We start from the raw sequence: 246,338 nt of genomic DNA on the forward strand, positions 1-246,338 counted from the left end.
TTTACCTTGAAGCTCCAGATACTCACCAGTACTCCTTTGGTGTAATACTCCAGTAGCTGTCACCATGTTTGCCTTTGTGTCACATTGCTTTGTGATACTTGGATATTAAAGGTCTTATAAGTCAGCTGACACACGGCCCGCACTAATACAGGGCCATGAGATGAGGTAAGAACAGCCCGGTGTCCTGTGTCAATGCAGGAAGTAGTGTGTCCTAACAAACTAAAGTAAAGATTTTATTTGCATATTCATAGAATCTCATGGAGGGAGAAGGAGTGTTTTTCTTTTTTGATAGAAAAACCATGTTGGACACAAAAGTATTATTTCAATTATTTTAATATGTCTAAAAAATAAAGAATAAAACATGTCTGGAGGGATTCTGAAATTATCAAAATCCTACGAGCACTCGGTGATTATGGAGCTTTTGGGGCGCCTGGAGGTTTGAGGCCCCAAGGCTGGTTTTTGCTGCTCTTCCACTGGTTAGAGCCTAATACGCTAACTTTACCAGTGAGTTTGAAGGTTAATATGAAAGTTTTATTCTATTGCTTTCAAAAAACAACTTTGAGTGTGTAGATTTGAATTCTTTAGCTAAGAAATGAGTGAATTATCTCTTAAAAGTTTAGTTTTTTATTACAGAAACTGTACATTATCTTCACACAAGAAACACACTGTTCTTTTTTTCTTTCAATTAGGTTCAAACAATCAGACTCAGACAGTATCGATTCACTAATCTGGCCTCCACGTTGGTAGTGAGTAATACATTATCTCTAATTGGACAGTGACGATGTTCTCAGACTTTCCACAGCTGCTCCAATCTCCTATATCAGCTCTAAGCACACATGTCGTAGGAGCAGGCTGACAAGCAGTTTATCACCTGTCCTTTGATTACTGTATCAGTCAGCAGGTCGGACGTGTCAGATCCCAGCAGACAGAAAGCATGTTGCAGAGGCAGAGAGGGACAGGAAGGAAGAACTCCAGGAGAGGAAAACATCTATTTTCTTTGGCCTCAGAAAAGATACTTCTGAGTGTGCTTGACACATAGTCCCTGTACCACCAGTTAAACAGATCTTTAAGAGGTAATATCTATTGGCAGTGTAATTTTCAGACTGAAAGCACACAGAACAAGTGCCAGGGAAAACATGTGTAGGTAGTCACACCATATGAGAGTGAACTGCAATGATTTCCTCTACTGTATAAACGTTCACACATATGCAGAGCAGTTCCCAGGACTCATTTCCTTGAGTGCTCTCAACAATTCTGTGAGATGTGTTTGGCTTGCAGAGTGCTTGTTTTGAATCGTTTCAGAGTCCTCTTTGGACTCCTTTACACTCCTCAAGAACTTGGCACGGATTCTTTTGAAAAGCTGTCGACTGTTGCCCCGATCGTTATCTTTTAGGCTTATAGGAAGCTGAACATGCACAATGGGACTGATTTTAGAATTGTGAATTACAGACATGATAAAGAAAATACATACTGTATATGTTTTTGTGTTTCGTCTGCTTTTTCGTAGTAGCACTAGTTTTTATACTATTAAAGGGATATTTCAACATTTTGGGAAATAAGCCTGTTCTCTTTCTCTCCAAGAGATGAGAAGATTAATAACACCTTAATGTCTACAGCTCCTTTTCAATTAGCTTAGCATAAAGACTGTAAGCAGGCAGAAACAGCACCTTTAAATGTTAAAAACAATTTGATTGTAACTTCTTAAGGATGCTTTGTCTACTTGTAGTCTTGTCGCCACAGTTGGTTGCTCTTCAACCAGCGAAGACGATGCAGAGAAGTGGAGGACTGATGTATAAACTGACTGTGTCCTGTGTCTTTATGCTAAGCTAAGCTAATTGCCAACAAGCTCCAACTCCATTTTCACAGACGTTAAAGTCTCAATCATCCGATCCATCAGTCTGCAAGAAAGTGAAAAAGTGTATTCCCCAAAACGTTGAACTATTCCTTTTAAAGCTGCACTCATCCATATTTGTATATTTGCTATGTAATGCCATATAAGCTATGTGTAATGTGAAAGGGGTTGTTTGTAGTGACTCTGCCATCCTTCAGTTCTACAGAGCAGCTCGCTCTTTTGTTTTGCCTCTCGCAGCTAAAGAGCCAAATCTTTTCTTCAAGAGTTGATTGAAACCAAATCAGAGCGAAAATCATTTTCCCGGTTGCCAGAAACACGTCTCTGAATGAGAGATAATGTTGCTTAATGTCTGCAGACACGTGGCAACCCAGCCTCTTACTGTACTGCCAACTACATGATGTCACCTTAATTGTAATATTACTATCTGAGCAATGCAGTAACCAAAACCCCTAAAAATAAATACAAATCTAATTATATTGTTTTTTTCCTTCGTGCCACAGTTTGTTTGCCGGAGCTCATTGTTTAGGATTCTCCAAACGGATCATCGTGATCCCTCAGACACGATGCAGATGGTGGTTCATAATCAGGAGGGTGAAATATGTCACTTTTAGCAGAGTCGTATTTGGCTCCGCTGCGGAGAGCAGACTGCACCCTCGTACTCCTCACACTTAATTGACACATCAGTGAGGACTAGTGTGGTTAAGATGTTGATGAGAGATACAGTGTGGTTACCATGAGAGTGCCCATTACCTCCACATGAGACTTCTCATTTTGGCTCAGCGCCTCAGCTTAAAGCCTAATCAGCTGTTTGTATTGGCTTTGATTGGTGCAACATATCTGGTTTCATAAGACATTATCCTTTAGCCAGAATTCTTGTTGTTTTTGGTTCAGCATTTCCTCCCATGTGGGAAGAAATAGAAACATTGATGTTTTTGTTTTCTTCTATGATGGTAAGAGCACAGTGTGACGCCTTCAGGCGACAATTGAAGGAAGTGGGACTTTGTGCCCTCATCAAGACTTAAAAGCCTAAGTTATTCAGGTGTATGCAGCTTGATGGGACCCTGTATCAGACCTTCTACATCAGAGGGAATTTGAAACTTAATAGCATTTGTCACAGGTTGTTGAACATACATTTAGTTTTGCATTTGGAGACTTTGTTTAGACCCGGAGGTGAGTTTAAAATTCACCTCGAGGCAAAAAGCAATAATGTCATATTTTTCTTGCTGCACTGGGGAAAGAACTACAGTATAAATTCTGATTCCCAACACTTATGTCAACTTTAGGTTTGACACTTGCATTGAAATAGTATCAATGTAGAAACGCTGTTCAGTCTGTTGTGTATCAGACTCATTAGAGATGGAGCAGTACGTCATGAAACCACAGGTGGAGTATCAGGGTGTTGATTGTACTGGGAATGTTTCTCACAGCAATCACAAAGCCAGAGGTAGAACTTAATAGTTAAAAAGTGAGTCATCAAAGCTTCAGCTGGAAGTCATGGGAGTTTCTGAACACACAGAGATTAGATTTGTTCTTTACTTCCTGCCATTTCTTCTGACTTCAGATTGTTCATGAGCTTTACTGTAAGTCGTAATTTGAAAACAATATGGACACTGCAAAGATTTGTTGTAGACCAATTTTATTTCCCCATAGTTCCTCAAGTTTCCCAGTCGGGAACTTTTTTTTCGTTGATTATTACGACACCAAATGAATTCAGCACAAATGTCGTATCTCGAAATGTTAACGAAAGCGAAACATAACTGGTGTATCCGCCCTGTGGTTCGGATGAGCTCCAAAATGGTATGGGTTCTTCTTCTTGGCCCCTGCTACACTCTTCTAGCAATTTTCATGACAACCAGGTTAGTTTTTCCATAATCCTGCTGACAGACAAACATTTTATTAGACATTTTTGAAAATGTTGGGGGTGTGTTGTGCATATTTGTACAATCGTGCTGCAAACAACCCAAAACAAAAAAGGAACGGCAGAGAGTAAACCAATCAACATCAACACATGTTTGATTTTTTCATTAGTTTTCTTGTTACCACAGTTATGCACACAGACATAAACACAAGGGAAACGTTACATTTAGGTTAAAGGTGCAGGATAATCATCCCACTCTGTGAGATGACCCGCAAGCAAAGATATATGTATCAACACTTTTCGGCTGGAAGAGTGATTATGCAAAGGCTTTTTAAGTGGAGCTTTATTTATGGGTGCAAGAGTTTCCTCATCCAGAAAATATGTGGATTTAATATTAATCTCAATAGAAAGTTTAACAGCCCAATCAATCCACTAAAAAATATAGTTTCTGTGGTGTAAAATTCTGTTAGAAATAAACTCTCCCTTGTAGCTCATATTCTTTATAGTTTGTTGCCAACCTGCCTCAATGGAAACGCATATTCCCTGGTGGTCATTATGTCTTTCAGATGTGAAGAACAAAGTCTTGTGAACAAAAATCAAGTGTTGCTCAGTGTCGACCACATCTGCTGAAACAGGAGCGGTCGTATCAGGTAGGCCGTGCTCACTGTCTGCCTGGAAAGTGGAACTACATTAAAAACGAGGAGCAATTTCCTCTTGTGCTCAGCGTGTAAATATTACTGTGTGAGCTTCCGTCCTCTCTGTGACCAGAGCCCCTTCTCTGCCTATAAAAGTAGAATGCTTTTTTAGCGTATGCATCACATTTACCTACAGTGTTGTTCACCTCTATCTAGACTTGACCTACTTCTTAGCAAAGTCCACACAAACTACGTTATCGTAGATTCCCTTGATGGAAAAGAGAAATGTGGATCTTCCCTGAATACTTATTGTCCACTTTGTCTTTTCATTTTTAACGCATGCGTCAATGACCACTCCGATGCAGCTCCAATTTACAATTTTAACTCTCATCCTCCTCCACTGTTGAGCTGTGCAGCACCACACACGTTCATCCGCTCGCTGTTCTTTTTTTCTTTTCATAACAATAACATTTGTGATGAAATAAAATATGTAATGTTAGTTTAAGGCAATTCGAAGGTCTGAACTGCTGATCAAAAAGTAAAGAGCTCCGTAAAACACCAGGAAGTGGACGTCGCCTTGAGGGCTGCAATTTGCGATTATTTTCGTTGTCTCTTGTTTATTTTTTCCGATGAATTGCTCGCTCTGTAAAGTGTTAGAAAATGCTTAAAGACATGTCCATCATCACCAAGTGGGCTTCTTCAAATATCCAATTATTTTCATCATAGATTTAATAGTTGAACAATTCTTCACAGAAGAAGAAAATAAATGTATTTGGCCGTTTTACTTGATAACTTCAACAATTACTGGTTTATTAGGCATTGTTGCTTATTAGTTTTGGGTTGATTGACTTTAATTTAATTGCAAATCCTCTCAGCTTCATTGGATTATTTTGTCAAACTATGTAGATGTGGATTGTAGTTGCTATCCGTAAGACATTTCTCTTGGATCGATTTACTTTTAAACAGCGTGAGTACGATTTTTAATGCTCCATACCACAAACTAACTGGAAGTACTTTTGATCAATAGCACAAACAACTCCCTCCCGCCACCAGCTCCTGCTTTTCCTTCACAAGCTCAGCAAAGAAAGGAGGTGCAACAAAAGAATAAGAAGTGTCCTGAGAGATTTCAACGGCAAAAGCAAAAGAGCCAGTCAGTCTCCAGTCAACAGTATTATACTAAGAGTTGAGTGTCTGCACGGTGACACTGTGCTCTGCTTTTGTTCAACAGAATGCTTCAAATAAGGTTTTCTAATCACCACTATCGGGAAAATGTGACTATTTTTGTGTCTTACATTCTACTGTAATACAAAAGGACAGTTGTTGTAATATGTGGATGTCATTAAGAGTTATTTGTGACCCAAATTCCAGAAGTTCTTTGAGTGCCTGTCTTAGTGTTTCTTCTTCTCATAGCTGGTGATGTGTCAGAACATGTCGTTTGCTTCCTTTGTGAAATGCATTGTGGGAGAGTGTACAGTGCATCAACCATATGATGTCTACACTCTGTCGTCATATGCTTCAGGTTGTCACTTTTCTAATTGTGAACACACGGCATTAGAATCAGTATGTAGCATAGATTTAAGACACAGTGTAATTATTCTGCCCTTACAGTGCGTATCCCTATGCGTAGCTAGACAGTTAGCTAACATTCAAAAGTCCTCCAATAAAGATGCAAGGTTTGCTTTCTTGACTTTACTGTTCTTCTTTTAGTTTGTAAAACTGTAACAATACAGAAATAAAACACATAAGTATGTAGGCTTTACATAACATATAAGTAGCACTGTACAAACGACACACATACTACTATTAAAATAATTAGCTATCATTAGCATCACTATTAGCTAGAAATAGCACAGATCGCCATTAGCTAAATTAGCACACATTAAACTAGCTTCAGACCAAAAGTTACAAACTTCAAACATTCTGCACATAACACATCTAAATTGCACATGAATAAATCACAGACAAATAGTTTCCAAGGCTCAAGCATCACAGACACAAACACAGTTTACATGGAGTCTCTGCTCCACGTGTTGATCTCCGTGCTCCGTTTACAAAGATCCTGCAAAGTAGCGAGCGCTCACTCTGACACGCCCCCAGCAAACCAACAAACCAAGGAGAGCTCACTCTGAGCCAAAAAACATGTCCCAACTCCAAAAACATAGAAATAGGCAGCACAGTAATAGTCTACATCCATGCTAGCGGCTCTACTACCGTGCTAGCATGCTAACATTTGCTAATTTACGCTAAACACAAAGTACAACTGAGGACGGATTGGATCGTCATTAGTTTTGCAGGTACTTGGAACAAAGTTTGACCTGATAGTTTATAAAAAGTTGAGGAATCACAATTAATCCTGAAGGCAGCATGGATCCTTCATGCATGCCTCCGATAGCTGCTGGCATATTTTACTTAACTACAAATGCCAACCTCACGGTTGCTCCAGAGGATCACCAAAGTCGGTAGGATTTATCCTCTGGGCACCATGAATGTCTTTACAAAATGTCATCCAACCAATAGTTGCTGATATATCTCAGTCTGGACCGAAGTGACGGAGCGATCGACGTATCAGAACACAATGTCTCCAATCCCAATGAGTAAATATACGAGGTGTAGGTGCCAAAAAAGTGATGTGGCAGTTTAGAAATGCAATTTGAATTATGAATATATTAAAGCATGAAACATTAACACAATCTGAATGAAATATAGATTAAAGGAAAGGCATGTGAGAGCTGACGTGGTGCAGACAACAGCTCCTTGTTTATTATTTTTGAACAACCGAGATCCAGATACCAGAAGTGAGACGACCGCCTGACAGAATACCTCAGGAAATATATTTACCGCTCAACATCATAATGCATTTGAGGTCGGCCGGGCTTAAAGCAGTGAGTGAAATGGTGCATAGCAAATGAAAGCAATATTGGCAGTGAATATGAGAGACCCTGGCTACGGTACACCAGGCTCTGTATTCTACTGTCACACTGTTTCCCAGTCCTTGTTAGGATGGCCTAGTTTCATTGTAAAGGCTTTACCCACCTCCTTACACTTGTTTCTCTTTCTCTCCCTGAGGGAAACATGTTACCCCAGTGTCTGTCTTTAACCCGGGGATCTCTGTACACACAGCACTGGTCTGGTTCCTCTCCGTCCCTCGGGGTCAATTAGAAGTGTCGCTCAACAACAATCAAGATGATCACGGGCTGTGTGATACGGACAGACGAGTACGTTCTCTTTAAAAACCACCACCTTGGAGATAAGACAACTAATAATGACGTCTTCGTCTGTTGCGGGTGTCGCTTACATATCGTTCATAATGACAGAAGCAGACAACAGCTTCAGAAGAGTTGATTAAATAAATTAAATCTGGATCAACTCTATTGGTTACGTAAGAGGAGAAGTTAATTGTTATGTCACAGGAACACAGTATTTATTATTGTGTTATCCACATACATCAATTATAATGGAAATGCTTATATTTCTAGAAGACAACAGGGTTGAACTCCCAAAGGAAAATTTGAGCCCCAAAAACATGGTGTAAATAAATATAGCGGTATGAATATACACACATTATAACCAGAAAATGAAATTAGCTTCAAAACTTACTCTGGTACAATACATTAAATGGTAAATTCAGGTCTAATATTGTTCATAATCCCTTAAAAATATATAAAATAAATGATAAACAAGGAATTTAAGGTTACTATGAAATATACCTACATACTAGGGATGCATGATATTCCAGCGGCTGATGAACTATTCTCAGAAACATGCAATATTCTTAGCAGCAATCACTGTTAATTCAGCCGATAATTACGTTTGATAATGTGGAGCCTTTTCTAACAATAGCTGCAAATCGATGAGTGGAAATGAATTGCATTGCTGCTTCTTAACACTTATAAGGAAAGTCTGGTGATATTCTATATATTTTTCTTCTTGTCAACAAATCCAATTAAAAGACCAAAACCAACGTTGAATAGATCCAACGAAGAAGTCTGTGCAGCCGGATATAGCGAATTCCTTTGTGCCATAGACCTCCATTGTTGTCCAAAAACACATCAATGAGCCTCTGACTGCACCTCTGACTTGTCTCGTCGTCACTATGAACAGGGGCGCTGTAGTTGATCTTGACGCCCTGTGCGGCGTCCAAACCCACTAAAACCCGAAATGTATATTAGTCCGCAGCTGAAAATGAGCTTTTAATCCCTGTTTGAGAAACAAATGCTATAAACTAGTGTCCAGCTGTTTTAGAGATTACAGAGATTTTTAAAATTTAAATAAATGAAGAAATGTAAGATTTACGTTTATGTAAGGAAAGGGAAACTATTGAGAGATAGAATAACTAAGTTTTGGTTTAGTGTATTTTTGGACAGTATAAAAATGTCCGTTAGAAATGTCTTATGTTATGTTGTAGAGCTACTATTGACTACAAAGTTTGTGTAAAAATTGTATTTACCGTGAGGGGAAAAAACCATTAGAATCTAAAAAATGAAGCCTTATTGTCACATTTTTACAATTGCAAAAGCAATGCATATCTCTTATTATTATTATTATTATTATATCAGCCATGACAAACTGAAAATGAAATGAAATACCTTGACTTTTTTATGACTTGTTTTTATAGCATACTATGCTACGACTGTGCACTGTGAGATTCATGTTTTTCTGATGTCTCCAGCGCCTTAAATACCACACAGCCCACGCTTCTGTAGGACAGGTTGGATTGCTCAGGGATGGACGACCACCTCACAGCATAGATCCTTTACTTCCTCGACCACCGACCACAGTATGTGAGGAACCGGGACTGTGAGTCTGACACGGTTGTCTGCAGATCGGGGGCCCCGCAGGGAACCGTTCTGGATCCCTTCCCTTTCACCTTCTACTCAACTCAGCCAACTGACACGTGCAAAAGTTCTCTGACGACTCTGCAATGTTCGGCCTCATCACAGACGGGGACGACGGGGGAGTACAGAGAACTCACCAGGGCCACCTCCAGATCAATGCAGAGAAAACCAAAGAGCTGATGGTGGATTTCCGCAGGTGCAAACACTTTCCTCCTGTACCAGTGAATATCCAGGAACGGTGGGGAAATCTTATAAGTGTTACCCTGAATAACTAACTGCAACACAAATGCACTGCACATTAAGGAAGGTGCAGACTCCATGTGCTGAGGAGACTCGGGTCTTTTGGGGTGCAGGGAGCAATTCTGAGGACCTTTTTTGACTTTGTGGTGGCATCAGCCATATTCTATGGCGTGGTCTGCTGGGGCAGCATCTCGACTGCTGGCAGGAAAAGACTTAACAGACTGGTTAAGGAGGTCAGCTCCGTCCTGGAACGCTCCCACGATCCAGTGGAGGAGGTGGGAGAAAGTAGAATGATGGAGAACAGTGTGACACAGCTCCTTCAGTGACGGCTGTGTGAAGGAGAGGACTTCCTGATGCTGTCTGACTTTACAACCAACACTGCTCCCAGTAGACTGCTCCCAACCGACACTTCATTCATGTGCTATATCAATGTATGCCACTGTACAATACCAATAATTCATATTCAGTCTATCTGCTTTATATTCAGCTTTTATACTATTATACATACTTATTTATTATATCATGTGTTTTCTCCACTCCTCGTTGTGAAACTAATAAAGGATTATCTTTTCTTATCTCGTGTCATTTTTATTATTTTTTTGGCATATGTATGACTTTTGTTTATGGCATACTATACCATGACATTTTTACTATCATAGATATCATAAATCATACTATCATAAATATATATATAGCTCTGACTCACCTGATGTACACTGCAGGCGTTCTCCTCCCTGTGTTCTATCATCCTGTGCTTAGTGGTGCCCCTTTTTTATGGCATACTATAATATCACTTTTCTATTGTTTTTTATGGCATACTTTGCTGCAATCTTTCATAACATTTTAATGACATACTATACTATGATTTTTTTTTTTTTTTTTTTTTTTTTTTTTCTCATACTATATTATGACTTTTTTATGTCATACTATACTGTAATTTTATTTTTTACTATTCACTATTCTAAGATTTCTTTATTAATCTTTCTATGACTTTTTTTAAGGATTTGTTTATGACCACTATACTTTGACGTTTTATTGATTTATTTACGGCATATATATATATATATATATATATATATATATATATATATATATATACTATACTATACTATGACGTATTATGACATTTTTATTGCACTCTATACAATGACTTTTTATTGATTTTTCTTATGACATACTTTATTTTGAAATTATATTGATTTTACTTATGACATACTTTATTTTGAAATTATATTGATTTTACTTATGACATACTTTATTTTAAAATATTATTGATTTTTCTTATGACATACTTTATTTTGAAATGTTATTGATTTTTCTTATGACATACTTTATTTTGAAATGTTATTGATTTTTCTTATGACATACTTTATTTTGAAATTATATTGATTTTACTTATGACATACTTTATTTTGAAATGTTATTGATTTTTCTATGACATACTATACTATGGTTTTTTTATTGATTTTACTATGGCATACTATGACTTGTTTTTAATGATTTGTTTATTACATTCTATACTTTATGACATTTCTGACTTTTCATGACATTGTATGGCATGTTATGCTATGAATCTTTCATGAGATGTCTTTGACATTTTTATGACATACTATACTATGTTTTAATGGCATACTATGGCAATTTTTATGATGTCTTCATATCATACTATAGTATAGCATTTCTAATGACATTTTGCGTTCTTGCAGTCACGGAGCTATCGGAGCATTACTCCTTTGATTGTGCAATAACTGCAGGATATTCATGAGTTACTGTTTCCTAGCAACAAAGTGCATGCACTATGTATAAGCTACAGTAGTCTCTGATCACTCAGCGCTACCAAAGACAAAACGTGAATGAAATTCTTGTTGAATATCTGAGAAGATGTGAGGCTATGATTCTTTCAGCACAAACAGGTCATCATGACATCACTGCTGCACTGATTTCAGATTCAGAACTTTATTTTGAAAATACTTATATTTGTCCCTGTTTTCCACTTCATACCTTCAGAGTCACACATTTTCCTTAAGCTTGCTCTTCTATTGCCATCCACAGTGAATTACTGAGCCTTTTTTTTTTTTGCGACTGGCGCTGGAAGATCACTCCTCCAGATCAGACTTTCTTTTCAACAAAGCCGGCACTGTCAGTGTTTTTCTTGTTTATGATGGTATACAATAGCAATGCTGCAAAGCTGAGAGAGCTCAGTCGAAGGACCCTTGAGAGAAACATCACTGCATTGCTTTTCTTAATCCTGCTGCTGTATATTGGTTCTCAATTCTAGACAAATGTGCTCCTCTGCTTATTCTGTCACCTGAGGGCAGCTGTATTGTATTATCCTCAGGTGCACACAGGAAAGGACTGGAAACGCTTTTTATTTGCTCAGCTATTCATACTTACACGCGGAGGATTTGATGCAGTTTCCCCGTCCATTGCAATCAGACACAGTTTATATGATTAACACAATTGTTAATTGTAATTTGATGACTTGAACCACATTTAATTACTTTCCGAGAGCTTTTTTGCAAGAAAAAACGGTTTCTATTTACACTTTTGATGGACTTTGACATGGTCCAATTGCCTTAGGAAAGAGTGCCAGGACCATTTCAAGAACATATGAAAGGATTAATAACTGCACTGTGTCGATTTGGTTTTGTGGGTACGTATGCTCATGTTAATATTTCCCTCTGACGTGGGAGCAGTATTTGAGTTCACTTACTCCACTAATCTGAAGGAGCTGTCGTAGTCACGATGAGGAGGGGTCTACGAGTGTTTCCTTTCACATCATGACAACAGCTCATCAACAATGTGATGCAGTTGTAACATTTACAGTGTCACGAGTTCCTATACGTCATCAGCTCGTGTGCATGAACCTCTCGACGTCTATCTGAGCGTCTGTATCTTTCCATCTGCAGTTACACAGTCGACTAGATTGCATTGAACCCCATGGTCGTGTCATTATATCTGGCCACAGAAATTTGTCTCTGAATGTTATTTCCCATTACGCTGCCGCGAAAAAGAAAATCTCAAGTTGTCCTAAATATTCGTCAACTTTATTGAAAATTGCTGGCTTTCAGACTCCGATGCACTGAAGCGTGGAGAGGCCAGCTGTTGGAGAAATAATACATGCTCACTTGTCTTCTGCAGTCGGGAGGGAAGTCCTTACTTTTAGAAACTGAAGTCTCTGCTGACTGGAGCTGATGTGCTCAGCGACACTTTAAGAAAAGTGTTTTTTGTCTCGTAATTCTGTAATAACAAGCTGACATTTAGACATTACAGGATATCCTTGAGGTCTAATACATTAGTTGAATGCATCTCTTTCCAAATAAGATCTTTTAAATAATTTGAAACCAAGTCTGTATTTACTTGCTTTCTTATTTCTTGCATCTGTCGGCACCTTTACTACATTTAATGGCATTTTACTGCAAAAATATTGTCGATAAGTAGAATAGTGTGAAATACCGAGTAGGTCTGTGCATTGGGTTTCATGCATGTGCACGAGAAATAAACCAAGCATTGACCCATATAGTGGAAGGAAAAAAGCCAACATTATTTGACATGCATTAATGTACTCATGTCGTACTCACCACATTGTTTGAGTTTAGATTTTTAATATAATAATAATGAATCTGTTTTCATTTTTCGGTGTTTTCTACTTTTGAATGAAAACTCCACTGATGCAGCTTCTTCACACTAGAAATCATGTGTTTAATTAATTACAGAGAGTATATTTAACTACAGACAGTACATGCTTTATTGGGTTTATTAGATGTAATAGATACAACATAATGTTCTATTCTGCTCAACTCAGCTGACTCTGTTTGCAGACGTCTTCCAGAGAAGCAACCGCACATTCAGTAATTTCACTTCCCAATAATCACATGTGTAAGATTCATGTGGGACTGATTATTTCAGTTTGTGGGTCTGGAGAAACAACATAAAGGTTATCTGCAGCTTTCCCTGGCCTGAACCCACTGACTTATTTAGTAAGTATCCCACATCAGCGTCCTGCAGTGTCTCTCCTACTGTATATAGATTTTTATTTGGCAGCCACCCTAAAAACTGTTTCTATTTTGGTGTTCAATATGTCTTGGTTTCATGTGTGCGTGTATGTGTGTGTGTGTGGTGGTGCATTTGAAAGTGATGCATGGTGTATTAATGTGTGACTTCATACTGAATTTTCAATAGTTTGCAGCATGAAAATTGAAATATGATACGCGTTATCTTTGCTGATGTGGCAAAGCTCCATCATTTACATCATTATACTTGAATTACTACATTACTCTGTGGTATTTGTTAACGCACCAGAGTGGCTTCAGATCATTCTAAACAAAAAGGGGGGAAGGAAACTCATCTACAAGAGTGACCTGCAGACGAAACATCGACACCTCATTCTGTCTCTGCCGTGAGAAGATGATATATAATCTGCTGTGCATATTGCAGTAATCTAGTACTTGGGCATTTAACACGCTTGCCAAGAAACAAATGTTATTTCGGAGCCTTTTGTTCGGGGGGCTTACAGTATCAGGGAGGCGTGGAGAAGATGATAGATCCTGAGGGCTCGCTGCATGCACAAGCTCTGGTTTCAAGTAGCAGCAAACCATTCATTTGAAATAATTTCATGTTTTTTTCCACCAATTCTCCGTCCTGCCGGTGTTATTATCAGAGCAGATGTGGCAGCATATTATTCAGAGAATGGCAGCCTCTTCAGGCAGCCATTCTTTTTTTTCTTCAAGGCGGACAAACTATTATTTTATTTTTTTACAAGAGGAATAAAAAGCACACACTTATAAAGAAGAGCTGCCAATCATTTATCTGAAGATAATGCACGCTTGCTAATGTACCATTCTGTACGCATTGATAGCAAATCAAAGTATTCCTCCCTTTTATTTTTTAAAGCTAATTAATAAAAGAACTTATAAAGGAAATAATTTCCCCCCCCAAATCACACAAACCTGAAAACAGATGTTGAAGTTTGAAAACATTTTTAATAGAAATAAAATTTTGTATAAAAAAAACTAAACATGCTTCACACACTTCATTAGTTTTCATGAGGTTTTACAAATACATATTCAGATAGCCAGGCACTGTATCTTTTTGTACATTTTCCCCAATTTTAGGATATGTCAGGACATAAAGCAGACATCATCAATCTATTTAATAACATACATTAACTTGCCATTTAATTTGGTCAGCACTCACATTTTATTCTGCAACACAAATGGTGTTGAAAGTAATACAGAGGGAGGCATGAAGAGCGGCATTGAATTTACAACACAAATGACCCCACAATGTTTTCCCCTAAGACATTAGAGGGCTTTTATACTGCACGAAGCTAACTATTAATCTGTTCAGCGAGCTGAGGGTGATTAATAGAGATATTGTATACTTTTGCGATTAGATTTTCATTTGTTGAAAAGCCTTACAACTTCCCGACACCTCCTCCTTATCATGAGAGTGCCTGAAGAGGACATTGCTATACATGTATAGTAATGAATTTTCTCAGGAGCTGGTCCATTATGGATATCACCTTCAGGTCATATTGCACAATCCTCTCAAGGGCACACTTCATCTTAATTCCCCTCCTAATGGATCCGTACAGCTAAGCTTTACCCTTTCACTACGTGTGACCAAGAGAAGAGCTGGTGGCAGTGATGGGAGGGTCATCCTGGACGACAGCCGACAGTAACGTCTCCTGGATAAAATACGGTGGATTTTAACCACGGGCCACTGTTTCAAAGCACATACAGGTATGCGGAGGGCAGTGGCAGCCTTGGGCTAGCTGGTAATACAAATCATGGCCTCACTTAAGCACAGATAAATAATCACTCACTAGACCTTCACCATTTGAGAACAGTTTTCAACGTACAATAGGCTCACGCCCAAACAATTGTTAACGACGCTGCAACAGAGTTTAAACGCATTCCAAAGATATTATTTTTTCTTTTTCTTATTTTTTCTTATTTTTTTAACAACACAACACAGGATGTTGAAACTGGCATGCGCAAAATTGGCAGAGACCATCGTATACGTGTAGTCCTTCTTATTGACTCAGTGGAAACTGGGAGGGGGGGAAATAAAATACATTGCTACAGATTTGTTGCATTGTTGAGATGATCGCCATTTCCAATCGTTTGACTTATGAGACCGGAATACATTTAGAAATAAAAGCAAATGCTCCCACACCCCTTCTTTAGAAACCCATGTTTTCATGCCTTTTTGGTGTTGATTAATCCCTTGTGATGCCTGGAGGGGGGGGGGGGTTTAAGATTAATTAAGGTTTTCAAAACTGGCAGACAACATTGAGAACACCTGAACATATTCTTGATTTTAGTTCTGTTTCTGTCAGCACTGCTCAAGATGACAGAGAAGTCTTTGAAAGAGGACACAGCTGAAATGTAAACACTCAAAAGGAAAGCTCCATCCGTCAGTCTCCGGGCCTCTGCCATGCAACTATTTTTCTTTTTTCTTTTTTTTGTGAGGCAGACAGAAGATGGAACCTTGCATTTGTACTGTTATCTGTCCGGGTCCCCTGTGTTGTCCATCTCTGTGTGATCTCTGCTCAGGTCACGTCTTTGGGCAACGCTTATGTGATCTCCACCCCGTACAACGACGCATCCATTTTTTATGCCGGCCTCGTGAAACTCCGCTGCGTGTTTTTCTCCGCCAAGGTCAAGAAATCCTGAATTATGATAAGAACCGTTGTCCCCTTAGATTGCGTGGTTGCTGTAGCTGATGTAGGTTTGCTTTGTCGGGTAAGCTGAAAGAGAAGAATGAGAATAAAATGGAGTCAAGTTGAACTATTATAACCTCTGAGATGAGCAAGACTACTGGAGGGAAAGTGGGCAATTTGTTTGGGATGCAACAAGTGTAAAGTTGTGTTTTAGTCCTCATGCTGCAGTGTAGCATGACATATATTATATATGAATTACATATCTATATATATATATGTATTATATTGCCAATTACTCCCAAATATCCTCGACTCCCTGGCTATATTTGACCGTAAGTACATGGCTGTGTTACCTACAGCCGGCGGGGGGTTTGAGTAAAGCCCGCTGCCCCCACACCTCCTTTTCCTTTAGCCATCAGACTTCAACTTCCCAGTTGTCTCCCCAGATCGTGTTTAGCTGATTCGCTGAGGTGGAGCAGATAAATCCTGACATATCGCCGACCAGATCTCTGCAGTTGTGGGCGGTGGCCCAGACAGGAGTTTTTCAATTTCATCAAGCCATATATCCACAGTGGCGATGACAATGACAAATGGTGCTTATTCAAATAGCCATGCACTGTAAGGTCCTGTAAACGGTAACCCCATCAGAATAAATTGCTGCTGGCTATCAATTCTGCGCCTTTGCCTTCTCGCCACTTATTGTAACAAAAGGCCCTATTAACCAGAAACTTAAAGCCAGATACGAATTAATGTTGCACTGTGTGTTTACATGCAGCCATTCTGAAGTTCCTCGCCGCCATTGTCACAAGTGCTTTGTCACACAGTTTATATTGATTTCTGTTTTCTGTGTTAACGGTAAATACACTGTTAGCTCTTTTATTCTCCTATGAAGGGAAACATTCCTCACTACTGTTGAAAAGTAAGGCGTAAACATCAGCAACAAAAAGTGTAACAATAAGCTCCATGTTGTTGTTAATACAGGCCAGACAGGGAATTCATCTCTGACGGGACCGATTGAAACCTTTTCCAGCTCGAGGCGAGACGAGGGAGAGCGCTTTGGACGTCACATGAGTAATTTCTGCTGACTCGATTGTTGAAGTCATTATTTACTTTGCTGGTGTGTCACTGATACAGTAGCACCAAGCAAAGATATTGGGATTAAGATTAGGAGGTGTATTTTAAAATGACATGAACATAAAACAATAAAAGAAAAGGTCTTCCCCGGAGGATGTTTGGCCTCATCAATGACTTAAACTACTTTAAGGGTTTTATTTTAGAATAATAATTAGATTTTCTAGCATAGACACTCTAAACTCTACAACTGAAACAATTAGCCAATTAATTGATAAACACTCATTTAAAGGGTTACTAATTTGATCATTTATTAATTATTTTAGTAATTTTTCAAGAAAAGAAACGCCACCCACGGGCAAACTCAATATATTTTGGGGTCTGGGAAATTACAATGAGCATAAGTAATCATTAGATGTATTGGCTTTAGCGATTGCACTCGTGTGTGACAACAAAATGCTTCTTTTTCAACTCGACCGAGAGAGAACAACTTAGTTACAACCGAGCAATAGTCAAAGGAGGAAGGAAGCGTTTTAGCCTGTGTATTGTTGAACTACATCCCCTCACACACACACACACACACACTGTTTCCCTGCAACATGCAAACATCCTCCGACCCCCCACCAAACAACCAACGGTGGCACGTTTACTGGATTCCATGAAGTGTTAAATAACATGCCACACATCTGTTAATAAGTAATTATTGTTTTTACTGTGCTTCATATCTCTGCATCAATTAGATTTACAGACACTGATGACAAAACATGCCGGAGAAAGAGGAAAACAGCGGCTTCTCTTTGCTCGCTGGCGTTCGCGCACTCACCTTGTGTTTCGAGGCTTTCGCACAGCTCGGTCTTGGCTTCTCCGTTGGGTCTGAGTCCGGCCTTGGGGTTGAACTTGTTGGACATGGTGGCGGCGGTAACCACTGCCTTGAGGCTGCGTGTGCGCTTGGGCACATTCTGCTCGGGGTGGAAGAGAACCACGTAGACCTTCGGCATGTAGAGCAACCCGAGGGACACCGAGGCGCTCAGGCTCACGGAGATGGTCAGCGTGGTTGTTTGGATGTACATCTGCAAAACACCAAACAGTTTAAATCCTTTATTTGTTATTTTCTATAATGGTAGAGTGACATGTGCTTCGTGTCCAATAGAGGCTTCACAACTATTCACTGCAAGCGACGTTATAAAACTTAAATCAGCATCTCATCTGCTTTTATGGCGCGTGTGCCGAACCAGCCGAGGCCGCCTTGTTTGTTTAATTTTCTGCCATACTAGTTTTCATACGGCCACCACATCAACCTGAACACAGGTTTGATACCAGCAGTGTATTGGATCAGTTTCTGGCAGGCACATAAAAAAAAGAAACAAGCCTGTGAAAATGTTACACTTGGTCAAACCCTCTGAATCAAGGGGGAGGGAAACGCTGAGTATCATTCCCACTCATTCCATTTTAATTGTTTGCAAAGCTGCAGCAAATTAATGAGTCATCTTCAGGGAAGCATTAAAGACGAAGGGAAGCTTGTGTCATTTCTATACATAATACTATGTTGCGAGCGCTTGACTGGCCATCCGAGATGAATTACTTTGCAAGTTGGGTTTCAGAAGTTTCAATTGAATGATACTGCAGACTTCAATGCGTTCGAACATTATGGCACTTTCTGCAGCCACCTTGTTTTAACGGCAACACGCTGCGGTCACGTCACGTTGCTCACACCGTAATTATGAGCAAGATTGAGAAAACAACGTGCCGCGACCTGTAAAATAAGATATTGTGGAATTTATTACAGGCGTAATATCTTCTACTTGATAAAACGAGAGACGCGCTTGCAGTAACGTTTAATATGAACACTTATCTGGTCAAACTTGAGGCAAATAAACGGTAAACGGCTCAATATTCAACCAAGTATGGTAATACATAAAGTTTCAATGTAATTAGTCTCTCTTTCTTGCCGACTTTGTTATATGTCTAAAGAGAAATGTGAATCCAAATGTGATCAGTAAGAAACAGATTCAATCCTGAAGCTCCAGCATCTGGTCTGCATCTGTTGCTATGGGTAACACCATGAACTGTCACTACATTTGTTTTTACATACCTTTAGGTTCAAATCTTCCTCAAGCAGTAGCTGTTCTTCAAAACTTTTAAAAAGGCATACTTTCAGTTCCCGTCCAGCAGATAGCAGGTAAGAAGAAGAAGAAGGATGAGAAGAGAAGAGATGAGGAGGATGAGAAGGAGTAGGAGCAGAAGAAGAGGAGGAGGGAGGACGGGAGGAGAGGAGGAGAAGGAGAAGAAGAGAAGAAGAAGAAGAAGAAGAAAAGAAGAAGAAGAGAAAGGCTGTATGTCTCTTTATATTTTTCAATGAAGAAGAGGAGAAGAAGAAGAAAAGAGCGGAGAAGAAGAAGAGAGGAGGAGAAGAAGAGGAGGAGGAGAAGAAGAGAAGAAGAAAGAGGAGAAGAAGAAGAGGAGAAGAAGAGGAGAGAAGAAGAAGAAGAAGAAGAAGAAAGGTTGGATGTCTCTTATTAAGAAGAAGAAGAAGAAGAAGAAGAAGAAGAAGAAGAAGAAGAAAGGCTGGATGTCTCTTATTATTTTCAAGAAGAAGAAGAAAAGGTTGGATGTCTCTTATTAAGATGAAGAAGAAGAAGAAGAAGAATGAGGAGGAGCAGAAGAAGAGGAGGAGGAGGAGGAGGAGAAGAAGAAGAGAGAAGAAGAAGAGAAGAGGAGAAGGAGAAGAAGAAGAAGAAAGAAGAGGAGAAGAAAAGAGAAAGAAGAAGAAGAAGAAAGAAGAAGAAGAAGAAGAAGAAGAAGAAAGGCGGGATGTCTCTTATTATTTTCAAGAAGAAGAAGAAAGGTTGGATGTCTCTTATTAAGAAGAAGACGAAGAAGAAGAAGAAGAGGAGAAGAAGAAGGAGAAGAGAAGAAGAAGAAGAAGAAGAGGAGAAGAAGAAGAAGAAGAAGAAGAAGAAGAAGAAGAAGAAAGGCTGGATGTCTCTTATTATTTTCAAGAAGAAGAAGAAAGGCTGGATGTCTCTTATGAAGAAGAAGAAGAAGAAGAAGAAGAAGAAGAAAGAAGAAGAAGAAGAAGAAGAAGAAGAAGAAGAAGAAGAAGAAGAAGAAGAAGAAGAAGAAGAAGAGAAGAAGAAGAAGAAGAAGAAGAAGAAGAAGAGAAGAAGAGAAGAAGAAGAAGAAGAAGAAGAAGAAGAAGAAGAAGAAGAGAACTGGATGTCTCTTATTATTTCCAACATAGCGGACGAGGAGCTCGTCAGACGGATGTATCCCTCCGTGTGCTTGTCTCTGCAATTTTCCGATGTTCATTCATAACACAGGTGGGAAATTGGCAGTGCATATTACCCTGAATATCAATCCCTGCACCCATTCACACATGACCCTATGTTCCTGAATATTTCAGGGATAGACTGTCAGTATTCTCCCCCCGCCCCCCCCCCCCCCCCCCCCCCCCAAGTATGTCCCTGCTGCTTTTTCATCAAAGCAGAATAACATTTAGCTCCCCAGATGCGACCTCTGCTTGAATATCTTGTTTGTTTTTATTATTTGTGACTCTCCGCGGTGCTTTCCGTCCAGACTGGCTACATCTCATCTCAGCCAGTACATGTGGGACCGCTGGCAGGAGAGAAGAATGGGGGCTGTATGATGGAGGGACAGCTGCATTGGTCCCCTCCCAGCTGCAGGGAGTGTTAACCAGTGAACTGCTCCGGGCTCGGTTCACGGCTGCTTCAGGGACGGACTGTTGAACCCAAGCTGTTACTCCCATAAACCGGCTCTGTGCCTTTCAACCAAGAATGCAATCCATTACTGCGGTCACTCAGTTTATACTTAACAATATTGGAGATAATTAACAATAATTTGACATAGGGGCTAATAATAGAGCTGAAATTAGTATCAAGATATAAAATATATATATATAATAATAACAATATGATAAAAATGGATGTAAAATGTGTTCACGTTTAAGTATATTTATCTTTACAATTAAAAAAAAAAGTCCAGGCAAGTTCAATTTACAATTATATACATTCTGTACATCTGTCTGGTATTCCATCAAACAACATCAAGGTGCCACGAGATAAAACTAAAACCCAACTTGCACTGCATCACGGAGCCGTGTGTTTGCTTACTCCTTATTTCATTGTCAGAACAACTCCAGCGTTCAATCCATTCATCTGCTGCCTCCTGATTGCACTTCACCTGAGCACTCACAGCTCATAGAAGCGAGTCGCTGAATATCTCACACACTTATCGTCACGTTGCCATCAGCAGATCTTGGCGGAGGCTACACATACCATTGGAGAAGCAGCGTGTGGCGGCATTAGTGACTGCACCAGACGCAGAGGAAAACATTAAGGCTCTATCTGTACGGAGGAATTAAAAGAAATCCTACGTCGCTGCCGACGGAGAGCGAAACACAACTGCACCACAAAGTCTGTGATGACTGATAACGTCGGATTAGATTTGAGGGTTAATAAACGTAAACAAATTCTATTTTCAACCACGGACTCGAGAGAGCTTCTGCTTCAGAATGCCAACTATCAAATTAATTTAAACAATATAACTCCCTTTCTACATTAAGCCACTGTGTTAGTTCTCCGCATGCTATGAAAGTGTTCAGCAGAGAGGCATTAGAATTCACTATAACTGCACTCTAATTAAGCTAATAAACAAACAGAAGCCTAGGGGACACAATAATACAGCTTCATTTGAGAATGTCATTTGTATAGATCACAATTGTTCGGCCTTGATTAGCTTCTCGGACTGTTCACCCATTATTGGAGCAACCCAGAGGTCAACGGTCGGGACCCGGGCGGCTGCTCTGCTGGAGGACTCATGAACGCAACAACTGCTCTCTGAAGTCAAAGTTGTGGCTCAGCTCCCTCTGCTCTGCAGCATCAATTTTCATTATTTATCAGTGGGCCTGCGGGATATTACTGTGAATAATGCTGTTTATCTTTGTGCTGAAAAGAGACAAAGAGAGAAATGGAAAGGGACCCGGGGAGGTGGAAACAGGTAGCGGGGATGAATGCTCCTGTCTGACATCTGGTCTCGTTGAACTCACTGCAACTCCCACTCTTTGTCTGACTAGTGCACTAACAGCAGTTTTTTTTTTTGTTGGTGTCGTCGAGTTGACAGCGGCAATAGTGAGACTTCATAGAGAAATAAACAACACCGCTCAATTCATCAGTCCATTCATGCACTGTAATGTCAGGACCTTTGTGTGGGCTGATTGGATTTGAACTGAGCCCATTGTTCTGAAGCCTCATTCCCATGCATGCTATTGTCCGACGCCTCCTGCCTCCCCGTCTTTGAGGCAGCCGCTGATTTAGACTGTTTCTCCAGGTAAGCAGGTGTCACGTCTATTCCTGAAGCTAGCATTACGCTCGGTGATCACGCTCCATAGATCAGACCAGATGTCCCCGTTTGAATGATAGAGAGCCTCCCTTGGCATTTGTTACATTTATCCTGGCACCAGATGACAAACAAATGACTGCGCTTGTAACGCTGAGGCAGAGGCATGCTGTAAAGGGGTGATGAGCACATAGGCGGCTCGATAAGGTGAAGCAACACCCGGAGGAAGTGGAGCATTTAATTGCTCTGAAAGACGTGTCGATGTGGGTTGTGAGCGAGGCTTTGTGCGGCCTGCCATTTACAGTAAGATGATTATGAGGTGTGTTTTCTTTGACATGTTAATTCCTTAAATGCGAACATTGTTTATGTAACAGCTCAGAGAAGCAGTCACAGGGTTTGTTTGTTTTTTTACATGAAGCGTAGCACAGCAGAATTGGCTACTTTGTTACATACATTAAATTACATACAAGTGTTTTCTGATCTGATGCCTTGATTCCCAAGATGACATCATCATTTGTCAATGATTTCCAAAACTGGTCAAATAAAAAAAAATACGTTTTCAGTGGTGGAAGAAGTACTAAGTACACTAAGTAGCAATACTACAGTGTGGTAAAACTCTGTTACGAGTAAAAGTTGTGTGAAAAAGTGAAAATTATACACAAAGCATAAGGGAAGAGGAGAGAAGAGACAGAGAAGAGAGAGAAGAGAGGATAGATAGAAGAGAGAGAGAGAAGAGAGAAAGAGAGAGAGAGAAGAGAGAGAGAGAGAGAGAAGAGAGAGAGAAGAGAGAGAGAGAAGGAAAGTAGAGAAAAAAGGAGATAGAGAGAAGAGAGAGAAGAGAGAGAAGAGAAGAGAGAGAGAAGAGAAGATGGAGAAGAGAAGAGACAGAGAAGAGAAGAAAGAGAAGAGAGAGAGAGAGAGAGAAAGGATAGAGTGAAGAGACAGGAAAGAGAGAGAGAGACGAGAAGAGAAAGAGAGAGAGAGAAGATAGATAGAGAGAAGAGAGATAAGACAGTAGAGAGAGGATAAGATAGATAATAGATGGATAGAGAGATAAGTAAAAGGAGGAATAAGAGATAGAATAAGAGGAGAGAGATGATAATATGATGGTAGGAGAAGAGAGATATAGATAAAGAGATCAATGATAGAGATAGCGTATTAAAATAGTAAAACTATAGATATATATTGAATAAGTAATATATATATAATATGACTATACATATATAGATAGATATAATATATAATATATATAATATAATAGAGAGAGATAAATAATAAGTAATAATATAATAATAATAATAATAATAATAATAAATCAATAATGTATTACTTCGTTATGGTTAGGGAAAGATCATCGCTTGGGTTGAAATTCAAACTTCTTCGTCATGGTACAATAACCAGGTTTAAGGAGGTAAGGTTAGGTAACAATCATGCACAAAATAAATGTGACGTTAGAAATGGGAAACAAACAGCAGTCTCTATAAGAGTGTCACAATACTTCCATATGTGCTTGTTCTGTCACTTTAACATAAACATATGTGTTTTTGGGGGACTGAAAAGATGTTGAATCGACCAGTCTACACTAACAAAGGAACTTCATGCTGCGAGGTCTGACTAAACTAAACCGTATTAAAGTGTGAGTTGAATTAAGTTTTTCCGACTCGACACTCAAAAGCCCTTTTGGATATATATTAAATATGATTATTCTCTCTCAAATGAGGAAAGAAAAAAAATGTAGGACATTTCCCTGAAGCAAGATTTTGTCTTCCATTTCATGTCTTACCTTAACAACGCTGAGGGCAATGGTAGAAGTTTTCAAATGATAAAAGTGGAATTATCTCCCAGACATTGTGTGTACACGGTTTCTTTTAGAGGAAATAATAATTAATGGGTGAGTATTATAAAAGCTGGGTGAGAGAAGTTTTCAAGGTTTTCAGAAGAACTAGAAGGAGAAGGAGGAGAAGAAGGAGAAGAAGGAGGAGGAGGAGGAGGAGGAGAAGAATGAGAATAAAGAGAAGGAGGAGAAGAAGGAGAATAAGAAGAAGGAGGAGGAGAGAAGGAGGATGAGAAGGAGAATAAAGAGAATAAGAAGGAGAAGAATGAGGAGGAGAAGGAGCATAAAGAGGAGAAGAAGGAGAATAAAGAGAAGAAGGAGAAGAAGGAGGAGGAGAAGGAGGAGGAAAAGGAGCATAAAGAGAAGAAGGAGAAGAAGAAGGAGGAGGAGGAGAAGAAGGAGGAGGAGGAGGAGAAGAAGGAGAAGGAGGAGAAGAAGGAGAATAAAGAGAAGGAGAAGAAGAAGGAGGAGCAGAAGGAGGAGAAGGAGGAGAAGAAGGAGAATAAAGAGGAGAAGGAGGAGAAGAAGGAGAATAAAGAGGAGGAGAAGAAGAAGGAGGAGGAGAAGAAGGAGAATAAAGAGAAGGAGAAGGAGGAGGAGGAGGAGGAGGAGGAGGAGAAGGAGCATAAAGAGAAGAAGAAGGACAAGGAGGAGAAGAAGAAGGAGGAGGAGGAGAATAAAGAGAATAAAAAGAAGGAGAAGGAGGAGGAGAAGGAGAATAAAGAGAAGAAGAAGGAGGAGAAGAAGAAGTAGAAGGAGGATGCTCCTTCTCCTCCCCTCGCCGATCTTCGCTCATCCTTCTACTCCCTCCTCCTTCTTCCTCCGTCTCTCCGCCTCCGTCATCTTGCTGCTCGACGACGCCCGGCGGAGAAGAATGGATAAGGACAATCTTAAGGAGGAAAGGAGGACAAAGGCTAATAAGGAGGAGGAAGACTTCACCTCACCCCCTTAAATATATTTTCTTTCACTTCTATTTAACTATTCAAAGCCATGCTAGGTAATGGATTACCTCATCCTCCAAAAAACTCAGTGTGATTGTATAATTCTCTTTCATCTTCAGAGAGGAGACGGGATGATTAAGCAAAGAACTCGCTGATCTCCACGGCTGCTGTTGACATGCGACTTAAGATGTGCAACAGTCACATTGGCACTTGGACGGCTCTGTCTTTGCAGTGTGTGGTGATCAACACTGTATATAGATGATAGTTGACATTTCAGTACATTTTCCTGAATATATTACAGTAAATGTAACAAGTAGTGTCTGTTGCGCTCAGCAGGACTCATTGTTTTCTACATGTAGCTGCTGTTGCTCAGTTTTAGTGTTAACAGCGGGAGATTTATGGGGTAGGAGAAGGCCAATATGCAGATTCACAGTAGTTTGGACTTCGCAACACAACATGCAGCATATGAAAACAAGCCATTGTACTGCTGGTCACATACTGCATTATTAATGTAATTCAATTGGCTGCAGTCAAATGCAGATTTTCTGCAATGCTGTAGACTATAAAAATCATTTTTGGGAGGCTGCGTGGGACACAATGCACACACGCGATCTCTCAAGAGCGTTTTTTCACAAAGGTAAGTATCGCAGCCTGTTTTCCAGGCCAACGTTTTGATGCATTGTTTTGTTTAATCCCAGTGGGACGGAGGTACGGATTAATTTGCTGCATCTGTCAGACCCATGCTGGCACCGCTGATAGTGCCCATGCCAGTACGAGGCTGTCCCCTCACCACTGTCCTCTCTTGTAACCACTGTTGCACTGCCAAAAAGACCTCTTTCAACTGGATCTATACATGTATACTGTCTTTGTTGTGCCCTTTTGGCTTTGTACACACTCTCTTTTTACTGAACGTGAGTTCCAAGCCCACTCCCTATTGCCATGCCCCCTTTGGATCCCCCTTGACCTGTAGCCTGACACTGTAGCCGAGTGCTCCACTGGTGGAGCACTGGGAGCCGTAGATCACGTGGTCAGGCACATTGATTTGACACAGGAAGCGTGTGTTTGGTGTAAACAACTCAGTGGTCTCTAATGCACTGTGACATACAACCATACGTGAGTCACAGGCTCGCATGTAGTTATTAGAGAACGCACTTATACAACTCTGTGTCCACATTCGGTAGGTTGAAAGCACATTCGAAACATGAGGCTTCCACATGACATCCCCCTTTTTTGGTTGTTGTTTTAGCTGATGGCTTCAATTCTAAAATTGCCCTTGCCATAAAATAAAGGCGGAGTGGAATAGTTTAGACAGAAAATGAACACCGTTGGTCTGGTGGGACGAATGTAAACATTGCTGAATATATATAAATAGTTTTACCTCTGAAAATAAGTTGAGTAGAAAAAGTGCTTCTTTGGTTGAAATGGTCACAGGTGGAAGACGGCAACTGTGCAAGGAGACGCCAGGAATCTTTTACTTTGTTTTAAGGGGTCTGAAGCGGTTGGAAGTGCTGGTTTTAGCTGTTACAATGCATCATATTCTACTTCCTGGTCATATGATTTGAATGCAAAACGAATTCTGCAAAGTATAAAGTAACTGTAGACGTCAGATAAATGCAGTGGAGTTAAAAGTACATTTCTCTCTGAAATGTAGTGAAGTAAAAGTAAATAATGCAAGTACCTTAACATTGCATTTTATTATTTACCCCCCACTGGTCATTTTATATCTGCACCTGCGGACTCCTGCAATTATGTTGCAAAAAGATTCTTGTGAACAAACAGACATAATAAAGGCAACCGAACAGATTTGGTACAAAATAAGCTGTTGTGTAGCTATAAATATTTCTAGAACCTTAAAGTATTGCCATAAGTTTGAAATAGCAATAGCTTACCTTTTCTGTGGACTGTGAAGTGCCAAAGAAGATTGGGATGAATGCTAGCCAAATAATGCAGGTGGTGTACATCGTAAAACCAATGGGTTTGGCCTCATTGAAGGTCTCCGGCACTCCTCTGGTTTTAATGGCATAGACTGTACAGGTGACCATGAGCAGCATGCTGTAGCCCAGCAGGCAGATGAGAGACAGATCGGAGATGTCACACTTGAGCACACCGCGAGCCATCACCGGGTTGGACGTCCTCTGGTCCTCATAGTCAATAATGGCCTTGGAGGGATCCACGCCAAACCAGATGCACACCCCGAGCAGCTGCACCGAGGCCAGGGTGAACGTGATGACCAGCTGGGAGGCTGGAGAAATTAACCTGGGCGCACTGACAGACATGCTGCCCTGCTCAAAGATGCGGTAAATACGATTGGTTTTGGTGAGCAGGGCGGCATAACTAATGCTCATGCCCAGACCCAAGAAGATCCTCCGGAGCGAGCAAATTCCTACATCAGGGGTAGAAATCATCAGGAATGTTGTTGCATAACAGAGGAAGATGCCAGTTAGCAGCACATAGCTCAACTCTCGGCCTGATGCTTTCACAATGGGAGTGTCGTTGTAGCGGACGAAGGTGACCACCACAAACATGGTGGCCATGATGCCAACGACAGCAATGAGCACGGGGAAGACTGCCCACGGAGAGCTCCACTCCAATTTAACAATGGGGATTGGAACGCAGCCCGTGTGATTCAGATTGGGCCGCAAATCGAAGCGGCACATCTTACACGTGTAGGTGTCTGCCTGGTACTGATAGCCATCGCAACGCTCACAGTGCCAACAGCACGGGATGCCTTTAACGATCTTCTTGCGCTCGCCCGCATGACAGGGCTGACTGCAGATTGAGGAAGGGATCTGACGGACACCGCCGGGCCACTGCATTGTACGAACCTGCGAGGGAGGCAGAGAGACACAGAGAGACATGAATGGACGCAGAGAGCGAAGAGGATAGACGAGATTTAAACGGTGGCATGTAGAGGTAGTAATGCTTCATTGATCCCCAGCATTCCTGGTGGCCAACTTGACGGTGGCTACTTGCCGTGTGGGTGTTTGAACCTAGGCTTAAAGTACCATTCTGTATGCTCCCATGCTACTTGCTTTTATGTATTTATCTGGGTGGGAGGCGGGAAAGGGAAAACTAGGGGTCAAATATAGCGCTTCTCACATTCAGTGGGAGGTCAAATGATCTAAAGGGCGAGACCTGAGGGGAACGGGGAAACTCCTTGTTTGCTCTGCAGGGAACGTGTCACAGTGTCTCTCGCTTTGGTAAATAGTTGTTTGTGTTAAAAATAAATCAATACTCGGCTGTCTACGATTAGAGGAATGAAAAATTCATTCTGTTTCAGGATACTACTCTCATTGTGGATTTTCCCCTTTTACAAGCGTACTTGTGCTGATAAATTAAATACGTCATTTCAAACAGGGTCTGCTCTCTTTGATGTCACGTTATCAATTGTATTCAATTGTGGCTGTTCATTCAAAGCCGGTAAATGTGTCTCTAAATGTGCATTTAATTAAGAACTCAAAAAGAACTAATTAAATACGGCTTTGGTGTCAGAACTGGCACGTTCCACAGTAGGTGCCCACCACAAACGTTTCTCTTCTACAGCACATGTTGTTGAAAGGGGCAAAGCTCCCCTCAAGCTGCTTCATGTATTCAATTGTACTCTTTTTTTGCCTGCCCAAGGCTTCCTCTTCATTTTGTCAAAAACATCATTTCTGTAATTTACTGTTATAATACGTTACTTCATCACACCCCCCTGCCCACAGTATTGTTTTTTATTGGAAGTCATCGATGCCGTCTGGAGAGATGATATTAAATATGTCTGTCCTTAAGCTCTCATAGCTTCCTTTTCATCATAGTCCGCCCTGTTAATCATTTAAAGCGCCCTCTGGATATTTACACCTTTGAAGATGGCACTAAGCACTATCAAATGGTTTGGGAGGAGTTAGTGGGGAAAGAAGCAGCTGCAGAGCAGGAGAAAACAACTTTTCAGAGAACGATTTTCATTGCGAACACCGACAGAAACAGAAACTGGAAGGCTTAACGCCGTCAATCCCTTTGTATAGATGTGCGTGCGTATGGAATAGAAAAGGCAACGCTCACGTTGAGATGGAGTTGATCCGTCCAGTTGCCAATTATTTTGTATTCGGCCGTTTGGTTTCTGATCTGGTATTGGTATATCTCGTAGCGTCCAGGAGCATCGCCGTTCTCATTGAAGAGCACTGGGTTTCCAGCGATGCCTAAATGAGAGAACAATCATCATCATCATCATCATCAATTACTGCACATCATCGAGTTAGTCTCTGTGTAGAGAGCATGAATCTGTGAGAGCAAACTAATGTGCTGTCATTGATACTACAGTTATTATTCCACTACATTAGAAACCAAAATGATGCTTGTGAGTCAACGTCAGTTTTCTTTCTCATTTGGCGAGATGACTGGGAGCATATTCTGTTTCCTTTTGAGAACATTCATACAGCAGAAATCACGTTCGTAGCTCTCATGCATATGATTTACGCTCAGTGTGTGTGTGCTGTGGAAGTTGGGGCGGTGACTGGCTGTTGACTTCGTCTAAACTCATGCCGGAGAATTCAGTTCATGTCGCGTCACAGACCAAATATTTACGTTAGCTTTTACCTATTTTATTGTTTCTGTCGTTGACGACCGTTTCGCCTGATACGAGAAACAAACGTCCACTCACAGCTCTGTAGGTGACGTACAGAACGGGGACATAATCTTCCTACATAAGTAGATAGCTACATAGTTACATCCATGTAAAGTAGTGATAGAATATTTCCCAAAAAATGGCAGTTTTGCAGTTTTTTGAAACAGTGATTCCTAAAATTCGCATTTAGTTTTTTGATAGCAACGTTAACTGCTCCGAACAACCACGACCACATCTTTAGTGGACGGATAAATCCATTTATCTGCAAAACAAAAGATCCCCCCCCTCCCAAGTAGGTCTTTATTTGAAAAGCAAGCATGCCCAAAAGACCCATCAAGCTAGTTCATATAATAATACAGGAGCAGCCGTGTTATGCTGGTAGTGTTGCTGCATTATTCTCTCAAAACCACCAGCGTGGACTTCAGGCTCCACTTTCCTCTTTCAGTGACAGGGGTGTCCGTGTGAGCACTTACAGGCTCGAGCACATAACCCCAACTGTGACGGTGAAAGATGACTTCTTCAAAGAGCTTTTAAAACCGTAGGAAATTGGAGGACAATAAAAAAGGAGGGAAAAATTGGCACGATTAAAATCTTTGAAAGGAAATATGACGGTTTACCAATACTGTCGATGTGCGTATATTTTTATGTAAACATAATGCCTCCCTGCGTTATAAAGTCACTGTAATCCTCCCATGATCACTAACTGCTTTGTGGTGTGGGCGGCATTGTCACAGACGCAAGGCTGAGTGAAACGGTAATGCCGTAATCCAGCAGGGCTGACTCATCGAGATGTGGATTAGAGCGCTGCATCCTCCAGCGTCGAAACAAAGAGCAAGAACAAAAAAAATAAAATCATCAGCAGAAATCCATCAGCAGCAATTGGCCACGTTTAACTTTTTATTTTTAATCGGGATGCATTCTGTTTTTTGGGGGGGGGTGGCTTAATAATAAAGCAGTGAAGGTTTGTTAAGTTGATGTGAAAAGCAATTAGACATGAAGTTCCCTCCTTCTCCCTCTCAGGAGAACCGTTCCACGTTTTGCTGTGATTAAATGGGTCGCTGGACTGGAAGCATGGCTGGCGTCGTTCCATTGGGCAGCTAACAGAGAAATCTTTGGTGTGTTTTTCTTTGTGACACGTCATTACAGCTTTTCTAAAAATGGCACACAGGAATCCTTTAACCAACGCTTGTCGAGCACACACACACAAGTTTAGGGCCACATGCAAGGGATTCCAAGATTTTGGTAGTGACCTTAAAAACAACATTTTTGTAATACCACTTTAAATGTACATACAATACATGTATCTGTCTATATAGAGGTGTGTGTGTGTGTGTGTGTGTGTGTGTGTGTGTGTGTGTGTGTGTGTGTTACACGCAGCAACAACCACCATAAAGTGAATACAGGACTGATCACACTATAGGAATACGAGGTGATTTCTGGGACGTGTATAGCTAAAAAGAAGTACAACAATATGTGCTTATCACAAAATATTACCACTTAAAGAAGCCGTTATGTATGCGTTACTGCTCTACCTATCAGGCGTTTCTCAGCTGTAGTCTGTGTTTGACAGCGAAAAAAGCTTAATTTGTATTCATTAATCTTAACACGGCGGAATGAGACTGTTTTATGTGACAGCTGAGTAATTACAATATTTCTCTTTAATGCAACTTCAACATTTTGACAGTAATCAGATGGCATTGTGTGCCATCACACCTCTCCAGCGATATGTATGATGGTAAAACAAACGTAAAATATAAATCTGGCCTCTTTGTCTTCAGTAACAAATTGACACATTGAGGCATTTAGAGGAACAACTGTCTGTCCGTTGTTCTAGAAGCAGTGGCGTCGTCCGCTTCATTAAAAGTGAAAAAAGAGTGGTGCATATTGGGGCCGTATGGTCAATGTTGGAGTTGCAGATGAGGAATTAGGCCTGTCATGTGGCACAAATTGCTTGTCTAAACAGTCCTCTCACTAGTCAGGGGCATAATGAGTTCCACAGAGGCTTCTGCCAACGCTGCATTGTGCTGTGCACTAATGTGACGAGGTAGCCTGCGGGTCGCACATGTGTGTACCGCGGTACTCGTCTCCTCCCAAAGAATTGTCGGGGTTAATGAGGTGCTTGTGATTATATGTAATATTTAATGATTGTTGTATTGTCGCCCCCCCTCCCTCCCTCTCTTCCACCGCACACACACACACACTTTAAGAATGACCAGAGTATGATCATTAATCCGACATGGGCTTGTTCTGCATGGATGCACTAAAGAGACACCTTGGTGAATGGCAGCACAGCTTGCTGCCCTCTACACGGGTCATTAACTCTTAATGACCCGTACGCAGGCAAGTCATGCAGAATTTACAACAGATACACTTCACTCACACGAGTGTGTGTGTGTGTGTGTGTGTGTGTCTTTCCTGTCCCTCTGCCACTGCCATGACATTAACATGATTACTCAATTATAAGCTTCTACAAGTGCTTTCTAACTGGGCTTTAATGTTGTGAGCTATGTTACATCTACAATTGTGTTGCCCTTAGTTTCTCTTTTGTTTTCATTCTTTAAATTATTCCAACCGTATCTGATTTGGAAGCCATTATGAAACAATTCAGCTGTGGCACGATGTCCCAGCCAGCAGGTAGCGGATCCTCAAAGCGTCTTCAATTCCACTTGATTATTTTCTTTGTATCTATTTGACGTTTTGAGATATTACATCATAAAAACGGCGGAGGGAAGAGGAGATGCACCAAGTACCTCACAAATGACTGTTAAATCCTTTTATTCTGAGAAAACCTGATATTCTAACTAAATAAGGTGTAACAAAATACTTTTATCCAGAGATGTAATGCTTTAAAAATAACACATTGGGGAAAAGAAAGTCATTTGCATGATTTATTACTTGTTTAGAAGTAAAAACAAACACATACAATTAGTACAGGTTGAAACTGGCTGAGCGGCTACAGGATGGATTTTGCTCTTTAATTCACAGGATGGAACTTAATGTGAAACATCAGTGCAGGAAGTGTTGAGTTTCATTGACGGTAACTTAATAGGAAATAAATAAGTGAATGAAAACAGTATTTCCGTTACAGAAGACAAACTCACAGAGTGAGTATGACGTGGTGAGGAAATGCACATTATCCTGACGACTTGGTGAAGATGGAGGAATCTTCTTTTCATTTTTCAAGATTTGTTTGAATCAGTTTCCTATTTTTCTTTTAGTTAGAATTGCAATTTATGGATTTTGAATTTAAGGAGGATAGTGTTACCTTTATATTCCTGGTTTAATAGCATTTTAAAATGGAAGCAGGCTCACAAAAGAGAGTTTATAAAATAAAATAAAATGAAACACTCATGGATAAAAAGCCCCGTCTCTTATACAAGTGAGCCTTTTTCAAATAAAGGGATGGTTTTGTTAGTCACTATATTAGAATTTACATTACCCATCTATATTTTCATGTAGTTTCACATCTTACCGTGTGTGTACAACACTATGATGAATGGGCTTTATATTTAGAGCTGTCCATTCTCGTCGTGTTAAGATGCGGATCGTCATATTTATGGGAATAACACGGCTGTGTGTCAGGCAAAACTGACATTTTGCATTATGCAAAAAATGCTGTCTCCTGGAAGCATCGTTTGAGTTGCACAACAATGAAGACTGTGCACATGCCCGAGAAGAGAAGAGATAGGTGTGCAGCGATGGGAAACAGTCAGATCTCGTCTTTATTCCCAACTCCTGTCCCTGGTGAGAATGACTGCAGAGAGGACACTGCTTTTTAAAAGCACTTTTCCCTGACGTGACAGCGAGAGACACGCAACACTGATGAGAAGCTTCATTCAATTGTGGCTCATTGAAGTCTGAACAACTGTTAGCCACATTGAATGCAGAGGTGGAAACAAGAAAGAAGGGAAGTCAAACGGTGCATAAAGATTGACTGGAGGTGTTTGATTCTTCTGCTTTTAACGGCTGATGATATTATTGCTGCATTAATGTGTATGTTGCATTTAACTGCTGTGGATGTTCGGTGCTTTAATCTACAGCGATGCATCATATTCTAATAGATCATCATATGTTTGTAGCATCTGTGTCCTGTGAGAACAGAGCATCTCTAAAGAGAAAACCTTTCATGAGCTGTTTTTTTTTAGCTTTGTGACGTTGCACTTTTGCAGCTGAGCCAGAAAGGTTTTTAAACTGATTATTTAGCTTAAGAAGTAGGTGAATGTTCTCAACCCATAAAGGAACATGTAGTCCTTTTATATTATCCAAAACATTCAAATTCAGAATCAACAAATCTGGAGACACGTGGTGTTCACTCGATAGGAAGGGGATGAAAAAACTAAAGCTGTCGGATATATTTAGTGGAGTAAAAAGTATTTGTCTCTGAGATGAAGCGTATTAGAAGTATAAAGTTACATTTATACTGTGAAGTACTTCAGTAAACATACTTAGTTATATTACTTAGTCCAAGGAGAGATCATAGACAAATGGTTGTGTGAGCGCGCCAGGTGTATGGTCACTATGAACGCCTTAAGTTTTAAAGAAGCTCTGACCTTTATCAGCGTAGTTTCATTACCTATGCAACATAAGACGCAGTACATTTGCTATGGGTATTGTCTTACTGGACTCTTGAGAGCTGTGCAGCTCTGCAGAGCAAGATATATGAATTATTTTTTAGCAGATGTCCACTAAAACCGCTGATATACAGAAATGTGGAACAATAGATTCTCGCTGGCTCAGCTTCAAGAATGATTCATCACAACAACAAAACAATGACCTACTTTTACATCAATTTCTTGCAATTGCGGCGTGTTTCGTTGGGGGGGGGTAAAAAAGAGATGACTACGCTGTGTGTTTACTGGTGCGTAACATACTAATATCACAACACAAGAGATAAATAGTGTCTTTGAAAATGTAATACACAATTTAGCAAGTCCGGTAACCGCGGTGAGGTTGTTTTATGTATCTGGACAAGTTCAATATATCGCTGTGTGCTGATGCAATGAGAAGGGAGTGTAGTGTAACCTTCAGGCAACCCCTCTGGTCAGATGCTGTTGTAACATTAATACAGTTTGCCTGCGAAGAACAAGATTCAGCTCAAAAAGGATCGACTGCACTGGTGATTCATGTTCATGCTTACAGGCGAAAAACCCTGCGAAGCCACTTTAAATAAAAACACTACTCAGTCCTCATTATGCAAACATGTTTACCTGGTGCTCTTGTCACATCTGTAGTGTTTACTATTTGAAATATGTGATCCATAAGTCTTTTTTTAGTAAAAAAAAAAGAAAGAAAAATACAATATTTAGTTTCAGTTTGTCCAAAAAATACAAACATTCCCGACATCAGTGCCAGAAGGGAGGAATAAAACCTGTGTTTGCATTTAAAATTACAACTCTGAACTCAGTGCCAGGCTCCGTTATGTAAAAACAACATGACATATAGATGGAATATAACATCACGTTTGGTAAATGCAACTGGAAAACTAGCACATCCCTTTGCAGATAGTTACATAAACCTCAGTTATCGAGACAGAGACTTTAAGACAGAGAAGAGGCTTTGTGTGGAAACAAGAGGATCTGTTTTACAACATTGAGAATCATTGAACCCAACATACTGCCTGTTATGAACAGCAGTCCGTCAGTTGTTTCCTCCCGTATGCTATTATGCTCTGAGCAGCTCAGCTGGGGAAGCTGGAGGTTAAGACCATCATAATGGTTGTTGAAGGAGAGTGTATTTACTGTTTATATACACTCTTATTGTAGTACTAAAGCCAGCTTGGTTGTTAAAAAACAAACCCCTAAAAGGAAAGTGACCCTGAAAGTATCTAACTAACATAATGAGAATCTATAAGATTATAAGATTACATATAAAGCTATACAGCCACGGTTCTGTATATTTGTACGTTTGTCTGATAATCTAAACTGAACTGACATTTTGTTTTTCTTCCTTCGTTGAGTCTGACATGGTGTAGCCGATTTCCATTTAGGAGTGTTTGTTCATTTGTTTAGTCTTAGAATAATAAATCATTAGTGAGTGACGTGTCCCACTGCGATCAGTCAACACAGGAGCTGCAGGTCACCAGGAACAGCTTACATGTCAACTGGAGACTCCCCCCCCCCCCCTGTAAGTCAACCAGGATCCATTCATGTGGTCATTTCTAATGGATGTAGCTTTGTAGCGATGAAAGTATGAAGCCCCCCTTTAACGTTGCCTGCAAAACTCTTCTTGGTCGAGCCACGTCAATAAGCACGAGACCACATCTATTTGAATCACTGAACAGATCAGAGACGTGAAGTGATTCAGAGGTCTGCGCCGGGCTCGGTTATTACAACAATGATTAATCTTTCACATATTTCTATACATAGACATGAACGCAGGGATTCAAATGCAAGTTGATCGGCCAAGAAGAAACAGCAGCAGAGCAGATACAAGATCAGGAAGTGAGATGTGTCATGTGTGCAGCAGACACATAAGAGCTTCAGGGCTGTGATTGGTTCTGGCAGCAGTGCAGCAGTCCAGCAGACATTAGTAGTTATTTTACGCATCCTCTCTTTCATTATAAAAGACGACCGTGAACTTTTGTGACGCGAAAGCCTTCAAAAAGCACCCATTTCAGTTTTTTTATTTTTTTACCTCTCAGATATGAATTAAACATTGAATTGACATTTTGCCAATGCAACAAGTAGATATTAGAACGAGTTCAAATGAATAATTGATCTATGCAAACACTGCATGCTCAAGTCTCTGAGAAGACATTTTAATTGTCTTAAATTGCTTTGCTTTAAAAAGGCATAGTCTATATAATGAAACTCTGGATCGCTGCTCTCTGTGTGAAAGACGTTAATCATTAGTCATAAATGTGAATCTGAACGATAATTGGGTGTCATGGAGGGCTCCATTGAGCGAAATGGAAAATGAGTTATAGGACAAAACAAAGAAAGTAAGGATCAGGTTTGAGACCAATGAGATGTTGATGGAGAGTAATACATAAAGTAAGTATATTTATACCTTCCAGTGTTGCCAGGTGTGGAATACTTGTATTTGTACGATAGTTTTGCTCTTTCTATAATGTCATGTAACAGTAAATGTACAATCATTTCGACATTGCTGTAGAAATGTCTGTTTGATGGATCGTCATTACATTTTAGACAAACATTCATGGCTGCCAGAGGAGCATCATAATGACTTTGGTGATTACGGATGGTACATCCATTTGTGCCCAGAAGATCCTCTGATTTTCATCTCGCATCATCATCACGTCAAGATTTAAATTTGTCATATACGTCAGTTACACAACTTGTTTATTCATCAATCATTAATAACCTCTCCTCTTGTGAGACCAGAGCATCAACATGTCCAAGTCAAGCAGTAAAAAGCATCAAATGAAACCTCACATTTACAACATGTGTTGGCCTTGTTGCTGTAACGTGATATTTAGCCGCAGTGCGGCTCCATTCCTGTTCACAACCATTCCAAGCCCTTGCAGCCTCTCGCACCTGGCCAGTTAGCAGGTGACCTGAGTTAAGTGGCCTGAGGGTGGAGATTGGGATTTGGCCTCAGTCTTGGTTCTCCATAATATTAAATATTAAAGAGCTGATTTTGAAGCAGCCTGATTATCAATCGCACATTACCTGTGTCAGTAATGTATTACTAAACTGAACAGACTTGAGTGTTAAACAGCTCACGTTCCAATGACACATATGCATTGCAGTATGAATAAGTTAAGGCGCTGACCTGCAAAGTTCAGACGGCGGATGTGCTTGAGCAGATGAGTGCCGTTGATGGGATCCATTTTAGCACAGAGGCCAACTATTCCCGGGCAGAGCTCTTGGTGCATATTGTGCAGGGCATGAGCCATTGCATAGACTGCATCAATAACAAACTGCACCTTTCCTTCTTGCTCATAGTTGGAGTCCTTTCCTATTCGCTCCTGATCTGCAGGACACAAGACAGACATAAGTTAGTCACATGCATAATTACACTGTATCTGTGTGTGTGTGTGATTTTGCAAATTGCTTACATGCATTTAAAACCACAGGAAATGCATCCTGTGTTGTCACTCATTCGGCTCATTGTTAATCATGTCAAGTGCGAGGTTGAGTCGGACATTTGTATCCATGTAGTTCAACTATCCCGAGGGAGGCTGGAAAGTATTTCAACAAGTGTATTTGAAATACTCGATCGGTAATTATATCAGCTACATCACGCAATCAAGAAAAATGTGTTCACTTCAGGACTCAAGTGGTTTCAACGAACGGGTCGAGCTTTAAGAATTATCTACTTGTCAGTTTGTCCCTGATCGTGTGTTTGAAGTGGGTCGATGATGAAGCAGCACATTTAGTGCTTGTCCCAGACAACTAATATACATAATGGTATATAATTATAATGGTGTATAAATGAAGAGATCCATTTTGAAACTCAATTATAGAATAAGTTGAAGATACTACTTGTGTTTGCCAATAGTCACTAAAACCGTATTTTTTCAACACTCGTGTCGCACCGCGTTGGAGAGCAGCTCAGGCGCTTGCAATGAGCTGAACCTTTTGAATGGAGGGTGTGGCGTCAGTCCAACGGCCATAGAAGACATATGCATTGCTCTTCGGTAAGTCTTATTCTGTCTACACTGAATGGGTCTTGCCTCTTGCAATTAAGCTAGAAGGTAACTATCTGGATCGCTGCAGAGGAGCAAATCAATTCCAATATCTAGAGTGCAAGGTTTTCTCCTCCGGGAAATCTCATCAGTTAAAAACAAAAACTCTTTCTCGTCTCTCCAGCTGGAACACATGGATTTCCCTCTGAGTGATTGTGTACACATTAGATCTTGGACCTACGTGTCTATTCCATTAAATGTTACCTCGGTATAAGCCTAATGCCATTTTCCATTACCAACTTTAAAAAAAAGAGAAACGTATATATATGTTCCATTGTGATCGAATCCTGACCTGCCTGACTGAGTGTCCAACTGTGAATTAAGAGCGGCAGGAAATGGAGACATACATTCACAGGACAGGGATAATCCGCTGATAGGCTCACTGTAATAACTTGTGATAGGGGTTTATTAATCCCGGCTCAAGTTGTTCTATAGGTTTTTGTGATTGTTAATTGCTACGAGGAGGTGAGGTCTGAGACGGAGATTCGACATGCCAATCCCAACTTCTCCTTTCTCCTCGCGACCATCAAATCTGAAAGACGTCAATGTAACTTGCTGAATGTGCAAAAGAGATTATAAAAAAAGCAGGTGTGTTCAATTGAGATTAACAGTAGACTAATTACCAGGGATGAGCTAATGATAGAGCTGCATATATTTATCAACATGCCAAATGGAATTATTAATTAAGCTTTGCACGGTAATAAGGAAACAGTGGGGCACATGCTGCTGACACTTCCTGAATAATGGCTGTACTGTTGGGTGAAACATTACCTGGAGCTGTTTTCCTCCATATTTAGAAAGAAATGTAAAATACGCCCTATTTTAGTTAATAAAAATCTCAACTGCTATAAAAATGGATTACCATTAGATTTGGTCCTGATATCCATGGAGCCCAGAAGATAAATTAAATTGAAGTTAAAATTTGAGTTTGAAGATATAAATAAGCCTGCGTGTTTGGATAGTGTACTGGTACGCTAAAGAGCTTTTCTAAGTGTACACTGGACACAATATAAGGCACAGTTAGTTGGCATACAGAGCACAAAGTAACACATGTACTTGATAAATCTGAACCTGGTTTAAAGAAACCGACTAGTTTAAAAATGTTTCTTCTTCTTTTTCGGGGGAAATTGCGAAACAAGACAAAAAGGGAGGTGGTCTTCATCAGGAAACACAGACCCAATGTAAGAAATACACCAAGGTAGGTTAAATTTTATATTTTATATATATATTATATTGTTCTAAAATAGGTGGTTCATCTGAAAATAATAATAAATAATAAATAAAATAAAAAAACGTGATATTCACATATGAATATTATTATTATTATTATTATTATTATTATTATTATTATTATTATTATTATTATTATTATTAATGATAATAGTATAATTAATAATAATAATAAATAAAAAATAAAAATATGTGATATTCACATATGAATATTATTATTATTATTATTAATGATAATATTATCATTAAAGGTGAACCGTGCAACTATGTTATTTAGGAGGTTTGTATCAAACAAGTAGCCCTTCGTATTATTCAGCACCTTGAAGTAGCTCTCAGTATCAAAAAGGTTGGTGACCTCTGCTGTACGTTATTTAAAGTGCTGGTGACAGACAAGTAATCTTTCATGCAACATCTGTCCACCTTAAGGTTCAAGCAATTTTCAATATCCTCTTCAATCTGAAATAGTACTAAACCCCAAATCAGCAAAGGTCTCCTTCTGTTAGCCATCTTTCATTTACTCCATCTCCAGCTCCTCGCTGCAGACCAGAGGCGTTTTAATGCCCCCGATTATCTCGTGAGCTTTTGAGATGCATGAATTATTGTTGGAGGTTACGGCTCAGTAATTAAGGGCTACAGGGCCTTGATTGGACAGAGATTGTCACAGTTTGGCTGACATGCTTATGCCATGGGGAATCCTGTGAGCCAGAGTGGGTGTGAGAGTGATATTTCTCTTGCAGGCTTGGCAGGCCACCCACACTAACTTTGTATGGTCTCTTCTCCATAAGACCATTTCCCTTTGTCTCTTTCCCTAGCTCCTTCCTCATTGGCATTTTGGCTCCATCACACACATTTTCCAGGCCAACGTTTTGCTTTTAGAGAAATCCATTCAGATTAAGCAAAGCAGAAGCAAAGTGTGGGCGTCTTCTACTCTGAGATGTCACATGAGACATTTTGTGACAGTGTGTGTGGGCTTAGACCTTTGACCATTTTTTCATCTTGCGAATGGCCACAGGCCATCCCATTCTTTCCTGCCAAAACAATCGGGCTGCCTCTTAAATTAATCTGACACTGGCGCTGGGTGTGCTGCTCTTCTATTTCATTATTTGATTCGTCTTCAAATTTGACTTTATGTCCTCTGTTCGAATTTACAGCTAAAGCTGCTATTCATGTTGTTGTTTTAAAGGCTGGAGATAACAATTCTTCTCCTTAATGATTAATCTGTAAAACATGTTTTCGATTAAATGGGTAAATGGATTAAATGGTGTGAAGACGACCGGTGCCAGCAAATTTAGTCAGCTGCAATCAATCAACGTTGATGCTTTGAGTTGGCCAAACTACAAATATCTTGTTCAACCTCCATATAGTTACTTTTGCACATCTAAAAAGCAATTTCTTATTATTTTTGAACAAATTGCAAATGCTTTGGCACATTAATGTAAATTATTATGTAAAATTGGCGGTCGTTTCCCACAAACGCTGTCATGGTGAATGTATTATTTTATCCTCGTATTTAAAACATCAACCAATTGTTTAGTCTTTTGTGATATGCAGCAATGACAAGGTCCGTCAAGAGATTACAGAACTAACACGAAAGGCGTAAATGTGAATCATATCTAATCTCCCACATACAGCAATGTGTAACTTCCATTTTCAATCATTGTCATCAGAACACTGTTATATATCGACAACAAGGCAAAGCATGTTGACGATCTCATTTGTAAACAATGACTTATCACGTGGCACTGACATGATTATTGACATGATTATTTACTTTTGAGAGACAAAGAAGGATTTTGAGAATGCTACGAGCTTTTGCAGGTCATTGTGTGGTATTTAAATGTATAAAAGACTTTGTATTGTTTTAATGTCTGGAAAGTCATAGGTGGTTGCATCATGTTAAGCAGTAGCGCTGGCGAAAAATAAATAAAGTTACGTAATGCCAAAGACAATTTGATACTTTCCTGAAATCACTTGTGTTTATATATATTTTATATATAAGTAAATCTCCCCACGTCTAGCCCAATGCATGATGGGAAAGGCTCTAGCCTCCTGCAACCCTGAACAGGCTTAGCGGTTAAAAGAAAAAAGAAAAGATGCTTGGATGAAAGAGCAATACACATGCTTGGTTTATCTGCATTGCTGTGTTTCCTGCTGCTCCCACATTATTAATATGCAGGAGAAATAAGCAGCATGTGAGACGGGTCTCTTCTCTACTCTACCGCTCCTATCCACATTAATCAATATCACTTTTACATCTCCTTCATTCACACATATAAAAGACAAGTCTCCCCTTTTTTTTCTCCCCAGTCACTCATGCCCTCCTTATCCTTTGATCACGTTGAGTAGTCTAACCCTCTCAGGACACTGATAATTCTGCAGCATGTAGTTCTCTCACAGCTGCCTCAGAGACTCTGCAAAGCTCTCCACCAGTGGAAAGGCGCCACACGAGTGTCACACTTTAACCTCGAATAAATGCTGCGAGAGTCTCTCTCCCCCATGAAGCAGAGCCGATGGAGAAGTTTTAACACTGAAATGTCTGTAATGACAAAGGCGAGTCACAGAAGAGTTACTGGCGGCATTAAACATGTACCTACCGCGATCACTCCTGCAAGAGGGAGAGCGTTTACCATGAAACCATGCACCGAGGGCTTATAGAGAGTAAGTTAGGTAAAGGACACCGGCTTTTAGAGTACAAACAATTAGTCAAAGTATATTACCATTAAAGGATCATTTGCTTTTACATTAACTTTCACTGGGTTTTTGATGTCTTACAGCATTAGTGATCACTTCACTCAATTATTTGGTTGATAGCTCAAGATTTAGGTGCCGTGTCTCCCATTATGAGTCGTTCAACGTCCCGGCAGAAACCTTCTTCTTTTTCATATTTGCAGTTTAATTTTATTCTTTGTATTAGATTTTATGTAGTGTGATGTTTTATGTAATGTTCTAAGGCTTCTCGATCTTACTGCTTTAAAAACCTGAACATAAAATATAAATCCATTGAACAAAATAAAAAATGTTGTCTGTGTTACCAAATCCCATTAAAAGACCATTAACATGGAAAACTGAAATAAAAATGATGTTAAAAAAAAAAGACGAACACCAACATTGAATTGATCCGACTAACAATTACTGTCCGTGCAGCCGGATGCACCACAGAGCTTTTGTCCAAAAACTATTAAAAACACATTGTTACACTGGCTGCCATGTTCCTTCACTACGGCATTGTTGTTTATTCTGAGTTGAGTAACCCTTCCTGATATTTTTAAAGGTGCACTCCACAGAGGATCGACACAAAAGTCTGTTGAAAGTAAGAAAAGAATAGAGAATATTTCCAGACTTTTAAAACCTAAGCTGGGAGTCTTTAGCAAATTCCGCTGTAAAACTTGAACTTCCCGTAAACTAATAGAGAAACTTCCAATAACCTTCCGTATTATGACTCCAGGGACAGATGCGTGAAGATGCTTTCAAGATTCAAGACCAAAAGCTTATGTATGCACAGCAGAAATACGCTGTCATTGTGCCAAATTGAAACCTCTGCTGCATAAACACTGTTCCATATGTTACACCTCCGTTATTGTGAAAATCGAAACACCTTGTGAGTGTTATCCAGGGCGCTGATCAGACGCAATGCACCTGAACCGTCACTGGAGCTCATCTGTGTTCCCCCCTCGTGCACTCCTGCTGGCAGGTAACCAGGGGTCACTCCTTCCAATCTCGAGACTAATTCATCTATCAGTGTTATCTTATCCACCTGAGTGTTTCCCTACATATAGCCCTCTGTGTTCTCTCTTGTGCGGGCTGTGAAGGCGATGCCAGCTGTTTGTTTTGCGGCCCACCTCTTAAGTAAGACTTTTAGTTTTCTCTTGTGCATTTAGTGAGCCTGTACTGTTTTAGTTGTTTACCGTTTCAACAAGACGCTCCTTTGTTACATCCTCAGTCTATAAATAAATAAGCATCAACATTCTCCTGAGTTTTGAGTCTCTACACTAGAGGCCTTCTCTCGCATTATTGGACGTCATCACAGGCGTCATAACAAGCAAATGTATGAACGTGAAGATCACTCCTACACACATAAATAACAACACATTTAGAACAGGTCGTACATCAAAATCACAAGCTCTACATTCACATTACAGGGCTTAATGCTCAATTCCGGTTTGTTTACCGGATCTCTCTACCTAGACTGTTTACATTCCTGTTTGAAGTCACCGATATCTGCCCTAAAACGCCTCACATGCAACCAGTAACAACAACAAAAGACATCACATCTGCGAGACAGACATTTGGGGAAAAAAGGAAGGACATAGCGGTGCAAGCGTCAATCGTTCCGACTGATTTGTGAGATGACAATGTGTGTGTGTGTGTGTGTGTGTGTGTGTGTGTGTGTGTGTGTGTGTGTGTGTGTGCGTGCGCAGGAGAGGAGTCAGGAGTGGTGGGGCCGCGATGTGGAGAGGGTTTCGTGGAGGAACAATTCCTCCAAGACTTTAGGATGCCCATTGTCCAGGGCCACATACCAATATCTGTATGGTGAGGGATCTGCGCGTGCAGGAGGTGGAAAAACACATATGAATTCTGATATGACCGTTCTCGTAGTCGCAAAGTGCCGCAGATCTGATAGAAGAAAAAAAAATGTGTTCGCACTACTTAATCTATAAAAACACATCTGTGTCAAAAATCGGATTTGGGCAACATTTGTTTGTAATGTGAATGTAGTCTATGTTTTAACTGACAGCATGTCCAAGCAGCCTTTGCGTTGTTAGGCACAGCAGGAGTGGGAAATAGTTATAATCTTCTTGGTATACGCAATTGTATTACATATAGTGACGTAAATTTGTAGTTATATACTACAAATGACAGAAACTTGATTGAAATCTTTGTTGGGAGATAAAACAATCCGATGGAGATGAGGTGAATTAACTACCTGAGAGGTTCTTCACCACATTGATATAAATATGCTGTAAATTCAATATTACCATAAAGCAACCCTGCTCACTGATTTGTCTATTAATATCAAAGATATTTAATGGAAAGCTACCGATGGTATAAACGGTATGACAACACATTACTGTCAGCTTGTGGCATCTACACATACACACACTCATAACAAACAGCCATTACTGGTGCACACAGCGGTGTGAGACAGTGGACACTCAGCTGCTAGCTGCTTATTAGGTACACCTAGCTGACAGATGCACCTGGAGTGCAACACATTATAAGGTTGCAATGCTTTTGTTGAAACTGTTTTGAGAAGTGTTGATTTCAGTTTCGTTTTAACACCATTATTAATTATGTAAATGATTATGAAGTCAGGTAATAGATATTATTGATCTGATATATCTCTTATATATATATACATATTTATACACTACTGTATATTTTTTGATACAAATATTACAAGACTGTAGAAAGACGAATGTTACTACACACGTTCATAAATGCTAATAATGCATAATGTTCTAAAAGACTTGTTTTGCCCAGATTCCCCCCCCCCCCCGTGATGTTGCAAGAACCATCTTGTAATGCATGTGTGGACATACTGCCGACATCCTGTCAGGACACGTTGTTGTTTATAAATACTAGTATCTGTGTGGAAAGTAGCACATGCAGATTGTACATACACACATCTGGCTCCAGGGCAGTGTGGCGGCTCAATGGTTAACACTGTCACCCCACAGCAACAACAACGTTGCCTTGATTCCCTGGAGTGAGTGTGGTTTAGGGCTAGAGACGCATACACTCTGACAAGAGGCTCTAAAGTATGAATGTAAGGAGGCTGTTTTCTGACTTTGTGTCCTGTAACGATGTGCTGTTCTATCTGGGGTGTCGTCCTCGCCTTTTTCATCCTGTGTAGAGGCCATAATTACGTTATGTAATAATGTAATACTGTTTTTTTATTGTCTTTATTTGTTGCACATTACTCCGTTCTCTCTGCAAAGTAAACCATCCTTAATATAATTTGCTTTCATTTCAAATTTGTGTGTGCATAATGTAGGGCTCGATGGCCTATACTCCAAGGCAAAATCCTGTCATATTTGAAAAATAAATAGAATCTGAAATTGCATTTTGTGGGTAAATGTAAATTGTGCTATGAGCTCATTCCTCCGCAGGCCTCGTCACTTTGGGACAGCAAACATTAGAGACTGCAGATAAAAAGCCTGGTTTCTTAAAATAAGTCAAAGGTATAAGACGGAGTCTATTATTCCAACAATTACTGCTGTGAGTCCCATTACAACGTTCTGTAGTCCAGGGTGGAGGTAAAAGGCTCTGGACTGTCCGTCGTTGTACTTTTACATCATCAAGGAGACTGAGGGATATCCTCAGAAGTAAATTAGCATATTTATAGCATATTTAAATACTTCTTAAACCAGCTGCTACAAGTCGCTGTGCTAGCTAGAATGTATGTGTTTGAGAGATATTTCTTTTTAAATAATGGCAGCCGAGGGTCAAGCTTCACGTACTATTTTCTGTAATGTACATTATATATTTTACAAACACACAAAAAAGTAAAACTTTGTGGTTTCAATGCTTCCAGGTATGGTGGGTGTCTGCACAACCCAACATGAGGCAAAAACAATGTCAAGAATCTATATTTGGACCTTCTTGGTCACATGTTGAATATTACCTAATGTTTAAGGTCCTAACTATGTCCAATGCATCTTCTTTGTGGGAGAATCTATCAGTGTTAACTTTGTGGTTTTACTTTAGATTGAATTTAGGAGACTCTTGACAGACGGAGGAGGCTGAAGGAATTGGTAAGCTACTTTTTTGTTAGCGTTCTTGCTAACAACAAATACTCTAAACCTTGTACTGTTTTGAAAAACACAGTTAAGAATATCGTCATTAACCTACATAAGAGGCTCAGTATCTTCTGTTTCAATTGGGAAGTCCAAGAAATATCTGGTAATGAAAAGAGTACAGCTCTAGTACATTAGAATAAATAATATTAGTGCATGTCATGCTAGCTAATCTTTCTACGTATATAATGCTAGTTATTTGTTAGCTAGCTTGCTGATTTGTAAGTGATAACCAAACATTTATTTCTCTCAGAAAGCACCAGAGGCTTGTTTTACAGATGTAAAAGGTGAGAACAGTACTTTCTTAAGTTGCCATCTGTGTACTGTATGTGCAAACAAGACAGTGAATGCTGCTGTAACATTAGCCGGTATGTTAGCTTCAAGTTGATCGTTTTGTAAATACTGTACTATTTAACATTTTGTTCCAGGTTAAATTGTTTTGGTGTTGCTGATTGATGTGATCGACCAGGTGCTTTAACCTGCTTCGACTAGCTGGCTGTGCTAAATAATAAAAACCTGTGAATAAATATACATAATGTAATTATTATGCCACTCATGTAACAAGCATGTGTCTCGCATCATGACGAGACCAGGTGATTTTAGGATGAAGCATCTTTTATTTTGTTAGTGCAGTGAAGAGTAACTGATTTTATAAGTTTATTAAAAAATACGTTTGAACGGGTGAAGATTGTGGATTCTTCGAGGCAACCCCCAGGTAGTGATCCAGACAGATTGTGCTCTCCGCAGCTGTATAACGTATGGAAGTGAGCCTGAAGCTGTAACCGTGCAGCCCAGCTGAGCCATTCACTTGTTATAGCCATGTGAGTAAACACACTCAGCAGAAACGTGGTGCAGCACTGAAATGAGCAGTGAGATTAACTGTGAGTTTGAATATTAAATGTATAGCTGCTCCACTTTTTATAGGTGGGCAATGCTGTCAAACCCCCCCCCCGTGAGCCAAATGTGTCACTCGCCTCAAGACATCTGAAGAATGTTTTCATGTTGGTTAAAAGTTTGAGCAAAAACAACGTTTAAAAAGGAGATTATCTTACTTGTGCACTTTTTCAGCCCGGACCCTTTCTTCACGGCGTGACGGCTGAGTTTGCAGCTGAAGTTGTTCTCCCAGAACTCTGCAAACCAGATATTCCTTCTGTTGTTTTCCAGCGTTCGGCTGATGAAGTAACGATCAAACCCTAGACAGATCAATGGGTTCATTGTCAGTGACACAGTGCGTGTCTGTGTAAACAACAGCGTGGGTACAGTCTCTGAGCCGGAGCTCTACAGTATAATTGATTGAGTATTGCATATGTTTAATTCACCTTGTTTGACAGAATTATAGGTTTTGACCTTCGATGATCAAATGATTAATGACGGTTAAACATTACAACTTTTATTCTTCTGAAACAGATACAGCCCTGCGTCACATGAAAAAAGTATTTCACGGAAGTATTCACGTGGTTTTATTATACGGGGAGATCTGATGTATGCAAATTCTCTTTCTGTACCTTTGATGGACAGCCGCTTGGGCAGGATGGTGACTGCTCCTTCTGCCATCTCCTCCTGATGCACAACCGGTGAGATTTTTGAGCCCCAGCTGTCCGAACCCACCCAGATAAAATGACCTGTTTGGTTGGCCTTTTTAGCCGCCTGGAGGAGCCGCCTGCAAAGGTGAAGATACAGATGTTGCCATGGATAAGGTCACCATCACGACAGAAATAGGATGTTTTCCCCCACATGTTTCTGAGCCGTCTGCCTGCTGCCGTCGTGTTTTTCTAATCTTCGAAGGAGTGTTAGCTAGCTATTACCAGGCCTTACCTGATATCGTCTTCGTTTGCAAAAAGTATGACAACTCTTGCATTTGGGTTTTCTCTGAGTCGCCTGATGACCTTGTCAAACTCTCCCTGCTTGGGCTCCCGGGGAATCTTGACAGACTGGGAGATGCACACACCCCCTAAACACACACAGGTTTATAGATGTCAATGTGATTATTTAGAGGAACTGTAGAAAACAATACCTTCACAGTGTCAAACAAATCACAGAAAAGAACGCAATGAATGAATTAAACATCAAAAATGGCACTTTACATATTTGCTGTGTGAACTGAATATAAATGTAATTAGGTAGAAATAAACAATCATGGGCGAAATAATGTAATCAAGGGCTTTGTGTTTTACCGAAGAATGCTGAGAAAACTGAAACTGAGATGGTGAAATGCTGCATTGACCAGCTGAAGGATAATTGGCTTGTATAGGAAGGAAAACAGTCTGTCTGTCTTCGAGAGTTTCTTGATGTAAGACATGTTCTTTATCTACAGTATGCAGCTTTTGTGGGACAGGGAATGATGTGACATCGTGTATTAGTGTTTATGTTTTACAGGGCAATACACTATACATTCCTGTATGGGTTTAGCTGAGACTTTTATTTTGAAAAGTACTCATTTTATATCGTTAGTGTTACCTTTATTACTTTCCCATAGTTCCTAAAGTGATGTTATTGTATATTTATGGAGTTAAATATGTTTATTTCTTTCTATGTAGAGTTGTGCACGTTTTATTCGCTCCATTTACTTTTGGTGCTTTTGCTAAATACACACAAGTGCATGTTTACAAGTACAATACATAAGTTACTTTTTAAAAGCTGTGTTTTTTGGAGCTTGATTTTCATGCATAAACTTGTTAATGAGAGCAGAGGTGTGTGTGTGTGTGTGTGTGTGTGTGTGTGTGTGTGTGTGTGTGTGTGTGTGTGTGTGTGTGTGTGTGTGTGTGTGTGTGTGTGTGTGTGTGTGTGTGTGTGTGTCAGGGCTGCTGTATAGCTTACATTGCTATAGCTTACATTGCTAGAGCTTACCGTTGATGTTGGCTAGCATGGAGCATTTAATGACTCTGTTTACGGTACTGCACAGGCACAGACAACATTTATGCACGAGAGATCCTGTGAATGCTTTCAGTCTGAATCCCGGCTCAGACCCACTATACACTCACAATATGACCAACACTTCCTTGCAATTGAATCCTTGCAAAAGCAGACTGACATGTACAAAAAAAAAAAGAGAAAGGAAAAGGATGTCGGGGTGTGTTTGGTGTTTTGTGCAGTCCAAGCAATGTTTCCAGCGCTTACACAACAGGATTTCTTGGGGAGATTCGGAGTGTCTCAGAGAGTCTGAAGGATCGTTTCTTAGCATTGTGCAGCTCTCAGAACAGCCAAGACAAGTCTTTGTGCATAATGTGTACAGTAGACCCTATACATAGATACATACTGTACCTATCACCGCTGTAGGAGTCAGCGAGGCATTAATGACTCTTTGCCAAAGTGTGTCTGTGTTTATTTACACAGGAAAGATTAACTCCACAGCCTGACATATTGTTCTCCAAAAAGCAATTAGAGGAAACAGACGATAAAATTATTTAACAATTAACTGTAAATTAATTAAAGTTTACACCTCACTCTCCATCAGCGGAGTCACGTCAACATCCTGATGCATCGCAGCTCACACAGATTACAAATAGAACAGCAAAAAGGTTTCTGTTATTGTTGTTTTAGTACTTGTAAAGTAGATTACTGTCGTGTGTGTGTGTGTGTGTGTGTGTGTGTGTGTGTGTGTGTGTGTGTGTGTGTGTGTGTGTGTGTGTGACGGGCACAACTGCGACGGTCTAGACTCCTGTCATTCTGTTGTCTTCCACCCTGGTGCCCAGCTCAGTGAAGGGGCAGCACAATCCTGATTTAGCCGTCTGAAAAGGTTTTGACGTGTGAGACTGTCTTGTTCTTGAACAGCTGTCATCAAACCTCATTAAGTTTGAGAAGGTCGGACACAATTTCTGACCCACACATGCAAAGATTTTAAATTTTTGTCAGCAAAAAAAAAAAGAAGCTGCAACAATCCTGCAATGAGAGCTGCTAAAGAAAGGTTTTGAGAGTGATGGGCAGGAATAATTACAACTCATTTTCTCTACATTCATCATCTGACCCTGTAAACATTTTCTTTTTTTTATTTTACCATAGATTAATGCACATGTAACATATTTTATGAGTTTATCTTTCCTCTCGCGCTTTGATTTAATCAGGTAAAAATCAGCAAATCAATATATTTTAACGTGTGACCCCCCCATCCAGACCATATCGTTTCAGTATCTTCATCACTGCATCTAAAAGAGAAGAAACTAGAATAACAACAGCTACATTTCAGATGTTTGACTTGCTTTTCCCTCTTAAGGAGTTCCACAGTTCCAATAAAATATTATTTTACAACCCCACAGCCTGAGAATTAAACTATAAATGTGCAGACCTGTTGAATTATGTCTGAGGAGCATATTGCGCTGTTGCTTTTAACACAGTTACCACCACTGTTAAACTGTACCAAGATGCACTGAGTGAAATGCTGAACAACATATTAGGATTTAGAGGCTGTTTATTAGACAGAAGTGACATTTTGTTTACTTCATTCAGACTGACTCTTGTGGGTGTAGCTACAGTAGACAGTGATGTAGGAGGATCCCACCTGCAAAGCTCGGATTGATCAACTGTTCCTGTAACTGGGGATAACGGCCGTCAATGACACAACAACACGATTTGGGTTTGTGATGCAGATGTGAAACTGGGTTAGAGGATTTGTCGATTGTTTAAAAGGAAACATGGAAGACTAGGTCCATCATGCATTGTGTGTTTGGTATTCCTAAACATCACAGGCTTTAGGTTGTTTACTCAAAATCATATGTTTAGATAAGTGAGAAGCATGCAACTCACGCTGTCAATGTGCAGTTTCTCACGTGCCGGAGCAGAGGACAATCCTGGTGGTATCTTAAAAATGAGTTCACTAATATGAATGGAAACTAATCGTGATGAATAGCTACTGCAGCGTCAGGACAGCCTCAGTCATGTAATCTGTCTTTGCCTCGATGGCTGAGCGGCTTTCCTTTTCTGCTTTTCCATTTATATTTAGATGCCTTCCAGATAACAACAGACACACTGTGCGTTAGATCAAGTCAAGACGTCCACAGCCAGCGCATGTTCTATCTGAATTATGTGAATACCACAACTTCAAAATGGGATTATTTCTGTATGTATAGGACGATAGGACCGCGTGTTGATACATCAGGAAAAGATGAGAAACTGTTAAAAAAAGAATTCGATTTATATTTTTTAAATGACATGAGTTCCAAAATTCAGGATTCTTCCTCCCTCACATCGTTTGATATTACATCTGCAGCGTGGAGCATCTTCTCTATGTTTGCCCATAACACTGAATATATCGTTCTTCCTATCGTGTTCCCCGTGTTTAAAAGGGATCTTTTGTGCTCCCTGCATATTCTATGCAATTGCACCTGAGCAGGGTATAAAATAGAGTAACTACACTTTTTACTTATAATAAACTATAATTGTTCAGTGTCATGTCATTTTCTACAGCCGACACACACAGCAATTAATGCTAATATCATAATGATACTGTAAAGTGAAGTTAATATTCAAAGAGAGGCAATTAAAGCGACTTCAGTTGAGCTCAACGGCAGGTGTGACGTCTCCATGCCCCTTTTAGAGTTTTTGTCGGTGTGTGTCGATAAGAGGGATGAATACCTGGACAGAATAATACTTTAACACACAGTTGTTTGGTAGATTATGTGTTTTCTGAATTACAGGACATGCTTGGACAGATTCAGAAAAGATGGTGAATCTAATTTTAACGGTATATTTAGTGAGTACCTGGAGCCGTGTTGTTTAAGGTAGTTCGGCTGATACAGACGCCAGCTCTGAGCGGGACTGTGCAGCCAGCGAGCGGTTCATGACCTGCTTTAATTTTCATTTCGACTTTATTGATTGGTTCCATCCTTCTGCCAGATAAATCTCGGGATATTTTTTTGTTGTTGACCAAAACAAACAAACCAATCTGTAAACATAACCTCTGTGGTGAAGGTAAACATGCTGCAAGTACAGAAAACTCAACGAAATAAAGTACTGCTTCTAGCCATACGGAACAACTAAGTTACAACAATACAAGTTATAGATTTCGGCTAACCCTATGTGGAGGTAATATCTACGGCAAAATCTTCTTTTGCTTTGTGAATTTGGTTGTGTTTTCTTAACTCTTTGACACACACGCTATGCAAACCTCTTCTAATGCTCAACATGGGTCCAAACGGACCCGCATTGGTGTCCTATGTGACTTCATGCCTGGTGTTTCTTTGCTATATTTTTGGAAATCAATTTATTTAATCATTTAATATTCCAAGTATTCATTAAATATCTTGTTTTTGATGACCACAAATCATTATTTTAATTTTGTCACTACATCAGGTTTACACACCAGCGTGTGTGTGTAAAGTGTGATAACAATGAAACAAAGACATACTATAATAATAATGTTAAGAATAATATTTATAGCAGTGGTTTGGACCAAACAACACATTCAATGTTTAAAATCTTTATTTGTCACACTCACACATAACATACATCATACAGCCGATAACACTGTGAGATATTGAACTGTTAGTGTATCTGTGTCTATTTGGACCCATGTTGTGCATCAAAGGGTTAAAAACAATAGTTTTTACATCAACAATGGATCAAATGACTGTGTGTAATGTGAAACAAGTAGCTCACAGTCACAAAACCACAAGGATTTCATCAACAACTCTGCAGTTGCTCTCAGCTCTACCATCTTTACCATCTTTCAGCTCATTATTTTAGTTTTTCACGGCCCCTTCACTGTTTTGGTTCAGTATCACTGCTTTAGTCAGCTCTGACTGACCCACTGTACACGACATGTTCAGCACCAAAGACAGACAAAGTTAGTGACACAGTGGAGCAATCAGCAGCTAACAGCTAAATAAATCCTGCTGTTGCTCTGTCGCTGTCTGCTGCTGGCAACTCACAAGTTCATTGTATCAACTGTATATGTTGTATGTTGCAGACCTGTAATGTAATATTAATATTATTTATTTGCAGTATATCTTGTATGCAGTGTAAAGTGTACTGTATGACATCAACTCCTTGTAAGTCTGGGATTACATTTTGTGGTGGAATAAAACTCCACATGAGCTGACAAAGGCGTTCTATTTAAAACAAGAACTTTTGTGTCACTCCCTTCTCTCCGCCTGCACTTTTACATTACACAGCCCCCTTTTTTCCATTTCATGGTTTTCATGTAATAATTCAAGGTAAGACACACTATAATTTCCTGCTTGAATCAGAACTTATGAAAACAGCAGTGAGCTTGGTAACCTTGCAGCGGTCGTACAAAGAAAAAGGACTGCCTTTTAATTCCCTTCAAACTACAGTGGTCCTGCTCTGTGCTCTAATTTGAATGCATTATGCACATTGTAAAGAGCATTACGTAAAGACCTCTCAGTCAGGGAGTAAAGTTATTCACAAAAAAATAAAACAAGGATGCACAGATGTCCTCATGCTGAATACTGATAGCACTTAATCACCAATAATGATCAGTTAGTGCTGGATTAATGAGGACGATGTGTAGATCTTATATGACGATAATACGACACGTGAGATGTCTGCACTGCGGTTTCATAACGAAATGTGAACTGCAGAGAAGTCACAAAAGTTCACGGCAGAGTACTGAAGTGACAACAAGAGGGAAACTGGATTCTGAGAAACTTATTGATGGTAGGAAATAACTTTGAGTGTGAAGGTGCTGCATTTACAATACAAAGAAGTCTCTTCTAGGTTTTATGTTGGCTTGCTTTGCATCAGGAGGTTGTTTTTGTGAATATGTGAGGAGATTTGAAATAACCTCTTCCTGCAATTTATTCTCTTTTCTTGCCAAGCGTATACCGCGGTAACTCTTACTGCCTATGTGCGTCTGACGTGCCAGAGAAGAAACTCCCGTCATTTGTTTTTCAAAATACATTTCCAAGACACATTTCCTCTTGCACTTCCCGTCGGCGTGGCTGGTTGTAGACTTTAATCTGTTATGCTATGTCCACGCCCGGTTCATGTTCAATTAAACCAACGAAATACAATAGTATTAAGTCTGAAAACACAATCTGTTGTGTCTCTGCTCCACCGAGTTTCCTAATTGTACATCCTTCCCCAGTTATTTGTTCACCACACATGTCTTATTGTGTGTTTAGCCACACAAGTAGATAATAAACCAGTTGGAACGTACCATCTTTCGTCTTGAAGCTCTAGATCAGGGGTGTCAAACTCATTTTAGTTCAGGGGCCACATGCAGCACAATTTGATCTCAAGTGGGCCGGACCAGTAACATCACAGCATAATAACCTACACATGTGCGTTACAACTTACAGATCACAGTGTATCTACAAAAGCACAACACATTTTGTCTCAGGTATCTCGAACAGTATTTTACTTTATGATCACAACAACTCATTTGTACACTTTGCAAAGTCATCCCGCGGGCCGGGCCGGACCCTCTGGCAGGCCGGTTTTGGCCCCCGGGCCACACGTTTGACACCCCTGCTGTAGATGCTTCTGACTTTAGAGGGCGGTTTCATGTTAGAAATCTAATACCAGTCAATCACAAATTGAAATGATCAGTTATATTATAGTCCATGATGTATGGCGTATACCGTAAAATTATATTTTGATGAGGATGTACAAGAGGACACAAATACAATGATATTTAGAGACTACATGTTCACAAAAAGGAAGGCGAAGGTTAGAATAATGTGCTATAAAATAACGTTTGTGGACCTATTAGGTTTCTAATCCGTATGCTCAAACATTTGGTGATATTTAAATCGATATCACACACAGTGGAGCCTGTCTTTGGTCGGTGTCAGAGTGCAACAGCTACTTTGAAAAACAGCAGAAAGGAAAAATAAGTGAGAACTAAAAATCAATATTAGATTTAGTCATTTTAACCTCTGCCAGGGGTGTTGTGTTTTCAACCTCGCTCGTTTGTTTGCAGGTTTTCCCCAAAAAACGTACAAACACATTTAAATGAAACGTGGTGGCGATATTAGCCAAAGGCCAAAGTAATTACTTTCTGGTGCAAATCTGGATGCAGGCACAGAGAGGACTATTTAACGTTGGATGGGCTTCTTCTTTGTTTGTTTTTAACATCCTCACGACTCATTAACTATTTACTCAGATAAACAAAACATATGATAAAAGTTGTATTTTATGTAGCCTACCACAGATATTTAAAGATGTATATCATGATGTATAAAATGACTGTAACCGAATGTACGCTTCCTGCCCGGCAACACATGCAAAACAGCTGGAGAACATAATGAGAGCAAACGTTTCCAAATGAAAGTTATTATTTCTGTGTGTTTGCTGGATGTGTAAATGATGTCTGCCAACATGTTTGCTATAACAACATTTGGATGATGTGATGTTGTTTTTACAGCTTGTTCCAATGTGCTCATGTGGCCAAAAAGAAATCAATTAATGCTGCTTTAAAGAGAGTTATCAATCCCGAGAATATTCTCAGTAAGTCAACAACTATGAGGTATGACTTCACATGTAATGCACTCTATATATTCTCCACTTGGTTTTCTCTTGTCGCTTGTACTCTCCTCGCTCCACAGCTCTATATTGGACACCGTGGGGTCTTCGGACAGCAGCTACTGTAGATGTATTGTGTTTGTGTAGCAGACAAAAGAACAGGATTGCCTTACAAAAATGCAATTGGACACACAGGGCTGAAACAATTCAAAGAGTAACACGATAAGTAAAAATTATTAATGCAAATCATTTGCATTTGTTGATTGATCATTGTGTCATATTACATTGTACGGGAGATTTTTATATTATAATTACATTTTCACGGCTTTTTTTTACAGCCCAAAGTCAGAATTCACAATTTTAGTGAATTGCAGCTGCAGTGAGACTATAAAATATAAAATACTTAAAATAAAATATTCAAAAACGAAGAAAGAGCCAACAATTTAAAAAGCCTTTAGTCAGATGGTGAAATTCTAAAAAGATGGACAATGCCTGTAAATGTTAAGATGGAGCTGCGTTACAGCCCACACGTCACTCCACAAACAGACCACTTCCATTACACTTTCTTTTTTAATTATCAAACATTTCCTGGAATGGTTAATTTTCTGAAGCAACAGGTGGAGGATGTCTGACTTCAGGCCTTTCGACATGTCGCTGTGAAATCTGTTGAAGGCTTTTATAAAACTAAACACACAAACTCTTCCCTATAAGCCGGCACGCACAGAGTCAGAGCGAGTACACAATAAAACAACTATCTTTAGTACATGTACTTTAATCCCATCCACATGTAGTTACACTTTTAAGAGCTATCTGTCTAAAAAGCTGAACAGGGAACTGTTATAGTGCCGTTTGTTGCGATACAAAATAATTATTCATTTCTTTGGTACTCGATGGCAGATATTTGCTCGACACTCATCACATGCTGTCCGATCATAAACCTTTACGTTAATGGTACTTCGGCAAACAATAAAACGGCGCTCTGCCTCCACCCGTGGTGTTTGGATGAAGAGGACGTTTGAGGTATTCTTGCTTCCCAACATTGTTGTGACCCAAAATGACATCATTTGGTTTTTTTTACGCTTTGGATCGGGCCACGTTGGAGGAGTCAAAACCTGTCATCATTAGAAACGTGACCTTTAGTCAGTATCGGCTCCATCAAGCTAATCCCCTTAATGTTTTTAAACATCAGAATACACTGCCGGAAGGAATCATCCCTCAACATTTTAGCAACAGTGATTGGAGGTGGTGTCTGCCATATCTAATCTAGCAAAAAATGGAAGGAGTCTCTGTCCCTCCGTCTGTCTGTCCTTTGATTTTCTCCACAACAATTCATCCAATGGATTTCTCACTTGACGGGTGTATTGCTCAGGAATTGCAGTGTGAAGTTGGTTCTCGAAAAAAGCAATCGGCCTGTTCCAAACTGTTGAACGGGCGCTGCACTAGTCGCATTTAAGTAAAAGAAAATTTAATTATAGAACCCACCCCCCCCCTCAATGAATCTGCTCTTCTAAGATACCTCCACAGATATTCCATTAACAGATGGACTTCACCACAATCCGTCTCTAAAGTGCAACACAGAAAAGAAGAACTAGATGGCTGCATAATGTTCCATTTTATTGTTCACCTCTCCTCTGAAGCAAGGGCAGCGGTTTCAATCAAACCAATTGACTTGTGCCTGACCTCTTTTCTATGACTACAGTCCAGCAACGCCTTGGGCAGAGCTGAGCCCTGAGAATAGGAGAGCTTTAGACTGTAGCCTACCTAATTGTCTTTGTAATTGTGTCATAGTTCAGTGCCATCAAATTGACTGAGTTTTCAAGCCAGCTTTGGCAACACGGCTACCATTCAAAAGTACAAAAACGGGTCCAACTCCGGGTTTATCGCCTTCAATACAACCAGGATGAACAAAGCAGTGGCGATGTAGCACTCGATATTACCTTCTGCATTTAGAATGGACCATCCGAGCCGATCACATTTCAAAAGATTTGACATATAACTATCCATCATGATATTATTTCAAAGCGGCAGCGGTGAGTAATGGATACATGTACTGTATGTATAAGCGTCGCTCGTAGTGACAAAGCATTGTAGCATCTTTCAGCTCTTTGTTTTGGTTTAAAGGCCTGCACCTTCACCTTTTTTGGTTCAGTCTCTCATCCGTGTAATTTTATCAGCTGTATTTTCCATGCTCAGCACCTAATGAAGAACAGGCAAAGTTAGCAAATATATGGTAAACATATTGAAGTATTTAGCAGGTAAGAAGTGAGGTATTTCCCTCATGCATGGTGGAGAGCAAAATGGAGCTGAAAGAACATTTGTATTTGACGTACATGGCCCAAAACACGGCTCCAAATGAATGCTAAGGTGCTTCGCTTGGTGTATAAGCCACTGTATGCTAACTAGTTAGCATGATCAGCTTTGCCATAATTCAGTTTTTTGGTTCTCATTATGTGAGTTTTTATAATTTCTTTCCTCAAACTGAGAGCTTGAGAAGCTTGAGATGAAGACGTTCTTGTAACTTCTCAGTGGACAACCTGGGCCTCTTTGTGTTTATCACACCTCCGACCGACCTGTCCTGTGTAGAAAATGCACCGCGCCTTACATACAAGAGGTGTTCATTAAAAAAGAGGGGGAAATGCAGAGGCCATCCACCGAACAGCAGGCTCAAACTGTTTTAGAATTTCACTTCGCTGCTCTTCTCTGTGTTTCAGTGGAGATGAGGTCATCTGGTGTGACAGGCTGACAATGATTAGGTAATAGGTCTTCACAGGCTGCTGGTGCTCTGTAAATCTGCCCTGTTGCATCACACATGGCTCACTCACAAATGTGGCTACACCAGTTTACCCTTTCTTAATTGTGAAATAAAATGTGTCTTCACTGAAGAGAAACACAATTTGCTTTAAGTAGTTCTTGTGGAGTGAACTCAGAGAAAATATTAGCTGGTGTGTATTTTTGTTTTGCTTAATATTTTATTGGTGAGAGATGCTGTGAGTGGGAGGGGACCTGCAATAGGGCAGAAAACCTCTTATGAGAGAAATGCTAAGCCTCAAGAAATGATACACAGCTGCTCAGGAGTATTTTTGCCTCATAATTGATGTGCCACAAGCATCATTTCCCATCATTAGAGGGACCTGTTGCCTGGGAGCACAGGATCTTCCAAGGGGGGAAATTCCGAGCCCTTAAGCTGCCAGGCCTGGGAGATAACAAAGCTGCACAATCACAACTGCAGAGATATGGGGAAAATATGCGGACAACAAACAAGCCCATTTTGCCCATTCATTATGCCAGGCTGTAGAAATCATATCAAGCATTCTGTTATACATAATGAATGCAGACCTGGAGGAACATTTTCGTAAAAACTCTGCAAAGGAGTGCAGAATAAGTGTAACCTCAAGACTGATGTGTGGAGTTAAGTGTTTTCAAAATGACTGAATAATGTGCCTAGTTATCTTTCTAAAATAAAAAACAACAAGTCTTCTATCTCTAACTGTCACGTCCTTGAGACGAAGCCTGCGATTGCGTCGGTCATAAAGAAAATCTTGGTTGCGGGAGATGAATGACCTCTGTCCGTTTGTCTTCATCACCTCGTCGCCAATTAAACGGCAACAAGCACTGCAGAGGAAGCAGCTGCTCTCATCTTCTAATCAACTGATTGATTTGCCTGTTTTTCTATCACCCAATAAGATGTTTTTATGATGCAACCCTAAATGTGTTGCATTTGATTTATAGAAGGCAGCTGATGTGGGAAGGTGATATAAACACCATTTGTAAATTCATATGGAGAAAATAAATAAAAAGCTGCCTGATGAGGAAACAAAGCAAACTAAAATAAGTCAAGTGTTTTGTTCTGCTAATTTGTTGTTGCTGTCAAGTGCCTATAGACATAGACTAGACAGAAATACATCTTCAATATGTTTATAAATATCCTAAATCTGAGACAGACGTGTGTGGGAGTTGTTTAAAAGATGTTGTTGTTGTTATTGTTGTTGTCTGGTTCGTGTATTGAGAGATGTGTCCAGCCCGAAGGATGCGCTATTGTTTAGGTGTTTTCCATTCATCTGCGATCTATGTTCACCTCACCCTTCAGGACAATTATTGTTTATGAAATAGAACTTGCTAAGGCTTTTGCTTTTTCATTAGAGAGCTGTTTGCTATTCTTGGCTATGGAAAAGTTATGTGAAATATGATATTATGTGACGCATAAACCAGCTTTATTTTCCCCTCTGAGGCAGAAAGGAAAAACATAAATTCATCTCTAACAAGGTTTTTCTTTGGGATTAGTTCTTGACTAAGGTGGTTTTCTAGGACTGTTCATTTTAGACTAGAGGACCATATAATCATTATTTTTGCACTGATTTATAGTATATTTAAATGTGACTGTTTTTGCTAGAGTTCATGTCCACACAACAAAGTTAGTTCAAGGTTTGGGGTTCAATTTCTTCATCCATAAAATCATTGAAATTACACTGATCACAGAAAATAAGATAAATACCAATAAAATAACACAATGGATGAAGATAGGTTTCTAATAGTGTGCTTAAGTTACTCTAAGGGACACAAAAATATATACTGATATACGGATATACTGACAATCAAACATATAGGGATGGACAAAATAATTGAAACACCTCAAACTAAAAGATACAATCTACGGCTTGCAATGATGTGTGTGTGTGTGTGTGTGTGTGTGTGTGTGTGTGTGCGTGTGTGTGTGTGCGTGCGTGTGTGTGTGTGTGTGCGTGCGTGCGTGTGTGCGTAAAGTTTACAGTTGTTGGAGAGACTGTCAGAAAGTTGATTTAATTTGAAAATGTAGTTTGTGGTTTCAAATAGTTTTAGTCTTGTTTGCACCGCTGGAGGTCACTCCGCGTAAACACAAACGACTCACTCTAATTAACTCCCTTTAGATGCTGATCAGGACTCGCTGTGAAAACTTCATCCACCTTTCACCTCGTCTGTACGGCATGTTTGGATTTGAACAGTCACATTGCATTCATATTGGAAAAGCTGTTAAATGTGCCAGCAGGAAAACCAGCGGGACCCACAGTAGTCGCCCATTGCAGCACAGCATACCCACAAAGCATGTTGGCAGCTCCCTCTCTCCAGCATGCTTTGCAGTAATCGTGCCAGAAACAGACCAGACGCATAACGACAGTTCGACACGCAGTAGTGGGGCTTTCCATGAGTATTGTTGGGATGTCCTGCGTTAAACAGAGCTGACTGTTAACACTGAAGATGGTGAGCGTGGTATACCTTTAAGACATCACGTTAGCACACTGAGGTTAGCATCAAGTGCAAAGCACCACTGTGCCCAAGCAAGCACAGCCTCACCGGTCCGCTAACAAGTCATTTTTTATTCTATTTTTAGGATTGTTACGATTGATAAAAAGAAAACGGCTTTGTGTTAAGTCTGAATACGTCGTTAGGCTAACAAGGACCCGAGCTGGACACTTGTTCTTTCTGAGACGGACCCCCATGTAAGCCTACTGGTGAAGAAAATAAATATTTTGGTTGTTTTCAAGCGATACTGCTGTAATGTATTTATGTGCATCTGTCTGCTTGTGCTTAATTTAGACATAGATGATTTTGCAGAGAGACATTTCACTGATAATTAAGAGACTTGATTCGATTCAACGGCAGTCTCAGAACAGTATGGGAAATACTCATTGCAGACACTGATCTTAATACTGCACTTGTGAGATAACAAATAAGTAGCCTGAGTGCTAACGAAAACAAAAACAGGATTGTGTACGAAAAGGAAAATATTTCACACACCCTGTGATGTTGTTAAGTGCTCGGCTGCACTAAACCAATTTTGCATCAAAGAAGCCAAATGAAAAGAATTCAAAGCGACAGTGATATCATTTCCTCTGAAATCTCTTGCAGCAATATTTTCTCTACGAATGCAGCATTCTTGATTTGGTACATATGCAGTTTATAAACAATGTATTATTTATCACTTTCTAAACCTGACCTTCAGTTCATAATACATAACCCTTTGTAAAGTGCTTGTACTAGCTGATGTCCATTTTAATTTTAATTACCTGCAAAACATGTTTTGCATATTTTATGTTGCAGTGTTGTATGCTGAGAAAGTGCATGTTCAGAAAAACACTTTGCAGAGTGTTTGCAAACATGTTCAGGGCCCAAATGTGTGTGTGTGTGTGTGTGTGTGTGTGTGTGTGTGTGTGTGTGTGTGTGTGTGTGTGTGTGTGTGTGTGTGTGTGTGTGTGTTTTTGTATTGTGTCGAATGTAATGATGAAAGCTGGTTTCAAATGACTCTCGTCATGTTCTCATGTTTGTTGCATTATATATAAATATTTTCCTGAAAGATACATACAGATGTGTAAAAAGAAGAGATCTTGCAGCTGTCAGTTCAGGCATTAAGGCAGATATATTAGCTTGTGAAGACTGCTTCTTCACATTAACATCATTCTAGCAAAAACAACTTATGATGAAACTGGTAATTGTGCTTTCTATAATGAAGTTAGTATAATCAAAAACCTACATGCTATGTAAATTACCACACTATTAATGCACTTAACTTACTTAAAATCACATTTAGTTTCCTTTATAGATAATGTATTTGTGTCTTTACAACAAAGAACACTTTTCCTTAGTGCTACAACTTTGCTTTATGTGAAATTGTAATATTAATACAGTCGTATTTAAATGAATGTATCAATCATTTTTCATCATCTTTGGCAGCTGGACAGTAGGAGCACACTGTTAGTGAGTACATACAACTGAAACTGTATGCTTTTTGAATTTGAGGGGAACATGAAGTGCCTTCTGGTGATAACATGCAGGGTTAGTGCCAGGTGTACAGTCATTCACACATCCACACATGGGAGCTGTCCAACACAGCTAAAGTGCATCTCCACTGGGTCAACTACAGGAGCACTGAAATAGCCTACAGTGCCACGAGGGCATCCTTTTTTATACATGCATATATTTTCCCTGTGATAGTGTCACATGCCTAGACTTTAGGGCTAAAGAAACTGTCTTCAGTGCCTTGCTCGGGCGCATGCTGACAGTAGTTACAAAGTCAATTCAGACCCCTCCAGCAAGCTTCTTCCAGCTGAAGAGAGTCTTCAAACTGGGAAACTTTCTGTTATGAGCTGGATTATTTAACCCCCAGGATACCGCTGTAGTTCCTTTATTTATTTATTCTTTAATGCTTGCTGGCACATTAACGAGTGCCTTTAGCTTTAGAAACGTCTCATCCATTCCTTACAGACACTCATTTCATATGGTATAAACAATATGAGTAAAGTCAGATAATGATGAGACTTTAATTTGCTGGTGGCCTCAGGGCTCGTTACTGGAAGATGTTGATGTTCTCCTAAAGACATGGCATATCAACAACGCAGCCAGCCCCGTCTATTTTCATGTGTTGATTTGCGTTTAGTATGCATAATAAGAATAGGAAATATCCAAATATTAAGACTGAAGGCAAACTGTGGATGAGCATTGTACTTAAAGATAATTTGGATTAGCTAAATAAGCAAAATAGATTTGTTGCAGCTTTGTTTAAAATGGGGATTTAAATGTGTGCAGTGTCTACTTAAATATTAGTAAAACTGTCAGTCTACCTTATAAAGCTAGCCTTACTGTCTGAATGTAGTATTGATTTTATTACAATATGCAATATGCAGTATATGACTACTTTTGCAAATTGGTTTGTAGGAGTCATGTGGAGATGTATGGACATAACTCCAACTTTACAATAGGAGACAAATAAGTGGAAGTACCTTTAAGAAAAAAATAGAGAAAAAAGGCATCCTCATTTGCATGCAGACATTCTTCTTTCACTATCAAACACACAGAGATCTGACTATTTGATTCCTGCTTTATCTTTCCAGCTTGTCAAGAATTCTGTGGAGAATTCATAGCAGAGTGCACACATTGTTCATTTCCTACCTCTGCGATAAAAGAACACTTGGCGGAGGAATACAGGCCAGACATAAAATGAAGAATAGATATGACTCCATGACATGCTTGTCCTATGGCAAATTACTCTAAAGAAAGGAGGTCCTTATTCTAAGAAAGTTGAAGCAGAGAACCAACGTTTTACCATGTTATCGGTTGTTAAAAATGTATTTACTTCAAATGAACACAGTGACAGTGTTACTGCAGATACCATCATACAGTATATGAACATATGTATACACCTTTCACCACATCTTTCAGACTGCTTAACAGACTCCTACGTCATAATGCTGCAGCAGGTACTGCAGATTTACAAAGGTGATGCAGTTTTACTTCAGCCTTGTACTGCAACATAAAGATGATAGTGAAAGAAGAGCCAGGAGGATCTTTGCTGCGTCCTTCATATTAGTGTACTTCAGAGCTCTGAGCCCAAATGTGGTAATCCTGGACAAGCCACCCTTGCCTGTGGAGCAGACCTTGTCAAGCAGGACTACAATGTCTGACCCAGAGATTTGGTCAGCGCAGTGGGAGCTGTGTTAAAGTGGAATAATCCCACGGACATGGTACTATACCTCGACAAGGCCAGACTGAAGACAAGAGAACAATACAGAAGAAGAACCAGGATAACCTTGCACAGTCTGCCACATTCATCAGCTGGCACTGTTATGGATCATTAGAGGAAATTATCCTCCCATCTTTCTATTGTTTTGAAATTCTTAAAATATTCTGATAACGTTGTATGTCCTTGCTTTTGGTTGATAGCTTCGGGATCAAATTACACTGGGTCCAACATTTTTTAATCATGTCTCTTCCTCCATATTAATCATAAGATAAAATAGCATACCTTTATGTCTCTTTTTGTTCATCTATCACACAGAGTTCGACAGTTCTATTTCATCCTTACTGACCGCCGGAGGCAATGCCTAACACTCAACATCTTCCGTCTCGCACAGGTCGAGTATTAATATCAACAAAGTCACATGTGACCTGGTCAGGCCATTTCATCTTCTTGCTAGATGCAGGCTATTACTCGCAGCTTAGCAAGCTACAAAAAATATTATGATATAATTACTAATAACTTAAAGTTCATCGCTTGTAGCCTCGCGATCGCATCGGTTGGAGTGGCGGGTTACTCGGCCTCCAGAAGCTGCAACGAGCTGTTCCACTACAGGGAGGGAACTGTATGTTTGCCGTCCTGTTATGTTCATCAGTTGGTGAGATCACTAACATAAGCTGATAGTGAATACATTGTTTCCTATAGCTTTAATATAACCATGTACACTGTTAACATCGGGCTTCGCCCAAGCTAATTGATGGTGTGCTAGCTGAAGCGTGTCCGCTCGGTGTTGGCTGATATTGACAGTATTCTGCTGCACAGACTCTGCTGGCCTCTCCTCAGCAGGAAGGACCTCTTGTCACAGCTGGAGGGTCGCATTTGGCATCCCAATCCCTACCCATCCTTGAGGTTGAGGTCCCTGGTGATGGACACACTATGCTTGCCTCCTTTTGAACCCTTGGCACATGCAGAGCTGAGGTGGCTGTTGGCCAAAACTGTGTTCTCCTTGCCATCACTTTGGTAAAGCGTGTAGGCGAGCTACAGGCCTTGTCCGTGAACAATTCATGTTTGAGGTGGAACTCGGATGGCTCAGATGTCACTTTGTGGCAAAATACAGCGTTCCTTACTAAGGTGCTGGCACGCTCACATCTGAATTGGCCTATCCAGTTGGTACAGTTTGACCCCCCTTAGGAGACTAGGTAGAAAGGTCAAGAGTCTTGTGCCAAGTGTGAGCCCTTAGAGCTTATATCAAGGCTACAGCGTGCCTATGACGTTCTGAACAACTCTTCATCTGTTACGGTGGTCCTAGGAAGAGCAGTGCCGGTCCCACTTGATTGTAGATGTAATTTCCCATGCGTACAGGGCGAATGACTGTTCTCTGCCGCTCAGAGTAAAGTATCACTCAACCAGGAGTGTCTCCACATCATGGGCAACCCTGAGAGGTGTACCCTTGAAGGACATATGTGCCGCGACCACATGGGCATCACCAAGCACATTCTCCATGTTCTACAGAGTGAATGTCGCCACCCCTCATCCATTGGGTGTGGCTCTTCTGCAGAGTCCCTCTGCTCCACCTTTATGAGGTGGATACTTAGGATTCCTCACGACTCTGTTGTTATAAGTCATCCAGTGTGAAGTACTTCCTCTGGCGGTCAGTACTGATGAAATAGAACGAAAGTTACAGATGTAACTACAGTTCTATGAATCCTGGATGAGTTCTTCTTCACTTGGAATCATGTGATTCCTCAAGAAGATTCTGTAGGACTAATCTCGTCGATGACACCAGAACTTATACCTGACAGGGTCCTCTGAGGTCACACGTGACTTTGTTGATATAAATACTCGACCTGCACATGCGCGAGACAGAAGATATTAAGTGTTAAGCACTGCCTCTAGCTGTCATTCAGGATTTATAGAACCGTAGTTACATCCGTAACTTTCGTTTTATTTGACAGTAGGAAAAATGGATTGTTCATTTGCTTTTCACTGCCTGGATATCTGACTGAATAGAAACCCTATTTCTTCAACAGAGCTGCCACATCATGTGGAAACAATTCAACTGGCATAAAAAAGAGGTGTCTCATTTTCTTGACTGTCTGATCTAGTAGATGACATGTTCTGTAGTCTGTAAGTAGGCACGGTTTTTACATGCAGAAATGTTCCTGACTACCATGAGGAAAGGCAGCACCTGTTCGTTGCTTTATGGATGTATCCTGTGTGACTGATGCTGTTGTCAGTCACGAACAGGTAGATATACCTTTTAAAATTCATGAAAAGTCTATTGAGCTGCAGCAAGGAGCAGAGTGAAAGAAAGTGTATTAAACTCAGCCTTTTTTTCTAGCCTTTAGACTTTGACCCATTCTGAATCATTTGTATATCTTGGCAGCCTCACCCCGTAATTGATGCCATTCATTACATGATTGAGAGGGGGGGAGGTTTGTGAGGTGAGTGGAGGTAGCCAGACCATTGCTGAGAGCAACTTACACTGTGATGATTGATAGCTGCGTAAACGCTAGAGTGCTGGTTCCCTAAATGCAAGTGAGTGTTTTCTCTCTCGTTGCCGGCTTGGGGCGAAGCCATTAATAAAAGCGGCAAATGATGATAGCTGTTGTATTGATTCTACTTTGCACCCTCTATTCCAACAGCCCCTCTTGGTCCAATACTTCGCCTCAGTAAACACAGGCATCGAAACTGTTGACCCGGGCTGTCTCTGCCATTGATCACAACATTGAAGTTGGGACGCCACATTCTTTTTGTTTGCATGGTAGCTTAATCTATCCACAAAGCTTGCTGATGGTACTACATGAATCAATACAAGAAGAAAAATGGAAGTATGAGATTAAAAATCATAGATTTTTCCCTGAACAATATCCCACCCCGCTCCTTTGCAACTGATTGACCTGCATGCTACCAGGAAACGTATGTTATGATTCAAAACACAATCCTGCAGGGAAATGTTTCCCTCTGTTTGTGATCACAGTATGGTGCGTGTTTGTTTTCTAACAAACAGTAAAGAATGAACTGTTTCATTTTGATCATGTCTTCAGACTGACAAAAGAACAAATGAGTAATGAAATTCCAGAGTTGCAGCAGCTCGCACTCTACTGGCTGATCAAACAACTGTTTCTCTTCATTCTGCAAACATTTCTTTTTCTTCCTGCCTTTAAATCTGCCTTTGTCTCACCCACACGCCTCTCCCTCTTTCTTCCTCTCCGTCTCTGTGTTTCAACTGACTGTTAAGCGCCTTGTCATTTGTAATGGAAATGACACGCCCTGAGTCAGAGTGACATTATGTCAAAACTTTATACTGTGAATCCTGCCAGGCTAAATCACTCTCTGTCCATTCCTCATTCAGAATCAAATTAGGAACCCTCTCGCAGAGCCCCATAAAAAAAGACTCTAGTGTAGCGTCTTCAATAACACTTCAAATTATAAATGCTTGCCAATGTCTGTTGCTCAAGTTTCAAGAGAGAAAGTTTCAAACTTTCAGACCTCTTTAGTGAGTTTGAAATGTACCGGAGAAAATGTGTGGATTATGTTCAACCTTTAAGTGGCAACAAACAAATGAAAGGCTGTTTGTCTTCCTCCCCTTCACTGGAGTAGCTGCCTCCTCTTTTACTCGAACAAAGGACAGACTTGTATGGCACTGCCGCAGCCTCCTGCTGTTTGTTTTGGAGACTGATGGGCAGCGTCACATTTTTATGCAGCTGAGAAAGGTCTTTATTTTCTTTTTTTAATCTAGGTTACTCTGGGTCTCACATGCAAATAAGGAATAAAATAGGTAAATCCAAAGGGAAAATATAAATGTGTTTGAATGGTGTTTGTTGGTCAGAAATGCAAAACTTAGTTTTTAAAGACTTGGTTGAAAAAAAGCACATTAATCAGCATATTGTGGAACATAAATCCCAATGGTGTGTGCTTATCCTCAAAGAAGATATTTTTTAATGAAATGAAAATGCCCACTCATAATACATTAATGCAGAGGCAGAACACTTCTTTTCTGCAGCTGTGGTCAGAAAATAAAATGTTTAGGTCAGGAATAACTATAATTCTTCTGACGTTCCCTTCAATCAATTCCTGATGTTAGCCTAGCTTAGACATTTTCCTGATTTCATTTGGGCTAATGGGACGATTGCAGTCCTATTTGTGTCTCACCGTGCAGCCAATTACCATATGGAAATCTTGTTCATAATATAGACTTTTTTTTTTTTATTGCTAAACCAAATTCACTTTCCACCATCAAGGTTATTTCAGCATACTGTGTATGGAGATTGCTTGTTCACGTGGTTGGTTCCTGCCAATGTTTTCCCCTCACATAAGGTACCCCCCCCCCTCATGACAGTGGTCCTCCTGCCTTGCTAACACAAGGGTTCCTTTCCCATCGCTTCCAAATTGACCCTTCAAGGTTGTTGTGCAATAATGAAATTGCATTTATCTTCCATTAGAAGAAGCATACGGTTTTAAGGAAATTGTTGGGACTTTGTGACAGTGGTGAACACTGTAGAGTAATGACATTATTATGGAAACAAGACAATAGGTTGGTTTTCAGTGTTACAAGAGACCAAGGACTTACTTCAGGGTCTCTAAGAAGATGTGTGAATAATCTGCTCTGGAAAATATTACTCCTACCACGGACTTTATATTTTAAATACAGATACAGGGACAGAGTATTAACACTTCAATGGTAAATCACCAAGGTGTTTCACTACATTTAATCATACAGTACAATAACCTCTTATAAATACACATTTCTAAAAGGACTCCAGGTATATGACATATTTATATTATTATTCATTTTTGAATCCCAATCTGTTCCAAGCCAGTTTCAATGAATGGCTCTTCTTTTAAAGTTACCAACTTAAAAGAATAGAGGTCGTTCATCTACTATGTGGTAAAGGTGAAGTGTGAATGGAATTGAGTGTTCATCTTATTTTATAGTTTCTTGATTGGCATAATACAGAGAAAGAATTGTGATGGAAAACATAGAACGTCTATTCAAGTAAGCTAGCGAGATAACTAGCTAGCAAGCACTACAGTGAGCCATGTACCAAGCTAAACAGGTTCCCAGGTACGCACATCCAGAAAATGTTTACAGGTGCTCCATAAAAAACTTAACCAAGACAATAATTTGATTTAACTGCCTGACAAAGATCTCTGACAGATCTAAAAGGTAATGCTTGATTCTTGCAAATGTAACAAGCTAACCTGCTAATAAGAGCGCTAACAAGCTCACGAGAGAGAGTCAAGCACATTGCAGTGTAAAAAATATGAGCAAATTAAACACCTGGAAAACGGACTTATTCTTGGAAAACAATACATATTTGCTGGGTGACTCCATGTTGCACTTGTAGGTTTAACTAAAAACAGCAAACAAAAATGCACACAAATCTTTCAACAATCAAGATTTAACACTTCTTGTTAGATAAATTGGGGTTACAGTAGATTTGTGTGGGTTTTAGGTAAAGCTGCTGTCTTTGGAGGAGGGTGTTTATCAGGAAGAAGACTCGGATTAGATGAGAAGCTGACTAAACAATATTATCTTCCACCTGCTCATTAGCAGGAACCATCTTGAAAGGAACAATAGTTCTGAAGGAAAATGTACTGACAGTTGCACTCCTTTTGGACTTTGTCATACAAGGCTCCACGTTGTGCAGTGCCACTACTTTATATATTTCCCGTCCACCAATATGTGCTCGGGTGAACTCCTTTTCTTATATTTTACAGTTGTCTGAATACATTCTTCTTGTCTTTGCCAATGTTAAATCTTATCACTTTATTCTGAGCAATCATTGACTCTAACTCAACAGCCTAATACAAAGACAAATGCTGCTCTATGCTGCCACCGGCTACATGGCTCTGACAACCCAGATGCCAAATGTGCAAATGAGGAAAAACTACAGATGTTGCTTTGGACGCCCGCAGAATGTCACGACTAAAAATAAAATAAATGAGGTATTTCCTGTTGTAGTTTTTGACAGCGTACGCAGATAAAAATCACAAAGCCTATTATCTCTGGAAGGTGGTCCAGATGTAGTAATTAACAATGTCCAGACCACTCCCGGTGATAATGCTGCCGTGATAGGGAGAAGTCCAGGAAGTGAAAACAGAAAACAATATCAGCATGAGACAAATAATTAAGTGTGGAATTGCTCCCAGAAAACAGGTTTGTCTGTTACTGTTTTTGTCTTTAACAGCGGTGGGTTGGTCGTCTTATATACACATATAAAGTGACAACGTGCCTTACTTCCAAACGTTACAACAAAATCCTTTTTACATAATTGCAACTTTCTTTCTCAGAGATCCTCTGCTTGACAGATACATTATCTAAATACCAATATACATTTATATAAACATGTATATACAAATACACACAATAGATTTATATTTACTAAATGACACTTACATGTGTACACGAAACTTTAAATTGGCCAGATTAACCTTTACCTCGTTAATATTTAACCATCTTTCTTGATACACGTGTCTCCTTCGAACACAAGTACCCAGCCATTACTGACGTGCCAAACATCGTTAACTGCTGTATATATCTTATATATATCGCCGTGTAAAAGAGGTCGTCATCAGATCATTATAACACTGAATAATACAATATGTAAACCTCGTCCAATGATGAGAACATGAAGCCGTTTAGAAAGTGCTTAGTGGAAGCTGAGGAAATCTTATCCCTCTGACAAAAGTAATATTGATATGTTCTAATGAAGAGGAGCTGTATGGATTAGTTACAGCATTGTAATCCAGATTAGTTGCATGAGCTGTCCAATTTACATTATTGTTTTATGCAGTTTAATTGAAATCTTTTCCTTCTCAACAGTTGGGGAAGACAAAGGCTGATTTAAGTATCTTTCAAAATCCAATCCTTTATCCTTGCAAAGTTTTTAACACTTTTAAATTAGCGGTTTCCAAAAAATCTCCAAAGCATGGAGTTATTTCACACCTGATTTAGGTTTTTTATCTCAGTTCCACAAATATGTTTAATTTGTTGCTTTTAATCATTATTTTACCGTACATTGATTATCTCCTGTTGCCGAGTGACACGTGACACCCGACAAATTTCATTTAAGCTCCACTTTTAGGCATGTGACAAAACAGCAGCTACCTATGTGGCATTGATCTCTTTAAGACAGTACCCTCTTTTCATCTCTTTTTTTATTTTCCATGTCATCATTCATACACTGTATTAGCTTCGCGGCCACCAACCTTATCTGTACCAATTCGCATCGCTCTTTGCGGCCAATCTGTGCCGGATTCAGGATAAATTAAGCTGCAGCATCAGCTGTAACCTCCCCCACAGCCCAACCCATTACTCTCCTGCTCTCTTAATTGAATCGGCAACACACTCCAATTTTCTTCTTCATATGAATAGTTACTAACGTAAATTTACATTACAAGGCACATGCTATGGGAAAATGCTGTTCACCTTTAAGTTTACCTTCAACATGATACAGTTCTACAGGATACTGAATCTAACACGAAAGATCAAAGTTCGAGCCGCAGCACTTGCTTGAGAAAATTGTCTTTAATGATATCCGTGCATTAAGAGAGACACATAACCATTATATCCCTGACGGGCCCTAAGTGAAAGAGAGAGCGAAGATGAGTGATGGTCATTCTGCCATTTGCCCTGCACAATTAAGCACTGACAAGTAACTGTTTAAACAAATTGCAACAGGACATATCCGAGGCACTCAGGGGTCATTTGCATGATGTCATATAATAAATAAAGAGATAACGGTCTGACATGCCACACACGGGTGTGCACTAGAGATTAAAGGGCCATATGGACGGAAGCAGGAACATCGCTGAGTGTGCTGTCATCTCTTCCCCGAGTGACTGCGGCCATTTAGAATACAGATGTTCAAATGTCTCCCTGGTGCTCTTTGTAGAGAGCTGCTTATCTCTAATCCATCATGGACTAATCACTACATTTCCCTATTTATCTTCTCAAAAGATATGTCTGGTGATAATCTATATGTTTCTCAATGTCATCAAATGTCACGAAAAGAGCAAAACCATCAATGAATTGATGCTACTGACAAGTAGAAAAAGCTCCATGTAGCTTATGTCCTTTGTGTTATAGAGCTCCATCGGTGTCCACAAACTATTATAAACACATCAGTAAACCATGTATTCACACTGGTCGCCATGTTCTTTATGATGAACATGGGCTGTGTGCTCTTTTTTCAACTTGAGCCCAAATACACCGTCTTGCTGCTAAGAGCATCACTTATGTATTAATCCGCAGCTGAAAATAGTCCCTAACAAATACACTAACTATTCCTTTTTAAATAACATTTGCCACAAAAACTGCAGAACCCAAACCCTATGAAGTTTAGTAATCCTCAGTAGTAATAAAGAATACATTTGTGAGACATGTGTGTGAAAATGAGCGTCTTCAGTAGGAACGTATGGGCTTGTGTAATGATAGACGTTCTTTTCACAATATGTTTTGTAGGGATATCGGCAGTTTTATCCATAGCACATTATTTAATGAATTCTGATGAACTGTAAGAATCAGTTAACAATCAAGTTAATTAGGCTCTATCGTCTTCTTCGTGTTTGACTTCCTGTTACTAGGCAGCATAACTCCAACACAGTATAATATTGTCTGTTCTTAGTTTCTAGAAATAAATCACCCGGGAGCAGTGCAGAGTTATTTGTCTTGCCCTTTTCTTCTTCTTCACTTTACATTCCCTGCATGCACTGATTCATCCCAATTCTGTGGCTAATGCTTGTAATCCTGCTCATCACACAGGAACGGCAGTTACTCCATTAGCAGGGTTTCTCATGTTGATGTCAGGCAGGCCATTGGTTTGCAAGGGAATCTTGTTAGGCTTCTTATTGACATTGTGTTTCATTAACTTGATTAATGACATCTATTGGGGCACGCTCCACAGTAATCAACATCTCTGCAGAGAGGGGCTGTCTGCAGTCAATGATGGGACTTCTTCTGCCCACACTTGACTGTCCTCTCTGTGTCCTGTTTGTAGGCTGCACTCAAAAATAATCTTATATTCAGAAATACCAAAGCAGCAAGCAGTGAGAGACCATTAAGTAGACCCTAGATGACCATTATGAACTTTCCATCTCAGAATCTGTGTGTGTGTTTCATAAAATAGGCTGTTTGAAATTAAAGAAATAAAGCATCTTGTGTCCATATAAGCCAGGAATGCATCACTTAAGGTGCTCCTACTAAATTATTTGGAGATATAAGTGCTCACTGTCCTGCTGTTTCTCTTTGACTTCCTCATAATTTAAATACATTTACAAGATGGACATTGCCAGTAAAGCCTTGGCCTTAGTCTGGCACTAAAAAAAGGTCAAAGAAGGTTTCTAATATCATTTTTTAGAAATCCTATACACTATCTAACTATATATACACGATAGGATAGGCATTTCAAAGACAGTAACTTTCCGATGTTCACACATCTGACGTTGCCTGAAGTGTTTTTGTTTTACAAAGCAAGGGATGTCTGTCTCCACCTCTGTGTATCCTACATCTGCTCTTGTATCTCCCTTTATGAGGAGTGACACCCTGGGGTCAGTGCATGAGAGATGAGAAGCTGCTCGTCCTCGAATACTCCCAAGAAGGGAAACATTGGAGGCCAGAGGAAGAGAGAAACAAAAGCAGAGATCAAAAAACGCCACCTGGAATACATATCTACCTTTAATCATCTGCTTTTTTTTTTACCCACTTTGTATTCAGTTTTATTTGCAAGCAAGGAGAGAGGGGGAAGCTGTGCTGGTGCAACTCCAAGCAGGTGGCGTCCGGGCTGCCAGGGTTGTTGCTGTGTGGGACTCTGAAAATGTGCCTTTTCGGCATATTTCTTCGGTGCATTTGGCTCAAAAACAACGCTATCTGACAAAGTAAGTGCGCAAGTGCAGCAGTGAGTTAACGGTATATATGCAAGATTATATATCAGCGTAACATCTTTCCACAGTCAAGAGATTAGATGTTTTGATAAAGTAAAAGTACACTACTGGAGAACTTTAATTAAGTAATCAAAGTCAACGTCAATCACCTCGCAAGGAAAATATCTAATAACTAATATCTGTTGATTTAAATTAAATAAAAAATACTTTGATTTAAAATGTGATTGTATGCACTCAGTGCTGGAACAAACCTGGAATGAACTTTATGAAAAATAAATAAATTGGCAAGCATAATAATATTGAACAATGTTTTTGTATTATAAAAATCAATACAATATTTGCTGGTTATTTTTCTATTTTTCCACTAATTGATTAATCAAAGAATTATTTTTATTGCAGATGAAAAATTACTTTTTTTCATCTGACCTAATAAAAGAGGGACTAATTTATGTATTAAATATTGAGGGAGTTATGGTTGATAATATTCAAATCATGTTTCTTAATCCTGTGAATGAAAGTAAAGTTAAAGATATAAAATAATGTCATTGTAAAAGGTCCACAGATTGTGTTGGGCCCATCTTTGTGGCTAAATCCTTGACTGCAGTCTGTTCTGCATAGCAGGGATGTTTCTGGACATGATTAAAACTTCTAAATGGGATAAAAACATTCTTTATTTAAATAAATGTGTGGCTTGGATTGTGCTCTGGTAATACTTCGTTAAAAAGCCTTAGGGTTATTACATGATGTTCATATAAATCCTTTTCTTCAGACATAAAGAAATGAGTTCCATGATTTGGAAACTTAACAAAAAAGGCGTTTGAAACTACATAAATTCCTAATTGATTAACCCTTCAACGTTCTTTCTTTGTCATCAAATAAGCATGATCATTGAGAGGCGTTATAGATCGTCGTTGCCTCCACTGAACATGATCTTTGAGTAATGCATGACCCCACGTGTGACACAGCCTCAGCTTGGGTAACGTATTCGACTCATCGGCTAGATTTCAAATTTGCAGAGACATGCATTTCTTGATTCTTCAGCCCTGATATAAAATCCTTTACATGTTTTACCCAGCATCACTTATTCCCCATCCCTCAGCAGTACCTGACTTGTGCTCAGGCAATGAAGTGTTCAGAGAAAGACAGACATAATTGATGAGTAACCACAAGCCAAGCTTGTCCAGGCACAGTGCACGCCGAAGACGTGACCGGGGCACCTTAAAGTCTCATCCTTTTAATTACACTCGTACTTAGCCAAGCGAAACACTCAAACTCCTTGGGAACTCCTTCAGGAAAGTAATTTGTTGGATTGGGGCTAAAAGGCAAAAGGAAAAGGATCCAAAGCGTCGTACAGTAGGCCAAATGAAAAATCGTGTTGTCTGTAATATTAATGGGGGAAACTATTTTTTCTCAAATCCAGCCTCTATTTTCTCTCCACCATAAAATGCTGTTTGAACCTGTACATTTGCCCCAAAGTAGATTCTTTAAGCAGACTGGGTTCTGCTACATCTTGCGGTTACTTTTGGGTGACGGGGATCAATGTTTTTGAGATAAAATCAATAATTAATGGTTTGAAAATAAGCAGATGTGTTTTGTTGTTAAGGGTGATTGCCGCAAACAGCTGCTTTCTTACACATCCAGCAGACGCAGAGCAACATGAGCAACACTGGAGTCATTCTTCACCAAAACGTCCGCTCCACGCTCAACTTAGATACGTAACAACTGCTCTGTGCTGTTTTCTGAGCAGGTTTTCTGCTCGTCTGAACTTTGGAAATGACAATCCTACTGTACAGTCTAAGTTTGGGTCAGGGAACCAAAGCAATGAGTCTTAAGACACCAACACTCAGGAGGTACAGTGGTCGTCCACCGGTCGGAAGGTCGGTGGTTCGATCCCCGGCCCCTGCAGTCAGCATGTCGAAGTGTCCTCGGGCAAGACACTGAACCCCAAATTGCTCCCGACGACCAACGGTGTGTGTGAGTGTGTGTGTGAATGGTTATCACTACTGATGAGCTGATTTTTTCCATGTATGTACAGTTAGTACCTGATTGTGTTAAGGAACACATGCGCTCAATGGGTTGCAGTGAATGTGTGAAAGGGGGTTTAAAAAGAATATTGATTATCGCAATTCTGTTTAATTGTGATTTTGTGGTTATTCATCTTTTGTTGTCTCTCATTGTTATTTTGTTATTGGTGCATAATTTGACCAGGAAACTGTTGAAAATGTTTTTACTTTTCTGGTTAAATAAAGGATAAATAAATATTTTTTAAATTATAATAATAATAATAATAGCACTAGCAGAACAGATGGAACAGACTGCCACTGCTGCTGACGTGTTTCTTTCACTGCATAGCCAAAGAAGAAGCCAAAGAAGTGGGTGAAAGAAATGTTTATGGCTGCAGAGAATCTTTAGATCTAAAGGAGCTTTTAATAAAATGTGTGTTTTAAACAAACATTCTGCTGTTTTCAGGCCTCTGTATGTGCTGTGACTGGTACATATTAAAGTTTGTAATCAACCTCTGGCTGTTTGCATGTTCTGCAATCAAACCTAACATTTGACATCACTAATTGATTTGTGTTTGAATGTCCGGGAGCTTCACTGATTTTCTACAACACAGAAGGTTCGCATGGGTAATATGTTCCCACGCTCGGTGCTTCGCAGCGATGATATATGAGGCCGAGTGTACTCACCGTCCTCCCGAGACTTCTGAATGAAAGCATCGACGCCGCTCTCTCCGTAGTTCCCCTCTGAGGCCACCGTGGAGACGTAGTTCCAGCGCATGGCCTTGACAATGTCCACCATGGCCTGGGCCTGGTACGTGTCTGGAGGGACAACGCGTGAGAAGAAGTCGTAGCGGGTGTTGTCACTGAGCTCTGGAGCTGTGGAGGCGTAGCTCACCTGGGGTATCTGCGCAGGAGAGAATATTGATAATATTATAAGCTTGAAGTAGATTGTAGTGAAAAGAGTTATGGGAAGGGCGTGAAGAAGTGTGTATGTGCTGCACCTTAAACAAGACAACAGCTTTACATCAGACAGAAAAGGCATTAAGACAAGACAATAAAGCAGTAAATAAAAACAAAATAAGATCAATTACAATAAATCAGCATAAACAGGAATAAAGATGACACAATATGATATACATAAATAGTCCCACATGTAATTTAATAATATAATAAGTTACGAGACTCTTCTGTTTGCCTCTGCGGCAAAGAGAAAAGTCTCATAAATGTAAAGCAACTAAGAGTTATTGCACCTTAAGTTTTCTTGGACTTTGTTCCAGATATGTGGGGCATAAAAACCGAATGCTGCTTATCTGTGTTTAGTTTCGACTCCGGGGGCACAGTACGCTGACTTGTTCCAGATCATCTGTATGATTTATAACAGAGCAGCAGATGAGAACAACATTTTGTCCCTAAAACTTCCAGAGCTTCGTAGACCAACATTCATATTTTAAAGTAAATTGTTTGAAAAACATGAAAGCAGCCGGTGTACAGATCGGAGAAGTGGAGTGATCCACTTTGTATTCTGCATCAGCTGCAGCCGCTTGACTGACTTTGTAAAGAGACCTGCAAAGACAACAGGATAACAGAAGTGAAGATAAACACAGGGACATCCTGATTGTGTCATTTGGTTTGTCTTCTTTAACGTTATTATTATTATTTTTAACAAATTAAAACCAGAATTTAATGCTGAGGTCCGAAAATCTTTCTTCCTTTTGAGACTCAAAAGCCCACCCAGCCTTTAAACACCCAGCCTCAGTGCTCCCTAATGCTGCAGCAGGCTGGACAGTTCCCAATCTGAGTGAGTAGGACTCACCTGCTATACATAAACATGTCTCTTGGCAACCCTAACAAATCATGTTTTAAAAGCCACAAAATGCGCTGGCTTAGCTGCAGCAACGTACTTTGATAATAAAAAATAAAAAAAGATCCACTGCTACAGGGTACCCAGTAGCAGCTTTTATAATAGTAAAGCTTTGTAAATGGCATCATGGCAGGATTCTGTTGCTCCCACTGCTCCAAAGATGTTACTGAGCTGAAGAAAAGGAAAACATTACATAAGTAAATATACAAATAAATAGGTCAGCGAAAGCACGAATCCTGTCTTGAGTGACCATATTGTTTTAGATGTTCTGGTGCTGGTTGTTGTGTTTCACCACAGGGGGCTGTTTTTCGTTTGTCACAGTTTTTGTAATAGCTAAACTGTGTTCGTGTAGATGGAATCTTTCATCCCTGGTGCACACAGTGATTCACCAAACAGACAGCCAGGGTGTTTCCTGGTAATGATACACAATGTGCCTTTAGGATGAGGATCTGTCGTCATGTTGTCGTGTTTCTAAACAAAATGAGGAGAAGGTGCATTCGGTGAAACATGATCCTAATGAAAAACCGACCTGCGTTCCCTCTAGATGCCTCTTTGCAACATGCGGCAGTTCATTATCACAAACAGCAGACCTGTAAGCTGGGACATGAACACACACGCACACACACACACACACACACACACACACACACACACACACACACACACACAGATAACCCTGGATATTAAACATCTGACCCAACTCACTTATTTGGGTAAAAACACATAAATAAAACTGGACTGAACTGGAGTTTCATCTGGACACAGATTGCCTGTTCATGTACAAAAGAGAGAAAACAGACAAATGCGTAAAAAGGTGTTTTGTTAGAAGGGATCTAAAAATGCATATTCATTTGTGCAAGATGGAAATGGAGGATTCACATTAAATCTGCTTTTTATCATTACACATGAGCACAGCACCCATCCTAGTATTAGGAGCAGTGCACAGCTACTACACGGCGCCAAGGAACTGGTCCACACTCCCCATATGACCCGCTCGGGACTTGAACTATCGACCCTCAGGTTCCCAAGCCGAGCCATTAATATTATACATTATGAACAGTAAGGCACCATGGCCACTATTATATTTATGCTATATGTTCTTTATAGTTTGTATTATTTTGTATTGCATGTCCACATTTCATTTAGGATTGAATCTGCCACCATGTCCCAATTTAATATCACAAACTGATTCTAAGCAGGTTTTAAGTGTGTACTAGAAAAGTGTAAGTTGTTTAATGACAGAATTCAAACTAAACCAAATAATAGTTTTAATGTATAAACCTCATTTGATTTCTTGGATGATAATGGCTGATTTATTATACCCATTACATGAAACAAACAAAAAGAAGCCATGTTTTCCCTCTTGGTTTGGTACATGGGGTTTGTTTGTGGTATTTTCAGTCTCTTCCACCACCGCTTGTCCAAGCTACCTCAGCTCGGTTTGAAATGTATTCATAAAGACAGGTTAGAGGCCGGCGTCCCTGAGGTAATTCACTTCAGTACCGGGACCTGAAGATGATTCCCAGAGAGAGCCTCAGCAGGGGAAAAACATGAAATAATGATATGGAAAACATAATAAAGAAACTTCAAGGACGGGATTTTTTTAAGAGCTCGCCTAACTAAGTCCAACGAAAAGAAACTTCATGTAACTAAAAGCCTCCTTGAGAAATGTTTGAGAAGTATTTTCCCTATGACTAGTTCTCTATTAAAGTGGCATTTCTAATAAGGGATATAAGAATCCCCGTAGACAATTTAATACTTAAAAATGCTTTGTTTGGTCAAATTGACACACAAGGGGTTTGTGTCTCTGGAATGACACTTAATGTGTTGTTATGTTATTCTAATTAAAAATGGACTTGACCCTCCACTTCATTCAGCTGCCTTTTTAATATTCCCTCCCATATAAGGGATTACATGGACCTGCACTGCACCAAATGATCAAGAGGTTCATCAAATCATATAGACAGAAACCAGGTTTGAGTAAATATATATTTAAAAATATACATATTATATACAGTATATATACATACTATATATATATATATATATATATATATATATATATATACATAATATATATATATATATATATATATTAATAATATATTTAAATATATATATATAAATATGTATATAATATATATATATATATATAATATGTGTAAATATATATAATATATATATTTTTTTATATATATATTATATTGTATATATATTTATATATACATATTATATATATAAATATATAATAAGTATATGTAAAAAAAAAAATATATATATATATATATATATATATATATATATATGCAGATCCCACTGTTACTGGATTACAAAAAAAGGTCCACTCTTTTTTCAGATTTTGTTTATAAGGCTGTTAAATTTCATACAATTCAATATATTGCCTTTCTTACAGTATCGCAATATATTGAATCGTAACCTCTGTATCATGATATGTATTTAGTATTTAGTAGTAGCCCTAATTTGAAGGAAAATGAGTCATACAGGAGGTGAGAGTGAACACGTTTATTCCCCTGACTGGCATGTGACTTTTTCTGCGATGACACCCAACATGTTCTTCTGCTAATTACTCAGCCATGTATAAAACTGTTCAACTGTGAGCAGCTGAGTATTGGCAGGTTCACCTTTAGACCAGAAATAGCAGAAGTCTGTAACATTACGTCAGTGTGTGTGAAGCTGAGAGAGATCAGAATATTGCATGATCTCACTTATCATCTGAGTTTGTGTATGAAGTTATTAAACAACTTTTTGAAAAATTGTTATGCATGTGATGGAAATTAAAGTGGCAATAGACAACATTTCAACCCCCCCCCCCCCCAGCGCTTCAAAGTGGAATTATTGTTGGCGCCGCTGTCGCATAAAAATGGCAAAAGAAAAAGTGTGACTTCAGACCATCAGGGAAAAAGAAAGAAATATTCAAAAATATAATATTGTAATTCATGCCTAATGCTGCTCAGAGTCTACGACTCTTCTGCCATCAGCGCAGGCAGTCTCTCCCTCGCTGCAACCAACACATCCACTAAACGTTATGCAAATGAATCCGAGGTGACGCCACCAATATGCCACTGAGCGTATGACACCATCTGGCAACTTTTAGGGAAATGTGGAGCTGCTGCTAGCTACTTTCATTGGAAAAGAGTTGGAAACATTGCACAGGACACATTGCATTACTTTGGTTGGTCCACCATTTACACTACTGGGGATAGTTACCACAAAGAAGTTACATTGATACTCTTTGGTAACTGGGGATAGCTATCCTCTTCCTGTTTGGATGGATGACGCACTTCCTTTGGGCCGTAAACCGAGCCTTCATTGACCTGGGAGATCGTACCCGGTGGCAGAGTTACATAGTGAAAGCGAGGCTTACAGGGAACCAATCTAAGCGCTGATGGTGTCATTATTCTAAAGCCGTTACACAATCAACATTAAGTTCATAATGATAAGTTAAAGCTAAAAACCTTGACTCTTGCCACTTTCACATTAATGCATTTCAGTTGTAATCACGTCGCAGTAGCACATAGTGTCCCTTTGAGCCCCTCTTAGTGCAGCCCCTGTCTCACATTACATTAGAGTCTCAAGACACAACACAAATAACTCCTAATTCAATACAACACTCTATTTCCCGACTGTGTGGAGATGCAGAGATATTCAGTTTTGAGCATCAGTCCCATTCTGAACTATCTCCGTGAGTCGACATCTCACGGTGAACTGTCTGATTTCTAATTAAAAAATGTGTCCTATTGATATCAAGACATTTAAGATTGACATTTTCAAATGTCCAAAGATCACCTTAGGTGCTAACGCGTCTCTGAAAATGATAAGATGGCATAGAAACAGTGTGTAATATCCCTTTATATATTTTACAGCATCATTTAGGATTTTTTAGTGACTGTCTGGCGCCACATATATATCTCAAACGATGTTTCCTTTGTTGAGCGTCCCGTTGAGATGAGGGGCAACTTAATGATGATAACGTTGAGACCCGAGGTGTATGTGCAGTATTTTTTCTGTGCAAATTATGCTGCCATGCAAAATAGCTGACTACATTTGCATCTGTAATTCAGACACCTGACAGATCCTTGCAACCTGCAGTGCGGTCCAAATGCAGAGCATCTGCTTCAATCAAGTTGTATATGAAAAACATGGATGGGTAAACACAGTTTATCATCTCTACTTGGAAATCTCATTTCACCGTGGAAGAGTTGCAGTACTCAACAGAGCATTAGGCAAGTCAAGCTGTGCGGGGATATACTACTAACTATAAAACCGATAACTATATTCCAGCTCTGTTAAGTCTGAAAGAAGCATTTTTCACATAGCGTATTAAACAAAAATAATTGTTGGTTGCAACATTTATTCAAATTAAAAAGGTTAGCCTTTATAAATTTGAGCTTGTAATGAGTTTTCTCAGTTCACTATGTAATGGCGTATTATTAGGTTTTTTATTAAGCTTGAGTTTCCCCGGGAATCATCACATTACTCAACTTGTTTTTGGTTCATATCTATTTATAACCAAATGAAAATGATCATTGCTCTGAGGCTGGATTGCCCCTCAGCTTCCTCATCAGATTAACATATAATTTACACACAGTAACAGGGAAACATGGAGACATGTTTAAACCCAAAGTTAAACGCCCAAAGGCAATTTCACCACCACCATCAGCATTTAGCAGCTCTGCCTGCTGTCAGTGTAAATGTAGAAACAAACAGTCATGATAATCATACAGTAAAACATCTGCCAGGCTGCAAAGTCTGAACAGTTAAAGGCCTGCTTTTGCACTCCATGAACACTGCTTTTTGGTTTTGTTTCCTCTGTGTCAGAGAGCTACAGAACAGCAGAGCTCGCGTTGCACAAAGCTCCTCACTCTCATACAGCAGGATCTTTGTGTTTTGGCTGCAGTATAACAAAAGCTGCATTATATCTAAGTGTCAGTGGGCAAAACGGCTGTGTGCTCACTGTATTCAGGCGGAGATAGAGCCAGCTGCATCTTCCTGCAGATTAAATGTAATGAAATGACAGCGTCTAATTTATGTTGTTTAACTATATAATGGCCACTTACTACGGGAATTAAATCTACAATGAAAAAGACAATAAACATAATATTTTGCTCAACATTTGCATGGACAGAGACAATAGAGACACACTGAATTATTTCATTCACATTGCTTCTTAATTCAATTTAAGGTCCTAAAAAAAAAAAATTATGTAAATATAAAAGAAAAATTGTTTAAATTTTGCAGTGAGGGATGGCACGTGAACTCTTTGAGTCAAACGCACCACTTCAGTATCCAGGCTTTCTTCTTAATTGCTATCAGCTGCTGTTGACACTGAGGCGAGATTAAAGTTTCACTTTGTTACTGTCAGGGTAAGTGGAGCAGCAAATAGCTGTGCCTCCTGAATAGAAAACCAATTCCTGCATAATGATATAACAAAACAGATTCTCACTGCTCTAGGAATGAACAACGAAGCCCTGAACACAATGGGGACATTTGGCTACAATTCAGACCGATGCAATATTATACATAGTGCCTGTGTAGAAGTGGAAATAAATTATTATAACCAAAAATACATTAATTAACTCCATTATTTGTCTTGGACTTTCTGTGCCTTATTTCTTCTGTCCCCTGTGTTGGTGTGTTTATTTTTGATTCATTGCACATGTCATAATTGGTTTCGGTCATCAGTTAATTGAGCTTAAATTGTAAACTGTGACTCGACATAATGCTGCTTAATTCCAGCGCAGTCAGATGAAGCTGCGCAGCGTGTCCAATACTGTCCACTGTCCAATGTTTGGTCCCGAGAGGCAGCCGATAAAATCTCTGAGCATGCTTTAGACCTTTTTATAATATTTCCATTCCTCAGATCTGACCTTTAATATTTTGACATTCGATTGAATTGAGAGAAGAAGTAAAAGTCAATAACACTGAGCCCATCCTGCTTTGTCTTCCACTGAGACCGACATCATTCCAGCTTCAATAATGCAGATGACTCTGGGGAACCAAAGTCTCTCCACTACCTACTTGAGCTCTACTGAAGTGATGGCAACTCTTCAGTTCAAAAAGGATTTGTTGAACTGAGCTGAACCTGCTGCTGGCGTGACCAGTGAGGGTGAAGCACGATGAGGAAGTAGCCTCGAGATGTTTGTCCTCAAACCTGGAAAAACCCCATCTAACTTGGTGACGTCAGAAACACTGTAAAGCTCTGCTTCTATTTATCCTTCCTCACTTATTTTATTAGGTTATTTTTCTTTCTTCTGTATTTTTAAGGAATGTGCTGGTTGGTTTTCTATTATGTTGTTGTTGGGAATTTGAAAGTTAATTTGAAGCCATAAAAAAATTTATACTGAGCAGCTGCCTTCATTTCTCCAGTAAACTAAATTAGGATCTAGGATCAGTTCATTAAATATTATAAGTCAGAATGAACAAATTAATGTGATTTCAACCAAAGAAATGACTTTCTATCACAAGAGGTCTGGTTGCAGAAGATGATAACGGCTTTGTCAAACATATTTTAGGAGATCAAATGCAAAAGACAATGTAGATTTATTCAAATACTGTATTTAAGTACATTTTTGCGGTACCTGTACTTCAGTTGAGTATTTCAATCGTATGCTACTTCATATTTCTACTCCACTACATTAGTTACAAGTTACTTTGCAGGATCAGATTATTAATACCAAATATAAATGATGATGTATTATATAAATATGATATATCACGATTACTCTGCAGTATATAAAAGTAGGTGAAATTAGCTCCGAGTTTTCCTGCTGCAACATTAGTGATGCTTGCACATGAATGCATCACCAAGTATAATCCAGCTATATTACATATATATAATTCTGAAAGGAGCCGTTCTGCATAATAAGTAGGGTAAGTAAGGTGTGGTACTTTGAGTTTTATAGTTTGATTTGATTTTGAATGCTGGAGTTTTTACTTGTAATAGTATTTTCACACTGTGGTGTTGCTACTTCTTCTCTAGTACTCCTTCCACCACTAGCTTGACTATCACACATGAGTAGCCCAGATAGTAGACAGTACAACGTTACCTTGTTGTGTAGGTGTTTCTGTGTGCATGTCTGTTTCCGTCTGAAGGACTTTCCAGATATTGACTCTGTGTCGCACCTCTGCTTTGCCTGCTCAGATTAGCTCTACAAGTCGTCATCCCTTTGATTTAGTCTGGAAGTGATGAGACAAATGACCTTACTGCTACTGAGCAGAGCTTAGTGTTTGACCTGAGACTGATTCAAAAATAAATGTTACTCACATCAGCCTGCAAACTTAAAACATTGGCTTATTTGAAGCTATTCTTAGTAATGCACATTGCTTCACTATTTGAGCCTCTTGGACAAACTCCAGGACATTTCTTTAAAAGGTTTCTACAGGAAATGTTTGCTTTGTGCCGCAAGAAAAGCTGAACTTGGAGAACTTTTAAAGAGCCTGCGAAATGATATTTCGTCAGTGTTATTGGGCTTAGTATATGATAGAGGTTGCATAGATAGAGGTGAAATGTGCCATATATATATTTAATAATATATAATATATATATATATATATATATATATAATATAATAAATAATATTGATGTATTCGTAATAAATCACGATCATAACAGCATAAAAATGACTTCCGCTAACAACAATCGATCTCTGCGCCGAAAGCATCAACTTCGCCAATGTTCGGGCGATGACGTCACAAGTAGAACACAGCCGCCGCCAGTGTCCAGCAAAGACTGCTGTCAATTATTACGAGAAAGAACGGACAACAATCGATCGTCAAGGATAATTGTGAAGCGATGTGTTGTATGGGGATGTGGGCCGTCTCCAAATCTAGCTTTCTGTGGTCAAAAGAGGATAAAATGTTGCGTCGATGAAACCGATGATTTGTGGGCAGCACTTTGAGAGATCGTGTTTCGAACAAACTATGCTCGCCAAGGAAATGAGATTCAAAAAGAATTTAAAACTGAACGCAGATGCTGTGCCTACAATACTGCCGAGACACCAGCCAGCACAAGCCAGCACGCCGACTCAAACACTTCATTAGCTTAATTAAGTATAGTGAATCTATACTTAATTAAGCTAATGAAGTGTAATTAGCTAAAGTTATTAATGTTTATAACAGGCTTCCCCATTTTATTCTGTAGTTTGAGTAAAAGCGTGAGTCTATTTAACGTTTAACGATCACCCTATTATTACAGAGGTGTTGAAACATTGGTGAATGAAGCCACTGACAGAACTGAGGATACCTGTATGATCAGCGACCATCTATTGGACATCCACACTGGGGAGGAAGCTGTGTGTGCACCAGTAAGTATACAGACTGTACGTCATCTGTACCTTACAGTTGTAGTACCAGTAGACCTGCACATGACGTGTTAAACATACAAAGTATAGCATCACCACATGCATGTACATAATTCATATATTTGTTTGATTTGATATCATTGCTCTCTCAATCACTTCAACCACATCTTTTATTATGAATGTTAATAGATATTTTCTTTACGCAGACATGTATAAACATGCAATACAATTTCAAGCTGGTTTGAAAGATTTATTAGTAAAGTTGTGTTTTGTACATTTCAGACATGTCAGAAAGAAATTGGAAGAAATTTGGAAGTCCCAGCTCCACTCAGCAGTCGGTGGAAGAACCAAACAGGAGGGATGCTGTTGTGCTGTATAGAAGCAGATTCAATCACTGAACTGACGTTGTGTTTTGTTATTGACTCTAATAAAGTGCTGACACTTGAACGACGTGTAGTTGTCAGATGGAAACGTAGCACAGATCTTTTGAATGGCACATGATGGCATTCTGTGGTTCTTACCAAGTATTCCCCGGCAGAATCTCACCGGCGGTATGCCATATAGTGATACATTCTGTAACATACAAGATAATACATGTCAATGGTAATAGCTTCAACCTTATTTGCTTATTTATCTAACCCTAACCCTAACTTTGCCAGAGTGGCCATTCGACTTCCCAAAAATACATCAAAGTTTCTGAGCTCTACACATTACACAAGTAACTTCCTCATTATGTGGCTGATCACCTATATATATATATATATATATATATAGACCGTCTCACCTAGTATACAGACTATACTATATAAAGCAGTACTGTCCTACGGTCTGTTTGTTAGCTCATAGCTAGTGCTTTATATACAGCCTCGTAATAAATGATGTTTGACATCAGACACAACGATAGAACCTCAACCGCAGAAACTTTGAGAAAGAATCAAGTTATCAAGCTTTACAGACGTCGATGTGTCCAAGTAGAGAAAGAATTGAATATTCAGGGATCAAGCAATTTGCGGACAACTAGTCGGGTTCATAACACTTCAAGGAAACCAAGCTATCGACTCGCTAGCAAGCTATCGATAGCTTGCGATCTATTTACGATCGAGGATAATGTTACGTTTTGTTTTGATGTATTTACTATATATTGAGAAGTTCTATGAACTATAGTCAAATGTATATACCTGTCTGTGTTCTGTTGTCGCACAGGATCTCCTCCAAATCCAGAATCACCGTCACCATCATCAGCATGTCCGCTCCCGTCTGTGTCTCCATCTTGAATACTGTGTCTCGAGCTGCTCTGTTTCCACCACGTTAAACTCGCCCGCATGATCTAAATCCACGACACCGGCATCCTCTTCAATAAACTCCTCTTCTTGAAGGTGCAACGAGTGACGACTCACTGTCACTCGATTCTGTCGAAATATCCGAGCCAGAGTCCGACATCGCCACGTCTGCCGTGCTGTCTGTGTATTCAACTGGTGGACTGTTTTCTACTTGTGACGTCAGAACACGGCGTCGGGTGTTTCCGGTAGCGGCAATGTAAACATCGGTGGTCGACATACTAAATCATGATTCATTAAATACTGCGATCATTGTGTCATAAATAACACATGATTTTACAACACAAATAGCATCTACTATCATCAGTAGAAATTCATGTTTATCATTTCGTAGGCCCTTTACATGTTATTTAACATATGGCAGAACCTCCCTTAAGACCCCTTAATGAGCTGTTCAATTCTTTCGCCATAGGAAGGAGGAAGTCAATTAACAGCAACAATAAAGACGGATAAATCAACTTGTCACGGTGCGGTACCATTTAATGCAGTTTATTGTTTCAGCCTGTAAGTGAATGTTGTTTCTGTTTATGGCCGTCAGTGATAAAGTATCAGAACTACAGCTTTAAAGTGGGGCCTGTACAGGGGTTGAAAGCAGATATATGCATGTTCTTTCTTTTCTCTTTTAAATGTATTTGTACATCTTTTAGTACAATATATATTTTAAACAGATTTGTTTAAAACAAAGACTTCTGGAAAAGGAAAAATCAATTTAAAGCACTATCAGCATGATATTTCTTTGACGTTTGTTTTAAGCCTGTTTTCCTTTTATGTCAATCTGGAAGATGTCATATTTGGCCATTTTGTCTTCAGAAACCGGTTATGTTGAAACACAGCCAAGTAAACGTTTACGAGAAGCTGCGCCAATTGTATACACTGAATTATAATTATCTACACGGTTTTGATGAATTGATTAGTTTAAAAAGGCCATTTTTGTGGGTACTGTGCTGCTAACATTTGTTCATTGGACCAATTACAAAGCGGCAGAAACTACAAAACAACTTTGTTTTACTGTAGCTTTCTCTGCAACACAGCAGATAGACGTCTTTGACTAAACATCAACGCTGTTATTTCTTCACATTCTGTTGATAATGTTATTTATTTATTTTATGATTTTAACAAAAATTCTGGCATATCTTACACGTTGCACCTTTAAACCAAGACTATCTTACACGTTGCACCTTTAAACTAAGACTATCTTACACATTGCACCTTTAAACTAAGACTATCTTACACATTGCACCTTTAAACCAAGACTATCTTACACATTGCACCTTTAAACTAAGACTATCTTACAAATTGCACCTTTAAACCAAGACTATCTTACACATTGCATCTTTAAACTAAGACTATCTTACACATTGCACCTTTAAACTAAGACTATCTTACACATTGCACCTTTAAACTAAGACTATCTTACACATTGCACCTTTAAACTAAGACTATCTTACACATTGCACCTTTAAACCAAGACTATCTTACACATTGCACCTTTAAACCAAGACTATCTTACACGTTGCACCTTTAAACCAAGACTATCTTACACATTGCACCTTTAAACTAAGACTATCTCACACATTGCACCTTTAAACCAAGACTATCTTACACATTAAAAGAGCCCAAGTTTTATCTTAAAGTTTGCTATTCAAATGTAATCAGCAGCAACCAAAAAGCAATCTTTCCACAGCCCAAATAATTACATCCACGATTTACGTTCAGTGTCAACGTTCGGCAATTAATGTTCACTTTTTTATCAACTGTATCTAAAATCTTTCCTTGTGTTTCTCTAGTGTTTTAGTTGCCTAACACAAGCCACACCTTTATCATATTTAATCTTAACCATATTGAAGTTGCCTGCAGAAAGTGCAAATTGAGAGAAAATGTTGGCATTGGACATAAAAGACGTTATTCAATATAATCCAGGGTTTTGCAGAATCGTACTATATCTACATGTACGATGGATTGGTTTTATAATAATGTAATGTAATAATGTTACCAACAAAAAAAGGAAAACTAATCTTAAAGCTGTAACAAGAAAACACTTGGTAATAATTAATATTCTGATGAATTAATCCAGTAATTAAATCAGTAGTACCTCCACTAGTACAACACTAACTTTTCACCTTCAACTTTAACTTTATTGTCCCCAAGGGGAAATTTATCTTGCAGCCAAGGTAAACAGAAGAACATATAAAGACATAGGCACATGGACTAAAGTACATAAAAAAATAAATAAAATAAATACATGTGAATAGATGAAGTGACAACAACAAACCAGTGTGTGTTTAGGCGTCACCAAAAACATCCTGAGCCCGCAGTCTTTATAATGGGAAAGCCGAGTATTTAACAGTTTGGTGGCCTGAGAGATGAAAGAATTATTCGCCCTGTTAGACCAGGAAGTCTAAATCTCTGCCCAGAGGGAAGAAGCTCAAACAAACAAAGGATGAAGAAGACAAAATATTTTGAGCCTTTCAGACTATAAATCCGTCCAACCCAGCTTGCACGTTGAAAAGCTCCAAGCATTAAAAAGTTAGTTTTGTTATTATCGAGATATATTCAACGCAAAAACACCTTTAAAAGGCTCAATTCTGTACCTTGTATGTGGATGTCCAATCAGTGTTGATGGGAAATGTAGTCAATTGAAGCAGAATATTCCTCAGTGTGTGAGTTTCTGATGGAAACTTAGCTAGTTTACAATACAAGCAACAAAACAAGGAAGTTTTGTTTAACTTTTTTTTAAACAATAGAACTTACAACAGGTTTAGGAAGTTTTGTTTTTGAGTGACATCTAGAGCACGTCCCCTGACTAAACAGATAAATAAAAGCTGAATTGGTTCGCAGTTCTTCCTTACCACCAACTGTCACGTCAGATGACACTGCTGGATGCAGGAAGTGAAACAGATTGTGCCGCAGGAGAACTCAGCTTTCTCAACGGCACACACTGAGGAATTTATTGCTTCAATTGGCTATATTTACCATCAACACTGATTGAACATCAAACATGAAAAGCAGCAAACGTCTCTTTTAAACCACATTACTAGCCCCTTAATACTTCTTAAAAGATTAACACATATCAATACAGACGACCCACAATGCAAAGTGAGGTGATACATGCTTTAAGTCTAAACTCCGTCACATGGGTTCTCACAGATCCCTTTGGATATCCAAGATGCTCCAAGGTTCTTTGAAGCACTTCACATCTGTGCTAAACATAGAAACTCCCCATCTGTTAAAAGACCTTATGACAGAGTGTGTGAGGAATCGGCTCCCTGTTATCTGGGTCTCCATTTCTCTGCTCTCCTTTCTGTGTGCACCAAAGATGGCACCTTTTAGTGACCTTTTATTCAAGCTGCAGAAGTTCGTAGAATATATACCAGAGATACCTTTCGATGACACATAAGAGGGCTGACTGCCGATTTAACAGAGCCAAAAACAACTTCACACTATATGGTGCAGAGGAGGACCGATATCACGGAAAATACACATCATCGCATCATCTCTGAAATCAGCGATGTGGAAACGCAACACAGGGGTGCTGCTCAAATATCTTGAGACGTAAAGCACAGAGGATGTTACTCCAGCGCCATTTCTAGCAGCTCGGTGTGTCACAGTCAGTCCTGGTCCAGTCCTACAGATCCATCATTGAAAGCATCCTAACATCATCCATCACAGTCTGATATGGCTCTGCTTCAAGGGAAGCATGTCATTCAAACCTCAGATGGGGTTATTGAGACCCGGCTGCACTGCATCACACACTTTCACAATGACAGAATATGTCCGCCAACTGGGACGGACACCTGTTTGACCCGTTTAGTTTGCTCGGCACCAGGACCGTCTCTTTACATGGACAGACACTCTTCTTTCTCAGACAAGAGAGTCGAAATGAAGAGATTACCGACACTGAAATATTTACATTATAGCTCCAGGCTGGTGGTTCAGACTGTATATATTAGTGAAGATGAAGATTTCCAGCATTTAAAACCCATAAAACCAGACGGTATGTTAGCCCTGAAGCAGCTGTCAGCTCAGAGGGGTTTTCTATGTTCCTTAAGGTGCCGAGCAACATATCGAGCTAATACTTAACACAACTACTGTGGAGGATAATCTCACTAAATCAAGTTAACAATGTTGGAAATTGTTATTGTACTACAAGAAGAAAGAAAGAAATAAAGAGATGTGCTCCTGGAGATTTATTTTAGCAGGTAATTCCCTATTTTTGTTTATATTCTATTGTTTTGTGCACCAATTTAGATCAAAGAGGTTCGATTAATTATCAGAAGAATCTCTCTACAATTCAGCAGCACCAATAACTACATCCTCCACAATGACCATTACGTTGATTTAACGCCTCAAACAGTTTCAGCAAAAACAATTAAATTATAGTCTTCATGAAGGTAGGGTTTATCGCAGGACTGTTACACTGCATTGGTTTTAGATGTACCTAATAAACTAGCAACCTATTGCATTTTATTGTTTAAATTCCAATAGTGTTTGTTGTAGTTTTTAATGAAACAGTACAAATGGTGAGTTTATTTTAAACAGGTTGTATTCATTACCTCACCTGAGTGTTTAATGTAACCACTACTGAATACTTATGTTGACATTTGAATACCACAAACATTTAAAACCATCGAATGTTCCAAGTCTGAATATAATTAATGTTGGTGTTTGAATTTCTACCATCCAATTCAATTCATTCAAACTGATTTTGACTTGAATTATTAGATCGGAAAATTGACTACGTCTGCTCATTGACTCGTCACCTCAAAAACCAACACAGCTTCTGGAGTATTGGACTATTAATGTATTTTCTATTTGAATTTCTGCAACCAAACAATCACAATTTGTTAAATTTCAAAACATACAATTACAAAAAGAGGTAATTCAAACCACATACATTCAGATATAGTGGTTTTCAAAGAACAATATTGAATTGCTATAAATTCAGTGTTGGTGACTCACATTTTGACTCATCTTAAGAATGAAATGGTGGAACTAATAACATTAACAATGCTCGCAGGAAGCCATCCCAGTGCGTCAGTATGAACTGCGCCAAAGCCCTAAAATTAGCGAAACAAAATGGGATGCAGCCGTCTTTAATGTTTTCAGTTACACCTGTGCTTTTCCTGCAAGTCAAAATACCCTGCTATGAAATAGGATTGTAAAAGGGCGAGCGGCACACATATTTACTCGTGTGACAAATCGTAGCAACAATTAAAAGGTGATGTTAACACTTGTGCATTGGCCAGCTACCTCACTGGTCACATGGTAACTGTAACCGGCGGCACGAAAAAACAGAAACAGTATCCAGCGAAGCTTGAATCTCTTCCAGGATTTAAACTACAAATCCGAGCAGTCAGGGTCCAACAATTGACACCAGCCACAGAGCCCTGTTCCTGTTCCACAACATACAGCACACGGGGGACTCCTCTGCTGTGCATGGCTGATCATCTGTCACCCGCACTGATGCAACCCAGAAGACATCAGCATTGGCCTCACATGATGAAAAATAGCCACGAGCACAAAAGACAACACCCTGCCCAACACGGCAGTAGCAGAGGTTCAGTCCACTGAGACTTACGACCTACCATCTGAAACCATATGGTGGTAAAAACAGAACACACACAATCACACACACACCTCTGCTGCCAACACGCACCGCAGGTAGCTGATGGGGAAGAAGTTTTAGGGATGGTTTGGGCCGGATAACACTGGGAGCTTAACTTTAAAGATAAATCCTCAAGACAGAATTTCATCCCTTCCTCTTTGGCTTCTGAAGACCCAGCGGCTTCCTGCAAAATGGTAAATCGTGTAATGACACTCCAAGCTTAAATAAGAGTTACTGACACATCACAACAATTGGCGGATTAATCATGGTTCTAAAAAAAAAAAATGAGAGGGGGGGTGGGGGGTAGTGGGTGGTGTATCCTGCTGCCAGGTCTCTTTCTCTGCAGTGTGCTTGAGAAAACACATCAAGATAAAAAAAATAAAATAAAATAAAATGCCACTTGATAACACAGGCACCAAATGTTCTCATAAAAAAAGACCCAGAGATATCATCACAGTTATTGCACTGCTGGGATTTGAGTGACAGGAAGAGGCAAGATGTTTACCTTTGCCCTAAAATTATTTCTCTTAAACTGGGCGGACCACAAAGCTGCACCGAGTGTGACATTTACTGACCCTTAAAAAAAAAAAGGCCAGTTTGCTTGTATGTCATCCTTTAATCCGAGCGATGTCAGAACACACAATCTCAAGTGAATCGAGAGCCTTATCGGTACTGGCAGGGTTTGTTCGGAGGTTGTGTGTTCTCAGTTTGTGCGCGCTCACGTCGGAACAACTCCAGTGTTCATTTCCACTCGCAGCGATCCATCCAACAGTTTGGAAATAAGGCTGCATTTGAGGGTTTATTTAAAATTCTGTGTGATTTCTCTGTGCTTTAATGTTGATACGCCGTGTTCCTGAACAAACATTAAAATGCCACAGTCTTCCTCTGCTTCAAACATAAAAAGGGCAAACAGTCATAACATTGTGCTCAAAATGTCTCCGCTGCATGTTCTCTATGAAGTACATGCACGACATATTTATACACAGCTCACATGCAAACGGAAAGCGTCGTCATGCAGTTCAATTTAAAGATTTTCAGACTTTCTTTTAATTATTATTAAATAACAGATGAGAGAGGTGGGGAAGTTGACATGGAGAGTTTACCATTATAAATGTATTCACTGCAACATCAGTCTCACTTCACTGTTGGTCAATAAGCTATTATGGTTTTCTTCTAAAAATGACATCCATGACTCATAAATCATTAATCTCGCGTGTCTTTATTCAGAGTGTATTGATGAATGAATAGCTTTAAATGAAATCAAGGCAGGATCGAGTTTGAACAAAGTCCACATAGCGTACACGAAGAAAAGAAATCTGTTAGGTTTTCATTCATTTACATTTGTTCGCTTGTGGAAATGTCAGATTTAATCAAGTGTAAAATGTTATAATGATCCACAACGCGACGCTCTGTTCTCCAATCATATAAGAAAACTACAATGACCACCAACCGGTCAAGTTCTGGTTTGTAGTCAGCACCAAAGGTAAAGAGGTGAAATAGATTGCATACGTTGTTTTGTGTTAAAATACCAACATTTCCATTGTGAGGATTGGCAGTTTTTCCCGGTTTTATATTATTAGGGTTAGGGTTAGGGTTAGGGTTAGCCTTTAGACTTCTGTTCTGACAAAGAAAAACACATCACATTTGTCTTAAGGAAATATAATAACGGGGCTTTTTCACTGTTTTCTGACAAATTCACAAACAATAAAACATCCAAACAAACGCAGTTCACAAACCACACACACTGTTTGTGCTCCTCACGTAGACAATGAGAATAAATAGCTTAAAATGAACCTCATAAGAACAGTCGGCGAGACTGTTCTTATGATGTAGGGTGTGTGACTGAAATCACGTGCGGTTGTACTCCGGAAAATGATTGTTTTTCTTTTTCTGCTCAGAGAGATGAATCACAATTACAATGGCCTTGTTAGGAGTTCTGACCTGTAAGAAATACAGATAATAGCGTGACATAGTCATACGGCTGATTGCATTACAACATGCTATATTCACATTTCAGGAAAGACAGCCTCTTGTTTTGAATTAAATCACAGAAAAACACTGGAGGGCAGATTGCTGTCACTTCTGCACCTCCACTCCCACTTCTAAGTACGGTCTATTGTACAACTGTCCATCACAAATTCATCACTGAATACATCGCAAATCGATTAATTCATCAAAACAGCGTTGCAGAGTATACCCCGCACATGTAAGTATCACTTACTGCAGGTGCAGGCGAAGCTTCCAAGATAAAAGGCTGCTTTCATTCTTTATTATTTTCTTCTTTTCATGGGTCGGGTGGCTGCTAGCTGTTAATAGTGAATAAATTGGGAGTGCAATAATAAAAAATGCTTCCCATGATTTTCATTAGTATGCAAGGTGCTGATCGCAGCAGCTCTGCATTTGTTAACACAATCCACACACAGTTTGCAAAGCCAAGGGAAAATGCAGTAAAAAGACTTGGATACTAAACTAATGGAGGGATACTTGCAGTTTCCTTTTCTTTCTTCTTTTTTTTATAGCTATAAATCAGAGTCTTGAGCAGCGTTGTTTTGATTTCGATGAACAGCAGGTAAGAGTGCTGAAGCTTGAATCTTTTCACACAATAAAACTGTTGGAAAAATATTAATAACACCACAAAGTCAGGATCCAAATCAAATAAGAGTTTTAATTAATATTCTTGCAAGAAGGAGCAGAGTTTATACATACAATCATCAAACTCACACACACAAAGGTTGTAATGCTGCCGTGTTGCTCAGAGTAAGTGTCCCTTGCTTCAGTATTTATACCTAATGCAAAGGGCAGGAAGTGAAGAAGAGCTTCCAGGTCAGACTTCCTTTTGTTCACACAAGATGGAGGTTTACAATCAATCAACTGAGGAATGTTCTTTGATTCTGGACAATGTGAACGTCTTGGTGAGCTAAACCTAAAATATTGATTTCAAGCTATAATTGAGAATAAAATGTTATACTTTTTTTAAAAATGGTATGTAAAGGGAGTAAAGAACCGGCTACCTCTAACTGAGCTGTCACACCAAAAGCCGATTATCTTCATTAAGTGGCCAGATGACAGTTATCGCCGGTCCAATTATCCACACCACATATCTGTCATCCTGCTGGAGAACCTGTCTGCAAACCGCAAGAGGCATAACTCCCACATTGTAATTCATAAACTTGTTTAGTCCAAAGATCAGGCTTCCCTGTCAGCTCGGGATATCTTCTGGCCTCTGCTTTACTGATTCTGCCCCTGTTGCTTCTCTTCTGTTGTTTAATGAATAAACGACTCAATTATTGATGATCTTGGAGTTCCTAAATAATTAAAATGTGCCTGTAGTTGAAAGCAGTGCAGGGGTTAATGCAGGTGATATAGTGGCTTGGAGAAGAAGAAAAAAAAAAACACCTCGTGCTTAGTTGTGATGATTAGTGCTGGGTGCACACGGATCTGGTGAACACAGTAGTTTTACAAGGTGCAAAACTGGGAGAAATAAAAATCGATAAAGTAACAATGTGCAGCTACATTTAAGTGTTTTATAAGATTCATTTTTGGATGGAAAAATAATGATTTTGGTGTTCAATAAAAACAGTTAAACCTGCATTCATTGATTTGTTTTTTAGCAAATTGTGCCTATTTACAAATCTACCACATTAGCATTTATTTGGAGTCATGTTTGTGTCCGCCTGATAAATGACGTCCAATATTAACTCCCCTTTTAGCTCCGCTTTGCTCTCCATTAACTCCGGAGGGAAATATCTGTAAATAGCTAGTAAATACTTCACTTCTTGTGTCAGTGTACTATAATGTACAGTGGGGTTATCAGAGTATATAATACATATAACAGTAAAGGCTACGGGATAGAAAATCCAAACTTTAAGCTTAAAGAGGCTAAAGCATCTTTGTGCCGTTTTACAATATCCCTATATATATATATCTGGCTAATGCTAGCTGGTTGTAGCATAGTATTTTTAGCCAGTGTTACTTTTATCTGTGTGCAGGCAGGTGCTCTGTGCCTTTGCTAATTGGCATGTTGGCAGCATTACGAGCCAACAGGCAGCTTCTCAATTACTGGGTAGTTTCCCTGACAAACCTGCCAGCATGGGACCTCAGAGTATTCAGTTTGCCTCAAAACTAAAAAACAAAATAAAATGTTTTCTTCATAATATTAGATTTGTCTCACTTACAATGCAACGAGCTCACAGTGTATATGACAGGGAATGAAATTAGATGCCACTGAAGCAACAACGCATGGCATCTCTCCTGACACTTTCAAGCAGCAATTCTCCAAGTGGGGTCCATAAAAAGGTTTCAGGTCCATTTGATTATCATGATATAGTTTTTGTTTGTTTTTACAAAAGGCTTCATAGTTCAATGAATACTATTAAAAAAAATTAAAAAACTCTTTCAATCTGCAAATATGTGATATATGTGATATATATCTTGTAATGTAAAGGGTCATGGCTGGCAGAAAAACAAATGCCTCTGCCTTCAAGAACAGTTGCACATCAAAGCAGATGGAGAGACAATATTTCAGTGTGCCAAACAAACACCAGCGAGCAGCGCCGACAAGTAGAAAACAGCTGCCATCGAATGGTGGATCAGGATGCTGGATTTATCATGCTCTCAACATGACCTCCTTCGACTTGAAATACACAGGTCCTTTGATTGCTTCAGCCTCCCTAACATGAGATTTCAATCAGACCCTTTGAGAGCAATTTCCTGGCAAGGCTTTGTCATCTATATTTTCACAATTGTTTTAGAGTCCTGATTTTGAGGAGCACTCGGGGACCGATCGGTTTTACTTCCCCTGACCTCCTCTCGTCTCCAGAAATGAAGACATACCCGGTTCCTGTCAAATACCGCACGCGCAATCAATTATCTACAAGGCTCCTTTGTAGTAGAGGGAGACATAATCAAATCAAAGCGGTGTTAGGATAAATAGTGTGTTGATGTTTAAATGAATCATTGCAAAACTAGACAACTAATAAATTACCTTTAACTCTTAAATCAAAGTTAGTTGATTTAACTTTGTCTCATGTCTCTGTTAAAAGCCTCAGCGTTAATCATTTTTCAGTAATTGACTCATTTCTTTATGTGCATGTGCAGAGGGAGGATAGGGTAGAAAGAAAACAATGGAAAAACTCCTATGAAAAAGAAATGGGAAGAAGCATAAAGTCAGCAGAGGCATGTTTAAGGTAGATAAGGTGAAACCAATTGACGCTTCCTGCTCTTTCCCACTGGCAACAGACATTTTATTGGCAAGTCAGTGAGATAGTCTCCCAGGCCCCACGAATAAGCTAGAGAATTGCAACAGCTGGGGAAAATGCTATTGGTCACAGCAAGTCATTGAAAATGGAAGTCGCCGAGCTTTGAGCCTCTCCCATGAAATCCTGCTTTTCCTCTTTAGAAAAGGTGTGGCTTATTTCTAATGAGATCCCTCCATCACGCTTCCAAGTCAGAATTCACAAAATTAATTAACACGTTCGGTATGACGTACAGTCTCTTCTGTTAGCCTGCAAACATGTCAAGATGTGCGAATTCACATTCCCTACTGTTCTCTTTTGATTGTGAGAAGACAGTCGATTTAAAACTCCTCTCTCCCCTCTGTATCTATCTCTGCTCTATCTTATTCTCTCTCTTCTCTCTCGTATCTATCGATACTTCCCTTCTTTCTCTCTGCTCTCTCTGTATCTCATCTAGTCTCTGATCTCTATCTCTCTGTCTTTCTTCTCTACTCTACTGTCTCTGTCTCTCTCTCATGTATATCTCTCTCTCTGATATGCTCTTATCTGGGTCTCGTATTCTCTCTCTATCTCTCTATATCTGTCTCTGCTCTCTCTCTATGTCTCCTTTCTTTCTCTCTCTCTCTCTCTCTCTCTATCTCTCTCTGTCTCTCTCTCTCATCCCTCTCTCTGTCCTCTCTGTCTCCCTCTATCTGTCTCTCTCTCTCTCTCTATATCCTCTTCATCTCTGTCGATGTCTATGTCTCTCTCTCTCTCTCTCTCTCTCTCTGTGTCTCTGTCTCTGTCTCTCTCTCCCTCTCCCTCTCTCTGTCTCTCTCTCTCTCTCTCTTCTCTCTCTCTCTCTCTCTCTCTGTCGAGAGGGAGATTCTATCTCTCTGTCTCTCTCTCTCTCTCCCTCTCCCTCTCTCTGTCTCTCTCTCTCTCTCTCTCTCTCTCTCTCTCTCTCTCTGTCTCTGTCTCTGTCTCTCTCTCTCTCTGTCTCTGTCTCTGTCTCTCTCTCCACTCTCCCTGTCTCTGTCTCTCTCTCTCTCTCTCTCTCTCTCTCTCTCTGTCTCTCTCTCTCTTCTCTCCTCTCTCTCTCTCTCTCTCTCTCTGAGTCTCTCTCTCTCTCTCCTGTTCTGTCCTCTCTCTTCTCTCTCTCTCTCCCTCTCCCTCTCTCTGTCTCCTGTCTCTGGGAGACTCTCTCTCTCTCTGTCCTCTCTGTCTCTCTCGAGCTCTCCCTCTCCCTCTCTCTGTCCTCCTCTGTCTCTCTCGCTCTCTACATCTCGGTCTCTGTCTATCTCATGTCCTCTCTATATCCTCTCTCTCTCGTCGTCCTCTTCTCTATCTCTCCCAGTCTCTCTTTCTCAGCTGCTCTGTCTCTCTCTATGTCTATCTCACTCTCTCTCTCTCTATCTCTCTCTCTCTCTCTCTCTCTCTCTCTCTCTCTCTCTCTCTCTCTCTCTCTCTCTCTCTCTCTCTCATATGATTTGTTTCAGCTCTCATCAGAACCCGTGAGGAAAAAAAGCTAACAATTAAACAATTAAAAAAACGCACACAGCAGGCCTCGCATTTCAATTTTATTTATAGCCCAATATCACACGTTTTCCTCAAGGGGCTCTACAATGTGTGCAGAATACAACACCCTCGACTCTCAAACCGAACTGTCTTTGGTGAAAGTGCTTTCAAAGTTTTTGCATCCTCGTCTTGGTGTGAGTTCTTAAACCTAAAGGCCCTGCTAATTTTCATATGCACCAGCAGACGTTTCTGCCATGCGGCACTGAGTGACAGGGTCTTAAACTAGATTGTTTTATAATTATGCCAAACCAAGTGCAACATACAGAAACAATAGAATATGAATTCAACTATTAGCTACAAATAACCCAAATCAATATAAGTGCAACATAAGTTTTTTTACTGTTTGATGTCATTTGTTGTTTCTTTTATGTGAAACATGTTACGTTTCTGTCTTGGCCAGGACTCCCTTGTAAAAGAGATTGTGAATCTCACAGGGAATAAAAAATTAATTAAAAGAAGTTTTAATTTAAATTAAATTAGAGTGTGAAAAATGAGGAAGATAAAACAATATAGATAGAAGACATATAGAGAAGCAGACCTCCCAGTATGCAGAGAGACATCTTATCATATGTGACGACAGGCAGTGTAAGGAAGGGTGGCTGAGGAGATGTGTCAACGCGACCCTGGAATGGCCCCGGGACGCTGCCCCTGGACACTCTGTGTCTGGCATGTGCTCCCTGATCAGTAGGCCTGGGAGGCCTGGCACATGGTGGGAGGGATTGGCAGTTCACAGCTTGCTTTCAGGACTGGTTGGATAAATGATTATAATAGCATGATGGGCAGCTTTACAGCACAGACAGGGTCACAGAGGGCTGGCAAGTCACTCCCTGACAGGAAGAAGAAGAAGGGAGCAACAAAAAAAGAATCCACTTAGAGAACTGCCAATGGCTAATTAGATCTGACGGGCAGTAGAAAGTGAGTTAAAATGTAATCTATTCCTAATCATAATGTTAGGATGAATATTGAATTTGACATGTTTGGATTCAGCCATGTCTACGGAGTATGAATTTAGGTTACGACAAAAGTCACTCTACGAGGTTACTGTAGGTATTACTGAGCAATAACACAACTAGAGCTGAAACTAGCAGTTGTTTTATTTAATCACCGATATTCTTGTTACCTCCGCCTGTAGGAGGTTATGTTTTTGGTTTGCAGAATAACAGCTCGCCCGATTTTCATGTAACTTGGTGGATGGGTGTAGCATAGGCCAAGAAATAAAAACATCATATTTGCTCGTACTTTCCCCTGCATAATTCAGGAGATGTTTCCAATCAAGAGTGATTAATACAACCTAATTACTCCACCTAATTATGCAGACTGCCTCTTAATCTTGCTGTTTTTGAACCTTCCCCCCCCCAGAACCCTGTCCCCCCCCAATCGCTCTCCTTGTTGAAGACGAGGAGGGATCTGCGATGGTTGTCAGCTGTAACGAAAAGAAGTACATCCAAACTTTGACAGAGTGGAGTTCATCCTCATATTTAATTTCATATCCTTAAATCAGCTCAGGGTTTGTTCATTAATATTGAGTGCTGTTTCTGCCAGGAACTTATGATTTTCATAAGCTCATTAGCGATCGCACGACAGATCACAGGGGTCGGGTGAGTAATTATTACTGTATGCTACAAGTGGAAAAGCCAGCTTATGAAAAATATGTTAATCAATAATGGCTTTAAGCAAACTGGTTCAAGCTCTAAAAGGCTAATAATACCAAGTATTACATTTAGTTACAGTTTACTGAATAAATTAAATCAGGGTAGAGAATATAGATGCTCTAAGCCCACCCCCGAATCCCCATCGTTTAGCGTTACGAGAGGAACAATTATCAAAATGAGCATTGTAGTATGGAGTGGTCGTGAAGTCCAAATTGCATCCAGCGAGGTTCTATTTCTTTTTCATTCATTTAGATAACAAGACCTGGAGAAGGGTTTAAATGAGGCACAGCAGCCACAAGGAGGACCATGGGAGGATTTCTCTTGGTCTCAATGATTAGTGTAGGTGGTCAGGGAAACACTAAAGGCCCTCGTGGAAGCTGAACCTGATTAGAGGGTAAATAATATCCTTTGTGAAGTTCCTTCATGGTGTCACTAACAACCAGGAAGAGTTCATGACCGTTTGTTTCCAGGGGTAGGGCGTGTGTGTGTGTGTGTGTGTGTGTGTGTGTGTGTGTGTGTGTGTGTGTGTGTGTGTGTGTGTGTGTGTGTGTGTGTGTGTGTGTGTGTGTGTGTGTGAGCTGATGCATGTTGCTTGTATTCCCCTCATCAGCAGCTGATCTTTTCTCCGCTTGTATATGAGAACACTTTTTATGAGGATGAATTGAAGGGTAAAAGGTTTGCAGTGTGAGAACCAAAGACATTCCTTTTTATTATTATAAAACCCAAATGTCAGATCAAATTTTTATCGAAGGCAGAATGTTAAAGGACACTTTGGAAATGACACTTTCACACCTAATTTCAGCTCATTTGGTCCAAACCAAAGATAAAAATGATCACTGTTGCCTTTTAGTTCTGGTGGAGTTGTGTTTACACGGGCTTTTTTACAAACAAACCAAAACCTGTAAGCAGGAAGTCTTATGACAGTTTTGTTGCCCGTCATCCAGCATCATGAGCGCTACATGGACCCATGTCTGGTGACTGACGGTGAGTCATGCAGTCACAAAGGGCGCGCAAAAAATAATTGATAGTTACTGTGTCGTCGCTATGATTCACCTGCTTTTTAATAAGGAACTGACAAAATACATGCAGTTAGACACGAGCACATTACACCTTTGTTTGTTTTTTTAAGTCCCTGCACTCGTGTGGTCCTTTTTGCTTCTTACACCACAAACAAACCAGTTGGAAGTGAGCCGAGACCCTCCTCCGGCTCTCCCAAGCTAATTCTAGTTTGGCTCGTTTGTAGTGTTCACAAGATTGTACACAAGACAGTAGATATGTCATTATAGCATCAATTCAAAAGTTACTAACTGCCATTAAAGCAATCTACTATATGAGCTTTGTATATATGTTATGCAAGATCCTTTGGTACCATTGAAACATGTATGCACAGCAAAAAGGAGTTCATCAATTAATTACTTCTTTGGGAGCTCCTCTGGACACCAGAGAAGATTAATAGTGGTCAGTCACCAGAATTACATTTTTGCGCTGATTATACAGGATGACATCACCCAAACAGGCTAACGATGTATGATTTTTGTTGCTCTGCACCAAATGAACCAAACAACAGCTGCTTGTAGTCAGAGAGAAGCATCCAGTGCACAAACACTACACAGTTATGTATCTGCTTTGTTGCTCTCTTCCTACACCAGCTGAGTACACTTCACTGTATGGCTTACGAGTAAATACAAATAACATATTGTAATCTTACACAAGATCCCCAAAAAGCTTTTAATCAAAGCCTTTAGAAAGACATGTATACGCTTGTACAGCTTCATCTTTAAAGATTACATTTTCATATGCTGCATGCACTGAGACTGAGCCCAACAGCAGGACCAGCTCAAGGAGGATATGTAATACCAGACATGCAGCTCTGTAAAATGGTTGTTCCCGTGTACTGCAGCTACTAATCTCATTACAGTTCATACAGCCTCTTCGGTTCATATAGATACACCCACCAGCTTCCAGTGGGCCATCTCAAGAGATTTGGGCTGAGAGAATCAGAGAGGGGGCACTTAGCTCTGCTTACTCACTCTCCTCCCTTTACTGTCAAATCCCAGTTCTTTAGAAACACACAGTGTAAAGATCAGATGACATAATGTGAAGAGCGAAAGAGCGAAAGAGCGAAGGGCTCTTTTTGATCCCCGCCTTGACAGAATCAATTAAAGCATCACTGCTTCATAATCACTCTCGACAGAAGCTCATCAAGGAAGAAAGAAAAACTGTACAAGACAAGTTTTTTTTATACGATGCTTCGGTGAAATCAATGTTTATGATGCAACATTGTTTTAAAAAAGGTGGCCGAGCTACGTGTCCGATTTTACTCCAATGTTGGTCTCAGAGAATGACCACGGCCTGCTACTGCTTTGACAGTCGTGGCTGCAGGGCAGAACCATTGATCCGATGCCAGAATGTTTGAAATGGAAAAGATCAATCAAAAGCAAAAGGGTTATCAGATTGTATGAAATCTAATAATATGAGTCACACAAGGAGAGCTCTCTGCACCAGTGTAAACATCGATCCCTTTCTCAACTTGCCGTTTCAATTAGACAGCTCTTATCAATGTCCTGCTTGTATGGAATAACACCAGTCTAAATAGATCAGTATCTTTTATGTGCTGTCCAATATTACAAATATGTCCAATAACGTGAACAGGGCCACCTGGGATGTAAATCTTTGTACGATATCGTAGTCAGCGTGTCAAATTGTGGTACGAACATTGTGAAACATAACTATTGGCAAGTGAGAACTTTCCATTGTGTTGCAGTGTCCCCTGCTGTAACATCTAACATTACTTCTCATGCTCAGAGTGATGGGGAGACTTACAGTGTTGACAGGTTGCAGAAAGCTTTATTTCCAAGGTAGAGATTTGTCTTTTTTTACGTGGGTCTTTTTAACATAGGCATCCATTTGTTACCAAGTGTTATGATATCACGTAACAAAATGGAGCGCACTTCACCGAGCAACACTGCGAGGCGAGATGGGATAGTGCCGCGCCGCGTATTGCTCAATCTTTTTGATATTTGTCCAAAAGCATTTATGTTGCCTTTTGAAATGTGCCATAATATAGCGTGGGAATTCATAGTTGTGCAGATAGCCTTATGTAAATCCCCATTTAATGTGACCTTCTTTTCCTTTCATGGAACAGGGATGAGTCACCAAAAAGGGCGGCTCAAATTCCATTACCGAGGAGGCTTTGGGCGAAACACCCAGCCAACATGAGTCCCAAAATAATTAGCTTGACTCGGATTACAAAAATGTGAAAATGAGGTACTTCTGTAAAAAAGAAAACATATTTATGACAGCTGATTAAAGAAACATACCTGACAGCTGTTTTTCTCCCCCCCCCTTTGGTAAAATATACATTTGCTATCATTTGGCAAAGATGTAATGTTGCATTTGACTCCTCTTCATCTCTTCTCCATCCTTTCATCATTTCAAGTTCATTTGACTCTCCTCACCTCACAAACCTGCCATTGTCCCCTTTTGATTCTCTGAAACATAAGTCGGGTATATCTGTCTTGTTTCATTGGTTTCACTTTCATGGATAATGTCTGGCACGGCAACTCCTTGTCGCTTCCCAATCGGCTTTTCTCACCTCCTGTAGCTACTGCTTGTATCATTGTAGGACCAAACATGTAACAGCGAAGTTATCAGCTCAGGGCGCTCTGGTTAAAATAGACCGTGACTATCTAGCATTAAGACGGGGAAACAGGCTTAACGTCGACCCGTTTGCGACGGGTCTTTCGTGTCTTTCATGCGAGCACGACTCTGTCTTATCAGCCCCCTCCGTACCGTGTGACCCCTGTGATAGCTGTGACCACCAAACAGTATTACAGGAGCACATTACAATAATTAATTTATTGCCCTGTTACATACTTTAATCGCCCAATTTGATTTAGAGACCCTTGTGTTGGAGAATTGAGGTAAAGGTTTAAGATTGAAAGGCCATATTTCATAAAGCGATCCAATTATAGTTTATATTAAACCGGCTGAGCTTCACTCGGGGAACACAAAGCTACACTTGCCTCGGGATTATGGCAGAACCCATCTTCATCGTCTGACGATTCATCTAACACTATTGCCATTTGATGATTTGCTCCGTCTTCTTTCTGTATCCATAAAGGTATCTAAGGACTACATGGGTAGCCGCGTTCAAAGAAAATAATAATTTACTCTTGGAGTGGTTCTATTGGTCTTTTGTTTGATCTCCTAATGTTGAGTTCAAAGACAAGAGGGGAAGATGTAGCCTAACAATCCCTGATTTAGTAATGTAACTAAAACAAGAAGCAGAGTGAGTGTTTCTTCTTGTACATTTTAGGTGTACTGTACTTGGAGTCTAAGGGACTGTGACCAGCCCCACTGAGTCTGTAATATACATAGAGCCATGCAACACACCCACACATTCGTTCAGATACTCCTCTTCCTTGTAGCAATGCTGACATATCAGACCATTGTTTGTCACTGTCATATTTTCCGAGCCTCAGCTTAAGGGAGCATCCATGTGCAGTCGGCACTCATACATTTTTCATGAATACCCACTGGGGTTCCTTTGAAAGACTACGTCCTATAGTCGCCATCAGAATTTGGTTTCTGTGCCTGTGATATGTGGTAGAGGGGAGAAAATTGCATTACCCCCTGATAAAGGCCAAGGAAGATGAATACACGTGATGGAAGTGGAACCTTTCAAAGAAGAGAAGATTAACGAGAATAACTATGACCAAGTATCCCAAACTTATCAGAAATAGGAGGTGGAGTATCCGGTTAATCTTCTTTTTAAGTATAATCACCCCTCTTCTCTTAGTGGTGTATTCAAATAATACCCTAGCTGACACCAGACTTTTATTACTTCACAGTTGAAGCTATGGTTCAACAAATGCTATGAATCTCTGTAAGACAGCGGTCTGCATCAGACACCGGCTGCACCGCCCGGCCCCTCAGAGACTCCTGAGCTGAATGGGACATAGCCAGCAGGAGAAAGTGAGGATAACAGAGAGGGAGTGAACTCATTTAGCCACGAGAGCCCGATCAACTACAACATGAACAATCTGATGAAATGGAAAGGATGAGGGGGGGGTGTCGATTTCAATGGAAACTGACTAAACACATTTTCAAATAATGACGACAAAAGGGTTGACATAAAAGCCACGAAAGGTAATGTAGCAGGAGTGGAGGAGTGGAGGGATTTTCTTTTCTTTAAAAAGTTCAGTTCCTCATCATTTTACTCCCACAGGTTAAGATACGTACACGCTGCAAGGACGGGACGCTTAATTAACTTCATCTTGTTCACCTCAGAGCTAAAAAAAAAAAAGAAATAAGCTCTCCCTACAAAACGTCAAAAATACAATTATATGCTACACTTATTCCTGACAATGCAATTATCATCAAACATAAAAGTCTTAATTTCACACCCAGAACATTTTTTTTTACCCAACGCCATCGGTTAAATGCTATATGATGTAGAAAAAGCAGCCAAATTAGGATCTTAAGAGTCGTACCCGTCAGCAAAACACTTGGAAAAAAAGTTCTGCCGTGACGTTGAGGCCTGTTCTTCACTGACTCGCAGCACACAGGCTTTGATGACTGTATGCGACAGATAACATTCCTAACTCAGATCCTTCTCAGCTGTGAGGTAGCCAGGAAAATCTCTTTCCTCTGCATCACATCCCACGGTGATGTTATACACTCTGCAAGACTGTGATAAACATGTGTCCATGTGTGGAAATTGAAGAGGAACATGTAGAACGGCTCACAACTGCTTGAACACATGCGACTGGGTTGGGTTTTAGAATGTGTGATGCTCTGTGATGCTGACTGATCTAAGTTTCATGTATGTTAATTAGATTTTGCACTGAATAGAAAAGTTTGAATCGCTTCTCTTTTCAAATCTCACTTGTTGTGACACGGCTTGATAATAATGAAAACATTTCCGATGTTATTTACATGATTACATAGCAGGTTTAAAATACATGTAATGCTGGGAAAGTGCATTACAGCTGATTAACATTAAATTAAAGAGGCAAAAATAAAACTATTTAATATTTAATTGCATAAAAATGAAGATGTCACGTTCCTCTCGTTAATACGGCATTTAGTTTTAATTGTATAACAGATGTGATGTCTGCATTTATGCAATCTATAAAAAATATTTGTATTTTGATCTATTGCTTTTGAGAAATTGGAGCATTATCTTTGCCATAAGAATAAAAACAAAACGTCCAACAGTCATCAACGGAAATAATGTTTGTTCTTTCCTTCTGAGTAAATGAACTCTGCCTATCCTTTAAAAGGCAACACACACACACACACACACACACACACACACACACACACACACACACACACACACACACACACACACACACACACACACACACACTTTTTAGGTAATGAGCACAGACTATGTTTCAGGCACAAATTACCAGGCTACATTCCTCCACCACTGATTGGAGTGTGTAGCAAATGCACAAATTGGACACCACCCATTCATTCATTTGTCATGTGAAATAATTACAGTTAAAGGGTAAGGCTAGGCATTATTCCACATTCCTTATTGTCTACAAGCATAACTCAAACTCAAGCACACGTTACTCAAACGGGAGTAAATAGTTCATTTGTTGAGGACTATTTTCACTTGCGGATTTATAAAATATGCGGCCATGATCAGTGAAATGGAGGAACATGTCGCCCAGTGAAACAGTGAAGCTGTTCTAAGCTCTACGTCTAAATAAGACAGCAGGTACTTGAAATACTTGTTCAATTCATTGTACGTTTTGTTGTTTTGATGAGATTGTTGAAAGTGAAATAACAATAGAATATCACAGGACTTATCCTTTAATTAGGTAACGAAATGGTTAATTTCAGCTAAGGGTTAAATGCAGGTTGAGAGTACGCACAAACCAAGATGCTCCTGAGGATTATTTGGATGTTTTGAATAGCTTGATTTTCTTTTTGGATGTTTTTCTGTCTGTAGAGAAAAAGGGAGGATTGTGTTCGTGTTTCTCAGCCCGCTTGCCTGCTTCACTCAGAGAGATAGTTAGAAAGAGCAGCTTGTACCTCTGGCTTTTGTTTGCTTCATGAATAGGCTAATTATTTTTGATTACTTATTTAGTCTCAGTGAGGCCCATGTTTAGCTTCCTCTTGTCCCGACGGGCCTACTTCTGTATTCTTCTGATACACTCATGGAGTTTGAAGCTGCACGAGTGGGACGGGGGATTGTTGAAGAAGTCAGCAAATATTTATATTTACCTGGTTCAATATTGACCTGCCGCACATGCTGTAGTTGTGCATAAAAATCAAGTGGTAGATGGTTATTGAAACGTCAAAGGACGTAGTTATTGAATATATTATGTGTGAACAGAAACATATCAGACCTTGTGTGTCGTTTACATCGAGCTTGAGAATGAAATGCTTTCTTATGTTAGGTTTAAATTATTGCTCAGCGTCTCACATCTCAAACATCATTATACAAATGTGATAATTAATATATTAATTTAAAGAAATCACATAAGACACTTAACTGCACAAAATGTTGTGGTTTCAGGGAGGAGGAGGTAAACAATGAGTTTGGGGATTTTAAAACAGATTCAACAGCTTCACTTTTGAGTCTAAAAATAATATGGACAAGCTGAATGAATACACAACTAGAATTACCGCCTCGCGGCTGTATGCCTCCGACGACCTGGGAAGTTTAGATCCATGTCTGTCCAGAATGTGTCATGTCTCGTGGAGTTTGCTAAAGTTTTCATGTTGTAGTCACCGTGTCTTACGTCCACTGTCTGTCATTGCACTTCCTGTTTTATTTGGTACCTACCTCTATTCCAGATCCCTTTACTTCCTGTCTTTGTGTGGTTTCCCGCCATCGTCAGCTTCTGCCCCGCCCCTGATTGTTTCCACCTGTGCCCACTCACCTCGTCTATAAACAGTCCTGTCTCCTCTTGTCTTGTGCCAGTTCGTCTTGTTATGTCGCTGCGTGTTAAAGCAGCGTATTAGCAGTATTTAGAAAAATAAACCAATAGCGTGGATTCACATCCACCACCACAACTACCCCTGTTCCTCGTCGTGTCTGTCACTTAATCTTTACATTCCTCACGTTTGTCTTATTTGCAATATAAATACAGGCCGACATGTATCATCATCATCAATCATCGTATATTTAGCTCACTCATAATAGCTTTCTTTAAATGAACAATCGCGCACCCTGTTGCGTCATCCTGCAGCATTCTGCCTGAAGACTCTCTGCTTACAGTGCTGAAAGTTGCTCGCTGTGCGATGACTGTTTGACAGTGTGCTGAAACTGAGAAACCAAAACACCTTTGATGCACAAGTTTATTCACACCCTTCAAGTAACACTTGGGAGAGTTGGAGGCAAGCTTCACTTAGGCAATAAAAGCAGACAGGGACAAGACATTTTCTTCTTAGAGTTTAGAGTTTAAAAGGATAAATGTAAACAACTTTGATATAAGTTGTGGCCATATTGTTTTCTGTAATATTAGATATAAAGATCATTTCGAAGATCTGGGAAAGTAGTGACATTGCTAAAAAAAAAACAAATTAGATTTTCCGACCCGCAGTTGTACAACAGCTGACAAAGCTTCTTCACACCCACAGAAGGCCTAAAGACACCTTTACATACTCATCATCATCATCATCATCATCATCATCATCATCATCATCATCATCATCATCAATCCAATGATGAAAGAAAAGAATTGTGAGCATCAGCTTAAAATGTTAAGATTGGGAAGGTCTCACTGATCGCTCCTCTTGATTCTCTTCACACAGTCCATTCTTTTGGTTTTGTGTTTAAGATTGTTGTGATGTTGGAAAATGAAATCATTCTTCACTGTTCATGTTTGTGCAGAGGGCAGCACATTTTCTTTTCCACAGCTTAACGTATGTTGGTGTTTGGAGCTGTTGGTTTTCTCCCCTGCAGCCTGACCACAGCTTTCGTCCCTGCTTACCAGTAGACACTTTATCCTGTGGGTGTGAAGGGTGTGAAGTAATGTGTCTTTTGTGGTACACCCACAGTCCCAGTGCCCTGAAGGGCTATATGCCAAACTATCCTTTAGTAGTTAATACTGAAAGTATTTTGATCCTAGTTAGGCTGTAGAAAATGCTCCCTTTTGTTCTTTTGTTGAGACAGAAAAAGTCTCTTGTGCTGGACCAGCTCACATTTTCCATCTTACCACTTAGAATAACACAAGACGCTCAAAAAGGTTTTTGAAGCAAACACAAAGGCCAGTCTGCAGAATACAGTGCTGCCCTTCTTTTAAGGTTGGCCTCTTGGCTTCACCTCCTTCTTGCACTATCATCCATCTTGGAGTGACAGCCTGATCTAGATGAGGTCCTGGTGGCGACATACTTCCTCCACCTTTTGATTAAGGTGCTCACTATGTTCCACGGTCTATTTGTGCTCTTTTTTTCTTAGAATTCAAACACGTTCAACAACATTACAAGAATCTTGTGCCAACTCAGTTCTTGACTGCATGCTGACGCTCATCTTCATCATTCTATTAAGAATTAGTCTAGTTGATGTCGGCTGAACTGTGCCGCTTTCTACATGCTTTGGAATATGATTAAAGTTTTAAAGAAGAAGATGAGGGCTGACATAATCAAGAATTATTCCTGTTTTAATACTTTCTTTTCAACTAATACAGATATCATTAGATTTACATACAGTGTGTGTATATAGTTGAGCTATAATCGAGAGTATATGTGAATCACTACTTTAGGTAATTCTGGTTAAACAGTAAACTAGATCTAACGGAGGAACCAGCCCAGTGCTGCCAACACTTTTCCAATGAAAGTAGCTCGCAGCACTAGATTCAAGTTGCTCAAAAGTGAGAAACTCGCCAAGTTGGCAACACTGCCAGCCCATCCATGAGGGGAGGGGGGGGGGGACACTGTACATTTAATAACACGAGACATCTTCACCGCTAATTTCTTTTCTGCTTCGATCGCAGATCACAGCTGATCTGCTCTGGACTCATCGGTGTCTCTCTCTTCAAAAGTAAAACATTTGAATATTCAAACGTTATTTTATGCCAATTTCGACAGCCCTAGACCAAACCAATCCATGGATGCAATGCACTTAAGCTGTAGTTTCTTACAGTTGACTCCAATAACACGCTACTCCTCCCGTAGCTCACCCCGTGGTAAGTTGGTGTCTGAAAGGTTTTTTAATTAAAAACAAGGCCAGAGCAAGTCTACAGCTGCTCTATCAGACTGAGCCAGAGCTGTCAACATCAGGGCTGGACTGTAGTTGGTCTGTTGCTCCGTCTTGTCCAATCGTGTATATTTGGTATTCATGACGTAGCGCAACACGGTGTCTCTCGGAGTGACAGCTGAGCTGCGACAGTCGTCGTCGTGGTTGAGACAGCGAGAAAAGCAGCGAGTGCTGACGACGAAACAGCTTGTTGGAAAATAAGTCGATTCTGTTCAAAGACGACAGCTGCTGCGACTTTGTTCATTCCAGGTTCACAATATTGCCAGGACGAAGGACTCATTTTTCTCACTGAATGGAGAAGTAAACACGCCGTACCATGCTAAGGTTGGCATACAAAATGATCACACCTTTTGTAGAAAATGTCACAGTGAAGTCGGAGCAAACATGTTTTTTGGTGGGTTTATTCAGTCAGGGAGCAGACGCACCCTTGAAAATATAAACTCCTGGTTTATCTTCACTTAAGTGTAAGATTGGTTCAGCTTTTTAAACTAATAAATAAACCACGACTGTTATAACTGGTCAGTCTGCCAAGAAATGTATTTTGTCTTAATGGGTTTTTAATACCAGTTCAACCAGGTGCAGGTATTTATTCAAAGAAATGTGGGTGACAGTGTATATAGAGAGAGACCAATGTGTGTGTTACTGCAAGAAATGCATAATAAAGAAGTTGTGTGCAAAGAAAAAAAGAATGGAAATCATAGCGCATCGAGATCCATTAAGAATCGTCTTTTGATGCAAGTGCACTGAATCGAAATCAAATCGTGAGAAACTTCAGGATTCCCACCCTTTGTGCTCACATTAGGACAGATGTTGCCTCTCCTGAAGCAGCTGACAAGATATTGGTCAGAATTGATCAGACAGACACGCCGTGTGACTACTTAACACTCCTGAGCAGTCAGAATTACCCTAATGGCTCCATTGATGTGGTTCCCTCCCACAGAACAGCGGCCTGGCATTTAACGTCACCATAACAGTAAGTGAAACCCAGAAGATTGTCAAAATGGGGTTTTTTCAACACTTTCACTGTAAACATGATATATCAACACCTACAGGATGTTGCAATCTCCCAAAAGTAACTGAAGCAAGTCTATGCTATCTTGCAATCATTTTCAACAAAAGTATATATATATATATATATATATATATATATATATATATATATATATATATATATATATATATACACACACACTTCAAATACCTAAAAGAGAAAAAGATTTAAAGGGATTCTCATTTCTCAATGCTCTTCTCTTTTGTATCCCCGCTAATATGATATACGATATACCCTTTGTATTGTATGTCTCTCCTTTGGCGGGAGCACTATTAATTTAATTGAATTATTAACACTCGAGTGTGACACAGCGCTGTCTCAGGGAAGCTTCCACCGTGTGTATGTTACGTCAGCAGAGCCTGGCGAAGCTTGGCTGTGGCCTGTATTCGCTGTAAGCGCCATCTCGGGCCAGAGGCAGTTTCCACGGGAGGATGGGTTCCCAGATCTCTTCATCATCAAGAGCGTGCTAGACATGTGTGTAATGGTCTCTCTCATGCCTCACTGCAGCCTGTCTTCAGTCTGCAAAAACTACATACAGAATGGGATGGAGGGGAGGTTGACAAATGCTCTTCCACAATTCCCGACAGGTCCAGTGGCCTTTTCACAAATAGATGCGCAGACTGCATACGCAGGTTGGAGGCACTTAAGCACAAGCCCCCGAATGCCCACGTACATACACACTCGTGCACCAGCACAAAGAGGCTGCAAACAAGTTTGTTTGCAGCCTCTTTGCACTGTTTGGCATTTGTCGACTTCAGTGTCAGACTGACAATCACTATAGGTCAAAGCAAATTGGCTGTTGTCCGAGGTGTCTTGAAAACAAGCTTGCCTAAATAATTACTCACTCAACTATCCTCCAGCGGCCTGAGGAGAAACACTGGCTCGTTTCATGTTGGGAGGGAGATATGATATGTCCGATTTCATGAACCAGATGTCACTGAAAAAAAATATAAAAGTGCCATAACAGGATTTAACCTGTCTCTTCAATCTGACATTACAGCATCTTGACAATCGATCTGTGCTGCTCAGCCAAGCGGCTTGATAAGAAGTACTCAGACATCCCACGACAGCTGATAATGTGTTGTGTGCACAGCCTGGCCTTTTCCCTGTCTGACACCAGTCTATTACAGCAGCGATCTGTAAGGAGCTGTAATCACCTGTATAGGTGTTGTGGATATGATAAGGATGAAAAGAGCACAGTTCAGCCACCAAAGACAGAACCTGACCATCAAAGATCAATACATCTTATCCAATAATAAACCACATTGACTTCTTGCCTTGTGGACAGATATATTAGGGCAAGGTGTGATATGGAGCTTTGATAATAAAAAGGCATCTGCAATGGGTTTCGCTCCAATACAAATCATACCATGTATTTACCATGATAAGGTGAGATAAAACACGCTTTATAGTTTTATCAGTAAAACTAGGAGAGACCTTATGATGCAATCACATAGTTCACTGATCTGTAAATCCAGCCATGAAAATATTTAATCAAGCTGGTGTAGCTCGATATCAAATCGATACTCTTCCAATTTTTTTTTTTTAACAGCGAGGTTAGCACATGCCGAAGATCACCATGGCGACAGGCAGAGCATCCACACACTGTGAATGATGCTGTTTGCAGTTACGTTTGTCAATGGGGAAAATAGTTCAATGTAGTATGGGCGTGTCTTTCCTCGAAGACTCAACGATGACCTGGGTGGAAAAGCTTCTTCAGGGGCTGCAACTAATAGTTACAGATCAATCTGATTATTGTTTTCTGCTTCGAATAATCGTTTTTGTCCATATAATGTAAGAATGTATCGAAAAATGCAACAACCAACGACTAAAACCCAAAGATATTCAGTTTACTGTCATATGAGAAAGGAAAGTACTGATATGATACTGAACTGTAGTAAAACCAGCATTGAGTGGCAGCAAGTGGACTCATGGTTTTGTAGTGTGACGCATTCACTGCACTGTTAAATGTGAAACCATCCCCTTTACACACTGCTATATTGTTAGATATCAATAATGTATGATGTCCAGAGCATTTTGTGACAAAGCGTTGTAATCTATGTTTATGTAAGGTGAGCCCAATGTACCACAGCGTGCTTGCTCTGCTCAGCCCGGTTGTTCAGGTTACTTTTAAAATCTTATATTAGTAACAGCCGGACAATAGGGTTGAAATCTAAGGCTGCAACTAACAATTATTAACATCAATCATACCTATGGTATATGCATGCAAGTGTATATACGCTTTGTTTGCTTTCAGATAATGTTCCCGTCAGGCAGAGTGCAGTGTAATCGTGTGTGTGTGTGTGTGTGTGTGTGTGTGTGTCGGTCATACTGCCAGCTGCTGTGCAGGATCAGCTGGAAGGTCCTTTGCTTGAGTTCTTTTTTATCTGAAATCAAATATAGAATATGAAATATAGAAATATTTTGTGTGTGTTTCTGTGCATTGTGAGTTTTTCAAGTGACTGATTACAAAGAAATGCAGCCTCTACTTAAGAGATGGAAGTAAACCACTGATGCTGCTACGCTGTCACATTTATTTAAAAAATGTAAGCTACCATTCAGCAAAAGTCCGCCATGTGGAGGAATGTTCATATTACCAAATATACACAGTTAAATATGTAAATACACAGCCTGTAAGACACACATGCACATATGTGTTGAAGCCCACACACCCACACACACATTCAGACAAACACAAGAGTGTCTGGCATGTGAAGAAAGCTGACAGATGGTGCGGGGTCTGGACTTGGATTCTAGATGGACATTTGTCAACTATTGAAGAAACAGAAATGTTGTTACGTTTGATTTGCATGGAGAATCAGTGGCTTTTGTTTGGTGCGATGAGATCAAAACTAAGGCAAAAATATAATTATAGAGTAAAAGAATATAATTAACCAGGAACACACAACATGCGGCACACAGAAATGCTGCAGAGGCCAAAACCTGCCACCAGTCATTTGTCTATTTAATGCAAGCAAGACAAAAAGTGAGGAGAAAGAAAAAACTCCGCTCACAACAGATTCAAAGGAATGTAATCAGGAATTGTTCCCGATTTAACGTCCAATCTTAAAACGTTGTGAAACCTCAGAGACATATTCAAATCAAGATTGTATGTTTATGTTATATTCCAAGTATAAAGTATGCAAATCATTGTTGAGCTTTATTTAGTAAGGGCAAAACATGAGTGAAGATTTCCACGACAGGCTGTTGTTTACGCTTTCGATCTAAATTACCCTGAACTAAGCAATTCAGGAGAGAAACATAACCTGAAACAGGAGTTTTCAATCGGGGGGGGGGTTGAGACTCCCTGAAGGAGCGGTGAGACAAATCTCAGGGGTCGCAAAATCGGAGGAAAAGCTTAGAAAACGACAAATCTTAACTACAGAACTACGTTCCTCTAATCTTTGCTTTGTGTCTCATGGATTTCTGGGTCATTGCATTGTGTCAGATTTAAACCAGACACAACTGGCAGATGTAGGCAGCTGGTGACGAGGTGTCACAAAAAGACATTGCTTCGATTTAAGGAAAAACACAAGCCAAACAGATTGGGAACCAGTGACTTTAAAACATATACACGACTCAACAGACAGCACAGTATCAATCTGCCCTAGACTTTCTGTCTGATAGACCTGCAGAAAACGGCTCTGCAGCATATCCATCCATCAAATCTAAGCCATTCTGTGAAAAGCTGAAATTGTGGGAGGGTTGGGGGGGGGGGGGGTCTCATTTAGGATTTGACCAAATCAGGGGGGAAAAAACACTTTCCACAAAATCCCCCTGTTGAGACAGACAGAGCCTTGCACTGTAGGTGCAGGCGGTGTGTGCATGAGCAGAATGAAATGATGTGGATGATGCTGAAGCTCCTCCGGTGGTCGAAGAACTACTGGTTACCAAGTGTACAAATGTCTGATTGATCACAAGGAAAGACTGAATCAATACTATTACTGTATATTAAATATCAAGGGACAAACAAAATAGCTGCACAATCCAACAGATAGCCTTTTTATTAATAGAGTCGTTTGAGGACAGAGAGGGCAGAGGGGTGTAGGGGGGGGGGGGGGGGTAACATGGCATACAAAAATATAGAAAATGGAAAAATATCACCTCCCTGAACTGAGCAGGATTATTATCTGCAGCTCCCACAATGACTTACAGTCCTCTGGCCAAAATGGCTTTCATTTCAAAATTACAAAGTAACAATGCCCTATATTATCTTCCTATTTGTGCTGCAGCTGCTCTGTTTGAAGCAATAATGGTACGGTCCAGCTGTATAATAAAGAATGTAATATATTCTCATTGTGCTTGTACTGGAACCTGGAAACTTTTCTTTTGTTGTTTAATTATTATTGTTTATTTATTTTCACAGAATGACTTGAACGTGTGTCACTAACAATACTTACTCACGTTCTGACATGTCACCTTCGTGCATGAAATGAAAGAACATGTAACGCAATGGCTTCATAGTGAAGCAGTCAGAACAACCGGATTGTGACTGGCTCGCTGAACGAGTGGGTTTGGTTGAAGTGAGATGCCTCGATGGACTGATACTAGTTTATCTTGATTTAGCTGTCATTCCCCCAAATGAGCTGCTAAATGAATTGTGACGCAGGGCCGTCATTCTCCTGTGTCACTGGAAGGTTTATAGGGGAATAAAAACCATCAGAACAGAGTGAGATGAAGCTTGAAATTTCATGACATTTTCTTTTTTTTTCTTGTTTCAGGATTTCCCCCGAACGAGGGCCGGTAAAAAAGGTTAAAACTAGATTTAATTATTTTATTTTTCTAATTCTATTCGAGTCCAGATTCTAAATTAATATGAAAAGCATGCATTTAAATCAGGACATTTGATCAAATCTTCTATAGAAGCTCTTCTCAGGTTATTGCTTCACTCCATATGAGTATGAATGGATAGCTCTTCAGCAAAGACAAACCAAACGTAGCTTTGTCTTTCTTATCCAGACCCCAATCAGCTGTAAGTCCCGTCACTGTTGCCAAAGAGAGAAACATTAACTGGTCGTACTGACTTTTAACATGTACGGATTATAACAAACAGGACTGGAGATAAAGTGTTAACAGGAGCAGGGGATCAACTGTGGGGAAGAGATTGCACACAAAGCAGATGGTGAGCACCTCTGGGAAAGAGGGTTGTGGTGGAGCTTTGACCACTAAACAGCTGCAGAATGGATCGGCTCGCTCAGTCAAGGAATCACCGTCAACTGCTAACGATACCGTATCTGCTGCATCCTCACGGTTTGCTGTGTGGCCGGCTTTCCGCTTCGTGCACATATACTTTGACTGACATCGACGCTGATAGCTTTTACCTTTTTACCTTACAAGCCGTCATGTAACTGCTGCTTTTATTAAGAGTTTTAATCTCACAAACGTTCAGACGTGAGTCGTGATGCAAATGCAGCAGTGAAAAGCAAACATTAGCAACTTCAGACTGTGGATTTGATTTTTAAAAGAAGGATGTTTGAACTACAGTGTGTCTTTCTTATACGCACCATTTGTCTCTACATCCATCAAGTAAAGATGCCGTGTGTTTGTGAAACATTACAGCGAAGAATCCCTACTTAAATCTGAGATGTATTGGTCCATTGTATTAGATACTTGGAATAAAAGCCAATATATTCATAATTGCTAATCTTCTTTAATAATGTATTAGTCAACACTGGGGTTCATTATTTACATGCTTTCACCAGCAATGTCATGTACAAAACCCCACATGGATTCTCGAGAAAATAAAGGCTCAGATATGGCAGCTCAGGGCAATCTCTAATCAACTATTCATAATCTACGGTGTTTATCCAGCTCTAAATATTATTTGCTTTACTTTTTTGTTGAAAGCTGGAAGCACTTAACCCGTGAGGGTTGAGATTACATTTAACTGCCGAGCATTTATTACAGCGATGCCGAGCTAAGCATCGCACAGGTAGGAAATGACCACGTGGGGGTTGTTTTTTTGGTATCTGGGACCTTTTTGAATCACATATAGATGATCTGCCATCGCAATACAGTTGACAAGGTTCCTTCAATGTCAAGGGGAATAAACAACAGCTCAAGTCGGACAGCTTCTGTGTCGCAAACTAAGAGCATAAACTAAGGATGGAGGAAAATGTCAAAATAAGTGGGATGCTAAAGGCCTGTGTGCTCTTCCATGAAACAAAATCCTTTTCTTCTACTTTTCTTCCTCCAAATGGATCATTTTTTTTACTCTTCTGTGCTCCCTCATACTACTGAAACTAGCCACTTCAGTAAATGCGAGATGCTTTGTCCGGGCAGCACCGTGAACTGTAATGTCAGAACAAGGAGCCACCAAAATGCCTTCCAGTGAGCATTAAAGGCTAGAACGCTCTGAGCTTCTTATTCCTGGGTCACTGCTTCTCTATTGTGCTACTCATGTGCAACACAATGAAACAAATGAAATTTAGAAAAAAATGCTTTTTCTTCTCACTGAACAAGGGCTGTACTTTTGGTACGATTGAGTTAAAAAAGGAAATCCCTGACAGGACCTCCAGCTGATATACTAGTCAAGAGGGGACAGACCCGGTAGTACAGTCTGTGTTGTAGGTGATGCGTGTCAACTTTGTGGACACATCTGCTTCGCAAATTAATAATGTACTCATCTGACGTATCTTATTTGTGATCGTGAGTTATATTCCCCCCCCAAATGCTCATCACGGCGGCTCTCACTTCCTGGGGAACTACACTAAAAATGTTCTTGAGCTGCAGATCTTGTGTCCCTGTGTTACCGTTACATAAGGTTGGAGTAAAATATTTATCAAGCTGCTCTGGAGCACATCTGTATGCAGCTGAGTGCTGAGGAAACACTTTTCTGTAAACCTGCTAACCAGACCAGGCTGGCTGCTGCTGCTGCTGGGTTTAAAGTGGTCTGCGTGCAAATGTGCTTGATTGCTTTTGTGTACACTTGTGCATTTCCATGTGAAGTGTTTATACACACGGCATGTGTGTTTGAGTGGTACAGTTTTGCACATGGTCAGTGTGTGTCTGTGTTTGAACAAGCATGCAGTAACGCACATGTCTAAGAGTCTGCGTGTCTTCATCAGTATGCTAAGTTTGTGCATGCATTGCCTCCATCTAAAGCAAACATTAATGTCTAGCCGCAGTGCTCGTAGAAGTGGTTGTCCCTCTTCTCTCTTCATACTAGATCATGCAGCAAATGATGTCTTGCTGGTGCAGGGCGTGTTATGAGACGGTCATAAAGTTAAATTGGTTACCTTCCGGGGCCATCAGCTGGTCCATCAGGACCAGAGGAAGCAGCCATCTGGCTGACCTGTGGATCCCTGGGAAGTCATAACTCAAGACCCCACCTAAATGACCACACACCACTCTCCATTAAAGGTTTACTGTTTAATCTATATAACTGACCAGACGGCTTTACATCACGTCAGAAGCTTTTTCTCTTTTTGGATTGTTGTAACGACCGTTATTCAATTAGTGTGAATGTTGATTGATTGGTGACTATTTTGGAAAGTGTTTGATTTTCAATACAGAGGCTCGGAAACGCAAGTGATAGTAACTGAAGATGAACTGGTCAAATCTGAGCGTGTTGATCTACTCAACATGCCGTCTGACTGAAGCTGCTTTCTTAACCTCCAGCTGTCTTAATGTAAAGAGGCAGAAGAGGGGAATGCTAATACATTGAGGATAAAGAGACAGGAGATCAGAAAAATCTAAATTAAATATGCAAGGACATCGCTTGCATTAATGAAGATGGAATGAGCACAGTGCTAATGACGAAGGATTTAAGGCTTCCGTGTGCGAGAGATCAAGAACACGCTGCAGGAGGCTCATTACTGTGGCCCGCACCAACTCCTACCTGTGAGAGCGCGCATATACGCATATTTTATGTGTAAGAGGCATAAGGAAATGTAAGGTTCATGCACAGGACTTTGCATGCGTTACTGCATTTATCAATGGGCTAATGAACTCATACAATAAGCTGAAGAAAAGACTAGCGTACATACTTTAGAACATATAAAAGATGCAGAAAACTGGGCTCCGTAACACTGGGTTCACTCTGGTTAACGTTTGAGGCCTCGCCACGCAGGATACATCCCATGTGGACTCTGCAATCAGGGAGCTTATCATGTCATGCATATACTGCACACTCTTGCTGCAGAGTATTAGACTAACTAACTCATACTAAAAATGCATTAAAAAATGCAATAAAGGCACCAAAATCAGAGCTTTCCAAATCAACCCACCAATGTAGGCGGTTCCTATGTTTTATATATTCGGCACCTTACCTAGAAGTATGACTGGGCACACCTACAGACAAGCCACCCTACACTAAGGTCATACAGTGTAACAGCCTACACGTGAAGCCTCACGTCTTACCTCACTATTCTCACATCTAACATGATAATCATCAGTGGTGTGAAAACACCAGATGCCTGCAGTCAATGAAATAAGAAGCGTGTGTCCTAATCATAGATCAGTAATAACATCGTATCACACTGCAGAGCATCTCTCCAGCATTGGCATTGGCACCGTTTTGATCGCGCTGGAAGGCAGGAGAGGAAGCAGTGCCAGAGTCTGGTCTGGTTCAAGAGTAGTCTAGCATTCAGCACTGGAGCGGAGAGAATCGCAGGGGCGAGTAGAAAAACGGGCCATGCATCACGCTGCCCTACCTTCCATTTCTATCACTTATGAATGCATCTAACAAATACTTTCATTATCGATTGATCAGAAACCTGAGAGGACCTCAGAGGATAGCAAAAATGTCCGTCACAAAAAACTTTATAACCGGCCACGCTGTTATCCTGGTTTGCTCTGTGCAGTGACAAGTCTCATGCTTCAACGAACAAAAGCTGCAAATCAGCGGATCCTCGATTGCCAATCATCAACGTCACGGGTGCAGCCCTCCCCAAAATCCACAATTATTTGGGTGATGTCAGGTGAGGTAGCAACCTGAGGTGTCCCTTAAGTAAGACACAGAATGAGTTTTGTGACTGAGCCACTAGCTGACCTCACAAGCAACATAAGAGGAAATATTGTTCGGATCTGCTTGAACTTTCATTCGAGTTGAAAATAAACTTTGGAGTCGGGATGATAATCACCTTTTTTTTTTTTAGGTGAAAGCAGAACACAGAGGATCTGAAATACATTTTTGAAGTGGGTTTTGAAGTCTGAGTGTTATCTGAGGAAGAAACCCTCTTTTTAATTACCAAGAAATGTAAATAAGCCACTATCTCGCCGGTCCCAATGAAAGTGATTTGAGTAATATCTGTGCTAAAATGTGCCAATAAAACAGAAAAGGGAATTATTTAAATAAAAAAATAGGTATTATTTTGCAGTGAGTCGAGCAGTAAATAGCAATCACACCCTTAGTAAAGTAGAAAGAGCCGTTGCATCTGCTATGGCTGGCTGGATGGGAAATATGTGTTAAATAATTCATCAAATGCCCGAATGTACATGAACAGAACATAATTTTTCCACTGTGTAAGCAGATGTATACACCAAACTGATTGGAAGACAGGCTATGGGCTAAAAATGAAATCAAGAAGTATCCTATTAATCACGTATTGTGACAGGCAATACCTCTCACTGCTTAGCAACCAACTCCTGCAGGGCAGCAGTCAGAGAGATGAGATTTACCAATCGTATCTTCCCTCTTCAGCGTCCACTGTGTGACAGCAGATCTCTAACACATATTGGTATCTCACACTGTTCACGGTGTTATTAATTATTCAAACACATGTGTAGGGGGATCAACAAATCACAGTTATAAGTATCACACGGTATTCAACAGCTCATAAACACAATAACTGTGCTGATGTCTTACCTTAAACAGGCGCAGTATGTTGGCCACCATGATGGAGACGGAGCTGGAGGAGGCTCCAATGACGCCCACCACCCTCTCAGGTTTGGTGATAATTGGTGCTCCCCCGCCCAGACATTTGACGTCTGTTCCGTCCTTTTCGATCAGAGCCTGCACGAAGGTGAGCGACTGCTCCAAGGCGTGAGTGTCCCTGGAACAGGTGTCCAGGATACGCGCCCCCAGTGTGATGTTAGGCAGCAAATTATTGTCATTATTGATGCGGTCAAGGGCAAAGAGCATGGCCTCCAGTCTGTGTATACCCTTCTCCTTCTTCAGCTCCCCGCATGGCTTGCCATCGTGGCCCCTAGCGTGTACAGGGAAGAGCCCACCTAAGGAGATATGCCCGTCGATGCGGATAGAGTTCAAATGTGTGTGTCCCGGCCCTTTGGGTTTGACTGCCTGAGCGGCCTTTAGAGAGCTGTAGAGAAGAAGAAGCAGCAGCAGGGGCAGAGTCAGGCTGGTCCGATCCGGTCGACACGCGGGGGGTTGAAACATGACCGCGGCCTGAGCACACATCTACACGGTACAACCGAACCCAGCAATCAGAACGCAACAGAAGCCAGGTATTATTTTATGATGGCCAGAGGGTTAATTGCAATACCTTTTGAAGCAGTTGGCACAGAAAAAGCTTCCTCTCATGTCTCTCCTCTCTCCCAGGCATTCAATTAATGTAGAATATGAGCTTGGTTATTTCACAGGATGTAATCCTGCTCTCTTCTCCTCTTTCACTCCCTCACTCCATCATCTGACCACAGCGGTGGGCAGCTGCTCTTGTGTCCGTTGTTGTTATTCACAGACTTGCCTATGGAGATCCTTCACTTGGGGCATTAGGAAGAACAAAGGTGAGCGATAAGCTTTTTCTCTCCGTCTCTCTCCCCCCCCCTCTCTCTTTCTGTGTCTCTTTTCTCTCCACCTCAATCAGAAGTTTTTAATCTCCCCCGTTTCCCTGGGCAGGGATTTGGTATATGTCAGAGCCCTCAGGCCTGCTTAGGTCCACAGGCTTCAGAGTGAATTCCTGAAAGATGAAAAAGAGAAGAGTAGTGAGGCCGTGCACACAGAAAACAGAAAGAAGGCAAAGGGATTTGTTGTGGTATGAGCTTTTCAATACCTCTTTTTAGTACAGCATTACAGTACAGTACAGTTCTGCTCCCAAACTCTTTTATTCCTCTTATACAGTCTTCCTATTTCCAACATTTTGAATTCAAAGGGTTTCCATAGACTCTCAAGGTTGACGAGGCTGAAAGTCAGAACCCAACGCTTCATATTCACCCATCAACCTTGTTGGCGAACACACTCAGCTGCTTGCACAATTGTGTGGCAGTCTTACATCAAACTAAAAAAACATCTTGCAATGTCCACTTCCTCACCTCCTAACCCCTATTTACGGCATCTGTACTCGGACCACAACCGTGTTCGAACTCGGTCTTCATTTTGATCTCGACTACACATCTGTAAAGCTTCGTCGCGGCATCTTGCGCGGTGGCGATGTCATTACGGTGACAAAGTTTGTCCACAGACAAAAGTATTCAAAACGTCTTCTGTGGTAGTTCCTGCTGAAGTAGGTGTCTTGTTGACACACACACACACACACACAGACACTCACACACACACACACACACACACACACACACACACACACACACACACACACACACACACACACACACACACACTTTGCAGTACTTTAGTTGTTGTTCTATGTTGGTATTTTGCTAAGAAATCATTACTTTCTAAAACATTTATCACTTTTGCCGCCACATTACTTTTTCAAAGCCTGACAAATCATCAGAAACATTTAGGATTTAAAGGGAAGTTCAAACGGACGGAATAAGCTACAGATAAAGCAAATATATCTCTGTGCCAAATGGACCTCTCGAGCATTACCCAGGTATTTCTGCTTACTACAGGCAAAATCAATTACATATATTATAATGGAATTCTTATGTGGGTCTCAGAGTCTCTAAAGCATGTCTAAGTCTGTGCCTAAGAAATGAGTTAGAAATTGTAATTACGCTATTACAGATGGAGAGCAGCTTTTATATCCAATGTTGGCAAAAAGAAAAATACGCACCTTAAAAGAAATCACCGCAATAAGCAAGCTGACTTCTTATTCTAAGTAGCTCGTGAACACAGCAGAAGATACTGTACACCTTCAGAAGGACTCGACTATCATCCAGATCACTGGTGCCGGTCACATATAGAAACAGAGCTTCAATGACACACACACACACACTGAGATTGGAGTGATTTTAATAAATGTAATGTACTTTAGGAAATACTCAATATTAAAATACTTTTATATATTTTGAATATAGATTGGGATCGGGGGCAACTAAACTTGATCGGGACAAGATCGTCCAAAAAAACCCAAAGATATTTACTTTACTATATTGTGACACTGGGAAAAGTGGTTTATCCTCACACTAAGTGATTAATAATCTAATGAATGTAATAGTTTCAGCTCCCTACATAATTGTATCTGTGTTGATGTGTCTGTCTTTATTGTTTCACTGCTGTGACGGTTATTAGATGCAGATTCAAGTGTCGTAAACATGCTTGTGGGATGCATAATGCAGATTTAAAGCAGGATCTTGAGTTTCGAAGATAAATCCTATCACGCACACATTCAGAACACACTCTTGACACTATCCTTCCCTCGCTTTTTTTCCTTCCTCTGACACACACACACACACACACACACACACACACACACAATGCATGAATGTTATATAGACACAAAATGTGCCACTACAAGCAATCATGTATGTACACCCTGTTCATTTCTGAAGCTGAAATAGACTCTGACGGAACAATCTCCCTGCACACAGTAACAGAATCGAGCTGTAGACATTGGTTTTCCAGCAGAGTGGGTTGAATCCTCGGATTAGAAACGGCTGAGATGCATTGAGAGCGTATTGGAAGTGACAAGGTCCTTTGAATACACCCAACTATCTCCTACTGACTGAGAAGTAATTTTTCAGAGTTGATTCACTGCCGGTTCATTTTAACTGGTGCAGAGCAGATGACAACTGGAGAGCCAGCCAACTCACCAAATACAAACCATGCAGCAGCATATCTGGCATCAGAGCAGAGAGACACGGAGGAGAAGCCAGGGAGCTGCCAACATACCCGGGTATAGATAGGCAAAAGAAAAAAAATGTAGCTGTTAAAATTGTACGGTTTGAAAACAGTTCTGCGAGATTTCAGGGCAGATGTCATTAAACTTTGTGTTTGTACAAAAGAAAAGCCGGTGGGGAGTCTCCTGCAGACTGACAAACAGCGAGACAATCTGAAGGAGCACCTCAAGTGCAACTGAAGGAAGAACATCTAACACCTCACAAGATTACATCGAGCAGTATCGTGTTAATCTGCTTGTTTTGTCTGGTTTCAGATACGTTTTCCTCTTTGACCAGGATGTAGGTCATTCTTTTCTTTTTTATCTTTAAAGATCTCAGTGCTTTAGGTGAGGGCTGACTATATCCTCTAAATAAATCATAAAAAAAAAGAAAACTACCATCACTCTAATGAAACCTATGAATCCCATTGTAATGGAGCGTCGGTGTTACCTTTCAGAGCTTTATGCAACGTGACATGTCGTGGTGTAGTAACTGAATAGATGGCGCAGCATTAGCATGGTGAAATACATGAAATCCGGTTATACATTATCAATGTTTCGCTGTAGATCTTATTTCCAGAACTCAGCTGTAATACACTGCATGGAACTCAGACTTGACTCTTTGGCTCATATTACAATTTCCAAGCGTGACACTGGAAACCTCCGTTTCTGTTTGCTTCTGATGCGCTCTCAATGAGAAGACAAAATGTGTGCGTATGCGGCGTATACATATCGGCCCTAATAGCACACCTTAATAAACATGTACAACACAGAATAACAACAAAAAATGATTACCGGCTACAAAATGTCAAAGACAGCTGCAGGAATTACTGGAGATTTATCTCAGGAGAACAACCTTTCCTCAGGTGCCATGAAATAGTTTTGGGATTGACTATGCATTCATTTCAAAAGGCCATATAATAACCTTCAGGCAAACAAGAATGTGTACATGTCTGTGCAGCAGCAACAGTAACGTCTTCATTCGTCTGTTCACAATAATACATTTAAACAAGTTTTCTTTCTGCACATTCAAGATGTCTGTTTTTTGGCATCTGGAGATTTAACTTAATGAATATTGTCGACTGAAATATTGTCAAATAAGAGGATTTTTAATGTGCACCAGAAGAAATACTGTGGGTGTTTGTTTACATCGTGTCTGGTTTCGCTTCGCCTACACATCTGTCACCGTGACTAGTTTTCAAGTGTACAGACCTTTTCTTTTTGATATTTAAGAAGTGTTGCAACATGCAAAAATGTTTCGAGAAGCTCGAGGGACAACTCGTGTTTTAACAGAACATAGTTTTCTATGAGGAACAATGCTACAAACAGAATCTCTTTTAACTGGAGTAATAAGTGTCGCTTCTACGCTTCTTCTCTCTCTTCTAAGAATGTGCAAGACCACCTTGAGACTCCCACGCATTTCTTAAGCAAAGTTAGACATGTAGTAGCTCTGGCCCAAGCCTTTTACACTCCAATCAGTATTACAAATGGAAAATTATAAAAACAAACAAGGATACATGTGAAATGAAATGTATATTTCTTTTTCAGCAGATTATTCCCCCGTTCATCTTTTGAGACCTGAGCAGCTGCTGGATGATGAAGCCAAGGAGATGTGCTTTAGCTCTCCTCTCACAGATGGGCAGGAGGGGCTCTCTAATTGACACTCCAGCATGTTGATGCTGCACAGCAGATCAATAGGACGGTAGAGGAAGGCTGCCCTGAGGAAAACGAATGGAGAGAGCAGGGCTAAGCTGCGCACAAGGACCGGAGAGCTTAGCAGAGGCTGTCACTATTTTTCTAGCGAAAGAGAAAAATGATTGAAATGAGCCTTAAAAGGAGATGCATAAATAAGAACGGTTTTAACTATCGATGCTGCTTCTTTGTTCACGTTTGTAAGCGGTCTGGGGGGGGGTTATACCTTATTTTCTCCACAGCAAAACCAAAAATGTGCAATACAATTAGTGCAATACACTCAACTGAGCCGGCCATCTGTCACCGATCTGCTCGTCAACTATTCCCAGCCTGAAACATGTTGACACTGCTCTAATAGGAAAACATGGATGTTTTGTGTTTGACAGCAATATTATTGTATTGTTGTTATTATAGATGCTTTGAAATGATACTGCATCCATGTACTAATCTTTAATCTACGGTTACATCAGGTAAATTATTTTGGGATGCCTTTGTTTCCATGGCACAGAAGGGGAATAAATAACAACAAAAACACTAAAAATATCTGTACCAGCATTGACTAACCGGTTAAATTATTGGCGCACAGCTGGTTAAGGATCGGCAGAGTTTCCCTTTAAGGGGGTATTACGTGACCAGGCATTACCAATCCACTTGACGAGGCGGCTGCAACCACGTTTTCTGTAAACTGCAATAAGGTGCCCTGAGGAACACCACGCGTTGCTGCCTAAACCTCGTTTTTTTGGCAGATTGTCATAAACTTTGAGGAGACCATGTTTTTCATTGATAGAAAATGACTTTCTTTTCCGGTCATGACTTCAGGGTGCAGCACCAGCCTCAGGTAGCAGATGGGAGCACTGTAATCGCGGTCACTATAAGCAGTTTCCACTGTGCATACAACAGAAAAAAGCAGCACGTCGTTACATTGGAGAAACAAAAACGATGACGAGTGACGATGAAATTAATCTATTATCAAAATAATAACAGTTTCCGCTATAATGTTATGTTGCAAAACATTTAACATAAGTGTATATTTTTCTATCGCTGCACAATTGCTGCTACAGTATGTGCATAATGCCTGCAGAGTAAATCTCCAAGTCTTCATCCGCCGCCACGCATCACTACAGAAGAAGTCTTGGTGAACAGAGTCTTTATTGCCAGCTGTCACACTATGGATTTGAGACAAAGACCAATCTTGACTTTGTGTCAGACTTCACAATAGAAAGAAGCCTCCACTCGTTCAGATCTCTGCAGCCTCAACGTAGGCTTTCTTCGCTCTTATGTTTCAATATTGTTGTTGTTTCTTAGCACCTCAGCCAAGCCTGCGGCTGAGCAGTGTTCCCCACCATTTTGTATTACTTTACAATAATAACTGAATACAGTTGTCAGAGTACACAGTCGGCCAAGAGGAAAACTACCTCTAAAAGCAGAGTATGTGGAAGTGTATGCTGCAACAGAGTGAACCAAATTACAGGTAAAGCTTTCAACACAATTGTCGAATCGCTGCGATTTTAAGTTTGCTCTAATTACAACAACTTGTTTTGCTCAACGTGGCCACGTTTTAATTCTACTGCACCAGGTTACACGTGCTGCTGAAGAGCGAGGATACAACTCATCACAATCAATTTACACAGTAATGAATCTTTTCCTCAGTAAGATCATCCTAAACATCCTGAGGGAAATCAGCTGGGTTAAGCATTTCTCTTGCAATAATAATCACTCTATCAGTATCAATTTTAGAAAATGTCGACAGCACACTCTAACGTCTGACTTATATTTATGATTTTAAACATTTGAATTCCATACAGATGGGAGCTAATTATGTTTAGTAACTGCAACGAGTTTACTTCTTAAGTTGTGGGTTTACGTTGCAGTGAAAGAGATGTTGATTAATCCTGAATGTGCAGTATTATTTGGGTATTTAGAGTCTTAGTTTTACGCGTCTCAACTTTCTGTGAATCAGATTTCACCTCGAAGGAGTGTAACGATTATTTTCACGATCAAGTCATCTGTGGATTCTTTGTTTTTACACATATCAGAAAGTTATGAAAACGCTCACAATCTCCCAGAAACCCCCAGGTGACTCTTCAGATTGTTTTATTACATTTACAAAAACAAATTTAAGCAGCAAATCTTCTCTTTTGGAGAAGTTGGAACCTTTGGGAGTGTTCTTGAAAATTAAAATATATGCAGATACAGTTTCAGTCCGTCGAGCAATCAATTAACCAAATAATAGTTTTGCAGGTGAGGATAAAAATAAACAATCTAAAACAAAAAGAAGAAGAGAAATGTCTTCTCAATGCGAGCTGTACAAAAGTAATAACAGGTTAATATAAATTGATGGGATCATGTCCAGTATGATGCATATATTTTGCATATCACTGCCAGGGTTGTCTACTGGGAAAAGCATTTTTACGAGGAAAGAATATGATTGAAATGATCCCAATCTCTTTCCCTTGACATCTGATGTATTTTGTCACTGTTGGATAGGAAGAGAGATGGGAGCGTGGGGCTTGAATATTTTAACTCTGGGGTGCATTAATTACCGAGTGTGCAAAACGCAGTTGACATTTGTGATTTATTTAGAACCCAGATATGTGGTAAATCTTGCAAAGACATGATATTATGCAATAGCTGACTGTGGCCGTTTGATTTCCACTTCGCTGAGAACCCTGAGGAAACACACGTGCAATGTATCTCTTAAAAATATCAACTTTATGACAACTACACCAGAGAGCCGCTCCATTTCTGTGCAGAAATTTTAGGACATGCAAACAAGGCTTATTACCACCAAGGCCAGAGCTGGCCACAAGCGGATGTAATGCTGTTGTTTTGAAGCTACTGTAAGTCATTTGGAAGACAAGGTTGAAGAATAGAGGGGAGGGAGAAGAAATAGGCCAATTTTTGTTTACTTGGATTGCACTGGATGCTTCTGTCCAGTCTAATGGAGGGCTAAGATCACTGAGCTGCATCCAGCAGGACATAAATGGACTGAAATGTGAGAACAAGCCTCGATTCTCCTGCCGTGGAAGAGCGAGGGAGAAATCTCATGCTGCTTAAAAAGGATGAAGACGCTATAAGGGGGAAGCAGAGGGGCATAAAAAAAGATGTTGACTTCTCATTCACTTACTTGGCTTATTCAATGACGATAATGATGAAATAAACTCCCCCATATTCCTCAGTTGCCACCCTTCATCTGTACAGAGTCTTATCCTTTATTCAGAGGCTCCTACTCTTGTTTAGGCTCTCCTTTTGAGAAAAAAAGACAATTCCACTTGGTATTCATCACCGCTACCAGGTTTCTTCCCTATAAAGCTTTCCTCCCCATTATCACATGCACACCTTGGGGCCTGGATTGAACATGATTCAGAGAACAGGCTTGAATTTTGAATCTACAGGTTAAAATATATCCAAACGTCTTGGTGTCTCAAAGCCTCTGGCACTGAAGGCACCCCCACCCCCACCCCTATGATGCTGGTTAATGGTCCAGTCAAAAGATGGCAGGAGGTGAACCATCTCCAGCCTCCTGTAGACTCTAAGCGGTGATTGGTAATGATGCCTAGCATACTTCATCATCTGGGTCAAATACATATTTATTTTTTTTAGAATCCAAAGTATGAACAACAGCTTTGGATGTACAGAGCTGAAATGTGAAGACAGACTATGTCACAAGTCATCACTGTCAAGCGTGTCCTAGAAAGTGTGTGTGTAAGGGGAGGGGAGGGGTCACAGTCGATACAGAAGGCTGCTACTTCTCAGACACATTGATTGATTTACTGTATCTGTTGAGCTAGACCTGCCTGCCTGTCAGGATTAAGGAATTTGTGTCTTATCAAACCTGTGCCCCGAGAGACCTATTTCCAACAGTCTCTTGAAGGTGCAACATATGGAAAACTAGGGCATATCAGCAAGAATAAGTGGTTTAGAAATATAGTCTGTGTTTGTTAGATTTTTAGATAATGGGAACAATGTTATGTACAGTCGCACCAACAGCACCGACAGAGTTTGAGGTTTGAGTCTCAATCTGACCTCAAATCTCTCTTATCAAATCGTTTTACATAAATTGTTGGGGAAATGAATGACAGTGAAGTTTTCTAAGAGCAGAGCAATCACCTTCACAAAACTATACATACACTTTAAATCAGATACAAAAAGCGGAAGACACGGGGGATCCAAGGGAGTAAATCCAGAAATAGAAGGCCAATTTTTATCTGACGGAAGAGACAGAATGCCCTGATTATGTGAAAACACAGGTCTCTGCACCGATTACTGATTTGGGAGCACACTAGGCCTCCAACCAAGGATTATAAGCGAGGATGATGGGTCAGCTTAGGGGAGACGACAGGCTGACAAACAGCTCCTTATATTCCAAATGTCAAACAGATCCTAAATATATACATAAAAGAAAGAACACAAACCTTGACAGACACTCACTAAACCATCTTTTCTGAAATACAGCACAAAATAGCTGGCAAATAGGCCAGAATCGAGCTCAACTTTCTGTAGCTCTGCCCATTAATTTTAATAGTTACCTGCTGAGTCTGTCCCGCAGAGCGTCACTGCATCCCTCACTTTCACTCAAAACTGACTGCAAGAACAACTTGAATTATCTACATTGTGATAGGACAAACCACATGAATTTCTTGTGCAACTCAGAATGATATTCACATTAGATTGTGTGTGTGCTTATCATAGACATAGGCCTAAATAAAACTAATGGTATACCTTAATCAGAGTACAGATCAGCAGTGGAAATAATACAACAAACCAAACAGCGCTCATTCACGACAACATTTCGATCACATTGTTAATAACACTACACAACAAGATAAGGTTAATCCTTACTTACTTTTTCTTCATGTTTAAAAGGCCTATGCATTAATCTTTGTTATCTCACAAGGCATGTGCTCTTCTCTTTACTGAGTCTGTGGTGTATCACTGCACTGCCTTGTAGGATATGTGTTGTATAAGTTGGTTTCAGAAATGTGTAGCACTATTACCCAATCCAAATGTATCCTTGGGAACAATAATACATTTAAAATCTTACATTCACCAAATACCTAATGCATGTATTAAATAAATACAAGACTTACATACCATCCCATTCATCTATCTAGGTGCATATATATATATAACAAAGGGTATATTCAGTATTCCCTATATAGTAAACCAAAGCTAATATCCCACAGGACAAAAACAAATATCTAAGATTTAATAAACCAGACCATGTGATTGCATCCAGCCCAATGATGAGTCTGTATGTACACATTAACCACTGACACAATCAGCACACGACTGTAATGAGACACAAATCCGGCCAAAACAAAAGGAACCGCACAATTAAGCAATATGGCCTCAACAACAACATTAACAACCGTCCAGTTCATAGCCGGTGCCACGGCGGGCTGTTCTGCCATCAGTAACTCCAGCAAACGAGACTGTTTCTAGATGAAGCCTAAAGTCCTTTGTGGCGGAAAAGAGTTGAATCGTTTCTAATTTGCTGGAGTCCATAGATATTTCGCACCTGTTTCCTCTTCTACCTGTCGTCCCAGGTCCCGTTTCAGAGTAGTTAGTGCTCCCATAACATGCGAGTCATTTCGAGTATAATCTCATAAAAACGTTAACTTTCTCCCTTCACTTGTTTCCTGCTAGCTTCAAGAAGCTACACCTTCTGTTAGCTAGCTAAAACTTTGATTTGAGTAACGTTGTGAACTTTCCGTTACGTGAACAGACTTGACTTCATGTTTATTTTTTCCAAAGTCCTGGCATTTTACAGTTTCTAAGTAGGCAAGTAGTCTGTTTAGTTTGATACTATGTTTTAATTAAAAGATGCTAACTTCTCATGATTGCCTCTAAATTGGCAAGCAGTAACTGCATATTTCCACCAGGGGCACTGTTTCACCAGAAACACAAATTCAATGAAGATATTGTGAAAGGGAACCAAATGATATGTGATTAGATGAAAAGAATAGCTAATACAGCTTGGGAAACATAGCTTCCATCACACCTTTTATATACTTTTTTACAACCTATATTATATGTGTTTATACTATAATTATTATTACATTCAGTTTATTCATTTGCGATTACTTACTTGCATTTGCAAAGAAACAATGATATAATATGACAGAAAAGATAATGACAGGAAAATAAATGATCCCATTGATGCAAAGGGGCATCACCATTCCCATCAGACCGTCTATAGACCAGTGCTTTAGATGCACCTTTTTCATCTGTAATGACGACTGTAATGTGTGAAAATATCTTTTTGTTGTTTTTGTGAGTAGGGTGGAGCTTCTTCGTGCAGGTCTTGGGTCTATAGGCTGCTCTGCAGAGTGACTTCACTTTATCATGCATGTGCTGAATATTTCTTTATGCATAATTGATTAAATTATACTGCAAGCTCATGAGTGTGAACACCTGGTCCTTAACCTACAAATGAACCTTTCAGACACCTCCAAGATGAATTCTTGGTCCAGTTAAAAATATATATATAAATATAATATATAATAAAATATATTTTTTTTGCATTTAGAGAATTACTGTGTATTTGTGGGCTTTTCAGGAACAAAGCTCTTATTGTCCTTCAAACTCTTGTGTGAAACAAACGCACTCCGAAGTGCAGATTAGCGGTCGACAGCCCACATGTCCTGTGAGACCAACAGCAGATGTTGGCAGTGCAGGGTCTTCTTCCAAAGCAGGTGGGCGTGGGCACTCACCATGTAATGCATGGTCAGGGTGTAGGCTGAGAAACCTTCTTTCACCAGCTTTAGTCTCCACACATGCAGCAAAATGATAACTGGCAACAGTTTTAAAGTCATAGCTGATGTCTTTGTTGCAGAAACAGCAATGGGAATCTTTGTCAGTGCCTGTCAATAACGACTCAGGCATTTTCTGGTGAAATGTGACAGCATCACACCCAATTCGAGCTCGCTAAAAATGGATTTTGAGAGTTGCAGCAGAAATTCCTGAAAGTTGAGGAGTAAAAAAACCCACACAGACATTCGGTGCAGACCATTAATGTAAGCCTGTGTCATTATTGGTTCTGTAGAGACAGGTGATTGAATATGAAGATGAAATCTTTGACAAAGACCCCTGTACTGTGTGATAACACCGATTCATGTCACAATGTCCAAGATGTGTCTGGTTGCACTTTGAGTCAGACAATGTCACTTCTGAAGCTGTTCAGATTGTGCCTTGTGAATTGTCCCTGGCACTGTTTTTCTAACTATTTATTTATGCAATAGATAAATACACAGCAACGTGGTATCTACGTGTGCGTATCTATGGCTGTATTCATGTCATATTCCCATTGGTTGGTTTGTAAACCATGGTCGTCGCAGCAGTCACCTTCTGACCCTTTGGTCTATACATTTCTGATTCCTGTCTTCCGTCGCCAAAGCTCCAAATGATCCAATAACACATGTTTCACGGTGGAGATCTTCATTTTGGATTGATAACTGAAGATTTTACAGCATTTCTCTAAATGTTCTTCTGTGCCAGCCCAAAAGTGCACAGTGCACAGAGGTCAAAGTTGTCAGTCCTCGACCCTGGTAACGATTTACATGAAGATTCACATATAGTAATACTGCTGTGACTGTTGGTAAAGACTATTCTGACAAACAGAAGGTTAAACTAAATAATTGCATCTTTTGGAAAACCAATAATAAGAAATTCCCCACATATCAGCCTCCAAGTGAAAATAGCGCACACTGAACTGCACAGCCTATTGCAGGTCTTTACAAGAGTGTAATTGCTATGTGACACATTGGAAGACAGCACAAGAATGCAATCTCAAATGAGATTATCTGAATGAAAAAGAAAGGGACATTGTTAGAGGAGAAAGATGTCTTTTCCAGAAAATAATACTTGCCTCTCTGTCTGTATTCATGTCACAATTCAAACATTAGTCTACACTGCAATGATTTCACAAGTTGCCCTGAACACTGTAACAAGTCTTCGGGGGCAGGAGAAAAGGATGTCACTGACAGTTTTACAGAGTGCAAAGCTTGACTGCCAATGAGATGTTTTCTTTACCAGAGACAAATATAACAAATAATTTCCTGTACAGAAAACATTTCATAAAAAGAAATGGCAGTGTTTCTGATTAAGAGCTACTTTGTGTTCTGTTTTGTATAACTAAATAGACCAACATTAATTCTCCATTTGTTTTGTTTTTGTTTTAAGTAGTGTGGCATTGTTTGGTTTTACATTGTGCAGCCATTAGAGTGCCCCCCTGAAACATTTTTAATAACTAATGGGCTTTCTTTTGATGATGCTCGCAGCCTCATCCCGCAGCAGGATGTGGACATCTCCACTGACCGCTTAATCAGGTGTTAATTAACTGACACAACCTTAAACAATTCCTGACTACTTTTCTTTTCCCCTCTACAGCCCATAATGTCGAACAGAGATTTACTCTGAAATCCATTTGGAAGATGGCACTACGTTGTCGGTATCTGAAGTGATAACTAAACAAGGAAATGATGGTGCCTGGAAATCAATTACATTTTAAAAAGTTAGCACCACTTATTAAACTCCCATCCAATTTACTGTGATGAGTGTAAACGTTTAACTAGACAAGCACATCAACTCAAGCCCCGCATCCAACACAATAACGTTTGTGAGTGTGAAAAGTGCTTCTTATGCAACGAAGTGTGCCTGATGAGATATGCATAAATTCATGAACAGGTGTAATGTGTTCGGTAAAAAAACTTGAAATGTTTTTTTCGGTGAGAGTGACTGCAAAAGATGAATGTTTAAATACGAGAGGAGATACAAGACGAGAGGCTGGAGTTATGTCCAACCAATCGCTGAATAGTCAATCACAAGGCAGCCCCGCCCTAAAGCATACGCTGCTTTATCGTTTATTTTACCCAGAATGGGTCCATGATTTACTTAGTAAACGTCCTGCTCATGAGGAAATGTTCACTGAGGTAATAAATCAAGTAAGAATGAGTCTTTTTCTCATAGACTTCTATACAACCGGACTTCTTTTAGAAACCACTCCCGCATTGGCTTCAGTTGTCAGACCTGGAGGGTGTCGCTTGGTTAATACAAAAATAAATCTTACTAATAGTCCAAGAGGAACAACAATGCAGTTAAGCCTCTCCCTGCCTTTCTATATATGTATCAATAATCATGTTTGCATGTCATATGAGAACGTTACTCAGACACTAATTGATCAAACGTTCCTTTAAGACAATAACAATCTCTTGAATGGTCTGTGTGAATGCCAGAAATAGCTGACCACTCCACATATGTTACTGCAGATGCTTTCTCTTGCTAAGAGCATCATCATGTAAACAATTACAGCACAATGTACACGAGCACCACCTTACTCACATTACAGATGCATTTTCCATATGCATGTAAACATGATCTGTGACCCTGAAACTGCTGTGCAATCATTACAGCCAAATGGAATAACTGCAGTTAATGATGAATGTTGTCAAAGATACATGGGAACCGTACAATATATTCTGCAAAATTGTACCCTTTTTGTTTTTTTTGTGCAGTGCAATAACTGTCACAGGGCTGCAGAATGTCAAAATGAACACAATAAAGGAACATGACAACCCCAAATCTTAGACATTCAACTGGGGATATAGAGACAGTCTTCATCACAAAAAAAGTGAAACCTTTTCTTTTGGCAACACAGAGAGTTATATCTCCACCAGGACTACCAGAGTGTCACGAAAAGGGAAACATAAATGTCTTGTTTTTTTATTTGACAACCATGTATTCTTTTTTTTTTTACTTCATTTGAATGAGTACAACTTTCCTTCCATTTGGGATCTCAAGGTTTCCTCTGAACAACAATAATATGTAAATCTCCTCATTTAAAATTCTTTTCATCCTCTTTACGTTTTTTAAATGATCTGATAATAAAATGATATCAGGTAAACCGGTTGTTTTCTCTCACTCTCTCGCACCTTCCGAGCTTACAAAGTACCCGGCAAGATAACAAAGGAAGAAATCTGTGTAATTGAACACTGTGTGGTCACCGTGTTACAATGTCAAAGAGGGAGAACGTGCAGAAGCATCATCCTGAGTCAGCAAACTCATGTGAGAAATAAATTAAACAAATTCCAATATCTGAAGTGTCAAACTTTGATGCTATAAAGTATCAGGCGGTTAAACCTGCATTCAAAGGAACAAGGAAGTGCCAGTGACAGATTACTCTTTTTTTTTTTTGCGATCCTAGTTGTCATGGAGATGGTAGTAACTTGTCGCAATGTCAGGGTTTGATGTTGTTCATTAGGCCTGTAATGATTTGTGAATAGATTGAAGGTGTGGGAGCTGTGTCTCATTTGAAGCCATACGCTGGCAGCACTGGTGCTTCAGACACTCGTGTTTACTGAGAGAGCCGAGCTATTTTATTGCTCCTAATGTCATAATTTACATTCTGCCAGTGGACCCTAATGGATCCAACGCCACACATCTTCCCTTTTTGTTTAACTGAATAATCAATAAAAAATGCAGGTTTCAATCTTTTTGATCAAACGGCACTGTAATTGTGTTTATGGCGGTATTACTATTAGCAGGTAGTATTATTGCTTGTATAATTATTATGTTAGTGTTGTGTGTTTTGGACTCGTGATTGATCATTTATAGCAGGTGGTTCGTCCGTTTCTGCCTGTGATGAGCAGTTGTTCGAAATTCTGGTAGGGGATTGAGTTTGTTTTTATGCCACACAGTTTGACTCTTTAACTCCTACTGAACATCTGTCAGAAATTCTCAGCAGTGTGACAGTGTGATGCCAAAAAAACACAGTCCTTTTTTTCAGCTACAGTATGCAGTATTTATTCACAATCTAATTGGGGCTCTACAGTATATTTCATTATGAAGCTACAGCCAAGTTTAATTTAAAAACAATTCTTTTGGAGCGGTATAAATCAGGCTGCAGGGCAACGCCCCATCCGATGTAAATGAGAGCACATTGATTAACCCTGTTTACCCAAAATAAATTCTGGTGTTGTCAGAAGTGACAAATCAAAAGTCAAAGATGCTTCATGATCAGTAACAAGCTGTGCTCTGACCACAGAAAACTGGACTCAGCAATGTTTCTTCTGCCAGCTATGAGCTTTTGCCTCTCCTGTCCCTTTAAAGCAATCACAGGCTGGCCAGTATTGCTGTGTGCAGTGTAATGACTTCTCATGAAATATTTTTTCATGGGAGGGATCCAATTCATGCAGGAATGCACGTCATCCTGTGTCTCTTATTGTGGGTCCTATGAATCTTTGATTGTGCATCGTGGTGACATACAGGAGGTCTTAGCATATAAAATAATATAGAGTTTGGGCCTCAAGGCTTCCTGTTCCATATCCTTTCCCTTTGACATTAAGACCAGAACATGCTCTCTAAGAGGAAAAGCCTAGCTTCTGCCTTTTAATGAAAGGTGTTCATCATCACCTTGTCAGGAACAGTGTGTGACTACAACAGGTTGACGCCACTTAGTCTCCCTAAGGGGAGCTTCGGCTGTCAGGCAGAATTTGCAGTCCTGCCATTTTACCTTGACGGACGAACCAACCTGGACAGGCCAGGAGAGTCGGGGCCACATAATGGGCCCTCCAGTTGTCTTCACCTTAGAAAAGGTGAATTGGATGACATTTGTGTCTTATTTTAGTCCGTAGCTGCATCTTGTTCTGCTGTGCTAGTCATTCTGTGTTTACACCAACAAATGAATCAGAGCATTACTTTCACTATCATTCATCGCCCACGCCATCACATCACGATCCTCGAAAGGCCCTCAAAGGTCAGTGTGGCGGAGTTGACCGGTCTCTCCATCGTCTGCCACGAGCGAGTGCCTTGGCTTTGCCCCAGTTCCTCTTGCATGGCTGAGCCCTGATCGCAGGCGTAAGGGGGGGGGGGGGTTACAGTAATGTTAGCTGACATCCTGAGAAGCTGTGATTGCTTAGAGGGCTTTGTGGGCGGGCTGGGTGGATGGTGTGGGTGGCGGCGGAGGGATAGGGGCTGTGTCTCACAAGGACCTTTAACAGCCTTTTAAAAGCTCTGAGAGGGCCGGCCTGACGCCAGCCACTCACAGGAGAGAAATCGCTGACAGAGCTAAAGGGAAAGAGGGCGGTGGAGGCGAGCAGGAGCACGCAGCAGTTCCTGGAATGCCTTTGAGTTCTTCACGTAGTCCTGTGATTCCTGTGATGATATAGACACGCCACAACCTAATCGCCCCCACTGTATCACTGTGTAATTACAACCATTCGCACTAAATAATTTACCAGAAAGCAACCGCTGAAATAACATCCAGCACTCATGGAATGCACTTCTGCGAGCTTTTCCGCTGCAGCCTATTGCACCACTTTAGTCTCTGTCGGGTCAACCTGGCCACTGAGATAGAGACATCCTGCATTACAATCCATTGAGCTGGCACCACTCACAGCAAGCTCACAGAGTGCTTTGTTTGACCTATAAAGATTTGACTAAATTGGCTAATACCATACTCTGTGCCTCTGAATTCTCTGTTTCTGTAGATCCATTGTTAGACTGGGAAAAAAAAAAAAGACATTATCCAAAAAGAACGGTAAAGTCATAGGAAGCCTTATTACTCTCATTTCTCCAATAACTCCCTCAGACTTCCAGTTGCGTACCATATTTCATCTTGTGCTGAAGAATGAGTTTTCTGACAGTGAACATGAGAAATGCAAGAGACTCAATGGGCACGGCTAGAGGGGGGCAGCCTACCCACAGAAGATCACAGCAGTGGCAATGAATGCATCAGAAAACACTGCTGTAGGCGAGCATAAGTCAACAGCGCCTAATGTGAGCCTTTGGTATGCATGATGTTAAATAGATTGTGAAAATGCTCTTTTCATGACTAAGATGGAGCTTTTCATTAATCCCAGAGCTGAACCTGCCTCCGCAAAACAACGAGCATCCCTCGCGGGAAAGACAAAACACCCACGGTGGGCTGGAGGGATCCAAGAAGAGCTCTCATACAGCTCATGGACTCACTCTCTTTGCATCCGCCCCCCTAGCTGTGCGTGCAATGTGATTTGCATGTTTGTAGATATGTGTAATACATCATATGTGTAGCATGCTGTAAGTGTCTGTATGCATGTATAAAAATGTATAATTTCCTGTGTGTGTATGTGAATTTTCAACACCATGCACATATGCTTTTGTGCTATGTGTGCAAAGTGTAGGTGGATGTGGTTGATATTCACAGAACTTAAATCACATTCTGCCTTTCATGTGTGCATGTGCAGCAGTTGGTCAGAGGAGATATACGTTTTGGATTTTATTTTAGGCAGCCCCTGTTAATGATGCCCACATGTAGAGGATTAAACAAATAGCACGAAGCTTTAGTAAATATTCACATGTGCGAATGCAATGATAAGTCTGCTTAAGCTACTTTTTTATTTGCTGTGATATGAAAGATTCAAGAATAACTCGCACACCTCAATTTAGCACAAATCCGTCTCTAGTTGTTCCAAGCCTTCTCTCGACATTCCTTCCTTCCTTCCTTCCTTCCTTCCTCCCTTCTTCAGTTCTATCATCCATAAATTAAAAGTCAACATTCATGAGAAAGTGTGTGCAAGCACATACATTTGCAACTGCAATTTTGCAACATAAATTGCACATGTTGGAGTTAAAATGTAGGCAGATTATGGGAGTTATGCCAAGTTGCCTTTGTGTGCCTGCATGTTCATCTCTGCACTGGTGATTGCAAATTTCACTCTAATAAGCTAATGCCACTGGTGGATGTAAATGGTGCATCCCAGATTCAAAATAAAACAGGTTTCACTGTCAAACTGTCATCCTGTCATGCTTTGTTAAAAAGAAGGCAGAGACAGTTTAATCAGCCGTTGCAAAGTTAAATGAATCACCACAGGACATCAGAGGATTCAAACTTCGTTTGGTGCCCTTAGACACTAATTCTTGGGCACATCAGCCATATAGTAGCTATAAAGCTTTCTTCATGCTTGTTGATTCTCTAGAACCTGCACCACACTAATCTCATCACAGCAACCCCAGCTATCTATTTCCGAGCCGAGATATTTTTTTGAATCAAACACCTTCCGCCCAGCCCGCGGAGTGTGAGAACCGGAGCTGTAACGGCCCAGGCATCCATTTGTAATGCTGATGTCTGAGCCAACAATAATTGCAGCCCCTTTATCAACACCTGTGCTAATAAGCAGTGGCTGTGTATAAATCTAGTCTGCAACAGAGGTAGTCATTGTCGAAAACCAATGTTAAACTGCCATTAAAACTGCAGATGTTTTTTCAGAATAAACCAACAGAGTAGTTAGAAGTAGTGCACCTGCAAGGCTTTATTATACATTGCTGTAACTACATGACCTGAAATCCACTTAACAGACGTGCCACCTTAAGTGTGTTGAATGGATAGTTTGAAGGAGAGTCCTAAAAAAAAAAAGGAAATGTATAATTCAGACTCATTATACTGGAACACATTCGGGAAGAGATGTTATTGCACGATAGGTATCGTGACATCTAGGTGTGCCTGTGTTTCCCCGTTCACACCAATTTCCGCTGTGTTTTCATAACTACAATGGATCCCATTGTGCCCATGGCTGCAAGAACAAAGGCAGCATCTTAGAGTATAAGAGAAGTTTTTACCATATGGATTTGTAACAAACTGCCACTCTGCTGGTACAGTTTGAAAAACATGTGTGTGACAAATTAAAGGAAAGAAAACAACATAAAGGTGTTTGGCCCTCACAAGCAGCTTCAGTGCTTCTTAATAAAGACTCTGCAAGTCTGTGGAACTCTACTGGACAGATCAACAACAGAGACATGTGTCTTTAGTAACATTTATCCAGAGCTATGATCGTAACCTTTATCAATTGTACGTAATGTAGCATGCCTGAGGATACAAACCTGTTGTCCTCTGCTGCGGCTATCCTTGACCTCACTATTGCACATGCACCTAGTATTGTATGTTTCTCAAGGTTGGTGTCTTTAGTCCTATCGCCAGGAGTGATAAACGTCCTCTGTATTTGTAATGCATTTTTAATGCTCTTCCCCTCATTTTGGTTCTGTCATTTATTCAGAGTTTTCCTTTTAAATGCCCTTAAAGCTGCTATAATCGATATATTTTATATAAGTATATGTAATGTATAAGTTGCTCGTAGTGACAAACCCACAGAAAATTATCACCTCAGCATCTTTGAGCCTAGCACCAAATGTCAATGTTTTGACTGTGGTAGTATTTTATTGTGCTATTAATGTGTGCTCTCTCCATCAGCTTGATTGACAGCATTTGATAATGTGACAGGTGTGCCTGGCTCATTCCTGATATCACTCAACTGCATAAGGAGCTGTGGTGCTGCCTGCGTGGGGAACAGCTCATCTCCCTCTCGTCCAAACAAGCCACACTTATCTGTAAGATCTGAGCCACCCTGATGCTTTCTGCAGCTCGAGAGTTTGTAGTTCGTGCGGTAAGTTATTGCACTTTATTTCATTTTGTTAGGTTGTATTTGTCATACCTTATTAGACAAATTTGTTTGTTTTTTATTTTGGACTTTGCACACCCTGAAGCAAAATCATGTATCTCCACGGTCTTATAATAAACACATCAGCTGTTAAAACTCATCAGTTTGTTTCTGTGTCTACTTGGGACTTGGGGAAGATGGTTTCATGTTGTGTCTCGACCATCCCTAGACGGGCCTAACAGGCAGACTAGCATGTAAACATAGTGGAGCATTTAGCATCTAAAGAGACAGCAATCTCCCTCAGGAGTTGGCGGAGAGCAAAACAAAGATTTTAAAAGAAGACTGAATATTGGAGCTTACTCATCAGGTGGACACAAACACCACTGAATGCTTATGTTGCTCGGTGTCTGCTGGATGTGTAAATAAACCAATGTTGGGCTGCACCAAAGTGGCCGAAATAATGAATTACTGCAAGTTTAATTGGCAACTCTTTGCCAACCTCTATAGTGGTTTAACTTCTCACCTTGCTGCAGTGATATTCAAGGGTGTGTCAGTACCCACTGTGCATCAGAGTAGCAAAACCATGCTTTAACACACAATTATTATGTCACAAAACAACTTTTGGTCCACCTTATTAAGGTTTTTGTATTGGTGTTGGGAGGCGAGAGTACTGAAAAGAAATGTGAGAAACGGAATACTAAACTACCTCCAGAGATGCTAATCTGAGAAAGCGTTTCAAGGGAAAGTGAGCACAAATGGGATATATAGTGTGCAGTGCAGCATGATCTCAGTGGACGGTTGCATCTGTCTGGTAGCACCCACATTCAGAGGTGGAAAGAATACCCAAGCACGAGCGTTGCTATGTTGTTAAACTTTACTCAGGCCACGCATGAGCTCAACTAAAAGACAAGTTCAGAAAGTATCTATCTGAAGTATTTCTTACATCACTGAAAGCAACTTAGTTGTTTTAGGTTGTAATGGTGGTGAAGAAGAGAGATGAAGTACGTCTAAATATGGCTTCTGAATAGCTGAGAGCAGCTTCTTTCTGAGAACAGCTTCTTTCTCCATCATTTCATTATGCAAGTGCAATACAGGAGAAGCACTGAAATCAGCAAACATTACACAACGCTCCATGAATAGCAGGTGAAGAAATCACAGGTGGTAGTTTGGGAAAATAGGAGGCAACAGTTGCCGGTAACATCAGGGCTGTCACAGCTCTCAATCTCAGGCACGGCTCTCATCTCGGGGGTCTTTGGGTGGAAAAGAAGGAAACACGAAAATATGCAGCTCGCTTTTATGGCAGCTATAATTTAATGTCAAAAAAATAATGGATTCAGGTGCTGCTCGTTAATATATATTGTCTTGGAAATGCCCATGTCTATATATGTTAATGCCGTTTATTCATGCAAAGGAGGGAACAGCGGGAGGTAAGGATGGAAGGGAAGTGGTTTGGCGGGTGGCATGGGGGAAGCTTAAGGAGAGCTGAGGGCTTTGGGAGGAAGAGAGGGAATATCTCATATCTGGATGTTGGATATCCAAATAAAAGACAAAACACACAATGAAAAAAGCTTTTCTATAGATATCGCGATAATATTGTTTTTGTGAATTATTTTAGCAATGATAATTGTGTTGTGAAAATCGTGACAGCCCTATAGTTCCAATCCTCACACATTTCCTCCCTCATAGTTTAGATAATATAATTATCAGCTGATCTGCAGCTCCACTCAGCTCGACAGAGCTATGTACCTTTCAGATCATTATTTTTGGTTTTACAGCCACACCGTTACTGTGTTGGTTCACTCTCGTCGCTCTCGTAGCGCCTTTAAACGGCTGCAGCAGGCAGCTGTTTACACAGAAAAAGCTTTAAAAATCACTGCATGCAACTTGCCCAGCACCAAACAGCAAACAGACACAGTTAGTGACAAGCTGATGAACATTTAGCGGACAAAGAGACACATATTTCCCTCAGGAGTTGGAGAACAAAAACAAAGGTAAAAGAGAGCGAATATTTGATTTACGTTCACCAGATTCCCAGAAACACAACTCCAAATGAGTGTGTATTCTGAATCACTAAAATGGCCGATGTTTACTAACATAACATTTGAAAAGGTGATGATATGTCAGATTTGTTTTTACAGCTTGTTTTCACTGCCCCCTAGTGGCCAAAAAAAGGTTTGTTGCAAGTTTCTATTTAGTTGTGAAATATCATCAGTGTGTGACGTTGAATACATTTAAGGTTTAACTTTATGCTGAAATGGTGATATTTCCATGTTCAATCCACCTGTCTCATCTAATTCTACAACAGTGTGTGGTTCCCTACATGTCTGGTTCCCCCGAATGCCTCTTGACAACCTTCAGAGAAGAGGAGTTGCTATGCTCAAGTCATTTCCAGCATATATGGACCTGTGGGCACACGAGCACAACCAGATATCCAACATATCTGTGATCTTGGCTGTTCCTTTTACGCTTGCAGTATTTATCCCCGCTGCAATTTAGTCTGTTTAAGCCACTTATGGTGGAGGGAGTAAAAGTGAAAGAGTGATGCCTGGAGCTGTTCTGTGATGCCGGCCCACTGCTCCCTGTGTGAATGTTGAACATTGGTGCACCACAGGAAGAGTTGCTCTTCTTGTATTTTGTATCCTTCTACTATTTCTGTATATTTCTTCCCATTGGTAACTTTCTAATTCTAACACATTATATATTTATCTTTACGTCATCATCAAGCATCATTAGATTGTTGTTCAGTATGTTGTTGTATTAAAACACATTTTTTTTGGAGGGGGGGGGATTCAGTTTTTTAAAAGGTTAAAAATGAAAGTTGCAAAAATATTAATGTTTTGTCATGTCTTCTATTTTTGGCCAGTTATCCAAATGAATAAGAAAAAGAGATCACAAGTAACAAAATGGCCCCGAAAATACTCAGTCCGTAAGCAGCAGCTGCTTTTCTAGGTGTCAAAGTGGTTTGAGTTGAATTTGACTTCAATAGAGGTTTATTTATTATGCATATAAAAGCACAACAAAGCACATTTCCTCTCTATCAATATGACAGGAATAGTACAATCTATATATATTAGTAAACACTTTGTAAGGAAGTGCAAAATAAGGAACAGAAGTCTGGGTACCTTTTGCTGATTGACAATTAATTATGAAGCAAACACTGCGTTGTGCTCCGAGGAAGTTAAAATCAAGTCTAAGAAACATTTGAAGATAATATTCCACTTGTGTCTGGACCTCCAGGCACGGACTGAGGCATGTAAGGCGACATTAAATGGACCTGAGTAAAGGTTAATGTAACTTGATGACAGATTTGCAGGCGAGAGGCAAGATGCTCTCGAACCCTAGTGTAAGATAATGTGTATAATCCACTGCAGGGATGTTAAGTGCACTCATTTCACACTCCATTTCACACAACGCTGCCCTAGGAAGAATCTGTGAGTATGATGACTCAGGAAATGCACAACATCCCTCTTCTGGATCTGGAGTTGTTGTTGTTTCTCTCCATTGTTAATAATCCGAAAACCGATCGTTTTTCCACACTCTTTCAGAATTAATCATATGTCAGGAATATAATAAGGGCCGAGTTCGTGTTATGTGCAAAATTCATTCTAGTCAATGGAAATCAGTATTTGGTAAAGAACTACTTCACAAGATGTATTACCGATGTTCTTTAAAGGTCTCATTTCTACCTGTTGCTGTACTCTAAATGTCCAACCTAATGCCCAAAATGGAAATAATAGAAAGAGAGAGAGATAATAGTGTCTGTTTATATGTGATTACCTGATACAAGGACAAAGACATAATTTCCATCCATCAGCCTGAGATAGGACATTCTCTCACTGAGAGTCAATAGTCCATTATAACTCATGAACTCCTACTGCTATAATTCATAGACACATCACATATCCATTAGCTTAAATAGCATAGACTTTGATCTATTTGAAAACATTTTCATACTCTATTAACATGTAAAATACAAAGAGACTCTCCTCAGACGGATGAAATGTTACATATTGTTGGAAGTTTTCCTGAAAGACTGACAAATGTGGAAACGCTTGCATGCTTCTAGAAAAACACATGTTTTGTGCGTGTGTGTGTGTGTGTGTGTGTGTGTGTGTGTGTGTGTGTGTGTGTGTGTTTGTGTGTGTGCATACACATACATACGCTAATGCAACATGAGGGCATGAATTAGGGCAGGGATTTTTATGTAGTCTAGTATTTATTTAGGTAGCTATATTTACTCTTTGGGTTTTTTCAGAGTGGCCTGTTTTTCATTTTAAAGACAACATTTCTGAGCCTGTTTGGAGTGAAGCCATGTTTCTCATTTCCCCTGCCTTTACTATGGAATTGTTTGGAAAACCTCCCCAGTGAGCAGATGGCATCTGCCGGGAGGAGAATGAAGCTAGAACCTGGGCTCTATACACTACACACACATTTTCTCTTTTCCAGCAAAAGCCTTTGTGAAAGGGAACAACACAGGTCTGTCGGGAATTTAACCATGGGTCTGTTTTGGGAAACAGTGCACACGTTTGTTTATTGCAGTCTTGCTCTTGGATCCATGCAGCAGTTACAGTAAAATATGTGGATACTGGAGTCTCTCTGCAGGCTGGAGAGCAGAACCCCCCCCACCCCCCCCCCCTTCCTCTTGGAATGATTTCAATCACTTTGATCACGGTGGTTTCCATCAACTGAATATGTTCATTATTTGACCCCTTTGCCAACAGAAAGAAATGTAAAGACGCATTTGTATTCTCTGGGCAAGCTAATCTACAGTATGCTGGTGTGCCCTCGTGTATTATTAAACTGAGAATGAGACAATGCTACAGTATCTCATCATGCTGCTTACACTCTGGCCCATGACACTTTAAAGAGAACTTAGCAGCCGGCAAACCAGAGGTCTTACGCTGAGTCTGCACTTGCTAAACTAACTCGGAGGACAAGATAAGCCAGGCAAAGCTTGGAAAAGTAAATCTAAGGCTGTTTGAATAAACCCTGCATCTTCCTGCTTGCTACAATCTACGTACACAGTATGTCTCCCAATCTCTCTCTGGGGGATGGGGGGAGATTATCTAAGCATGCTTTGTAGCGAGATCCAGGTAGGCTATCAATCACTGCAGTTGTGAAGAACATGCCAACAAGAATAAGCCAACGTAAGACATAAAATCTATCTCGTGGGGGCTCAGAGGCTGGATGAGATTGAATTAAAAAGTCTATTTTGCTGAGTCAGACTCTTTAGATAATTGCCCACTGATATGAGGAACATTTCCCCTCTTGGCTGTAAGTTCAGAGGGAATGCAGACAATCGCATATTTGGCAGCAATCATAGCAGCCCCCCACCATGAATTGAGCAATGAGAGTAAGATAGCACAGAGCTAATCTCTGGTCCCACAAAAAGGCCTGAGGGAGCAGTCCAAAATGGAAGCAGTATATTAATACCACGGTTTCATGCGTGTCAGGAATCTTTGCTTGTCTTGTAATCCTTGACCACCACCTCCAGCCTTAGTGTATGTGCCAACAACGCATGTACAAACAGTGTAAATGCAATTTAAGCATAATATGCATCCCTATCAACAAAATAATTGCCTTGAGGTAACAACCATGCATGTCTAAGTAACCTATTAAAGTTTGCTCTGGGGTACACAGCAGCAGTCTCACATCAGCAGTTCTACCGCTGTCTCCAATCTCACTCCCACTGCCAGGAGGCTGCACATCTGCACACATCTGCACAGCACAGTGACTGACATCGATGGTTCACACACCGTTCATCCTAGCACACGTTAAAAAAAAACACCACCCAGCCAGGGTGCTCCCCTACGTGACTCAACTTGTTTCAGGGCAGAGAGGGAGACACGAAAGAGAGAGGTGGAGATTAGATACATCTGGGGGAGCTGGGGATGAAGAAGCAGCTGTTTGCATCCTGATGTTGCCATTCAAACTGGATTGGCTTTGTATTTAAGAAAATATGTGTCCAATCTGTGTATTCAAAGCTGTAACTATAATCACATTTTAACCCCGTAGTTTGGATATTAAGTCATTATTTCATCATATTGTGTGAGACTTCGGGCGCCGCTGCAGCGCAGCAAGGCACAGAGCTCCACACAAAACGCTGCGCCTTAAACGCGTAAAAACAGTCAATGCACCCTCAGTGCTGGGCGTTGCACTCCTGGTAGGCAATCCAGAGATCTACTTTTCAAAACTGTCACAACATTAACAATCATTGCTTCGCTTAATTATCAAACAGCATTGAAACATGTAAGTTGCATTAAAAATGTTTTGTGTGCATCCCCAGATTTACATCACGGTCAGTATATTTCGCAATGCTCCGCCTTAAGACTTAAGTACATTTAAGTCACGACAGTTTTTCAAACAAACATTTTCCGTAGATGATCAATTTGTGCAGTTTGGGTGGTTGTACTTACCCCTATCTTCTGCCCACGAAGAATCCTTTCATAAGAAGTGACCCATATCCAAAGCAAAATCGTATATTGTTGTGTCTATTAATATGTGAAGGAAGGATTTCCTAAATGATTCTGGCTTTTTGTTTTAAATCAACATCTAAACATTGTTTCTGAATAGTATCCAAAAGGAATCCACACGCATTTCGATGCTGCGTCGACCCCAAAAATCATTGCGAGCGCTGTCCACGGAAAAGTGGGGCTGAAAGTCTTAAGTTCCAACTTTAGGCTGTGTGCGAATGGGAAATAAATGACAGGTCCAGAACGGCAACTCACTAATACAGCTCCTGTGAAAAGAGAATGAGATTTGTACGGGATAATAGAGCGGAGAAGCACATATCCCACACCCGAGGCGAGAGCACTTTCAAGCTGATAGACGGAAGACGATATGCGCCCCGTGCACTGGATGTGATTGATGTTACAAGCATCGCAGCACACCGCCTTTATCAGGGAAGAAATGCACCATCAATGCATGAGGTGGGTGGGGGGGGGGAAATGTGTGAATGCCAGATTACAGCATGTAATACCACCAGCGCGTTGGCAGTGGCTGCATATTCAAAGTGTGACATGAAGCCGTTGCTTGCGTTTGTTTAATCTTAACGTCGATTCGGCCGCCTGGTGTCTTACCCCTTTAGCACAGACTTCAGTGTCGGGTTTTAGACACTTATTTATCTCTGTGAAGTGACAAACGCTGTCTGCACTGACAGTTAAGTCTAATTAAAGTCTGTTTTCAAGAACACCTCACTATTCGGAGCATTTAATGAGACACACGTTATGTCTGCCAGATCATTTGGACAAGATGCAACATTACAATTGTGCCAAATTAATATCGTCATGTCTGATCTAATGATATTCTGGGACGATTAAATGATGTGCAATATGATAGCGCGCAATCATTTCAATTGTCACGGTGACAACAACAGGAGATGTGCTGTGATTGTTTTAAATATGGGTCGACTCAGACGTTACAGGTGCTGTTGCGCAGCATATGCAGCATGTTGAGTCTCAAAGTGCCTGGGAGGCTGTGCTTAGACATTGACGAACATATCAAGTCCAATCACTGAGTGCAAAAACTCAATCTAGATTGTGTGTGTGTGTGTGTGTGTGTGTGTGTGTGTGTGTGTGTGTGTGTGTTTCACTGACTAACAGCAGCCACATTCTGCAGCAGCAGAGTATATGAAATCCATGTCCAAGGGCATGCCTATATATGTCCAACATTTTCCAGCAAAAAAGCGAGAAATTACTTTTAAACCGAGCATGGAGCGTTATTATTTGAGACTTTAATGCGATTGATGAATCCATCTTTTGGCTATTAACCTTCAAAAGTCTACAGAGTGTGTTGCAGAGAGACAAAGAACCTGCTCATCTATCCGTTTAACTGTGGCAACCTGCAGACCTGGGGGATGGGGGGGATTGATTAATTTTCCACGGTGTCCAATAGAAGGCTTGTGGAGATCATTCTGCCTTTGCTTCCTGTATATGCACAGCTGCTCTTTCTGCCTTCCTGATCACAGGGCCGAGCGGTGTGTGGAGGCTTTCACAGGTCTGAGTGGGTCACACCTGTGGAGGGTTGGACTGACTCCACCACATCAAGGGAAAGTGGAGGGGTGTTTGTGTGGAGAGATGAGGGAGGTGTGTGTGTGTGTGTGTGGAAGGGGGGGTGGTCCTTAGAGGGGTGTGTGTCATGTCTCTGTGGGCCTTGGAGGCAGCTGAGCCTCTGAATATTCATCCCCACCTCTACTGGAGCAAATTCCAGCTACACTGACTAGACTGACTGACAGTCTTGTGAGCTGTCAGGGGACCGTATAAGTCATGCAAAAAAACACAAAAAGAATCACAGAGCTAACTTGTGCACATTATTGAACAAAGTGTTTTACATGTTTTTATTATCCCACAAAGCATCAGCTCTCTCCCGTCTGTCAGCTCCTGTTCTATTTCTGTTTAGCATAGTTAGCATAATAAGTGAATTATTTAGCTGTGGAGAATGGATACAAAAGTTATTTCCACCAGGAGACCCATTCAGGCTTTGCTTTCTGCTGCAGTGCACTGGGAAGACGGTCTTGTTGAACGTGTCTGCTCTGAGGATAACATGTTACGCCGCTGAGTCCCTCCAGTCCCTCTGCACAAGGCGAACTCTGGAGATTACTTGTTTCAATTAGCTATGGGGCGGAGAGAATTTAAGCCATGTTAATTCCAGTCACTAGTGAAAATCCCAGTAAAAAAGACTAGCCACTGAGGCATAATCGCCTGCCCCCAGACGTGTCTCATTTCATGGATACATTAGGGGAATTATTCAGAATGTAAAATCCGAGGTCACAAGTTTATTGATTGGATTCATAAAAGGCCAGAGCTCCGGCAGCGTTTGTATGATTTAGAGTAACCCTCTGCTTACGACAGCTATGACCTGTTTTTGGTTGTTTTGTCCACTCGTCCATTCCCCTTATAAAGAGTCCTTTATACCTCTTTCTTTCCACGACTGTCTTTACTGCAAAACAGACTTTGGACTTAAATAACTTGCTCCATTAAATAAATGTTAAGTTAAACTGACTGAGGAAGAGCTGCTTTAAAAGTTTTCAGCTAAACAAGGATGATAAGTAGAAAAAGGAAGAAGAAGAGGAGACATAAATAATAATCTAATAGTTAGAACAAAATATGTTTGTATTTCGCATCTTTTCATCAGTGTCTGTGTCATCTAATATTGAACTCTGGGGGTATACAGACTATCTGCTGACATTTGATTATATAAAATTGAGCTTCTGACTGTCGAACACACCCACAAGTTGGAAGAAGTAAGAATGAGTCAGTTTGTCACTGTCTGTTTGAAACAATATTTCACAAAGATGAAACAGGCCAGGCAGGGCGGACAGATTGGCCATATGCGCCATGTGTGAGTGATATATTCGCTGATACTGGCTGGCTGACAGTTGTCACAGGTGTAACTTTTGACCTCGGAAAAGCTTGTTTAAACAAGAGAGTGGCCACAGTGGAAATACTATCTATGGTACAGAATGTGCACAGGGAAGAATATTACATTTCCTCTGCAGTATACTCTCAAACACTGAGACGGATCACATTACTGTCTTGTCCTCTGAGTTAGGACGTCGCCTTGTGAAGGATACAGAATAAACTAACTAAAGTGATGTCGTTACCACTATGGAGCTGGGAAATGAAAAGAATTGTAGAGCAAGGATACCTCTTTACATCCCATTCATAAAAGCCATGCAAATCTGTTCATTTATTTAGCTTAACCATGTAAAGACTGGGTTGTGCGTCTCTTTATTGTGCAATTCTTTTAATCAGCAGCTTGTTTTAAAGGCCACGTAGGCTACAGCTGCAACATTCAGTCAATAAGTTGTTCAACAGGAAATAAATAGTCTACTATTTTGATAATCTGTTAATTGTTAAAGTTATTTTTCAGGCAAAAATGCTAAAAACAACGATATCTCCAGGTGCTCAAATACAATAATGTGCTGCTTTTCTGGGTCTTACTCTTACATTGTAGTGAATATGATATGTTTTGGTTTTGGACTGTTGACGAATGATTTATTGAGCAATTGACACATTAATTGATAACTAACATCAAAATTGCTGCAAACTACTAAAAGTGTGTTATTTGTGATCCCACACGTCTTTGTAAATAACAGAAGGGAAGTATAATGTTGTAGTAAGCATTCAGAGGTGACAGGAAAGTAGTGGGAGGCCAAAATCACAAAACAAAAGGACGATAAAGTACAAGTATATAGATGTTATATGAACCTTTAATCTAAAAATATAAATCTTCCGTGGGTGTCTGGTGAGTAGAGTGAAAGCATACTCATTCCACTTTTCCTCATGTGTGTCTTTTTGAGTGTCCGGTCAGAGTCGCAGCACATTTTAAAATTAAAAAGCGTAATTATTTAAGGGACAGTTTCCTGCTTTACTTTGACAGATGTTTGTACAATTACAGATGTCACTCATGAGGCATTGTAGGAACACAATGTAAGGTTTATATATTTGTATTCTTATAGGTCTTGATATACTGTATGCAGGATCTCTTTGCTCTCAAGTAATTAAATATATAAGTTGTTGAATTGTTGAATGTCACTAGATATTTGGCTTTGGGCCGGTTGTTACTGGCATGACAGCAGCCCCTGGTGGTTATAACATCTAACATTAAAATGCTTTCGTATTTTAAGAAGTACAACATACATTAATAGGTATGTAAACCATATATAGTAGTAGACCACCACACCAAGAAAGGTCTATTCCACCACTGTGTGCAATTATCACTGCCATGTGCAATATTCACTCTTACCATTTTTTATCAACGACTTTGTGCTTATACTATTGTTACTGTATTTTAATTCTATTTAATTGTGTACTCACCACTTTACTTTCTTGTTCTTTTGCTGTAACAAGGTAAATTTCCCCGTTGTGGGACTAATAAAGGAGATAAAAGTGGTGAAACATAAATTGATTGATTAAACATTGATATAATTAATTAAATTACAATAACAGTGATTTGTGTATAGTATATACACATATACAGATTTATGTCTCTTTATATCTCTTTAAATGTTTGTTTTTTTTACACAGCATTCAATAAAAACATACTTTTTTTTTTTCTATATATCGTTTAAGGAACTAATGGTTTTAAATCATGTAAGCGTTCAGATGCTAAGCTTTAGAAAAGCATATGGTACACAGAATGAGGGAAATGTCACTTTGAGCTCCAGAAAATCACAACACGGTAAATTGCTTCTTTTACGTGTGAAGCGAAGCACAATCTATTCTGGCCCTGGGCAGAACAACACAATCTCCTGCTTATTTAGTCATTAATGTGCATATTTACCTGGAGAAAAAAAGGTGCTGGAAAGGTTAATGTTGCCAATATCTTTGCAGCCTTCGATTACACAAAACTTCAGCTGCTGCATAGCCTTTGGTTGGCACAAGGGATTGCCATATTAAGAGATATAGTACGAGAGTCGAATTTCCCTGCACATTTACCTGTGGGGCTCTGGTTGGGATTGCTCTGTCTATCTGCTACTATTATATAACATGCAAAGAACTGAGTTCAACACACGTTTACTCTCTTCTAAAACCATTGACTGGGTTTCAGCAGCTATTGGTGACTTTGTCTCCTGAGTTGTACTAGCTGGTTTCAAATGAGTGACTTATTTAATTTGTTAGCGCGATTAACACTTTATATATGTCTCAGCTAGTTAAGACAAACAAAAGTGATCAACTAGTTTACCTATGTAGCATGAAGCCGTATCAAAAAATAAAAGTTTCACGGGCGAACAATACATTAAACTAAACTGCTAATTACTTATATAGCCTATACATAGGCCTATATGTAGAAATATGTATGTTTTAGAGTTAGTAGTGTTCATTATGCTAACCTAGCTAAAGTTAGAAGGTCTTTAACCAAAACTTCATTAGCTTTACATTTTGTAATTTGAGGTACGTAGTGTTGTTTTTGTGAAATGTGATTTCAAATCTTCCCAGTTTATATCAGATTTTTCAATATGTATTTTTATATGCTTATGTTGCTTGTACACTAAACGTGGCATATATTAGCAAGCAAGCTAACATTACGGGATACAGTATATGGGACGTAAATCTCCACTCAGTAAACAAATATTAATGTAACAATAAGGCTATGTTTGAATTCAAGAAGAGCTAATGTGACTCGCTCCTGTTCTCCCTGCAGTGGCAAGTTAGTAGGACAGGAAGATAACAAAAACACAATTTAGCACTTCTATTTGTTAGACTCTAGGCAGATTTCATTGGTTCAGGAATAACAAAACTAATCTTCTATGATTTCATATCAGTTTTATTCATTCATCTTCGTACATAGTGAGATGTGCCAACAGTTTGGTGAGCATTCCTATGGAAGTTCAGTATTAATGTTAAATAACGTTTGACCTATGTGGGCATTAAGCTGTGCCATCATAAATGTGCTGGGCGCTCTGACAGGACTGTTCACTGTCCTCTAACCCTGAACTAATGTACATTTGAACTTAAACTGCCTTTGAATCCTACCCTCACCCAATCACAGAGGTGATACTCAGCGGCTAAATTACATTAGCTGGCCCCTCTGGCTCGATGGGTACTTTCATCTGAATGCCATGTCCTGCTCAGCCACTGTTTATTTATTTATTTACAAATATCATTAGCAGAAACGTTTCCATACATTAATCATTTCCCTTGACAAGCATACACAACAAACTTTCAATATGAAGCTGAGTGTAAGAGTGCAGGCAAGTCGACCACCATCCTCTCTGCACACACCGAACAAAGCCATCTGAAGCATGCAGACACTCGGCTGGCATCAGTCTGACACACATGGTACCTGTGTTACCTAAAGGTCTCTCCTCGCCCGCCACTCCTCCATCATCATCCCTACAATCACATGACGCAGCCACTCTCACTGAGCACAGTGATCAGGCTTTACACACCATCAATTAAATAAATAATGGAATGATTTGGCTGGATTTTTGGCTTTATTTAGCCAAAAATCTAAAAATAGTCTGGGGAAGCTTTAAAATTGGACCAATAACACAAGACTATCGATACAAATAGGGGGGGGGGGAAAGTCCATTAAATAAAAACCTTTACCAGGAAACAATAGAGAACCTTGGGAAGAGCTATATAGAGACTACAAAGAAGAAGAGACAACATTAAATGGGTGAGTGCTCTATGACCAAAGACTTACTTGACTATCAATGTTTTAAACACATAAATAATTCATAAGCGTTTTAACAATTGAGTGGCACACCTTTTTCAGACCTGGCTCACACTGTATATATTTACAGGAAGTGAGCGCCCTCTTGTGGACATGACAGGCACTGTGTCTCTGCTCCCGCGTGCGAATGGCTCACCAGAGACTTACAAAAGAGAATGGGTTGCCGTAGCAACTGCAGATAGTAAGAGCGCAGCCTCTTGAGTGTGACCCTATACACATATCTTTAATTGTGCAATGCCTGCTCTCATCCTCACGAAAGAATAGAGAGGCAAAGGATAAAAGGATTGCTTTTTTTTTTTTTTATAAACCCTTAGATGAAATATAGTATTTTATAGTTAATCTTTGTAGCACGTGTCTTTGTACTGATACGTTAGATAAGTGTAAAATACATTTAATAAGGATGATTTTGATTAGGTTGATACTTGGGTTGGATTAAATCTGTGAGTTGATTAAAAAATAAATGTATCCCCCGTTGATTTAGCCTCAGCAAATGACTTTTCATGACCACCAGATTACATTTGCAACGAGTTTATTACCTAACAGAGTGTATGCTAAATGTATTCTTACGCTTCTGTGTTATGTTTTCACTGCCCTCTGACAATCTTCTCCCAGTATGTTGACTTTTTTATTTGTTTTTTATTGTGACTGTAGTTTAATTATGTGTATATCAATTTATGGTGGAAATGTATTTATTTAAGTTTTTAGAAAATTCAGGCTGCAGGTACCAATTCAAATTCAAATTCAATTCAAAATACTAAAATATAATGGAATACAATGCAGTAAGTAAAATATTTATTCTCCTGGAGATCAACTTTTCTCATGTATTATTATCTCTGCTGAGTCAGCACAATGATTTACTCTTCCCTCCTCTGTTGGGTCTTTTGTTTAGGGAAGTAACCTCTTTAAATGTGCACTAATTCATAATAATGATACATTCATTCATTTCAATTCATTCAAAACACATCTGTGTTCTTTGAGATGTCGCAATATTTTGATAAATAAGTAATATTACAAGAATAAAGTCATAATTTAATAAAATACAGTCATAATATTTCAAAAACAAACTGTTTGTGTACCATGTGCATTGAATAGAAATTGCCAACGGTGACTATATTTTTATATTTTGTATCAAAATGATTGTTCAGCAGTCACTGGATATTGGTAGGTACATGCCCTTGATATACGGTTTATATATGATACCATAATCTTTCCACTTTTTCACTACAGTAGTTTTTATTTGAAACGATGATTTCTCAGTTTGACTCAAATCAGTTTTTGGATGGGTTATGCGGGGATTTGTTTTAATGAGAGGCCATCTGAGATGCTGTGAGAGAAAAATAAGATCAACTTCAAATGTCAGTATCTGTCGGGGGAAACTTCAGAGGGAATATAAGTAAATATGATGAGAAGAAGAAATTGGATTGATCCCGAGCGGGAAATTGGATTGATGCAGCAGTAGGAGCATTGGGACTTCATCAGAAGAAGAAAAACACAAACAGGAGTATGAAAGAAGCAACAGAATGACACAAAATAATATGAGTAATGAAGCTATCAAAAGAATATAATAAACAATTCATGTCAGAAATGATTATGCTGACAATTTGTAGTGCATGTAAAGTACTGTAGAGACTGATTATTACATTTTTCAAATATGTTTAGGTTTTATTTGAATGCATTACCGGTTTGCAGCTTCTGTTATCCAATTCAGTTTAACTGAACTCATATTTTTGAATGTGAAGTATTAGTGCTAGTCGGCATCCCCACTCTCAAATCTCTGATGATACTCCCAGACAGGAAACATTTTGGTTGACACTGAGGAGTTCTGATCCACTTCTATTCATGTGCTGTCATTAATAAAGGCAGTGAGTCAAGTCTAAGTTCAATATGCATCGACAGACTTTCTTTACACCTCAAGAACACTTTTCTGCAAAACTTCACTTTTGTTCTTGGTACTAAGCCAGTGGTTATTTGTCTGACAGCCAAGATATCCAAAGCATAAAAATACTATTTTGATATTCTTTTTACTACGTTTGTTTGTGAGTGTGTGAAAGAGACAACAGCGCCAGACTTTCCCTCTATTTCTGTGCAGTTACTTGTACTAATAAAGCTACATGCTATTAATCAGTGTATATGATTTGTAGCTAGTGATTAAGTAGACATATTGATTTGATTCAAAATGAGAGGCGGGTACTAGTATTTTTGAGAATCTGATGAAGTAAGCCAAATTGTGAAACTGCAAGTGTTATGTTTTTCTCCATAATATTGTTGACACCATAAACTCACCAAAAAGGCAAGCTCAGTAAAAGCTGAAACTCACAAATATGTTCACAAGGCATCAACTAATGTGGTGATGGAGGCTTATGGGTGTTTTTCTTGAGAGGCCACTGTGTTAAACAGCTGTTTTATGTTGTATTTTTTATCTGCTGTGATGATTTTGTGTGACTGCCATTGGTAAAATGAAGATAAAATAAATAAAAAGCAAATTAACAGATTGATTGATTAAGCTCTAAACTGGTGTATGTACAAAGGTTAACTCATAAAAAACAAGTCAACCATTTAATTCACATTATTGGATCAGTTTTGAGGATCATGCTGGCGCTGTCCATTACCTGCGGTGCTGAAACTGAGTAATCAAACCAGCATTAATCAACCATTTTGTACTTTTAACGGCACAATACATAGATAACGTTGCACTTTAATTATTCAATTAAGGTTGTACAATCTTACTTAATTATATAAGCCTCAAACAAGTGGCCGTGACAAGCTTATTGGAGCCAAAAGTGCCAGTTTCCTCTCACCGGCTCGCTCCAGTCAGAGCGTGGTGTTGCGTTTCCCCCTCCTATCTTTCCGTTGCTCCAATTCTTCAACGTCTAGTACGTCGTTTTCTTACGCTCCCCGAGCTATTAAAGGGTAAATTACGTCGTGGGCGTAGCGGCTCCTTGTAATGGCGACCGTGCCGTAGATGTGCCTAGGTTTGTGAAAATGAAGCGAAGAAGAAGTTATTTCTTTTAAGTAAAACGCCGAGGTTCCCCGGAGGAGGACTTTGCGTCTACAACCATCATCTTTACAAGTGGTAAACTTAGCTGTACTTTTGAACTTTTGTGCGCTTTTGAAATGATGAAGCTCAAGTCAAACCAAACCCGGACGTACGACGGGGATGGCTACAAGAAGCGGGCCGCCTGTCTGTGCTTCAGGAGCGAAACCGAGGAAGAGGTGAGTCCGGGGATGTCGCTGTCTGGCGGGCCATGCTAACATTAGCAGCCATAGCCGCTTCCAGTGGGTTCTGTCTTTAAATGTACCATTTATCAACACAGCTGTGGTTTAATGTCAGCTTGAAATGATGACTTGTTCGTTTCTTAACGTCTCATGCTGTCTTCTGTGGTTGTGTATTAAACATTAGTTTTGAGCTCGTACTTACCGAAGTGTTATGTAAGCCTCTTTAGCTGTGCATACACTAACCTGGGTGTTTTATACACAGCAAGTAAACCTGTTAGCTGCATGCTAATGCTAACGTTAGCTTGCTAACTAGCCGTGTTGCTGCTGTGGGCAGCCGGCTCTCGGCCAGAGACCACAGCCGACGATAGTGATGAGTGGTGACTTTATCATAATGAGATTCAGCTGGATATAAATCATTGTTTAGCTTTCTAAAATGACGAGCTAAGATATTTATCTACAAGTGTTACTCATGTTTTGGCAAGCTAAGTAACTGTTGGTGTTAACTGTGTTGGCGTTAATGCAACTGGTATTGCTAGCCAACATTGGACTGATATGTAGCTATTAGCTGTGCCAGCTTTGATCACCGTTAGCGATACCCGGTTATCTTACATCAGTGTATTTTTACGTTGTTGACTTTATTTAAAAATACATTATACTAAGATGTGGATCATCCACTCTGCTTAATGACAAACTCGAAATCGGTTTCGTTTTGTACAAATGTCACTACTGTGCCCCTCGCTACCTTCGTCCGCTCTCTCCCACGAAAGCCTCTCAAAGTAGCCTTCAACGGGTCATTTGCGATCACAGGCGATTTTTGGGAAGCTGGTGTCCAGTCAACAACACGCACAAAGATGTCTTTGTAGTGGAAACAGTATTACTAGGGGCGGGAAGACTAATAGAGACTTAACTAATTCCTCATTCTAGTTAAAAGTAGAGGCCAGGTCGTGAACATGGGCTGTTGATTACAGGAAACACATCAGTTTGACCTGCACGTAGCTAGAAACCTTTAACAGAGACTATTAGTCTACCAGATCGGCAATCAGCCAGGTCTCAGCTGTTCTCCCAGCAAATTGTGGATAGCATGAACTTGTTTTAATCTTACTTATTTGGAAAAAGCAAACCCAGTGAGTCATACACTAGCTATTGAGTGTTTGTGAGTTAGTTATGTCATAGTGGTAAGGTAGTTATTGTGTCACATGTTGGGGTTTGGATGCTCTTGCTTGGCTCACTGAAATCTTGCTCAAGCAGCAACACTTGTGTAATGTGAACACACACCAATGAATACACGATTAACAAACAGAATTGATGAGTTAAATTTCAACCAGTTTTGTATGGGATGATTTGCAGGTGCTGTTGGTGAGCAGTAGTCGACATCCTGACAAGTGGATAGTTCCTGGAGGGGGAATGGAGCCTGAGGAGGAGCCCAGTGTTGCTGCAGCTCGAGAAGTGTGTGAAGAGGTTGGTTCTTTAACAGTTTTTCAAAATGAATAAATCTAAACTAAGCCTATATTGTGGCCCATTTTCGTTCTGATGCTGTTCCTATGTAGACTGTGCTCTGGCAAACTTTACTTGACCCTTGCATCTGAAACATGGAAACATACCTTTCTAGACTTAGTTCATAGCTAGAAATATTGTTCTGAGAATGGATTTCCATTTACAGCATGGGAACTTAGTTTGAGTGCAAGCACATCACGATGTATTGTATTTCATTTAATCGTTTCTGTATTTAACACTGGGCCTAATACTTTGCTCTAAAACCCATTTCGTCAGTGCAGTCATCCTGTTTGCATGGACAGAGAGACAGAGCCTAGCAACATGTAAGCTGTGTCATAGCATCATGTTACAAAGCAGTGTTTAGGTGTCAAAGGAGGTCACACTGAGATTGAACACTGGCTTCCCAACGGTTGCACCGCAGCACTATCCAATACCACAAATGCAGCAAAACAAGGAAAACTTGAAAAGCTTTTAGTCTTAGACAGTTCTATTTTTGCAACAGCAGCCTTGTTACAGAGGCAGTTTGAAGGGCAAAATGTGTCTATTTTTGTTTGTGTGTGTGTGTGTTTAGGAGGATAGGTAGCAATTGGTAAACAGCTCTGAAGCTCATTGGAAATCAATAATACTGCTTATACCGCCTACGTCCAACCCTTCAATCAGGTATCGCCTGGGCATTTTGATCAGAATGGCGACAGGGCACTGAAGAAGACACTGAATCTCACCCGGCTGTCAGCTCTTGGCGCTTCACCAACCATATAAAGCCGATTTCTGTGTGTGTATGTGTGTGTGTGATACATCACACTGATGGATGCTGCTGATATCATCCCTTCTCCTGGCTCCCAGAGTTTGGTAGCTTTGGCTGTTGCAGAATGCTGCGTTTTGCCAACACATTTCCAGAGGGTCAAAAGCAAAGTCACATCACAACTGATGTTTGTTAAAAGTGCTAAAAAACAACTTTGAGTGGTACTCAGTGCATCACTACGTCTTGTGGCTTCCTAAGCTTCTTATTGGACGGTGGTGTAGCAGGACATATCCTAATCCTGACAAGCTTATTCTGATTACCATATGAGCGGTGAGTGATTTGCTTATGCTTATTGGCTTGGAGTCATGCCAGGGATGGGCGGTAAAGACACAGCAGTCAGGAAGGAGCAGACCAAAGGTTACAGAGGGTTTCTATGTCTGTCTGTCTGTTCACAAGCTCAGTTTATGCTCTGTAGTCATTCGCCCTGCATCAAGGAGACACCGGACAGTAATGCATCATTTGTAATGCAGCCTCAATGCTGTGCAGCCTCTCCCAAGACGAAGCCCAGTAGTTTTCAGTTACATGAACTTTAGTTGGGGAAACATTTTCCATCTCAAAACATACAGGTTGACTTTCGGCCTATTACTTCATCCCTGGCACATCTTTGTGGTTTCTAGTGGTAGACTTGTTCTCATATATAAATGATCTTACTGAAGGCCTGAAGAGTCCAACTCTTGAGTCAATGGCACAGCAAGTGGAGTCAACTTGTATTTATAGACTGAAACTGGAACCTGAAGAAGAAGCTGCAAAGATGTCAGCAGGTGGCCTGGCTCTGTATCTAAACCTGACCTAGTAATATTCACCTCTGGGAGTTAAGAGCTTCATTAAAGATTGTTTTTGTTGTTAGAATATGTTTGAACGTAACAAGCAAGTTGTCTTCTCTCTATGAAAGGTTGTGACATTTCCATGGCTTAGTTGTTGGGGGTCATTGGTAGAGTAACGGCATCTGACAGCAAAGCAGTTGTGCTGTTTGTTTGTGACCTTTTCTACATGGTCTTTTAAGGAACTCGAAACGTCTTGGACAGCAGGCGTGTATATTTGACAGTAACTGATAGCTGAACAGAGGTGTTTACATGTGGTTTACAGCTGTAGCATTTTTAGAACTGCAACAATTGAATAACAGAAACGTTTTTTCATAGTAACTTCTTAAAGAAAAATACGTCTCAGATGTGTCAACTGGTTGATTTTCTCTGTTTTGCTTAATTGTAAATTAAATTACTTTTGGGTTTTTCACTGCATCTATGACCAAACAAGACGTCAGGCTTCGATTTTTTCCCCCCTTTTCTAACATTTTGTAGACCAAATTTATCAATCAAATAACTGGCAGATTAAATCAATACTGAAAGAAATCGCTTATATTGTAAAGTTTATAGTTTATATTGTAAATTGCACCTTTTTTTTTAGCTTGAGTTACAATTGGGTCAGGAACGTTCCGAACCCGGATCTCCAACTAACTCGTTGTGACTCTGAATGTCTTTTCCAGAGCGTAGACTGTCAGACTCATTTTATTACTTACTTTTATTACTTACTTTTGGCCAAATTAGACCTCAGCCTACTGAAGTGTGAAATGAAAGTAGAAAGAATCAGTTCATGCGAGACATGACTTAAGCTTTTGGAAGAAAAAATGAAGTCAGTGTTTTTGTATGTTTTACTTGAGTGTTACTTTAGGGATTTAGCAACAACCCAGGAATTAGATTAATTTGCAGGGGATAAAAACAATCTCATGACGTAATGTAATCCACTGCAACTCAAACAATTTCAAAATGGCTGTGAACACAACGCCAGGTTGAAACGTGTAGTGTTCATTGTCAGGCTGTTAAGTTTAATTACATTGTACAAGTGTTTTTTGCCTCTTTCATATTTAAAAACCGCCATTAGTTGTCCCTTGTAACTGTTTGCTGTGGCGTGTATTTGCTCACCATTTTAATCATTGTCCTTTATTTTACAGGCCGGTGTGAAGGGGACTTTAGGGCGCTTAGTTGGAGTATTTGAGGTGAGGTTTGTTTACTTACTACGTTTCTTCTTCAGCATGTTTGCGACATGAGAAGGGGAAAATATAATACATTTTTTTCTAAACCTATAGAACCAGGAGAGGAAACACAGAACCTACGTCTACGTTCTTATTGTAACGGAGCTGCTGGAGGACTGGGAGGACTCGGTCAACATTGGTAAAGCACTGCATTTGTTTACTTGAAATGGGGATCATACGGACAAAGTTCTCAGCCAGTCACATGCTGTCTGTAGCTTTGTTTTGCTTTCCTAGGCCTTAGTGATATTACCGTTCAGGGAATGTTTTGTATGTTTGTTGGGGGGGGGTTGGGGGAGGATTATAACACCAGCTTTGTTTCTGCCCTTGTGATTTTCACTTTTAACGCCGTGCACAGTACTGATATTAAGTCAAACTTTTTTTACATAATGAGGTTTTTATTCTTCTTCTTGTGTTTTGTCTCACATGTTTTAACTTGTCCCACGACGGTGTCTTGTTTTGTTGACAGGGAGACAAAGGGAATGGTTTAAAATAGACGATGCCATACGAGTGTTGCAGTGTCACAAGCCCGTGCAGGCCACCTACTTCGAGGCTCTCCAGGAGAGTTGCCTGACCAGTAATGGAACACCTTTGGTGACCACGATAGGTGGGGACCTCTCCCCTACCTACAGCATCAATCAGAGCTCTGTCTCGGGTATCAGATAACTAAAACCCTAACTGACATCTCCGGGAGCTTTCGCCACCACTTGCGCTCTTACTTGTGTCATCTCTCTTCTCCTCTGTTCTTTTCTCTTCTGTCTCAATAACATGGTTTGCCTTGCCAACTCATTTGTGCCAGAACTGCGGCACAGACTTGATGACAAGTGTTGGGTGAATAGTCTGAAACACTTTGTAAATGTAAATGTAATTTTTGAACCCCTGTTTTTTTTTTTTCTTCTTCTTTTTACTGACCACTGCATGAAATGTCCCCTCACTCTCTTTCCTTAACTCGCCCTTAGCGTGGTGTTTATTGAATGCAAGAACTACTTTTTACTGTTGTAATGTAAAAGTGTATACTTAGTGCTTAAGCTGAAGGCTTTTGGTGGTCTTTTTTAAAGTCTCCTCTATTTTTCAGTTATTTCTCTGTGAATGAATGTGCCCATTAGTGTACTCCCTCCCCATGTTCATAAGGATAGGAAATGTTGTCTGTATCTGAATGAACAGAATTGTGGGAAGAGACTTGTCTTGCATGAGCACTGTTATGTTGTGTCTCGCTCGCTTGAGTGACCTGATGCTGACTGTAACAGACTTGTGGTAAGGTCTTTTGAAATCTCTTCATTTTGCTCCTTATCGTGGTTATTGATGTCTCTTATTGGAAGAATACGGCCCCTCGCTAGTCTTTCAGTGTCAAGTGTGTTTCTCTCTTATTTGGGAAGCTAGCCAAGCACTACAGGTTTTACTCTCAAACAGAGCATATATACTGTAACGAGAGTGAAAGAATGTCAACATACAATGTCAAATGAACCACCTTTCTCCTCAGTGTCTTTACCTCCTTTTAAGCCCGTTTGTTTTCTTTTTAAATTGCTTTCTTGTGACTGACTACGAAGTCTTCCTCCACATACTGAGAGGAGGAGGAGGAGGAGGAGGAGGAGGAGTAGGTTTAAAAATCATGGATTTGTCATTTCAAAATGCAGCACATATCACTTAAGTTATTAAAACCCATTTCCATATTTTACTCCTCACATTCAGTTTGGTTAAAAGCAATTGTTTACACTGTGCTCGTGACGGCACAGGTGACTTTAGTGAGCACTCATTATGGTCATGATTTTTCTTTTTTCCCCCCCTCCTATCCTTTAGTATTTAATCTGCATCCCCCCCCCCGCCCCCCCCCCCCCCCCCAAAAAAAAACACCTGCTTGACATCGAAAGTAATTAAATCTATAATGCTGATGCAGAACAAACAAGCCTTGTACAGTTTGAGACCTCGTTTTTAACATGTAAAATGCTTTTGGATACTAGTTTTTGTTTTTCTCTCTAACGTCTGGCAAAAGTCTCTTTAGCCGAGCTGCGTCGCTTGGCCTCGATGTGGCGTGAGGCAGCTGGCTCAATACTGTGAAACTGGAGGAGCTGTAGATAGCATGTTAGAGGTTTTTATTGTAAATTGTTTATTTCTGTATAGATCAAAGGTGAGAGTACAAATGACAAAACACCTCTTACACATCTGTGAGTCCGAGACGTCGTTTCAACTGAGGCTGGAAGTACTGATGGAACTTATGGCGTTGGCTTTGGAGCTGACTTTTCTCTTGAGATAGCTTAGAGTACATCTGAGGCTGAAGAACAAGGAATGTGGTTTTTGGTGAGAATAAAGAGCCTATTTATAATCCAATATTCTCAAAATCCTTTTTTTTTTTTTTCTACAACAAATTTGAATAACTAGTAAGGCTTTAGTCTGAGTTTACAAACCACTACTTAGTTTAGAAATAAAGCAGACCTGCAGCTGTTCCACTTATCCCCAGTGTCTTTTCTCATAGAGGGTTTATTTAATTGGACTTTAACATGATGCTTTGGTCTTCTGTCCACATTTAAATGTGAGTAACCAGGTTAGCCAGATGCTACATGTGTCTGCGCTCTCGTGTTAGGCAGGTACCGCACAATTGGTTTTTATAAGCTTTTTGTTTTATGGTATGAGAGTGAACTAAAACATCAAAGTTGTGAACCATAAAATCAAAAACAAAGGCTGAAGGATGGTTAATCGTTCTGTGAAGCTGAGGGGGAACTGTTTTCGCTTGATCGACCGCTTTCATAACGGGAACCACTGTTAATATAGAAACATTGATTATACCAGCAGAGGAAAGTTTATGGATCATAACTTTAACTTCTCTGTATTAAAATGACTCAATGAGTACATTGTCAGCACTCAAAAAAAATACAGCTCTGATTTATGTTTTGATCATGAGCCCATTGCTAAGACTCATGGGAGCTGTAGTTTTTCCAAACTACAAAAATAAGTGAACTGGTTTAATCTTGGTTGAAAAATAACTTTATTGATCCCTGAAGGGGAAACTCAATTTAAATAAGTTCCAATTGTACTTTCCACTACAGTAGCAGCAACACAGTTAACACTGAATATGGGCAGAAAACTCCAGTATCATGATTCAGCTGTCCAGAGACTGAAAAGAATCCTTCATGAGAAATAACAATTAGAAGCGAACGCTAGTGGCTCTAAAGTTAACTTGGAAAAGAAGCGGAACGTCTCTCGACAGTGACGGCAGTGGCAGTGGCGGACGTCCATTTATTCATGGCCTTTTCTCCCAGTAGCACAACCCTGCCAGCAGAGCGAGCTTCAGACTACTTTTATGATCCCTGAAGGAGAAATGTTTTTGTTTCTTCTGAATTACAGTACATGTGGAAAGAGTCTAAAGTGTCCATCACGACTGAGTTTATTGCTGTGTATCAGAAAGGTGTGGTGGCCAAAGTCTTGCTTTATGCCCTACCTGGCACTTCATCAGAGAGTTCCTGTTTATCTTAGTCTTCATTGAAATGTGCAAACGGATGTTAAGGGGATAAACCTGTATATGGCTTTCTTTTTTTTTTTAATCTAAAACTGAGTGATTTGGCAATTTAATTCACTGTTGGTGGTTGGATGCGGGTGACAGGTACTGTCAAAATGAATGTGAGGAGGATTTCCACAAGTAACAGCCAGTGACTTAATTATTAATGACCACTTGTTCTTGATCCATATATATATATATATATATATATATATATATTTTTTTTTTTCAGTTTGTTCTTTAATCTGTTGTGTTATTGACAAGCAAATATCTTGTATATAGTTAACACAGCACAGATACAGCCAGACGATGCACTTTGGTCAATAAGGATTTTTTTTTTTAACAACTCCCTTTTTACTCAAAATTCAAGCACTTCCTGTCATAAGTAATGTGATCTGGGCTGGAGGTCATGAAGTACATGTCTCCATATAAGCACGTTGGAGTTAAAGGTATCTAACAATCCTCCCTGGAGATTTCTATCACAATTGGCTCTTTATTATGACATTGAAGCTTCTGAACTTTGGGGGGGAAAAAACAAGACTGAATTATTAAAGAGAACAATTACATCTTCAGTTAAAGTCACTTCCTTTTTCATTTAGCAAAGGGGACAGTTAAAACAGGTATTGCCCCATCTTGTGACCAATTCAAAAGAAATATTAAAAGCACATCACTTTGCAGCTGAGGATTGTAACATTCAGTTTCCTTTAGCACGGTCAGATTGCTGTTTTCCGAACGACTAACTTTAATTTGAAATTGACGAACGCTGTTAAGATTAGCACCAAATATTTGAAATTGACAAATTAAACACGCGTGCACCTGACCTCAGCCTTGAAGCCTACTCTTAATTGTGTTTCAAGGTATACGTGTCACTGGAATTTCTTTTCCTCTCATGTCATTTGGGACTGTGGAATAAAACCAGTGCGAGAAGACTGAAGATTGTAATATAAATGTGCCAACAAATAAACACCAGTATTTCACATTCAGGCCGGTGTCGTTGTGTTCGTGTCCATGAGATTGTTTTATGCCTGCAGAAGTCTTTTCATACAGTAACAGCTAAGAGTTTGTTTTGTGTGTTAGGCTTGTTGAGCTGGGGTTCCTTTATGTACCAAGTTTCTTAACTTATTGCTGTATATATGCTTTTTACAGTATACAATTTTTGCAAATATTACACAATAAATCTACAAACTCAACCAGGTTTGACAGAATTATTCAATACGTGCAGTGTCAGTATGCCGCTACAAATATTTTATAAGTCTCTGGAACATCCTCTCCACCATAAACAATTTAAAAACATTAATTGGGTTGAAGCCTCCAACTTTGTCCCAAATCATTGCACACGGAAAGTGAAAACAAAATAGGGTTGAGCCCACATGTGCACCATAATTTAGATTTGTTCCGAGCGTGCCATTGATGTGCACTGGTCTTCCACATGCGATGCACAAAGGAAATGGAGGAGCTGCTCACAGCCGGAAAAGCGTCGACTTAATTGTGGATGTTGGTTAAACGGCTCCAGAGTCATGACAGGAAACTAAAGTATTACATGTTTTGCCGTCTCTTTAAGATGTCTAATTGGAAGTTTAATTCCTTAGTTATTGTTTAATGGCACAAGTATAATTCCACACAGTTAAACATTTTATACAAACAAAAACAATACGATCAGGATTGGTATATAAGTATGCATTAAACATGCACAGTATTTGATGTCATCTTTTCAATGCAAACACTTAACTGTACTCTGCACCATCAGCACAATTTGGAGCCTGATGAGCCACTGACATGTTACATAATAATCCTCATTTTCACAGCTACATGTACTCTGCCTCCCTTTACCACTAACTTCCCTCTGCTCAGCATAAAACAAGATCTGTGAATGTTTGAAAACCAGCTGTTCGCTTTTTAAATTCATCACCAACCACTATCCTCAATAATACAGAACAATCCTGAGACAAGTTTTATTTTGATTTTCTTTATTGTACAGAAAGAGATGGTGAAAATTACTGAGGCTGCTGTCCTCTGCCGCGTCCGAAGCCACCTCTCTGTAACAGGGAAGAGGTTTGGTCAATACATCAGTCAACCAGAGTTCAACAAAGAACGTTTTATAACGGCACTACAAACTAAATTCAGCGTGCTGGCATTCATTATTGAAGACATTATAAATGGTTTCAGGGCAGCAGTACTTACGAACTGGAATTCTGTGGCAGCTCCGGCACCGGCCTCTGCCTTCTTGTCGGCACCAGCTGATGGAAAAGTAATGAATGAGCAAGTCAGCCAACAACTTTCATTTCTGAAGCTTCAAAACACATTAGCTGCCAGATACTAGCAAAATACAAAAGGATCAAAGACAATGCTTATTTATTCAAATTTAATTTACATAGCTGAAATTCCTTTAGAATATGCATATTTGTATCATTATTGTTTACAGTCGTCACATTATTGAATTCTTATTTTATTCTCAACTAGTTACAAATACTCAATGCATAAAACAGTCTTAAAAATAAAAATCAAGCCAATGTCAGTATTTCTATCTGCTTCTTAGACTTTACGCTGCTCATTTAAACTATTAAAATGCCACAAAAGCAACTAATATTGTTAGAAGTATACTTACGGGGTGCAGCAGATCGCCTGTAGGTATCTCTGTCAGCCTCCCCACGGTTAAGGCGGGCGGGCCTCTCTCCTTCCATTCCTGCAGAAATAAACGAGAAGAATTCAGCGCAGGTGTCTTCAGTTATTTTACTCAACAAAAATAAAAACCAGTGCACTTTACAGTGAGTTCAGTTTTAAAGCCAAGAGGTTCCACTGAATACACATATGCCGTGTAGGGAACGAGAGGGAGGGGGGGACAACAAGAGGCGATCAACGATGCCACAAGTCTGTTTACTGTGAAAGACTTGCACCGGTTCTAAAACATGATTTAAGATGTTTAGGTACCACTAACCAGTCCAACAGCATGTAGTTACTTATATGGGTTTTGTATCATATACATGGTCGTCAATGAGGTCTGCCGTTAATTAGTGTACATATAAAAAATAAACTAAGGTTATTACAATCAAGTTTACAATACATTTATATCATCTTTATTCTAAGGACGGTGAAGGCTCTCACTTTTCTTTTCAGATTTTTGATTATGCAAGATCAGTAACCTCTCCGACCCCAACAGACAGATAATTATCAGCCCTGACGTCAGTGTAACTTTAAAGCACATAATGTCTCTCAAGGATTACTGTTGGATAATAGAAACCTAAATTAATTATATTATGCATGAGCTTTCAACAAAGATTCAGCACCGTTAGACATTATGATATTCACTGATGAAATAAGGATATTATGTGGCTTGTGTCCCCAGAAGTCCCAGCCCTTCCTACTAAATTAGTATAAGTTATATTAGTGATTGGATTTGCATTTTCCACTTTTATATTATATAAAATAATTCCGTTGCAGGTCGTTCCAGGTTAAAACACAGCCGAGTTGCCGAACTCTGAGCCATGGCTGCAGCCTTTTGACTCTAATCTCTCTGGAATGCTTCCACTCAGCAGATTTACATCAACGGCTAATGACTTGTGGTTTATGTTAAGTCAGATTCCAAAAGGGGGGAGTCTACAATTAGTTAGAAAACTAGAGATGAATACGTTACTATAACAACAATGTTGGCTGATACTAGTTTTGAAAAGGCAACATCAGTAGTTATTATCACTTGCCAGTATTCTGCAGATTGTGGCATCTACTTTTGAGAAATACAGTATATTCCAATGAAAGCAACAGCAGACAACATTTAATCAAACCCACATTACATGCATCATTGTGCTTACCCTTGGGCCTGGGCCTTGCGGTCTCAGGACGAGTCTGGCGGCGCAGGGTGGCGGGCACAATCTCTGGGGGAAGGTGGAGGAAGTCTCTCAGGTACTGGATACCTTCGTTGGTGAGGTACCAGTAAAAGTGACGCCAAGCAAATTGCTCCTTGACATACCCACAGGACTTCAAGGACTGGAGGAAAAGCAGAAACATAATGTAGTTTACACACAACTTCTTCACTGTAAGCATATACCATGTTGTACACAAGGGTATCCTTTCAGACAATGGTTACTAAACTGATGCGCCTCCGTTAGAGGCTGATTTTGTATTTGTCATACCCCCTTCCTCCCTCAGCATTTTAAAATCAACTGAGTTTTTATAAAAAGGAGCCCCATTGAGTTTTATTAAAAAATACCCTGATGGAGAACATTAACTTTCTTTACAAACATGATTCTCATTAGGTTTCTGTTGCGCAAGCGAAAAATACAAGTTAAGCTTTGTCTGAACTGCTCTTTTATAGAAACAAAAGACACTATGCTCGCCTACAGTTGCTTCATGAGCATCACCCATTCTCTTACCGATCAAAAACCAGCTCAGTATGCTACAAATGTTTTCTAATAGAGTCACACTAACCTGAATCTTACCTGACTTGCAAGCATTTAAAACGTGTATGGTCGTAAAATGTATCCGACTACTTTAACGTCACATTTTCCCCCCTAGCCATGTGCGTGTCAACAGAGTCTCAATGCCTCCTAACCCCAATTTGTGCCCCTCATTTAATAACATATATTTAGGTCATATATGTTACTTTCTCTTAAAAGACAATAAAATCCTCAAAGACTCTTCTATTTAGATGCCCCCCCCCCCAGTGTGGAAACAACTACAAGAATAATAACTTACTTCAGCTGTGCATTAGACTACTAGAAACTGTAATACTATAACCAGAGCCTGAAATATAACATTTACATGGAGGTGTGAAAGGTTGTTTCTCTGTATTTTGGATTACAATGCCAAATGTAGTTTTCTGTTGGGTGCAAGTTCAATGACCAGTTAACGAACGCCTATGTTTGACACTGTCACAATTAATTGTTCTCCTTCAAAGAGCATCACTTGATACATCATCAAATACGACCCTGGTCATTTAATTCAAGTGCTAACGTTACCTAGATCATGACTACACGCGTGTGACCTATGATGTACAGGAAACAGACCACTGCTCATCTGGACAGCTCGGATCAGACTGTATCCACATAGAAATACACACTTTCACAGTTTCTCACCTGCATCGCTTTCATCACATGAAGATTGGGCACATTCTTGTCAGCAAGCTCCGGATGCTTGGGCAAGTGGACATCTTTCTTTGCCACCATGACTCCCTCCTTGAAGAGGAGCTCATAGATAGCAATGCGATTCTTCTTGGGCATCAGCATCTGTATTGAGGGACATATTTATGCATCAATTTCCACAAGAACACACCACAGACAGCGTGCAATAGCTTCCTCTATGCTAGCATGTTAACTGGCTAGCATGTTAGCCAACTTGGCTGTATGTACCAATATTTACTACAAGCAGCAGAAAGCCTACAAACCAACGCTTTATTTAATTGATACTATACGTTTGTTCTTAAGTGTTCACATCAATAGCCACACACATTTATACAAATTAACGTTGACTAAGACGGCCCGCGTTAACAGAAAAATGGCAGCCATTCGTGAACATCAGTGCCGGGGTCACTTCCCCACTTCCAAGTCTAATATCCACGACTGAAAACCATTTAAGGCTAAAATACGTTTAGGTATTATATTGTGACATTAACAACAATCGAACATCACACATTACTGTTTTATCAAACATGAGATGCTGAAGATATATTTAGATTATAGCGCCGGGTCTGTCTTTACCTTTCCACTTGTTTAAGGGACCGGAGCCGGAAGGAACGTCTGTCGTTGATCAGGAAGGTTTATCCTCTCGGCCCGGACCTGCGGGAGGTGTGTCGCCCCCTGCTGGTGCGGAGGGGAAGAGCAGTACTGCACAGACTGCATTTATTTAGACTAAATCGTTGTTGTTGTTATTATTATTATTATTATTATTATTATTATTATTATTATTATTATTATTATTATTATTATTATTATTATTATTAATAAAATAAAAATAACAATAACAATACTAAAGATAAGTAATGTTGGAAATTAAACAGTTGGCTGACATTAATAATAATCTTTTTTGAGAAGTGATTTAAAATGTAATTAATTCTGCAAGCATACACAGACCCTGGAAATATTTTAGCTGCTGATGGAGAGTGACATGACACATGTAGACATGACCATGGAAGACTTTATTTTAATTGTATTATTATTACTATTATTATATTTTTTATTATTACTATTATTATTTTCATTATTATTATTATTATTATTATTATTATTATTAAAATTATTAAAATATTAAAATAATTAAAATGATAAAAATTATTACAATTATTACAATTATTATAATTATTACAATTATTATTATGTAGTTCTATAAACAGTATCAAAACACTAGATGAATAATGTGTGGTGAAATGCTAATACTGTAGGCTACATTTATTCAAGCACAGGACATAGGTAGGCTACAAATATGAGGTACTTCAGAATCAGAAATCCTTTATTAGTCCCACAATGGGGAAATTTACATTGTTACAGCAAAAGAACATATGAAGTGATGGAACATATGAAAAAAATAAAAAGACCATTAAAAAAGTAAAATAGCGAGCACACGATAATTAAATTAAAATAATAATAATAATAATATAAGTACAAAGTGGTTGAGTAGTTTATAAAAAATATATAAAAGCCATGAGCCGTGGTGATTGTACAGTCTGACCGCTGCAGGGAGAAAGGACCTACAGGTATCTCTCCGTGTTCAACTCGAGTACTTTATTTCCCTTTAATGCTACTTTATACTTTACTCCAGCACGATTAAGCATCAAATATTGCACTTTCTACTCCACTACATTTATTTGACAGCTTTAGGTACTAAGTAATTTACAGATTAAGATTGTACATACGAAACATTCAACATTATACAAGTAATCAAAATCTGCTCCACCTCCACTTACAACAGTAAATGCACACATTAAGGAATCATCTATAATAAAATTTCAATAAATTGTATTATTTCAATAGTATGATATATAATAAAATAACACTCTCGGGGCCGGCAAATGGAGTAGGACTCACTTATTAATTTTTTTCTTTCTCACTTTACTTATAATAGAGTATTTTCATGTCATATTATTGCCACTTTTATTTAAGTAGAGGATCTGAATACTTCCTCCAGCACTGGGAAAGTTACTAATACATTTTGTTACAATAAATACATTAATATTCCTCCTGTGTTTAATGATACAAACAATTCAGTTGCTCACAGTTTATTCCCCAGTAATGTTTGCCTCCATCCAAATGATTCCCTATTAAAGGAGAGCTGTGTTGGTTTAAGGCTTTTTTATGGCGGGATGATGGGTTTCATTATCAGAAATGAGATGAGATCATTTTCACATAACAAACAGTGTAGGAGGCAGAGGATTTCCATTCACCTTGCTGAATTCAAAAACACTCCACCATTATTTTTGTTATCGATACACCTGTTGACTATCAAAAATGTTTAATTAATTTTGTGTCACACCAATTGCACAATGGCTTTCTTTTGCATATTCCACCCCCATTATTTTAAACACTCTGCATCCCTTTCCATTTTTATAGTAGATATAGTTCCCATATTTGTATACGTCTTTAATATTTTAACTCTAAATTTCTATTTTATTTTTATAATTCTTGACTCTTGGAGTACTTATGCACCAACATATCAAGGCAGAACCTACTTCTGAATATATTAGGTACAATGATCATAACATGCATAACTGCATATCTGACGTACTGTATAATGTGAGATTAATTTCTTTTTTTTTTTTTCTTTTTTTATTCCTAGTTATATTAAGTATTGTTTGTTTTATGTGTAGATTTTATTATTTCACTTCATTCTTTCTTTAGTTTTATTCTTATTCTAGTTTTCTTATTTTGTTACTTTACTTTTAAACATTTTTTCTTGTTATACTTTTCTTTATTTTTTTTCTTGTTATACTTTTCTTTATTTTTTTCTTTATTTTTTTCTTGTTATACTTTCTTTATTTTTTTCTTTATTTTTTTCTTGTTATACTTTCTTTATTTTTTTCTTTATTTTTTTGTGTGTTTTTCTTTTTTTTTATTGTATCGTTCCCTATTAAAAACTTTTATTTTGAAAGAGCTTCCCGGAAGTCTAATTGTTCCTTATGGCCAGCATGACTTAAACTCTCGGACCATCCCCCATCTGGCGGCTCCTTTCAGCGACACATCTACCGGCGATACAACGGAGGCAGCCCCTGCTGATGAAGACAATGATTACATTTTAAAAACATTCAAAGAAGCTGGATTACAATTTCGTGTCGGTACGTTATTCTTAATATTTTATAACCACATATCTGTTATCAGCAGCTAGCTGTTGTTGTGGATAAAGTAGCTTAATTTATAGTTCATATTGCTGAACCGTTGCATCTACTATAGCGTTTATCAGTGATGGTCTTGCTCAGAGTACATTAAAGTCCATTGCATTACAAGTTAATTGTTTACAGATGAAAAGTCCTTGTTATATTACAGCATCTCTGTTTGCATTATTAAAACATGCAGGTTTATAATGAGCCAGACTCATTAAAACATATACATGCATCAGGATCTGTGTAATACAGGTTTACAGTGTGACATAAGAGAATGCATTGATCAACATTCAGTAGGAGTTGCTGTGCAGAGGATGCAGTGAGAGAGCATCCTGTGCTGGCTGCAGCAGAGGGCAGGGAGGGATGTCTAAAGTATAAAAAATAAAAAAGCTCGTCTCTGGGGAGAGAGCCTGTGCTTCCTACAGACCAGCACATTTCTTTGATTTACCATTAGAGAGCAGCTGGTGGTGGATCAGATCAGGGCTGCTGACCTCCATGTGAGCTCTGAGTGAGCTCTGTCCACGGTTCTGAACTCAGTCAGCATCATACAGCCCAGCAGGCTCCAACCGGCTGCTGGACACTGTGCAGCTGTCATCTGTAGATGCTGCATTTAATACCATCTATAGCAAAAGTTTGATGTTTGCCTTACTAAGTTGTCAATTTATTTAAAAAAACATTGTGTTCTTCCTCGTGTCTTAAAGGGCCACTCCACTATTTTTTTTACAAATGAAGTTTAGTTCACTTCTAAGGAGGAGTACTGCCTAAAACATTTGTCTAATATCTTCTCTGGCTCTGGAGAAGCTGGAGAAAATATCAGGGTTGACACAAAATGCAAAAGTTTGAGGTTTGGAGTTTGAAAGAAGTGGGCTGAAAGATGCGGTTTCGTTGACCTTTGGGAAGTTTAGGATCCAGTGTTTTTGAAGCTTAGCCTTTACTCAGGAGTGAAGTTTACTGCTTTGAAGTCTCCCAACTTTGCTTCGCTGGAGTACACGTGTAAAGTCACTTTATTAGTCTGTTCTCTTTTCAACAGACTAATACTGTCATTTTTCTCTTCCTGTATGCTGGAGATTGTCTGCCTGACCAAGTTACCTACATTTTACGTCACTAAGTGTATTTGCATTTAAGGTATATAAACAGAGAAGCTTTTGCAGCAGAATAGTTTTCATCTAGTGTGCTGGAGAACAAGAATAACACATTTCATGTCATTCTCACTAGTGCTGAAATGACCAGTCGCTTAATCACTAATTCATCGGCGACCATGTTGATTATCGGTTAATCACTTCAGTAATTTATCAAGCAAAAATGGTTTCAGTTTCTCAAACGTAAGGACTTTATGCTTTATCTGTTTTATAATCATTGTAAATTGTCCACGTTTGGGTTCTAAAATAATAATAATAATAATACAAATAATGGTGTTTTTGCTGTCAATAAGCTGAGTTGAAATCCTCTGCTTCCTACGTGTGTTTTTAATATTATGAATTATTTCTTGTTTTTCTCTATAAAGGAGAATGAATCATATATCTTACCTACACATTCAGTGTTGTGTTTCATGGAGATATTATAGCTGAGGGTCATTTAGAGAGAGAGAGGCATGAGTGGATTTGTGTGTGTCACATATGTTAAAGTGCTTTTATTTGAGTGAGCGCCTAATTGGATTAAATCATGTGACGAATGAGGGGCACTCATTTGATTTGCGGCGCCGGGTTCAAACTGCTCTCTGTTTCTGCAGGAGCAATGACAGATGAGCTGTCATTGCAAATGTAATTAATTAGCTAAACCCCCAGTCTTTTTCCCTTTTTGTTTTTTCCGTATAAATAACTATAGATTTTACTATGTTATTCCCAGTGGGCATAGACACAACTGTTTGCTTCCAATTTCCACTTTGCATTTACAAGCTTGTCCTGCCACATCTGGTGCTCACGAGCCCCGTCTGACGTTAGCTGATTGAAACCAATTAAACTTATTATTTTCTATTAGTCCCTTTTGCCTTCGTAACCAAGAATATGGCTTCAGACATGCTCGGCCGCTCCATCTATGTCTGCGTTTTGGATCAATACAATTAAATGTTTTAATTTGATCTCATTGCCTCTGAGAATTACCCAATAGGTTAAAACGGTTTCAAAAAGTTACGTACGGCTCTCCTGGAAGAATCTGAATCAGCAGATTTAGAGCAACCTTTTAAAGCTACTGTATGTAACATCTATAATTTTCTTAACGCTTCCTGCAGACATGTCCAGAGACTGGATGGGGAGCGAGCCGGGCTCTGGCTTTGGGCAGAACTGGAAGGTAACCGGAGCCTGAGATAGGATCCTCACAGGGGATCATGGGAGAAAGGCAGGCTGCGTTTCCTCAAAGGCTCAGGGGTTAGGGTTAGTCATTTACATACCAGGTAATAGAAATCACAATGATTTGTGCGTGTTTCTACGGCTGCAACTAACCTTTATGTGTATCATTGATTGTCAGACGATCTTAAATTAATCACAATTTCACAGAACCGAATGTCATTTTCTTATATTGCTATAAAAACCTGATTCTCTCTGTTACCTTCACATTGACCCGCCGCCATTGTGATTGAGTGTCTGAATTCTGAGTGTCAAATGTGTGCACTAGGGCTAGGCTATATATTATAATATAAAAAGTAGTGTGTATGACATGTGCACTACTTTCTGGTTCCAATCCCACATTGAGTTGCATTTTATAGATGCAAACTCTACTGTGGTCTGACTCTATGCCTGATGATGATGATGACACAAAATGATCCTGGTTCCTAAGTATCTCTCATTTTACTGATCACTTCTGCTCAGTATTTAGGAAGTAATGTATTTGTAAAAAAAAAAAAAAGGGTAATTGTGGACACAGCTTAAGCAAATAAAATAAGAAACGAGGGAATTTGGAGCATTTTTGCTTTAAAAAAGTATTTAAATGATTAATATATTATGGATAAAGTTTTGCTGTTGACTAATTCACACAGCATTTGTCTGAGTGTGTCTCTGTATGAGTCCCAAAAAGGTTTTCACCCGACTCAGTCATGAAAGGCACATCTACTGTATGCATGTTTATATGTATGAGGTGTTTTGGAAGTGTCTTCCCAGACACTGATTATAAATTCCCTGTTGTGTCTGTACGGACTCTACTGCACGCCGCCTGGATGCTGAATCAGCAGAATCTAAGCACGATGCAGATCAGCAGCAAGCAGCCTCATGCCAACGCGGTCCTGTCATGCAGCCACCCTGCCTGATGATACGTTCATCAACAGATAAACATCAGTCCCAAAATGTGTACGATATATTCCCTTGTAAAAAAAACGTTATAAATATTCTGTGGAAATTCATTTTTTAAGAAGAAATTCTAAATATAATGTCGTTTGAGGTTCCTAACTGTGAGTATGTGTTGCTTTTCTTTGTCTTTTGTTATTATACACTGAATATCGTTTAGTTTTATGAAGCCGATTTAATGCAAGTCATCCTTGTATGACTTCCGGTGAGAGTTTCATCGAGTCCGTGCTGCGGGATAAGTTGTTGTATGCATCATGTGACGTGCATGCTTCCATGAGTGCGTTAAACAAAACTCCCTTTGTGTCTCAGCTATAGATGGTATAAATATAAAACCCATCTCGCAGCTTGAGAAGAGGCTGTTAGAGGTTGTTAGAGGTTGTTGGCTGCAGGTTTGCTTTGCTCCTCTGAGGCTCAAGCGTGTCAGAGTTGTAGTGTCAGTGAAGCTTTAGACCCAAAGGACGCGAGGGAAAGAGGGCTTGCTGTTGCCATGGCGACAGTCTTTGTTAAATATGGTGTGTGTGTGTGTGTGTGCGTGCAGCGGTGGGAGTGACTGTGTACAGTATGTGCATACGAAGAAGGGCCTCAGTTTATAAGTAATCCACGCATGTTAGAAGTCCCAAAAAGTTCCCAGCTTTTACCTAAAGATGATTTAATGGAATGAAATCCATCTGTTCCTCTCTTCCATGTTGGCTTAAACGTTTAGTTTCAAATGTATTTCAGTGGGGAAACTCCATCTGCTGATCAGGATCATATGATATGAATCAGCCAAACTTAAGTAACATCTTCTGATTCCTTGTTTTACACAACGATCGCTCCAAAACCCAACAGCAGCAAAACATTTGAGAAGCTTGAACCAGAAAATATGTGAACAATAACTGAAACAATGAATTGATTCTCATTTATATATATATATATATATATATATATATATATATATATATATATATATATATATATATATTTATATATATATATATATATATATATTTATATATATATATATATATATATATATATATATATATATATATATATATATATATATATATATATATATATATATATATATATATATATATATATATATATATGTATATATATATTCATATATAAATATAAATAAATATATATGTTTGTTTGTATGTTGAAATCTTGTACTTATCACAGATTTGTTCAGTATGGGTCTACTGTGTGTGTGTGTGTGTGTGTGTGTGTGTGTGTGTGTGTGTGTGTGTGTGTGTGTGTGTGTAAAATAAACAGCAATATTTCTACCTGGAGTTGTGTTGACTTGACATCTCTACATACTGACTGCATCACTGATGGTGTTCCCTCTCACTGGATCTCACTTCTAACAGCCAGGCGAGTTCCCATTCAGGACCACCACAACAGAGGCTTTGTGTGCATGTGTGTGCGTGTGCGTGTGCGTGTGCGTGTGCGTGTGCGTGTGTGCGTGTGCGCGTGTGCGTGTAGCTCTCATAGCTTTTAGCAGCTGCACTTCTTGGAATAAGTCACTTCCGTTTCCCTGCCCAGTATCAGCTTCAGTGTGTGCACACTTTGACTCCAGCAGCTGAACCGAGAGCTATTGATTAATTGAATCCTTATTGCGTTTAATTCATTTTCATTAAATTCATTGTATTACATACATATTTGTGAGGTGTCAGATGATGTAGCTCTGCAACTTGAGCAGCTAGTGTTTGGTATGAAAGCTCAATGTTTAATAACCAAACTGTGTGTAACACCTGAGTATAGAAAACGTTCAACAGGTGGGACGAAGTTCTTAAACTTGCTTTTTAATCTTTATTTATATAAGGACGTTAGGCCTTGTTTAAATACATGTTGATGAAGGAGACCAGTACTTTCATATTGGCATATTTAATAGAATAATGTATTTGTACCGAAAGTGAGATGAGGAAGTGGATAGCACTCTCGTACCTTTAAGTTAAATATAAAGCTGGAGGCAGGAAGTGGTTTGCTCGGCTTAGCATAAAGGATGAGAGCAGGGAGAAACAGCTGGCTCTGTCCAAACAAATACATCAAATACATGCCAGCGCCTCTAAAGCTCACTATTTAAAACGTAATACAAAGTTCTAAAACTTTTTATTTTAGTCAGACTTTGGTTTGTTGTGTTGAGAAACAGCAAAAACTAATTCAATAAGTAAAATACAACTTATATAATAATAATAATTAATAGATTTTTGAGTATTTCAATGACTCATGACCTAAGGATGTCGGCTGCTGTCAAATCACAGGAGGGGAACGGCCTCAATTATAAGATTGTGTTTTGTATAGAAGAGCAGGCCAGCAGCCCTTTCAGTTCTTCTTCTGCCGGCACAGTGGTCGTATATTACTTCCTGCAATAATGGGATATAACACCAGGGTCAAATGGAGTGAGCCCCGAAGGGAGGAACATGATTAGATGATACACAGATGGCCCATAATGGAGGAACGAGCATCTGCCTGTGTGTGGATGCTAGCTTTATCTGAGTCTTTCATGACCAAAAGGATTTCAGGCAAGTTGTTATCCTCTGCTGTGTGTGTGTGTGTGTGTGTGTGTGTGTGTGTGTGTGTGTGTGTGTGTGTGTGTGTAGCTGATATTCTACCTGCTTCAGCGGGAAGCTGTCTATTACCAGAGGAAAACACCTGCCAGCTCCTTGTACTCACAGCATCCCACCAAGAGCTTTGTGTATTTGAAATGTGTTGACGCACGTCCTCCCAAGATCATTACTGTTCACTTTGAGAGTATTCTTTTATTCATGCATCATTTATTTTCTTCTAAATTGACCGACCTCAGACAAGTCTCCCACACGAAGACACTCAGACTATTCATCCTTCACACGTGGCATTCGTTGTACATCAGCAAATCTCTATTGATTGAGTGGATGCAGCGCCGCTACCCCGATGTTGACTCATGGCTGTCTGTCCTCCACAGAACAAGCTTTATCTACGCGCCCCTGTGACCGTCTCCTCTCTCTGTCCTTCCTGTCTGCCCTCTTCTTCCATGAGTAACTTTCTGTCTCTTTCGTCCTTCGCCCTTTTTCAGTCGGTCTCGCAGTCTCCTTTGGCTCACTATATGGCACCTGTCGAATGAATTTATGTAACAAGGGAGAGCCCTCAAGCCTACACCCTTCCTTAGCAGCTAGCTAATTATTGATGGTTGAATGTGTCTTCTCAGGGAAATGTCAAAGTTCAGTGTGTGTGTGTGTGTGTGTGTGTGTGTGTGTGTGTGTGTGTGTGTGTGTGTGTGTGTGTGTGTGTGTGTGTGTGTGTGTGTGTGTGGAAAAGGCGTGCTGGACCGCAGGATGTGTCATGGCTGCAGTTGAGCAGTGACGCTGTTTCACTAAGTTTCAGGTGTCGGTTCTCCTAAAAGCTGTCAGAAATCAGTTGAGGGGAAGCTGTCGAGGACGGAGCGGCCACAGAGAGCACAGACCAGGTTCAGTAAACCGCTCCGATCATAACGACACGTCTGATTGTCTACAGTACTTTAAGACCTTATAAGTGTATACTTGTTGAGTAGCTGAATTTGTAGTTGGGAGCTTTTGCTTCCACATAACAGATGAATTCTGACTCGAATGAATGAACGATCGATACGTTTTTAATGTGTTATTTATGAAACTGGTTACGGGTAAAAAGAGCCAAGAAAGTCATCTTAGATTTAGTTTATTTATTTAGTAAACACGGAGCTCGATATTTGCCTTATCTAATTGGAGTTATGGACTTTAACACTGACTCCACTGATAACGCATGGGACTCCTATAACTATTGTCAGACTCAACAAAACAGCATTAAAATCAATGTAGCAGAGATATCCTCTTTTTATTCCATTCTGTCTTCTTCCTCATCAAAACCTTACCCACAATGCAACTTGAGCGCTGGGTTGGAGGTATGAGTGTGTTCTGCTAAGAGCATTGGACAGGTATTTAAGTCTGCTTGTGTGCAGCACGTCTGTATTATTGATGATACATGCATATTGTAGAGAAACAGGAATGAGTTTCAGTTCTTCTGCTGAAGTTTTGACAAATCGTTGTTGGCTGCCTGAAATGTGTTTGAATAACTACGATCCTCTACTGCTGGCTGTCGAGCAACACCGCGAGAGCAGCTGAGGGCGAAGAGACATTTATCTGCTTCCTCAATAGCACGTACAGCTGAGCGACACAAGAGCTGAACAGTTTCTCTTTCTTCATTAACATTTTATTTACCTGCAGAGACGTCAGCTGAGAAGCAGGGCTGTCGGTGGTGATATTAGACGAGAGAGTTCATTCTTTTTTTGCACTATAAGATAACTCGATCTGAAATGAAGTCACTCACAAAGTAGACGTGTTTTGGAGCTGTTTGGATGAGCTGTGGAAGTTCAGTCGTAGCGCCGCTCTCGTGTATCGATCTCTGAGTTTTAGAATCAAATTGTCTTGACAGTGACTTGAGATTACATCAAACCTTAAAGAGTTTATCCACGGGAGTCAGGTCTGTTTACAGCAGCGTGAATTATTGATGAACGGGGTTCTATATATAGGACTAGAATGTGATGAGGGCAGCGGCGGCAACGCAGTTTTGTCCTGAGGGAAAGAAAAAGTGCTGCATTTGAATAATGTGGCCAAAGATCTCAGCGTGCAGGAGCCGGTGTTTGTGCAGCTCCAGTGAGCGTCACAGTGTAGGTGTGTGTGTGTGTGTGTGTGTGTGTGTGTGTGTGTGTGAGAGTATATGAAGACGTTACACATAGTGGAAGTCAATCAATGGATCTCTGTTAACTTTTCAAACATTTCAGGCTGTCAGGGCGCATCCCAGGCAATTTATCTGGAAACTATCAGCAGCAGCATTTTGAGGATGTGCATCTTAGCGTATGTCTGCGTCTCGTCCATCCTTCATGTGACGTGCATTGGTATTTATTAAAAAGCATGTCAGCTGTGATCAATGGCCACCTGCGTTATAGAAACAGTTTCTCCTGTGGAAGCAGATCATTTGTGTGGTTGAGTTTTACATGCAAATACAAGTTTAATCTTTTTTTTTCATGCTCCACCTGCTGAGATTTGATACTTCCTTTAAACTTAGTGGTTGAATCTTTAAACACGCTTCTTCTTTATTGCGCAGTTACTTCTCGATTCGATATGAAGAACTGACTTTGAACCAGGTCGTCCTGCATCTCCACTGAGAGCTTCGGCATATTTCTATATATTATAATTATATGTGAAGTTGACGCGGTCGATAATTACATTTTTATCAGCCTTAGCGATGTGGCTTTGGGGGTTTTTGTTGTTCCCCACATTGGTCCAGACGTTCATGGTACTCAGAGTATGAAGCATCCTGACGCTTTCAGTGAAGCTATTAACTACAAACTTACATCTATTGAGTAGATTACCATAAAGCTTGGTACAAAGATTCATGTCCCCCTTGGGATAACATGTAACAACTTAAGTTATCACCTTACTACTCATGTAGCGCCACCATGAGATCAATATACGGACGGCGGTTTAGACCCCATACCTTCAAAACTAATGACCTTCCCTTCAGCCTCGCCTGTAGTTTGTGTTGAGAGCAAATGTTAGCATCTTGACTTTGTAGCTTAGTGAACATGAAACCTGATAAATATCTGCATGTTAGCATCGTCATGGTTAGCATGCTGATGTTAGCACAGCTGCTAGCATGACGTCTCATTAATGAATCCCTATCAACTATGTGTTATAGTCTTCAGTAGCGCATTATCTTAACCACAGTGTCGTCATCCTCCACACCTGTTCAACACTCTCGTCTCGTCCCCTCTGCTCTCTGTGGCCGGCTGCGTCTCTCTCATCGTGACAGTCGGGCCATCAGCCGGTGACATCATGTCAGTCTGGTTGGCAGGGCTATTGAAGTGCAGTCGAGAGTGTGACAGTGACGTCTCCCTCTCTTGATCTCCGGGTTCTTGATACAGGCATGCCTAGGGAAGAGTTGGTGAAATGTTTAGGGCTGAAAAATGTCTTGTATTGACAGTCCGAGACCCAACGCTTCAGTTTAATGTGATATAAACATGGAGAGAAGCAGGTGACCTCCATATTCGAGAGGCTCAAAACTACTCTTATATACTTAAGCTTTTGCTCTGAATCTTTATGACAAGTTGTCTAATTATTAATCATTTTATGGCTGCCATGTCAACAGCACAGACCTGCTCTCTGGCCGTCATGCACATTCAGAACAGCTGACGTATATCCACCTCAGGATCGCCTCCGCCCTTCATGCTCAGCTTCATGGTTAACCTCCACCCTGCCTGTGTTGTATTGGACTTTGTGGTGCGTTAAAATAGAGCCCCCCCCCTTCTGGTCCTCCTTCAAAGAATCCACACTTAGTCAAACTAAGTCAATGTCACAGCTTTCTGTGTGTGAAGGCCCTTTGCCCCACCGAGGTTTTTGACACCTGAAACTGAAAACTGATCATTTTGTAAAACAGCGAGATAAACTTGGAGCCTGTGTGTCAGTAAAGAAGAACCGCAACCAAAGGTTATTCCCACGGCTAATTCATTATCAACCGAGTGGCTGTTTATTCTATATAACGTGAGAAAACGCTCAGTGTTTCCCAAAGTCCAAGATGACGTCCTCAAATGTCTCGTTTTGTCCACGACTCAAAAAAACATTCAGTTTATCGTCGTAGAGGATTAAAGAGACCAGAAGTTATTCACATTTAGGATTATTAGATTATGAAAATAGTTGCTGATATTCATGAAATAGTTGACAACTAATCGATGAATCTTTGTCGCTCCACAGTAAACTTTCTGTAAACATGTTTGATGTCTAGTAGCATTATTATAATGTTATGCTCAGTCAGTTGTCAGACAGCAGAGCTTTTAAGTAATACTGTATAACATAACATAACATAACATAACATAACATAACATAACATAACATAACATAACATAACCTTCTTGGTGTTTGCTGGTTTTATAGAGGCATTGAAATGTCTAGACCAGCACCAGCTCCACCAAAGGATGATCATTAAACACCTCACATCCACACGCTACAGCATCCACAGTGTTCATAAACAGCAGCAGCAGCAGCCCACCTACTCCAACCCCCCTCTTTTCTCTCTCCCTCTCTCTTCCTCTCCGTCTCTCTCTCCCTCTGGTCTGCTGCTCTGTCTGAGCCATTCAAGCAAAGCAACACAGGATTATCCCTCACTCTTTGAGAAGCACACACACACACACACACACACACACACATGCACACAGTGCTGCCGGGCTGTAAGATCTCCGATCACAGATTAGTGCTCCTCTTCTCCTGCTCTGCACGCTGATGCTCAGTCAGTCAGTCAGAGAGGACGGCAGGCAGCGCAGAGCAGAAAATAAGCAGACAGTAGGGGGAGAAGAGGAGGCGAGGAGGAGAGGGGCTGACTGCTGGAGGAGCCCACGTGTCTCTTTTCTCCTAGCTGTAGCCTTAGCCGCTGTTAATGGAGGACTGGGGGTAAGCTTTTGTTGCTGTGGCGGGGGGCTGCGTTCTCCCTCTCTCACTGTGTTGATGCTCTTTGTTTTGGGGCTTGGCTCTCTTGACGTGTTGATGCTACCGGCTCTCTGCAGCTGCGAGTTGTGGTGATGTTTAGTGCCTGTGTGCTTGCTGTAGAGGGATGGGGGGATTCCCAGTGATGCTCTTTAGGTCTCATTGCTTGTTTGTGAGGATGTGGACCTTTTGACTGAGACTGCAGGATGTGCTGATGAAAGCAGAGAAGAAGAGCAAAGAATGAATCAGTGTGATGGGGACTGAACCTTGGAGGGTGCTGCCAATGTTTGGGTTCTGTGTGTGTGTGTGTGTGTGTGTGTGTGTGTGTGTGTGTGTGTGTGTGTGTGTGTGTGTGGGGGGGGGGGGGGGGGGGGGGGTAGGTATTGTTTGTCTGGCTGCAATGAATAACGCGCTCTAAATTCGAGATGCTTTCAGATTGTATCATTATTTCCGTCTCAGTTTCATCTCTACTTGTCGGCTTTAATAGAAAAGTGGAAGAAGATGCTCCGTGGCCGTGCGATCTGCCTTTCTGCGAGCCAAGCAAAGGGCTACCCTGAACAAAAGCCCCCTCTCGGCATGTAGCTAATGGATTAACCAAGCATGATAAACACCCACTCATGCCATCCTCCACGCTGCATCCGGCCAATCCGTTTGTTTTGCTCGAAGCCGTCGGGTTCGACCGCCGTGGAAATTCCTCTCAATTAACTGGACGTTGGAGTTTCCTTCACTTCCCTCTCTCCTTTCATCTCCGCACTTCATTGTCATAAGTGTCGCTCCATCCTTTGGTCCACCCGTTGACCCAAATACCAATGCAGCTCCCACCCCTCCCCCTGACCTCCTATCAAAGAAACATCACTGCCTTTCCTCTTTCTATTGTTTCATATTTATCCTTTCTGCATCAAATTCTTACTCATCAGCAGTTTGGGCTACGTGAGATCTTTTTGTTACTTACAAGACAAATATCTAACCATCAATGTCTAATCAGCTGGTGGCGTCAGTCAGAGTATCGACATAAACACACTGCGTAGATCTCTCGGATGTTCACAAACAAATGGACGTTTATGTCAACTGTGCCAAATGTTGTCTGTTTTTATTGTTTCACAAAACGTCTTGAAGAAATAGTTCTATATTCTCACGTCTGTACGCTAAATATGAGGCTAACTCCAGCAGCTGGTTAGTTTAGCATAAAGACTGTAAACAATGGGAAGCCTGCCTCTGTCCAGAGGTAACATAATGTGCACAGCCTGCACCATCACAGCCTGCTAGCTCACACGTGTTGTCTTGTGTCTACCTGTTTCCAGCTTGTGTGCTAGGCTACGCTAACTGGCTGCTGGCAGTCCTTCACTCAGAGGTCACGCTTTACATATCGTGACCGATGCATCATTACATCATCACAGAACAACAAACCCTTATCAAAAGCTTTACAGTGTCATCTGTTCGTTAATGTTTTGTTTTCCAGCGTAGTTCAGTGGAAATTGTCTGTAGCTGCAGCTAGCATATCACAGTGCTGATAACAACTCTCCTTCTTCTTTTGTGGTCTTCTCGTATTTGTCATCTGCATTTCTGTTCGATGGTGTGTGTGTGTGTGTGTTAAGCTTTTGTTTGTAGCTCCTGCGTCTCCTGCACACATTCATATCCTACATCTCATTTTGTGTAATGCATCTTTTTTCTTGCGTCCAAATAAGTATACAAAATGTGTGGGCTTTTGTTATCATATCATAGTATTGCAAGTCGGCGATGGCGATATATATAAAAACAACAGGTCCTTAATGTCGGAGCAACAAATATAGAAAATCTAATTACTTCTTTTTGTTGTTGTTGTTGTTGTTGGACCAAAAAGGTTACGGCCCGTCAAAGGCTCAGGGTCAGGAATTGCCAGCGACAAAACATATCATTGTAAGAACAGAGGTTCTTTTATGAAGCAGTAACAAAACTCTTGGCAGCGGCTAATTGTCTTTTACTTAGAGCCCATCATCATTTCAGTGCACTGTGTGAACGTGTGGCAGTTTAACAGTGTGGTGCCTTTTCAAATTGCAGTGAGGGCTGTGAACTGAACCTGAACATGTGGAGGTGAGCGCTGATGAGGCTGCAGCAGTCTCTCTGTGTCTTCACTCGCTGTTTTATGCTGAGGGTCTGCAGTCACTTAGACATCATTAGTCACAGATAGAGACAATCTTAGACAGATGTTTAGACAATGGGTCCTCCTGTAGTCATGTTGCATCTCTTTCAAGTAGTGTTTTGTCTCTTTGTGGTTGGTTTGCTTCTCATTCTGTGTGTCTTTGAAGTCATTTGATTGACCTTCCAACAGGAACCCCTTGTACCCCTGTGCCCGTGCCCTGTAGGCCCGTTCAGCAGTCCATACAGTGATGGATGGATTCTTTTGGTTTCCCCCGCTCATGTCTTGTTACAACTATTACTGTCATTTCTGCAGCAGCATTAGATGTTCCAGCGAGGACTTTGCATAATGTTAGTCGAGGGAAGATTATTCTGCAATTAGATTTCTGAGAGAAACCACCGGTAGTTACCAGCCAGTCATTACACCGACTGACAAATCATCTCAGGGGAGGAGAGCGAGAAACGGGTTATTGGGGTAATTATAGTTTATAAGTACCGGAGTGTATCTGATATCAGTGTGTGGAAAGTATTGTGTAAAGCTCTGATGGTTATCACTGATCTCGTCACCTTTTAGTTTGGACTCGGTTCAAAGGTGCATTCGCTTAATCAGCCATGTTGTATACTTCAAGTGTTTGATTGACAGAACAGAAAATACTTTGTTCAATACTTAATTTCTCCATTTTATATAATTGTTTATTGAATATAATTGTTTTTGTTGTTGTCGATTAATTGGAAAAAAATCATTAGTTTCAGCTTTAGATCAGTTTCTAATACGCGTATCATCTGGACCGTAAATATGCCATTCAACTGTCTGCAATATAGTCACATAACTATTGTTCTTTAAAAAAGAATCTTAATATGTTATAAATCTGCATGGTTAATCATCTCTTGCATGAAGCGTTCATGTGCGCTGTCTTGTTCCTGTTACAGAAGCGTTTTGCTTCCACTTCCATGACGCTACATTTGTGGCCATTATAAGAGCATGAACAAAGTATCTAGATTAAGACTATGATGTTGGGATCACTTGAGCTGCAGGAATGAGCTAAGAACAGTTATAATTTCAGTGCTGATGCGACTGTTGGCACTCCTCACAGCGTCTGTGTTAACCTCCTCTGTGCTCTTCCTCTCTTGCAGTGCATGAGGAGCGTAACTCTGCTGCAGACCGCCACAGCCTGAAGCCATCCTGCCAAATCTTGAGACCATGTCTGGAGCCTACGACGAGTCCGCCAGCCAGGAGGAGACCACAGACAGTTTCTGGGAGGTGAGACAGCAGGGAACAGTCTCTGACAGATTAAACCTAACAGGGAACTGACACCGCTTAGTGATGAACTCTCACTGAACCGGCGTCTTCCGGGAGGTGAGAGGAAAGTTTATCAACTGCGTGTGGGCACAGAGTCACACGTAAACGCTCACTTCTACAAATAATTTATCCATAGTGATCGATCGCTGAGTGATCTCTGAGCCATTATTTCCAGGGTAGGAAATCAAATATATATATATATATAGCATTATTAATAATTGCGTTAGGTCTAGATGACGGTATGTTGGGTTTCTCCTCAGGTTACGTCAACAACAACCACAAACGGTCAAAGTAATTTGAGCAACACGTTCCTAGAAGTCCATTCATTATAAACGAGAGCTGCTTTACGGTGTGCAAACAGGAAAAACGTTCGACAAATATTAAGCTACAGGCAATATTGACTCAATCAATCTATCATGTTTAGATGCAATATGTATGATGGATGGAGTATTCCAGACAGAAAAGATCATCCCTTCACACGTTCAGTGTTTTATAATCTAATTCCTCTCGTCTCGGCCGCGTTTTATCCTCATCACGTCTCTTCGACCAGCAATCAGCTGGAGCAGCAAATGTGCCTGTTTGCAGCACACAGTCACTACATCACAGCTCATTGCTCTACAGCGGAGCTGCTGCAGTGCTGCCTGCTGATCGCTGACTCGACTGAAGCACAGGGCTGGTGTGGAATACAATCACTTGTCCCCGCCGCTGCTATCATTTCATCCACGTTTGAGATTTGTTGAGTGTCATTTTCAGGCTGCACACCTATTACACATTCAACAAAGATGCAGACTGCTTCTCTCTCACAAAGGTGTGAAATGAATGTAGGAAGTAACGTGGGATTTTAGCATAATTCTCTCCCTCACCTCCTGCTTTCATTGCATAAATCCACTCACGCCAGCGGTCTCTTCCTGCCTCAATGCATCACCTGCAGGCTGAGGCGGCACCTCACACTGTGATCCCTGTAACAGCAATACAGTTTGAAGCAGCTGTTTCAGTAACCGAACACAGATCATGCCATCTTCAGCCATGACAGTCAGTAATAAGAAATGTATACTTAATTAGCAGATCATTTCTACCAACTAGAAACAAGAAGACACCTCGCAGGTGGTCCTGTCCTGTCCTTCCTGCAGGCTCCAGCGTCACACAGATATCTGAGTGTACAGATCCTCTGTTACTCTCAGCGAGAAAACATCAAAGCTCACGTCCCATAATGTCGCCCTATTCCCTAAATGCCTTTGATTTGAAAGGGTCGTATAAATGTACTGAAAGTAACTTTGTTTTTATTTAAGGTTGGGAACTACAAACGTACAGTGAAGCGGATTGACGATGGTCACCGGCTCTGCAATGACCTGATGAACTGCATCCAGGAGCGTGCCAAAATTGAGAAAGCCTACTCACAGCAACTGACCGAGTGGTCCAAGAGATGGAGACAGCTGGTCGACAAAGGTAAGAGGTGTTTCTCATATCGTGCAAATTCACATGTTGTTTTTCAATAACGTTAGTTTTTTTATATACCTCTTCATGCCACTTCCTCCCCCTTCACTTCCTCCTTCCCCCTTCACTTCCTCCCCCTTCACTTCCTCCCCCTTCACTTCCTCCACCAGGACCTCAGTACGGCACAGTGGAGCGAGCTTGGATTGGGGTGATGACGGAGGCGGAGAAGGTGAGCGAGCTTCACCAGGAAGTGAAAAACAACCTGATCAACGATGACTTTGAGAAGGTGAAGAACTGGCAGAAAGACTTGTACCACAAACAGATGATGGGAGGATTCAAGGAAACCAAAGAGGCAGAGGAGGGCTTCAAGAAGGCCCAGAAGCCCTGGGCCAAAAAGCTAAAAGAGGTGAGGGAGTGTGTTTCATTTACTCGTCCATTCATGTGCAATCAAGTGGACGCGTCTTCAGAATGTGCAAAGATATTGAAGTCATTTTAAAGGGTCAGTTCAAATTGTTCTAAGTTTGTTGCAGTTGCAAAGGTTTTGAAATCTCCGTCTTTGAGACTGCTATAAATGTTTGAACGTGATTTAGTTAGTGGAGCTGACGGCTTTGAAAGATGAAAGTTAACATTATTTCTGAAAAGATTCTGTTGCCGGTGAGTTTTTCAAATATAATGTTTCAGGGACACGAGCATAAATGGATTTATTTCCACCTCAATTTAAGCTGCAGTGGCAGCAGATAGTTCACAAAGAAAAGCTACACCATCTGCATGACCGGTTGCTAATAGGGGTAAATATATATTTTATCAGGGGAACAGATCCTTATGTCACTTTGGATGTCAGCATCAGCTTAAATTATCAATCAAGAGATCTTTTACAACTAAATTCTGTTGTAATTTACCATTAATGTTCCTAAAATATGATATCCTGTCATCTTTATTTTTACAGATCAGCAACAATTTAGCTTCTTGGTCATTAACATCATTTTTTAAGCAAAATACCAAACAAAACAAATGAGTTTGAGCTTCCAAAATGTAAAGATGTTCCTGTTATTGTAGTATCCCCCCATTTCTGCTGTAACTCTGCAAATGTCCCCGCTATGGGACTAACAAAAGGATTGTTTTATCTTTATGTGTGTACGGTACGAATGTGTAGATTTACCCAACACACACGATTGACTTTGTCTCCATCACCTTGTTCCTTTAGCTCGAGGCTGCCAAGAAGTCCTACCACATGGCCTGCAAAGAGGAGAAGCTGGCGTCCACCAGAGAGGCCAACAGCAAGGGAGAGGCCTCTGTGGCGGCTGACCAGCAGAAGAAACTCCATGAGAAACTGGACAAATGCAAACAGGACTCCCAGAAGGTGAGAGCATCTCACCGCTGCCTCAGCTCATTATGCAGAAGCTGTTTACCACGATCAAACCAGAAGCGAATCCACTCGCAGGCTATTTAAAGATGTGGAGCTGGTTTCTCTGGGTCAAGTGTCACTAAGGCACCATGGCTGTGTAGTCAGTGTAGCATCATTAATGTGTGACTGAATACCACACCTCCCCCTCTCCGTGTATGTGTCTCCCTCGCGACTCCAACATTAGCTTCTTCTGGTCGGCTTTCGCTGCCTCGACCTTCACACTGGATTCTTTCTTGTAAATACACCTTTATTGTCCTTTTAAGGTTAATAAGGTTAACCACAGAACTAAAAAACATGTGTCATTAAAATATATGAGATAGGAAAATATGTTTCAGGCTGTTAAGTGTGTGTGTGTGTGTGTGTGTGTGTGTGTGTGTGTGTGTGTGTGTGTGTGTGATACCACTTAGGCCAAGGAGAAGTATGAGAAGGCTCTGGATGAGCTGAGTAAGTGCACTCCGCAGTACATGGAAAACATGGAGCAGGTGTTCGATCAGTCGCAGCAGTTTGAAGAGAAGAGGCTGAGCTTCCTCAGGGAGGTGCTGTTGGACGTCAAACGCCACCTCAACCTCACAGAAGACCAAAGGTTTGTGAAACGGTTAATACGAGGAGACACAATCATCAGGTGATCATTCACCCGCACGCTGAATCCTTGCTGTATTTCTTTCACAGCTATGCTACAGCGTACTCAGAACTCGAACGCACCATCACATCGTCCAGCCCGCAGGAAGATCTGAAGTGGTTCAGCAACACTCACGGCCCCGGCATGCATATGAACTGGCCACAGTTTGAGGTACAGAAACAAGATACAATTATAAGACAATAAATCATCATTAAGGACCTGCAGCGTTGTGAAAGACATTCTTGCTGAGAGTTAGATGAGTACATTGATTATATTGATAGATTCTAACTCTCTGCAGGAGAGCAAATAAGCATATTTCCTTAAAATGTTGAACTACTCCTTTAGCATTTATCCTGGTTTAACAGTGACAATAAAGACAAATATCCGTGATGCGGATCCGCACACAATTTCAACGGGTTCTTCCTCGGCCCGTGCTCTACCCTTCCACCAAGTTTCATGAAAACCAGGCCAGTAGTTTGGCGGAGGTTGTGATCAATAATATCTATTGATGAGAGCCGAAGTGGTAGTGTTAAAAGCTGGTGATAGAAGGTTAGTGAGTGTGGTTATGTAGAGCGTCACATTGATTAGTGTGACTCACTGCATGTGACAGTTGAACAGTAGTCACCGTGCAGTGCAAACAAATCCAAAGCTAAACTTGCTTTGTGTCGTGTTTTGCAGGAATACAACCCGGATCTCACCCACAACATCTCGAAGAAAGAAAAGTCAAAGAAAAGCAGCGATGGAGTCACGCTGACTCACGTCACGACATCAGTAGAGCACGCTCAGGCTGAAGACCAAGGAAGGTGAGACTAAATACCCAATATACATTTAATATTTGTACATTCTTCATCCACATCATCTTACAAATGTATGTGGTGACATTCCCGATGCCCAGTTTGCATAGATTTATTTACAAGTGTTTTATTCTAAGTAATTATGGCCGTCCCACTGATGACTGTGATCGTAGTGAGTTATAGCAGCAGCAGCATGAGCAGGGATACACACTAACGTACACAGCGGCTGTTATAGTCGCAGCAGGACGTCATGACATTAAACGTTACGTTCAGTGTCAGCAGCTACGAGAAGAACCAGGCGTACACGGCCTCCACAGAGTGGTCGGACGAGGACCAGACGGCCCCGGACTCGGGCAACGACACCAACGGAGGGGCGAACCCCTTCGACGAAGAAGCGGTCAAAGGCGTGAGGGTGAGAGCGCTGTACGACTACGAAGGCCAAGAGCAGGACGAGCTCACCTTCAAAGCAGGTGAGTGTGACACCTGGTGACTCGTCGCGTAGCTGGAAGGTCACGAGGTTGATTTCCTGCAGCAGTCAAAATGTTAATCTCCTCCTGTCGTACATTTCTGTCTCCTTTCCTTTGATAAAGGGGACGAGCTGATGAAGCTGGAGGAGGAGGACGAACAGGGCTGGTGTAAAGGTCGTCTAGACAACGGCCAGCTGGGTCTTTACCCAGCCAACTACGTGGAGCCGATGTAGCCGCCCCCGCCGAGGACGATTGTCTCGTCGGAGGGCAAACCCAGACTGAACCGTCCAGTCATAACTGCACATTGCCAGAGACTTGAAAGCAAAGCTTCCTCTTCCTGTCGGGCACAGTGAGCTGTCTTCATCTCAGCGCTCATCACAGAGAAGACTTTACTGAAGATCTGTTCAGGACCGCATCATCACCCAAATACTGCAACTGAAGCAAAAATGTTTGAGTCTCTTTTGTGTGTCGCCGCGTTTGATTTCAGGTGTGATGCTAACCTGCCATACGGTATGTCCTCTCATCGTCAGGTGTGCCTGGATAGCGAGAATGAGCTATGCATTGTGCATTTCATGTAAATATTTAAATCTTTTTTTTTTTTACAGTCTGGATGCTTGTACAGTTTCTTTCTTATGAATACAGTGTGTGTTCCTTTTTTTCCTGTGAAATATTTACATGTTTAGCATTAAAGGAATAGTTTGACATTTTTGGGAAATTTGCTTATTTGGTTTCTTCCTGAGAGTTCGATCGACACCACTCTCATGTTTATTGATATGAATCTGTGACCAGGTTAGCTTAGCTTAGCATAAAGACTGCAAACAGAGGGAAACAGCTAGCCTGGCTCCGTCTGAAAGAAACTAAACCTTCCAGCACTTCTAAAGTTCAATAATTAACAATCCATATCTCCCTTTATTTAATCTAAAGGACGACACGCTGCTGTTTTAGGAATCATTGACTCTGGCTAAGAAAGAGATACAGCACAAGACGCCCCATAAAACCACAACTGGTTATTGTTGTTTTTGGCAGAAATGAAACAAACAAGATACAAAGTGTTATTTAGCGTCATGCTAAGCTAAGCTAACTGGCCCCGGCTTCATGTGTAGAGCACAAACATGAGAGTGGTGTTGAACCTGTTGTCTAATCCTCTTTAAAGAAAAACTAAACTAAACAAAAAGAGCACGTGTCAAACTGCTCCTTTAATGCATGTTGGTTGTTTTCCTGCTGCACTCCATAGCATGTCACTGAATCAGCAATTTAAACCCGAGATAAAAGACCATCAGTAAAATAAACACACAGTCACACAGCAGAGCTTCTCCTTGAAATGGAAATATGTACTCATTGCAAGAATTGTTTACACTAACCCCCCCCCCCCCCTCTCCCCCCGTCACTGACACGGTGCCTGTTATAACTATTACATTATAATGTAACGTCTCCTCCTGTTTTGTCTTTCTGTGCAATTAACTTAATTTCACAAGGGTTTTTTAATGTATTTATTTGTAATCTAAGTTCTGCAGCTAATTGTTTACTATAAGTGAAAGTTAGTGACTCGGCATTATCAGCTTCCAGCTCTTCTCTCTGTGATTATGTGCATGCTGATGCTCCACACACTGTTTACCGCTCTGCTCTGAACTGATCCAGCTGCATGGCCTCCGTTTGTTTCCACCAAACATAATGATCAAATTAAAACTCTTAACTGGACGATGATGATGATGATGATGATGATGATGATGATGATGATGATGATGCCATTGATTTGCAATCCATAACATATTTCAGTGTGTACCAAACTACAGGCTGTGTAAAGATATACGCATCTTTATTGGTTGTTTTTAATCAAACTTTATTGCAAACGAAGGGTTAGGAGTGCATGTGGGCAGTACATTACACGTTGTTTGGTTTGTTGCGCCTGGTAACCACAGGTGTTGATGTAAACTACACCTTCAGTCGATGAGGAAGGCGGGTGTAGTCTTACTGACGCAGACAGAGGAGGCTGCACAACAAAAAGCAGAAAGAGGATCCGTCTCTAAAATATTGATGAGACGGTGGCCTTCTCTGCTGCGAGAGAGAAGATCCAGGAGGGAGGTGTCTCTTGTTCTGTGTTGCTCAATGTAAGCACTGGAGGGGGGGGGGGGGTGAAATAAATATTGCCTTATCAAAATCTATCACCCTGCCACTACGAAGACTCTCAACCATCAAACAAAGTGAATCTGACTCCCGGCTGTGTTTACCCCGACACGACATGCAGGCCCTCGTTGTCTTGACTGAAGATGATGCGAGTTTAAAGACTGACGGAGTTTCTTTTAACTTCTTTTGACTCTTAAACAAGTGTACTGTAAACGTGTGTAAAAAAAAGCTACAGCTGCGGCAGCCACTGTGAAAACTCGTGTGACACACTGAAGGACGGTAAATCAACACTCGAATGCTTCTTTCTTTTCCGTCTGGAAACATTGAGATGCAATGTTCAGGAAAATGTTCTTTCTTTGTTTTTAGCATAGTGCTGTTATTCCCAAACTGTAGTGCCTGTTCATCTGCATACGCAAAAATAAAAGATGTCATCAGAAAACTCTGAGGCATTTGAGACTCTGTGAGATACAAATGTGAAGATGTTTCAGCACATGATACGCAAAAAAAAAACAAGTGTTTGGATCTTTTACTTAAGTAAAGTAGAAATACAACTGTAAAAATACTATCAAAAGTATTAAAACGTTTTATTAGCAAAGTGTATTTAAATTCCCCTTGTGCCAAACTATAAAATATTATATTAGTGCGGATGCATTAATGTGTCTAATTACAACTTGTTTATATACTGTTGCACGGTTCAATTTAAATAAATTAATTGTATGTATGTCTTTATCAGTAAACATAAAAACTGTCAAATAAATGTAGTGGAGTTAAAAAGTACTCAGAAATGTAGTGTTACCTTTGACGTTCTGTTAACAAATAAACAAAAGCATTACTGGAATAGCAAAATATCAAAATAATATAATATATCACAATGAGTACTTCAATTGCCCGATGATTTGAAATGTTTTTACATTTTTCTCTCCATCTTCGAGTCGTTATGTGTCGTCGCTACAGGGCCTACAACAAATACATAAAGCATTCAAGGTCTGTAGCGGAAGGAGCACTCCGATCCTTAACTTAATAAAAGTACATACAGCAACGTACAAACACTCAAAGCAACAGTCCTTCATTTAAATGTTGAAAAGTAAAAGAATATATCGTTAAAATGTACTTAAAGTATGAAAGGTAAACTGACAAAGTCTCTTTTTTCTCATTATATTTCGAAATTGTTTTGACACAGGTGCCTCCCATTTCTCTTGATCATCTGTGAGCTGTTACTACACCTTAGCTGGAGCCCACCTGTGGTACATTTACACATGATTTTGAAAGGCACACACACACACACACACACACACACACCTGTGTATACAAAGGTCTCACATCCGACAAAGCTTATCAGCCTGCAGAGCTCTGAGTGCTGAAGGGTCTGAAAACGTGCTTATGTGATTATTTCTTATTCATACGTGTGCAGAGAAATCTAAAATCTTGTTTTTGCTTTGTCATCGTGGGGTATTTAGTGATCGTTAACGAGGGGGAAATGTATTTAAATTCAATTTTAGCAATAGGGCTGCAAACAAAAAAAAGTATTTAACAGTGACGCTGAGCTTCTCACCTTTAATCCAGTGTGAGAAAGACTTAATCCCTGGAGACACACAGACTTCACTTCACTTTACTTTAAATGTAATATCCAAGTCTACCACTAGACGTCAGTAGTAACTACATTCAACTCTTTGTCACATTAGTCCTCATGTTGTGAGTGTGTGTCACACAAACAACAACCCTTCAGAATCATCCCGTTTAATCTCCACCTGCTGCCAGTTCACGGACCACATACACAAACCAAAACAATTCCCACGGTGCCACGGGACTTCACCCAACATTTGTTGACTACGTTTGTAGTTTGGTATTTCCTGAGTTGTTTTCTTTGTCACATGACTTGAAGGAACATCAACCCTGAATTGTTTTGTTTTGAACTTCTACTCTTTGCATAAGGATACATCATTAATTCCAGTCACCACCACCTGTCCTTGGTCGTAGGGAACTCTGGATGAAGTCTTTAATTAAGCTTTACTTTAGATTGGGGATGAGTTATCAAAACATGTTGTTAGTCAAAGGAAATTAACGATTAACAATTATATCGTCGGCAATATACTGCACTTATATATAAATATATATATTTAGCTTTTAATTAACCAGGTTTGTCCCACAACAGAGTTTCATCAATTAAAAAGCACATGGCTTGGAGTACATTAACATGATCACGATTGAAAGGATGTTTTGTGAAATTGAAAGCTTTATATTTCACCTACAGGAGATGAAAACGATCTGTGGGAATAAACTCTGTGCAGCACATCAGATTCGTGCTCTGTATTGGACTTATGTCAAATTGTCTCGTACCTATAAAATGAAAACATTTACAGACACCGTGTACTCAATAGATTTCCCCATCGTTTTAAACCCATTAGGAGTTAATAAGTTTAAGATCAGTCTGCAGATTGTTCCATGGAGAAGGTGCCGTCCTGCGAACAGGTGCGTCATGCTTCTGTTTCGCTGGTTCTCCGTAACTTGTGCAAATTTACCAAATCGTGGGAACGATTTAAGTAAATTGAGGCCAAGAATTACATCTTGTGTGCAAAGAATTAATGAATCAAGGCTTCAATGTATTATTTTATTCTCTCTATGATGAATCTGCTCTGTAAAAATGAAATACTGTTAAACATATTTTTAATAATTGGCTTGGACTCGTCTTGGATGTTGAAATAAAACGGTTGTTAGTTAGCAGCTTCGATGACGGAGCGAGGCCTACAAATAAATGACTCTGTTTGTATTGTACAGGTCTGTAAATGAACATTTGTCGGTATATTACCACATCACTATGGTGCTTATAAATAAGCCTTCCACAACCTCAATGGCAAATTGCTCATTATGGCTCCAGGGCAGCTGTTCTTGGCTTACGTCCTAGAATGAACAATTAGGACACATTAAAACCTGTTGGACTATATAAAGAAAGAACAGTTAGTGAAGTGAGAAGAAAAGATGAAACGAATCAGGAAATAACACTTACTTCGCAGATTAATTGTTGAGCACATGTGGCAGACAAACCGTTTACGAGTTATTAGATTTTATTGAGATTTTATTACATCGTTTATTAAGTCCTGTTTAAAGCTTGGATATCATATTCTTGCTCGGGCAGTTTACAGAAGTGAGTGTGAAATAAGCCGCACCAAAGCTTAAAAATTCAATAAATAAATGAAACATGTGAAAATGACTCATGGAATAATCCAAAACAAAGAAAATGTTATTTCATCCGGCAAACTTTAACACATTTTATTTCATTTTTTCAAAAATTCAACCCAGCAGTTTTAAGTATGTTCTTATTTTCCCCTTCAATTAGCAATTCATTAAATAATGTTACTTTTAATCACATCTTTCAATCAAGTAAAAACAGTGCAGAGACAGTTGTTATTCCTGACTGAATTAACAGACAGCTGATAATATACCTTTGAAATGTTTGTGGTAAAAGAAATGCTGCTTGAAAAATGACCTGAAATAATGAAGAAGATTTAAATAAAGTGTCACAACACTGAGCTGAGGCAACACACGAGATTCTGTGAGGCTCACAATGTTCCCACGTTGCATTTTCAACGTCTTAGTTTGGCGCGTTAACATGCGGACTTTGGCTAATTAACACAAAACACAGCTGAGGCTGGTGTTGCAGGTATGAGAGAACATTTTGACCTGATGATGGCGCTAGATGAAGCAGGATCATCAAAGTGATTACAATTCATCGTCTGGGGACCATGAACGTCTGAACCAAATATGACAATCTAATTTCTTTCAAGATTTTTGTTTTTTTCAAAGTGGACCACCATCATTGAATTATTTTACCATGTCATGGTGTTATCATATATTTGTTTGTACTTATTTATATGATTATTTCATTTTTTAACACGTTGAATCTCTATAGTAAAACACACACAACCTAAAATGCAATGTACACGAGTACAAACCAAAGTTTACAGCATAAAATATAAAGCAGGGCTCCTCAGCAGTGAGACGATATTCAGGAAACGTGTTACTCCTCACTAAGTTACACCTTATAATAATAATAATCACATGACACAGTCACAACATGTGTTGAGGATCCTTTTGATAACCGGTTCTCTGTTTAAGTCTCCTTGTTTGTACGTTTCAGATGATATAAAAGATAGTCGATGGGTTACAGGAGCTGACTGCTTGCGAGTTCAACAGCCAGGACCAAACCCAGAAACTAAGCAAAACAATCCTAACCACAATAACTGTGTCAGAAAAACAGGCTCCAAATCAAACAGAGACAGCGGTCAAGATGAGCGAAACAAAAAGACAAAACAAACGTGGGTGTGGCCGTTTTCCTGAAGCGTGTACGTGAGAGGAATCAATTCTAACTGTTTGCTGTATATCTGTAATGACATTATGGAAAATAAACAGGCAGATCATGCAAAAATGACACGGAAGTTTTGTGTTTTTTTAAATCTGTGGTGGTTTCATTCAGGAAAAAGCCTCAACAGCCACATTGTTTTGTCTCTTCCTCTCAGGCCTGTGCACAGATCAACCTTCGTGCAGCTGCTGTTGTTTCTACTGTTGGCAGTGGACGTGTGTGCCGTCGGGGTTGGTCAGTGCACGTGTTTTCTGTCACCTTTTCATCTTGTGCTTAGTTGTTCAAGTGCATGGTGAGACAGCGTGTCCTTTTCGGTTCTGTAGGTTTCCATCTCCACCTCCTCCGTCCTCCTTCTCTCCCCTTATCCTCCCACGATGCTGCTGCCTCATACTGGGTGAACAAACTGGTACACCAGTCTCTGAGACACGTCAGGCTTGCGGATGATGCCCTTCTTGTAGTATTGACGTATGGAGCGGCTCAGCTTGTCATAGTTCATTGCAGGTCGGTTCTTTCTGAGTCCCCACAGTCTCGCGACATGAGCCGAGTCTTCAATTTTAAAAATACCTGGTGGGAAACACAAGAGATTTTAAAATACAGTATAAAAAGTTATAAAATACATATTAGTTTATTGTCACTTTATGTTTTCCATTTCATTCAAACATGTATTTTCTAAAAAAGAAAGCAATAATATTCCCATATTGAAGCTCCAGTACTGAAGTGCATGTCGCTGCTGTAGCATTTTAAAACATGAAGATACCTTTTTCTTTATTAAGCCAGCGAATGCAGCGGCCATAGTTGTGAGGTTTGAGCAGGAGTTCTCTGAGGAACTGCCACAGATGAATGGGCTGACCGGAACAAGATGAATCTGCCTCGGACCAAAGATCCTCGCCGTCTAAACCAATAAAAATACACTTTTTACATTTAAAGCCGCAGCGTAGGGATTCACACATTAAATCACTTTTTTTTCCCAGAAGCCCAAAAGATTACGAAGTCGTAGAGATTTCCAAACTAACCATGAGATACAAAAAGCAAGTGTACAAAATAATAAAAACTAATTCTGAGTGAGTTACAATGCATCTTTTATTCATTACAGTTTAATGTTGTCTTGACCTACCTGTAGTTTTTGTATCTCCAACTGAACACCTCTCTTTCATCCAAGCAGCTGGCGAGAGAAGAGAGACAAACATTTAATTAAATACATTGTTATCTGTTACTGTGTCATTTTATTGTACAGATAGTAAAACCCTACGAGGCAAATTTGTGATTTGTAGCTAAAAAAATAGAAAATAGTTCTCATCCACTTAATGTACATAAACACACTCAAAATGCAAATTCAGTTTCAAACAGCCAAACATTGGACAATACAATCATTGTAGGAACAGCAGGCTACGATGAACTTGTTAAATAAACAATCTCACACACCTGACTTCCATATATCCAGGTGTGCATGGAGCGTGTCTCCACACTGCGGCGAGCGCTGGTGAAACTCCTCCTCGCTCATGGCACACAGATCCTTTCCTGTCAGATCCTGGAAGGCCTTTCCTGCATGGGGCAACCTGTACAGATGTTCGGTCCACAGCAGCCACTTCTGGACATTTCCTGTGTTCCACTCTATAGGGTCTATGAAAACAGGGAAAGATGGGAACAGGTGAGACAGCTCCCTGCACTAAATGACCTGGTTTGGGATTATTCATCCAAGTCATATTAAGTCAGTTAAATTCCCTGTTTTTGTAATATACTATGTTGTGCTACATTTACACATGATACATTTACTGGAAGCACAAGGTAATCATGCTTTTATGCTTTTACTGTTCTAATCAGTAAAACAGATGCCTGTGGATTGCATCTATAACAGCCAGAAGTCCTACAATACATAATGCTTTCTCTGTTTGCTTTTTGCGAGCAGGAGCGACCTCGCCCTTAAGACTGTGTACTCTATCTACCGGCAGGAAAGAAACATCACTGTCAGAATCGAGGAGATCTCATGCAAAGGTCAGGATTAAACAGATCCTGGAGAAGGCAAACACGCCTGTGCGTCAGTGAGGATATTATTTAAGAGATCTGTCATCTTCTTCTCTATCCACACAAATATGTGTTGATTTTGGGGGCAAGATCCAGAAGCTTAGGTTGAATCAATATCCCTCTACTTGCAAATAATAACGGCCTTTTTTTTGTCATGAAAAATATCTTGTGTACTTAAAGATTTCTTTCTTTGTGAGTTATAATTCTAAACTTTAAACCTCTCTTGAAGATGACAAATTGCAGTAGCAGATGAAGGTGGAAAGCAACCTACCTGGGGTGATATTGAGCAGTTTGCAGGCTGTTTCAATGTCCTTCAGCACTTCTCCCACCACCATGCTCTGCACCTGCTCCAGAGACCGCTCCTCCTCCTGCCCCTCCAGCCCAGGAGAGTGTCCCTGTTCCTGGCTGTCAATGACGGGGCACTGCTCTGGTTCCTCTTGGGGCTCCATGCGAGTCATGGGCTCATCCTGCGTTGGTGAAGCCTCTGAAACCTTCACCAGCCAGGTGGCGTCTTCTGTGAGGAGCATGTCGAAGCATGACAGGTAGAGGCCCGACACACCACGCTCGGGGCTTTCCACGCCGGGTTTGTGCTCCTCCATGTCCCAGGGTTCTCCGGAGACTCTGTTTCGCTCCAGGATGGAGAGGGAGTCCTCTGTCATCCCGATGTGGCATCCATACACTGTATCTACCGATAAACTGCCCACTGGATTCGACATAACTGGTACCTGGAGACATAGGAGACAACAAAAGCCACGTTAAACTAGTTATATCTAACCTCTTACTTGCACATGAACTGAGAGCAGTGAAACAGTTTCAAAGTATCCTCTCAGCATTGGGAAATGTTTGTTAAAAAAGAGTCTTTCTGAATGTGTGAAATCAGAAATAATCCACAGATCTTTCTAAAACAAACACACATCCAAAGATGAGAAGAGATTAAAGGTAGAAGCATCATTTAAATCTGCTCATAAAGGATAATCCTGTCTGACAAACATTCAAGCAGTTCACTTCATTCTTCAAGTCCAAAAGAAAATACCTTCTCCAAAAGTTCTTCTCCTGCAATTATCTGGCTGTTAAACCTGCATTTGTTTTTGTTGAGTAATAAAGTCCATCAGAGCAGCTGCAGGCGAGAGTCCTTCTTTACTGTGTTAAGAGCAGAACTGAGGTGAGTCTGTGCCGCTCTATAAGAACCCTGAGCTTAATGGAGAACTTGGGGAAACGACCCTCAACAGAGTTAAAACACACACAGCGCTGACAGGCATGGGGCAAAATGGATTTGACTGAGTCTCTTATTTGTGGGTCAGTGGCCCAGAATGGATGATGTGTTGGGGGTAGGTGACTTGTATTGAGACCTGAAGCAGCTCTGCCGCCTGCCTCGGCTTTCAAGGTGCCGTCTCTGCAGCCCTCTGTCTCCACTGTCAGCTGGAGTTTTTAATCAAGTTAGATAATGTGGAGAAGAGCGTCCACTAAACCGCGTGTTTTGTCTGTTTTTATGAAATCTCGACGGATTGCTTCTTCCAAACAGAAAATTGCCTTTATAAAGTGTTCATTTATGGACGTCAGCTGTAGCACAAGTGTTGTTACCTCGGGGCGAACTCGCATATGGCACCCACAATGTTTACCTGCCACAGCTGGCATATGGGACGGCACACTGCTGTCACACATCAGGTTATCAGTGGTTGTGGATGATGCCACCCTAACGGAAGTGTGCTAGCACAGAACACATGTTCAAGGAGACTCATGGCTTTGTTTGCCAAGACAAAAAAGACGTGCTAAATGTATAGACTACATCCGTCAGCCAAGATCATTTGTGAACATAGTTTATTATTAATTCAGGTGACATTAAACCTTCCTTAGAGAAGAAAAAGTTAATTTATTCGTCAGAAACTTTAACTTTGTTTGCACATTTTGCACATGGAGTATATATTTATACTTTGCATCTGAAGATCCTTTTCTTCCTCTCTTGTCAGTCATTTTGGCTTCTTGAAAAGCTTGCATTCAAAAGCCCAAACTCTTTCATAATGCTGATCTCAAACATTTCACATGATTTACTTTTCTTTTTTTCTTATGGACACATTAAATGTAAAACTGCTAACACCTTTTGAGAAAAGACAATCTTTACTCTTTTACCAAACCTCCCCAAAAGTGAAATGAAGTTATCTTCCCCGCCCCTAAAAAAGATTACCCTTCCAGACTTTGGTCCTCAACCCCCCACTGTAAAACCTCCTCCCCAGTCTTCCTTTTATCTCCAGATTTCTCGTAAACTATAGCCCACCCTCCCTTTCGCTCCATCAGGAGTCAGATTAAAAGCCACTGGTATTCCAGCCTGGCTGCTTCGTGTCAACTCTGCTCTGTAACAGCTTGCACTAAGCCCATTAGCAAAGCAAATTTAGCCATATTACCTTCTTCCAAAAGGAAGAGGGGGCACAAGAAAAAGACACAAACACACACCCCTGCGGAGAGGGCTTAAGACCCTGACTGATCTCTAAATGAGTTTGGTCAAGACGCTGATATTCATTTCAGGAGCATTAGAGCTTGCTCCATTTACTCAGCAAAGTCAGTCTTTGACACCGACGGTAAAGGACTCCCTCCATGCAGGCGTCCACCCTGGGAACCGTATTTCTTTGTTCTCATTTAACATGAAAAGTTGTGATCATTTGAGGTTTATATCATCACCTTGGATTTGATATGCTGTGTAATCAGAACTATATGTTGTTTGTGGAAAAAAAACAGACCAAAGTGTTAAATATTGTCCATTTAAATCCATTTGTGTCCAGCATCCCTCCCCCTACACGCGATCTATAGCCTCCCTCACATAAGGAACTTGTAACGCCAGGAAACAACGGTTAAATTTGAGCTTAAGAGTTTGTGATGTCTGACATTTCTCCTCTAAGCCCTCTCTTGAAGTGAAAGTGGTTGCTCATTTATCACAGAAGTCATCTGAAGTGTTTAGATTTAAGTTAATAAGTAGTGATTAAAACAAGCAAAAGTCTGCTCTTTCACAAGTGTGTTTAACCTGAATCATTCAATCTGAACTGAAAAAAGAAAAAGAAAAGGTCATGTGTGAGATTAAAGATCATCTATCCATAATGTTCATCGGCTGCTCGGCTTGTCGTGAGAAGAAAAAAAGAAAAAGGTCTGTTTGAATCTGGAGTTAAAGGAGTGTGTACAGCCAGGCGTGACTGTTTGCAGTGTGAGTGTTAAAGGACTTTCTTTTCCTTGTTATTGTTTCTCATGGGAAACTCGGGCCAACTAAGGAAGTCATTGTTCCCGAGAACAAGGAAAAAAGACTATTGCAATATGACTATAGCTGGGAAGAAAGTGTGCAGGCTGCAGGAAGTGAACTGGATCCTTTTTCTTTTATGGCAGCGGCGACATGTGCAGGTGTTCACATTATAAATCCATTTTTAGGTGGACAATTTAATTTGTTGCTTATTTTATGAAAAGCAAATAAAGACAGATTGTATGTGTGTGTGTGTGTGTGTGTGTGTGTGTGTGTGTGGCTTCTGTTTTTATTGCTTTTTACAATATTTTCACATCTCTCCATATCTGTAAAACTAAATGTATCAATTTCTTTTTTATACCGTAGGTGGGTTGTATTAACTGCCGATGGCGTATGATTAATTTCTGCTATTAGTCAGGTGCAGTGGCATTAGGCCAATATCCTGGGAAAAACCAAACCATTGTAAAAGCTTTGCTGTTGGTCCAAATCCATGTTGTATTGACAGTTAGTGATGCAGATGATAAACTTCTCATGAAGATTGGACCTGAAGATTTGGAGGCCAGATGGAGAATAAATATACCTTTCAACAGGTTACTGAGATAGTGAAGATATAGAGACTGCCATCATGAGGCCTAAGGCATCTGCTCATGCAGCTGGATTTAATGTGTTGATTGCCAGAAGATCAGCGTTTTAATAGAAAGTGTCAATTATAACCTGGTTATGTAGACAATGTAGATGAATAGGACACCTTCTACTTCTTCATGTCTGGCCTTTCTGGGCTTGTAGTGTAACAATACTTTTGCATAATTTAAATTTGTGTATAGAAAACCCTACGTGAAGAAAGAAAAGAAGGCCAAATAACATCAACATGTCGCAATGAAACCAGGCCATGACAAATAAATTACAAATAACAACTGCATTTCGACTGCATGTTGCAGCACGACTCGACTTAACTAGCTTGGAATCGTTCTTTATTTTTGTTTTCAAATTGGCAAAGGTTGTGGATACCTGGTACTTTCTTTGGTATCACCTTGGTGGAGGATCCAAGCGAGATGATTAAAACACTGCAGACCACTGATAGATCACAGATCATTAGTGCGACACAGGACATCCTGCACAAACTCGCGACCGCAGCCAAGCTATTGTCAATAGCGTCGACAATGTTTTTTATTCAGTTGACCCAGATTTTAAAGAATATAAACGTTCCTCAAGTTAATACACGAAACAAACATAAAGGTCATATGTCCATCACGTTTTTTGTCAATTTGAGGTTTGACTGTCGCTCTTCTAATTACATCTTGTTGTATGTTTTACGGCACCAGCTGTTAATCTCTGTAGTGGATGGAAACGTACAATAATTTGCATTTTATTTTGCTGATTTGTTGGAAAATTCGTTTAGGATTTATGCTAAATTTGGATGTAAACCTGAACGAAGAGCCGACTAAAGCTGCCTGAATGCTTCTTCAGAAGTTTTAGTGGGCAGCACTCAGGCACCTTTTATCGCACCGCTTTTTCCTTCACAAGAGCTAATATGTAATTATACATATACAGAAACTAGAAAAACAGTTGAGCGGGACAAAGATACAGAGCAAACAAAGAGACCAAAACTAAAATTAATAAGTAAATTAACAAAGATAAGATGATAAAAAACAACGTTATCAAATGTATTGTGTTGTATTTTATCTTGTGCTGGAAAGCCAAAGACAGTTTCCCACATTGTGAGCAGTAAATGTCCTTAACTTTGTGAAACTCACGACTAACCAAAACCTCTATAAATCAGATTATTTATAACATACATAACTGACTGACAAAGATTTAAGTGTGTACACAAGTTCAGAATCATAGATAAAAATGAATAACTAAAGTTATCTCGATGTCTTTGATTCTGTACCACACAGAAGATGCCCTTGTGTTTCTCTGCGATATGAGATGATGATATCAACATCAGTGACACACAGTAATATCAACAGTACTCGTGAAAAATAACAAATAAGATTTCATGGATTTCCAGGAAACCACACAACTTGTTGTATTTAAAAGCAATGCTGCGAACAAACAATTACAACCTGTATGTCTTTAGGCACACGTCACATATTTACGACATTGTGTAAGGCAGCGTCTTCTTACCGAGGCAGAGATGCTCTGATGGCCAGAGGCAAAGACTTGACTGGATGATAGCAGATGCAGCTCTGGTTCTGTAGAAGGATGAAGGATGAAGGCTGGCCAGAGGTGCAGCAGGCAGCGGGCACCTTTCAATCTGTCCCCCCCCCCCCCCCTCAATGTGTGTCACAGATCCCCCTGCAGCCTTCAGGCCTCGTACACTTCCTTTCTCTTTGGTGATATTACACCTAAACTGAAAGTCACAGCCTAAAGCACAACTGCAAACTAAACTTCAAGTGAAAGCACCTGCTGGGGGTGTGTACGAAGTGAGAAGAAGTGAGGGCAAGTGACTCGGTGAGTGAGTGCAAAGGAATTCCAGCTCCATTGACTGCAATTTATATTTATAGGGCAGTCGTGTTTACTTTGTGTGTGTGTGTGTGTGTGTGTGTGTGTGTGTGTGTGTGTGTGTGTGTGTGTGTGTGTGTCTGAAGTGCCATGTGTCTTACAGATTAGACTCAGACCTTCTCAAACACTACTAGTTGACCTCAGTACTTAGGCGACAGACAATTGAAAGTGATAAGCTTTCTAACACTAAGTATTTGCGTTACTTGTACTTTACTTGATTATTTCCATTTTATAACTCAACAACATTTCAGAGGAACGTATTGTTCTTTTTACTTCTCAGATAATATTTTTAGTTTGTTAGTTCAGAGTTTTTTTCCCCTCTAAATTATCAACAACTTTATATAACTGCCCAAAGATTTACATTTTATAACGTTTCTGCACCGTCCACCATTTTTGTAGTTTCCTCCAGGATCGGTGCTTAAGATTCGGCAGCTGGTCGCTACGTTTTTAAAGAGGTCGCCTTCCAGTAATGTCCAGTACACAGCACAATACAAATACTGGCAGAGGGCTGGAGGGATTCTGCAGATACAGACACCGCCACACATCTAGCAGGTCATAAGTGATGATGGATTATTTCTGTATGAGTCTATTCATAGTTTCTTATAGGATAACCGTACTCATTGTGCCTTTCAGTAAAACTAGTACGACAACAATGTAACACTCTCCATTACAAGTAAAAGTCCTGGATTCACAATCTAAAATGTCCCAGGGGTGTTTTGATTTAATCTCCGTGATTAGACTTCTCCTCGGGATAGTATGGGTGATGGGGTTTCCCCCTCACTCAACTAAGTTGCTTTTGTTTTCTTTATTTGAAAATGAAGTTTGGTGACCTCATATAATTCCCAGCAGAGCTATGGCTAACTTCAACATTATTTATTTTATTTAAATTTCCCCAGGATAATACACTCAGTAGCAGGGAGTTCTGCGTTTCTTGAGCAGAAGTCTAATCAGTCAAAATAAGTAGAAACACCGGTGGGGGTGTGCCAGGCTTTTAAGAGTGATGGCGGTGGAGATTATTTTAATTGCTTTATATAATGGTGGGTACTTTTTTAACAATGCATGTAAAACCGTCAAAGTAAAAGCTTCTCTCTTAAATGTAGTGAAGAAATACATAAATAAATAAAAGAATAAATAAAATAAATAATTAAATATGAAAATAAATTAGTACAAAAATAAGTAATTTGTCTATATTTTTCTATTTCTGTGCATATTATAATGTATATATGGCTTTTAAATAGGGCTTTTATTTCTACATTTCTGTCTTTATCTGTATTTTATTTATTTATTCATATATTTATTTAAAATGTCATCTTTAGTCCTCCATACAATGGTTGCTAGCATGGCTGCTAACATGTGGCTAGCTGTTTAATGTAGTCACTGTGGCTATTTTTGCTTTCATTTATAACGACACCACATGACTTGCTATTGTCTTTGCTTTCTTTGGAAAGTTAAACGTTTATTATCAACATATTATCGGCTAAGTTCACTCGCTTGAGAGTCAACTTGACTCATGATAAGATTTATCTAGGGTTAGCGTTAGCTATGCCATCGTTATGGTTGCTAGCGTAGCTGCTAACTGGTTCCTATTGTGGTAAATTGATATTGAGAAGGTCTATTAGTGTTAAGTAACAAAGAATTTACGTTGACTTAGTTGTAACATCAAGCTCATACTCGTTTAATACACATTGAGTTTTATTTCATAGAGCTGCAGCCTTTGGGTTTATTGCTGAATCTTTAAACAGGTAGGCTAAATGTCTCATGCATTAAAGAAATACTGCTAAACAGCCAGAAAACAATGCATTTTTCCTTTACATTAATTGACAAAACACTCAAAACGCCCACATACTCACTTGTTTCAGAGCTCCTAATCACATCACAAGTTGTTATCAGCAACTGTTGATCCTAAAACCTTTTACAACTTCTCATCCATCTTGTCTTAAAACCTGAGCTTATATTCATATACATTACCTTTTAATATTGGACAGTCCAAATTGTCATTCCTTCATGTGGTAAGACATCCACTTTCCACACGTTTCACAAAACTGCAAAAGCCACAAATTAGTGTTAAATGTCACAATTTAATTAATTGATAAATGAAGGATTACAACAATAAGACAAACGTTTCAGGTTTGTCATCATCTAACTTTAAAGTATGACATTTAGGCTATATTATGAAGTGACAGTGGTTTTTGTCTTATTTACAGTGGTTTCCCAACAGCATTTCAGTTTCATGGGTGATTTCATGACCAACAATAACAAGTAGTCTCAGATCTCTATCACCGCACAGTAGTTTTGAATATTGACTTTTACACAGACGGAGAAACTGTCGTCCGCACGACATCTCACCGCTGAAATAATTGTACAATTTAATTTAAAGATAATTTGCCTTTATTAAGTGTATCTTAACCACTACTGTAAAATGAAAAAGTGCAAAGTGAAGTATTATAATGAAAAACTGTTTCTTTTAGAGGAGCCCTTTGCGAAATTTAAGCCTGTTTGAACAATGTGTCTCTGTCAAAAGCATAGAAAGAGCAGGTGTTTGTAAAAAGGCTTTCAAAGAAAAGCTTGTTATTAGCTAAACTGTGGTAACCCACAACAATAAAAGTACTTTAAGACGACGGCATATCTAATCTTTCCCGTCTAATCTTGCTTTTAATTCACCATGTAAGTCGCTAAATACCCAGTCTTCTGATAGCAACGCACTAGATTCTAAAGTTTCTTTCTCTTTTTCAGTTCCTGGACATATTTTCTATTATTTCACTTCCACTGCAGGAGCTGTGGGTTTGATATGGTCAGCCACAGAGTCTGAATGGACTAATTGTGAGATAAAAAGAGGGTGTGCACAAACTACGTCAAGGCTTCTTAGCAGCCGAATGTTTGTAGACACACCAAATCAAACCGTGAACGATGATAACTTCTTTTCAGGACAATTCAATATGACATAGTGTATGTGTGTGTGTGTGTGTGTGTTTAATTTAGACATATGGCTTGAGTGCATTGGTTTGTGAGGGGAGCTTACACACACAAATGTACCATTTTTGACATGGTGCCTTTTAATTAAAACTACATGTACTGCATTTTATTTATGTAAAAAGAAAGAATTACAGATTGCTCTGAAGGAAAAATGTCTGTTTGCTTTTGGCTTTGCCCACTTCCAGTACATCAACAACATTTGCATGGCAGTTTCTTCAACAAGTGTTTGACCTCGTCCTTGGCTCTCCAACAGACAGGTTAATTAACAGCGATGCATTCGACTCTAACGTTACTCCTCTCAAGGACAGTTTGAGCTCCATTTCCTGATGATCCACTTCAACAGCCGGGCAGCTAGCCAAAGCATTATGCTGCCTGCCAGTTAGCGCGGCAGAAACTTGCCTGAACCTGCGGAAATCCAACAGATGTAAGGTCAAAGGATGGTAGGTAGTGTGATGTAATAGAAGGGACACACATGAGATGCACTGGTGGATGTGTGTGAAGGACAATTTTAATCCTTGAGATGTTTTTAAAAACGGGACATTTTTAAATATCAGTGAGCTAGAATGTGAATGTAGATCGGAGATGCTGATGTCTGTCCGTCCTGAGCAAGTTCACAAGCTAAATGATGAAAACCAAAAGAAGACCCACACAGTTGTTGTTTTTCTGGGTCAACTCTGACATTACATCTCTGTAAACTCCTACATACTTGTAATGTGATTGCTGGACTCACCACTCATCACGCTTTCCACTGCACCAACAGCAAGAAACAATATAATATTCAAAACTATGTTTTCATGAGTGAAACTAAGAATTGTTGTGATTTCGAGCCCCTCTTATGTACATAGGGAGCGGGTCCTCTTCACGGCTGTGTTGCACCTCCATCTACACTAGTTTAGAACAAACCAAACTCTGTCTCGAGAGCGGGCCTTTTGCATTTTTACTTCAAGGCCACCATAGTTCTACGACAGGATTGTAAAACTGCTATAACGGCAGAGTGAATATTACTAAAGTAGTGTTATGGTAAGGATGACGTCTGAATGATGTGAAGGTCCTCAAAGATACGACAGCGTTACCTTTGTTTGGCACTTACAGTCCTGTAAAGAGCGCGGTGAGCGGAGGGGTATTCAGTTGGTTGCAATCTGCAACTACAACGCTAGATACCGCCACATCGTACACACTGTACCTTTAAAAGTACTACATATATATATATATATATATATATATATATATATATATATATAAATAGTAAAAAAAACTCAGCAAGTTGCTTCACATTAGAGACACATTAGACCTTACCCTGAAAACATTTCAGTACAGGATGCCAGATCGACGCCTCTGCTATCTTCATTATATAATCTCAGTGTCTCCAGATGTAATGTGTTTGCAATTTGTCTCATCCACAAATGCAATCAGCGTTCCCCATACAAACAAACAAAACAGCATTTGTTTCACATTTATTGGCAAAAGGTAAGAAGTTTGTAGTTTGTGTAGTCTATGAGCGGTTCATGAAACCAACGCTTCCCTAAAGCCTTCGAGCCCTTTTGGAATTAATTACTGGTTATTATTTTGTTCCTCAATTAGAAGAGAAACTAAAAAAAGAAGATGTTGAAAAGCACACCGTTGTCTTTGATGTCGTTTGGATTCGATCCAAAGAACCTGAAACACGATACATTACAGTAAGGCACTCAACCGTCAACAAGAGGAGCAGAGACGACGTTCCTTACTGACCTCAGTCCACATTAATATGTATTGATTATTGATATTCCAATCCCCTCCTATATATATGCTTTACAAACAATCACAGGGCAAGATTACCAAAGTTTGAATCTGGTTTCAGGATTATTGAGCAAACAAAATATTAATTATGGTGCATTTATTTATTTTACATTTTACATAACATAACAAGCTGACAGGTGGATATTAATATATGTGACCCTGGTAGTCAAGACAAGCTTTCACGTTGCTAAACATTCCTCTGGTAATATATTTAATAACATTAGCTACTGGTGAGTTTAACAACCATCGTCAAACATATTTATCGTGTTACATTGAACTAGGATTATTTAATGCTTTAATGCAGGGGTGTCAAACTCATGTTAGTTCAGGGGCCACATGCAGCACAATTTGTTCTCAAGTGGGCCGGACCAGTAACATCACAGCATAATAACCTGTAAATAACAACAACTCCAAATGTTTCCCTTCGTTTTAGTGCAAAAAAGTACAAAAAAAAAAAAGTAGGCCGGACTGGACCCTCTGGCGGGCCGGTTTTGGCCCGCGGACCGCATGTTTGACACCCCTGCTTTAACATAATGCATACATGTGTTTGTGTGTGCTGCTTAATATTCACTGTGTGCATGCTCAATATTATTTTTAATAAAAGTATTGATTAGTTCAACTTTAAATACAACGTCTGAGGTACTTTAATTATTCAGTTCAGTAGTTGTATCTTGTATCAACTTCATAGTTACACACTAGTTCAACTTCAATTACCCATCAGCTGCAGCGGAATATTTACCTTTGGAGATAAAGATTTTACAGACAAAACTTGTCGTAATCTCAAAACATATGTCGCATTGCCATATAGAGGCTATATACTGCTAATGAGGAGTATAACAAATTGTAAAACTTGGCACCTGGACCAGTTACAACATTAAAATGCTGTTAATGATTAAAGCTTACCCTGCAATGGGCATGTTTTCATACTTTAAAGGTCTGCTTTTTTATAATAATTCTTCTGCACATTTTCCACTGGGACATTTCTAATGAGGATTGTAATACAGTATTATTTAATTTCGGTATGTCGTCTAACTTGAGTACATGATCTTCCACCGTTCTTGATGCTCTGAGTTATCTCTCCACAAAACGTTTGGCAACGCGTTGGTCGTCGTTTATGATGCCCGCTCCCCGCCCAAACCAATAACATCTCTAATCTAATCACATTGATACTTCCGAGGCAGCAAGAACTCTATCAACCAGATGGTGCATGAAGACACACACGGCTGCTTCCTGTCTACGACACTGACTGCACTTTATGGAGTGGTCTGCTGGGGCAGCAGCATCTCGGCTGCTGACAGGAAGAGACTGAACGGACTGGTGAAGAAGGCCAGCTCTGTCCTGGGGAGTCCTCTGGACACTGTGGAGGTGGTGGGAGACAGGAGAATGCCCAAGCTGTCCTCTCTATTGGACAACATGTTCCCCCCCCCCCCCCTCCAGGACACTTTGTCCGCGCTGTGCAGCTCCTTCAGTGACAGGCTGCGTCACCCGCGGTGTCTCACGGAGAGATACCGTAGGTCCTTTCTCCCTACAGCAGTCAGACTGAACCATCACCACGGCCCCTCGTAGACCACCACACCGAGAACAGACTATTCCAACACTGTGTGCAATTACCACTGCCATGTGCAATATTCACTGCCATGTGCAATATTCACTGCCATGTGCAATATTCACTCTTACAAATGTGTATCAATGACTGTACATATATTACTGTTACTGTATTTTATTCTATTTAATTGTTACTCGCCACTTTACTCTCTTTCTCTTTTGCTGTAACAACGTAAATTTCCCCGTCGTGGGACAAACAAAGGATTTCTGATTCTGCACCACCTGACCCATCAGACTCACTGTACAGTTGTACATGACTCATATTTTAATGTTTGATCTATTAGGAAGTAAAGGGCCTGTCACACATATCCGTATGACAGAAACGTATGCGTCTAACCTATTGATAGAGTATCACTTACTTATACAAAATATATCAGACGAATGCCCAACGAATGCATAACGTATACAAAAATATGGCGTATACAAAATATCTGCAACACGCTGGTGTACGTAGATATAAGGTAAGGTATAAGTAGTATTCATTAAGAGCTCACTGTGTTACGCTGGGGTACGTTGTTGAACGCTGATGTTTTGAGCATGTTCAAAATTACCGGAAGTACCCGACGTGTGCTTCATAAGTTATGCAGACGTTACGTTACGTTAGACATACGTGGATACGGAATACGTAGGTGAATACTTACCTACGTAAATACAGTACGTGAATACAGTACGTAAATACTTACGTGAATACCTACGTGAATACCTACGTGACTACGTTAGAGGTACGTTAGATATAGGCTACGTCGGCTGACGGTTAATCCTACAGCCAAGTTTATTGATACCGAGTTGATACCCTATTCCTACCCTATGTTAAGAGGATGCCTGACGACGGAGTAACTTATTAAACGTGTTTCTACAGTACAGCTAGCGTTCAGCATGTTAGCCGTTCTCCAGCATCAGCATGACGTGAACCAGATGGCACTTTTCCAGCTCCGTTGTCCAGACGCTCTGATACGTTTTAAATAAGTAAGTGATACGCGATCAATGTTTGACATGCGTATAATAATTTGTTATGTATTTGTTATATATACGTCAGCTACAACACCGCTGTGGAAAAGTTGGATGTATTTGGACTCCGGCATAGGTTTCTGTCATACGGAGCTGTGTGACAGGACCGTAAGATTCTAATATCACTGCTGTGGGAGTGGTGCTTTCTGTGCCTTGCTGGGGGCAAGAAAGTGTGGAGGGGTTAGATTACATTATCACAGACAAAGTTCAGCGGAAGAGATTTTATAATTAAACATTTCAGTTTGCTTCAAGCACCCTTCATTAAATGTTTTATATTAAAGTTAGAAATGTAAACCTGCATGAGATCCTGAATAAGAATAAGCACAAGCTGATTAAAAACAAGTTTCTATCTTTAACATTTATGTTATCTGCACATCTCTTTTTAACTAACAAGTGATGACAAACGAAGGCTCCACAGTACGTCCATCTCTTACACCTGTGTGTTTCATTCCTTCACTTCTATTCACTCGACGCCTCGGGCTAAAGGTCTGTTTGACTTGACAGAAATGATGGGGAGTTATCCATCATTAACAAAACAAACCTATTGACTCAATGCTGAGATATCACAGATATGATAGGATCTTCTACACTGAAACAAAAGTCAATATTAGTCCTCAGTTACCCTGTCACACAATGTCCACACAGTCCCCATTCAAATAATTGCTTCAGTGCTATCCACCTGCATGCACATGGATATCACACCCACTCCCACACCCACACCCGTGCACACACACACACATACTCACACTGTCTCTCATATAAACAAACAGTATACCTGTTTTACTCTCTGCAACCTAAGACTCATCTCAAATGACCAAATTTGAAGACGGTTAAATCTATCACGTGTCAACCAACGTAATTTTAGTGCAGTTGAAATGTCATGTCATGTTCCTCACTAAAGAGGGAATTGCTAAATAATAATGTTCTTACTCTTTTTGCTATTTAATAAAAAAAATATTAAATAGCAACAAGTAGTATTATATGATTTTATTTGGGTTCAAAAGGTGCAAAGGTTTTATTGTCATATGCACAAAAGCTTCAGGGTAGTTGTTGGCGATGACATCTTAAATCCCAGGCTCCTCCTACAATGCAACATACTTAAGACATAAATAAATAATTTAAAAATAATAGTGTAAAACAAATAGTGCAAGAGACACGATGGTGCAAGTAAAATGCAGGAATAAGTCAAATATAAACATATAAAATAGAATAGGATAAAAAGCTGAATGAAATACTGTACAGTGAAATAAAACACTTTATACTGTAATAAAATATAAATATGTAAATATGTGGAATAAACACTATGTGTACTATAAACAAATTAAGAAATTGTGGTTTGATTATACCTGGTTTTAGTATTTTAAACTTTTGTCTTTTATTACCTTCTAACACTGAATTTAAGCATGTTTATACACGAGTGTGTGATCTTCGTTCTATGTGTGTATGTGCATTGTGGCGTTGCTGGGCAGCACAATGAAGTGTAAACACTTCTGTGGAAATGGTTGCGTCTATCTTTCTACCAGTATGAGTCTTTACATGTTGTCAGAGGACTTTACTGTATTATCAGCAGCCATTGTAAAAGTACACTTTGTTTTTAGATCTTAAATAATTACCTAATTATGGCATTATAGGTTAGCTTAGTTGTAGCCATGCTAGCAACATGCCCACTGATGAAACGACACTGATGAGATTTATTAAGTTATTTCTACAAAATGTTCCTTTTTTATATATATAAAGTGTGTAACATTTTACAGTAGCGCCATCCAGAGTCTGTGGCTTTGTCTTATACATAATTCTTATACGTGAACCAAAATGTACGAATGTATTTATTTTTATTCACATTTCACTCATCTAAACTCATGACTCATGAGAGATTAGATAGGCCTATTGTCCCAAAAGGGACAGTCAATGAATACCTGTAGCCTACACTAAACTTTAGGTTTAAAAAATAAAATACAAAACTTAAAACACACACAAACAACTGCTTCACATAAGACAACGAGACGACAGCCATGCTATCAGCTCTGTTGTACTTAAGAGGCACAACTGGGCTTCCAGCTAAATGCTAACGTTAGCATGCTAACATGCTACTGCTAATGTTTACCATTTTCACCACCTTAGTTTGGTGCTAATTAGCAATAAGCACAACGTACAGCTGCTGCTGATGGGAGTGTCGTTGATTTTGCTGGTATATGGTGATAAACCAAAGTACTGAATAAATTCCGTTTTTAAAGTATTTCACAAAAAAGTATCAACCTCAAGGTGGTGCTAAAGGAAAAATCAGGGTGTCATAAAAGTCATTAGGATTCTTCCTTTGGGCATCATGAATAGCTTTTACCAAATGTCACAGTAATACATCCAAGATGTGTCAATACATGCGAGGTGGCACGGGATGAGCTAAAGCTGCAGTAGTGTAACTGCTGGCACTGTAGCTTTACAATTAGATGATATTAGCAGAGGATTAAATGGCTGAAGAAGTAAAAATACACAAGGAAAAAGCTCAAAGAAAAGACAACTTACGCATTGTTTCAGTGTTAATTTAATCATACAAATGCTTAATTATAGATACAGGAGAAAAAGAAAAAAAAAGCTTTATTTTTGACAGTTTCTCTTCAGATAAATGTGCTATTTTAGGACTATGTAAACTTTCATCTCATCCACTCACCATGCCACCCATTTCAAATCCGTACATAGTCACAAACTAAAATTAAAGAATGAATCCAGCAATATTCAGAATTCTCATCATCTGTCTCTTTCTCAGACACACACACACACGCACGCCAAAACACTCACAAGCAAGCTCACGAGAAGGAAGCACACACACACAAAAATAAAGACTGACGTGACTGAAAGAGGTAACGCAGAACAGTGTATACTGTTTGGGAGGAGGACTCTCAAAAACAAATACAGCAGCGTCTCAACACAGAATGCTGGTGAATTTTACAAACGTGGTAGACATGATCATAAAAGCAAGAACTCTAAAGATCATGAAAAACATTTAGATGTTCAGAATTACAACTGGGAGAAAGGTTTGATAAATTAAAATGTCCTCTTAGAAAAACAAATTGTTACACTATCATGGAATTCCATCAACAACTTTTTCATTTTATTTTTTAAACCCAAAATACATGAAATAAATGCACTGTCACATAAAGAATAGAGCAACGCTATAAAGTAAAGAAAATCAGGTGGTGATCGCAGACAGGCTGTTAACTCATTTCCAGGTATTCAAAACCTAAATGTGTGATCAATTTAAACATGAAACAATCTTCATTTTTAAGATCAGACATCAGTGTTTTGATAAACTGTTTAAAACGTAAAGCTGTGAAGAACATGGGCCTTTACGAGAGAGCAGATAAGCAAAACAATAAAACTTTCTGGAAGATGCTGGTATCACAATCCACATTAAGCAAAGAAACAAACATAAAAACATAAGAAAAATCACTTTTCCTCCTCAGACGTGGTGGACAGTGTTGTGCAAATAGCAGTAACAGAACATCAGTGCTAATAAAGCTGATGCAAACCATTTAATTTTCATATTCTAATTCAAAACTACAACTTATCACTTTTCTTAACAATGTACTCAGCATGATGTCAACTTGAGGTTGGTCAACTGATGTTTAGCACCATCTGCTGGCTGTAAATGGGACTTATTGAATCTGCAGTGCACAATAAGAAGGCAAATAAATAATAATAACAGGGCAATTAGTGAGTCAGTTCATCCAAACGGTGCAAAAACAACACTTCAGAGGTACACACCGAGTAAAGCTCTCCATATTGATTTGTATATGAATAGATGTCATCCTTTGCCCAAGTAGTATACACCATTTTTATGTCAGTTAAATCCAAAGAGAAATCATAACGTACATGCACGCTTAACAGGTGCGCACACACACACACACATACATATCTAGTACACTAACTGAAGACATGGACTCAAACTACAGTCACTCACCAGGCAAAATAGATTTAGATGGCTTTTTTAAACCCTTCCTCACACCCCACTTGCTCAAACTCACTCACATCCTTTTACACTTCAGCATCTATTTAAAGCAAAAACCCACCCTAAAAAAGAATACACACACACACACACACACACACACGTCCCATGCAGTCTGAATCGACAGGACAGATTAGTGTCGTGGTTCTCAGGATTTTATCTTTGGGAGAGACAGGGTTCCTACACAGGCAGTCAAATTCATTGTTTTGTGTGTTTAAGTATTAAATAAACGGCTCAGTTTTAGTCTCGAAAGGTGAACGCTGTTTACAACAGTATCTTGAGTAAAATCTGTAATACAAAAACAAATGTTGGTGGTCACCTCTAGTCCTCCATAAATCCAAGTATTCTCTATTATAATCATAATATCAGATGGGTGAAGGTAATGCTAAATGTGACAATGTAAAAGCGGAACTCCAGCGTTAATACAGTTACTGTAATTCCCAGTTCCCAATTTGTAACTAGCGTTCAAATCAACATCCAAGTTGTAATTGTAAATGGAAACTTCTCTGAAAGCTCTCACATTTCCAATTTAGCGCTTCATAAACAAATACGCCTCACGTCAGTCAGACGTTCAAGGTAATAAAACCCAAATGTACTGAATACAGCGACACGTACTTCAGCCTCGCACAGCCAAATCTGTTATCAAACAACCATTGGAAGTCGTCCGATCATGTGAACGCTCACAAGATGTAAACGTGGGACTCTCGTCCCGTATAACGTGACCACGGACAGATTTATTAATCCTGTGGTTTAGTAATGGACTTCCGTGAATGGCAACGCTCCGGTGACCAAAGTCTCGTACAACTGGTCACACTTGTTGTTTAACATCACTCATAGGTTTGTGTGTGAAACTGGTGCAACGCTTTCATCTAGAGGAAAACTGTGAATAATTCATACACTTTGTCCTACCTCAGATTGTACATCCCACACAGTCACTTTGAAAGGCCTCAAAATGATCAAGCATCACAATTCATTTTGCAGTATTCTCCGCCGTATTCAGACCTGTGTAGGAACCCCGAAGAGTCAAAGTGTTCAACTGTCCATGGGAATACCAAATCGTATGTAGATTGTTTAGGGTAGGTTTTCCCTTTAGTTCGGCATGTTTTACAGTGGAAATAAAAATAGTCGTGTGTATCTATTTTTAAGGTTTTATAGCACTCTTAAATGAAGCATTCACACATGCGAATCCGGGTGTTGATGTCAGGGGGGGGGGGGGTGTTTCACTTTAGCGGATGTAGTCCATCACCTCACTGTAGTTTGTGTTTCTGTTGAAAGGGCCACGGGGGCCTGGGGAGAAAGTTGTCATGAGTCAATATAAAACAACTGTTCCTCCCCCCCTCCGGTTCCTCTGCATTTAAAGACTCCCAGGGTGTTCAGCTCATCATCCACCATGGTGGGGGGGGGGGGGGGGGGGGGGTGGGGGGTCTTTGTCATTCTAGCTCTGTCCAAATGGATAGGGTCCGTGAATGCCCTGGAAAAAAATGAGGAAACAGGTATTAGAGTAGTGTATATACAGAATTAACATGTATACGTGCGGAGATAAGAAAAGTTAAATTGTTGAGAAGGGACAGTTCAACCCAACATTACATGTTCTTCCTCTTACCTGTAGTGCTATTTATCAATCTAGGTTGTTTTGTATTTTCTACCGTATTACCGCACAGAAGGAAGCGTGCAACTTATATTGGACAAGAAGCTCTCCAGAGCTCACCGGAGCTTTCTAACATAACGGCTCAGTCGACGACCTTTTGAATTAATGTGTTGTTTAAATGCCCCGACGGGATGACGAAGCTATGTGGCTCTCGAAAGTCCAGTTCAGCCCCCGAGGAGAGGCTATTAGATTAAACTGAGAATAAAGGCTTAGCTATGACAGGTATGAGGTGATACTACTGTATACGTTAATGTGGCCCCAGCTGATCACTTGAGTTTGGTGAGTGAGGCAGTGGGGTGTGGTTTGGGCGCCGGCTGCTGCGGAGAGACGGGAGTGTCCCAGTTGGAGGCCAGACAGCTGAACGGAAATCAGGTATAATCAGTCACATAATAAATGCATGGTGATGGCCTGGTTCTGGTCTCTTGCAGTAGGCTGGGTCCCGAACCGTCAACGTGAAGCTGACGGCGCTACCACGGCGAACACGCCTGATCTCGGAAGCCGGAGAACCTGAAAAGGCTGAACGAGACACCTTGAGTTGTTGCTGTTGGCAGCATCCTCCTCTCTGTGTGGTCTTTGTCCTGACCGTGAGCAGGGAACGCTCACAGTGAGTTGTGACACTAAGTGGATGCAGTGATGATGGACTTACTTACTGCTCGATTATTTTCTGATGCATGTCACAATGAAATTGCAATAAAAGCAACTCAACAAATTAATAGCAGCAATACTCCCGTGAGGATTGTCACATACTTCCTCATCATACCCTCAGTCACGGCACCTCTTTGACGTTATTATCATCTTTGATATCTGATGTAAAGCAAACTTAAAGCTCTGTGAGCTGGCGGACCACTGGAAATCCTTTGTTTTAAACAAAAGGCTGGTCAAGGAAGTGTCTCGCTGTTTGATCCCAGAATGCACTACTGATTCTCCTCTGAACCAAACAGATAATATTTGAAAAGGGTTCCGAAAACAATGAATTGGCTTTTATAAAAGTTCAATAATTGGGTGGATTTCTGTAACATTTCAGTTTTGACTTATATACACACCACACTAGGGGACACGCTTAATACTGTAGATGGAGCCATGTCCTGCCTTCATGTCGTTTCATGAACATTATGTAAAGATCTTTTACAAGCGCTCGTAAATCCAGACGACAAATACTAAGTGCTGGACCAAAAGAAAATGTCGATACTACTCCCACTCTTCAGAATGAGACAAGCTTAACGCTCGAAACGTCAATTGGTGGTCATTTAATATATGTTCATTGGATATTATCTAGTCTTGGTCATGGAAATATTGTAAACATTGACACACACACACACATCAGAAAGGCTACTTCTACGAGTTAACCTCCTGAATGCAGTGATGTAGGCGTACGTGGTAATACCTTTGTGTCTAAGTGTCAAAGGTTATATTTGAGCCATACATACCTGACCATAAGTCACCACAGAAAGATTGGTTTGGAGACCATTTGACGCCCTATTTACAGCATTATGAGACAGTCCATTTTGATCTTGCTGGATTGGCTCTTGTGAGCGTTCCCACGTTCCGCCAGGATCTCTGAAGCTGTTGTCAGTGGCGTCGTGCTTGTTCTTCTGTGGCGAGGCGAAGGGGTTGAAGTCTCCCTGCACATTGCGCTGGGGTTGGGTATTGAATTCTGTCTCGAAGGAGGACAGCTGCTGGGTCACGCCGAGGAGACCTCCAACTTCAACACTAAGAATCACCCAGATTACATCTGTGGGGAAGAGAAGCCGACACAAACATGAGCTACGGAGTCAACTTACAAATTAGCTGATTACCTCCGTGTTACAGAGTATTACAGAGAATTTAATGTTTTTAGTTTGGTTGGTGGGCAATTTAAAGAAAGCTCAAAGAAAGTTTGAGGGAATTGTAGCGAGAAGACGTTTACATTCATAAAATAATGAAAGAAAAATATTAGTTGCAACCCTAACACATTGCCTTGTTAGAAACTAATCAAATCTTCGGTGATTTCCTACCTCCATAGAATAATCCGGTGGCTGTACACATCCTCCACTGGCCCTGGTACATGCCTGGAGCTGTGGGACTTCGCATCTGCACGCTTACATCTGATATTTCCTGGGGGTCTAGCGACTTTACCATAACTGTGTTTACATGCCCAAACTGATCCCCACCAATGTATTTGAGACAAACCCCAGGTGGCCACGACTCTGCACCTGTAGTACACAAAGATGAGTGCAGTCAAAACACAGTTCAACAACAAAACCATGACGTCGTAACGGACATTTGCTCTGGCACATATTACATACAGATTATACAGGTTATACTCTGTTGGATTAATATGTGAATGTGGTGACATGCTCAACACCTGGGTTTTGTATTCTCCAAGTCTTTGTGAACGGTGTATCTGGAGGAACAGACTCTCCTTCCCCAATTGTCACGTCTTCAACAAAGGACATGGATGGCGTGTTGACGTTAGGACTTTCAAAGTCATAATATGCACCGATAGCAGCCTGCAGGTTCCTGTTCCAACACAAAAAGAAGAGCGCGGTGTTAAAAGTGGTCGACATTACACGTGTGACCCTGACCACGAGATTTTGTATTTTACTGTTAGAATAAAAGCTAAAATCAAGAAAGCCGACAGTCAAGCCATCTGTTTATTGTGCAGACTTTCCTCCAGAATACTTCTTCTCAATACAAATCATAAAAGAAACTTGCTGAGTGAAGGAGTCCAGGACAATCGTTCTCATCTGCTGCTTCACAAACTATTTTCATCAAATGTGACAGTTGCTGAATTACGAAGAAAATCTATCCTAAAATATGATTCATATAGATTGTAAAGACTTTTTAAGCTGTGCATCAAGAGAAAAATGCTGGAACTGCTCAACAGACGGTAAAATAGTACATTTATATTTCTAATCTCTTTTATGGGCTCATTTTTTATTTGCATGTGAAGCGCTTTATACTCAACCTTAAACGATTAATCAAGAGAACATTAATTTGGAACAATACTGACAATTGATTAATTACTTAAGTGATTTTATAACCCAATTTTATTTACATTTCTTTACTGATTTCAGTTTCTAACGTGTTATAATTTGTTGATAAAACATAGAACACAGCAGCACCTTTAGGAAAATGAGCAGCAACATGAAACGAACCAACAGATAAGGTTCTTCAAGTGCATAAAAGATATCTCTCCTACTGCACAATAAATTAACCTGCAGAGTGGCTTGCAGTGCATCTTTGTATCGTTAAGGAGGCGGACAGCTTCAGGATATGTGCTGTTCTGAAACAGAGAGGTTTTAAAAAGGTGAATAAGAAGTAATCAAGAACACTGTTTCGACAACAACAGTACCTGCCATGACTATAAAGCTGATTTGTACGTGTAACATTTGTGGAAAACCTTTATTGAAAGTGACTATTGTGTGAATGCACCAAGATCTACGTGACTTGTCACCTTAAAAGGAACAGTTCACCCCAAAATGCAAATTTTTCCTCATACCTGTAGTGCTATTTATCAATCTAGATTGTCGAGTCCACAGATCTTATTGTGAGCAGTTTTATGAAGGAACTATTTTCTTTCTACCGAACTACATCGGGCAACCTTATCAACGAGCAAAATGGAGCGCGCATCTACTCATGGACGAGAGGCTCTCCTGAGCTCACCTGAGCTAGCTCAGTCGAGGAGGACGCAATTAATGTTTACATATCGCGCTGTCACAAGCATGAGCATCACGTCCATGAGTTGTGTAGAAAAAAAAGTGTTCCCACAAGAAATTGCTCACAACAAGGTCTGTGGGTTATCTTGAGTAACCAGGTCATGATTTGTGTAAAGAGACATTGCTGACAAGTTTCTCAAATGTATTTTTTTGAGCACGACAAGTCAAGTGCCATTAGATTCAAGAGAAGGCCGACATCTCTATGCCCGATATCTCCATCACTCTGCAACTCACACTAAAACAATCTGGATTGATAAATAGCACTACAGGTAAAAGGAAAAGTAGGTATTTTGAAGGTGAACTGTCCTTTTTAAAAATCTCTTGGGGGAAACCCTGATCCGGTACAAAAAAAGAATACACAGAAGTAGGACTGTGCTATTTTTTTTAATAATATTCCTGAGACCATGGAGGTAATTTATGGTAAGGACGGTGGGGACCAATTTTCTAATGACCTAAAATGGTCCCCACTACTTTCTTTATATTAATTGCATATGCGTTTTAAATAAAACATAGTTGCCATCGGCTCTACAAAGGGTTGAATCCCTCATGTTCCAACTGGATGAGAAATAAAGTTTCTATTGGTGTTTGTTTGCTTTGTTCCTTAACATGCAACAATGTGTAAAGATGTAAAAAGGGAGCGCTCAACATAGTTCGCTAGCAAATTAAATGGGCGTGTGCCGTAGGGTGATTTGAGCTATTATATGACCTGGTTAACAACCTTTCTTGTTCTACCTGTTGGCCAAATCATTGTATGGCTACAGCCTGGGGTTACTCTAGTTAACATTACAATTAATTACTTTCTGATGACTGATTGAATCTCCTGCAATATATTGTCTTCATTAAAACTTGTGTCCCGACCACTTTCCCCATTCAAATCTACACCCTTGCCTGAGACATTACTAATGTATTGTTATAAACTCTGGATTGAAATGAAAATACACAGTAGTAGTTTCAGTGGACAAATCCCAACAATTGTCACGTGACGATGTCATGATTTCCAGATTCCAAAATGAAACCTGAACAAGACAATGTGTTTTATTGGGTGGGTCCTCCCTTTAGATGTGATCAAGGCCATCGATCACTGAATAACAAAAATATATGATATTGATCAAACACCACTTGTTGTTAGACGTCCATATATCACGACTGGTTACGTCACCAGACAAACGTGTGAGTTGTGGCTTCCCAAACAGCAGCTCGGTGTAACTGCCTCTCAACCCTATTATGTAACATGGCTTAAAGTGTACACCGAGACTTCCCTGTTGTTAAATTAGCCTACTAGCTAGTAAGCCAGTTTGCTCTTTGATTATTCCAGTTATTTCATCTTACAATAACAACTCACAGTTGGGGCAAACTTTAGCGTTTCACTTCCGCTTGCCCCCGAAACGATCGTTAGGAGTTAACTATAATTAACTGCCACTTCCCGTAAAGGAATGATGAAATTATCCTCTCGTTGTTGAACAACACTAACTTAGCACCTGTGAGTGTATGCCTCCATTTTTTTTTTTTAGCATTTCAACGTATGCTAACTAGCTAATTATACGGCTATGTTAGCGTCATGTTGCTGTCCGACAACAGGCCCTGGTATCCCCGCACTCACCAGTTGGTCATGTCCAGGAAGAAAGCGCAGCCTGCCGGGTTGAGCTGAAAGCCCAGCAGCCTCTGAAACTCCGAAATGAGGACGTCCTTGTCCGTGGTGCCCATGCAGCTGAACTTCTGCATGAGCTCCGCATCTACGTCCATGTCCGTGCCCTCCATGGGTGGCGGGTGTCCCGTAGCGGAGACGGGGTGGTGCGGGGAGGGGGGGGGACCTCTCTCAGTTTAGTCCGAGGCCTTGTCCAGCCATAACAACCAGCTCAACAACAACAACCGTCAGTGCGCATGGCACGATCAGGGGGACGATGTTTGACGTTACAACAGCTCGCGCGTCACCTTCACCAATCACGCAGTGGGCGGCGACGTCATCTGTTGCTATTTGCAGCCGCCTTTTCATTGGTTTATCAATGAATGCTCATTTTGCAGCTCAATGGCAAATATACAACATGTGTAATATTGGAGAAGATAAGGACATTTTATAAAAACATAATGCCTAAATATATTATCACTTCTCAATTATATTTATAGTTATATGACAAAATCATTAGCTCCTTCCCAAACTTAGATTTTTCTTGTCGAATTAAAATATTACATTGACCCTCATGACAAATTAAAAAGAAATGAACGTAATTTTTCATATTTAAAATATTTTTTTTCTTTTGCTCCAGATTTACTTTTTTTGATGTTAATTATTATGATGTAAAAATATTTAATGTATTTACTTTTCATATTTAATTTGATTGACATCTACTTTTTTATACACTGTTTACTTATGTAACAATATCCATGACCTCCTAAAGAACAAAATATTGGATTAATTTATATATTATTATTGAATACTAGATGCGGATTTTCTTCAGCTTTTATTTTTCTTAAGATATACCTAAAGTATTGCTGATTCATAGTTCTCATTCATAGTAGTTAATTCTTAGTTTATCAATTAAATCCAAGTTGCTCATTTTGCAGCTCAATACCAGATATTCAATGTTGAATGCAATATTTGCACAATTTGTAATACTGACACTGATAGTAGCTGTAGATTTTCTTCTGCTTTTTCTTGAACAATCTGAATTTATGGTTGAAAGAAACTAATTTTCTAATTTGCAGGATAAAGGGTTAATATTTAGATTTTAAGCATTTCACAAAAATAATAATAAAAATGACTTGACTATCCTGACTGTCAGATGTTTAATATTAGATACATTAGTATGTTATACTTTTATTGAATAATGAGAATGCCAGTTATACAGATGTAGATTTTCTTCAGCTTTTATTTTCCTTAAAATATACCAAAAGCATTACGATTCATAGTTTTAAGCCCAGGATTATTATAAACATTAAATTGATTTTTATAAAGGTATTTAGTTTATCTATAAAAACCAAGTTGTTTTATTTTGCAGCTCAGTAGTTACATAGGAGGTTAGGTAGATGATGTAATATTTACACAATTTGTATATCTGATATTGCCTTTTGCAGAACCCTCATTCCCACCATACCAAAGCATTTGTATATAGGTAACTGTGTGTATTGTTTCATTTTATTTCATTTGATCCTAATTCATATGTCACATGTGTTCTATGTGTTTGTAGCATGAAATGGACAACTTACATTTAATTGTTCAGCCCTGTGTTTTAAAATGACAAATAAATTAACCTTGTAAACTTTGTTTTATTATTAGAACATATTATTTTTGTAGCTGTAGATTATCTCTACAATCTATCTAACAATCTGCACTCATGGTTGTTCTGGAAAATAACATTTCTAATTTCCAGTAACATTTAAAATGTTAACATGTCGACATGCAGCACTCTGCACATGTAATGGAGAGTTTTTATATTGAGGTATTGCTTCTTTTACAAAGCAAAATACACTTATTTTACATTACAGGCTACTTGCTATATGCTTTGCTTCATTTGTATTAAGAAATAAGTAGTAATAATAATAATAATAATAATAATAATAATAATAATAATAATAATAATAATAATAATAATAATAATAATAATACTTTTTTCAAGCTTGGAGGACAAAGTGCTTTCCATAGACAGCATAACAAAAAACAATCACAAATATAAAAAGAATAACTCAAAAACACACACAGTTAAAAGACAGTATTTAAAAAGTAAGTTTTGGCCAGTTACACGAACCGCTAATATAATTGTGAAAGGTATGGCTACTTAGAGTGGGCTATTTATTTCATTTTAATTTAAACACAATTTGCCTTGACTCTGTAACTTGGGAGTAACAGACACTAACACTTTCAAGCAAAATGTTTTTAATTCAACAAATAGTGCTTTAAAATGTTTAATTGGAATCACTGGGGGACATAAATAACTTACTAAGTACTTATTTACAGGTATCTTTTCATAGTGGTGGTCACTCATACTTTCAGGCGGAACTGACTGTCGGCAGCTCTTATATCTGGTAGGAACTCTTTGTGGGAACACCGGAATCGCGCTCTCGACGGAGATTGCCGGGGAACATGCCTAAGTAAGTACAGCTATTTATTATCTTTTATGCTTAATCTATGATTTCCACATTTGAACCAAATTAATTGTCGTTTGTATTTGTATTACGTAACGAACGACGGTAAAGTTTAATTGGAAACTTAATTAAACAGACCCGTTTAATTCCAGATGAACGCTGTGAGCGTTGTGTGGGCTGTGTCTATTTGCTGGACTCAACCTCGACGTGAACGTAGTAAATAGTTAGACAATTGAAGCATCGTGATATTAAATCACTTAAATAGATTTTAGTATTTTTAGGACTTATTATCCATATCAACCTCAACCTGAAGGTGGTTCTTTCGAATTTTAGATATGAGTTAGTAACGTTAACGTCACATCCGAATAATGACTCCATAGTAGTGCGTTTTTTACTAGATTAAATTAATTCGTCTTTTAGTGAAAACAGAAGATTATGCTGATGGTATACCAAGTTATAAAACAACATATATTGCACAGTAACAACCATTTCCCTCCAAGGTGAACGTCGTCACTGGGGACACAGCTTTGTAAAGTGGAGCAACTGCAGAGAACAACTCATCCTAACAAAAATAAGTGGCGAAGAAGAGAATGATCTTAAGAAATCAATAATTCATTTGACGATAACCTAACACCGGGGTTTATGTCATCTTGGTATATGGTGAAAATGTACCAAATAATTTTGAATATAAAGATACCCTGCAGGGCAGACTGGCAGCACGCGAAGCTGTCCTGCTAAACAGGGAACTAGTGTTGGACATCTCAAAATAGGATATTAAATGGTCTTGCAGGACATTTTATAACATCTGCACAATATGCAAACTATAATTTCTGCAGGACTACTTACAACTGAAATAAGTATTCAATAAATGCATTAGTCGAAAAAATAATCGGTAACTATTTTATAATTTTATTTGGTTAATCGAATAAATAATAATGAAAATAATTATTTTTATAATATGAACATAATGGCTAAACAAAAAGATTAACAAACTTGTATTTCTATAGTGCAGCTTGCAAAACCAGAAGAAGATGATGCTTTATGTGTCTGTGTAAATTAGTTATTTGGCTCTTTTAAGTTTTACAGCTCATTAATAATTGTGATTTTGTATTGATGTAGGTCCCATGCAGCTCTAATTTTAAATAATTACTGATTTGGTACAAGTCATGTTTTTGTGTAAACCCCCAAACTTCTTCTTTTTGGACAGGTTTTACTGTGATTACTGTGATACCTACCTTACACATGATTCGGTAAGTTGTGCTTGGGTGTACCAAATCCAATTGTTGAAATGCATGAATCTATCTTCGTTGTAATATGTTCTCTGTCTGCTCTAGCCATCGGTGAGGAAGACCCACTGCAGTGGCCGAAAACACAAAGAAAATGTGAAAGATTACTACCAGAAATGGATGGAGGAGCAGGCTCAGAGCCTGATCGATAAAACTAGTAAGCAAATTATTCGCTCAATAATCTTGAGGACATGGCTGAGGGAATATACAACCACAGAGCAACTGCACTTGTGTTGTCAAAACATGTTTCCTGAACAGTTTTACAACCTGCATGACCTAGAATATTCTTAGAGTAATCCACAAAGTGACACCTTGAGTGTGTGGGTTTAAAATAATTATAATGCATTTTTATTTATATGCATCTTTCAAGACACTCAAGGACACCTTACCTGCACCGTTTAAAACAGGCAATGTGTCAAGACCTCAAACAGAACAGTTTATCTTAACTATGAAAGTGACCTCTAGTGGTAGTTGCTTATTACTGATGATGATTTATTTGATTGTGCCGTTACTATCAGCATGATGTTTCATCTCCATATTTAATATCCTTGTATAAAGAATAATCGAGGTGTTGAAGTGAAGCCTGTTCATAAGCATGCCTTGTGTGGGATATCAAAGCTCTTTGCCTAAATAGTGCACTATGTACACCAGTTTACTTGGGGGCCCCCTCTGAGATTACAAACCACTAATCCACATTAAAGATGCTGGAGCGTAGTATTGTCCACTCTAAAGGAACATGTTTTACACACAATTCTTCTTTGCAACACGAAAAGAGGGAAGGCTACGCGTCCGTTCAGCATGCAAAGAACGTTTTGTTTTCTTAAAGCAGACTGCTTTCTTGGTAGTGTTTCATCTGTATTCTTTGTAAAGCACAAAGACAGCAGTTTTGCAGCACACTTTGACCACTTAGTGTCTTTTGCATAATTGTTAGAAAGACTCCATGCGTTGCACTTTTTGTTGTTGTTCATACAAAATTAAACTTGCAAAAATTAATTCTTTACAGAGAAAAGAAAAGACGGGGGGGTGTGCTGAACATGAAATATTTGTGTGGTTGTTTTAATGTTTTGTCTTTTCTCCCAACAGCGGCTGCCTTTCAACAGGGAAAGATTCCTCCCACACCGTTCCCCGGTGGCCCCCCCCCAGGTGAGTCCATCGTCTCGTAACGGAGACACTGGCTCTCGATCGGTAGATGCGTAGTCGGCTTTTCAACAACAGTGTGAAGCGTTTGGTTCCTGTGGGATTACAACTCATTTAAATTGATAAAACTAGCACACCACGGGACATAAATAGAAACTTATAGGAAAACGCCACCCGTGTCTTCCTTTACTCGTCTTTGTTGTAACATTTTAATAACCGTCTTTTTAATTGACTCCGGGGATGACTCGGCTAAAAAAACATTTGTTATATCAAATAAGAAGCATTTCAGAGTTATGAAATAATTCTTGCTTCCAGTACTTTGATGTTTCTAAAGGAGACATCAGATTTAAATCACTTGTGGCCAAATATGCAAATACTTCTCGTAAACACACATCTTAACATTGACTGTACACTAATATCTTCTGTTTGTAACACAGGTGGTCCTCCTCGCCCAGGCATGCTACCAACACCCCCTATGGGGGGTCCACCTATGATGCCCATGATGGGGCCTCCACCACATGGAATGATGCCTGGTGGACCCGGTAAGAGTTGCCTTTATTTGATTTCACTCGGTACTAATGTGAAACATAATGTTTTGGGCCGTTTATTGTAGATGGTCATATCAAAACAATGTGTGGCTAGTTGCTTCCTAGATTTTAAACCTCTGAGGTTCTGTACATTTGCTAAATCGAACAAAAGAGTTGTGAAGTTGGCAACACTGTTTGTGTCGGTTACTCACTGTGCGCAAGATGCAAATGCACCTACGTGACTCTTTCATGCAACGCTGTTGTCATAAATGTTACCTAAAGCTCTGTATCCCTTCACCGTCACATTTAGGAGGCATGAGGCCGCCGATGGGAGGACCCATGCAGATGATGCCAGGACCGCCACACATGATGCGCCACCCTCGACCAATGATGATGCCGGTCAGGCCGGGCATGATGCGACCAGACAGATAAGAGCGGGTGGATTTTCTCCGCTCTTTGCTGCCAAGAACAGACACTGTCTAGTGAGGACACTTGGGTTAACACTTGGATTTTTCAATGCCACTTTTTAAATTTTCAAATGTCCAAACTGAAGTCCCCGATGTAATTGATGTCATTTTTGTATAATTACCTTATTTTCTCGTACTGGAATCGTAGTATTTATTACTATTCACCTCCCATTGCAAGAATTGATTTCAGATGCCCGTTTTAAAGACCGTTTTTCTTTTTTAATTAAACGTCCTCTCGTGTTACACTCAAGTCTGAAATATCTGGTCTCACTTTGACAAGCTGTTCATCACGCACAATTAGAGCGTGTTTGATATGACAATATTTGTTACTATATTTTTACTTTGGTTTTAGGTTTTTACATGTTTTTGTTATATTTCATTGCTTTGAGAAATAAAACGGTGATTTCAAACCTGTTTCTTTTTAGATTGTAGTTTCAACGAGGCTCATTTTTTATATTTTTAAAGGCGTGTTTTCAATAGTCATGTTGAAAACAACACTACCAGGTCAGCAACATTTTTATCATTTCTATTCTTAATTCCTTTTTCTAAAAATTACTAAAACTCAATAGTTTCTCGAGTTCAAAACATTTTCACCTTCAACTTGTAAAGACAATACGCGAAGGAAATACATTCTTGCTTAAGGCCCTGTCGCTCACATCTGTATAAACGTAAGCAGAAACGTATGCTGGCGTATATGAACATTTGTCAGAGTCCAAATGCGGCCAACTTTTCATCGGATTGGAAAAGTGAACATATACAGATACGGATGTCTAACCTATTGATAGAGCATCACTTCCTAATACAAAATGTATCAGACGAATGCGTAAGATATACAAAATATTGGCAACACGCTGGTGTACGTTGATGTTTAAGTAGTATTTGCTAAGAGCTCACTGTTACGCTGAGCATGTTCAAAATTACTGGACATACCCAACGTGTGCTTCATAAGTTCTGCAGACGTTACACATAAGTTACGTTACGTGAATACCTACGTGAATACCTACTTGACTACGTTAGAGGTACGTTAGATATAGGCTACGTCGGCTGACGGTGAACCCTACAGCCAACTTATTGATAACGAGTGGATACCCTATTCCTACCCTATGTTAAGCTGATAACTTATTAAACGTGTTTCTACAGTACAGCTAGCGTTCAGTTAGCGTTTTGGGAGCTTATTGGGGTTTGAATATAGTATATAGGGTCCCTGTGAGGAGCTCATCCTCACTTCTTCACAGCACGTCTTGATGAATACATGAACCAGCATCAGAGAGCATGGAGGATGCTGAGAGGCTGCGACAAGAGAACATTCTGTTCTCCAGCTTCAGCATGACGTGAACCAAATGACACTTTTCCAGCTCCGTTGGCCAGACGCTCTGATACGTTCTGTATAAGTAAGTGATACGCTATTGTGAAGTAAATAACTCCTGATTGTATTAATCCACACTTGAAAGACTATCATATGTATTTGTTTACCTCAATCAATATGTATTTCTGCACTGAATGTATTACGAGCACAATATTGAGTGTAAACACAGTAGGGACACTTCCCCTTTAAGGGAAACAGGACTACAACCATCACTTCCTGACTCTGCTGACCAAGGAGCGTGACGGGGACCAATGAGGAGAAGGTTAATGCCTTCTCCATGTATTTAGCTATATGTTTACGACCCTTTGTACACACTCCTCGCAGAACCGCCAGACAGCAACCTGGGTTTGTTTAGAGATTCAGCCTGTGGACGCTGTGATGTGATTCGTGTCCTCAGCTGAGAGTATTTTCCATGTTTGACTTATCACGTTAATAAATATATCGATTTAACTAGAAGATTGCTGTTTTGATTCGACATTCAAGCTCTGAGTTCTTCAACTTTTTCCTCAACACTATCAATGTTTGACATGCGTATAATAGTTTGTTATGTATTCGTTATGTATTCGTTATGTATACGTCGGCTACAACACCGCTGTGGAAAAGTTGGACAAATTTGGACGCCGGCATGTTTCTGCCGTACGGAGCTGTGTGACAGGGCCGTGTGTCTGCCGTGTTCGGCGTGTCGTCTGCGTCCTTCAAACGATCACAACTTACCCTTAATTTATATCAACCTATTGCCGATATCTCGTATGCGCCGGCATACGTTTCTGTCATGCAGATATGTGTGACAGGGCCTTTATGCTTTGAGATTAAAACAAATGACATATTATTTGAGCCTGGCATGTAAAAAAAGATTAAAATGAAGTAATTAAGGTTGCCACTGTCACCGGACAGCAAAGAGATCCTTGATTTGAACCCAAGCCATCCACCGGGGGTTTTCCTGAGTGACTTTGACATGTTCTCTCTCCCTGAAGGTGTGAGTGTGTGTGAGTGTGTTAGCCCTGTGACAGACTGGTGAGCTGTACAGGGTGAACTCTGCATCCTGCCCATTGCATCAGCCTCTCCAGATCCTGAATATCACAAGCAGATATTAAAAATACTTTCTTACTGGACAAATGAGAACGTTGACCCGGCTCTCATTAGTTTATTCAGTCATGCGTGCTTTGAAGAATTACAGCTCTTGCATAAGAATCTGCGGCTGTTCGTGAATCATTATCTCAGCTGACATTTGTTTCTACAATGCCTCGCAAGGATTCAGCACCACAATGTCTCCATTATCACAAACGTCTGTCTAGAATTATGAAAATGTCTCAACAGATGGAGCTAGAGAGTCGTAATGTTTTTGCAATTAGAACCAAGTCACTGGAAGGATGTGCGATGACTGATTATGTGCTTCCATGGGCTTTCAGATTTCTTAGTATCTCACACTCCCAGAGGACATTTTTGTGCCTTTTATGGTTTAGGAAATTTCTAGGCCACAAATAAAAAAAGAAACTAATTTGTTGGGGGCAAAAGCCATATGTTTTACGCTGTGTTTGCCAATTTATATACTTGCAGACCGGAGGGAAAGCACTACAATGACAATCCAAACTGTTCTACTGCTGTGCACCACATCTGATAACTTTTGGTAGCTGTCAGTTATACATGTTGTAAAATGTGATCTTCAAAGAGACTTTAGCAGATTACATGCAATCTGACGGCCACTCTAAGGGATGGAGTCCATTAAAAGTCCTTTAAACATCCACTCTCCACATCAGCGAGACAGGAATAAAACCATGTTAATGCACATTCTATGCATATGTCGAAGCATAGGCGGATGCCCGTGTGTCATCTGAAATCAGAAGAGTCTTTATGAATATTCAATCTAGCCATGAAGTGGAGCGTTGCCCGGAAGGGCATGAAGTGGAGTGGGGGAAAAGTGTTTATGATTATAGCTCTGGATTTGAGGAAATAAGCCTTGATCATGAGAAATATGTATTATAATATATATAACAGGGGGGAGACCACTCGTGAAATGACACTGTCGGGCTTCATCAGATATGTTGGATGTTAAATGAGAAAAAAAACAAACATTCAACCTCACCAGAGAAAAACAGTATTCTCTTGATGTTGCTGTAAAAACTAACTTTAGATTTTCTTGGGGGTATAAATAAGGATTGCAAGCTGTTGGGAGTTAAAAATATAACATTTCCTAATAACATACAGTCTTTATCTGGGATTCATTACAAAGTCAAAGTTAAATTGTGATCTTTTATCGTTTTTTAATCATTGACTGTGTGTAATTGGATAGGTTTGTTAGTTTCAAATCAGGTTAACACAATGCAAAGTGCACACTTACCTCATCCAATTAAATAGTTTTCTTCCAGGGAAATAGTTCCCAGCATGCAAAGCATCGGTGTTGAAATTCTCATGTTTTTGCTCGTGCAAGTGATGGAGGTTAAAAATATATTCCAAAGTTTATCTGAGGTTGATCTGAGGCTTGTTTGTTAAAGGGAGTTCAAGGTAACACGGGGTGAGTAATTAAAATGTTACGGGTGAAGTATTCCTTCGATGTACCGCGTAGTGTCTATAGGAGGGGATAAGAGTCCGACTGCTATACTACTAATACTTGGAATAAAGTGATAGAAATAAAAATTCAAATTTGAATGAATTTAAAGACAAAAGTTAAGAAAATGTTATTGATTTTAGTTGACTTGACTTGACTTTTTTTTTTTTTTTTTTTACAGTGCACTTCACACTCACCTCTTTGATATTCCTGTCATACAAGTGAACGCATTAATGTCCCGAATATCAACTCTCAGGGCTCACAGGATGGGCACATCAGCAAGGCCATGAAGGAGAGCGGCTTAAGGAGGGCAGCTGATTGATTAACTTTTTATACCAAACAGGTTTGACTGCGACCGCTGGCTGGCCACATCCCCCAGATTAACACTCTCAGAAGGATCATTTTGGGTTCTGTATGCATGATGATGCATCTTCTTTTGCACCCAGCATGCAGTTGGCATTCTTAGCACTCAACAGCCTTGGTTGAATGGAAAATGATAATCCCCTCCGACTGTCGATTCCTCCGAAGCGAATTGGCTCAAAACTGCATAAAGACCAGGATGAGGCTGATGAGTACAGCGTGATTGCGCAGGGCTGCTGGGTGTGCTATTGATGAAAAGAATTGGAGAGAAAGAAAGCGAGGTCTGCAAAGGAAATACTTTGGTAGGCTCTTTCAATACCCTCTGCTTCTCCTTTTCCTCCCTCCTTTTGTCTCTCCCTCCACCTCTATAGTACCTCCTCCCTCTCGTCTTATTCTCTCTGCTGCCCTGCTACCAACACTACCCTGTAATTTAATCCATTTAGTCATGGCTCCAGATCAATATCCATTTTCTTTGGCCCGAGGGAGATCCTCTTGATTCTGCTTGTTTCAAACAGTGGTTGAGTTGGCCAGCAGGGGCTCCCATGGGCCGCGGGTCTGATGCAGATGTAGTATGCCACAGTATCTGAGAAAACAAAGCTTACATCTAATCTCTCGCTAACAAAACAGCTTTAGATGTTGAAGCTTTACATGCAGTTCTTTCAATGTACTTTGCATCATATACCAAAAAGACTCTTCTTGATAACAGATGAATTTTTTCTCTTCCCCTGAGATGTTGAAATGCAACGCCGTGCCGGTAAGCAAATGAATGACATCAAAATAGATTCAATTACAGCTAATTTGATTAGTGGACCTTGTAAGTGACCAGGAAGAAAGATGGATTTATTATTCCCTCCAGGATTTGATGTACTGTTGGCACAATGTAACATACTGTGGTGGCAGATAAAGCTTTACTGTTACTGCAGTGAAAAGGTTCAATTACCACAAGCGGCCTGCTAAAGTGTCCTTGAGCAAGATAACAACATGCCATCAGCCAAAAGTCTAAATGCGACTGTAAGAATTAGTCACTCGCTGCCATTGGGTGAACATTTTGAGCGCACATAACATTGTTAGCTGCCCTACTTCAGTATAAACTGTCTTTACCCCGCCCCATGGCGTCCTGCCACCGGCCAGCTGTACGCTCTGTGGACACTGACAGTGATTCTCCTTCACCTGCTCCACTGCGTTGTGCATCGCCATGTTTTATAAATAACCGTGTTAAATATTCATTTGTCAGCATTTGCATCCAAAGTATTTTGTACGTCACAGCTGAGTTTCTTAAAGTCAAAAGGACAGGCAAACAATTCACACAACTATTTACTGACAATTATATTCTGTTAAAAAAAGAGCTTTATGTGGTCAAAAATCTACATGTGACTGTAAAAGGTTGTTTTTAGAAGTGCATGTAAAACTTAATTGCCCATAGGTTGATGAGATTCGTATAGTCCTTTTTGGAGTGTTTTTGTTTTCTCCCAATTCTGAAAGTCTAAATTTGGCATAACTTGACTTGATAAATATTTCATATAACCTCACCTCCAACTAAAGGACTTGAATTTTTTATTATCACCTCAAACATATGGTTCTTATCCATACATGCATATGAAAGTAGTCGCAAATGTGTCCCTGGCCCATATCGGGTGTGTCATCACAAAGATTGTTTTTTGCCTTTCTTATCACTTTGTTGCAGGTAAATCTTATTTTCTTTGCTTTCTTGTCTAAAGCTTATTCTGTCCCAGTGTTCCTGTAATGTTGTTCCGGTTTACCTGAACCAATGCAGGTTGTTTCAAGTAGCTTCAGTTGATTTGTTGCACTGGCTGACCCTGTTTATTTTCTATTCTAAAACGAAATACAGTTTATCCTTTTGATTTGGACACAGTCTGTAGGATAAACTTCAGCTAATATTTGGATAAATGAAGGACTAGCATACTCTTAAAAACTTAGTAACTACTTTTAAAACTATGCTTTTTCTTTTTCTTTGCTTTGTTAAATTAAATCAAGATATAGGCCTATTATGTAGTGAGCCCTATAAAGCCCAAAAAGCCACAACTATAGTTTTATGAGTTAAAACATGAATCTGACTTCTTGACGTCTGTTTTTTACTGTATACAAAAGCATTATTCCATAAAAAAAAATCAAATTTCTGTGAAACTAGCATGAATTTGCAGTAGGCCTAACTACAAAACAGAGCTAAAACCAAGCTGAACCGCAGTTCTGCTCTCCGGCTAAACCAAATGAAAACTAGCTTTAGCGGCTAGTCTTAGCTAAAGCTAAAACTACAAACCTTCTCCAACTGTTATTATAAATCTTAAATGAACTGACATGTAATCCAGTGTTTTATTCCACCCAACTGAAGCACTAACTAAATTCAATCATGATGGAGAAGAGAAAGAACCGCTAAGCTACTGCTAGCTAACGTAACTAGCTTAGCTGCGCAGTAACAGTATCTAACTGCCATCTCAGTTTGTGACTTTAGTTGGTATAGATACTGCTTTTTTGAAGATTGTAGTATATTTTTGAGTAGCTTATAATAAAAACAACTCTGATTGAAGACATCCAACCCTTTTTTTTTTACATTTTCTATTGTTTTTTTTTAGATTTAGATTTATTATCGCTGAGGGAAATTTGTTTTCACAGCCAGTAGCAATACAGAAACATACACATATACGCATGGCAACATAAATATATGGACACAAAATATTCATGTCGTGTCAAGTTAATTAATGTCAATGCAGAAGGAACAAAACTGCTCCTAAAGTTGTCTGTATCTCTAACCAGATGGAAGTAATGTGAAGTGGTTGTTCACACTTATAGTGACTGTTAAGATGATAATATATATCTCCAGAGGCAGTCGTCTTATGCATTTTTGAGTTTCAACAGTCATGCATGTGTTCTGTGCAGGCATGATCTGGATGTAGCCTCTCACTACATCTTTCATTAGGAGCAGCATGAACAATCTTAAAACCCTTCAGTTCAGCACTTGTACACCAACACGTACAACTGGATGAATCCAAAATGAACATGCAGTTTTATCCATAATGATTGTAGAAGATTACCAGCAAGCAAGTCTCTTCTTTTCCATCCTCAGAGGCATACACGAAACCATCTTTCATGTATCCTAAATTGTTTCTATCGGGAAGTTGTCTTTGCAATCAAGTGTTTCTCAGCTTATCTCCCCTACAGAGATCTCTGTTGTTCCCTACTGCCAGTCAATATGCGCCCAAGGTGGCATTGAAAAACCCATCATCGGTTGCCATCTCATTCATGCATGTAATGGTTTTTAATAGGACTCAGCTTTTGTTAGAAATGAGCAAAACTCGTCTTTATCAAAGTACGCTTGTGATTCTCTTTTGCCAAAGATTTGAGTTAGTCAGCTCTCTACTAAATGAACATATTCAACCCTTTTCCAGGTACATTTTATTTGCTTTCTGACAATTCACTGATTTTTCTTTACTGCCATTTGAGCGCTCATGTTGTAAGGTGGTTATGCTTCTTTGAGGATTTGTTAATTTTCACATTGTGTTTGACTGTGATTTCAAAGATAAAGCAATAACATTTATTGTGCACAGAACAATAAGAACATTTTCTCTTTCTAAAAATAAGAACGAGCAGGTGAATCAAGGTTAAAGCAAAAAAAATGTCCTCTAATGTCCTCTCTCTTAAATCTGAGTTAGGAAAGCTAGGACTGAATACTAGAGTGCTATCTTGCCTTTTACTCCAGCAACAAGTGAAATTGCTTCTAAAAATGTGCTCAATATAGAGTCAAGGGCAGAGTCTATTTTTAAGGAAGGATTCGTACTCTCTAAAATTCTTTGATGTTCAAAAGTTAAAAAGGCTAAAAGCCTTTGGCTGAGCGCTGCGTATCTAAAGATGAAGGCAGATTTAACCCTAGCAATAAACTTTTGCACATAAAAGAATGAATTTTTAAAAGTTATTTGAGACAGGGTTTGTGCTTCGAGGAGCGCATTGTGATAATAGACAAGTCATAGTATTTTGCATCTAGACGACGTGCAAACTCTTTTTAAATGGATTTTCCCTCAACTATGAACAGTGACAATGTCTTTATTCTCAATGTGTGTTCTTAATCTGTCGTAAAGTGTCGCGTTAGCTGTGCAATAATGGAAGTGGGTTGTCTTACAGTATCTCTTCAATGACTCTGAGCTGAATAAATCAAGCATGTCAGATTGATTCATGACTGCCAATATCATTACTATCATTAAGACCTACATCATCAGCACTCTCTGGAAATGGAGATTGTCAAGGTTAGCTATCACGGTGCTGTTACACTGGAAGTGACCTGGCTGTGAACCGTCAGCATTATCTGTGGATTAATTAAGGGGCCATTGCACTCCATCAGAAGCGCTCGCTCTACCTGCTCTGTGGCATATTTTACTCACTTATTCCCTTTGTCCCTTTTTTCCCCTCTGAATTTAAATGTGTCCATCCGTCATGTTCTCCCCGTGTACCTTTGATAAGACACAGTGGTTATTAGATTCAACTCAAAATGTTAGGTGTTTTTTTCTTTTACTACTGCAACAAAACAGGGAATGTGTTTAATCTGTCAGTGGCCATTGTCATCATCACGCCCCTGAAGGGGAATTCAGAAACATTGGAGCTGTGCCCATTGTTTTTACAGAGAACAGCACAGAGAGCATTAACCTAACACAGGAAGCTCTGCGTGCCTCTGGCTTCAACACAAACATTTACCTCTCCATGCATACATGTGCACACATAAACACACGTGCATGTATGCACTGCAGGTGAGTACACGTCTTCATACACACATCCCTCTATCATGCCAACGTTTCTCGTCTTACATGCAAAAGCAGGAACTACAGCTGGATTCCGCGGTGTGCTCTTTCCTGCATGTTGAATTCATCTGTTAAATGTATCTTTATCCGTATGTGGCCAGCAGCGGTTATTGTGGCACATGATGCCTGCAGCGTGAGAGAAAAATATTGAGCAATCCCTTATCACACCAGACCGAAAACATATTTTCTTTTTAAAAAAGGATGCTGTATAAATGCTGTAATAACATCACTGATAACCAGTTTTTGAAGGTGAGAATTCATGACAACAATAAATCTCCGGCTCAGGATTGATTGCTCTCTATTTTACATTGTCACAACAATGCATCTTGTTCAAAGGCATCTGCAGGCTATTAACACTTCTTCCAGCCTTCAGATTCATATTTCTATCCCTCGAGTAGGATTTGTCGGTTGCGGTTTGTAAACACAACATTCAAAGTTGTGCCCCTCCTCGCAGACTCAACTAGGGTTACCGTGCACGCTAGCGGGGGAAAGTTAACCCCAGATTCACTCCCATTTTGTACCAAAGCTTTGTACGCTTGGCATTTCAGATACAGACACTGCCACACACTTCTGGGTCATAAATTATGACTGAGAGGGATTATTTTTGTATGAGTCTATACATAACAAAAATAAAATCCTACTCATTGTACCTTTCAGTACAGATGAAAGTGATGGGAATGTGATTTGTTATGCAAATAATCCATCATAAAGTACTGGACACAAAAAAACGTCAAAGTTACCTGCAGCAAATTTCATGGAAATCTCTTCTATCGTAATATTTCACTCAAAACCACAAATCTAATCCTCATGGTCACAGGTCATTAGGATTTATTCATGCAATTTTGTGTGCCAATCCATCTGGAAGATGTTGAGATAGTTCACAGAAAAAGTGAAAACTGTGACCTACTGATAAATGTCAGCAGATCACCGACCTTTGAGTCTGTGGGATTCATCGTCTGGAAACGATTAATGTCTCTACTAAATTTAATGGCAGTGCATCCAATAATTGTTGAGACGTCTCACTAAAACAGACCCACCCACACGCGTGGCGGAAATGCCGGTAAACCTCTCTACACCAATAGAGAATTGTCAGATTTCTTCACTGTGGGGAACCTCGTGTCGGTTTTCCCATAGCCCACAGGTGTTGCACTTGCTATTGATAAGAGGGTATTTGAGGATATTCGCTGACTAACCTAGTAAGATTACCAACTAAACCCAGTGAGACGCTGAGAAAAGATTTTATCTCTACCCTCCAGTTTCTCTTCCACTCTCTAACACTGATGGATATCCAGCGCTACATCTTCACTCAGCCATGCACGCTTGCCCTCGTATTTCCCCGCCGAGAGGTCAGGTCTGTTCGTGTCTGTTGGAGAGCTTTCTCAGGAGCCGCATCTTTAGCCCTTCTTAGCTAACAGCAGGTAGTTTTGCCATCACCTCTATTAATGTGATTTATTCATCCCTTAAATTTTAAATTACTTTTACGATGAAGTCATATTTGAAGAGGGTTGTTTCAACTGCAGACAGCTGTGCTGGAAATCTCTTTTACTGCCTGGATATCACATTTATTTTGGGGTTATTTCAAAATGTACATACTGTTTAAGTTGTTTGACTGTAAATTACTATTTTATTTATAATCTTCTAAGCATCCAAACTTGATATATAGTACATTATTATTATTTTTTGGATTTATCTGCTTGTTCAGTGACAAACAGTTTGAATTTCCACATTTCCGGGGACTGAAAATGAAAGCTTGGATGAATGGCATCTCTGGTGCCTTGGGGAACACATGACCTTAAAGGTTAGTATCAGAGCATTCTTGTCCGTGACTCTCGGGTTAACGTCCGCTCAAACTCTCTGAGTACAAAAACACAAGGCGAACAAAGCACTGTGGGATTTCAGAAAGAAAAACATCACTGTCATTTAGCTCTGTAGATTCCCAGTCAGACAGGAAATCTACAGCACGTTTTATGGTGTTCATGCGAGGCTGATATGGAGTTTTGTTGCCACTTTCAGATTTGTTTTGAAGCCAAACAGCCCATCTGAAGGTAATGGCTTCCGAGGTTGATTAACTTTATTAGATCTTTACCCAGTGGCCTCGTTCTCCTTCTCGGTAATGCCGGCTGATCAGGTGGGAACTGCAGGGCACCAAAATTGCAGAGAAGGATAATGATTTATAGACTGGAGTGGAGAGAAAACTGGTTTTAGAACTTGCACAGTGTTATTAAAAAATGTCAATTGTGGCGCTGGGGACACATACAGCAAGTGGAAAGAATGTCGCAAACACGTACAAGAATCCTGAAAAGGCATCTGTGTGTCAGGGAGCACAAACAATTTAGGTGTGCACACACACACACACACACACACACACACATACACAAACTCATCACACAAACACCGTGCACGTGAAAACATTGCACTCCAGTGTGTGTGTTTACTGTACACGCTGTGTCTCTGTGACTTGCACAGTGTGCATGTCTTTGTTGGAGAAGAGTGTTCATGAGTCACCACTGTCTTTAGCCCGAGGCTCAGCAGCCAGCCAGCTGAAGGAGGAGATGCATGTTTTATTTTAGTCGCTCTAATATGCCGTGAAGACATCATTATGTTGAAACACGTTGTATTTCAGAGCGTCTATTGTTTCAAAATGGCACAGAAGATGTGGATAACTTAAACTGTTTCATCCTCATCGCAGTCATAGAGATCATTAAATGTGCAATTCATCTTGCTTCATTAGATGTGGCTTTTGTTATTGCCAGCTAAGCAGTGGATGCGTGAACCTTTCTTGGCAAGTGAAGGATGTTATCTTTCCTGTCATGCACATACCAGTGCTGCCTATAGGGAAGAGGTGAGCATGCAGGGAACTTGGCTGATTGAGGGCACAGAGGCGCTCTGATGCTGTGCACTGCAACAGTTGCCTGTGAATACTAAGGATGCCTCACAAGAGACTCTTTTGTCAGCATCAACTCCCTTTGAGAAGAGTCATGAATAGCACAGAGTGTGTGAGATCTTTTTTCTACATTCCTCCCATATCAGCAACATTTCATATCTTGATTCTATTTCTTCTCCTCTGCAGATCTCAAGAGTTCATTGTTCCCGTATGCACCCATGTCACAATAAAAACACAGAACAGCCTTTATGGTTTGGTAAAGCATATCATCAAGATATTGTCCTTCAAATATATCACAGAGAAGTAGAAAAGAATCGATGTAATGTAATGATTTTGGCACCAAAATCTGTGTTTAGCCACTGTGAAGTGTCACCACTTTGGCCTAGACTGGATTTGTGACTGTAAAATATGTGCATGGAAGCGTATTAGAGCTGAAGCTCCTAGTCAGGCAGAATTTACCAATGAAAAATAGGACAAGCATCTAATGGAACACCCTAAGTTGTCTGCTTCACTGCAGGTCTTTGACACGTAGATAGATGATAGATAGATAGATAGATAGATAGATAGATAGATAGATAGATAGATAGACGATAGATCTTTTTAGGTATTTGTACTTTACTTGAGTAATTCCATTTTCTTAACTTCTTGACTTCTGCCCCCCTTGTTTGGACCATGCCCATTTCCGAATTACACCTTCCTTTATCACTTCAACTACACATCTGTAAAGTTTGGTGACTGCATCTTGCATGATTGCTATCTCAGTGACAAAATCTGTCCACAGACAAACATTCAAACACCTGGCAAATGACTCAAAACCTTCCTGTTCCTGCGACAGTAGGAGTCTCTAGGAGCACATTTTGCCCTGATGACACAGACAGACTCACAAGCTAGAAAAAACAATACCATCGTTGCTGTCGCAGCTGGTAATAAATTATAATGTAGTATTAAATGTTAAAATACTCTGCTGTGTATAAAGTATGAGCTTCACCTTTACCAGCTGCAACAATAAAGTGATTTACACATTAATGTATTAATAACTATAATCCAATATTATAATATATATTATTCTGAAATGAGCCAGTCTGCATAATGCGTACAATAATGCAGTGCTAATATATTTTACTTGTGCTTAAGTAAAATATCTGAGTACTTCCTCAAACAGTCCTGCAGACACACACACTCTTTGACAAACACACACACACACACACACACACACACACACACACACACACACACACACACAGAAAAAGAGGAATCCCGACTCTCCCTCCTTTGAAATGGAGCAACCACCCAGTGCGTCGGTAA

At 39.9% G+C, this 246,338-nt stretch overlaps 7 protein-coding genes and 1 long non-coding RNA gene across 13 annotated transcripts; 4 read left to right on the forward strand and 4 right to left on the reverse strand.

Moving 5' to 3' along the window:
• Positions 1–7,507: 7,507 nt before the first annotated feature.
• On the forward strand, positions 7,508–9,995 carry LOC115008430 (uncharacterized). Its single transcript, XR_003832291.1, has 2 exons — positions 7,508–7,560; positions 9,015–9,995. It is a non-coding gene; the product is annotated as an uncharacterized LOC115008430 (long non-coding RNA).
• Positions 9,996–14,382: 4,387 nt separating this feature from the next.
• LOC115008397 (metabotropic glutamate receptor 4-like) lies at positions 14,383–150,060 on the reverse strand. Its single transcript, XM_029431983.1, has 11 exons — positions 149,685–150,060; positions 123,016–124,066; positions 77,052–77,268; positions 48,384–48,519; positions 48,074–48,228; positions 47,621–47,761; positions 37,626–37,826; positions 29,330–29,466; positions 27,178–28,113; positions 17,982–18,228; positions 14,383–16,174 (listed from the first exon to the last, which is right to left on the reverse strand). Exons 2-11 carry the CDS (start codon positions 123,565–123,567, stop codon positions 16,125–16,127), a joined length of 2,772 nt encoding a protein of 923 aa, XP_029287843.1. The 5' UTR covers positions 123,568–124,066; positions 149,685–150,060; the 3' UTR covers positions 14,383–16,124.
• Positions 150,061–159,366: 9,306 nt separating this feature from the next.
• nudt3b (nudix (nucleoside diphosphate linked moiety X)-type motif 3b) lies at positions 159,367–168,458 on the forward strand. The gene is made up of 5 exons (XM_029431781.1): positions 159,367–159,660; positions 161,011–161,121; positions 163,908–163,952; positions 164,043–164,127; positions 164,455–168,458. The coding sequence occupies exons 1-5, from the start codon at positions 159,562–159,564 to the stop codon at positions 164,649–164,651; spliced, it is 537 nt and encodes a 178-aa protein (XP_029287641.1). The 5' UTR covers positions 159,367–159,561; the 3' UTR covers positions 164,652–168,458.
• A 967-nt stretch (positions 168,459–169,425) lies between these two features.
• rps10 (ribosomal protein S10) lies at positions 169,426–173,291 on the reverse strand. The gene is made up of 6 exons (XM_029432862.1): positions 173,166–173,291; positions 172,545–172,694; positions 171,282–171,456; positions 170,081–170,158; positions 169,657–169,712; positions 169,426–169,511 (listed from the first exon to the last, which is right to left on the reverse strand). The coding sequence occupies exons 2-6, from the start codon at positions 172,692–172,694 to the stop codon at positions 169,470–169,472; spliced, it is 501 nt and encodes a 166-aa protein (XP_029288722.1). The 5' UTR covers positions 173,166–173,291; the 3' UTR covers positions 169,426–169,469.
• A 2,305-nt stretch (positions 173,292–175,596) lies between these two features.
• On the forward strand, positions 175,597–197,225 carry pacsin1b (protein kinase C and casein kinase substrate in neurons 1b). Of its 5 annotated transcripts, none has more exons than XM_029432471.1 (10): positions 175,597–175,732; positions 189,756–189,882; positions 191,211–191,367; positions 191,526–191,761; positions 192,560–192,715; positions 193,168–193,343; positions 193,430–193,550; positions 194,058–194,182; positions 194,447–194,643; positions 194,764–197,225. In XM_029432471.1, exons 2-10 carry the CDS (start codon positions 189,823–189,825, stop codon positions 194,871–194,873), a joined length of 1,338 nt encoding a protein of 445 aa, XP_029288331.1. In that variant the 5' UTR covers positions 175,597–175,732; positions 189,756–189,822; the 3' UTR covers positions 194,874–197,225. The 5 variants fall into 5 exon arrangements, with proteins under 5 accessions (XP_029288331.1, XP_029288333.1, XP_029288332.1 ...); XM_029432473.1 differs by lacking the exon at positions 175,597–175,732 and adding an exon at positions 182,440–182,482; XM_029432472.1 differs by lacking the exon at positions 175,597–175,732 and adding an exon at positions 186,340–186,473.
• Positions 197,226–201,506: 4,281 nt separating this feature from the next.
• Positions 201,507–203,859, reverse strand: spdef (SAM pointed domain containing ets transcription factor). The gene is made up of 5 exons (XM_029432445.1): positions 203,415–203,859; positions 202,544–202,741; positions 202,236–202,283; positions 201,879–202,013; positions 201,507–201,685 (listed from the first exon to the last, which is right to left on the reverse strand). The coding sequence occupies exons 1-5, from the start codon at positions 203,857–203,859 to the stop codon at positions 201,507–201,509; spliced, it is 1,005 nt and encodes a 334-aa protein (XP_029288305.1).
• A 14,892-nt stretch (positions 203,860–218,751) lies between these two features.
• Positions 218,752–227,503, reverse strand: ilrun (inflammation and lipid regulator with UBA-like and NBR1-like domains). Its single transcript, XM_029431923.1, has 5 exons — positions 227,177–227,503; positions 224,223–224,377; positions 223,873–224,070; positions 223,306–223,610; positions 218,752–221,701 (listed from the first exon to the last, which is right to left on the reverse strand). Exons 1-5 carry the CDS (start codon positions 227,332–227,334, stop codon positions 221,666–221,668), a joined length of 852 nt encoding a protein of 283 aa, XP_029287783.1. The 5' UTR covers positions 227,335–227,503; the 3' UTR covers positions 218,752–221,665.
• A 2,042-nt stretch (positions 227,504–229,545) lies between these two features.
• On the forward strand, positions 229,546–233,497 carry snrpc (small nuclear ribonucleoprotein polypeptide C). Of its 2 annotated transcripts, none has more exons than XM_029431954.1 (6): positions 229,546–229,662; positions 230,864–230,906; positions 230,991–231,099; positions 232,026–232,085; positions 232,517–232,621; positions 232,917–233,497. In XM_029431954.1, the coding sequence occupies exons 1-6, from the start codon at positions 229,655–229,657 to the stop codon at positions 233,036–233,038; spliced, it is 447 nt and encodes a 148-aa protein (XP_029287814.1). In that variant the 5' UTR covers positions 229,546–229,654; the 3' UTR covers positions 233,039–233,497. The 2 variants fall into 2 exon arrangements, with proteins under 2 accessions (XP_029287814.1, XP_029287812.1); XM_029431952.1 differs by having other exon boundaries at positions 232,026–232,083; positions 232,514–232,621.
• Positions 233,498–246,338: the final 12,841 nt, after the last annotated feature.

This window comes from Cottoperca gobio, chromosome 5, assembly GCF_900634415.1.
Source record: "Cottoperca gobio chromosome 5, fCotGob3.1, whole genome shotgun sequence".
Taxonomy (NCBI): Eukaryota; Metazoa; Chordata; class Actinopteri; order Perciformes; family Bovichtidae; genus Cottoperca; species Cottoperca gobio.

What these genes read in the sequence shown, in the direction of transcription:
- LOC115008397 (XM_029431983.1), bottom strand. Translation starts at nt 123,567, where the DNA reads ATGTGTGCTCAGGCCGCGGTCATGTTTCAACCCCCCGCGTGTCGACCG. An exon ending in TCAGAAGTCTCGGGAGGACG is followed by an intron (nt 48,520 to 77,051) that starts GTGAGTACACTC and finishes GTGTGTGTTTAG; the next exon opens with GGGGTGTGTGCATCTCCCAG. An exon ending in CAAGCGGCTGTCCATCAAAG is followed by an intron (nt 47,762 to 48,073) that starts GTACAGAAAGAG and finishes TGATCTGTCTAG; the next exon opens with GGTTTGATCGTTACTTCATC.
- nudt3b (XM_029431781.1), top strand. Translation starts at nt 159,562, where the DNA reads ATGATGAAGCTCAAGTCAAACCAAACCCGGACGTACGACGGGGATGGC. An exon ending in GGAGCGAAACCGAGGAAGAG is followed by an intron (nt 159,661 to 161,010) that starts GTGAGTCCGGGG and finishes GATGATTTGCAG; the next exon opens with GTGCTGTTGGTGAGCAGTAG. An exon ending in GGAGGACTCGGTCAACATTG is followed by an intron (nt 164,128 to 164,454) that starts GTAAAGCACTGC and finishes TTTTGTTGACAG; the next exon opens with GGAGACAAAGGGAATGGTTT.
- rps10 (XM_029432862.1), bottom strand. Translation starts at nt 172,694, where the DNA reads ATGCTGATGCCCAAGAAGAATCGCATTGCTATCTATGAGCTCCTCTTC. An exon ending in ATGTGATGAAAGCGATGCAG is followed by an intron (nt 171,457 to 172,544) that starts GTGAGAAACTGT and finishes CTTTTCCTCCAG; the next exon opens with TCCTTGAAGTCCTGTGGGTA. An exon ending in CAGGCGATCTGCTGCACCCC is followed by an intron (nt 169,713 to 170,080) that starts GTAAGTATACTT and finishes CTTTTCCATCAG; the next exon opens with CTGGTGCCGACAAGAAGGCA.
- pacsin1b (XM_029432471.1), top strand. Translation starts at nt 189,823, where the DNA reads ATGTCTGGAGCCTACGACGAGTCCGCCAGCCAGGAGGAGACCACAGAC. An exon ending in CAGGCTGAAGACCAAGGAAG is followed by an intron (nt 194,183 to 194,446) that starts GTGAGACTAAAT and finishes CGTTACGTTCAG; the next exon opens with TGTCAGCAGCTACGAGAAGA. An exon ending in CGAGCTCACCTTCAAAGCAG is followed by an intron (nt 194,644 to 194,763) that starts GTGAGTGTGACA and finishes CCTTTGATAAAG; the next exon opens with GGGACGAGCTGATGAAGCTG.
- spdef (XM_029432445.1), bottom strand. Translation starts at nt 203,859, where the DNA reads ATGTCGAATCCAGTGGGCAGTTTATCGGTAGATACAGTGTATGGATGC. An exon ending in ACTGCTCAATATCACCCCAG is followed by an intron (nt 202,742 to 203,414) that starts GTAGGTTGCTTT and finishes CTGTTTTCATAG; the next exon opens with ACCCTATAGAGTGGAACACA. An exon ending in CTGGCTTAATAAAGAAAAAG is followed by an intron (nt 201,686 to 201,878) that starts GTATCTTCATGT and finishes GTTTCCCACCAG; the next exon opens with GTATTTTTAAAATTGAAGAC.
- ilrun (XM_029431923.1), bottom strand. Translation starts at nt 227,334, where the DNA reads ATGGAGGGCACGGACATGGACGTAGATGCGGAGCTCATGCAGAAGTTC. An exon ending in TTCCTGGACATGACCAACTG is followed by an intron (nt 224,378 to 227,176) that starts GTGAGTGCGGGG and finishes GTGTTGGAACAG; the next exon opens with GAACCTGCAGGCTGCTATCG. An exon ending in TTGGAGAATACAAAACCCAG is followed by an intron (nt 224,071 to 224,222) that starts GTGTTGAGCATG and finishes TGTGTACTACAG; the next exon opens with GTGCAGAGTCGTGGCCACCT.
- snrpc (XM_029431952.1), top strand. An exon ending in CCTACCTTACACATGATTCG is followed by an intron (nt 230,907 to 230,990) that starts GTAAGTTGTGCT and finishes TGTCTGCTCTAG; the next exon opens with CCATCGGTGAGGAAGACCCA. An exon ending in AATGATGCCTGGTGGACCCG is followed by an intron (nt 232,622 to 232,916) that starts GTAAGAGTTGCC and finishes CGTCACATTTAG; the next exon opens with GAGGCATGAGGCCGCCGATG.